Below are 244,951 nucleotides of genomic sequence, written 5' to 3'. Positions count from 1 at the left end.
ACTGAGGCAGCCATGGTGAGGGATGAATTTGCCTCATGCTCTAACACATCACCAGTGTGCAGGTAAGAGCACTGAAGGAAGGGAAGGGAGCTGTTCCATCTGTACGGGTAACACCCTTGTAGGGCATACGTGGGCAGTTTTGGGGGCTGTCAATGCTATTTTTTTCCTCTCAGCAAATTACTCAGTAAATCTCAAGAAATAAGCTTAAGAAATTCAATATGGACTGTGGACAAAAACCTTTGAGCATCCCTGCAGCCATTCTGATAATTTATGTTGAAGGATTCTGGAAAAAGAAACCACTGTAGATAGCTGCTTCTTGTAAGAGGTCACCACAAAAAGAACAGTGAAGTGTATCAAAGGCTGAAATAATGATATCACCTTCCTCCCTGGATCAGAACTGAAGCTCAGGGAACTTTAGACCATGGGGATCTTTGAAGCTTTATTTGAGGAACCATGAGAAGAAAACTATCCTTTTCCCAGAGCTTGCTGTACCTTGAAGTTCACCAACTGCAATACAGAGAAAGATTACCCAGTGGCTTCACTTCCATCACCTCACACAATTTATCAGCTGTACTAAAAACTCTCAGTGCCCGTGACCAGCCTCACCTGGGGCTTTCCCCCACATCTGTGGACCTGGGAGCTTTAATTAAGCTCAGTTCAGGGCCATCAGTCCCTGCTGAATTATGGAGATGTGATTGTCTCTGTTTCAGTTGCAGCCTATGGAGTCTTTGGGTCTGGGTTTCACTCACAGGTTAATTCCTTAGCTTTGTCCCCATGTACTCTGAGTAGGTATTTTGTTCTGGGTGAGTCAGCTCTAGAAATAATCATTCAGGTTATACCATTCTTTTGGAAAAGCTGAAACTAATCTATTTGCTTTGCGAAATGTTTGTGAAAGAAAATACAGTGTGTCAACAGCTGATGCTGAAGACTGAGGGGAAAAGTAAGGTTTGTGTTGCAGTTAAGGAGCTCATAGAGTACAAACCTCATGCATGACTTCTTTGCAGGCATTCTTTCCTGTGTTATCTTGTTTTATTTTTCCTTAAATTTCATACTTAGTTCTTAGCAAACATGGTCTTTTGGGGGATATATGGAGGGGTTGGCCTAACTGAAGTATTAAAGGGCAAAACCGGACAGGAGGGATGAGGGGAGCTAATAAGGTGCTGTCCAGGTACACAAGAAAGGAATAAAAGGAATGATAGAAGTGGTAACACACGAAGAACTATTAATGTCAAACTTTACATGGATCAATATTAGTGTCAAACTGAGAGATGCACAGAATCTGCTCGAGCTTCTTTGTCCTGCAGAGATATTTGTAAACAAATGAGCTCCCGTGCCAGCCTGCAGCATCACCCCAAACCACTCATTTACAGTGTGAAGTCTGAACGCTCCTGCAGCAACTGCAGCCGCTCAGCCCAGAGAGGCTGAACTCCAGCATCAGAGACAGCCAGGCTAGGATTTTCTGCAGCTTTACAAACCTACACCGCCCGTTGATGAAAAAGCGAACTGCAGGCACTCCGAATCGTTCCCAGAGCCTTCCATTTTCTCTCCTGCCACAAACTGAGTTGCAAGGATGTTCTCAGCAAATGTACCTTTTGATTCTGTAATACCTCCTACCTGTGACTTAGGCAGCAGCATGTAGCAGACAGAGCAGGAAAAACAAAAGGAATTTTATAAAATGGAATGAAGAGGAAAAATCTATTTCTTCCTTTCTTAGTAGAAAAACTGAAGATGTGAGCAAAGAAAAACAAGGGGGATGAAAGATTTCCTTCTCCCCCCTCCCTGTTGCTATAAATATTTCTGAATGTACTTTAACATGAATCCCCTAAAAATGCGTGTGGCCAAGCATATGTGTGTTTCTATGTATGGCTATCAACATAACGACAGTTGTGTATGCTGATTTTGTCACCTCATGCAAATAGAACTCCCAGTTTAGTTAGCATAATTAGAAATAGACATTTGAGAGCTGGATTCTGTCCTTCATTCCTGGCCCTTGCAAAAATAATACATCTAGTCCTCAGAGGAAAAAAGAGGCAAAAATGTGGAATGCAATTAGCTTATGAGTCTCTAAGTTACTTGCAAACTGTTTCTGCTGACTCTAGGTAGTGTGAATATTTAAATATTTCACTGTGGGTCTTGAAGTGGACAATTCTGGACTTTTGGGGTCCTAAAAATGGTTATAACACAGATGAGAATTTAAATTGAATGTTTAAAAGCAGAGGTTAAAAGTTCCAAAAAGAAACAGGCCTAGGATTGTCGTTGTCCATACTAATACTACGTGATACAGCTGATCAATAGTTAAAAATATTAACTAAAATTAGCCTCTTAAATTTCCATAACCATCTAAAGCTGCCTATACAGATAGAAAATGCTTAAATATCTATTTTATAGGTATTTAAGTGCTACTATAGTAGCAATGGTACCATAGTAACCTCATTGATCTCTTGTGGTACCAGTTGCTCAGAGAAAAAAAGTTGACTTCTAATGCTCCTATTAATTGAAAAATCTATTTGAAAGAAAAGCAGCCTTTATTTTTTTAGTTTTCAAATACAAAGCTTTTGCTTGTAGAATAATGTAATGAAATGCTTCTTCATCTTCTGTACTTAAATTGAATTGGTGTGCAAATCCCCCAAAAAGAGGTAAAAGAAGGTAAATCTAGTGTATAAGATACTAGGACAGTATTATTTTTAGTGTGACTCCCCAGAAGCCAGAATATATATATATAAGGAAAGAAATAAACTGAATGTTACACTCCATTAAGAATCGGATCTGCACATGAATGTGAGTTTAAATTAATATTTTAAGAGCAACTGAGTTCTCTGTGCTTTCTGCATCTAGTGAGATGTCACAAAATAGCTACTGGTATATATTTTACCTTATGAGACTGAAAATCACTAATAGGAGCATATTGACCATGTGGTAAAATGGATATAAAAACTGTATCTTTACCTTCTGTGGGCCTGTCCTGCCCAACAAGAAATATCAGGAATAGGTTTCCAGAACTATATTACCAAGAATGAGGGAAAACATCCTTTAATGCACAGGTCATTTTGGTTTGAAATGTTGTGTGAATCCAGTCACCCCCCAGGTAAACCAGACATGGAAAACAGTGTAATTCCAGTAACTAATATCAGCTGTTAAGAGCATGTCTGGTGAAATTTGACCCATTATTCCCATAGACAGGCCCCCAAACCAGGAGAATAAAGTACTTTAAAGCTCCATATGCTTTTTCTCCAAGAAGTTTGTGAGACTTAAATACATTATGGTGAGAACTAGTTATATCCTGGTGAAATGGATGAGTAATAACACCATCCTTGCAGATTGCAGAGGAAATTGTGGGCACCGCAGTATGTTGGTGCTGTCATAGGCACTGAGAAAACTTGGGTTTTCAAAAGCAATGTGGCTTCACTGAGGGTTGCATACCAAGTCTTTTTCAAAGCCAAAATTAAAACATAAAACTGCACAGTGCAGTCATATGCTGGAAATTAGAAATCTCTGGTTATCTGCATGCCTGATCCAGTCCCTGGAAAAAATTCATATAGCCTAGCAAAAACTTGGCTGTATAATGCAATCCAGCTCCTGAATAAAAAGCATTCATATGCTCTGTCCTCTTATCTGCTAACAAATTTCATAACCCTGATCGAATCATACAGAGGTGTAGTGCAGGTTGCCATATAGTCATGATCCAACAACTCCACTGACTATAGTCTCTGCATTGCAGGATACTTTCTGGGTCATTCTCTTACCTTGAACTTCTAAATCTTATTCTGTTTCATTCACTCCCATTGCCAATGAGGCACTCCCAAGTCTAGGGGGTACCTGGGTTGTTTTTGATGTTGTTTTAATGCTGTAGTCTGCATTGTGGCTCTTTTTTTAAGGTTCTGTGTATTCTCCCATTATGTGCTGTATTTGCCACTGCACATTGAGTAGTGAGTTGCTTAATTATTGAAAGGGACATGTTCCTTGCAGGAAAAAACAACTGTCAGTGGATGGGAGGTCAAGGTCTGCATAGCAATGATCACTGGGCACTGACAACACGTTTCAGCTGTCAGCCTGACATATAGTTTTGCTGCTTATAGTGAAAGAAAGGATCCTAACCCAATTTTCTGCAGTTCCCTTATATCTCTCTACGACTTTCAAACTGAATGGTGTGACTACCTGAATCTGGAGCTTTCTCTTCTATGTTCAATTAAACCCTCTCTGGAAGGTGTGATGTTCACCTTTGGACATAAAGGTGTGTCTGAAATCAGTCTTTGGGTTGTAGGTTAATGGAGTAGCCCATCTTTCTTTGTTTCCAATATCCCTAGTCCTGTCTTGTGTTGTGCAGGCATAGGGGACTAAATCCGTGTCCAGATTTGTGGTCAAGGCAGTAGACCTATGGACTGTTTATAAATTCAAAAAGTTGTTTATTTAATGATTTGTACGTAGGATCTCAGAGAGAAAAGCCTAGTCTATGAGGGGAGCCTCTAGACTATGTCAGAACATAAAATCTAACAGTGAAGAAACTTAGTTACTTGCATGTTTCATTAGTATGGTGGTTTGTAGATTTCCAAATGTGACATACAAAGAATACTTACAAGACCTTTAGTTGTAGAATTGAGAACAAAGGACATCAATTTCAGATTTACATTTATCTATACAACCTGAATTCTGCCTTTCTTAGGTCTAGCTAATTTATGTACTGAGATCATAGGATTAACCCTTGCTGCTGCAAACCAGCCAGACCAGTACAGCACAATTACAGGAACAGAGGATGAACTATGCAAAATGATTTTTAAAAGACTCCATGCATATTTTGTGCTCCGTGTGTGCTCCCTAGGATGACATTTAAGTTTTCATGCCTAACAGGAAAGCATTTTCTCTGTGTGCAGACAGCTGTAAAGGACTCTGGATATGAAAAGAGCCCATCATTGATTAATATACACGGTCATCCCCAAATTGATTATTGTAAGATCAGGATGGTATAAAAAGGCCCAAATGAAAAATCTACATATGCTGCTGCATTGAAAATTATTAATGACAACTGTATATCACCATAACTGTCCGTATTCAGCTTACAATGCTTTCAGGTAAAAATAAATTCCAAGGACTTTAATGAATCAAGTAGTCTTTACTGGCCTGAATAAAAAGACTATAAAGTAAATTATTTCAGGCTGTATTCTCTGGAATAGCAAGGAGCAAAAATGATCACTGTCCTTGTGAGGTTTAGCATAAGAAGAAATGATAGTCACAGTATATTTTCATAGAGAGCCTGTGTGTACTGAAAGCACTTAAAATTAATTTTGCTATGGAAAACAGGCCCTGCAGGAAAGGTTTTGCTGCAAACCCACCATCCACTAAAAAAAAACAAAACAAAAAAAAAAAAAGGGGGAGGAAACAGACTTGCTAGAGAAGTCATTTCGGTTTACAGCAATATTGCAAAAGTCCCTGTTTGTTTTCTTCCAGGTTCTCATGACAGGCTTGCCAAGATGTGACCACAGCAAATGACCAGAGGCTGCTTTGGGTTTTTTCTATCTTCTCGGTGAGATGGTTACTAAAGATTCCCTTGGACTAATAAAAAAAAAACCAAACCAACAAAAACCAAACCAACAAAAAACCAAAAACCAAACCAACAAAAAAACCCCAAAAAACAAAGAGCAGAAAGCCCACGCTGTTGGATGCCATCTGCTCCTCCTGTGCATCAGTTTATTCCATTCCCTGCCCAGCCCTGGGCAGATGGTGTCCATTCCCTCCCAGCCCTCTCGAGGGACAGGGGACCTCCATGCCGCCTCTGCGCGGGGAATGAGGGATGGAGGTGCTGCGGGCTGGGGCGACCTGAGAAGAGGCTCCGGGGGTGATCCCCAGCCCCGCGGGGGCGGCCGTGTCCTGCAGCCCTGCCCAAGGAGCTGCCTCCCGCCTGGGCTGGGCCGGGGAGCGGGGCCGGGCAGGTGCTTGTTGTCCCCGGTGGGAAGATGGAGGCGGCGGGCGGGGAGCGGTGATCGCCGCGGGCTGCGCCGTGAGTGTCGGCGGGGCGAGGAGGCGAAGGACGGGAAGCGGCTGCGGGTCCCGGCGCGGCCCCGCCGCGAGGAGCGGGCGCCGCGGGCAGGGGAGGGTGGGAGCGGGTTTTGGGAGGTGGGGTTTGGAAACCTCTTCCACAGGCTGCCGCTTGCGATGACCCCGGGGGGAAGGAGGAGGCGGCAGGGGGGGATCGGCTCAGTGAATGAATGGGCGGCAGCGGCGGCGGCTCCTCTGCTCAATGGCTGCTGGGCTGATACGCGCCAGCCCCGCAGCCGGTGCCTCCCTCGCCCTCCCGTATTTTGTCTCAGGCTCGCCTCGCTCGGGGCTCCCCAGACATGTTCAACCAGCAGCAGTTCCAGCAGCAGCTGCTGCAGCTCCAGCACCTCCTCCAGCAGCAGCAGCAGCAGCACCATCACCACCCTCCGGCGCAGCAGGGAGGCCGGTAAGCGCCGCTACGCGAGGCCGGGGATCCGGGGCCTGTCCCGGGGGATCGCTCTCCTCCGCCTCCCTGCGCTCCGTCCCTCCTCGCCGCGGCGGGGCTGGTGCGGGGCTGCCCTCCCCTGGTGGGGAAGGCGACAAAGGGAGGCGGGCGGGGGCTGGGGGCCACGGGCCTCGATCGGGGCAGAGCCTGGAGGCACCGAGGGGGCCGGGGGTGCGGGAGGGAGGGCGGCGGCCCTTGTGGGGTCTTGCCGCGTCCTCTCAGCGCTCCAGGCATCCCTGTCCGCAGTCCGGGGCTGGAGTCCGTGAGAGCCCTTGGGTGACTCGGGCAGCCCGTGTAGGAGCCGTGGGTGGGTGGGTGGATGCTCCGAGCCGAGCGTCGCCCCTCAGGGCGGGCAGGGCAGCCGGGGCTCGGGGAAAACGCCTTCTCCTCCAGGAACACAGCACTCAGCAGAGCCACCCTCAGCACACACGAGCACTTTATTGTTCCATTGTTGAACTTAAACTGTTTATTTATTTGCTTTCTCTGGCTGGGTCTGGGTGCGATGATTGAACTTATTTCTGCAGTGGCACCAGCGCTTAGGCTGTGGCTGAGCACGGTGTGGCAGGGAAGGGATGGAGAAAATCGTGTTTTGTTTGTGAAAGGAGAAAGGACATTTGCCAGAAAAATAACCACGGTTTTCCTAAAAAATACAAGATGTGAAACAACTTAGATAGGAGCCGTTGTCCCCGATGAGCTGAGACTTGTAGAATCAACAGAAATTCTCCGAAATTATTCATTTATTTGCAGTTACTGTTATCTTTAAAGCCTTATTCTTTGTAAATTCAAAGCAATGGGATGTGAATTTAGGAAGAAAGTTAATTCGTTATTTAAGGATTTATTATATTGCTTTATCCTTATAAGGCATTTGTCTCTGAGGTAAGCGTGGGAATTTTTCTGTTTTACTAGAAATATGAACCTGCAAATCTTTTTACCATTTTTATATGTTTTATGCTATAAAAAAGCTGCGCTTAAAATGCCAGTAACGGGCTGACTGCTAGATAGCACGGCTGCATCTTACACCTTTAAAAGTATGAATTTTGAGGTATAAATATCTCGGCTCAGAGACTGGAACAATCTAGAGCAGCAAATGTGAAGATGAGCTGCTGTGAATTCTGTTAAAGGGGTTGGGTTTTTTTGTCAGGGTGGATATTTCGATCCATGTTTGTACCTCTCTTCAGCTCTGACAGATTTAGCTGTGTCAGCAGCGTGCATAGAGGTGGGCCTGACCTTGCAATCGCCTCAAGAAGTGCCTGCCAGTTTCCTCAGACTTTTCTCTCACGTCTGCTCCACCCTCCTTAGAACTGGAGAGTTCTTCCCTGCTGCTTCTTCCTCCTCGTGTTTTAAATATGAAGGCCGTGGTTTATTTTGCCATCTGGTTCTTGCAGTTAGGGGGCACCACTGACAGTTCTGACCTGTCTGGCTCCGTGTGGGAGGTGTTGATTTTGGGAGAATGAGCTTTAAGCTACTGCGAAAACTCCCTGTTTTTTAGAACTTTTTTGTAGTCCTGTTAAATGTAGCTGCTGATCTAGATCACTCATTTCTCCTGACGGGTGCTGCATAATTCTGTAGAACCGCAGTCAGCTCCTGGGCTTTTTTTGTGCTGCTTGGGAGGCTCTATGTGGGCTTGGTGCTAAGGAGTTGTCTCTGACCTCAAATTCTTTGATAGACAATCTGTCAGCTTTGGAAATTCCGGGAGAGCGGAGGACAGAGGATACAGTGCCAGTGCATGGCACTGTATTCTTTTCATGCACGTATATCAGCCTTTCAGCTGTTTGCTCCTCTTGTTTTATGCTTGCTAGGGGCCTGGAATAGAAGGGTGCAGTTTTTATTGGGTTCTCATAATTGATGCCTTCTTTTCCAGGGGTTTGCCACCACCGCAGCAGCAACAGATGCTGAGCTTACGGGCAACAAATCAGCCATCGCTGCTCAATGCCAATCCTATGCTTCAGCGGGCCTTACTCATGCAGCAGATGCAAGGTACTGTCGTTATGGGAAACGCGTACTTACTGGAGTTATTTAATCATCCTCTTGGACTGAAACCATACCATGGCTATTTCCTGCTAAACCAGTGCAGTTCTTGTACTTGGCAGTTCTGTTTGTTGTCTTTTTAAATTTTTTTTTTTAACTCTTCTCTTTAAATTATTCTGTAGTCCTCAGAACAGAGATTCTTCAGTTGTTGAAAATCACATGTGCCCAGCTGTTCACAACTGGGAATAGCTCTAGGAGGTATCAAGCTAGATACTAAATACATGCCTTCCCTTTTAGGCTCAATGGAGCAAATATTTTTTCATCAATATATTTAGATAAAATACTGAGATTTTTGTTATTTGTCTTTCTTGGTTACAAGGTTAAAGCCATTTATTTAATTATCTGTTACATACGCACTAACCTTGTTTGCAATAGATATTTGTCTTTATCCAAACTTAGTGCAGTACAAGCAAATACAGTATATTGAGGTAGAAGAATTGATTTGGGTGTCAATTGTATTGTGAAATTTTGATTCCCTGAAATGACTGTAATTTCTGTAGTGGGTAATATCTCTGTCTTTCCATTATTTTGTTTCCACAAGTGGATTTTCCTTTTCTTTTTATGTTTTCGAAACAAATTTATGAAGCTACTTTCATAACAGCATTACTAATGTAAAGATAATAGGAATAAAGGTATGTTTTTATTTTTTGCTCATCTCTTAACCTGACAGTTCTTTTCAACACAGAAAATCAGTACCTGGGATAGTTTTCAAGTGCCTGGTGTAGATTAATGCCTGCAATTTCTACCTTGCCTGTGAATCATGCCCAGATGTGAAGACAAAAGATTTATTCTGCATGTCGTTAACTCTCCTTTTGTTCTCTCTTGCCCATTTAACGAGAGGGCTCTCTAGTGACTCCAGTGGCTCTCCATAGATCTCTCTCAGGTTGAAGGGAAAGTGACAGTGAGAAAAGATGAGCCGTGCTCTGATGACTGGTGTACATATATACTGTTGTCAGAAAAAATTTTGACTCCAGCCTTCAGTCAGCTATGCTCCTTCTAGATACCTTTGTAGTCAGCTGACATTTTTCCCTGAATCTTTTATTGAGAAGTTGTATTTAAATAGCGTGCCAAGGACCTGGGGCTAATTAGATCAGCATGATAAGATATGTTAATGAACACTTTACATGCACTTTGTCTTAGTGTTGCTCCTCTTCACCTCTCTATGGAATTGTGACTTCTCTCAATAACCTAGCTCAGGTAGCCACAGGTAACATGGAGTATGGTTGCCAATGTCCAGTGTGGTCCTTTTTAGTGATATGAATGTTTTGGCCATTCAGGTTTGGGTTACGTGTAAGAATATCTGATGCTGTGCCATTTCTGCCCCTGGGAAGCATCAGCATAAATAATTCATTGGCTGTGTGTGGCTTCAGCAGTGGGAATAGGAAAAGATAAATACTTCAAATTCAAACAGATGTGTGGTTCTTTAAAGCTATCAAACCAAGAGCAGAAGATGATTTCTTGTGTTAGATTTTTGTTTTTAAATACAGCTATGCCGTTTGACAGTAAGGGATTATATATGAGAAGTAATAATAGATTAGATTGCTTTTGAAGATAAACATAGGAACTACTTCCTGTTGTGTTGCAGGCTTTTAACACTGTAGGCTGGTTTTTCAGATGTTGGATGCTTGTTTCCAAACTTTGCTGCCCTGTTCTGACAGCTGCTAAAAGGCTGGAGTATGCACTAATTCAAGTGAGAGAGAAAAAAATAGCAATTTAAGTCCAGGTTCCCTGAATGATGGATGGCTTCTGAGGATATAGCTGAGGCATCTGGGCCCCTCCATTCCCTCACCCCTGGAATGGGGGTGACAAGGACTGTCTTCAGAAGAAATTTTTGACACTTGGTTAATAGTCTGTGGATGCTGAACTGTTCAGAAAGCAGAGCATTATAATTGGAAATGGCAGAGTCTCAAGTGTCAGAGTTGGGGTTGACATGTTGAGCTTGCATGACAACCAGGTGGCAGAGAGGACTGTGGGATTTTTTTTAAAAAACATTCAGTATTGTTTTAAATGAAATGCTGTTACTGGCTTGTGTTGAAGAGCTCCATGCTATGGTGTGAGCAGTCAGCTGCACAAATGTGGGGTGAATTTTCCTTTTTTTTACAGAGAGGTTTTTGTAAAATGAGACCTTGTTTGTTGCAAACATGAGCGCTAATGTGATGAGATCAAATAATTGCTCTAATGATCTTTGCCTGGAGTGACAATTATAATTAAATAGCCTGATCCATTGTAATGGTTGCTATCACATCAAATCATGTTGTGTGCTGGAGAGGGTAGAGCACAGGGCACCTATACAGGTAAAGGACCCAGTAAAGGACAGGGTCATGTAGAGGAGCCCTTCCCCTCTACCTGCTGCTTGTTCAGGTGGGAGATTTTCTCTCTCCTTTGCACAGTGCAGGGTGGTGAAACGCTGTGTTTGCATTTATAGGAAACCTGCGTGGATTTAACATGACAGCGCCAGCACTGCAGCAGTTCTTCCCTCAGGCTACAAGACATTCCCTCCTGGGACCACCACCTGTTGGGGTCTCCTTAAAGCCAACTCGGCTGGGCTTCCCCAGCCTCCCATTCCAGCGGCAGAACCGGACCTTTCGCAAGGTGGGATTGTGGTTTCCAGCTGCTGGGGAGCTTTGTGCTCCTCTTACAGCAGCTCTTGAATGTATAGTAGGTGGAGTACAGAGGAGAAGGGGGAGAGTCTTACAAAGAAAACAATGTTTTGTGCCGTGCTGCTGACACAGAAATGCAGAAATCATTCCATCTCAAAGGCTTTTGTGGTCCATATTTACATTTACGATGCAAAGGTTTCTTGTCACTACTTGCCCAAGAGAGAGAATTCCCCATGATAGAACTGTTTAAACGTAGGATATAAAAGGATTCTTTAGAAGTATCAGCTTAAAAGTAATTACAGCAGAAGAAATCCTGGCTAAGTGCTTTGCTGTTCCAAAGCAGTTTGTTTTTCCCAAACCACTTGCTTCTACTATGGATGCTCTGCCTCTTTTGGGCTGTTCTCCTACTTTTTAACATCAGACTTATATTTGTCCTTGTGCATTTTATAAAATCTACAGTTCTTTTTTTTGTAAAAAACTTTCTCACTTTCCATCATTAAGACCTCTTTTGTATCCGGGAAGTGGTTCTTGGGTTGACTGAGACTTGCCTCTTAGATTAGCTTTGGCATATTTCATCCCATTCTGTCAAAAAGATGTGGTAAGGTAAACTCACACTCTTGGACTGTCCTTCAGAGTCAAAAAAAGGGGGATTATTTTGGATTATCCTTTTCCCTGCCCATGCACCTCTTGCCAGAGGTTCCTCTAGCACGACCCTGCCCTCTGCAAGCTGGATTTCCTACAGCTGCTGCTTAAAGCACTGGGGACATGTCCTGGCTGCCTGTGGACCTGAAGTGCTTTACTTGCCTTGTAGTCCATTGTAAACCATCTATTCCTTTCCATTATCACATGCTGGAATTCCTCTTCCTGCCCTACAGTAAAACTCTGCTTTAGGCAGTGTGTGTTAAGGACTAAGAGCTGGCAGTGACTCTCTCTGCCCACTGCAGGACTTCCAGAGGGTTCCTGACAGGAAGCGGGAACTAGATCCTGGTTCTTCATCTCAGACACAAGGTGATGAGAAAATAGAAATTCCAGAGGGAATGCAAGCAGGGTCAGAGCAAAACAATTCCTCACCATCCACAGGTAAGGGGAAGCCTGTAGTGAAGCAACTGCTTGTAAATGTGATAAACCTCTCTTGACTAATCCTGCAGCAAAAACTGGAGATGATTTTAGACTTAATCAGCTATGTTTCTCTCTGATTGTAAATACTTAATCTGCTTATGATAGCCCTCTTCTATGTGCTTCATGTACCAGTTTTACCTGAATATTTTTGATTTTTTTTTAATGAGCCTGCTCCATTTCTCTTGCATGGAAGCCTCTCAGAAGTCCTTTTGACACTGAGCTCTGTTTAAGATGGGGGGGAAAAAAGAAAACTGGTCTGAAATGAAAGCTTCCACACTGCCTTATCCATGCTGAAGTCAACATCTCATGCAGCCAAACACATCAAGCAGAACCAGTTACAATCAGCATGCTAAGGAAAAGATGAGCTGAAAGTCCTGGTGCCCCAGTTGTCAAAACAGAAACTGCTGGCACTGAATATTTTAATGTCAGATGCAACACAGATGTGGGAATGTCATTTCTGACTGAAGAGCGTGCAATTTAAATCTACAGGCTTTGATGAGGTTATGACCAGGGAATATGCAATGGTGAAAACTGTCTTATTAACTGGTTGCTATCAGGTAGATGTGCCACCTTGGCTTATATTAATGTTCCCATGATCATGGCTCTTGTCACTTAGGTACAGGACTGAGACCCACTTAGTAGATATGAACACAGATTTCTTTTTTTGACCAAGACCTCATACACTGACATTGCAATAAAACTCAAATACTCGAGGTCATAATTTAACCTTGTCAGAGCAGCTCATAAATTCAGAAGAAGCAAATATTTTAGTATTATTTGCTCTAACAGGGCCTCATTGGCATTTGCCATTAAGATATGGAACATACTTAAGGTGGCATGGTCTGTTTTGCTAAGGAAATCTTCTGTTTTCCTGCAGAGCCAAGAACTCCAACAGAGTCTGTATTGAACACTGAGCCTGCAGCAAAAAGACTGAAGAGGTATTTATTGAATGGGGTGTTGAGATAGTTACTGAGTTTAGAATTATTGTCTAATTTTATTTAATTTATGATAATTAGGGCTGTATACTCTATTGGCCTGATGGCTAGCATGTAAGAGGTATTTCAGATGCTTGTGAACAGTTCAGAAAATCTCCTGGTGCTTGCTGAGATACCGGGTGTTGTGGGGTCTCTGCTGGGGTGATCCAATTATGAGAATGAAAAATGAGAAAGGCATCTCATCTAAATGTGCAACAAAGCTGAGTTTGCTCCTGTGTTCTCCTGCCAGGATCCTTGTAAGAAGCATAGAGGTTCTTTTCTATTCTGGTGTATTTATCTAAGTTTCTTCCCTAAATGTCAAAAAAGTGAAACGAGCAGAAAGGGAAAGCCTTGGAATATGTTAGGTTACAGTAGGTGTATGAGAGGGTAATTTAATTTGAGAAATGATAAAGAAAAGGGAATCAGTACTCCATAGTATCCAAGCCTGTATCCATGAGCGTTGAGTTCTGTATCCCTTCTGCAAAGATTGCCTTGCCAGTATCTCTGTCTGTTGGGTAAAAATAGACAAAGGCAATCCTATTATCCCCCAGGGATGCGCGGCAGGCTGGCCTTGGCAGGCCCATCCCGGCTCTCCCGGCCTCCCGAGGGTGCGGCAGGGACAGCCAGGGCTGCATTGCCATCTAGTGGGAAGGCACCTCGTGGAGTTCCCGCTGCCATCTGCACTGGGCTGCTCCTCTCCCAGAACTGTCACCCTTGGCTGGTGTGGGGGGAGGAGAGGAGGGAGTGAATGCAGATTTCTGTAGGCACTGACTTGAGAATTCTCCAGCATATGTTAACGACGATGAGTCAGGACTCCTGGGTCCTCTTACCTTCCCTGTCAGGCATTTGCCACCTGCTTTTGGACAAGTTTCCTCACCTCGCTGTTTCCCATCTATAGATTACAGATTAATGGATAGTTTTAGGGGGAATATTCCAGGATTACATGATCAAGGTAATATCTGAACATCAAAGTAAAACATTAAAGAGTGATAAATATTGTGTGCTCAGGGACCATCGTGAGTTATGATTAGCAAGAAAGTGAATAAATTCAATTAAAGCTAGGTCGAATGTATTTGAGTGCATGCTTTGTTAATCTGTTTGCCAAAGCTAATTTAATTTTAATTACATTAATATTTAGCAGGGTATTAATCAAAGTCCTGTTACATGCACTGAAAACAAGAATCAAGTCTGAGGAATGACAGCTCTCACTGCAGCAAGCCAGCTATTAGGAAAATTCTTTTCTAAGCTGCAGTTAGGGAGTGCCAGATTTGATGCATATATTATGGCTGGTATTTACCTAGAATAGATTACTCCTTAGGGGTTTTTTTAAGTGTTTCTGGTATCTTCCAATGAACAGATGATGGATCTGTGAAAAAAATAGTTTACTATTCTCATACTGCCCTTCACAGATGACAAGGGCATTCCCCTCATCTGTGTCATAAACTTGTGTTTCATGCTTCATTGTTCCACTTCCCTTTAGCCAGGAATACCAGCCTCCTTCTTCATTTCAGGTTTTTCCCACTTCTGCCTTTGCTCCTATGTACCATCTGTACACCTGGAACAACATCCTCATTCCTGTGCAGAAAGCACTCATCATCTTCAAATCCTTGAACACCCACTTCTAGCATGGCATGACAAGTATCCACAGAATACCATTTCCTCTTTCAATCATGCTCGTGGTGGCTTTTGCTCCCTTAGATTGCTCCGTAGGTTTGCAGTTCAGGCTGCAAACCCTCGCCCTGCGTGCTGGCACCATCTGTGTGTGGTACCGTTAGTGTTGAGCCTGCTGGCAGCACCTGACAAATAATGTTAATGCCAGTCACTCTTGTTTAATTCGTGTTTGCAGTGCCCAAACCCTGCTGCATATTTATAGCCGTGTAACCCAGTTCCATTATCACTTATCAATCTGATAAATTATGCGGTGTGTGTGTGTGTGTTCGGATATCGGGATGCGGTACCTGCGCTATCGGCTGTCCTGCTTGTGCAGAAGGTGCTGCTCCCTCTTGGCAGAAGGACACCAGCAGGTGGGAATTTGAGCCGCCCTCAGAGCAGACAGTCAAGTCATGGTGGAAAGTTAGTCCTGACAGAAAAACGGGGGATGGAGAAAGAGACTGACGAGAACACTTTGTGCCCTCTGGAAGTCAGACATTTATTCTCAATAGTTCCCTCAGGAGCAGTTTTTTCCTTAGCAGATCACCAATACCAAATAAAACAAAGCAAGGCCCTTTTGATTTGCATCTTGTAGAGTTTCACTTCCCCCACAAGCAGAGCTGTAGGGACTCTGAAATGAAACATGACTGGTATGAATAGAACAGGCAGCTGTGGTGAAATCCCTGTAAAGGCACCATGGAGAACTCCTTCTGTTCTGACAGGTCTCTTCTCTCATGCACAGAGCAAGCAGGAGCACTGTTCAGGTGTTCCAATTTCCCTACAGGTCACCAGTCATGATAGGAGAGAGCTCTCAGAGCTCTTACTGAGAATATTTCTTGTATGAACTTCATTCCCTTCACGCTTCTTGCAGGAGAGAGCAGCTAACCAAAAAATCAGCTGTAACCTTCTCGTCCAGATTATTTGGCTGCTGTTTCTGAATCCATTCTAGAACACCCACCCTACATTACTTTTATTTATTTCTGCTAAATTCTTGCCTGAAATACCACTTCCAGTAGCTTAGCGATTTGGGAGTTTAGTGGAGAGTGTGGTAGGTTAGATCCCAGCCTGTGCCTTCGTGTGCCTTTTGAAACTCTGATCTGTAACATGGCAATTAAGGTACTTTTCTTGATATCCTTGAAGTGTGACTGGGGAGTCTACGTTAGAGGATGCCACAGACAGCAAGAAAGCAGGAGTCTCATCCACCCATGTCCAAGCTGATGGTGAGTTGCTGAACCCTGTGATTTGAACTTGTAGGGCACCCCTTGCTGGAACTACACCCGTAGGTCCCATGGGTCTACAGAAATGTTCTTCCCCCAGTTGTACAGGATGGGGAAAGGAGGATAAAATCTAGGAACCAAATCCAAACTTTGTCCCCTAATATCTGTTACTGGCCAAAGGCAAATGATTGGATGTTTCCATCTCTATTAAGGATAAGGGAGAAAGGTTTGTTAACTGGCTTATGGCCAACAATGCTGTGAGGAAAGCTCCCTGACTTCACACACCTGCTGCTCTGTTTTTCCTGTCATTGCTGTTTGATTTAAGGCTGCTAAAAGGACTCTCCCTTCTTAGGTACAGACAATGCAAAGGAGTACATAGCTGAAGATCTCTCCAGAGAGAGGAAATTCTCTGAGGAACCGAAGGCTCCTGAGGTGAGCAGACACCGCTCCATGCAGGGGTGGTGCAGAACATACAACCTCCCCCTCCATCCTGGAGAAGCCCGTTGCCACTGGGAACCAGCTGGCACCCACGTCTGGAGCTCTGTCTCCTGCTGTAAGCTGTTGTCCCTGGCAATAAGGCATAATATGTCTGCAATTAGTGCACAGTCTGCTCTGACTTGCTGCTTTTGTACCTCTGCTGGCCTGTTCCTTACCTACTGCTGCCTATGGATGGGGCATTCATTAAGGTTTTTGTATTCGGCTGGGAAGATGGAAAGCTGCATTGAAAGAGTTACTTAAACCTCTATGTATGGAGTGCCATAGCTAAATACATCTTTCATATTGATAAAGAGCAAGTGTAAAAAGATTCAGGTGATATTAAAAGATGCAACCTGAGAGTCTTTTGTATGAAATTTGTGGCTCCCATGCTGGATGTTAAATCAGGACCTTAGGCTGTGTAAAGCTGTGAGCAGACAAAGATTTAACCTCAGGTGTGAATCAGACTTGACAGTCATCCATAATTGGAGACACTTATTGATGTGATCAAATGTATCATCCTGCCCATGTCTGAGTTCCCGACTCCATTAGGTGTTGTGCTGAGTAGGCTTTAGTTTTGCTATGGGAAAACATGAGCTGATTGTGTCCCTTACCAGCAATTGTTTGTGGCTCCAGTCCCCAGAGACTGGATCATGCAGTGGCTGCAGAGGCTGCAGAAACAGCCATCCATGCTAATAGGGCTGGTGCTATGACACAGGGATCACTGATTTAGCAGCTTTGGGAGGAGTGTGTATGAGAGTCCTTCTGATCAGCCTCCTGTGCGTTCAAGCTTCCATGCATTTTCCTAAAGGGTAAAGAGCTTAGATGACATACAAAAAGCAGGTGTAATTTTTAGAGTCTTCTACTGAGGGATTGAATTTAATGTTGACTTCTTCTTTTGGCAGGTGTTGAGCTCTGGAGGTTCACTGAAAGTGACTATTCAGCAGAGCAGTGAGAGCAGAGCTATCAGTACAACAGCTCTGAAACCAGGGCACTGGGCCTGCGATGTGGGCACACCTGATCCCAACCCGGAATCAGTCCTTAAATTCTACTGTTATATCTGCAAGACCAATTGCTGCAGTCAGCAGGTAAAAATGCACAGGTCTCACAGGGATCCAGGTGGTCAAGAAATGGGAATTAGATGGCTGGCTGCCAAGGCGATTTGTTAGCAAGGGCTCATGCTTTAGGAACAAGGAACATAAGAAATGATGACAAGTATGCAGATAAAATAAACCTCTCCTGAGAGCTGGCAAGCAACCTGCTAGAGAGAGAATGTGGGTGGATCCACATGCAGCCATGCTCTTAAGCTTTTATATTTCATTGTTAAACAGCAGTCAAAAGAAAGGAAAGCATAGCTCATACCTATTATTTTGTATGTTTTGGGTATATTTAAAAGGATTTTTCTCTTAACCTCTCTTTCAGAATTTCCAATCCCACATGGCTGGAATTCAGCACCAGCAGCGACTTGGGGAGATTCAGCACATGAGCAATGTTTGTTTTGTTTCACTACTGCCCATGGTGAAACAGCAGAAGGTGCTAGCAGGAAAAGATGGGTAAGTGTTGGCCTGCAGTAGAAAATTCAATCTGAATGTGGCCCTACATGGGTTCTACAGTTTTTCAGTGCACCAGGGTGCCTCTCAGTTTTAGATAAGGTACAAACGCCCTCTGGTTTCAAGGGCCTTAATCTCCTTCAGGCAACTTTCCATCTTTCTGAAGGATACCAGAGTTGCCTTCGACCTGTGTAGTTTTTAATACAGTAGATTGAGTAGGTTTTATCTGGTGCATTTCTGTCAGCACAAGCTCAAGCAACCTATAAGTAGGTGAGAAGGAGAGAAAATAAACCTGAGCCTGTAAAGATAGGAATTGTGAAGAAAACAATGCCAGGGACAGATTGCTAACTGCAGTATTCCATGGAGAATGAAAAAGGTGTGACTTACAGCTCTCTCTCTGTTGTCACTTCAGAGAGACCCAGCAGCGGTGGTGTAACACGTGTCAGGTGCATTTCACAGGGGACCTCATCAAACATCGCAGGACCCAGGAGCACAAGGTAACAGCCATTGCGTGGACTTCATTTTGCACTGACCTTTTGTCTGGGGATTAAATGGAAGTGTGCAGCATCTCCTGCTCCCCAAGCAGCAAAGGAAAAGTGACTGAAGTGGAGGGATACACATAAAGTTCTGACAGAACTCCCTCCCTAAAGGCACTGCAGTGCTACCTCCTGCCTCTGGCATTGTTGGAGCTTCCAATTGTCATGACTGTGTCAGTGTGGCCTGAGGCACCTCAAGTGTGTAATTCCTGACTTTTCTTTAAAAATATAGCTTATCATACTCATCTAATCTATTGAATGGAGGAACTGATGGGCAGCCTCTTTAAGCTAAACTTCAGGCAGGCCAGCATATTTATGGACTTCTAGGGAAGAAGTGCCAGAATACCTATTTTAAGACACACTTATTTTTGCTCTGCATGTTTTTCATCTTTTTGTTGGATAAGAGTTAGGGAGTCCTTTCTGCTGAAAAGACTGTTTCCTTTGTGGTCTCACAGAATGTGGGGCTGATTTTGTTTCAAGATTCATCTGTATTCCTCCAAAGCAGTGCCTCTTTTGACTTGCAGAATTGTCCCTCTTTCCTTAGCTGGCCAAACGCTCGCTTCGTCCTTTCTGCACTGTCTGCAGCCGCCACTTCAAGACCCCTCGCAAGTTTGTGGAGCATATGAAGTCCCCTGAACACAAGCAGAAAGCCAAAGAGGTAATACTGCCTGGGTAGAGAGCTGTTCAGGTCTGGAGGCAGCTAAACTGTAGAGCAGGATAACTTTCTGCTTCCCTGACTACTGCAGGGCTGAAACGAAGATGTGCAGTTCTTCCAGCCCTGTTTAATTTTCATCTTTTGCTGAACTTCAGCTGTTAGTGCTGAAAGAAGTTGAGTGAAAAAGGGAAAAGGTGTTGGATGTGCCTAGAAGCAAGAGAGCTTTATGCTCCTCTTACAGTCCCTTCTGCTCATCACATACAATCTGTCCTGAGTCGAGGCTCTTCCTTGGATAAACGGCGAGTGCAAAGTTGATCCAACCTTTCTTTTCTGTACCTTACAGGTTAGGCTAGGAGAGAAGGAGTTGGGGAGCCCAGAAGATTCAGAGGAGTTGATCACTGTGGATGCTGTTGGGTGTTTTGAAGATGACGATGAGGAAGAGGATGATGAGGAGGGAGGAGCTGGTGAAGAGGAAGACCGTGATGCAGTGCTGATGGAGAACGAGGATTCTGCTGCCAAGCAGGTATGCTGTGCAAAAGAAGGAATGACGTATCTAAGAATCTACTGTGGGATCCTATGACTTAAGTTGGTCTTGGCTGGTTGAGCTCAGGCTTTCAAGAGTCAACTCAACCTTGCACAGCAGTAGGGTGGGACTCCAGGGTTCTTTCAGAGCTCAAGGTGATGCAGAAGAGAATCAGACACTATGTGTGGGATACATGAAGGTGTTTCTGCTGTGCCCTACAGCTTCTGATGTCTTCAGACATTAATTTTGTTGAGGAGCACAAAGCAGTATTGACATAGTCTCTGAACAGCCCAGCAGTAGCTGGGTCTGACAGCAAACGTGTAGAGGTTTATCTTGACAAATACATTTACAGTAGAGAGCAGTTAACAAGAAGGAGGTACATGGCTAAGCTCCTTCAGGCTTGGAGTGCAAGGGGAGATTTTTAACCCTTGTAATGAAGTGGTCTGCTAACATTGGAGTTTGCATCTGCCCCTGACCAGAGGCTGTGCAACTCTCTCTCTGGTATGTGAATCCTGTTTTGCTCCCAAGCTTACCAGAAAAATGCAACAGCCTGGCAATTGCCATAGATACAGTCGGCACTAACGTTCTTTCGGTTTCCAGACTGGGCTGAAGGAAGTGTCTTTGGAGGATTACGAAGGAAGTGAGAAGTATTGTCCAGACACAGCCTATGGTAAGCAAGCAGAGTTAAGCACAAAGTGCCACAGAGCCTTCTGTATATTCTGTATCTGTAGGTGAGGATGGTCTCTACCTACTTTTATGATGACTTCTTGGGCCATGGTGGTCTAGCATCTGCATTGGACTAATGCAGGTCATTGCTGCCTGGAGAAGAACCTCTCCTGAGAGCAGGATGTTTCTTTATTACTGTGTGATAAAACAGAAGGATGTGATTGATGTTTGTCAACTACCTTTTGCTTTGAAGAAGGGTGAGAGCCAGATACATTTCTAAGGTAGGACATGGAACAAGCAGGGCAGGAGTACTGAAGAAAGTAGGTAGCAAATGAGGGATGCTCTGGAAAGATGGAGTCAGAAATATTGATTGGAATGCTTTCCAACAGAAATGCAGCTTGCAGAGAGATACTGAGCATCACTGACAGTATCAAACTCTCTGCTAGACCCAAACTGTGCATGTTTCCTCCGCTTCAGAACCCCACGCTGTACTGAGCAGTTCCTCAGCCGTGCTGCTGGCCTGGTGGGCAGTGGTGCCTCCAGATGGCTGGGTCTGGTCCCCACCCTGTAAGCGACTGACTTCAAACCCCGAACGGCCACTCGTGTTTGAGGAGGGCAGCTCTGCAGAGGCTCTTTGTGCCCAAGGAGAGCTCTGTTTACACGAATCTTCCATATCGCTGTAACCTTCCACTATCGTGTGGCAGATGGAATAATGATTCATGCTGTGAATGTTCTCTGCGTGTTCCTCTTGCGCGCCTGCTGTCTTCTGCTTGGTTTGATCCCATTACATTAGATCACATGTTCTCTGTAGTTTTCCATTGTATTCTTTTCTCCCTTTTTACCCTCTTAACGCTCTGTGTAGTTTCTTTGCTCTGGCAGCCAGATTTCTCTCTGAATATCAACCACAGCCATTCCATGGTAAGACGAGATATTCAGCAAGTCATCTTGCAAATCCCCGATTAACAGAAGCAAAGCTTTCCACCTCTCCTTTTTTACTCCCATCCCCCTTCTCTTTTAACATGCTTTCATTATTTGAGTTCCATTCAATGTGATCTGTGATTTCCCTTCCCCTCCCGTTTCGCAGGCCTGGATTTTCTGGTCCCCGTCGCAGGTTACCTCTGCAGGCTGTGTCACAAATTCTACCATAGCGACTCCGCTGCCCGGCTCGCACACTGCAAGTCCCTGATGCATTTTGAGAACTTTCAGGTTAGACCCTTTGGCGATTGCATGGCCTGGCATTTGTTACCCCCGTGCGTGTCTCTCCAGTGAATCCGCCACGTTAGCTGTCTTGTCTCCAGCTCATTTCCATCATCCTTGGTGTCCATCATGCCGTAGCTTTCTCCTGGTGTGCTCTGTCTTTGTCTCCCTTGGCCCTTGTAGATCTAAAACCAGTCAAGTCCTGCTTCCCAGCTACTGCTGCTGTCATCTTTTTGCCTGTTTCTGGCTGGGAATCTTCCTCAGAGTGTCCACTCTGTTTGCTGAACCTGTGGAGTCTGTCATTTAGTCTAGGCCTCTTCTCTGTTAGATTACAGTTGGTCAAGGTGGGATTGAGCAGGTGAGAGAGGCTGTTCTTTGTAAAGTAAGCTGGTGCATACACATCTTCAGGTGTGATACTGCAAGAACAGCTCCTTTAGCCAAAAGTGTGGGTGTGATTCATCCAGGAAGAGGCCTACCTTAGAAATCTGAAAACTTAACATTACAGACTCTTTATGTGATAGAATCTACAAGCTGGTGAGAGTCCATTTGTCCTCAGGGTCAGCCTGCAAGAGGAAGTCTGTCTGTCTCTCTGTCTCTGTCTGCTACCCTTTCCTAGAAACTCCTTAGCACAAAGCTCTGCAAACTGATGCTGTTCCTTTGCTTTTCTGGCTCCACCTAAAGAAGCCGTATTGCCCCTTGCTGCTTTCGTATCTAAAGCTTTTCTTACTGGGCTGGCCTGGAATCTGCCTCCATTGTTCTGTCCTTGTTGACTTGCCAGGGGGTGAGGGGCCTGGATTAGTGCTTGTAGAGGGTACACAGGGCCTGCACTGTTTCTGCCCTATCCTGTGACCACTGCCTGGGCTCTCCTTTATAGGAGAGCACTATTCCCTGTCCTTGGCAAGGAGGGAGGCTCCCACATCAACTTTGTCCTCTGCCTGCACACAGAATCTACTCCGAAAAACTGCTGTGCTTCCCTACCACCTTTTTAAATAGTGTTCTGAAAAAACCCCAAACACACATACATAGACACACACCCCTAACCCCCCCAAAACTTCATGGTTTTTTTTCTAGTCTTTAGATAGAAGAAACTATTCCCAGTCAGCCATCACTGCCTCCAGGAAGGGGTGGAGTGCTTTAGAATTCTGCCAGCACTCAGAGCAGTAGATTTGGAATGGGAGGAGACCACAGCTGTTCCTTCATGGTTGCTCATCCTCTCCCACTCCTGCAGCTAGTCATTTCAGGATTGAAGAAATTGGACTTGCTGTTTTTCTGGCTTGTTTTAGATCAGCATAGAGTGAAACTGCAGTCACTTATGTCACTCTTTTGGCCCACTTAAGAGCTGAAATCAGATGCTCCTCAAATGCATGCTGGAAAGACCTGGGGAGTTCATGAGAAGAGTCCAGACTTACATATCTGCAGGCAGATAATTATTATTCTTGGCTGCCTGGGTGCCTTGGGGTTGTCAGAGTTTGAGTTAAATCACTGCCAGTTGCTGGGGTATTCTCAGCAGAGTAGCTCAGCAGAGGGTTTCAAAGCAGAGAATTGTGTGCTGTTGAGACAATTTACAGCTCACTCTGGACACCAGTCTGCATGCCTGCACCTGCTTAGGTTTGGGTACAATATGACTCGATGATCTCATTCCAATGTGATATGATACTGTTCATATCCCATGATTTGAGGACAGAGGAGGAACAAGCCTGCCGTGATAAATGGAATTACAATGCAAAGCTGCCTCTCAGATGTGGTGTAATTCCACATTGCAGACCGTTGAAAACCATTGTGCTCGAACTTGTTACCTTAAATTTTCAGGTGTAATGCTCGTGTCAGCTCAAGGAAGCCTTCAGCAGGCAGCTGAAAAGGAGCTGATTATGCAAGGAACTGCTTGCTATGGGAAAGAGTAAATTACAGTTTGTTCCTTTAGGTCATGCTCTGTCTGGGCATTGAAGATTGGGTTCCTGTTATAAGTTAGTTAGCTACAGCGAGATGTTTTTCCGAAATCCAGTCTAGAACGTGTGTAGTAGCCATTTAAATCTCTTTACAGACCTCTACTGGTTCATCATGATAGTGAGTGCAAATGAGTCATTTTATTGATGATATGTTTACCTTTACTCTGTGGAAAACCCCAGTGACTTGTAACGAGATCTAATTGATATCACAGCCTTCCTGTCAACAGTTCCACTTGTAGATGTGCAGATTTTATCAACAGAGTGAAGAAGCTTTCAGCTTAAGCCTTGCTTTGGCTGACAAACATTAAATCACACCAGTAGCTGAGGGCTGTGCAGAGCCTCACATGCTCAGGGTATGTGTCCTGGCAGTAGCTGAAGCAGGAGCTGTCACTTGAACTGTTAGATCTACAGAGTCCTGAGTCTGACTGAGATTATTAACAGTTGCCAGACTGTGATTTCTGTCTCAGGAGCCACAGGTCTGCCATGCACTCGCTCAGCATTAAGTAATGTGAGAGGGACTTCAGTTTTTAATACCACTTTTCCTCACAGGAGCTGACCCTTCTCTGTTGAGAGCCTCAGCAGCCAGGCCAGGAGCTGCTGAGATCACTTGTGCCCCTGCCACTCACCACTGTTTTTGTACAGGTGTTCCTGGACCAGCTGCTGCTTTGCTGCAGTGACAGGAGCTGAGCTGGGCTTTTCTCTCACATTGGTTTGTTTGTTTTTGCAGAGATACAAGGCAGCAAGGCATCGTGCCACAACTGCCTACCCCGAGGCTCCTTTGCATTCCCAGGGCTCCAGCTCCCAATTGCTGGATGATCCAAAACAGCCTCTTGCTACAACAGCACATGCCAGCAAGATGAATGATGATCATGGGATAGATAAGGAGGGCACAGAGCTGTCAGCCCTGCAAGAACAAACTTCAAGGTCTCTGGAGGGTAAGGGTGAGCTGGCCACCTCTAGGCCAGAGGGCAAGAGCCTGGCCAGTGTGACTGATGATGTGTGTGATATCATGGTTGTAGAAGAAGAAAGTCTACAGGAAGAGAACAAGTCCACTGCCACTAGTGCCGACTGCCCGTTCTCTGAGGAGAGCCACACCGTAGGGGAGTCACTGGGACGTGAGGAAGAAGCCAACACAGCCAGGCAGAGGGCAGGCACAGACGACCACCAGGATCCAGGGAGTGGAGGAGGCTTAGGACAGAACGAGGCAGCAGATGCAGGCCAGGAGTCAGCAGCAGAGCTTTCCTCCCTCGCCAAAGGTGAGACAGCCAGTCTCGCCTCTGCTGGGTGCAGACGCTCCTCCAGGCGCAAACCCAGATAGAGTGGCCTTAAAGGAGAGCCCTTTACTTATGATATTTGCTGGAAATGTTTATTTTCTGAGTCTTTTAATAGAGCAAAACCTTCAACTTTACTGCTGTTTTTATTTTAAGAATAAATAAGCCTGGCTTTAGCGTGTCTAATACAGGATAGTGTTGCTTATTACTTGTACAGTTGGGATACAGCAGTTACGTGGAAAGACTGAGGCTTGGATTGTTGAACCTGAAAGAAGATGGTAATGGGATTTCCATAGGGAACAAACTTCATGGAGTGATGGATGCAGACTTAAGAATTCTTTGTAGTTCTCATTTCCTTTCCTGGCAGAGAAAATGTTTATCTCATGTGAGAGTCTGCCGAATTCTGCTTCTCAGAACACTTTCCTTTCTAAGACACACACTGTTGGACAAGCAGTCTTGGACAAGTCCTATGCTAGGCAAGAACATGCACCTTGGTCCTTTGTTAATACTACAAGGCTTAATCCAATCTGTTCTTATAGTGGAGACTCTCAGGAACAAGTTTTGTTTCAAACTGATTTTAATAAAACAGATTTCTTTTAAATAACCTCTTTAACTTTCCAAAAAACTCCTTTAACTCTACATAAGTAGAACAGTAAGACTTGCTTCAAAAGTGCTGGCTTTAGGACATACAAGATCACAAGGTACAGACCATACCTCTTGTTCCTTGTCAGAATGTACAGGGAGGGCTCTGCTCTCTATTGCTGATGCTGTGCTAAGGGCTAACCAGGCTGCTCTGCCTTTTTCCACTCCTCAGTCGTTAATGTCAGCTGAAGGAGTAGGGCAGCTCCCAGTTACAATGGTCAGAAACAGCACCCTGGTAGCTTGTCTTATCTGCCTGGAATGGAGTGGAAGTGTCCAGTGATCTGGAACCATGTGCCAGTATTTCGTATATCACACTTAATGTGACTAAGGCAGCAGCTGGCCTAGGCCCTCCCTCTCCAGAATTATTACACATAGGAACAAGCCTGGAGTTAGGACAGCCCCTGCTAACTGTGCTTTCTGAGGGAAGGAGGAAGAGCCATAATACTCCTATCTTGGATTTAAAGAAAAGAGAGCAGAGATCATTTTTCTACTGTGTGAAGAGGGCTTTCCTGCAAACTGCCTGCATGGCCTCAAGTTTCCTACAACCAGCTTTAACCAAGTGTGAGTGCCAGGCTCATGCTGGGGAGCAGAAAGAACCAGCTCTCCTACACCCACCCTTGTGCTTCTGCACCTGTCTCACAGCTAAAGGAAAACAGAACATGGAGATAAATGGCAGGATACAAACACAGAAAGGAACACGTAACAGACACGAGGCACCTCTGCTATTCAAGTTTTACATTAAACTGGTGGCCAGTAACTGTCCCCTTAGCAACACCAGCTGAGAGTGTGTGGTCAGACTAGGCAGGAGGCTGGGATCCCTGCACATCAGCTCCCGTGTTCAGCTGCTTGCTCTGCTGCTGGAACTCCAGCCGGGTCTGGCGGTTGGACTCCAGCAATTCCTTCAAGCAGATGTGTAGGTGATCATTCTTCTCCTCCAGGTGATCCAAGCAGGAGTTGATCTGGTCCAGCATGGAGTTTATTGCTGCATATTCTAAAAGCAAGGGAAATGAGAGACTGAACAATGTAATTACATTGTCACTGCCGTCAGAGCAGGCAGTGAGAGCTCTGGCAAAACATGCCCACAGCATTCTGGCTGTGCCTTATTTGCCCCTGGATAGGTAAAGTAAAATACAACTGAATCCTGCATGTACTCTGTTCCCTGATCAAATTAGGCCAATGGGAAGCTGGAACACTGGTTAACAAGATCTAAGGCAAGGTACCTGAACAGTCCAAACCCATTTTGGGCACATTGAAGAGCCTCAGATCTCACACACAAACAGTCAACCACAGGCTGAGTGCTGACTGCAACAGTACCAGATCAATCCCACAGACAAGTCAGCCTTTTTAGCTGCCTTTGGAATCATCTTTCCTGATAGTACAGGCATTTTGTCAGCATGTTGCAGGGTTTGTTTTCTGTGAATTATCTGGATAAGGATTCCAGGCTGGGATGTGCTTCACTTGGGCCTGGCTGGAGTCAGGCTGCCATAACAGTGCAGCCATCATGGCTGTGGCAGGAGGGGATGAGCCCAAACGTGCTGGTAGTGGCACCATTATTTCCACAGGTAGGTAAGTGCTGGGCACCGAGTTCAGCCACAGGATTTTCATGCTCTATTAAGGCTTTGGGTATTTCAGATTAAACTCAGACTCAGTACAGATGAACCTGGCAGTTGCTTCTCTAGGTACAGTTTCTAATTCACAGCATTGTTTCAAGTGCAGTAGTTTGCCTCAGTACAATGGCATTTCACAGTGGTGTCTGTTAGCACTGTTACTCAGCTGAAGAGTGCTGTGCCACTGCATCAAATACTTGATTTTGGATTGCTCCAAGCAATATTCGCACAATCCTGAAGAATAACAAATACCCAAACTGAAAAAACAAACAAGATAAACTGCTGAGGTTATTCAGGACCCCGGGGGAGGCTTGCCTGTGTGGGTGGGACAAGCTCACAGCCCAGGGGCTGGGGCTGGCTCCTCTCCACCCAGTTCCTCTGAGCCCAGTGTGATACTCACAGTGCCTGGAACGCTAAGCTGAGCTGGAGGATGTGGAGAGAGGAGGGAGATGTGCTCTGGGCACCCTAGGAGGGTCAGGCTCTGCTGAAATCACCCAGACCAGCTCTGACCCTCTCAGCTGCCCCTTTGGCAGGGTGTCCTGGTGCCCCAGCACACCAGGTCCAGGCACTGCCAGCAGCTTTAAAAGAACTGTGAATATTTAAACATTGAAGTAATTTCCATTATTAATAGCTGAGAAGCTTCATTATTAAAAACTAATTACCCTCCTTATCTTTAAACCACTTCGGAGCCGTTCAGAGTGTTGCAGCCTTTAATTCTTTGGAGAATTGTGTAATGTTGCATTTGAGCTCATTAATAAAAGTTTGGCCTTGCAGGTATACACAGAGGTGGCATTACGAGAGAGAGCACTGATGATATTCTTGGATTTAAAAATCAATCCCACAAACACATGCTTTCCAAAAAGGTGGCAGTTATCAGTATTTTTCAAACTATCAGCATTTTTCAAGGTACATGAGTTACAGCTTCCTATTTGGTGCACCATATTCCACTGAAATGGTGAGCAGATCCCAAGCAGACATGGTAACTACTTCTGGCAAGGGACATTCATCAGCTTGGCAAGAAGTCTAATCACAGCAGAAGCTTAATTTTCTCAGTGCCTAAAACTCACATGAAGGTTATATAATTTGTGCAGCTTTGAGAAATGAAAAAGAATTAACCATTTAAAAATAAGCTGTAAAAACCTTTTATTTTATTGTTTTCCGTTAGTTGCAAGCTTGGTGGATTTTTCTGGAAACAGCCACATGCCTATTGGAAACACTGAGCAGGAGTATGGCAATTGCATTAACTCCTCTACATTCTTACAAGAATAGTTGACAAAAATCAGGTTTCCTACTTGAGATGAAGGAAGAGATCCACAGCCTCAGCCCCATTAGACCAGGAAATAGCTGCAACCCTTTATGACCAGCTACTGCACACAAAGCCCAGTTAATTACAAGCTGAACAACCCAATTAGTTAGGATGTAGATCCAATTTAGTGACTTTCTCCATCACATCAAATGTGTCTCTTAGCTCTTCAAAAAACGTGAAATGCAAATCACTGTGATGATGCAAAGCAGTGAATGTGCTTGGGGTGTTTTAGGGCAGAAATGATTGTCCTGTCACTGCAGCTAAATCCCATACACAACTCCTAAAATCACCTGTGTGGGTCACATGTGGGAACAGAATATTTTGGGAAAGAGCAGAACCCAACTCCACCATTTTCAACAAAAGAGTAACAAAGTGCTTACTCTGAAAGAATTCCAGCTTTAAGAGTGACCTCTATGTCCACATAACTGCTCTGCTGTCGTCTCACCTCCTCCATGGGCTGGTTCTAACCGGACAGGGCAGTATCAGGAACTTTATACCTAGGCACTGCAGAAATGCCCCAAAGTGGAATTTGCCAAGCTACCTGCATTAAAATTCCCCTTTTCCATGCATGATTACTTCTCCCAGATCTGCCCACGTGATCTGCCTGTGGATTCGAAACCTGAACATCCTCTTTCCTGATATCCGCACCCCGTACACCAGCAAAGGCACAAAATACTTTTTTCACAAGAAAAAAATCCACCTAATCCACCTCAGGGCAACACGTAGGAGCTCGGTGCCCCCTGGGGCTGGCTGGGAATCAGACCCTGCAGCCTCCCCAGCCCCACTGCCGTGCAGCGAGTGCATCGCTGGCGTTGGGCACCGCTCCCGGGAGAACATCTGGGCACACCTGCGCTCTGCCACCCGCAGCCCAGGGGGCCAGGCCAGGCCATCCTACGCCACGGCATCCCCTCCGAGATGGTGGCCCCGATCTCCCCCACGCACCTTCCTCCTCGAAGGTGTCGCTGCCGTCGTCGCCGTCGTCGCCGGTGCCGCCGCCCAGCACGTGCGGGTCTCCGTTGGGCCCCGACATCCCGCCGCGCCCGCCCGCGCCTCAGCGTCCCCCGCACGGCGCGCCCGTGCACGCGCGGGGCCTCCAGCCAATGGGAGGGCAGAGCGCCGTGCGCGTCACGCAGGCCGGCGCTGCGGCGAACTCTGTGGTTTGCGCCGGGGCCGCGGGGCGCAGGCGCGCGGGCGGGCGCGGCGAGCAGCGCTGGGCAGGGGGCGGCCCCCGGGGGTCAGAGTCACGTTCTCCTTTCCTCGGGAATTTTTTCCAGCGCTAGGCTGTGTCCTTGCCCTCCCCGAGTGTCCTCAGGTACTCCCAGACTCCCCCGCTTAGGGGCCGCCATCAGCACTAAGCGGTTCTTTCCCAGCACAAGTGATGCTCCGTATGGACGAATCTGCATCCTGTCTGTGCGGGCCATCCCGTCCCAGATTTGCTGCTGAACTCCCAACTCCAGCCCTGTCACCAGCTCTGCTTCGTCCACTAAGCGGCTTGAACCAGCCTCAGGTCACCTTCACACTCTTCTTCCGTGCAGCAACAAGCACGATTCATTTTGCCCTTCCCTGTCTTTGGCCGGGTATCAGCCGCACCTCAGTCACCTTGAGGAGATCTCATCATTGCGTGGTGTTTTCATCCCCGGGAGAAAAGTCACTGGGATGAAAATAACCCACAATTAGAGCATTAATTCAAGCAGCACTCCTGATATCAAGGGCTCCGTTTTTAAGTGGGTATTTGGGACAAAGACGAAGGAAAAGGTCATATCCTCATTTAACATTGCAGCCACCTCTCCTTTCTGTGGGTAATAACCCTGCTGCGCTGCAGTCAGGCTCATGTTGTACCCCAAATAGGGAAACTGAATATAAGTATAATTAATTGACAAAACAGTTGATGACTTCCAATGTGGAGATGTACGCTTGCACTGGGGATATGTGCTGGTCAGAATACACAGCCCCACAGAATCCCAGAATGGGTCAGGTTGGAAAGGATCACCGTGGCTCATCTGGTCTCACCTTCCTGCTCAAGCAGGGTCATCCCAGCGCACAAGGCACAGGATTGTGTCCAGACGGTTCTGGAATACCTCCAGTGAGGGAGACTCCAAAACATCTCTGGGCAATCTGCTCAGGGCTCAGTCACTGCACAGGAAAGAAAATTTCCCTCGCGTTCAGGTGGAACTTTGCGTCAGTTCCTGGCTGCTCCTCTTGTTCTATTGCTCGGCACTACGGCCTGATCCATCCTCTGTCCCCTGTCTGCAGACACTGACAGACATCATGAAGCCCCCCCTCAGCTGCCTTTTCTCGCGGCTGAACAGGCCCAGGTCCCTCACCCTTCCAACCGATTATTTTATTCCCACTTTAGACTGTGGTGCGTTCTCAGATTAGATAATTACAGGGCAGCGGGTCCGCCCCTTGTTGGGTGTCCGCTGTGGAGTGTCCGTGCGGTGTGTCCCGTGCGGGTCCTGCCCTCCGCGGGGCGCGGCGCTGCCATGCCCGAGCGGCGGGCCGGGGCCGGGGCTGTGCCGGGGCGGTGCCGCCGTGCCCGGGGCGGAGCGGCCGCTCTCCGCTCCGCCCGCCCTCAGCCGAAGATGGCGGGTGCCGGCCGAGTGTGGCGGGTCGGAGCGCTGCTGCTGCCGCCAGCCTGGCGGCTGCGGGCCCCGGGACGAGCCTTCAGCACCGCGGCGGGACGGGGAGGCGGCGGCGGCGGCGGCCGCCTGGTGCTGGGTGCTGCTTTCGCGCTGGGCGGCAGCGCCGGGCTGTGCCTGGCGGCGCGGCAGCGCCTGCGGGAGCACTCGGCCGCTGAGGTAACGCCGGGGGCGGCTCCCCCTGATCCCCGCCGTGCCCTCCCCGAGGCCTGCGGGGACCTCGCTGCGAGCCCCCGGGGACAGCGGTTCCCCACGGACCGAGCGGCTCCTTCTGCCCCGGTTTGAGTGAGGGAAGAGCTTAAAACGGTCTGGGAGGCCCGTGGCAGAGCATTTCTTGAGCAGCTGTAAGGAAAGGCTGTCATTGAGGGGCTTCCTGGGGGTGTGGAGCCTTTTCTGTTGTTGCTTTTTCGCCGCACCCGCGCAGGGTTGTGTAACCCAGTAAATTGTAAATGAGAAACAAAGTGGGGTGGCTGCATTTGTTTTTTAATGTGTGAGGAATGATTGGCAGGCCCTGTCAGGCTGCTGAGGTGTAGCAGCTTTGTGAAACATTCCGTAACTGGTGGCCCGGTGGCCCTGGGCTCTCCCTGCCTTGTCCCAGTTGTGCCCAGGCTGGTTAATCCCAGGAATGTGAGCTTGGGCAGACACGTGCCTAAAATCAAATGCAAACTCTGCTCTCCCCACTTTGTGGCCTCAACAGAGGCTGTGGTGGGGGAGGGATTGGCTTGTAAAGGCTTTATTTGTGTTTATTGGAATACTATTGCAAATAGTTGTGTTATTCTATAGAATTCCGTTTTACAGAATAGAAACTATAAAAGGGTAAACTGTCTGGATTTAACGTTTTTTTTTCCTGGCTGTGAATAGGAGTTTCCAGCACATTAAATAAATATTTAGAGGAACAGGTTATTGATCGCAATGGATGGTGAATATTTAAATATTTGATGCCATTTAAAGAAAGCATCTGATAGCCAAGATATGCTCATGATCAGATGTTGCCACTGAATGTCAGTGACTATGACTTCATGACAAAAATAAGGGTGGAAGGAAGGTAGTGTTTTATGTTTTAGCTGAAAATGGAATCTTTTCTCTTTCTTCCCCAGCTGCCTTCAGGGAGCCTGCAGCTCACTCTCTACCAGTATAAAACATGTCCTTTCTGCAGTAAAGTCCGAGCTTTTCTTGATTATCATGGGCTACCCTATGAAATTGTGGAAGTGAACCCTATCATGAGGAAAGAGATCAAATTCTCTTCTTACAGAAAGGTGCCCATCCTGCTAGCCAATGCTGGGAGCCCTTTGGTAAGTCTCCCTGACTTGGAGTGTCAGCATGCAGGGGAAAAGGTTTTGAAGAATTTCTTTTTCAATTTAACCAGCTACTTTTAAAAAGTTGTTTTAATCCTGTTTTTCAGCAATTGAACGACTCCTCGGTGATAATTAGTGCAATAAAGACCTATCTAATTTCCAGGTAAGAAAACAGGGTGATGAGAGAAGAGTTGAATGTGGAGGGCCCAGGTTAAGCAGAGATTTAGAAGACTCTGGGTGTGCTGATCTCAGGCTCTGAAGCTCTGGGTGAACTGAGCCTGGCTGTGATAATATGGATGGTGCCTATATGTGTTGTGATGTGTGTGATGTAAAGCAAAGCTTGTACCTTTCAGAAGAACTTTCTCATCTGTGAGATTCTGTTTGCACAAAACCTGCTTAAACATGGACTAGTGTTAGTCCTTGAACTGAGCTTACAATTAGCCACTTATAACGTCTGGAATGAAATGGCATTTTTGTGCCTATGGCCTGTCCTTTAGGTCTACTTGAGAATGGTAGGAAGTTTTATGCCTGCAGAAATTTCTGTTCTGTCATGGACAAAGGTATGTGCATTAATAATAGTTATTTGCAAGTAGCTGTTCCAGTCTGGCTTTTTTTTTTTTTTTTTTTTCAAATAGAATCTGGAACATTGTGCTCTTACTTTCAGAATAATACATTTTATAGTGTGTATCTTTCAATCTGTCATTTGCTCTTGCTCCTTCTTTGTAGCAGCCAGATCTGTGCTGTTTCTTTTCACAGGAGGAATAGCTTAGAAGAAATCGTGTCCTTTTATCCACCTATTAAAACAGTGACTGAGCAAGGCAAGGAGGTGCTTGAGTATGAGAATAAATACTGGCTCATGCTGGATGAGAAGGAGACAAAGAGAGTCTATCCTGTCAAAGAAGTGAGAGTGTAAGTGCTCTTCAGTTTCTGGGCTCTCCAAGTACAGTCACAGCCCCCTCCATATGTACTCAGGGTTGACGTAGACGTAAAATCCCACTAGGGCTGACAAGTCTTGTCACACCCCTGTTAGTGTTTCAAGCCTCATTAGTTGGTTTGCTGTGTTTGTTAGATAATTCAAAACAAAGCTGTTAGACAGCCTAGTTACCACCACCATGGTCACACAGGCCTTCAGCTGCCTCCAGTTTCCTTCTTGGCCTTTCCTATGTGCCACAGAGGAATGCTGTTGAGGGAGAGTTTCCCTTCCTGCTTTATTTCTCCTGTTAGGCAGAGAACCTAATGCTCTATCTTAGTCTTAGATTGAGTTTGAGATTGGAGGAGCCTTGCCAAAGATAACAATGCTGAGTGCATTTAAGGAAGGTCACCAGCGTATCTGGCTAGGATTGTTTGGCCTTGGAAGGATCTCTGGCTAAGGCTGCTGTGATCCTGCCTCCTGTAGCCCTTCTGTCTGTACCTCATTCACTGAAAACTTTCCTTTGACTGCTTGCAGGGAAGAAATGAAGTGGAGAAAATGGGCAGATGATTGGCTTGTTCACCTCATCTCCCCCAATGTTTACCGCACCCCCAAAGAAGCCTTGGCATCTTTTGATTACATTGTCCGTGAGGGGAAGTTTGGCACCTTGGAAGGTCTCTTTGCCAAATACGTGGGGGCTCTTGCCATGTTCTTCGTTAGCAAGAGGCTTAAGAAGAGGTTGGTATCACTAAGCAACAAGTACACAAGATGAGAAATAGCTTCTCCTTAGCTGTGAACCCCAGCTGTCAAAGGGCAGAACCTCAGAGTTTTGAACTGAACCATTTAATCCTGTATGAGTAACAACTGTACTTCCTTAACTGGAGGTACTGAACCCCTCTACTCATCCACTATTTAATTACTGACTGCCCCTTCACTCTGAAATACTGTCCTTACTTGCAAACCAAAACCAGCCCATAAAGTGAGGGGTGATAGAATGTTTAGGAAAGAAACAAACTTGGGTCTGCAAACTGATTCTTCTCTTTATCCAGACACCAGCTTCGAGATGATGTCCGAGAAGATTTGTATGAAGCAGTAAACGAGTGGGTAAAAGCTGTTGGCAAAAATCGACTGTTCATGGGCGGGAACCAGCCAAACCTCGCTGACCTGGTAAGGGCTTCATCTCTGCAGTTATTGTCAGGTGGATCACAAATTATCCTGCTGCTCATCTCTGTGAAATGGTTACTACAAGTACAAGCAGAGAAGTTGAGCTACATGAGATACATTGTCCTTTGTGCAGTCAATAATACAGTTCCCGAGTGGTGGGGACTTCCCCATAACTGCACATAGATCCTGATCCTTCCTTACTGTTTCCTCATGGAAAAACATGCATATTCTTAATTACCTTCCTGCCATTCACTCTTGCTAATCACAAGGATGGATCAGATGGCAGGGCAGGGGAAGAGCCATACTGGCTTGGCTATTGAGACACTTGTACCCTAAGCTGTTCTCCACTGCTTTTTCAGTGTTGTTCTCACCTCTCTGCTCTGCACAGGCAGTGTACGGGGTACTGCGGGTCATGGAAGGGCTGGAAGCCTTTGATGACATGATGGTTCACACCAATATTCAACCTTGGTACCAGCGCATGGAAGAAGTCATTCAGAAAACTGGAGTTGCAATCTGATGCCAGCTGCAGCTGCCTCCCTGAAGTACTTGCATGGTGAAAACTTCAGAAGAAACGGCTTTTTAGAGTTGACTGGTCACACCTAATGAACTGACATGTGGGCACAGAGACCACCCCATTGAGAACATCAAGTCGCTGTGAGAGAATGGTCCAGTTGGGGGTTTATAGAAGGATGGGGACAGGTAAAAGAAAGGGATCTTGGATTCTGCTGGAAAGGAGATGCTCTGAACTGAAGAATGCAGCAAAAAGGCTTCTTTCAGAGAAGAGACATCCTCAGAACAGGTTACTGTAAAAGCAACTGTTCTTGGCTGGTGTTATGGCTGTGTCACATGTGGTAGGCCTGACCAGCTTTTGCCTCAGGCTGTCTTCTGCTACTCATCCATGTCACCTGAAGTGTTTTCCTGACTGAGACACTGGATACTGTTTTTTAAGTGACAATATTTCCTGCAATAGAATCTTGTAAACCTAATGCTAAGGGAACTGGAGGAATCTGCAGCGCTAGAGACAGCACTCTTCCTCTGACAGCAGCGAGGCTGCGCTTGGCAGGGCATCTGCTTTCACTCTTCCATGTAAACGGTTCTCTCAGGACTTGATTCTGTACAGTCTGCAAGGATAAAGGCTGGCTTTATTCTGTCCCCTGTGTGAGATCTGAGTCCTTACCTTACCCTTTACACCCAAAGATCATGGCCTACACTGAAATCACAAATGCAGAGCAGTTATTGGAAAGGCTTGTCTTGCATGAGATCTATCTGGAATATCCCTCAAGATCAGTTTTAAGAAAAGAAGGCTTAAGAGCCATCTGCAAGGCCAGGGGATCGCTAGATGTTTCTGTCATGCAAGAGTAACAAAGGATTTGCTGATGTGGCAGTCAGATTAGGAGCTGTACCTGCAGCTAAATCTTCTGAGCTGTGCTGGGTAGAATCATAGAATGGTTTGTGTTGGAACACAAGGGACACTTCCATTAGACCAGGTTGCTCCAAGCCCTGTCCAGCCTGACCTTGGACACTTCCAGGGATCCAGGGGCAGCCACAGGTTCTCTGGGCAAGCTGTGCCAGGGCCTCCCCATACTCAGGGAAGAATTTTGTAACATCCTAGGTAACCCTGCTCTCTGTCAGTGGGAAACCACTGCCCCTTGTCAAAGTCCCTCTCTAGCTGCAGAAACAGTATTTGTCATAGCGAGAGACAATGCAGGTTCAAATGTGAGTGATCCTCTGCACAGCCCGAGGCTTCAGATTCCTTAATTACCACCTTGATCAAGTTCTGTTTCCCTGGAAGAATAGGCAGGTTTCAGGGAATTTGATTTGTTGTGATATTTCAGGTGCAGTTGAAGTTGGTCTGTAATACAACTGCTTGCCCAGTGTGTGTTCAAGGGGAGTACCTTTATTGGTTTTAACAGTGGCGTTTATAGAGGTTTGGGTTTTTTCTGAATGGAAGACTAGTTCCAAATTAAGTTATGATCTGACATTGAAGGGAGAAAGAAAATGTTTGCAGTACAAATGGCTGTGTGGCTGCTCTGACTTGTATTTCTTTAAACGCTTCTGTACTGAAACTTGTGTTCCACAATATCGACAGGCAATATTCTTTAAAAGAATTATATTGCGCATGCATAAACAGGAGGTTGAATAATTTCAGCATCCACCTCAACTCGAGGGGGAGGAAGAGATTTTTGTGTTAAATGAGGATCTGAAGCACCAAGGGCTCAGTGACTCCACTTCTCCTTGCTGTGCTGTGTTACATGAATCAGTCCTCTCAAGATGAATATCCATAACACTAACATGCCAATAATAATACATTAAATAAAGATTGTTTCAGGATTTTGTATCACCTTTTATAGAGGCTTAGAATGTTAAGGGATTGGAATGGACCTTAAAGATCATCTACTTCCAGCCTGCCATGGGCAAAGACATCTCCCACCAGACCAGGTTCTCAAAGGCCTTATCCAACCTGGCTTTGAGCACTGCCAGGGTTGGGGCATCCACAACCTCCCTGGGCAACCTGTGCTAGTGTCTCACCACCCTCACGGGGTGGTGAGATAATACCCTAATACCTAACTGAAATTTCCCCTCTCAATTTTCACCTCATCCTCTCACTAAAGTTCCTGATGAAGAGTCCCTCACTGGCTTTCCTGTAGCCCCCTTCAGGTCCTGGAAGGTGCTCTGAGGTTTCCACACAGCCTTTCTCTTTTCCAGACTGAACAGCCCCAACTCTCAGCCTGTGTTCATAGGGAAGGTGCTTCAGTCCCCTTATCGACTTCTTTGTGGTCTCCTCCAACATGTCCATGCCCTTATGTTGGGGACAGCCAGACCTACATACAATTCTGGTTAACAGTTTACAGTAAAAGTGACTGTGTACACAGTTCTTGTGTCACCTTTTAGACGCTAAAACTCATCTCAAAGGCAACGCCAAGAAAATTTACTCAATAATCCAGTTATTCCCCCCTCTCTTCGGCCCTCCCCATTTCTGTGCGGAGCAGCAGCCGTTCCTGAGGGCCCCGTGCTGGCCTGTGCGCGGCCGGGCGCTCCCGTGCCCCGGGCCGCCGCTCGCGCCGGCCGCATGGAGCCGCGGGCGGTTACCGGGGGCGGTTACCGCCGCTCAGGCCCGTTCGAATCGCCCAATGGTGGAGCCGCGGGCGGCGCGGCGGCGGCGACGGCCCGGTCCTTGCGGCCGCGCCTGTTGTCCGTGGTGCGGGAGTCAGCCTCCGTGTTCAGTTCATGCTCGCCCGTGCCCCGCCCGCCGCGCCGATGGGGAGCTGAAGTGGCTGCGGACCCCGCGCGGAACCAACTGGTGAGAGCGCCGGGCCCGCGGAGGGCGGGGTAGGGGAGCCTCGCCCTGTGGGGTGTCCCCTCGCCGTGTGAGTGTCCGAGCCCCGGCATTACTTCTTCCTCCCTGCTTTTCGGGGTCCTCCCTGCTGGGAGGTCAGCGGGAGCCGTGGCGCTGGGGATAACGGCGCGGCGCGGGCGGGCGGGCGTTGGGAGTTGCCGGGCCCCGCTGGGTGAAGGCCTGCCCTGCCCTCAGAGCTGCGGGCAGCACACGGCCCCCTGGCCGCCTCTCTGCCAGCCTGAGGTGGCCAGTTTCCTTGAAAAACCTTCAGAGATTGCAGGAGGAATTAAAACTTACGAGTGAGTCTTGTTGCTAAGGGAGGCGCGATGACAGCGTTTGGTTGTCACTCGTGGTGATTCGAAAGCTTTGTCAGTGCTGGGCCCGGGGAGACTTTAGCCCTACCTTGGAAAAAAGATGATTAAAATACCCAGCAGTGTTGTTCATATTTGGAACTGAAGAATCCTGTTCCTTCAGAAAGCTGTGTCTTCCTCTTCCTGAATTAAAGGAAGTACTGCTGTGTTCCTTAAAAATTGCAGCTAGAATTTGAAAGTCTGTGAGTGAATAGTGCCATCATGTAATTATACAGAGCATTTACACTGTTTAAAACAATTGCCATTGTCAGCATGTTAGGAATTAGAGTCTCTGTCCTTCCTTCATCCCGTGCTTTACAGAGAAGCTAGGGCACACCAAGTTTTGTTGTTTGGGTTCATGTACTTGATATGTTTGAGCTATGGTATTCCCGTCAATCAAAAGGAAGATAATGTTTAGAAATTGGTACCTTTTCCTCTTAATATTTTTATTATTTCTGTATCAGGTGTATCTCATCCATCAACGAAGAAGCTACCTCTTCCCCCAAGATCGTGTCCAGAAAAGTCAAAAGCGTGAAAGTAGCTGTAAGTAACTTTACCTAGGCTGACAATATCCTTTCTGCCAGAATCAAATTAGCACTACTGGAGGCTTTGTGTAAGATTTGCAATTGCATTATGCCTTTACATCAACTGAGGAGGCATCAAGCTCCAAGATGATGACTTGAACCTTCTGTCTCTAAGCTTTTCTGTGTTGTGTCAGGTTATGGTTTTATGTGTTTCTGTGAAGATTAAAGAAATGCTGTGATGCAACGGCTTTTAAGGATTTATGCTTTAAAAAGACACTCAAAATTAAGCACAAATGAAGGAGCATACAGGTTCAAGGTTCTAGGATGGAGTGATCTGATGATTTCCTGATGGTTTTTCTTAACTGTTAAATTAATTCTCCTCTTCTCCCTGCTCCAAATTTCTCTTTGTAATCAGATTTTGTTGGTTATGGGAACTCTTGATTTGCTCACTTGCTTTATGACTTTGAACTTCAATGATTTTTACAGACGCCTACTATCAATCCAGCTGCGTTTGATCTTCAATAACCAGGTTAAAAGCAGAAAATACTGGAAGCAGAGGAATTGTTTGTGTTAGTCCTGGCTTTACAGAACAATAGTGTGCAGCTCAAAATAGCAGATGCTACTGATAAAAAGCACAAATGTTAACCAAGGCTGGCCACTGCTCCTCTCTGAACTCTGAAGAAAATGTTATTTCCAGTTTCCTTATTCACAGGTTTCCCCTCACTGTATTTCCCTTTCCCATTTGTGGGAGAAGAGCCATGAAGAACCGTTCCTCATCTCCCCCTTTGCACGTCCATGTGGATGAAAACACCCCTGTCCATGTCCATATTAAAAAGGGGCAGAAAACCACACCTGCAAAATGCCAGGTAGGAGTGTGTACCTGGTTTGTTGTAAGGGCTGCAGAGAGGAAGGTGAATGGCCCTAGAAACATCAGAAAATCTTCCAGATCTGTTCTGCTGTTGTGTTAGAGCTGTGAGACTTCATTTCATATTCAATGGTGAATTTGCAGTGACACATTTGCTATGTTGATTTGTTGAAAGATTATTTTGGTATGATACAGAATCGCTTTTCATGTTCATGTGAGAAATGTTGCTTCCAATGTGATATCGTTTGGAGGATGTTTTTCTCTTTTATTTCTTGGATCTATGTCCTGATAATGTTTTATATTTGGCTTCATATCTGTTTTTGGAGGAAAGCTTTGAGGAGAGGTAGTACTCAGGTGTTAAATAAATGTGCTTGGAGAAAGAATCTTGATTCAAACCATCTTCTGACATTAAGGACATTCTCTGTCCATTGAGCACTGCAGCAAAGAAGATTTCTTCCCAGCCTTATCCACAGGAGGCACAAGGCAAAACTGAAGCTAAGGTTCTAGTTATTCCCTATCCTCTTTTGTTGTGGGTATTTTTGGAAAATTGTCCTAAAAAGTTGATGGAAGTTGCTATCTCATTCCTCCTTATCTGCAGACATCCTGTTCTAAGTCTTGTATTAATTCTATGTTTGTTGCTAATGGCAAATTTCATAATGGGATGGAATGACTGTGAAAATAATGAGTCCTATTAATTAATTGCAGTAGGGAGTGTTTACAGCATCTGATTTTTCTCTAAGGCTAGAATTGTGCAAAACAACTTTAACTCTCCTTCAGTTAGAGCAGCTCAACTTCAATACAAGTAAAGGTGGATCTTGTAGTTGACTGCAGAGTAGGAAAAACACTTCCAAGGCTTTCCAAAATCAATCACAGTGTCAGATGGTATAGCTACATTTTTGTGAGGTGAATCTGGGATGGAGAAGGGATCTCCCAGGGATCTGTCAGGTCCTACATCCAGCCATCCTGTCAGCTCAGTGTGCAATAGCCTTTCCTTATGGCTGATGTCAGCTTCCTTTGGTGGCTGCTACCTCATCTCACCTGATGCATCCTGTGAAACACTCCTTCCGTATGAATGATCTTTCATTTGGTTTTGCAGCACTAAAAATTGCGGATGGTTCTTTAAGGGTCTGTAATTTATTTTATTTTCTCTTTCTTCAGCAAAAGCAGAAACAGAAATCAAAAGGGGATGGTGTGCGAGCTGTGCGGGTGAAAACTAAGGCCCCTTGGATACCCCCAGGCAAAACAAGTACCCGTGATACCATCTTGAAATGGGAGGTACAACTGGTTTGGCTCTTTAAAACCAACTTTGAGGTTTAGTCGAGGTTGAAGAGAGCAGTTGTGTATTGAGAGAGTTGGGCAGGTCTGAAAGAAGGCTACTGTCACCTGCCATCTATTTGAAGTGTCTTCTATAAATCTTTTTCACTTTTTGATATAGAAAAACGGAGAATTCATGAGCAGCCTGTGGCCATGCCTTTCTGTCTTCTCTGAAAGCCAGATATATTTGTTTCTTGTCATTTTACTATGCCCTTCAAGATCTCATCTGGAGGCTCAGCGAGGGACTGCTGTTCTAAGTCTTTTCCGAAGCACGGAGCACTTGTGTACCATTGTGTCATATTTTCTTTGTCATGAATTGATAGTTTTGCATGTTGCATTCCTGGCACGTCCTAGATGAGGATTTGAGCTTCGATTAGTTTTTCTTCTTTTTCGTTGTACTCTTTCTGCATTATTGACCTTTCCCCAATGGGAATGGACAAGCCATTTGTAAATGTTTTATTTCTTTGCTAGCCTTGCTGCAGTGATGTGACCCAGCCTCTGTTTTTTTGGCAATGTTAGCTTTAGAATACTATTTATAATGTTATACTAAAAAAGTTATACACTTTATTCTCTGGCAGGAATCAACTGACCACCTTGAATCTACACCTAAAACCGAGTCAGACAGGATGCAGTCGGTTCTGCGCCTCAGTGACCTCTCCACCGAGGATGATGATCCCACTTGCTGCAAAATTAACAAATATGAAAAGAAGATAGATAGCCTAATGAATATGGTGGGAACACTGAAGAAAGAGGTGAGGAGACAGTGGAAAGACCTGCTGACTGGGGCCTTGTAGCTGTTCCTTTGACAAGAGGAAGCTGGAGGCAGGTCTTGGTGCAATGGAAAGCTACCCAGGCTCTTGGTAGCTTGCTTGAAAATCAATCTGAATTGTTTAGAAAAGCTGAACTATCCTGGTGAGAAATTCACTAAGCCACACTGTGAAACATTTCAAAATATTATTTATTTAATAAGGTATTGCTGTGCTTTAATTTCCAAATAATTTCTCCTGCCCATGCCCAAAATCTGAAAACTGATGACTCCAGAAAGTGAAAAATACAATGCATTGATGTTTTGTTGTCAAAAAAGTCCCCTTATTCAATGATATTGTTTTTTCTGATTCAGTTTGAAAAATGTGCAACCCAGCGATGTTGTGTTTTCCAGATAAATAGGCTCTTATGTACTTGACACCGCTTTAAAAATACATGGGAGATGTTCCCAGGTTTCATAAGAAGCGTCATGGTGGGGGTAACTGCATTTTTAACATCAGGTTAACACTCAGAGTAGCAAATCTTATATTATTATTTTACTCAAAACTACATGGATGTCAAATCAGTGAACAAGAATAGGATTTGAGTCAAGTAGATTCTTATATCAAGCATTTTCCATTTTATTTGTGCTACAAAATTTAATGGAATTACATGCATGGTTATAAAACAAAAATCAACTTTAGAACCACAGAATCATTGAGAATCACAGAATGAACTAGGTTGGAAAGACCTTTGAGATCACCAGATCCAGCCTATGACCTTAACACCTCCTCATCAACTAAACCATGGCACTGAATGTCACGTCCAGTCTTTTTTTAAATACGTCCAGGGACGGTGACTCCACCATCTCCCTGGGCAGGTGATTCCAGTGCCCAGTCACTCTTTCAGTGAATAATTTTTTCCTGATGTCTAACCTAAACTTCCCCTGGAGCAGCTTAAGGCTATGTCCTCTAGTACTGTCAGTGGTTACCTGGGAGAAGAGACTGACTCCCACCTTTCAGGAAGCTGTAGCAAGTGATGAGGTCTCCCCTGAGCCTCCTTTCCTCCAGGCTAAACAACTCCAGCTCCCTCAACTGTTCCTCACAGAGTTTGTGTTCCAGGCCCTTCACCAGCCTTGTTGCTCTCCTTTGGATGTGTTTGAGCATTTTGACATCCTTCCTAAACTGAGGGGCCTAGAACTGGACACAGCATTCAAGCAGTGCTGAGTACAGGGAAAGAATGACCTCCCTGGTCCTGCTAGCCACACTATTCCTGATCCAGGCCAGGATGCTGTTGGCCTTCTTGGCCACCAGAGTACACTGCTGGCTCATGTTCAGTCGGCTGTCAACCAGTACCCCCAGGTCCCTTCCTGCCTGGGCACTGTCCAGCCACTCTGCCCCCAGCCTGTTGCACTGCAGGGGGTTGTTGTGGCCAAAGTGAAGGACTTGGAACTTGGACTTGTTAAAGGTTGGAAAAGACTTCCAAGATCATTGAATCCAACCTTCAATCCATCACCACCTTGTTAAATAAACCAGAGCACTGAGTACTGTGTCCAGTTGTTCCTTGAACACCTCCAGGGATGGTAATTCCACCACCTCCTTGGGCAGCCCTTTCCAATACCTGACAACCCTTTCCGTGAAGAAATTTCTCCTGATGTCCAACCTGAATATCCCAACACAGCTTGAGGCCATTTCCTCATGTCCTGTCACTTGTCACCTAGGAGGAGATACTTCATTTTTTTTAATACTTTCAATAAGTTAATTGACTCTGAATGGTTCACTAATTTGGGATTTGGATTCTGTGTATCACTTCCAAAGCCCCTGGTTTAAGTTTTATTCCAAAATCTTCAGGTCAAGATGCAGCAAATGGAGGAACAGGAGGAAATGACAAAGCGCCTCCTGGAGGAGCAGAAAGAAGAACTGAATGAGGTCACACAGGAGCTGGTAGAAACAGAGAATGAGAACACGCGGCTGCGGCGCAACATCGAACGCATAAAGGAGGAGAAGGACCTGACTGTGTAAGATTTCACTTCTCACTGTTCCTGCTCTAGTGGTAGCCACTGGCACCTTCCTCCTTTATTGCTGACATGATTTAAGGTTGTAGCTGCTGCTGCAGCTGCACTGATGCACTTGGATTTTTTGTCCCCACTTTTAGAAGGGAGACTCCAGATTGGAGTAGCTGCAGAGAAAGGCTCTAGCATGATTTTTGGAAAGGAAAAAAAAAGCCCACTTTGAGAGGAACCTCAGTTGGCTTGTGTGGAGGGTCAGCCTAGCTCTGCAATTAGTATTTTGAAGGTTAAGGGATTCTACTTGAATTGTGATAATATTGATAGAATAATAAATGAACAAACATGGAGCTGAAAACTAGAGGAGAATTTTTGACCTTTATAAAAATCATACAGAGCCAGGAGTGACAGCCCCTGAGAGGACTGAACCATGCACTTTTTTCTTAGTGATCCTGACGGTCTGCAAGTCTGGCATTTTTGCATCTGCTTTGTATCGAAAGAAACAGTGAAGTTTGTGTCTCCAGGGGGACATTAGTGTTTTAGGGGAGTTTTACTTTTTCCTTAAGAAAGATCACTTGTGAATTAATACTTCCTATTCCTTTTTCAGAAAATTCTGTGAATGCTTCTGAGATTACAAGTGCTGGCTAAAAACATTGAGCTACATCTTGGTGTGCTTTTCTGGGTTTTTTTGGCCATTTGGAGTCTTATTTCTAGTGTGGCATAAGTGCCCAGGAAAAGCACAGCATTGTGTTTTGGGTTTAGCAGTGTGTGCAGTTTTGGTATAAGCCTGATTTGTCCCCTCTAAATTTCATAGCTGTGATCTTAGCAAGCTCCTGGTGTCTGCTTACTGCTTTGTCTCAAAACAGCTTCCACACTGAAAGAGGGTAAATCTTAAGCAGTTTTTGGTTTAGAGCTTTTATCCTCTGATTTGGGCTTTTTATGAATTTTCACCCAATCAACTGTGTATCAATAGTGGCTGGTACAACTGCCAAAGCTTCTTGTTTCTCTGATGGCTGAATTCTCTTTGCAGGCTACAGAAGGAATGCTTGCAGCAGGAGAAGGAGTGTTTGATGACCAAGCTGAATGAAGCTGAAAGGGATGGAGCAGCAGCTGCCAGACAGATCAATGCCCTGAAAAATACGATTGGGAGACTCAACATTGTAGGTGCCCGTTTTTGTTCTTGCCTTTACTACATTGCCCTGTTGTATGACTCTCTTAAAAAAGTAATGTTATAGTTGCTAATCCAGCAAAACCTCAGGAAAGGTGGAGGGATTTAACATTCTTTAGGTGTTTGCTAGTTTGGTTTTAAAGTGGGGTATTTACTTCCAGTTACTTTCTGCACACAAATGAAAAATTCTTTCCTTTTGTTTATGTTTTGTGGGTTTTGTTTGTTTGAGTTGTGTTTTATTTTTCCTCATTTCTTTGTTTATTGTTTGTTTGTTTCTTTAATGTTCTTCCTTCAGGAGAAACACATGAGCAGCACAGATATAAATGCTCTAACAAGACAAAAAGAGCTTCTACTCCAGAAATTGAGCACCTTTGAAGAAACCAACCGGACACTCCGTGAGCTTCTTGCAGAGCAGCAGTGCCGGGAGGTGAGAACTGCTGGGTGTGGAACCTGGCTGATTCCAGGAGGCTGTGTTGTCTCATGGGCTGGTAGGGAATTTTTTGAGCCTGAAATCTTTCAACTCTTTCTCCTAGCCCTGCAGTATACCCTGTCAGCCCATAAATGTTGGATAGTTTTTATTTAGGATTTTTTCTTTATCTCTGCCTAATTCATAGAGTAATACTGTTTTTTCTGATCTGAGGATTGTAGAGCCTCTAAGTCTTTGACTGCATTAAAAGATTCAGGCACTGCTATGTTGCCAGCTGTCTCCTCTGGATCAGGCTGTATTAGCTGGTCCTGCTGGTCTCAAACACTGCTGCTGCACTTGAATTGCTGGAGTCTGAGGACTTGATACAGCCTCAGCTAATGGGAGCCTATGGATATTCAGAAGTTTGATTTTGTAGGCTCTGAAGGCAACAACAGAGAAATTGGAAACAATTCTGTGCTGCACGTACAGAACAATTCTCTATTGCTTGTAAGAGCAATAAAAAATGAAATTTCTGTTCTTTCTGTAGTTTATATTCCATTTCAGCAGAAGCAAGCTGATGGTTGCAGTTACTTCAGCCACCAGTGAGGCTGAATAAAAGGTCTGAATTCTTCCACATGACTTTCCCTGAGTAGTGGGAGAGTTCAGAATGATCTTACATTGCCATCCTGTAACTTTGACTGGGAAGTGGAAAAACTTTCTGAGATGGATAATGACATGTGAAATATTTAGCAAATGTGATGTTTCTCTATATCTTCTAAGAATTGCTGCTGCAACTGGGAGGAAATAGTTGATTTTCCCAGTTCCATTTAAAGAACCTGTATAAAATTGACTTTTTAGTTAACAATTTTTCCTATGCATTTATTTTGTAGAAAGATGCCCAGAAGGTACTGGATCGGCAAGCATTGCTGCTGAAAAGGATGGCTGACACAGATGCAGAGAACATGGTAAGCAAACCACAATCTCTCGTCTCTTTAATGATACAGCAGAAAGATCTAAAATGACAAGCCCTTCTTTGTCTTATACTCTGCTGTCAAATCTTACTCTAGTGCCTTTTAGATCAATTTTAAAAATATTTTAGCTTTTGTGGTAATCAAAGCCACCTGCGTTTCAAAGTGAGTAGATTTTCACTGCCTTTGAAATAATGCGGGCTTAGATTGGGGATAACTCTGTGTATTGGGCTCTGTCACTGAATGAGTTACCTTGTCCCAGTTTTTGTTCATTTCCTGCTCTGTAAACTGAGACAAGAGTTCTTGTATTGCCAGAAGTCATAAAACATTGCTGTGAGACATAGGTAAATGCCCTTTTTAGTCTTTAGAGTATGTATGGTCCTGACTGGGTATCCTGTGCCCTGTTGCACAAATGTGTGTGTATCCCTTTTGCTTCCTGCTTGAGTAGAATGCAGCCTGCTTTTCTGGGGATGAGGATGCTGTTGCTGTGGATAACATACCATGCCACAGATCAGGTGGTCAAGACAGGGAGGCAGTTACACCACTTGCCTTCTACCTGCTGTCCGAAATGTCTTTGTTACTGAACATCTGCATGGTGTTTGTTTTTCCAGCAACTTCAGATCAGGCTTCAAGGAAAAGAAAAAGAACTGGAAAACCTCACAGTTCAGATAGTGGCAGAAAAGGTAATATTGTTTTTCTGTTTTTCCCTCTCTTCTCTACTTTCCAGTTCTGTAAAATCACACGCTGTCCAAAAGATGAGGTTGTTTGCAGACTGCTATTTTGACATCAGATGACTGGCTTTCTTATCTAGACAGATACCAACTCCCACACCATTATGGGCTCCATATTCTGCTAATAAGATACCTGTCATAAAGATGGAAAGGTAGAATTCTCTTTGCTTGGGCACTGAATTGCCATTCTGTTTAAGATCCTCTTGGTTCCCAATGGCAAATTCCAATCTGTTCCTTAGTTTAGGAAGTAAAGGGGAAATGCAGTGGAAAAGATCAGATGTGAAGGATTTTGCCAGTCATTCACATGTGTTGTAAAATAAATGGCTGCTCATTTGGTCTCTTTTTGTTGCACAAGAAGAGCTGTGGGGGTCTGTCTGGAGGTGGCTGGAGATCATTCAGTGAAGAAATCTGAGATGACTACTGCATATTATACAGTGTTCCTTCTATTAGCTTGTTGAGTAAAAACATGTTTGTCTTTTTCCTGCTTATCTAGGAACAGTCAAAGAAAGCAATTGAGCTCTCCAGAGCTATGGAGCAAATGAAAGCCCATTTACAAGCCCAGCTGCGAGGCAAAGAAGCTGAGAACAACCGCCTGCTCACACAGCTGCGGGTATGTCTGCACTGCTCCCTGGGGATTCTCTCTTCCTTTGCTCCCATGGACTGAATTCACTCAGAAGGGGAATAGCACAAGCTTTTTACAAAGCCTGGTTGACTGAAATATTGGCTGGTGATGTTTATGCCACTAATACACGGCATGATTCTCAAATTAAATAAGAGAAGAGAAATCTTCTGACTTTTGAGGCATGAGGCAAAATCTTAGCCTTAAGGTCTGTGTGCATTAATTAGATTTTCTTTTTCCTAAGTTAGTTACACCATAATTATTGAGAAGTTGGCTTTGGTTTAGTCAAGCATCAAGACAAACTGGAACTATTTCATTTGCTTTTTTTGAAAAATGCTGTGCCAGTTTAATCATCCTTGTTCATCCGTTCTGCAGTATTAATGAGGAGGAGAAAGTTCCCCTGGTTTATTTTGATTAGAGTTTTATATTTAGCATATGTTGGGATCGTATTACAAGGAACAGAAATGTGTTAATAGTTTAAAGGAGCTTTAATCTGTCTTAGTAAGAGCTACATAAAGCAACATTATTATACACAAACATTTCATCAATAAAAATAATTTTCTCAGGTAGATCGAAAGACTGTTAAAACAGTATTTATTTTGGTCAGGAGAGAAATTAATATTTTAGGAAGCAGCTTACGAAAGAAGAAAGCAAGACTCTTGGAAGAAGAGGAAGATGTTATGCTGCCATCTCTTTCAGCATTTAGACAGGATCATGTAGGTGAACCCTGACTGCAAATACCTCCAGGCTGAACACTGGGGATTTGTGCCTAGTTCTCACCGTTTCTAGGACATTAGTTGCTGCTTTGGGTTTGCAGGTGTAATAAGGGCATTAATCTATATGGTGGGTTTTGTTCCCCTGCAGAATGTGGAGATGAGTGAATCTCAGCTTAAGGAAGATCTGGAACTTGCCATGGAACAGTTGAACGATGTGAAGAACAAGATGGATGGTGATAAAGATGCCCTGAAGAAAGCGGTCCGTGCACAGAAAGAGCGAGCGGAGCGGAGTGAGGAGTATGTGCAAAAACTGACTGCCCAGCTAGCAGAAAAGGTACCTGCTGAAACAGGAGAGGCCTAGTTTGAGGTCATGCTTCTAAATTGTTGGCTTCTGGTAGCAGCCCTGGGGAGAGTCTCTTTTGACTAATGAAATTTATTTCTGTCTTGATGCCATGGCCCATTTATGCCAAGTTTAGAACGAATCCAGTTTGCTCAGCTCTCACTGTATTCACAGCATGTCTTAAGTAAAGGGCATCTCTGTGTATTGTCTGCATATCTCACACCAGTGATGATTTTGTCTTTTCCCTTACTTTTTTCCTCTTGTATTTCCCTTGTCTGACAGGAGAACTGTATTGCTGAGTGCCGGAGCACTATCGAGAGCTGGAGGAATCGCTGCAGCAAAGTCACGAAGGACAAGGATGACCTTGAACTGGAAGTCGTTACACTGAACAGGTTAGAGTAAAATCAGTGCAGAGAAAGAAGCGTGAGTAGGGATGAAGTCAAAGTTCAAGGATAATTTAATTGAATAATAGCATTGAAATTAATATTTTAATTGGATTGCTTGTAAATAACCAAGCAAAACCAGCACTGCTTAAGGGCTAGAGTAGAGTTTGAAGAGGTGGAGAGAGACGTGTGACTTCCGCTGCTGACTTGCCACAGCAAAGGCAGACTTTTAAGGTTTGCTGACCCTTAAAACTGCTCCTTTGTCATTTTGTAATGCTTTGAATTAAGATTATTTTTGTTTTGAGATATTTTTGAATAACTGGAATGGAGGATATTAAAGAGATGAACAGTATAGTTGATGGCAGTTTTGTAGTGAAGGCAAATAAATGTGTTGGTATCACTGCAGTACAGTTGCTGCTGCAGGGAAAGGTAGGTGGGTATGAGTTGAAAGAGGCATATCTTTATCTTGGGCATCTTTGAGACAATTCATTTGAGCTCCAGGGGGCAGCTCCAGTTAATTTCCAAGAGGTGTAAAAAGATTGAAGTGGTTGAACAGAATAACAGAGAGGTGTGCGTACATGACTGGAGAAGGAAGATGAAAGGATAGGGAAAAGCCCTGTTTCTGTAGCTAGTTTTCAAAGGTTAGGAGCCTTACTCTTTCTTGTCACTTAAGGATTAGTTTTCTTTCTGTGTGGCAGCCGTATTGCAGACTTGGTGGAACAACTGGCAAAGGTCCAGGAGAAGACACGGGACGAAAACGAAGCTTTGATGGATAGAGTGCACCAAATGACTGGAGAGAACTGTGCTTTGAGGAAAGATAATGAAAGACTAAAGGTCAGTGACTCTAAAGGTTTGAAGATCGAATGCTAGGAGGAAAAGAAGGCTGAATTGTAACAACTTGCTTGGCCACTGAAGACAGAGTCAAATTGCACCCATTGCTCCTATACAGTTTCAAACAAGTTCTTAAAATCTGACTGTGACAGGGCCAGTGTGCTGGGAGGAGACAGAGGAAGTATACATACTGGGAGAGCTGTGTTTCTTCCATGTTTTGCTTAGGAGTATCTCCAACTAGATACTAGATGTTTCATCTACTGGGATCTTAAATCTTGTCCTTTCACCTTCATGCTGCTGACCAGAGAACAAACAGCTGTCATAGCTCATACAGAGAGAATGGTAATCTCCAGAAAAAACGACAAAAAAATGACTGGCATATTTCTCCTGTTGTCCTTCACCATGAAGTGATCTTGTGGGTGACCTACATCTTTTTTTCCATTCCAAACCTCTGTGCTCTGCTGATGCAAATTTGCCAGACTACTGAAGTCTGGAAAGTTTTGAAAACTTGCATGGACAAAACTGTATTTTCTTAGTCTAGACAACTTTAGACACCTCACATGGCAGGTACTTCCAAGCACTCAATGGAAAATGTTTTCTTTTTTCAGTCTGCTCTGAATGCAATGGAGGACAAGCTGAACCAAGCACAATTAGAATTGCAACAACTCCAGAACTCTGTCAGGAGCTACGAAGGGTTGATTGAAAGCTACACAGCACAGGTGGGTCTCAGAACCTTCAGCCCTTGCACAAAGGTTTTTTCTCCTTCCACTGTGCCTTATTCTGTCATGCCTTAGCTTTTACCAGCTGGAGCAGTTTCAATTACTCCAAGGCATTGCACACATGTGTTGAAAACTATACATAACAGATAAAGTCTGGGGTCTTTTTTTGAATGTCCAGGCACAGAAGGCCCGAAAGGAAGCAGATGAGTTGGCAGCAAGACTGGAGAAGTGTGAAAAAGAGAACAAGACATTAAGGGAAGAAACGAACAGGAAGCTTGAAGAGGTAACTATTCTTCTAAAGATATGTTGTAGACATTCATGGATCTTAGTGTTCTGAATCTAGTGAAAAATAGCTGTGAATAGGAGGTCAAAGGTTTTCTTGACTCTGCCTTTTGCATCATTTTTTTTTCTCAGGACTTGTTCAATAAGTCTTGCAGAATGAGCATTTAGCAGCTTCTTTTTGACTATATGGCATTCTTCAGAGGTGCATAAATTATTTAGTCCTTTGCTGTCCTTTGCTAAAGAAATAGTGGTTTAGAACGGTGGATTAGGTAGGTTACACCATTATCTGATGTGGAACAGCTGACCTCAAAAGCAGAGCTTGTACTTCTAGTAAAATTGAAGCCCACAATCCAGAATACTCATTCCTACACCATCCATAGGGAATGCCAGATCCTAAGTGAAATGTTTTTGGAGCAGGAAAAGACTTTAGGCTTTGAACTCCAGCACTGGCCAAATATCCACACAGTGTTATTATGGTTGTGGACTAACAAAGCTTCATTGAAGTTGATAAATTTTTTAGTCTTTATCTTACCAACATTTGAAAATTCCTCACCTTCTCTTCTTTGATTACAGGCTCGTCAGAGCTTCCAGGACCAGCTTTCTGAACTGGAGAAGCTGCCTGAGATCCTAAAGTACACTGAGACACAGCTGGCAGAGTGCCATCAACAGCTCATGGGTTATGAGAAGAAGAACACGGACCTGTGTGTCATGATTTCAGATCTCCGTCAGCTGGTAAGGGACTGGCAGAAAGTACCCGTACCAGTGCAAACCTCAACTGTGAAAACAGCATGAATTTCTAATCACAGCAAGGTTCAAACTTCATCTCTGTCCTCGTCTCTTTTTGAAAAGATTAAACATGCACTGCAAAATAAAGGTGTGTGCCATGTCTTTGTGCAAGAAGTTAGCAGCTTTGCTGGTAGCATTCCTTAATATTTGAAAGGTTTCTCATCCCTTGGTGCAGAATCTTTTTGGGACTTTGTATCAGTCATGGCAGCACTTGCTAATGCCAGCCCTCGCTTCTGTTACCTCCATCCTCTTATCAGCTTCCCCTCCTGTAGTTTTCTGCTAATGTTGCTGGCACAACCATTTTCTCACTCTGATTTCAGCTTGTTTTCCCAGTTCTGTTTTTTGTTCCCAGAAAGACTGTGTAGGTATTGCAGGACAATTTCAGATGGGGGTGACACCTACAGCTGTCCCTCAAGACAGCGCATGATCTCTGTCTGACCACTTTAGTCTGCTTGGTTTGGAATTATAATCCTCCCTGGTGTTTCAGACTCTGATGCTGTTGTGAGCTGCTGGCATGTTTGTGGCTGCTGTTGTTGTGTGTGTGCTTGGCTTGCAGGTGCTGCTTTACATGCAGGAATTTATGGGTCTGGCTTTTCTTTTGCAGTACAGATCAGTTTTCCTACATCTTCCCAGACTGTAACTGGAAGCATCAGCAAAATGGATGTTTAGTTCTTTTCTATCCACTTTTCCCTTTCTGAAGCCCTCCAGACGTTATGAATGGAACATATTTCCTTCTGAGAGCTGCATATATTTTAGGTGGTTGGACATGTGTGTGTAGTGACTACTCTGCCAAGTAATTAATTCCTGTAATTTTTAGATTGACCTCCAGGGGGACAAAATGGAGATGACAAGAGAGAGATATCAGTCTGCCCAAGAGGAGAAAAAGCAGCTCACCTTGAAGGTGGAGGAACTAGAAAGGTTAGAAATACTAGGCTCTCTTGCTTTTTTAACCTTCCATTTCCATTGTTTTTACAGGGGATTGAAACAGCTTCAGTCTTGTTCCAGTTCCCCACATGCCTCCAGGATTCTGTGCATTTGCTTATCCCACAAGGTTCTCTAACCAGTAGCTGTCCACTGAGGGTTTTATGCTTTTGCAGCAGCACCTGTTGTAAATGTTCTTAGACAGGATGATGGCTTAGACAGCAGAGAAACCAGCTCCTTGTCCAATCTAGCCTGGTAATTCTGAGGTTACTAGATACTACAGTATTTTTACCTATGTTTATAAATTTCTTTTAGCAACAATATCTCAGAAAATGCAGGTATATGAGTACTCTGTAGGTCCTTCAATCTTTGAAATTTTGATTTGAGGACTGGGCTCTCACCTTTCAAGGGGGAATAGAATCTACTACCAGAGGAGTCAGGACCTGACAAAAAGCAGAATAAAACACACTCCATTTAAAATGAATAGGTTTCCTTCCCTTATTGTCTTAAACTAGAAAACTAGAGTCCACGAATGCCCAGAACATAGAATTCCTTCAGGTCATAGCAAAACGTGAGGAGTCAATCCACCAGTGTCAGCTGCGGCTGGAGGAGAAGAGCCGTGAGTGCAGCTCCCTGGCACGTCAGCTGGAGATGGCCATTGAGGATGCCAAAAGACAAGTGAGTAATTTCTCATGTTTGTGAATTCACCCAAAGCTACCCAGGCTGTGAAAGGGGAACAGTGAGAATGCTGAAAATATCTTCTCAGCTTATGACCAAACCAATTAAAATCATCATGTTCAGTGAAATACAAGTAATATGCTGGTGCTATTTGGCAGCACTGTTGAAGAGCTGAACTCGGTTTTCAGCAGAGAAAAGCACTGGACTGAGCTGTTGCTTATGTATGAGAATGTGATGCTTTAAACTTTAAAGGGCTTTTGTGGGCAATGGTTATGGAAAAAACATTCTTCCATAGACACCCCTTTAACAAAGTTGTTGTTCTGTGTAGGTGGAACAAGCTCGAGAACGAGCAGTCTCCAGAGAGAGGGCAGCCCAGTCCAAGGTTTTGGATTTAGAGACCCAGCTGAGCAGGAATAAAACAGAGCTGAACCAGTTGCAACGGAGCAAAGAGGATGTGAGTGGCTTGTGGGGGATATTCTTGCTGTACTGGTGGTATGATTGATTTCATTTTGCCTCAGAGAGAGTGCAATTTCTTTTCTAGAGGAAAGGATTTCTTGTAGAAGAAAGACTGGGAATCTTTTGTCATGTCCTATTTACCTTGCTTCCTTGCTTTAGTTTTATGTGGAATTGTATTAGCTGATGGATCAGGTCAAGCTGCTTTTCAGAAAAGGATGTGTTTCATTCCCCATAACTACAGCTAATATATTTTAAAATCCCAGCTGATTAGCCAAGTTGTCTCCTGCTTTTATCAGCGGGTTGCTGAATGGAGTTCGGAATGAGCAGAAATTATAAATATCACAGCACCATCTATGGTAATGTCATCTCCTGCTGTGCTAATTCTGGCTCTCCTCAGCACTTTGGGGGAAGAGTTTAACATGAAGAGGATGAATGTTGCTGCCTTTCAGCCTGTTTTGTGCTCCCCTGTGCAGGCAGAGCGCCGATACGAAAGCCGCCTCCAGGACCTGCGGGATCGGCTGGAGCAGTCGGAGAGCACCAACCGCAGCATGCAGAACTACGTCCAGTTCCTCAAGTCTTCCTACGACAATGTTTTTAGGGAAAGTGCTTTTCTGGGCTCCCCCAGCCACACTCGCTCTCTTCTCTGAGAGCAATGCATTACTTGCACCTTTTTTAAGCACACAGAAAGAGCTTTGTTTCAAAAGCCATATTGATATAGAAAACTGGATAGCATTTTAGGGTCACTGTTGGGAGACTTTTTTTATTGCAGAATGAAAAAATAAAATGATGTTGGTATCTGATCAAAATGTGGGGTATCAGCAGTACTGGTTTGGTGCTAAAGGTTGGTGTTACACCATAAACTGAGCCCCAAACCCAGGAGGTTTTGCATATAATGGAAAAGATCCTTTTCCTCCTGTTAGATCATGATGATTTCAGATCTTAAAACCTGTCAGAGGTTTGTTGAGTGTGTTAATTTTTGTAAAGAGCTCTCTTTGTGCTTCACTTCTCATTTGGTTTCTCTGTTGAGGAGATCATGTGGGGGCTTTTTGCCTGTGGGATTTTTAAAATATTTTTTTAATACTGTTGGTGTGATGCTGAAAATAACATAGGTGGCTGGGCTCTACACTCACAAGAGAGAATCTCCTGCACAACCACATTGTTTGTAACAATTTTATACCAGAAATAGTGAGTTTGGTTTGATTTTTTATACTTGATTCTTATATTCTTATATCCCTGATCCTTACCTTTATTTGTGAGCGTGATGGTCATGTTACTTTTCTCCTCTTACCCTGATTTTCTGATCCTGAGTATACCCACCCAGGACTGAGCCAAAACAGTATAAATTCAAAGGAAATCAGTGTCACTTCATTTGGGATCTTGGTGCAAATGCCATGTGAGTTCTGGGTGTGCGTGAAATCCTGACTTCATCTTAAACCCACTAAGGAGAAGCTGCAGATATTCAACTTCTTCATCAAATTCCCCTGCACCTTCTGGAAAATCAGGTCTTTTGTGTGTCAAGACCCTAAAGTCCATGTGCTCTCTAGTGGCCTATTGTTTCTACTAAATGGTTCTTAGGGGGACAAAAATAAACCTTGTTTTTATATTTCTGTGTTTTGTATCTTATTGATGTGTACGTGATGTGGTCACTGGCAGTATTTGTCATAAAAAGTTTCTAAACGAATCAGTTTCCGAAAGATCTGTAATTGCGCACATTTAACACTTTAAAAAGCCCAGAAGTGCTGGGGGAGAAAACAATAAACTACATTTTAATTGGTTATGGTGGGAATTTCCTCTTCAGGTGCTCTGTGTGTGAAAAGCAAACACATCCCAGTGCTGTTGGTGCAGGCAGCTGAATTCCCAACTATTTCTGTAGTTCACAGGTGGAGCCTTCTCTCTGCTTCTGCGATTGGAGCTAAGCAGAGCAAGGCGGCTCCAGCCCTCCCTCGGCGAGAATACCCAGAATAAATCCTTAGGAAATCGCTGAAGCTGCGGCTGTTTCCCGGCCCCGCCCGTCCTTAGCGCACCGCTGCCGGGGGCGGGACTCGAACCCGCGGCTCCGGGCCCGGCCCCGCCCGTCCGCCAGGGGGCGGCCGCCGCTCCCGCCCGGCCGGAGGCGGATGCGGCCATTGCGGCCCGGAAGGGGCGGGATGGGACCGGCCCGGCCGTGAGGGACCCCGCGGCTCCGTGCGGCTCTGTGCGCCCGGGCAGGGTCGCCATGGAGTCGTGGCAGCTCCGCTTCGACACTCTAGAGGCCCTGCGCCTCTCCAGCAAGGGCCGGCTGAGCTACTGCAGCCGCTGGCAGGAGGATGAGGTGAGGGCTCGCCCCTGGAGCCGGCCCTGCCCGCTGGGAAAACACCGAGCGCTCATCTCGGTGACCCTCAGAGCTTTAAATACCCCCAGAGCGGGTCCTGGCTCTGCAGCGCGGGATCAGGGAGCGGGGCTGGCCCGAGAGGGTTCAAATGTCCTGCAAAAGTAGGAGAGTTCGGAAAAAGTGTTGGAAAGACAACAGAAAAAAGGGTTAAATGGGATACTGAGCTGCGATTCCAAAGCAGCTGCAGACTGTGCATGTTTGCTCGTGGTGTGTTTAAGTTTTATGCAGTGTTAAGGCTGTGCCGCGTTCACGGACGATATTTTCTCTCAAGGCTGCCTTGGAAGGATGTGTGGCTCCCGTTGAGCTCTCCCCTTACTGCGGCTGGGTGCTGGACAGCCTCAGTGGGCAATTAGCCCAAGAAATCACACCCTCCGAGACTTCCACGCCCAAACAATCCACTCCACTCCCCAAACGGGCGTCTGCGGAGAAGATCCCGCCTGGCAGCCACCGGAGCTCTTCACCACCTTCATCTACAGAGCCCAGTGAGACCAAGGTAGCTCTCTGATTATAATCCGTATGTTTATGGAGCAGCTGTGAGAAAATAAAGTCCTAACTTGCTGCCATAAATTGTCAGATTAAGGCTGGTTTGTGCTATGTTAATTTATGGGGAAAACATCCTTTGTTTTAAGTTTTTGGAACATGAACAGGTGATGATAAAGTTAGTATCAGCAAGTTTTTCATAAATAATGTTTCACAGTTGACCCAAAGCAAACTCCATTTTTCACTATAAGTGAGGAAAATAGTTGGAACTCTGTTGTGTTACGAATTAGCAGCACAGAATTCACCCATTTGGAGAGATAAGACCACAGAGGAGGGTCAGGGCTGTTATAAATGTCTGAGTAGCCACAATGGGTTCTCTGGAGTCTTTGAGTGACTTACATGTATTCTGAGTGTTTTACCAAGGCAGAAAGGTAGGAAGCTGAGCAATAAGCAGTTGAGTTTTGGAAGTAATTAAGTTGATGAAGCCATTTCATGATTTCCCTCTGGAAAGGGAAATATCAATTGTTTTGTTCAATGATGACTTCACCACGTAACAGTGATACTGAGCAGCAAAGTTTTATATCATCCTGCCTCTAGTGAGACTTAAAAAATATATTGTGAGGAAAAGGTATTAATGAAGCAGCAAGATGTGATAAACTTCATAAGAGAGAATCAACACTCCTCCTGAAGATTGATTCAAAGTATAAACCTGTCTTGACTTCTTCCAGTGTAAGATCTTCCGATTGTTCAGAGGACATGTGGGGTTGTCTGGGCTTTCCAGGTGCCAGTTGGCCTTTGTCAATGTCCTTGAGACTCTTGGTGTGTCTGCTCCCAATTTTATTGATTGGAAAAGTAATTATTCCAGTCTCATAAATGTGCTGGAGGATACTCGAAATAGTGAGGTTGCACTGCTGGGGTACATAACTGCTCTAGAAATATGTATTTGTTGATTCCTTTGTCTGTTTATTCACAAATAATAGTTTAGGAGACTTCTTTTATCTGTTTTCCTCCATGAGTTGCTGACTCTGCTTAGACATTGATTTTGCTTTTATGCTGACCACGCAGGAAAATGATCATCTTAGTCTCCTGGAAATAAATCAAGAAGTTGTTCCAGCAGTTGTGTCTTCTAAAGTTGCAAAAGTCGAAGGCTGCATTAGGATGTATGAAGAGTTGCACAGACTGAAAGCAAAGGTAAGAAAAAATGAAGGAGGGGGTGTCTGTGAATCCCAGGAGGGCTCCACAATCAGAGGTAACAGTGCAAGGACAGCAAGGTATAAATGTTGGGCAGTTTAGTTGGTGTTTTCTTCTGTCCATATTGTTCAGTGACTTCCTTTGGTACCCCTCTGTAACCAGGAGAGGCTGAGACAGCGGCAGGAGGAGCAGGAGCAGATGGTGAGGGCAGCCTATGCCCAGGCCAGCGAGCAGCTGAAGCGCTTTGATGAACTGAGGGAGCTAAAGCGGCATCAGGAATTCCAAGAGTTGCAAGAAGTAATGGAGAAGAGGTGAGATTACCTCTGGTATCATTAGAATTTTATAGCATTTAATCAAAGTGAGGGTTAATTCCCATCTGTGTTAGTCACTATGTGCAATCTCACCTGCTGCTTGTCTTACATTAACTATCCTGTTAGAGTTTGGCTGTCAGAGTAGATGTCTGGCTATTCCTGAGGTATCAGTGGTTAGAAAAAGACAATATTTGTGATAGCTAAAGTTCCTTTAGCTTGTTTTAAGAACAGCTTCCTGTGTGTTGGTTTGTGTTTTCTCTCCTGAATGTCTTGAATACAGTTTTTCTGTCTTTATGTGTATTGTAGCTCAAAGGAGGCTCAGGGGCAGCAAGAGAAGTTGAAGGAAGAACACCGACATAGAGCAAAGGTCTGAGACTCTTAAGAATTGTCTTTCCTAACTGCTGGGTGGGAACTGGAAAGACCAATGGATTTATTTGTATTTCCATGACACTCTGAAGCGAGGATGGATTTTCTGGTGCTATCCTGGGCACCTGCTGCAGTGTGGAAATGCAGTAAAGGCACTTGTGTCATAGGAACGGGAAGGTCCTGTAAAGCTGGAGTCATCAGACCAGGAAGGAGCTGTACAACTTGAGTTATTGAAGTATTTTATGACTCTTGTGTCTTTTTCTCCCCAGATATTGAACCTAAAATTGCGTGAGGCAGAGCAGCAGAGGCAGCGCCAGGAAGAGCTGGAACGTTTGCGCAAGGAGGAGGGCCAGGAGAGACTGCGCCGCCTTTATTCCATCCAGGAGGAACTGCTGCAGCTGAACCAGCAGATTGATCCCAACTACAGGCATAAAGACTTGCCCAGAATTGATCTGTCTGCATACAGCAATCGTGGCAACCAGATCTGTGGGCTGGTGTCAGGGCTCATCCGCACCACGAGTGAGGTACAGGCTCTGGAGTTGTTAACTCTGGCTGTCATTCCTTCATAAAGCTCCCTGTAGTTGTCTTCAAAGGCAGCTTGTCATGAGGCCCTTAAATAAGATGTCACAGCAATGTTCTTAGATATTCATCCTCTAAAGCACACAATTTCAAAGGGGAATTCTTTCCTCTGGCACTTCATCTGTTCCTTTGAAAATGGCTTATCAAAATGCATGAGAACTTTTACAGTAGAAGGATTCAAATTAAATTGCTGTAAACTCTTGGTGCTATAAAGTTCTCTCTGTGACAGTGAACTGGTTCATGAATTGTTAAATACTGAACATCTTATGGTTCTCCTCTGCTCCTAAGCTTTCCTACAGTAGCTGGCTTTCCTTGACATTTTTTCTTTCTAGGGTGGGATACAAATCTTGAAAGATAAAACACTATTAAGGCTAATCCTGTGTTCCAGCTTGTCACAGCTGGCTTTCAGTAGAGGGAGCTGTCAATTCTTTGCACTGGAGTTCACTTGCATTTGTTCCAAGTGTATTCTTAATTTTTGTTGTCCCAGATCTTAGGAGGTTTAGTCGTAGTCTTATTTACAAATTATATGACCAATGTTATGTACAAATAAATGAGATGGGGATAAAATATGTAGTTAGCTCCCAGATTATCTGAAGGCAAATGCTTCAAAGGCTCCTGGCTCTTGCTGTTGGCCCTCTGTCACTGGAACCAAGGGTTAATGCTGTGTTACCTCTCGTGTTTCTTGGCAGAGAGGGTTCCCAAGTCAAGCAGATGTGGCCAGCACTGAGCGAGCCCTGCAGGAGATGCGAGGGTTGATATCCAGCATGCAGCAGGAAATCACTGCAGCTCTAGAAGAAAAAAAGAGGAAAGATGAAGAGGAAAAGAAACAAAAGCAGAAGGAGTTAGAGAAAAAAGAGCAGATGAAGAGTCAGACACCTGCCCCTGCACAACAGTCAGGGGGAAAGCAGCAGAAGGAAGGTTGGTTAGGCTTTTTAAAAAATCTTTTTTATTCCTTTTTCTTGTGTTTTTTAAAATTAGTTTTCTCACTAGAGGTTTAGGTCTTTCTTAGTTATCATCTTTTTTGGTTTTTTTAATAACAGGACTTCAAGTTAAAACAGAAGAAAGTATAATGCAGTGGTACCAGCAGCTTCAGGATGCTGCTGAGCAATGTGTTTCTGCTTTCAGTGAAATTGCAAACTGCAAAGGCAACACTGAGGTATGAACAAATTATTAATACTGTTGAAGAGAGATTATCTTAATTTCTAGGGTAAATAGGATAGCTTCATTAAAAAAAAAATAAAAACTCTTGTATCAGCCTCTGTTACCACTCTGCTTATCCAAACTATTATAGATATCTACTTGTTTGGAAAGGATTTTAAACTTGTTTGTTTGTTTGTTCTCCAGGTGAGGAAGATAAAAACAAACTTGCAGAAAGCAGCTACAATCCCTGTGAGCCAGATCTCTAGCATTTCAGGTCAGGAAAACACCAAGAGCTCAATCCCACTGAAATTCCTTTTCCTTTAAAGATTTTATCAGGGCACAAGCATATCAAGTGTTCCTGTAATTATCCCTGCAGCAGAAAGCTGACCTGCACACAACCTATCTGTGCAGTAGAGTTTGCTTGTGCTTTGAAGGCCTGTTGCTTCTCTCAGAGGCATTTTTCTTCATTAGGATTAAGTCTGGTTGATCAGATGAAGCAAAGGTGCCCTTTGGGATGTGGGTCTGGTGTTGATGAGCTTGATGTGGTCTGGGTAAGACTTTTCTGCTGTTCCCTTATCTTCTATCTCCATACATCCCTTATGTATTTGCAGGCTCTAAGCTGAGAGAGGTGTTTGACAAGATCAATAACCTGCTGTCTGGGAAGCCTGTGCAGACTGAAGGGCAAGCAGTGTCGGTGACTCAGCATCCACAAGGGCTGGAGTTTGTTTGTTATAAACTCGCAGAGAAGTTTGTGGTGAGGAAATCTCTTCTTTGGGGTGGCACAGGTAGCCAGTGTTCTAGGATGTGCTTTTGGACGCTGAACTGTCTCTTCAGCTATGAAGCTATGAAGAAAAAAATCATTGGGTGTTCAGTTTACCTGTATTAATGCAGTGGAAAAACTTAGTGTCTCTTTCTCTTCCAATCCTTATTTTATTTCTTCTAGGAGGAAAAAAACTTAAATTTCAGGCTTACATCTTATATATTTTGGACTAGATAGGTACAGTGTTAAGGAAAATAGTTTGATAGTTAATTTATGGTGTATCACAAAACTGTATATAGGCTCAAGCTTTTTATCTTGGCAGAATTTGGGGGACAAAAAAACCCCAACGCTAAGGCTCAAGAGGCAAACTTCAGTCCCTGCTTTTTTGTTAGCACCTCTCAAGAAATGAAGCTTGTTTCTTGAAGTTGGCAATATTTTTCTCTTGTCTTTAGTTGCAAAATTTGGGCTGTTTGAAACTTTTATCCCTGCAGGAACAAATGCATGCAAAAATCAGCCCATGGAGTAAAACTGTGACTGATTTGTAAACATTTGAAAGTGATTATTTGGGTTGAGAATATAGTTCAGCCTGCACTTTGAGCCTGTGTTTGCTAATCCAATTTTTCTATCCTGAGCCAGAGTTTATTGTCATTCTCTGTGGGAGCTGAGGATATGCAGCTTCATCAGCTTTTCTATCCTTGGTTTCATAGCCATGGAAACGTTTGGATCCTTTAGTAAAGGCTAACTACAAAAATGAGGATTTTTTTTTTTTGCCTGAGAAATTACTTGAAGGAGTGGTGGCTGACTTTCCTTTTCCATCCTCCAGAAACATGGGGAAGGAGAAGTATCTTTTCACCACGATTCAGCTTTCCCAATTGCTGTGGTGCTCTCAGGAATCTGGGAATTACACCCTCGAGTTGGAGACATCTTTTTAGCTCACCTGCACAAAAAGTGTCCATATTCTGTGCCATTTTACCCTGCTCGGAAAGAAGGGACTTCTATGGAAGAATATCAGAGGTAAAATTATTACTGGATCTTTTCTGCATGAACCTTGCAAGGCTGAAGACTATTCTGAATGAACTCCTCTTTCCCCCAGTCCTGAGCAGATAGGTATTGACTCTGGAGGGTCATTCCTGAGTGTGTAAAAACCATCTTGTTCCAGCCCCCTGCCATGGCAGGGACACCTTCCTCTAGACCAGGTTGCCCAGAGCTGAGAGGTGCAGGGACTCAAGTGAATGTGTTTTGCTGTACTAAAACTAGAATGTTTTCTCATACTAAGGATGCTTGGATATGAAGTTCGTGATTCTAAAGTGGAAGAACAAGATCATTTTCTTAAAAGGATGTCAGGAATGATTCGTCTCTATGCCGCCATCATTCAGCTCCGGTGGCCTTATGGAAACAAACAAGGGGTATGTGTGTGGCCTTATAACGTTGTTGCTATCCCAGGAGTCTATTAAATGAATTGGAAGCTTATTTTGTAGTTGAGGTGTGCAGAATTTAAACTAGCTCAAGATGTATTTGAAGGAAAATAGTCATAACCATGGTGAACAAAGCAATGCCAAGTAATTCATGGTGTGGACTTCTACTTCCTTTATGTTTCACAATGATCAGGTTTTATAAAGAAGAAAGTCAATCAGAAAAGTGTCTGTTTTGATAATTGTGTTTTCCAAGTCATAAAGCAAGTGCTGATTAACTTCTTTGTTGCTTTGTAGGCACATCCTCACGGTCTGAGCTATGGATGGCGCTGGCTTGCACAGATGTTGAATCTGGAGCCTCTGGCAGATGTGACAGCTATGCTGCTTTTGGATTTCCTGGAAGTAAGTGGTGTGGATAACTGTAAATAGTTAAATGTCACCACTTTAGGTCCCTTTTGGGTTCTGAAGGGATTGCTGAGCTGAGATTCACAGCAGGTTTTTTTGACTTGTTCTTATTCCTTCAGAAAGGAACGTGAAAATTTTCACGTTCTTGCAAATACATCTTTGGAGTGGAATGATTTCAAAACTGAAGTTTTTATAAATACAAATTATGTTGTTGTATTTGATTCTGTTTAAGGTTTCTGATATTTTAAAAATAATTGTATGGTCTTACATAAGGTCTGTTCTAAGCACTTGGCAGTTCACACAGTGCAAGGAAGTCCTGTGGCTGTTCCAGCCAAATTAGTTCATAAAACAGGATAGATTTTCAGGCTGAAAACATCAGAGCCTGGTGGATATTAATCCTATATCCTAAGATATAGGCCTGTGCTAAATAAGAGCCAAAGTTAAAGGCTGAAGTCAGGGGACACCAAACACTGTTGAACTCAAGCAGCTTCTCTGCTCTTCAAATGCTTCTAAACAACTGTAAAAGCACAGATGAGAAAGTGGAAAGTGAAATACCCCATGGGGGATTCTCTTGGGGTGGTGATGTCAGAGGAACATTTGTCCTGTAGTCTGTGTGGAGAAAGCTGATGAATCACTGCACACAGCAGTAATCACAGTGGGGAAATGACCACAGTGTGCTCCAGCAAATGGTGTTAGGGAAGAGAACTATTTTTGGAGGGAAACTGGGGTGAAATGAAGGATAACAAGATTTGTGTCAGTGCCACCACAGTCAGCAGGGAAAAAGATGATTGTGGTAGCAGTAACCACATTTTAGCATTTAGAGGATTTGCTTGTTTTAGTGTAGGTGTATTTCTTTAAATGTCTGAATAAAGCATTTAGTCATTGGTATGGAACAGGTTCACTGCAGCTGTCATGGAAGTCTGAAACCCAATTCTGTAACCTGCACTTTGTGCTTTTCTGTATCACAGGTGTGTGGCAATGCTCTGATGAAGCAGTATGGGATTCAGTTCTGGAAAACTATGTTCTTTATCCAGAAATCCTATATCCCAAGGTATGATATCTGGGGTTAGGAATGTTGGTGTTCGCTCTGAAATGACTCATCCATGTTTTCCAATCTCTGCCATCCACCCCCACACCCACTTGTGAATCAAACCCAACTTTCTAAGTAGATTTTCAAATGTGCTGTTGTTTCTGCAGAATTGAAGCTGTGACCAGCTCTGGCCAGATGGGCTGTTTGTCACGTTTGAAGAATTTCATGCAGGTAAAGCACTTTTGGTTGTTTTTGTTGTTGCTATTGTTTTTTGGTTCTTTTTGTACATTTAATTTGCACAGGTTTTGATTTGGGTTTTTTCCCATCACTGAATATATGCATCATTTGGATAATGAGGCTGGCACTGCTTGCCACACACCTTATAGTTCAGACCTCTCTCTGTGATCTAACCCATCTTTTGTAACTTTTCAATTACTGAATTACCTTAATGATGATTATGATGTCAAATATCTCACTGCTTCTTACATCTAATTTTTATCAATGAAAGTGTATTTTGATTATAAAGGAAGATCAGTGAGAGGAGATGTACAGGTTGAGGAGGATTCTGCTGAGTCATTTCTGTCATGGCTATTTTTTATCAGTAGTTGCTTGTTTTTAGCACCTGTCCTGATTAAATATATGGGGAAGTGACACTTGGAACTTCTCTCTGTAGTGTTTGTTTAGCATTGCATTCTGCATATTTTTTAATAAAGCTTGCAAAACTGTAAAATACTTGATTGTTTAAATTGTTCTGTGAACGTTAACTTAGGTCATAGTATTAAGATGTGAGAGCTTTCAGGCTGTACTTTCATTTCATAATTAGTTCTGATACATTTTACTAGCAATGCTTTGAATGTGTAGTAAGAGCCATGAGAATTCCTGAGAAGAGATGCCACATTAAGATACACATTTATTTATCTTTATTATTTGTCTTTCTCTCCATTAGAAATGTCTACAGGCAGAGGAAGTCCCACTACCAAAGGGCATTCTGACACCTTCCTTTTGGAGAACATAAATCAGTCTGGTTTTCCTTTCCCCTTAACATTTAATTCAAGAAGATTTATTTGTTAGACTTAGAAGCTAATCTTTACATTAGATCTTTATAAGTTTTTGTATAATAAATTACTGAAACTTCAAGACTTCTCCTCCATATGTTTAATCATGTGGAAGATGCTTTAAATCCATTGTCCTGATGGCTCTGGAGGTTAAAGACTCTTGGACTGAAAAATTGCACTGTGCTGCTCAGCTCATGGAAGTGAAAATACCTCACAGATTTATGAACTCTTTAACAGCCTAATCAATCTCAAACTTACTGCTAGAACTTTATTTTTGTATTTTTTACATCTTTTATAATTCAACTGTAATTATGCTGATGGACTTGTTTGTCTCAACGTCATCTAAAGTCTGTGGTGAGGCTGGTAAAGGTTGAGCAGTGCTGACACTTGTCTGCCTTGGATGTAACTTCAGTCCACAAGGCAGGACTCTGGGTTGAAGGGAGGTAGACTCACTGCTCCAAAAGGTTTGTGGGGGAAAGAAGAGCTCCTGTAACAATTGAAATTGTATGTTTTTTTTCTGTTGGAGAGGGACAGTCAAGAAAATCCACAGCTCTTTGATGAATACAAGAGATGGGAAATCTGTTGGATTTACAGTGAGCTGTCCTTGAACTGTGTTGGTGGCCTCTAAGATGAGAAAATTTACTTCTGTATTCTACAAGGTAGTTAATTATTCTGGCAATATACTGTTGCAAATTGAAAATGTTATTTTTACCAGGCTGGGGTTTGTTTTTCCTGGAGGCACTACGGTTTGAAGCTGTAGAATATGGATTTGAGGCCATATGAGAATATGAATTGGATTTTCTATATAGTTCTTGAGATTTCTGAGAAAAGGTTGTAACATGTTGCTTTGGAATTCAGGCCTGTAAAACCCTTAATTTGTCTTTAAAATGCTCTAGTACCAAAGTTAAATTTGTATTTGGTTTATGTATGTTGTAAACTGACTCTGGAGTACTTCAGACTACTGTTACCTTGTGATTGTTCTGGGAAATTGGAAATATCCTCCCGATGTCCTTTTTGCCAGATAACTCTGCAGCAATGCAATTTTTATAAGTATACTTGAAAACGTACAAAGTTTTTTAATACTAAGTGGAGATGTTTTAATTATATATTGCATATCCATAATTATGGTGGGGATTCACTTTGCCAAGACAGTAATTGGTCCTCCTGTCTGTTAGAAACAATTGTCTGCCTGTGCCAAATCCAAGGAAGAATTTGTTGATGTACTTGTGAAATACAATACCTCTTTTTTTTGCTGACAGCTACTTGGGGTTTCTAACGTTTGTGGGGTAAATAAAAGTATATATTTTTATAAAAAGCCAAGATATCCTTTTTTGCCTCAGTAAAGAGCATCCACATACTATTTTAAAAATACTAATAAGATTTTCTAAATGAATAATGTGTGTGCTTCATAAGAATCAATATTTCTTTTTAGATGGAGCTTGAGGTTGTATCTGCAACTTGAGCTGAATATTTAACTTGTTTTTGTCATTTTAGCAAGTTTGGATGTAAGCCAGTTGGTGTTGTGAAGATGCAGTGCAAATAAGGTCATATGCATATATCCCTGGTGGTTTTACATCTATGCTTTATCAAATATGACCAAGAAGAGCATTGCATCTATGGAAATACTGTGCATTCAGGACGAGATGCATCGAAGTTGGTGTGAGTCAGACTCCTGCTTGGAGACAGGAGTTCCAGGCAGTCCCAGGGATGCAATGTCACCCTAAGCGCCTGTGCTTCCAATTAAGTACTTCACTCAAATCAAGTGTTATTAATTCACACAGCCATCAAACCCACTCACCACTTTGAGCCAATAACATTCTTGCTGCCTTCCAGCTCCCTGATCTCTAATTATTTAATTTTTTTTAGAGTAGAATGTGTCTATTTTAAACATTGATTTAATGCTAAAGACTAATTTTCCTTTGAATTTATGCATCAGCTTTTTAGAAATAGCTTTCCCTTGACAGGCACTTTCCTTTAGATGCTGTGTCCTTGCCAGGCTTCTGGGTGACACTGCATGGTGCTTCAAGCAGCCGCTCTTACCTATACATCTGAATATAAATTTTATATATATATATATGTATGTATTATACATGTATATAAATACATATCTATATAATGTAAAACTAACGAAGCTGCTGCTTTGACCTGGATGCTGCACAGGTGACCTGTCCCCATCACTGAGCCACAGAACCTCGACTCACTGTGACTCAAACTGACCTGACTTGGGAGAAGGGGGCAGAGACCCCTCTGCCGACCCCTGCGCGGACATTTTAACCAATTCCCCCTCTAATCGTGATTTTGTGGCGCCCGAGGCCGGTCTCTGCAGGGCACAAACGCCCTCTGCACCCTTTTCCCCACTCGGTTCTTTCCGGAACCGCTCGGTTCCTTCCGAAACCTCTCGATCCCTTCCGGACCCTCTCCCTCGTATGTTTCCGAACACCTCGGTCTCCCCGGAACTGCTCGGTTTTTTCCGGATTCACTCGGCTCTCTCCGGATCCCCATAGTTCATCGGCAGAGCTCGAGTGGGCGTGGCCTCCCCTCTTATTCCCCATTCTTTCCGAAGTCCTTCGTCTCTTTCCGCCTACAGGGCAGGGCCGCGCTGCGGCGCTGACGTCACCTCCGGCGAGGCTATAAAAGGGAGGGCGCGGGCGCCTCGCGCGGTCCGTGGCGGAGGGCGCGGAGCCGGCGGGAGGTCCCTGCGCACCCACAGACCCGGTGAGGGGATGGGACGAAGGGCGGGCGGGGGGCGCCGCGCGGCCTTCACCGCGCCCCGCTCGGGTTCACCCAGCCCCGCACGCACAGCCGGGCACAGGTGTGCGGGTGAGCCGGGGGAGGCAGAGGCCGGCCCTGCCTCCGCGGGCGTCCCGGCCGCCGCTCGCTCTCGCCCTCCGCGGCTCCGCCGGGCGGTTCGTTATTGAGGGGCGCCGCAGAGCCGGGCCTGGGGTCTCCCCGCGGCCCTCGGGCGAGCGGAGCAGAGCGAAGGGCGGGGGCGCGGCGCGGGTGAAGGACGGGCGGGCAGGGAGCGGCCGCAGCCGCCCTGGGCAGCGCGACCGCGGCTGGAATCCCATTCAGCGCCCCGGGGAGGGGCAAACAGGCGGAAAATAAACATCCTCGGCGGGTAACAGCCCCCGCCGCGCCCGCCCGTCCCTCCAGGGCTGCCACCCAGCATTTCCCGGGGAGAATTCCCGGGGGATGGAGCCCCCGGCGCTCCGCGGCGCCGGCAATCATTGCACAGCAATGGCTCCCGCGGCTGCCCAGCCCTGTCCAAGGTCAGGAGATGCGGCGAGGAGAAGGAAGGAGCGATGGAAGGGCCGGGGCCGCGGGATGAGCCCGTTCCGCAGGACCCGGGGGTCTCCGGGCACGGACGGACACGGGGGTGGCTCAGCAGAGCTGACAGGCAGGGAGGCATTTCCAGGGAACCTCCCGACCTCTGTTCCTTTCATATATGTGTTACTTTGTATGTAGGGCAAGGTCTACTGCTTCATTTGAAAAGAATCAGGATTTGTTCCTGCCCTGGATTTTTATCTTATTGTTTTAATTTAAATTAAATCCAAGTCAAGTGTTCCTTAATTTGTTGCCCGCATACACCTTGCCTGGTTATAACAATATAAATCTGCTTTGCTGGGTCATAAATATGTGCCAATAGGGCAACCATTTTCCCTGATACTGAAGGAAAACCAAGCAATTATCACTGTATATTTTTTCAGCAGGTTCGTATTGGCTGTTCAGGATTTTTTGGTAGCTGTTTTATCATAAACCAGGTTCGTGTTCCAGTCGAAAATGTACGTGACTCTTGAGCAGTCTTTCATACATATTTAAATAGGTTTTGAAGAGCAGTTGTCTGGAGATGGCGAATGAACATATCAGGGAAAAAAAAAAAAAAGAGAAACCAACCCAAAAAAAGACAAATCAGCCTGAAATGGTTGTGTATCTTTCTGGAAAACAAATAATCCATTTTCTTTTGGCATTTTTGTTTTCAGCAAAGTGCCAGAAGATTCCAGTGACTGAATTCACCAAAAGGCCTTAGTCAGGGATTCAGATTTGTTCAAAACAAATTTTAAATCCCACTGTGGGATTTTTGTGCATTTATATACAACTATCAGAGGGTTCTTCCTTGAAGTCTTCATTTGTCCTTATTTATGGGTTGTGCAGAGAAGATAATGGACAAAAGGTTGAAAATGAGTTGCTTTCTGCTGCATCGTGTGCAGGATCTGTAATGTAATAATGGAATTTTAAAGCTATATAAAATACTTGAACCAAGATAACAGGTTACACTATTCACAAGAAGTAATTTATTTCTGTTCTTGTTGAAATAAAAAGCCACAATATCCATATTGATCAAACTGAAATAAAATTTTATTTAAAGAAACAGATTTAAATGTAATGCTTACATGAGATCTGTAGTTCAGGAAGTACACATAATTCTGGTTGATGTTTTTAATAACAAAGGTAGCAACAATAACAAAAAATGGTGGTTACCTTGACACATTTTAAGCTTTTTTTGCACATTTTTCTCCTGCACAGCAGTAGGATAAGAGAGGCCTTACTTCTCTTGGTGAGGGTGGTACTTTGTATTTCTCAATTATGATATTTGCAACTAACCTTAGTAATTTAACGCAAATAGCTTAGTATCTTCACTGCCTTTTTTTGGTCCATTTAATGTATTTATGGGGTTGATATTGTTTTAATCATAAATACATTGCTTTTTGGAGACAATTGATCACTTCCCCTTTATCGGAGGAAATAATACAAATTCCTCCTCCCTTTTCTCCTCCGCTTCTTTAGTGTAGTGTGGGAGTTTGTTTTTTCCATTTGTCCCTGGAGTGAGTGTAGGCAGCAGAAGAATGGGGTGGAGCAGAGTGCAGATGCCGTGGATAGAGAGCTCGGCCCGGGCTGCGCTCCCGGGGCTGCCCGTGGATCCAGCACAGGGGGAATGCGCTGGCTCCCCGCTGCAGCTGGCACAGGTGAAACGCTGCCAATGGCACAGAGACCTGCCGAGCTCCAGCAGACACAAAGGCACACGCACTGCTGCGGCTCTCCACGCACAGATTGCAGCATGTCCGTGGGGTTGGGCAAAGAAAGGAAATTTTCAGCTGAAAGTTCAGTGGATTGGACACTCTTGACAGCTACACCTCAAAAAATACCTTCTGTTGCAACTGCTACTTATCCATTTTTTGTTGTGGCAATTGAAAGTCAACGTTTTTGTAGATACTTACATTTCAAACCTTCTGATTGAATTTGTGTCTTCAAATTAAGCCGTCACACTTGATTATGCTGTAATCAAGTGTAGCAAGAACCATCATTTGCCAAGTCCAGATAACTTGCTTTACTTTCTGTTTTGACCTTCGGGTTATGGTAGTTTTCTGGTTTGTTTTGAACTAACTGGAAAGGTTAGTAGGTATTGAATTAACTAAGTTTTCCTGTTGATTTTGTGACCTTTTGCATGAGGGAGTCTGTCATTTTCAATAGTTTGGGTAACACTAACACCACATTGTTTTATGTGACAAGGAAGCAAAAGGAAAGTAATTCACAGGTACTGTGACAGAAAAATTTCAGCCATATCTTTATGCTGGTCATTAGTTGAACGTTATCTTGATTTCCCCCTCCCTTTTAGACTCTACATTCTTCCATCATGTTGTCATCGTTTCGTAAAGTCAAAGTCCAGGTATTTTTCTGTAATGCATGAAATGCCCTTGCCACACTTGCCTGCCTTTATTGCAGTGACCTGTTTGTAACAAAAGCCACTAGTTTGAATTTATTCTATACAGCAGATGCTTTATTTGCACTTAGTGTGAGTCTGATCTGTTTTTCCTTTAACACTTTGAGTTGCCTAATTTCTGTCTGTGATGCATGATGTGTGAACATTTTATAGGAGTTATAGTTCAATATAATCAGGTTTTGGTACTGATTAATTTTCCAAGAGGTTTTTATTTTGAAATGTACTTGAGCTGAATCTTTTTCTTTATAGCATCTGCAAATCAACCATGAGGAGATTTACAGTGTAGAACATTGTGCATTCAAAGTTGGCTTTGGTTCCTATTCATCCACTTGCACAAATTTATAATCCTTGGGTTGTTGTGGTGTAACTGTTTCTACACAGTGATGCTTCTGTTTCAGTGGTGATAAAATAAATGGGATGTATGGATCAGACTTCAGCTGGGGTACGCAGGCAACTAGATTTCATTTGGAAATGGTAGTGATGTAAATGTTTATACTGCAATTAAAATGATAATGAAAAGAAAATAAATGGGGATGAAAAACGCTGGGGTTAATTATATAATCTTATATTACCTGTAAACTCTGCATTTCTGCAATGCAGTCAAGGTAATTTGCTTTCTCAGGAGTCTCAGCAGAGTGCAGTCCTTGCCAGCCCTGCATAGTTTTATCAAATGTCTCTGATGTTAAAGCAAAAACAAATCCAAAAAAGCCCTCTTCTATGTAAAGACACCAAATTCAGATGGGCAATTCAACTGCTCTTGTTTTAAGATTAAATGCCTAAAAATGAACAAGTCATTATCTGTCTTCATGTTTCAAAAATGCATAGTTGAGGCTGTGCTCAAACCCTCTTGTCAGCCTAAATCACCAGCTTTGCAACCACTTTGGATTAAACAATTTACATTTCTTTTTTCTTCTAATGCGACAGTTTCTGTGTCCCTGCAATACCTGCTTAAATTTTGGGGCTGGTTTGAATTTTACCTGCACTGTGGTTATTCTGTAGAAGTCTACAGCATCAAGCAGCAACTTCAGCACATCTTGGAATTTTATTTTTTTTTTGGTACTGCAGTGCTTGTCTGGTTTTTCTGGCTTGGACTTTATGGAGATTTGGGGCTGTTAGTGACCTTCCTTAATAGCATATTTGAACAGTTCTGCTGCATGTAGTCTAACCTTAAAATGTCTTTATTTTGTATAGTTAAATTCAACAAACCAAAAAGCCGGGCATTAATTTTGTCCCAATAGTGTTTTAAATTTCTAGGATAGGATATGGCATCCTTTAGCTCCTTCCCTGTAAAACAACATGCTCAGGCTCCCTTTGCAGGAGCCAGTGCAGTGCATATTTCAGAAATATTTCATATTTCTCTTTGATTTTCCAGCAGTACAAGTTCTTATGGACTTCCCTAAACCAGGCAGTCATGGTGGTTTGGTTCTCCTCTCCTTCTAGGGAGCTGTGAATGGGAGAAATGAAAGCTGGGAAAAATGTGTTGTTTTTTTTTTTTCCTCTGTCCTTTTGAAGGTTATTTTCACATCCATTTTTTTGCTTAAAGAAGAAAGATCAGCAATCTGTTCCCGTTCCCTAAGAGGGAGTAGCTGATACCAGTTAAATCTTCTTCAGACAAGATTGACTATGTGTGATGTTGATGAACATAAAAAAAAAATACATTGAGCTGTTCCTGTGTGCATACTTGGAAAGCAGGAATGTTTTTGCAGGGAAAATATTTCTGTTACAGGCTACTGCTGAGGTCATGTATGCTGAATATATGTGACCCATCAGGACTTGTCTGAAGAAAAAATTATTTTACTACTTCTGAAGATATTTATATACTGATATCTAATTGTTTTTCAGGCAGAAGAGTTTAAATTTTTTAAGCTTTATGTAATTGCTTTTAAAAATACGCTAAAATCTTCTGCCTAGCACTGAATATGTTTCACATTTGTACTTTTAAATCCCTGAAAACATGTTTTGGTAAGAGAAATGCTGACAGCTCTGCTGTGTGGCACCGCTGTAATTCCTGTTGAACCCACCTCGATTCTGCTGTTCCCAAACTTGAATGGTGTTGCTGACATCATCATTGTTGCACTGCGGTGTCTGTAAATACCTGCAGTTGTATATTTTAGTGTGCTGTTATGTATAGTTTGTATTGACTGGGGAAGGCATAGATGGAAGGATGAAAGAAATAAGTTTGTTTTGTTGTTTTGGGTTTTTTCCCTTATTTTCCCACTTCTTTTTGTTGGCTGTTTTGTTTTTTTCTTTTTGAATAACATCACCAAAACGGTGCAGTGTGAAGAAGCATTTCTGATTTTTTTAAAGACATAAGCTGACCTAATGTCAGTCTTACAGCATGAAAGGAGGTATGAAATGTCACCAGGACATTCCAGCTCTGCTGTCTGGGGCCTGGAAAGTTCCCCCAGCCCCGTCCTTATCGCCCTGCACCGGCTGTGCCGGGCGGGGCAGCGGGGATGACGCTGGTTATCTGGGGACAGCCTGGCACAGTCACATCCCAGTGCTCTTCACCTCAAAAACACAAAGCACAACTTTTAGTTGATGGGATTTGTGCAAGAAGTGCAGAGGTGTATCCTAGGTGTCTTCAAAGGGTGTAGTTGAACCAAGAAGTTTTGGGAATGTCTTTGGATGGGTGCTTGGAACTCCAGAGAGCTGCAGTTGGAGGTGATACCTTGGGAGGGAGGGAGACTGCATTGTTCTGCAGCATCCATGACTTTTGAGTTCCCAGCTCCCTGGTGGCTCTGGCAGCACAGACACTGCTGACGTCGGCTGGGGCTGCAGGAAGAACAGTCCATTATTGCTACACTAAAGCACTTCTTTTACAATTGACTCGCTCCACTGTAGTTACAAAAAGAGCCTTTCTTTTAACCAATTCCAGCAAAAAGAGGAGCCAGATTGCCTGGCTTGCGTGGTGAGAGGCAAACCAGCTCCCAGGGTAAATTACAGAAGGTCTCCCATTTGGCTTTCAATATCGTAACAATGTTTGAAATGATAATTTAAGTAATTTAAATATTTCCCTAGATTAATAATGTAAATAATTAAATAATTTAGAATGTTTTCAAATGACTTTGCAGAGGTTATTTTTAATATTGAAGTACTAGTTGAGTTGTATTGTACAGTGAATGAGTGTACAGTGTTCCAGAGACTGATTTAATTTTCTCCCAGCACTGCTCAAAACCAGAACCAGCAGAGGGGCTCCAGCCATGCAGTACTTTAGACCAGCTGCCACTGTGTTATTGCAGAGCACAATGCAGTTTAAAAGAAGTGTTGTTAGGATTCAAACACAGCATGACAAGGCAGGAAAGAAGTTTTTAGCATTAACTTCCTTTCCTGGAGGAAAAGGGCTGTTTGAAAGAGTGCTGGAAAAAACAGCTGCTTCTCAGGCAATCATATCTGTGCTTGAGCTCGAGTTATGTTCAGGGGTTTGAGCTTTTAATACTCAGATACACTAATCAAGTGGAGATTTTGGTAGCACTGCCAGGCAAAACCTGGGTTTTGTTTATGTAACACAGTCTGCACACACCGGGGTGTTTTTTTTTTTCTTTGCCCTCTTTTGACAGTAATGAGTGGAAGAAAAAGCAAAGCTGAATTTTCATTCCTTCCTGCAAGTGCCGCAGTGCAGTTGGGGCTCAGAGTTCATGGGAGCAAGGAGTGCTGCTGGCACGGCTGTCCTCTGCAGGGTGGGGACCTTGGAAGGGTAGCTCAGGAATGTCTGGATTCGTCCCCATATGTTCCTTTCTATCAGATTGTCCTTTTACAAGCGCTTGGAAAACAGGGCCTTGTAGATCACTTTCCAACCTGTGGAGTTTTCCATACAATTATACAAGATAGATGTCTAATTAAAGCATGCAGCTAACTAATGACTAAATAAAAATTTAATATTTAATGACATATTTTAACTGATTGCCCATGCCTTTTAGTCTGCAGTTCTAATCTGGGTTTCTTCCCTGTCTGATAGGATTGAGGAGAAGTACCTTTAGTTTGGAGAGTACAGAATTGATGGTAGAAAAGCATTAAGTGAGTGACTTGTGCAAACGCTTGTACATGAAGACATTAATTGCAAAATGGTTCAGGCACAGAGTGTTTGTTGCAGCAACCTCTTGATATGCAGTTAGTTGTTAAATAAGTGGTTAAATATTCAAACTTCAATGATAATATTAGTTCCACTTTTAAAATTTGTGTTACATTTCTATTCTAGTGCCCAGATCTTTTACTGAAAATCAAATTGCTTTTTGAAAGTTTAGGAACTGAAAATTAAAGTTTGTCACAATTTTAATAAAAAAAGAGAAAAAGTAGATCAGTAGTCAGGTCTTTGCTGCCTGTGGTGCCAATATTAGGTTATAGTGCATAAAGCAATGTGGAAGGATTTTCAGTCAGAGCAAGATCATTGGTTAAGTAAAATGCTCCTTGACTTACTTGTCTAAGGCCAGATCTGTGAAGCCCCTTACTAGTTCTTGAAAGGTTATATAGAGACAGGCAGGATGTGTTTGTAACTTTTTTTTAATTGAGAGAACAAAGAGATGCATCAGACAGAGATCTGGGTCTCTATATGTATGTAAGTATATATAGATACATGTGGGCCACTTAACTGCTGTTCAAAGAAGAGTAATATTCTTTAGTTTAGTATTGAATATTTTAAATACAGTGTTTTGAGATACTGTATGTTGTACAAGAAACATTTTGTGTCTGTATCTACACATATTTGTGCACAAACCCACTTTTTAGCTGTTGTATTGGACACTTGCATGCTACAGTTTGAGATGACACAAACTTTATATGACAGCAGCCATATTTGTCCAAACCAAATAGGTGTTAAATGTCTTTGTACATTTTCCTTTAACACTTTCTGCTAGAAGTGTGGTTTTATTTATATGTAAGATACTTCCATTTTATACACATACCTGCACACACAGAGTAAGACCGTAAGTAAACCACGTGTGATCTTAAAAAAACAACTTTATTCCTGCATGGATCTCTTCCTGATCTACCAATGTTTTGTAAGACAAACATAATGGGGTTTTATTTTTGCTTTCAGAAAATGGATCCAAGTGGTGTAAAAGTGTTGGAAACAGCAGAAGATATCCAAGAGAGGCGTCAGCAAGTTTTGGACCGTTACCACAGGTTCAAGGAACTCTCTTCTCTAAGGCGCCAAAAACTTGAAGATTCCTATCGATTCCAGTTCTTCCAGCGTGATGCAGATGAGCTTGAAAAATGGATCCAAGAGAAACTGCAGATTGCATCTGATGAAAATTACAAAGACCCAAGCAATTTGCAGGCAAGTCCTCCTGCCACTTTATATTTCCTGTACTGTTAATTTTAGGGCGTTACAGGTCAGCTGGGATAGAACAAACACAGAAATGAAACTTGATCTGAGAGTGAAGAAAGATGGATGCAAATACCCATGACCTTGCAAAGTGCTCTTCAAAAGCCTGGCTCTTTTGCTGATGTAGTTGGAATATTTCTAATAATGGATTAGATGCTACATCAGCATAGAAAAAAAGTTACTCAGTGTAATGTAGTGTAAAACCAACTTTGTTTAATCCTAGAATTTGTTGGATGCCTTAACTCTGTGAATAAATGTGAATTATCACTTACTGTTCCACACACACACAAAAATATATTTTAGAAAATAAGCTTGTGTGGGTAGAACTAACTGACAAGTTCTCAGGGGTTTGAACACTGTCGTGTGCAAGAGCAAACACAAGAAAGAAATAACTAAAACTGGGGTGTTTGAATCCACCTGTTGATCCACCACAGGATACAACTGATTTCAACTGCAGTTTTATTATTTGTCAGTCCTGAATCTGCATAAAATGCACTTAAAATCTTGCTGCTGGGGAATGTGGAAGAGTCCCTGCACCAAATATCAGTTGCATTCTTTGATGTTTTCTTCTCAGGGGAAGCTGCAGAAGCACCAAGCCTTTGAAGCTGAGGTGCAGGCCAATTCAGGAGCCATCGTTAAACTGGATGAGACTGGAAATCAGATGATTAATGAAGGTCATTTTGCATCTGAAACCATAAGAGTGAGTTTTAAAGCTTTTTTCCCTCCACCCCTCTTACAGGCCTTTCCTTAAACACTTTGTTCAGATTGCACAGATAACTCCATATTCAAAACTTCTCTTTAAAATTCTACAGGTATTTGATTAGTGAAATCATGAGAAAATTTGTATTTGTAAAGCTCAGAGGTGGTTTTCTCTTTTCATGAGCACCCAGCTCATACCTTCTTTTGGATCCAGTTCTGAGGAGAACTCTTTAAAGATGAGATGTTTTTGTAATGATTATCAAATTTAATTGATAAGTTGAGCATTTGATTCTAACTTGCCTTTACTGGTTCAGTCCTTCACGCCATACCGGACTGCCCAGCGCCCGATAGTCACGGCCACCCAAGTGGGGTCCCACATACGAGTAGGTGAAGTTTGTGGCTCTGCAGTGCAACTTGTTTTTGCAATGTCTCCTTCCTTCCTTGGTTGACAGTTTGCACCATCCTTCTGGGCTGTACTGAGAGCTCTTTCCTCCCTTGAAACCTCTTTAATTGAACTTTCTGAGTGGATTAAATGGCATCCGCCCATGATGTTCAAAAGCTTCTCTTGAATGACTTTCAAGTTTCAGGTCTGATGAGCAAAGTGTTATAGACAATGGGTGGAGCAGTTACTTTCCTGTTTTGCAAGTTACATGCATGTGTGGGAGTGAGGTTTTACTTTTTGTTGTCTATAAAGTTTATAGTGGCTCTCAATAGTTTTGAAAGGCCAAGAGCAGCCAGAGAAACTCAGTATTAAACCTAGTAATTGCTCCTAGTATGTCCATATCATGTCACTTCACAATGTTAGCTAAATATATTAACTGTTTAGTGTTGAGAAGTGGTTAAAATAAAGTGAAATGGCATAAGTTTGACTTGAAACAAATGTGTTATCTGAAATAAGAATAAATTCCCAAAGGAAGATGTGATTCACTTATTGGTAGTTGACTTTTATATAAAAGACTGAACATTTGAAGGGGAGAGCAGCAAATTTTAGGTATGACTTCATATTAGCATAGAATTTAAATCAAATTTTATCTCAAGATGTTTAGCTCATAGTTACATAAAGATAACTATTTGATTGCTTCTCTAATTAATAACAACTGTCTAAATACTCAGTTCAATAATTTCTGATTTTGTGTTACAACACTTTACGTAATTTGAAAACTATTTACTGGAGGTGAAATCATGAAGTTTGTCCCTCATCCTTTGCCCAAAATAAGATCTAGAATGTAAAACTTCAGAAAAATAAATAAATCTGCTGTTAAGGACAGGAAGGGAATAAATCTCATCTTCTTTGACAGAGGATTTTAATAACAACATCCTTTTGTTTCAGACTCGGCTGCAGGAACTGCACCGACTATGGGAATTACTGATGGAAAAGATGAGAGAGAAGGGAGTCAAATTATTGCAAGCACAGAAGTTGGTGCAATATTTACGAGAATGTGAAGATGTCTTGGACTGGATCAATGATAAGGTCTATAATTACTTCCCGTTATTATGTCCTTGATGGGAAATTTGATGTGTTTATGTGAAAAATTTTTCTCATCATAGAGTTGCTGGAGGCCAAGTAGTCTCAGAAAGGCACCTGTACGTTTTATTTAGTTATTCACATTCAGTCAGCAGAATGTGTGCAAACTACTGCTGTTCTTTTGCAGCCACAATAAAAGTTATTAGTCTAAGAGGAAGCCTGTGTGTTGGAGAGCACTTTTAGCATAATCAATTCATTCTTTGCTTTGAGAAGACAAATAAAACTGAAGTTTCCTCTAAGGGAAATCTTCAACATGTAAAAGCAAAAATTTTTTTAATAAATATTCTAAATTATTTGAAAGAGCCAGCCCAAGCAGCAAGCAGTGTGTAAATAGTTACTAAATGATTGAAATATCTTTAGATATACATTGTAAGGAAATGAACTGTAGGAGGACTGTTGGCTCTTGATTCTTTGAACTCTAAGCAAGCCGACCACAAACCACACTATCAAAAGGGAAAAAAAGCCACAAAATAATCACACTGGTTTCTTTAAATGGTGGTTTGCTATTTTGTATCACTGTGGGTTCAAACTGTAAACCCTGTATAACTGTTACTGAACACGAGACTGTGCTTTTTGTGCAGAAATCTTGCATCAGAAGTCTACAGCAAATGCTGTAAAAACATAAACAGTGTAAAAAGGAACAAATTCTAGTCACTGTGTGCTAAAAATTTGTACTTGAAAAATTAATATGACCAAGTAAGATGACAGAATAATCCTGTTTGTGATCTTGCATATTTTCTGCAATAATGGGTAGGTGTTGGGGCAGAGAATAGAGTTTAATGAATAAATTTTGGAGTTTTAAATCTGACCTTAAACACTATGATTGTCTTTGACCTATTGAAAATTAGGACAGTTTGCTTCCTAATTTTTAATAGTGATTTCCCATAGGATATACTGAAATTAACTTTTTTTTTTTTCAATGTGCTAGGAAGCAATAGTGACATCAGAAGAACTTGGACAGGACTTAGAGCATGTTGAAGTTTTGCAAAAGAAGTTTGAAGAGTTCCAGACAGACCTTGCAGCTCATGAAGAAAGAGTAAATGAAGTGAACCAGTTTGCTGGCAAACTTATCCAGGTAAGCATTTATGGGTGTTGAAAATCTCTCTTGGCAAGTGAGTTATCACAGCAAACATTTGTCTGTAACTTCCCCTCTTTCCCCTCTGGTTTGGGGAAGATCTTTAAGCTTTGCTTTGCATGGGTACTTGGCTCTCTTCACCTTAAATGGTCACCATTTGATTCACTTGTTCTTCTGCTGAACAGTCTGAATAACAGCCCCATCTGGGAATGTTCCTGAAAATGTGGAGAGTAGTGATTAGTAAGAGAAACTGTCATATTTGGGTTAAATTTATTTCCCTTGGACAAGGAGATTTAGTATCTCTTCTGGTTTGATATCTGGGGCCTGATCAAGGATGGAGGCAGGGCAGGAAGTGTTTCATTCCAGGGAAAAAGAAGATACTATTTACAGCCCTCTTCCCATGGACTAATTACTATATAGGGAAAACACTACAAGAGTATTGAATGTTTGCACAGTAAAATTTCAGGGAAACTATTGAATTGGGTGATCATCTGGAAAGTACAGTAATTATAAATTGATCTCTTGAAGACCAGCAGCGTTTTGTCAATGGATGTAAAATCAAAGAACACATGAAAATAACGTTTTTCCTTTGCTTGCCAGGAAACACACCCTGAAGAGGAACTGATAAAGTCCAAACAAGATGAAGTAAATGCAAGCTGGCAGCGTCTTAAGGGACTTGCCCTTCAGAGGCAAGGAAAACTCTTTGGGGCAGCTGAAGTTCAGCGTTTCAACAGGTATGAACTTGGCTGGATCTGCTGGATGATGTAACCCTTGTGTGGGTGTTTAATGATGCATTCAGCTGCACACAGTGTGAAAAAAGCTACTGTCTCCTATGGCTTTGCCTTGCTCTTCTGCATGACTTGCTGAATGAAGACCTCGTTGTTCTACAATTACTTTAGAATGGTGATTCTGATGGAGCTTTTCAGAACTTGGCAGCTGTGTTCATTCCTGCTAATGGCAGTGTTGCTCTCCTTTCTTCTGAGGGCTTTTTCCTCCAGTTCTGTCCTAGAGGAGCCTTAAATGGGATGTGCCTTTTTTGTTGGATATCAGCCTAATTGTTCTGGAGACTTTGAGCAATGTCTTTCTATTCTCATCTCCATCTACAGCGTTTTGAGATTTGCTGTAATTAAGTGGACATGGATCCACTCCATGGCACTGCTCAGTGGTGCTGTAATTCCTGGTTTGCATCTGGTGACAGTGGCCTGGTAATACACTTCAGAATTTCTTGAGGTGCAAAGAAAGTCTATTTATTTGGTTTTTTAAAGGATGTTTGTAGTTGGCTGCAGTGTTTATATATGTGAGTTTGTATTCCAGTACTTCTGGCACACATATGGGAACACGTCCTGCTTCCTTCCTTCCTTTTACCATACAAGACAAACTGCTTTCAATCTGTGCTTTGTTTTGAAGGGATGTGGATGAAACAATCAGCTGGATTAAGGAGAAAGGGCAGTTGATGGCCTCAGATGATTTTGGCAGAGACTTAGCCAGTGTGCAGGCATTACTGCGCAAGCACGAAGGCCTGGAAAGAGACCTGGCAGCTCTGGAAGATAAGGTACCCCTGTGAGATGTATTTATCTACAGTTTAAACGAGCTAACCAGCTTGTAAAAGGCTGGAAGCTCACTCCCAGTTTGTGCCTGGCTTTAGGTGAAGGCCCTGTGTGCAGAAGCTGACCGTTTGCAGCAGTCTCACCCAATAAACGCTTCCCAAATTCAAGTGAAGCGGGAGGAGCTCATTGCCAACTGGGAGCAGATCCGGACGCTGGCAGCAGAGAGACACGCTCGCCTCAACGACTCCTACAGGTGGGTCATGCAGCAGGACACTGGTGCTTCCCTCCTTCACATTTCACAGAGGGCTCTTGGAAGGAGAAGAAAGGGGTGCCATTTCCAAAATTTTGGAGTGATTCTGGTGTTTTCAGAGCAGTCTTGTTCACCAAATTCTATTTTATGCTAACTTCTAATAAAAGAAATATTTATATGCTTGAAAAATTATTGCAGCTTTAATCATTCTCTGGATGTGGATCAACTGTGAAAATAGACACATGATGTCTTAGGACATTTGCTATTTTCTCTATCTGAGTTGAGACGAGCATTTTGAAGTACATTATCTGACTATGTTTCAATTTTGCTGAAAAGAAGAAGCTTTTTAAATACTTTTATTATAAATCTGTTCACTAGTGTTTAAGAGTCTCTATGAATACTGAGGTATGATAGGTTGTTTAATATATTGTCCCAGACCAAATGAATTCCCTGTTTCTGTGGTAGGTGTTTTCTGCTGTGGAATTTGTCTTCATCCAGTCTTGTGTCTATACTCACCTGGTCTCTGAAACATAACCTGTTAGATCACTGTTGAGAAGCCATACTAAAAACAAACTAATCCTGATATGGTGGTTAGTTTATATCCTTTCTGGTTTTGTTTTTCTGCCCTTTGTTCCTTCCCATGATGTGGGATTTTTGGCAGTGGAGATCCACACAAAGAATCTTTACCTTCCCTGCCATAGTATCTTCAAAACAATTAACAGCAAATGTAAAAGGGAAACAGAAGCTGATCACTTTTGCTGATAAGTGTTAAGCATATGCCAAAGGCAACGGCTAAAGGCATTCTGGAAGGAATTTGAGGTCTTGTTTGCTTGTTTTAAGGCTGAGGCATGTGCAGTTGAAATTTTCTGTCAGTTCCCTCCCCCCCCCCCCACTGTTATGGCTGTGACAGAAACAGCCCTGTGGATTATCTTGAGAACTGTATTTTGATTTCTGTTGTCCTCAGTGTGTAGTTAGGAGTATTAATTTTACTTACTATATAAGTTCTATGCAAAATACATCTTTGAAGCATTGATTTAGAACCCAACATTTTCATAACTTCAAAAGACTTGTTTTTTGATCGAAAGCATATTTAGTTATTTAATATTCTGAGCACATTTTTGTATTGTTTTATTTGTATCTGAGGAACAACTTTTATGATTGTAACCCTTTCTTTGGGGAAAGAGGAGAGAAACTGCAAATTAATTATTCCCAATCATTTTTTCCTTTGCTTACCAAAGGCTGCAGCGCTTTCTCGCAGACTTCCGAGACCTCACCAGCTGGGTGACTGAGATGAAGGCTCTCATAAATGCTGATGAGCTTGCCAATGATGTGGCTGGGGCAGAAGCCCTTCTAGACAGACATCAGGAACATAAGGTAGGGTGGTTATACAGCCAAATCCAGTCAGCAGCCCTCTGATTTGTATGTCTAACACAGTCTCTGAGTCAGTGTTGTAGCACTGGAATGCTTTGATCATGCAACTAACTCAGTACTGGATTGCTGTCCTGATTTAATATTTTTAAATTTTTTCTAGATGGTAGATATATCCTAATTACTAAGCATTTAAGAATGCTTATGGTAATATTTTATTAAACAATAGGTCTGATACCAGCCAGTTAGACTAATAACTGTTTTACCTCTCCATCATAAGGAATTCCTGTAATTAAGCAGAAAGAATACAACTCAAACTCTTAGTTTCATTTTAATGTAGAAATTTATACCTACCTTATGTGCACTGTAAGGTAATTTGACACTCTGTGCTAAGATAAATGTTGTTAACAACTTTTTCACATCTTCCCTAGGGAGAAATTGATGCCCATGAAGACAGCTTCAAATCTGCTGATGAGTCAGGCCAGGCTTTGCTCTCTGCTGGGCACTATGCTTCTGATGAAGTTAAAGAAAAGGTAAGTTGAGAGCAAAAGCTCCTAGAAGAATTTTGTCTCTTTCTTCTGTGTCCCTTAATTGAAAAGGCTGATCATATTTGAATCTGGAGATTTCATTGTTTACACAGAAGGTCATTCTCAATTCATTGCTAACCACTTTTTTAGAGTCACAGTTTGATTTTACAGTGAGATGGAAGTGAACTAGAGTGTTAAATAAAATTATTATATATTCCTCTTCCCAATTGATTAGCTGACCATCCTCTCAGATGAAAGATCTGCCTTGCTGGAGCTGTGGGAGCTCCGCAGACAGCAGTATGAGCAGTGCATGGACCTGCAGCTTTTCTACAGAGACACTGAACAAGTTGACAACTGGATGAGCAAACAAGAAGTGAGTGCATATCTTTGAATTCTCTAGATATGGTGGACTTGAATTTCTGAGTAGTCCTCTGTAAGCTTAAGCAATTGGTATTGCTTGCTGGCAGTGCCATGAACACCCACTAGTGAGTGGGTGCTGTGCAGAGTTACTTATCTGACTGCCTGAAGTGGTGCAATGGCTGTTTCCATCTAATGCTGAAACTATGAGCTGTGAAAAGTGGGCTTGATGTGGCTTTTATGTGTGTTAACTCTTGTAAAATACTGGTTGAATAAGAAGCTAAAAAGAATTATTGGCTGTTAGAAGCATAAAGCAAATACCATGCCAGTTATGCCATCTTTACCTTTCAGTAATAACATGGCAGAAAATATCCCTGGCTGTGCTTGAGCTCACTTAGAGCAGCTGAGTATGGAAAATGAGTATAAAAATGTGTTTGTGTCCTTACTTCAGGCATTTTTGCTGAATGAAGACCTTGGTGATTCTCTGGACAGTGTGGAGGCTCTTCTAAAGAAGCATGAAGACTTTGAGAAATCCCTAAGTGCCCAAGAGGAGAAAATCACAGTAAGACATTGGCATTAGGTCATCAGTGAGTGGACAAAAAGTGAAACAAGGGTGTTTATTGATTGACTGGGGAAGAGACACTGCTAGAGGGTGGTAAAGGATGGGGTTTGCTTTGCAGAATGATATATTATGTGGGATGTATTATCTCTAAATAACAGGTATTTTCTCTGAAATGAAAAATAGTGGAAAAGGTGTGGGATAGGGCTTGATTTCTGTCTCAGAGCTGGGTAACCTGGTGCTTCCTTATCGTATCAGCGCACAGGTGGATGAATATTTGTCAAAAACCTGCACTCTTCCACATGGGAGAGGATGAGAGTATAGAGAGAAAAGGGTATAATGACAGATCTGCTAATGGCTTTCTGCCAGTTTTACTGTGATAAACTTTGGGGAATTGATATACTAAGCAAATTTGCATAAGCAATTTCTATTACACCAAATAAATGGAAACTTGTTTTCCCTCTAGGCATTAGATGAGTTTGCTACCAAGTTGATTCAGAATAACCACTATGCCATGGATGATGTTGCTACACGCAGAGATGCTGTAAGTATCCAAAATGCATTTGGACTGTAGACTTTAAATCTTGTTCTGCTTCATTATTTTACATGGTTTGACTTCAGTATAGGATAAGTCAGTGGAGTTGTCCCAAGAGGGGTGCAGTGGTGGCTCTTACGAGCTTGAAGAATTTAAAAACCTTTTACTTTCTTTTTTCAGCTGCTGAGCCGCCGAAATGCCCTTCATGAAAGAGCCATGTACCGCCGTGCTCAGCTGGCAGATTCTTTCCATCTGCAGCAGTTTTTCCGAGATTCTGATGAGCTCAAGAGTTGGGTTAATGAAAAGATGAAAACTGCAACTGATGAGGCGTACAAGGTAAACACAAAGATGAATGGTAGAATGCTTTTAAGGCAGTACCAGGCCTGATCAGTCTAACGACACAAGGCAACATCAGCCAAAATGTTGCTGATAATCGGTGGTATTAATGACAACAGGAGGAATTGTCTAATTTCTTCCTGACCCTAAGAGGCATTTTCCCATCATGTAGTAATCATCCCTATCCAGTAGCTTAAGAATTCTGATTTAAGGCATATTTTAGCACCAAATCCTCTGGTTACACCATAGCATGTCTATAAATATAGTCCAATTTCAAAAATTCTTCAGACACCTTTGGGTACTGATTTTATATTGAAATATTCTATTTCTTCCTTCATCTGTAGGATCCATCGAACTTGCAAGGTAAAGTTCAGAAACACCAGGCTTTTGAAGCAGAGCTGTCTGCTAACCAGAGTCGTATTGATGCCCTGGAGAAAGCTGGCCAGAAGCTGATTGATGTCAAGCACTACGCATCTGATGAGGTGGCAGCTCGCATGAATGAAGTCATCAGCTTGTGGAAGAAACTTCTGGAGGCCACTGAGCTGAAAGGTACGACTTGCTCAGAAGAATATGGGCAAATTTCTTGAGAGTTTAGCTGGGACAAGACAGGAAATGAGTTAACTTCAGTTTCCACTTGACTTAGGTTGTCCTGTTCTCCCCTTGCCCGTGTCTCTCAGGTATAAAACTGCGGGAAGCCAATCAGCAGCAGCAGTTTAATCGCAATGTGGAGGACATTGAGCTCTGGCTGTATGAAGTCGAAGGACACTTGGCTTCTGATGATTATGGAAAAGATCTTACTAATGTTCAGAATCTTCAGAAGAAACATGCACTGCTAGAGGCAGATGTTGCTGCCCATCAGGTAAGGAAATAATTTTTATTCCTATTTTCAGATCTGTTTACTCAAAAGATGTATTTTCAGATATGCTCAGTCATACACCTTAGCAGATCTGGTTTTCTATAACTTTTTTATCTTTGAGTTTTATGGTTTGCTTATGAAAAATAATTTTGAGCTGAAACATAACTTATATGTGTCTAAAATTACAACTTTAATAGAAATTAACTTCTCAGTCACTGCAGCCACCTCGCAGAATTCTGACCTAATGCTGTTGCTGGATCAATTTTAGGATCGGATAGATGGCATTACCATCCAGGCACGCCAGTTCCAGGAGGCTGGGCACTTTGATGCTGACAATATCAAGAAGAAACAAGAAGCTTTGGTGGCTCGTTATGAAGCTCTCAAGGACCCCATGGTGGCTCGCAAGCAGAAACTCGCAGATTCTCTTCGCCTGCAGCAGCTTTTCCGTGACATTGAGGATGAAGAGACCTGGATTAGGGAAAAAGAACCTATTGCAGCTTCAACAAACCGAGGTTGGTCCATCCTGGTATCTCTAGGATTTAGATGTCAGAATTGCTCTGTTGTGAATTGTATCTTTATAGAACATTCTCTGAAAGTTTCAGAGCTGTTTGGTGTAATTAACATTGCCAGAGTTACATATTTGCCATCGCCCCTGGGTCTCTGTTACGTTACTTATATAATTCCGGTGTTTATTTATAATATAAATATAGTTTCCATAGTGCTCTGTCTTCATTGTTAGAGTTCTCTGTGTGCAAGCTTGTCTGGCTGCAGCTGCCTTGAAGTTTTTGTTTCATCTAATGACTGATTTAGCTGATTAATTATTTTGTATCTTTCAGGCAAGGACTTAATTGGCGTCCAGAACCTGCTCAAGAAGCACCAGGCCTTGCAGGCAGAAATTGCAGGCCATGAGCCTCGCATTAAAGCAGTCACACAGAAGGGAAATGCTATGGTGGAAGAAGGTATGTCTCAATATTTTTAAACTCTGGCACAGTCTTTTGTTGTCTGGCCCAGCACAGTTAAGAATTATTGCGTGATTTTATCCTGATAATAGGCAGGTAGTTGCTAGCAGGATGAACTCCTGGTCATCTTTCACCTGAAAATAAAAATAGGTCCCTAGATGGGAACCTGTCAAAATTTTGACAGATGTGTCTACTCTTGATGAACACTTACTTAGCAATTTTGTGCCTATTGTATTTAGTCTCTATAATTAAATCTGTTGAAGGGTTCTATCAGAGATACATAATCATGGTGTGAGAGAGAATTCTCTACAAAGACAGTAATTCTTGCTTTTAAATAAATAGGCATCTTTATTTCTGACTGACTGTTTTTAACACGAAAATGCAAAAAAAAAAAAAGTCTTGCCGGTCTGAAATAATATTTGTCTGCTGACAGAACTCTGGAAAGAGATGACCTTTTCTCTTTCATCACAGAAATGTTATGATGTGTCTCATTCCTAATAATTAAGATATACCAGTACAGTTTGATTGACAGGTTCAGTGCTTTGCAGACTAAGGCAAAATGACCAGCTGAGTTATGTTTTTATAATTCTAGTCTAAATAGGCTTTAAATTGGTCTAATTTCTGTGACTTTGAAGAATTACTTGTAATCTTTTCATGTCTGTTGGTTTTGTCTGCTGAAGTCCTTCAGTTCCCTCTGCTTCTGTTCCATAGGACACTTTGCAGCTGAGGATGTGAAAATCAAACTGAACGAACTAAACCAGAAGTGGGACTCTCTGAAAGCCAAAGCATCTCAGCGTCGACAGGACTTGGAGGATTCCCTGCAGGCTCAGCAGTACTTTGCTGATGCTAATGAGGCTGAATCTTGGATGAGGGAAAAGGAGCCCATTGTAGGCAGTACAGACTATGGAAAAGATGAAGACTCTGCTGAGGTATTTGAGATTCTTGTTCAAATCAATTTTGCATAAGTACAGTGAGGATTTGTCCAGTGATAAAAAAATTAGCTGTAATAATTTCAAGATTCTCAACAAAGAGGGCAGATTCTTGCATTAAGCAAGATTTTGGCTCTTAGTCAAAAGATGACATATTTTCCTGTGTCTTAGTTGCTATTACACATGAAATTCTGCTGCTCAGTATTAAACCAACTGTGAGGAAGCTTTACCTCTGTATTTACTCTTTTACAGGGATTTGTTTTTTTAAGTATAATGAAAATAATATCAGCAAATTCCTCATGGGATGAGCATTTCAGTATGAGTCTAGTTTTCAGCAGTTCATTAGTCTGGAAGTAATTTTTTTTGTCTGGTTTTGTTTTATTGATATCATTCTGCAGTCAAACTCCATGGCCCAGGCAGTGCTGACTGACATTTTATCAACATGAAGTGCAGTTTAAAGGCTCACTTTAAACTTACCCATATCACTCTAGAGATAGTTATTTCTGGTCAGAACAAAAGAATGTTGCTGAGATAAGGTAGAGGCAAAGCACCAGAAGCATTAGGGCCACTATCTAGCCTGTGAATAAATAGAAGTGATTATTCCCATGAGAGTCACAAGGCTGGCAGCTCCGAAAAACCCACGTTCCCTTTGTATGGAGTCAAAGTATATATTTTAAGCAGAGGCATATTTGTAAAATGGCAAGATGTGCATATTGTGTATTATCATCCACTTTCAGGCTCTTCTGAAGAAACATGAAGCTTTGATGTCTGATCTCTCCGCTTATGGCAGCAGCATCCAGGCATTGAGGGAGCAGGCCCAGTCATGCAGGGTAAGAAAAAATGCTAATCATGTAGCTAAAATTCATGGGTCAGCAAAAGGTAAAAACAAAGCTCAATAACAGTTGTTGGTTTTGAGAAGTTATTGCAGACTGTGCTTGATTTTCTCAAAAAAACAGCACTCTGTTTTTATAATCATAAGACAGCTGTATTGTTTGGAAATAAAACAATTTAATGTCATGGTTTTCAGGGTTTGAGCCCAGACAGCACCTAAGCTGACTCTACAGTAGCTTTAACTAAGGCTGAAGTCTATTCTAGGACAACAACATCGATGATAATAAACTTGTAACAGCTCATTTTTTCTTGTGCTTTTTTTTTTTTAGCAACAAGTTGCTCCCACAGATGATGAAACTGGAAAGGAGCTTGTTCTGGCACTCTATGATTACCAGGAGAAGAGTCCCCGGGAGGTGACAATGAAGAAGGGAGATATCCTCACCTTACTCAACAGCACCAACAAGGTGGGTTCTGGCTTTCCTGCTTTGCTGCCCTGCTTGGCTCCCTCAGTGCTGTGTGCTTTGTTTGCTTTTGGAACATTTAGCCTGTGTCCCCGTTCAGCACTTCTGCTGAACCTGTTCATTTCCATCACTACTCTACATCTGCCAGCTTTTCCAAGACAGGGCACATACATATCTGTGAGAACTTTAATTCCCTGATGTGGAGGAATTTTTGGCCAAATAGAAGAGGAAACATGGGAGTAAGATCTCTATCTTCAACAGACAGTTTGTTTGAAATGATCTCTGTAACGAACAAACTGTTGAGAGCATTACTGGTTTCCTTGTGTTAATAGAAGTCTCTGATTTGCAGCATTCTTTATGCTTGATGATGGCCTCACAGTGGTTGCTTTGTGTCTTTTTGCTTCCAGGACTGGTGGAAGGTGGAAGTCAATGACCGTCAGGGATTTGTACCAGCTGCTTATGTGAAAAAATTGGATCCTGCCCAGTCTGCATCCCGAGAGAACCTCCTGGAGGAGCAGGGCAGCATAGCACTGCGACAGGAGCAAATCGACAACCAGTAAGATCTGACTGATGAGATATGACACTGCCAGCATTAGCTGGCTTGGCCTTTGCTTCACAGATTGCCACCAGCTTAGGTTAATGCTTCTTACACTAGGGAGTAATTAATTGGAGCAAAACAAGGGCCTCCTTTGCCAGAGGCACCAGATTCAGTTGTTGTATTCCTGCTCTAGATTTTCTTGTTGCTTTTCCCATTCTTAACCGTTAAACTCATGACACTAGAGCTCAACTTACTGTCTGACTTGACTATTTTATGTGTTCCTTTTGTTGTTGTACCTAACTACTTAAACTTGTTTGTGAGTTATATATGTTCTAAGCAACTCTTGTATATGTAGTTGTCACTTCTTAATGTGTGATCTGTTTTTAAAAGCTTTCTAAAATTTTATTCCATTAAGTACAGTGCTCTCCCTATACAAGGCTGCCTCTGGAGGTGCCCTCCTTACGAACTGGGGCTACTTTGCTGCTAGCTCATCACTTTTTTTTCTAAAATGTGGTGCCAGTATTTGTTGTCATTATAGGAGCTAAAGTGTGTCCCCCCTTTTTTTTATCATCTTTTTAAAAAGAGCAGCATATCGTTGCAAACAGAAAACTGCAAGGCCACCTGGTAATGACCTTCTTAAAGCACATGGTGGCTGGAGATTAATTCAAGCAAGGGCTGTGGGTGATAGCTGTGAGTGCTGGCTCACCTTATCAAGCCACTTGAAAGCTGAAGCTGGAAGGTTTCTATGTACTCCCATCTGTTTGTGCAGCTATGCTGTCATTCCGTGTGAGAATTTCCTCCCACTCAGTTGTGTTGAGTCAATTATTACAGTGCCATGCAATAATTACTAGCTTTAGCTCTAGAATTTAAAAAATTTAAGTAAAATCACATAGAAACCCCCCACCAAACCATTACAAAAGGCCTTTTTACCAGCACAAAGAAAAAATGCTGGAAAATTGTGACACATTGGTCAGGATTTTAATAATATAATTCCCTACATGGGTTTGCATGTGGCTTTTAGTAACTAGAACAGGGCACCTTATTTTAGAGCCAAGGAGAGGGGATCACTTTTTAGTTTCCAATCCCATGGCACAATAATGAGGAAATGAGGAGACCTTATAGAGAGAGCTCAACTGTACTGCTGAAGTTTCCTTATATGAATTGTACTCCTGGTCTGATTTGCTTTGTTTGCTTCTGAACAACACCTAATTTTCTCCATTTAAATGTGAACTCTTACCCATCTCCTACCACAGACCAGCCATGGATGGAGCTGCTGCTTTCATTATATTTGTTAATCTGACTAATTTTTCGCATGCATTTGCTGTGCTCCCTGTCTGTGCAGGACTCTCATTACTAAGGAGGTCGGCAGTGTATCTCTGCGTATGAAACAGGTCGAAGAACTGTGAGTAGGATTAGCCCTTTCCTAAACCATGCTGTCTCCACACTGTCACTGTTCATCCTCCCTTTGTTTCTTTCTTTGGGAAGGCTGCTCCAAAGAGGCATGAAGGAGGCCATTCCTGCATTGAGGATTAGTTTAGATCAATGTGGTGGTCTGTGTTTCCTCTGCTCCTCACAACCAGCTGCTTATCTTGCTGGGCTGCTAAATTGGTTCATGTTTTCTCCATCACGCTGGTTTTGCTTACCAAAGAGGCTTTAGGGCTATCTAGACTGTTTCCCTTAAAAAGCATCTCCTGCATTTTCTGAGGTGCAGATAGAAATATTGGTTTGTTTATATAAATATATACAAAATACATCTACCAAGTATTGCATCACATCTGAACGTCTTAAGAGTTCGGGAAGGGTGGGGCTGTCATGGTTTATCAAATAAAGTAACATTCATGCCGGCTAGCCAAAAAACATTATTTATATAGGGTGATTCTTTCTTAATTTTAACATTAACTAAATTTTGAAACTTGTGTTCCTTTCTCCTGGAAAAGATATCAAGTTTGCATTATACTGGTGGAAGTTGCTGGGAAATCCAAAGCCACTGTGTTAATTGACTGTGCCTGACGTTTTACATTTGCCATAGCAAATGTATTTCTTGAAAATTAAAAGTGAAACTTTTATGTACATCTCTCAAGTGTTGCAAAGCAACTCTGAGGTTAGGTCTGCTTTGAAAGAGTTATGCCCCAAATCTTCTATGAGCTTTACAGGTATTTAATACCTAATGTTGTTTGCTGAGGCAAACAGTTGCAGTTAGGGCAGGCTTCAAAACAGTGTTTTCAATTCAGGGTAGAAAGTTTCTATTCAAATCAAATATGAAAAATCGTTAATTCCTTTCTGCCCTCTCTTAAACTACAGGAAGCCATAGTCTCTGCTTCCATGGAAGGAGAGCTGATTTATCAGTTTGGTATATAGACATTAGAGCCCAGGATACTGAGGATTTTTTTTCAGGAGACTTCGTCTGAGCTGCTAGTTAGGAAAATGCTGAAGCTCAGTTTGTGCCCGTGTGCTTCGGGGTGGGAAATGAAATCATCCCCATCTGAGGCCCCTGCAGGTACCTCAGCAGTGTCTGGTATTATTTGATTTAATAACATCAAAAGGAATATGCTTAATAATGAGAATCTGTTGCTGCTCTTGATCACTGTGGTTGACTGATGTCCAAACTGATTCAGGACATAAAACACCCTTCCAGATGCAGCTAAAATGTCTCACCTTCTCAAATACTTAAAATAAAGTAAGAATGAGTATTAAGACTGGGTTTTTTCTGAATGCAGGTTTTTTAAAAACAGGCATTATGCATTGCTAGAGAGATTTGTAATTCAGTATCAGTGACTGCAAAATTGCTCTTGGCTTTTTTCAGCAATTGCTTGGGAAAGGTCTTGTCGGATCATCTGTGTCTAGTTGACTACAAGGTGGTTTTAAATAACTGGCTGGTATAAGATGTTTGTTTGCCTGTGCAGACCAATTTTTTTTTTTTAGGTTTTACTTTGTATCTGTTCTAATGTAAAGGAGGAGTAATATCACTGATGTTCAGAATTCCACAGATATAAAAAGTGTACATTAAATGAGTTTCATGGATTTCCTAGTTGAATATAGGTGTGTTATCAAAGATACACATCTTGCTTAAACATTGATTCAGCAGACTTTGCATTGGAAAATGACTAGTGAAGATGTTTATGTCCTAAAGCTCGGAGGTTGGTGGATTTCCATCATCTGATGTCAAACTTGATGTACTCTAGGAAAATATCTCTTGGCAAGTGAGAGCCTATGGAATCTTTCCTGCCCTGCAGTGATACTGTGGTTTAAGAGCCTACCCCATCCTAGACTGTGATTTGGATTTGCATTTGCCCAGTGAGGTGTTGCATGTGAGAGTTCCCATTTTGGTGTGCAATCCATGTGGAGGAGAGACATGGACAGTCTTCATTCCCAACTGCACGAGTAGCTCGTCCTGTAGCAGAACAAGGCACAAGTTCAGGGATTCCCCATTTTTGGGAAATTCCTGTGATTGGACTCAGTTCCATCTGACTGTTCCCTGCTTTCCTTTCCTGCTTCTCCCAGGTATCACTCTCTCCTGGAACTGGGAGAAAAACGTAAAGGCATGTTGGAAAAAAGCTGCAAGAAGTTCATGCTTTTCCGTGAAGCCAACGAGCTCCAGCAGTGGATCAATGAGAAGGAAGCAGCACTCACCAGTGAGGAAGTGGGTGCTGATCTGGAGCAGGTGGAGGTTCTGCAGAAGAAGTTTGATGATTTTCAGAAGGTATGTTGTGATGCTGCATAATGTGTGTGTTAATGTTGACCTTTCCCTTCAGGCTTTCTGATCATGTATCCATGACAATTCTTTATAGCTGAGTAGGAAACATAGCTTTGATTGGACATAAAATAGAAGGTTTATATGAATTTTTTACTTCATTTTGTGAGGATAGAGAATCCCACATTCAAGTGTGTTCAGTTTGATTAAATTCCCCAGGTAGCTCCATGCTTCCCAGCTCCCAATTCTCTTTCAACACTTTGCAGTAGAGTCTGCCAAGCTTTAGAGGAATTTCAGTTTGTATAAAGTATAACTTTCAGTTAAGCTATTCCTATTGAAAGGAAAGATGCATTTGGTTTCCATCTGTAGAGTTACTTCCCCAAGATATGAGGGGAAAAAAAATCCAGCAGCTGGGATTCCCTGGCACAGGATCTGTGGGAGCTCAGGGTCACTGTGCTCAATTCCTGCTGATCACACACTGGCACTCCTGGTGAGCCACCTTGTTCCACGTGCTTTGCTTGGGTGGATTTTAATGCTGGGACATTTTCCTGTTCTGTGTAGGATCTGAAAGCCAATGAGTCACGCCTGAAGGATATAAACAAGGTTGCCAAGGACCTGGAGTCAGAAGGGCTGATGGCAGATGAAGTACAAGCAGTACAGCAACAGGTGCTTTTTGTCTCTGCCTTAATCTAATCTAAGAAGCAAAAAATTTTCCTCCTTTCTTTTGTCTGTTGTCTTTGCCTGGCATTACAAGATTCAGGCTGTTCTCTAGTTTGGCCATCCCAAGAAGACCTTTAGATTTACATTTTTTAATAATGGTAGAGCAAATTACAGCAGCATCTAGAGCTTTTTCCTTTCTTTTAGGAGTGGAAAGCCTTTTCAGTAATATTAAAAGTCATGGAGAATCCATGCATTTGCTTCATATAAATTTGAAATTTAGCCTTTATTTATTTGCAGGGAAATGGGTGAAGTATGCTAGGGAAAAAGAGAAATAAAATAGAGCACAGTTCAGAGTGGAGGGGGCATGTGGGTTTTCAGTTTTGGTTTGGGTTTTCTAGGAGGTTTTTTGCCAGTTTTTTACGTATTTGTGCTGTAAATAATTTTATCCTGTGCCAACTAAGTATGAAGCATGCTGGGAAAAATACTCTTTCTGTTCAGAAAATAACGAATTGTCCTGTCTCCTTTGCAGGAAGTCTATGGGATGATGCCCAGGGTAAGTGTTAATTTCTGAGGTGGATGGAGTGGCAATTGTAACACGTTTGAGATGTACAAGGAGAAGTTCAGCAATAATTGTAGTTCATTTCCATGATGGAACTCACTAATGACTTTGAATGGACATTCAAAGATTATCTTATCTATGATCCCATTATTTCCTGAGTGTCTTGCCCCACATCACAGATCTAAGCAAGCAGTATAACCCAAATTGATACAAATACGTGCATGAAAAAATGTATTTACTCTGTTAAGGACTGAACACAGGTATTTTCAAGATTTTTTTTTTAACTATATTCTGATAGTATTAGATTCTCCTTTGTATTTAAAGCTATTTCTTTACCTTTTCAAACAGGATGAAACTGATTCTAAGACAGCCTCTCCTTGGAAGGTAGGTGTCATTGCTTAGTAGCACACAACAGGAAAATAAAACAAAAACTACAGCACATCATCTTTTTTAGACCATTTGCTTCTCCTATGCCACAGAAATTGTCAACAGCCTGGTTTTTACCTTTAACTTTCTGCTACAAAACTCTGTTTAATTTTGAACTTGTACTATGAGGGTGATTCCAGTTTCTAGCAGTAGATGCTGAATAATCCCTTGTTCACTTTGCATGAGTTCTTTGCTTTCTGCTTGCTACAACAAAAATGTTTTTACTCCTCAAAGTCAAAACCATTTATGTCAATACTCTTTTAGTAAGGAATATGCTGTATCCCATTACATCTTCAGCTCATTTACTACAATAGTTAGAAGAAGGCTTTCTCTATTAGAGGCTTACAGTGGAAGAGCTGTCACCTGCTAAAACACAAAAATATCTTAAATAAGTTTTAAATTGTCCAACCTTATGTTTTTGCCAGCATTTCATTCCCGTGTTTTATGTCTTGCATCCACTCTGTTAGACTTAAAGCTGCTTGTACATCTCTTAAGCTGTGTGAATGTGGGGAAACCGGGTTAGTATGCAGTATTTTGACAGAAAGTGTGCAGCCATGTTGCCAGGAACTGGAGACTTTTTAAGTATTTTTTTGCAAATTATAAGCATGTACATTGAATTCTAAGAGTTTTATAGTAACTTAGCAAACTAGGACTAAGATTTTGGGGGTTTATAATTCACGTATTGAATGTTGCCTTTAAATTTCCTCTTCTTTGTCCTCATTAAGATTTGTTTGCTTCAGTTTACACTGACATGACAGTGCTCACTTATGAATTCTGACTATTACTCTGCTCTGTAATACCTTAGGTATTATAACCAATTATTCTTAATTGTTTTTGTAGTTTACTTGCATTGTCTTTCTTAGTGATTTCTATTTGATTTTTAAGGACTTTTCTTTCAGTCTGGTTTTGCTTTTGGTTAGAGTTTACTTCAATGCTATATTTTTTATTTTTGCCTTTTCACACAGTCTGCACGTTTGATGGTACACACTGTGGCAACCTTCAACTCAATCAAGGTAATTCCACAACTTTCTCTGATGTGATTTAGAAGTTATGAACATTTTTTATCTTTCTTTTTCATAGTCTTCGTCTTTCATTAAGCTTTATAAACTCTTTAAAATCAGTTTATTGGAAGAAGCATTAGTATATACACCATTTGCTTCTCAAGTTACATCACTATCTTATTATATACATAAAATAATTTGAAGGGTTTCTTCTGAGCTATAAAACTAAATGATTTTATTTAACTAAGCTATTTGAATTTGTGCATTCTTCTGAAATGAAGCAGAATTTACTAACCTTCAGCTGTAGTGAAAAGCCAGTCTTGACTTTTCACTTCCCTTGCCCAGGAGCTGAATGAGCGCTGGAGATCCCTGCAGCAGCTGGCAGAGGAGAGGAGCCAGTTATTGGGCAGTGCCCATGAGGTCCAGAGATTCCACAGGTGAGGGGTTTGTTTGGTCTTGACTGAAATACTTTGTCTATCAAGAATTCTGAAATATAGGACCTGTTCTAAACAAATCATATTCAGCCCTCAGCTTGTTCAATGGAGGGTGGTCTTTTAATTCTCTTTTTGCCTTTCCTTCCTTCAAATCAGAGATGCTGATGAAACCAAAGAATGGATAGAGGAGAAGAATCAAGCATTAAATACAGACAACTATGGGCATGACCTGGCCAGTGTTCAGGCTCTGCAGCGCAAACACGAAGGCTTTGAGAGAGACTTGGCAGCTCTGGGAGACAAGGTGAGATTCTGAGGAAGGAAACCCAAAAATTTTCTTTTTATATACCAGAAATGATTGAACTATAGTAGTTCTCTCTGTCTTCATTGTGTTCATTTCCTTTTCTCTAATCCTAGGTGAATTCTCTTGGTGAAACTGCTCAGCGTCTGATCCAGTCACATCCAGAATCTGCTGAAGATCTCCAAGAGAAATGCACTGAGTTGAATCAGGCTTGGAACAGTCTGGGAAAACGCGCTGACCAGCGCAAGGAGAAGCTTGGAGATTCTCATGACCTGCAGCGTTTCCTCAGTGACTTCAGGTAGTGATGGATTCCCCCTCTCAATTTGTTTATTGATTAGTAAAGTATACGTGGCTTATTGTTCCACAGGAATATTCCTGTGAAGGGCTCAGGAAAGGACTGTTCCCCCTGTTGTGAGTTATTTCAGTGGAGGGAGGGAAAAATTCCCTGTTACTGTGTGTTCACAGGGACCTCATGTCTTGGATCAATGGCATCCGGGGCCTGGTCTCCTCAGATGAACTTGCAAAGGATGTGACTGGAGCTGAAGCTTTATTGGAAAGGCACCAGGTATGTGAAAGATAAATATATCATAAACATCAACAAATGTTTCTTTTTTCTGACATTTTCCAATTGGAGTTCCAAAAATAGATCAGTTCCAGCTCTGATTATTGAGCCAGCACATCTCTGCCCCTTGCAGGAACACCGCACGGAAATAGATGCAAGAGCTGGCACTTTCCAGGCATTTGAGCAGTTTGGACAACAACTTCTAGCCCATGGACACTATGCCAGCCCAGAGATCAAGGAGAAACTGGATATTCTGGAGCAGGAACGGACAGACCTGGAGAAGGCCTGGGTCCAGCGCAGAATGATGCTGGACCAGTGCCTGGAACTACAGGTACTCTGCTGCAGTTTGGATAAGAGAAATAATTCCTCTTTTCATTAAAAAGTTTATCATTTCATGGTGATAATAGTGCTCTTGATCTGTCTTGCTCATACTTTGGATTTTTTTCCTCCCCAGCTGTTTCATCGGGACTGTGAACAAGCTGAAAACTGGATGGCTGCCCGGGAGGCTTTCCTAAATACAGAGGATAAAGGAGACTCCTTAGACAGTGTGGAGGCACTCATCAAGAAACATGAAGATTTTGATAAAGCAATCAATGTCCAGGTGAGAAGTGTAGCTGAAGTAAGGGGAAAATAGTTTCCTTTTTCTCATGTGAATTACTAGGAAAAGGAGTTCCTGCCATGTATGGCTTTTAAAGATCAGTTCTAAATATTCAGCCATGTGGAATCTTCTGCAGAAGTTTAGAAGCAGCTTATGCCAATCAAGACGTATTTCATTGCCTACAGCAGTGTAGAAATAATGTCAAGTATTTGTATAAATTTACTGATTTGAAATTACTTTTTCCCTTTATTTGTGGCAGAAAAGGGTATATTTCCAGTTTCTATATATTTCCAGTAGCAGAAAGCTGCCTTGATTTATTGAGATATCATACTGCTGAAGTTCTTAGCCCAGAAGATCAATTTTTTCCTAAATGACACAGGTGAAAAGTATTCTAATTTGAACTCTGCAGTCCTGTAGAAGAGAGACTTCCTTCATAGGGTCCCACTAATGTAAATTTAAAGAAGACAAAAAGGCTTGTTCTGTTCCAGACACTGCTTATCATTTGACTTTAGGGAACCACAGTTGTAATTCATGGTTTCTGGTTTGAATAGGAAGAGAAAATTGCTGTCCTGCAGTCCTTTGCTGACCAGCTGATTGCTGCAGATCATTATGCCAAGGGAGTCATTGCCAACAGACGCAACGAGGTCCTGGACAGGTCAGTGCTGCCCTGGGAGGAGAAGGCAGATGACTGGAAATCCTCTTTGGGGATGTTCTGTAGCTGTTGAAGGTGATACCTCGTGTGGCTCTAGTGTTTTGTTCATTGTATGTGTCAAATTACTGCAGGTGGCTTCGTCTGAAAGCCCAAATGATTGAGAAGAGATCGAAGCTGGGAGAGTCTCAGACCCTCCAGCAGTTCAGTCGTGATGTGGATGAAATAGAAGCCTGGATCAGTGAAAAGCTTCAGACTGCAAGTGATGAGTCCTATAAGGATCCCACAAATATCCAGGTGAATGTGGTTCTTGGCTTAAGAATCAGAATATCATTGTTAACTTTGCAAGGCCTCTTCTGGTTTGAAAATCCATGCTCAGGAGTTCTTGTTCAGAGATGACAGAACAGTGCATCAAGCTGGACATGTTCTCCTTTTAACAAGGAGAAAATGGAAGTTACATTATGCATGAAAGGAGACCCAAAATAGGACTTAGTTAGTAATTATTCATGCCTACAATTAATTATTCATGTATATAATTAATAAGATATGTGGTATCTGCAGCAGAAAGTTTCCTAAAGAAACCCAAGTGGCTATTCTGTCTCTCTCCCAGCTTTTAGACAATAATAAAATAAGGAAATTGAATTCTTGGATCTCAACTCTTTTCCATTATAAAATGTGAAGTCTCATTTCTTTGTCAGTATTAAGGAATAAAGTTACCTCTTATGTTTTAGTTCTGGTTAATGAAGTAGTATGAATGCACTGAACTACTTCTCTCAATCTGTTTTATAGCTTTCCAAACTGCTGGTAAGTAGTTTGGACTAGCCCTGGTATGTGAATTTATTTTCTCTGTATAAGCTTCTATGTAAGCCCAAGCTCTGGTTGCTGCTCCATCCATCAGTTCGTGCAATCTCTTTTTCTGTTAGTTCTTGACCTCCATCCAGGTACAGCTGTTGATCCTCGTCCTGTGGGTGTGGCTTCTTTGTTAATTCCTATTCAGCATCATTTATTTATGTATTTGTTTTGCAGGTGTTCTGCATGATCTGTTTTATGCTGCATTAATGATGTAGTTTAGGCTTTTTTAGGAATTAGCCCATAGGAAAATGGGGTTCTATCCCCATTTTTGAGAAATTTGGCTGTTTGATCATCACGTGTGATGATTTAACAGAGGGTTAAATCCATGAGTTTGTGTTTGTAGAATCAAAAGCTAAAGATGGAGGATTCAGTAAATGATAGATCTTGATTGGCTTAGTTCTTGCAGTAGCATAGAAGGGAGTAAAACAAAGAACATTCCAGAAAAAGAGAAGTACCAGATGGAAAGCTGACAGCACTTTCAGACTCCAAGAAATGGATTAAAATGAGGATATGTGGAGGGAGAAGATAGAACAAAGAAAGGGAAAGCTAACGAGTAAGAAATGAAAGAATAATTTGTCACTTCTGAGTGTGGTACATTAAATTATACTTTTTAGTTGGAAAAAAAAAGATAATTTTATATTAAACTAGAAAAGCTTGTCTGCAATTTGTTGTCATGGTAATTATATGGAGATAGGCAATTGGCAGCTTTTAAATTGAATTTTCCAAGTTGGTAGATCTAGCTTTGAAGGATATGCTTTTAATAATATCAGAATTTGAGATTTACAGTTCCCAAAATGAAGCAGTTCATGCAGAATTTCTCATACCAGCGCTGTAGTATTTTTCCTTTTTTATTTTTGATCTAACATTTCCTTTCATTCCATTCTCTAGGATACTCTCTACCCATGTCCAATGTCACTAGCATTTCCAGTTTATACTTGCAAATCCTGTCTTGTCACTTTTGTGCTGTTGTCATATTCCTGGTGGGTGGATGGATTACGGATACATGAGAGCTGCACACTCCTTCCCACACCAAGGCTCCTTTTGTTCTCATGGTGCTCTCAACTTGGCAGAGAAAAATTCTTACCAAATAATTCAGTTATGTTTTTATAGAAGTTTCTGGCTGTTAATTCAGTATTTTTCTATGTATATATAATGGGGCTGTGTATGACTAATACCACAACTGTGCAGAAAGCAGATAAGCTGGAGCAGTGATTTCTGTTAATTACCTATAGATTAGGAAGGGAAGTAGGAATTAGTGCAATTACTGTAGGAGTAGAAAGGATGATGTGCTCTACTCAGGGTATGTGTAATTGCTGCTTTTCAAAGGGGTGCATTAAAACCAGGAATCTTCACTGCAATAACAGCTCAGCTCAGTGTAGGGAATTTTGCACTGGCACCTGTGAAGCACAGAACATGCTGCCAGAGTTCTGTGTATCAGTTCACCCACAGTTTTGCCAGGCCAAAACTTGGTGGTTACTCAGAGTAACCACTGGAGCGAGCACAAAATACCCTACCCAGAGAGAACTTCTTCAGCTCAAAGCTGATGACAGCCCAGCCCATGAGAACAACAGAGGAGCCCTTTGGGCAGTGCCTGATGGTGTTGTGTTTGTCCTTGCAGAGCAAACACCAGAAGCACCAGGCCTTTGAAGCTGAGCTCCACGCCAACGCCGACCGCATCCGCGGCGTCATCGACATGGGCAACTCCCTCATCGAGAGGGGCGCCTGTGCCGGCAGCGAGGACGCCGTCAAGGTGGGCACCTTCCAGTCTTGCTTGGCTTTGTTTGAGCACTGTTTGGGTAACTCAGGCAGGACAGTGTCCCTCTAGAACAAATATTGCTTTATAGAAGCTTTTGTAGTTCAACCACACAGTGTAGATCAGGTGAATAATTCTGCTTTGATCTCAAGGATAAATTTTCTGATCCTCTGATTGAGGTGTAAATTGTAGCTGGGCAGCATGAAATAGTGACTCTAACTTGCATATCTGGAATCAGCAGCCAAACTTCCACCATGTTTTGGTTTTGCATTAATCGGAACTTTCTTCATGTTTCATTTGTGACATTTACTTATCTTTCCCACTTTCTGACAGGCACGCCTGGCTGCCCTGGCTGACCAGTGGCAATTCCTGGTACAGAAATCAGCAGAGAAAAGTCAGAAACTGAAAGAAGCTAATAAGCAACAGAATTTCAATACTGGAATCAAGGACTTTGACTTTTGGCTTTCAGAGGTAATAAGATGGGAATTAATGACTTGCAAAGCATCTTTTTTTCAGTTTTTATTACCTTCACTGATGTTAGATTTTGTGGAGCACTGTTTACCTTTGAGCAAGTCTAGGTTTATTTAAAAAAAAAAACTTTATTACTAGTAAAATTCTTGTGTATATGTTCATGTTACTAGTTATAAACAATAAGGTGAGAAGAAGCAAATTTGCATGGAACCTTTTAGGTATTAAACAGGTGAAAAGGTGTAAAGGTTTAGTAGAAAATTGAGAAATAATTTGCATGGTTTTAAAGCATTATAGTTTCAAGGAATTTGTGAAACACGACTTGTTCTTCATTCCATGTTTCCTTCTCCATCCCCAGGTGGAGGCTTTGTTGGCATCTGAAGACTATGGGAAGGACTTGGCATCTGTTAACAACCTTCTGAAAAAACACCAGTTACTGGAAGCTGATATATCTGCTCATGAGGTATTACTTTGATTTATCTTCCAAAACTAAAAGGGATAGTCATAAACAAATTTTATAGGTACAGCTCCTGATACCTGCTGGAGTCACAGACTTGTCAAAATGTGTTTTTTTAACAAAACCTGTTACTGCAAGCAGATTCTGATTTTCATCCTGACATAATGAGCACAGAAATGAACTCTGAACAATCCCTGCTCTCTCTCCCCACCGTGTCCAGGACCGCCTGAAGGACCTGAACAGCCAGGCTGACAGTCTGATGACCAGCAGTGCCTTTGACACGTCCCAGGTGAAGGACAAACGTGAGACCATCAACGGGCGCTTCCAGCGCATCAAGGGCATGGCCAGCGCCCGCCGCGCCAAGCTCAACGAGAGCCACCGCCTGCACCAGTTCTTCCGTGACATGGACGACGAGGAGTCCTGGATCAAGTGGGTGTTTGGGAGGTTCTGGGCTTGCCAGTGACACTCATATCCTTCAGTGTGGCTTTAGAGCTGCCTTCCAACAACTGTGTGTCTATAGGAGATCGCCTTTGCTGCCATTCCGGAAAAACTGTTTTGGGTGTGGTTTCTTATCTGCAGTTTTCTTTGGTCAAATCCCAGTAAGTAGAAAAACGCTGTTTAGACTCGGACATTTCATTGTAGTCTTTTTGGGAAAGCTCCTACCGAAAATTGAAACCTTTGTCAGTTTCAAGTACTTTCTTGATTCTAGTCAGTTGTTGTAATTAATCAAATGATCTTTCCACATTGGTGTTAGTACCTCAGAAGGAGAGAAAGACATGAGACTGATAGAAATCATTCCAATTAGAGCACTTCTTTTATCATGCTTTTAAAACAAAAACTGGACAATTTTATAAAAGATATCTATATTTTTAAAAAGAAAACAGTACAGAAAAATGCTGTCCTTCAAAGATGGGCCCTCTGTCACCTTCTTTCCCTCACACAGGAATATGCTGCCACGAGCCACTTGCTGTTTGCTAATAACTCTTGTACACAACTTCTTACATCCAGGATCTCTTCATATTCTATCTTTTTGTCTTCTCTGTTGTGTTTAGAGAGAAGAAACTGCTGGTTAGCTCAGAGGACTATGGCAGAGACCTGACTGGTGTGCAGAATCTGAGGAAGAAACACAAGCGCTTAGAAGCAGAATTAGCTGCCCACGAACCTGCTATCCAGGTAAGTGCTTCTCCCTATGGCAGATTTCTCTATAAGCAGCACTTTTCTTGATTGTGGAAGAGATGAAAGCCAGCAGGAGTTTTGCTGGACCCCAGACAATGCACATGAGGAAGGCAGGTGATGTTTCAATATCTGTTTCTCTGTAGGGTGTTCTGGACACGGGTAAGAAGCTTTCAGATGACAACACAATTGGAAAGGAGGAGATACAGCAGAGACTGGCTCAGTTTGTGGACCACTGGAAAGAGTTAAAACAGTTGGCAGCTGCTAGGTATGAATTTCTGTAAAATTCAGTATTAATTCAAAGTTACATGGACTCATAATGATCAGATTTACAGAATTTCAGAGTATGGGTTGTTAGGAATATGATGTAACAGCACCTATCACCGATCATAGACTCTACAACACTATTGACAAAGTTCCTCAGAGGAAACATGAGCCTCTTTTTGAGGTGTATGTTGTGTTTAGCCTTTTCTTGCACCAGTTGGAAATCACAGACTTGCAATCAACTGGCTTTAATCCACTACCATGAGATTTTTCCTGATTAGAAACTGTTGGAAGAGTTTGCTAAAGTCCTTTAGCAGCTGCAGGCTTTGTAGTCCAAGGAATTCCTAGAGCTCCAGCCATGGCTGCCACTGGAGGGGTGAAGTGTGAATGATAGGATTCAGACTCTGCACATTGTTTTTATGTCTTATATCTCAATGCCATAAAGCAACACTGATGAGTTTTACCTTCCCCACACAGGGGTCAGCGCCTGGAGGAGTCTCTGGAGTATCAGCAGTTTGTAGCAAATGTTGAGGAAGAAGAAGCCTGGATCAATGAGAAAATGACACTGGTAGCCAGTGAGGATTATGGGGACACACTTGCTGCTATCCAGGTATGGAGGAAGTTGTTAGCACTTCATTGTTGCATTATTGTTGGTTAGAGCATAACAAACCTTTTTTTTAACTGTCTTTACAATTTAGAGGTAATTGGTGGTTCCTTTTCAAGGCCTACATTGTAAAACAAATGTAAATTCACTTTATAAAAGCATCCCAATAATGTTATTTCCCATAGAAATTACTTGCTGTTTCATGTAGCTTTGCATCTCTTGATCTCTGACTGGAAGTCATTTCAGTTTCCTTTTGTCCACTGAAAACCACTAAGTTGTGCTAACCAGCAAAGATTAATTTTTGACAGAAAAACTTTATGCTAACTGATTTATAAAATGAACTACTTTTTAATAAATGGTGAGAAATAATTTTTAGAAGTGCCTGTGTCTTGTATTTGCAGGGCTTGCTGAAGAAGCATGAGGCATTTGAGACTGATTTTACTGTCCACAAGGACAGAGTGAATGATGTCTGTGCTAATGGAGAGGATCTCATTAAAAAGGTGAGCATGAACTAGTAAAGAGAAACCTTCAAAGGCTCCCAGGACATCTTCGTGTTCAGTAGACATGCTCTTCTCTGTCATGTCTTTGAAAAGAGCTCTTACTCATTTTTTGTGGCTGAATAAGCTGTTGGTGTTTTGCTTTCAAAGCTGTTTGAGTCTGTCTTTCAGCTGAAGTCCTTGCTCTGTCACCAGTGTCCTGAATGCCTCAGATGACTTCAACATCATACAGGATGCCTATTTTTTTTTCTTCCTTGTCACATAGAACAATCACCACGAGGCGAACATCACTGCCAAGATGAAGGGGCTCAGAGGCAAGGTGTCAGATCTGGAGAAAGCAGCAGCTCAGAGGAAAGCCAAATTGGATGAGAACTCAGCCTTCCTCCAGTTCAACTGGAAAGCAGATGTGGTGGAGTCATGGATAGGTATGTTCTGTACTGGAGCACAATATCTGGTCACAAACAAAAACTCCTTCATTTCCAAAGGTCTCCAGTAGCTCTTCATGTGCTGTTGTAATAAGCAGAGTAATCAGCACAGCTGTCCCTGCTTTATGCTTTTTGTAGTAACCTGATCCGGAACAGAGGGAATGCTTGAGATGGAGAAATTACATTTTTGCAAAATTTGTTACGTTTTCCAGGGGAGAAGGAAAACAGTCTGAAGACAGATGATTATGGACGTGACCTCTCTTCAGTGCAAACCTTGCTGACTAAACAGGTCAGTGCTGATGCTGCTGCCACCCTGTGAGAGAGGCACCAGCTGAACTCTTGTGAACACACAAGAATCCATGTTTGAAATACATGCAGGGTATTGGAAAGGCTAAAGAAAAATACCATCTAAAAAATCTTTTGTTCTTTTAATGCTTCAGGAAACATTTGATGCTGGACTGCAGGCTTTCCAGCAGGAGGGAATTGCAAACATCACAGCTCTGAAAGACCAGCTGCTCGCAGCCAAGCACATCCAGTCCAAGGCCATCGAGGCACGGCATGCTTCCTTGATGAAACGCTGGAATCAGCTACTGGCTAATTCTGCTACCAGGAAAAAGAAACTCTTGGAAGCTCAGGAGCACTTCAGAAAGGTGAGTGGCCAACCATGGGCCTACAAAAGTCTAATTGTGCACTTGATAAAAAATACATATTTGCAACTTCTGTAGCTGTTCATGCTTTTGCAACTAATGATTTTGGAGATACTGGAGAATTAACATAAGAATTTCTGAGATGCTTGCAAAGCAAATTCTTGCATGTTAATTCCAGATGAGCTCACACAGAATATTTCCATTACTGAACAACTGTATTTTTTCTCTTTTCAAGGTTGAGGATCTCTTCCTGACTTTTGCAAAGAAGGCCTCTGCCTTCAACAGCTGGTTTGAGAATGCTGAGGAGGACCTGACGGATCCTGTGCGCTGCAACTCACTGGAGGAAATCAAAGCCCTGAGAGAAGCTCACGACGCTTTCCGTTCCTCCCTAAGTTCTGCCCAAGCTGATTTCAACCAGCTGGCAGAGCTTGATCGCCAGATCAAGAGCTTCCGTGTGGCCTCCAACCCCTACACTTGGTTCACTATGGAGGCTCTTGAAGAAACCTGGAGGAATCTTCAGAAAATTATCAAGGCAAGTCAGGGAGGGAAAGGTTCTATAGTTTACGACCTTTCAGTCGTCCCTGGAGGTTGTTCTCTGAGATAATGGGTACAAGAGTTTGTCACTATAATAGTCAAAATATCTCAGAATTCGTGAGCAAAGAAAAATTGCCATTAGCTATAAGCTTCTGCTATTGTCAGTTGTTCTCATGGTTTTACATTGGTGGCTCTCCCAAAGGCAAAATACATGTGTCTCATTTCCTAACTGTAATAGAAATTTAACTTCTCTGCTACACAGTGAAGCAACTGCTGGTTCAATTCCAGTTCTCAGGACTTCAGTTCAGAATTATCACCTGAAATCTTTTTTTCTAGATGTCCAGGACACTGAGAACTCAATCTTGTTTTGAGGCTTAGAACTGTGCTGGGATACAGCTTTTCATTTCTGCTTTCTGTTACAGGATGAGACCAATCCCTTTATTTCTCTGAAATTACTGTTGTTCATTTCTCAGGAACGTGAACTGGAGCTGCAGAAGGAACAGCGAAGGCAGGAAGAAAATGACAAACTGCGTCAGGAATTTGCTCAGCATGCCAATGCCTTCCATCAGTGGATTCAGGAGACCAGGTACAGTTTCTCTTTCCAGGACCTGCCCTTAGAGAATTCCTTAGGGAATATTTGTATGCATCCTCCATCTCTTTGGACTGTGGTCCTACTGAAAAACAGCTCATCAGGACTTGTCCATTCCCTGCAGTTGGAATTTGAGGGAGGCTCCATTAGCTACAGGGGAAAGGAAAGCCATGAAACACCAGACTTTAAAAATGTTCCTATTTCTGATTTAGTTTTCCTGCAGTAATTCCAGTTATCCAGGACTTCGTTTTTCTCCTGTTATTCCTGAACAAGGCTGCAGCACAGCTGGGGAGGTGGAGCACAAATAGCTCCAAGCAGACTCTGAAGTGCCAGCAGCATTTCTGTTAATGCCCCTTTTGTATTGAGTAGTGTATTGGGAATCTTACTGGAGTTCAAATAGAGAAAGAAGATGTGAAAAGAGCTTAAAACTTCATAATGGTTTCCCTGGGCTACTGTCTAATAATGTTCTCTAAGGAGAGGGAGTAAAGATTTAACAACTGTGTTAGAAATAAAAAGTCTCAAGGTTGAGCATTGCAGGTGCCTGCGCTCAGTCAGTGCTGTTAGCAGCTCTGACAGGTTCTGGTTGGGGGTCAGAGGAGGTGAGTTCTGTTCTATGTAACCTTGTGATTCTCTGTCTGTGTGTTTGCAAATAGTTCTGTATGTCTCTTCATTAAATAATGAAATATAAATATGATTTTTAACTTTTTGATGTTTGCTTCCCACCCGAATCTCTATCCCTCTCTTACTGTCTTGTCTCTGTCCTGCTGCCTGATGTTTGGATCTTCACATTCTACAGGACTTACCTGCTAGATGGGTTAGTATTGATTTTTATATCGTTCAAATTTTGGTGATGTGTTCTGCTCTGTGTGTTTTCTCCTGTCGTTACATTGCTTGTGAAAGCTGTGCTCAAACCCCTCTTATTTGAAAAGAGCAACCTTTTGCTGAGGTGCACAGACACAGGAAACAAGATTTTGGAGTAGTTCACTATAAACCAGTGGAAGTATGACAATTTCCTAGTCAAAAGTAGAATTACAACAGGCAGCCACTGGCACGCGATGGAATTCCTGACTTTTACTCTTGCTTTCTCTGAGGGCTTGCACAGGAAAATGCCCTTAATTTGAGAAGATGTGTGAGAGTGTAGCTGCTTTCCAAAGGCAGGATATTCTGACATTTCTAGTTTTTCAGCTTAAGAGACTTGCTTAGTGAAATAAAACATTTGACCATAACTGTTCTGAGAACAATGAAATCTCCAAAGTATTGACTGGTTTTGATAAGAAAGGAAGATTCTTACAACATTTTGCTGAAATTACATCTCGTAAAACCCTTTAGTTTGCAAATATGAATTGCCCATGTTTCATCTGCTGCAGAACCATGGCCTACACAGATTTTAGCCTTGACAGGAGAAAACCAATCTTCCAGCATGAATCCAAGAAGCTGTTGGAGTTTGCCAGCAGTTTTAAGCTACTCTGTGTCCACAGCAATGATTCCTGATGAGGATGTGTGCTGGCCATTTGTCTGGAACTGAAAAGAAAATAATAAGATCTTTAAATGTTTTCAGACTACGAGGGCCTCTGCAAATGTGTCTGTCTGGCAGTTAAATTCCTTCAGCAGGATGAGTCTCAGCACAGTGGAAGCTTTGTGATAAGATGTGATGTCAAATGCCAGCAGTCTCTGAGCCAGGGCAGGGGCTGTGTGTGAGCCTGTGCACAAGGCTGGAGAAGGCCAGGGCCTTGCTGCTAAAGAGTGGAATCTTCACAGATAATTCTGCTGCTTATTTGCTTTGTAATGATCACAGTCTCTTGTGTTCTGCCAGATAAAAATAGATCGTTTGCCCTGGTTTTGTTGTACAGAGTAATGGAACCAAGCAGATTTTCCACGAATGGATGCTGAATTCCCTGCTCCTTTGTCAAGTAGTGTTGTAGATTAGTCCTGGTATCCAAGAATGAGTGAACAGAAAGGAGCCATTCACTGAAAGACGCAGGGTCAGAATTAGAGATCCTCATGCCAGGCTCTTTTGTTGAACAAATTACCAGAGGGCTGCTGATATGCCAGGCAGAATTTGTCCCTAATTCTCTGTGAATAGATTAAAAACGTGGACTTAGCTCCAAGAGGCACTGGCTGTGCTTAGCCTGGCTTGGCGAGAGGGAAGGCAGAGTGTCAGAAGAGCTGCCGTGCACACTCCTTGCTTTGCAGCTTGTGCGTGCCCAGCACTGCCTGGAAGGGGTGTTCTTTGGGGAAGAGTAAGAACAATTTGGAGTTTAGGAAGGAAAATGCTTTTACACAATCTGTAGATGAGCTAACTGCAAAACTTCAGTTTGTCTCTTAGCGAGACTCACTTTTTTGTGACTTAACTGAAAATAATAACGGTTTATTTTTGTGTATGTGCAACCAGCATTTAAATAATTTTCTCTCATTAAGTACTTGCTTGTGTTTGCTGCAAGGCAGTGCTGGCTTGGAGTGTGGCTCCACTGCAGTGGCCGTGTTTTGGTGTGTTCTTTCCTCTGTTCTTTCTTTCTTCCTTTTTGGAATTTACTTGGTTTCTTTCCTTTGACTAGCATAGCATATCGTCGTGTCATTCGTGTCTATCAGTATGAAGTTGGGGATGATCTATCTGGAAGGTTTTTTTCCTCTTATTTTCTTACCTCACTTTGGTTTTCAAACGCACTTGTTAATTCCAAGGCTCGCTTTCCTTCCAACTAACTTTCACGGCTTAGAGATGCTTGGAGGTTTGTTTCCCTGTTGGTTCTTTCCACGGTTGGTTCCCAGCTTCCTGCTCAAGGCTCTGGGCGTGCGCTTCATCTCTAGGCGGGCGTTGAGTCTGAGCCTTAACCCTGTGGTGAGAAACATCCAGATGTTTGGTGCATTTTTATTGCTACAGAGTGATTCAGCACTTGAAATCCCCATTCTCAAGAAGCTCAAAAGCACATGGGAAGACAGAGTCCAGTGGGGATGAAAACCTGGTTTTAGTGACTGAAATTCCAGAGATTCAGGTTTTAGGAACTTTATTACCCCAGAGTCAGAGGACACCCCACCTGCACAGCACCCAGGCTCAGTGTCCATGTGTGGGTCATCCAGAGCGAGCTCTCACCGTACGTGTTGGAAGGACAGAGATTCCCAAACACGGCTGCTTAGAGATTGCTTGGGATATTGGGGTGTGGGGGAAAAGCAGCATCCAGAGACTGTCCATAGCTAGTCTGTATGAAGGAGATCTTGGAGCCCCTGGCCATTGTGGGGACCTGCATGTAAAGCTCAGGGTGGAAATCACTGGGCAGAGTGGCTGAACCTCAGCTGCTCTGGGTGCAGCATGGAGAGGTGGGGTGGGAAAGGCACCTTTCCACCAGGCACTGCTGAGCAGCAGAGGTCTGTAGCTCTCTGCAAGGATTATGCCACATTAAGATTACTTTTCAACCAAACCAGTAGTTCTCACCATCTTTTTTTTACCCTCATTTTCCCCTTTGTAACACACCTTTGTAGAGCTCCTGTATCTGACTGCAAATACAGCCCATCCCCAGTGACTCACCTGCAGTTGGTGTGTGTGGTGTGTGCTGGGCACGGGGCAGGGGGGCGGGACTGCACTAAATTCTAATTCCATGAGATACAGTAAAGCGGGTGCTTTGAGTCTGGCATGAAGTGTGGCTGCTGATCACGTTGCCTTTCAAATGGGGCTAGAAATTAACTATATACAGAAATAAGAATCAGACAAAATGTACAGTGTCAGTCTGAAATAGGATGAGTCAGAATAAACAACACAAAACCAGTGTTTAAATATCTGAAAGGATGTTTCATTTCAAGGAAGGACTGTTAATTTCAAGCCCCACATGCCATTTTTTTATGAGATAAGTGCTTTCTCTCACTGTTGTTCTCTGTTTAGGTCATGTATGGTGGAGGAATCGGGAACGCTGGAGTCACAGCTGGAAGCTACTAAAGTAAGTGATGTGCCCCTATGGCTAAAACAGCATTTCCAGCTGGCTTGGGAACACAGGGCGGGAAGGGAAATGCATGTAATTGTGTGGGAAAATCTTAACTGATTTTAGACATTTGGAATACTGAAAAGACCTCTGAGATTATTTATTTACATATCTGATGTCTTCTTACATCACAGGCCATGAAACAACACTGATGTTGTTTTCCATTTTTTTTTCCTAACGGAGGTGGGGTAGGGCAGAGAGGATACAATGTTTTCAGCACATTTCCTAGTAAGAGGTTTTTTAGTCTCCAGGACTGGTTTGCAAGCCCTGGTTGATAGTGAGCATTAAGATGAACATTGCTCTGAATCTAATTTCACAAATCCCAGTATATGGACATAAAGTCCTAGGAGAAAAAGAAGAGTATAACCCTTCTTCCCCTGCCAGCCTCTTTTTTAAGTTTGTGGGTTTTTTTAATGCTCCATGATTTCACTCCTCTTTGCTCCCTTCTCACAGCGCAAGCACCAAGAGATCCGGGCTATGAGGAGCCAGCTGAAAAAGATTGAGGACCTTGGAGCAGCTATGGAAGAAGCACTTATCTTGGACAACAAATACACAGAACACAGCACTGTGGGGCTGGCACAGCAGTGGGACCAGCTGGACCAGCTGGGCATGAGGATGCAACACAACCTGGAACAGCAGATCCAAGCCCGGTACTGCCTGGCCCACGTGTGGTTTGAAGTGTCTGACTGGGGTTGGGGAGAAAGACAGGAGCCACAGCTGCCCATGCCTGTAGCCAGCCTTGCATGGTTGGTGCTCAGACCAGTGGATGTAGTGAGCTTGTACATCCCCACCACCTCCCAGTTCCCTTCAGGAGGATGGAGCAGTTTTGGAATAGTTCCCATTGGCCATGAGCAGTGGTGGGATCTTAGTGGAACGGCTTTATTCTGTGCATGGAATAGTTGTTTGCTCCTTTGTCCTCACCGTGGTGCAGCCACTGGACTTGGAGTGCCACAGCTCAGGAACTGCTAATCAGCTTGGCTGCTTCCTTTTCAGGAACACCACTGGAGTCACCGAGGAGGCCCTGAAGGAGTTCAGCATGATGTTCAAGTGAGTTGCAAGAACACATGCCAGAGGAAGGTTTGGGAGATATTTCTGGCACATGGATGTCTCCTGTTTACAGGATCCATTTGTGGCTCTTTTGTTGTTTGCCCCACTCAGTGGAGCGCTGAACTGCTCCATTCTCTGCCAGAGGGCAACAGCCTCCAGCCCCTGCTGCTGGGAATACAGCTGGGTTTTTTTTGGTGGGGAAGGGGTGATTTTTAAGCGAAGTTAAGAATTTGTCCATATTTTTCATGTATTCTAGATAGAACTACTTACTGATACAAACTCATTTGTACAGAATAGAGGCTGGTTATAACCTTGATCTAGTTTTCAGCCCACTTTAGAGCTCTCAGGACTCAGTGACTGACACACGTGGGTTCTGGTTTTATGTTTTTAGGCACTTTGACAAGGACAAATCTGGACGACTTAATCACCAGGAGTTTAAGTCTTGCTTGCGCTCTCTCGGCTACGATCTGCCCATGGTTGAGGAAGGAGAGCCAGACCCTGAGTTCGAGTCTATTCTTGACACTGTAGATCCCAACAGGTACGTGAGTTAGACCTTTCTCTACTGCAAAATACGTGGAGGTATTGGCTGAGGAGTTGGCTGGAAGGTCTTTCACAGGCCGAGAGCTGTGGTTGTTTTTACAGTGACTCATGTGAATGCTTTTAGAAAGGCAAGACTGATGTATGCAAAGAAGAAATTCACTTTCAGAGAGTGATCTGGTGTTGAGTCTCCTGCGTTGTCTTTCACTCCTTCCAGAACAGTTCCAGCCCCTCTCTGAAGGGCCTGGCAGTGCTGTGCTCTGGGTGCTCACTCTGTGTTTTGTTGGCAGGGATGGACATGTCTCGCTGCAGGAGTACATGGCCTTCATGATCAGCCGGGAAACAGAGAATGTGAAATCCAGCGAGGAGATCGAGAGTGCTTTCCGTGCCCTCAGCTCCGAGGGAAAGCCCTACGTGACCAAGGAGGAGCTCTACCAGGTAAGTGCTGCTTGTTGACCCCCAGGGAGTAGCATACAAGACTTTTGTTCATAGATAAAGCCCAGCACTAATGCCTTGGAGGCTCATGTCACTGGGACTGAGTCAGATCTGACCCTGCCAGGAGATCCCCTGCAGCAAACACAGAAATTGCTATGGAAGTCCTACTCAGTTACTTTTTTTGGCTCTGTAGAGGAAGAGGAAAAGCTTTAGTTACCAAGAAGCTGCTCAAGTTGAATAAAACAAGAGCTACTCAAAGGCCTGGAAGGGAGTACACTGTCCTCAGAACTTCCCTTCCATCATTTGAGAAACTAGATGGGAGATGTTTCTCCAGACAGCAATTCAAATGAAATGCTTGAGCCTAAGTTTAGACAGTATGAACATCTCCTCCCTCTCACTGCCCTGCCAAGACAGCAAGTTTTTCCTGTCTGAATACCACCAGCTGGCAGGGAAATAAAGAGTTTGCAGTGCTTCCTTGTCCCAGTTACCTGTTCTGTCTTCTGTTCAGTGGGAAGACTCTGGTCAGGCCTTCCAACCCTTAACCAAATAGTGCCAACAGCCAGAGCATTTCCATGCTGGGCGTAGTTGTGCTGCTCTGGTTTGTGCCCCGGGGAATGGGAGGTCTGCCTGTCAATGCCCCGTGGCGGCCCCAGAGCCCTCTCACCCCCACGCTGTCTCTCTTTCAGAACCTGACCCGGGAACAGGCCGATTATTGCATCTCTCACATGAAACCTTACATGGATGGCAAGGGCAGGGAACTGCCTTCTGCCTACGACTACATAGAATTTACACGTTCACTCTTTGTGAATTGATCTGAAACACTAGTACCAAAAGATGCAATGGACATGCTCACGTTTGCTGACTGTAGCTCTGCATGTGTCTCTCTCTCTTTGTGCTCTACAATAATCAATGTTACTTTATGATGTAACCTTAAAGTGCTTAGCTTAAAAGTCTTAGGGAAAAGAAACATGTTGCAGTGTGCTTCAATAAAAGTTACTGGTCAAACCACATCATCTTGTGTTTAATGGTTAAATCCAAATTTAACTGTTATGTGGAAGCTGTTGGTTCAACAACTCCAGCTGTTGGTTACCTGTGTTTTCCAGGCCAACGCTGGAACAGGTGAGTGGGGAACTGTTCCTGGAGTCAGGGCAGCTACAAGCTTCACAGAGCTGTTGTGCTGCTCCCTCAGTCCATGGTCTCACTTGCCAGCTGCTCCAGGTGACTCATTTCCCTTGGTCCCTGCTCCGTGAAGTCGGAGCTCAGCTGCCAGATTTTGACTGTCCCAGCAGCATCCCCTGCTGCCAGGAGCCGCGTGTGCTTGGTGTTGAATTCCAAACAATACACGGGGCAGTCGCTCATGGACTGCTTCAGGGACACTGTGGGCTTCTGCTTGCTCCTTGCTAGGTCAAACAGGTGCACCTCTCCTGCAGACACAGACATTCATTGCAGCTTCATGGCAACAGACATCGTATCTAACAGCAGGTGAGTATCTGCTTAGTCTGGCACTGAGAGTTATTTTTAACCTGTTTCCCCACTGATGGGTGTCTAGGCTGTGACAGACAGCTGACATTACTGCAGGCAGCACAGATTTGTTCTCCTGTCAGAAACCTGACACCAGCTTGCCAAATTCTATGAAAACTCCATTCTTTAACTCAAAAATGTTTGGGCAATTTTCTAAGGAAAAAGTTTTCATTTTAAACCATTAGTTCTGGAAGTAGATGTTAAAAACAGGCTGGAAATAGATTTAGCCACAGTGATCTTGCTGTGCTGTATTCCCGTGAATGATTGTGGCAACAGATTTTAAAGTACCATCAGAAGGGAAAAATAACTCTGCTGGTTCACCTTGCTAAAGTTCGAAGTGACTCTTTTGTACTAATTACACAGTGCAAACAATGGCCACTGTTCTGTGCTTGTGGGATCTGCTAATCAGTACAATCGACCTAATTAATACCCAGAACTCTTAATGTTATGCTCAGGAGGAAGCACCTGCAGTTACTTACCTTCCCCAGACGCAGCTGCAAAAACCAGTGGTCGAACTGGAGACCAGCATACACAGAACAGGTATTTCTTTGATAACTGTAGAGCAAAGAGGGGCTGCGTCTGCAACATGGAGTGCAAGTGAACTTGTCCGTCGGTCCCGCAGCTCAGAAAGAGGTTCCTGGGGGAGGGAGGAAGCAAGAAACAGCTCTTTTTGTTTCATTGCTAACGATAAAGAACAAAAATGAGTCAAGGAGCATGACCTCGGACAATATTCCTACTTTGTAAAGGTCTGTGTTTCCTAGAGCAGCAGTTGCCAGACTCTGCTGTGGGCTGTAGAGATGCAGCTTTGTTACTGTCCTCAATTAAGCTTAATGAGGGCTTGTATTGACCACTGATGGGTTATGGCCCAGGGCTGCCTGAGAACTGCTGATCTAGAGCTGGGTATTGTTCGAGCTGGGCTTGTCTCATGCAAATTAATGCAAACCTGGGCTGTCAGCATGTTTCACAGAAATGGGGCTTGGGGCCTCCACGGATGGTGGGAGAATTGCTGGCAGAGATGGGAGCTTCTCATTTAAATTCTGGCAGCTACTGATGTCAAAAAAATATACATTAAGATACTTAGTGATCTGCCCAAGTGAAGGACTTTTTCATCTCCGTGGCTTTAAACTGAGCTTTAATTGTAACTAACAGGATGAGCTAAGGAAGGTGCTGATGTTGCTTATGTGCCCACATGCAGCCTAGTCCAGCTTCACCGGGGCCACTGGATGTTTCTCCTACGACGGGAAGTTCCTAATGCCCGGTGACCCTTTTTTGGAACCTGTACACACTCCCAAAGGCAATTTGAAAAATCTGTGCTTAGAGCCAGGCAGCGAGAGTGTCCCACATGCAGCACTTGCCTGTGGAAGGGCGAGCAGCTCACGGAGTACACGGGCCCAGCGTGAGGGGAGAAGGCGAATTCTGCCGGGGCCCTGAGGGGAACGGAGCCGCCGGGCCGCGGGAGAGCCGCGGTCTGCGCCACGGCAGAGCACCTCAGGGAATACCCGCCTTCCACACCCACAACGAACACATCGGCATCGAAGTGAGAGAAGGACAGCGATGTCACCCCCACGGCTGCCTCTCCCCAGGCCACCTGGGGAAAGAGAGACACAGCCGGTGTGAGCTGGGGCTCCAGAGAGAGGCACACGCAGGCAGAGAGCCTGCTGGGGACCCAGCAGCACAGCTTGTGACAGCTCTGTGCTTGCAGCACTGAACCCTTCCTACAAAGGGGTTCACATGAATTAACATTACAAGTTCTCCATCCCAGCAACTTCTCTTTAGAGCATGGCAAAACCTCAGCTGTTGTCAGTCTTCCAAGAATGATTTCCATATGGTAAAGGAGCTGTGGATTGAGGGTGTGTATGTTCAGAAGGGGCTTTTCCTGGCCCTTTTTGGGGCAGGGTGAGCTCTGACACTTAGGCTCCAGGGCTCAGAGCACTCTGAGCTGCTGAACTCACCTTCTTCAGCCGAGTGCTGCGAGGGACCTGCTGAGCCACGATGGCAAATCCTTCAGCCAAGGCCAGCCGCCCGTCCCGCTCCTCCCTCCACACGAGGATCTTCCCATCTGTTGCCACACTCAAGAGCCGGGCGTGGTTTCTGTGCTTGGTGTCAGGTAACCAGTTAACCTGTTCCAAATGCCATGAGCTCAGGACACGGGGATTGTCACAAGTGCCCTGCCCCTGCAGCCTGCGGTGACTGCATCTACCCGACACAGGAGCAGAGCCGGGCACCAGCCTGGTACCAAACGAGCTCTGCTGGGAGCTGGAACAGACACAGATGCAAGGAGAGAAACGCATTTAGGGCTGAATCTCCATTGCAGTTTCTGTGCTTTACCTGCCCTCAGTTTTGGGAAGGGCGTTTATGGCACTTTCACCCAGCTCCAAACAACAGCATTTTCCTTAGTAGCAGATGAGAAAAATACACAGAATGTCCAAAGTCACAAGGCCCCAGAAGGGCCAAATCCTTAGGAAGCCAGACTGCTTGTAAATCCACTTAAAGCATGTTGTTTAGGCTTCCAAGGATCAGTGACACTTTCCCATTTGTTTTTAAACCACTCCAAGTATCATTGGCTGCATCTCCCTTAAAAAACAATTACAGTTTGGGAATGGGTCTGCTCTTCACTTATCCTGGAGAGTGAGAAGTTATTTTTTACAAGTTAAGTGTCTGTTCAGGAGCTAGATTTGGGGCAAAATAGCCAACCAAAAAAGAATATAACTACTGAAATGTCTGTGAACTGTCTGGCTGTGGATGGGAACCAAAGGGATGACACAGAGCAGTGGCAGCTCTTACCTGCCCCAGCCCCGTGTGCTGTCAATGTTTTCTGTTACCTGATAGACTGGGTCAGTGTGGGTGTCATCTGTCATCCCTGTCCTCCAGATCACAGGGTCTTCTGTCCTGCTGGTGTCCCACACCACCAACTCCCCACTGAACAGGCCACCTGAAAGGACAAATACCAAAGGTCTGACAGCTCAGAACAAATGCACAAATGGAGCAATGGTGGAAACAGACCCACCAGATTCAAAGGTTGGGCAGTTCTGTGCAAGGCACAGCCAGTTCTGGTGCAAGAGAATATTACTCTGCTGAAATAACTTTATTCCCTTACAGCCAGGGCTGGATTTCCTTCTGTCACCTTTCTCTGAGAAGGGGATATAAAAGCAGGTGTCACTGAAAAGGCAGCAAATCCCATTTCAGAAGAATAGTGCACTTATCTGTGTTGGTGGACATTAGTCCCTCAGTTTGAGGAGCTGCAGCTCTGTACCTTTTACAGGAAATCTGAGGCTGAACTCAGAGAGAGAAACCAAAGGATCCAGGTTGCAGGAAAAAAGGGGTATGTTTCAAGCATAGTCTGGGGTAAGAACAACCCACCAGCTATCAGTGATGGCTGGGAGGGATGGAAAGCCAGGCACATGACAGAACTGGGAACATCCACCACCAGGTCAGGGTGCTGTGGATTCAACCCTCTTCTGTCCAGATTCCAGGTACAAACATAGGATTTTTCTGTGCTCCAGTCCCCATCATCCAACCTGAAAAACAAAATGCTACATCTTGCTTTGTGTGTTCCAGAGGATTCCAGTCCAGCAGAGGTCTGAGATTCCCTATTGGTCACCTCAATGCGCTGCTTTGTGTCCTGTCATGAAGCAATCATGAGGGGATGGAACTTCTCTGTGGGCTGGTTTATACAGGATGTGAAAGGGCACATGTCTGTGCTTAAATTTTGGGTACAATTTCCCTATTCCAAGACCTACTCGCCATTCAAGTAATGGGAACAATCAAAAGGGTGCATATGGAAAGTTCATAGAAGGAATTTTGCTGAGGGTACCCACAGACACGGAAACCACATCCTCATCTACAAACAGTTGTAGACTGGGAGAGCAGAAGGAGCCACTAACATACAGGTTTGCCCTGTTTTACACTTACTCTTCCCTACACATTCTCTCACAAATACCCTTTTTGCCAGGGCTTTTAATCTAAAGAAAAAGGGAATATTAGAAAAAAAATAAGGGCAGCAGTAGGGCCAAGAAAGAGGGGGCTGCTACAGACATTAATGGATTACATAAATGATTTGTGAAACCCTTATTTCAGAAATCCTTAAACATGTTGTTACGTGTCCGTGGCACCAGGCACATGTGTGAACAGGTGCCAGGTTCATCCAGGGTGCTCAGAGACCACATTAAACATCACGATCTCAGTGAAGATAAAGTGCATTCTCCCAAACCTCACCTACAGATATTTGCAAGTGCATCTGCTCTTTACATTTTTCAAACAGAATCTACCTAGAAACAAATCAGTAAGATCACATATCCATTTTTAAGGCAGGGGGAAAGTAGAATAATCATTCAGGACTTGCCTGAGATTTTGTTACTTTGAAGATTAATTATTTAACTTGTATAAAGAGTGCATGTAGCTATAGCTATATATGTGTCAGTTTATTACTGCAGAGAAAGCAAACATATCTAGACCTCGGGTCAGTCTGAGACATCACATCAGCCTCAGCTGCACTCCCAAATCCATCTGGATACTCACCGGCCATAGGAACATGCAATGACAGATCCCGTGGCATTCCATGAAACACTGGTGACCTGCAGATTTTGATCCTGAGCCTCTGGGTATGACAATGTATGCAAACACAACACCTGGAAAAGATCAAATCCAAGCACTGAGGCAACAATCTCTGAACAGAGAGGAATGAGATCAGTGCTCACCCCTGATGTGATTACAGTGTGGTTACAGTGTGGGTTTTCCTCAGTCCAAGAATTTATGTGAAAAAGTTGTTGAATTCCTGTTGGGAAACAAACCCACAACACAACTGTCACTCAAAACACCACCTCTCAGAGAGTGCACAGCTCTGGAAGGCTGTGCCTAAGAATTTACAGCAGCTGCCAGGTGTGAGTTTGGCACTTGCTGAGCTCCACAAGTAACAATTTGAAAATGCCAGTCCCAACATGACTGTCTGATACAAATTGCTTCCATTCCTGAGCACCATGCACTAAACAAACATAATATAAGCAGGCAGAGCTGCCAACTCACTGACTGCAACTGTTCCCTGCTAGGCTGGAGTGCTCTGAAGGGGCTGAAGAAAAGCCTACACCAACTGCAGGCTTCCTCCTCTCACTGCTGCTACAGCTCAGTCACCAGCAGCAGTTTTACCAAGCAAGGGGAAAGCTGAAAAAAACCCCCAAGGCAACCCAACTGGTAATGTTTAATTATTAGAACCTGGCAAGAACAATCACAGGAATAAGGATTAGAACTAACAGAGCAACTGCAGCCAACCCTGCTTGGACAATGACCTGAATTCTGTCACTTACTGTTTCATCCTGATCTGTCCAGTTCACTTCAAAGCCATCAAAGGCATGACTTTTCCAGTTTTTATTTAGCTCTTTGATAACAGCATCCTCCACTCTCTGAAGGAATGACAGTAGCCCAGTGTAATCTACTTGGACTTCTTGCTGGAAGTCTTGAACAGCATCTTTGCTCTGTTCTGTCTGCACTGCAGCATCCCGGGCTGTATGAGACTGTGCTGCAGCTTCTGCTGTTGAAATTTTCCCAGTCTGGCAAGTTTTCTAGTAAAAGAAGACAGGCAGTCTATAATCCAAGCAGAAAAACAAGTGTTGCACAACGCATTCAAAGCACCTTCCCCTTCCTGCCGTTTCACGGAGACATTCCAGCCCCTCTGCACAGCTCTGGTTCATGGTTAAACACAGGGTACCTCCGTACCTGCCCAGGTGTTGGTGATGCGTCTGTGACCTTTCTGACTGGAGGCAGAGATGCTCGAATGCCAGTCAGATTCAGGCAGTGCTCTAAAGCATGGAATGGGAAGGACGGGAGAAGGCAAGAAGGCAGCGAGCTCCAGAGTAAGGAGCGAGCAGCGCACACGGTGACAGCGCCGCATTATCAGTTCTCAAACTGCGGGGCGGCACCGCTCGGGTGATTGTTTGCCAATTCGTACGCAGAGGCTAAATCAGCAAAACGGGACAGAGCGGGCGGGCACACAGAGCCCCGGCAGTCCCGGCCCCGCACGGTGCCAACAACCTGAGCGGGACGTCTCGGTCCCGGGCCGCGCTGGAGCCGCGGGACCTGCGGGGGTTCACGGACCAACGGCGAGGGGAAAAGTCGGGACACGATCCCAGGAGGTCCGGGGAGGGCGCAGCCCTGACAGCCGGCCCGTGCCCGGCCCGGTGGTGCAAGAACGCGGAATGGGGCCGCCCCGGGGGTCTCTCACCGCCTCGCAGCGCGCGCTCCGGGCGCTCCTCCACAGCGACTGCACGTCGGCACCAGGTGCCGTCCTGTCCGCGAACATGCCGGGACCGGAGAGAGCCCGGCGGTCCCGGGGGTCGGGGGTCGCTCCCGGCGGTCGTGGCCCGTGGCGCTCCTACCGCCCGCGCCTCCGGTTCCCATGGAAACGGGCGCGCTGTGACGTCACCAGAGCGACGAGCCCGCCGGCTGCGAGCGGTAAAGTGAGGCGGGCGGGGCCATGTTGGGGAAGGGCGCGGAGCGGCGGTGCTGCGGGGGCGGTGGCTCCGTGCGGGAGAGGGGTGCGTCCTATCCCGGCACCTTCGTTAGAGCCGTGGGCCCGGCAGAGGCTGCTTCTTTCCCTTCGGTCGTTCCCGCCGCAGCTGCGCTGGGGCCTGGCTGGTCTCGCCGCACCGCCGGGGACACAAGTGGCAGCGCAGGGGAAGGGCGCGGGGCTGCCAGGAGTCAAGATGGCGGCGGGGAGGGGGCGACAAAGCGGAGCGCCTGGGAGAGAGGAGACTGAGCCGCCTTGTGAGGGAAGCTCTAGTTGGTTATGGCCATGCGTTTGCCAGGGAATGGGGCCGGCTCAAGGCACACTTAGTGCCCGGCGTGTGCTCTGGCTCGTTGTTTTGCTCTCTACCGTCGTTGGCTTTGATGGGGGAATTCTGGTAATTCCTGCCGAGGGTGAGTTTCTGTGGCCGAGCTGGCTGCACGCCCGCGGGGCGGCTCCCCCGGAGCCACCCCGGTACGTGGTAACAGCTGGATAACCTGTGCTGTTCCTGTCCGCAGGAACAGCTTCTTTAAGTGATTATTCCTAACAGGTATGACTCTGCTTGGAGATTTTTTCTAACTAACTCATTGGAACAACTTGATGATGAATGCACAGGCTAAATTTAGTGCTGGCATAAGCAGGCACAGATGCACCAACTTCAGTGGAGTTATTCCGGCTGTTGCTGGGAAGGAGTCTGGCCTGCGTGTAGGCATCACGATTGCAGGATACAGAGTAGGAGCTCAGCAGAACGGTCCTAGTGCTTTCAACTCCTGAGCACATGTCAGTCCATTTATATCACAGCTGACTGCAATGGTTCTTCTGAGGAATTCAAAGTACTACACAATTAACAGGGAAGCAAGAGTCCCTAAAACGCCTGGTAAGAAACTCTTATATCCATTTTACAGACAGTGAAACTGGAGCACAAAGAGGTTCAGTGGCATCTCCCTCAAAAAGTCACAGTGAAACCGAATCCTTTAGAATTTCAAATCCTGGCTGGGTACCTGCTGTGATTCTTCCCCTGGCTGCTGTGGACCATCACTATACCCCACAGAAGAGCCAAGAACGTAAAAGCATAAACACTCGGGCTGGACTGATGGTCCTTTTAGCCCTGTCACCTCTCTCTGATTAGCACAGGAGTTAATCTGAATTTCCAAAGTTCAAGCTTGGCATCTCCAGCAGAATCTGGTTCATGTGGAAACGTGAGCAATGGCAGTCAGCAATGGATGTAACTCTTAAGTACTTTCCCCGCCCTCCTGCAGGCAGGCTCCTTGCTTTGGGTCACTGCATGGGGCAGCTTTTCATGTGTTGAAAAACTGATACTAACAGTGTGGTTTTGTTAAGAGGGTCTTCACATTTAAGATTTATCCTCTAGAAATAGATCATCTTCAGTCATCATTAAATTATCTTTAACTGGTATGATTAGAACTGCCAAGGCATATTACTCTTTAGTAGAGGAGTAAATATTATGAGTGTGAATTAATATATAGGCTGCGTCATCATAAAAATGCATAAACTGCAATTAAAAAATTTTAAATAACTTGTCAGGGGGAACTTAAGGAGAAAAGTTTGTGGGTTTTTGAGATGGTAAAGAGATAAGAAAACTGGAATTTAAGTATATGAAACAGACTGAAATAAATCCATTTTTTAAGCCAGTAGTATGCAAAGTTACTGCAAATGTAGAACATGTTCCCTGTATCATAGTGCATGTCTGGACTTTTCTTCCCTGAGGATGAGAAAGGAGCAAACAGCTCCAGACAAAGACTCTTCTAAGTAACTGCACTTTGATCCTTTATTCCAATTTCTCTGATTTGCTGGAGTTTCAATATATCAAAGGTATTTAAAGAAATCTTACGTTGCTATTTTTTCCTGGCCTGGCAGTATCAGATATATGGATGGTTTTGTCTTCACATCATCAGAAGTAAGGCAGAATCGGGCATGAGTGGGGGAGGGCTGTTACTTGCCTGAGGCTACCCAGTCTCTCTTAAGTGGCTGCTTTTACAGGGCTGATCTGTGCTTTTTCCTCCCTGTTTCATGAGAAAAAATGTAGGAAGTTTTCACTTTCACATAATGGAGCAAATCAGCATCAGAAAACAACAGCGAAGGTTGAGGTAAAGAGAAAACAAAAACAAAAGCGAGGGGGAAAGCATCAGAAAAAAGACAGCTGTAACAAGAAGCTGCACACTAGCGAGTGATCGCTGTGACCTGAGCAAAAGAAACACTCGGAGCTGCATCTCAGTAAAAATTCCCCCACTAGTGGGTGCAGTCGCTGCCCTCGATTTGTGATAAATGCAACTATTCAGTTCTGTTGAGGCTCCAGAGGCGAGACAGCAGATTGTACCCGAAAATGCAGAGATGTAACTGAGCCTTCTCCTTTTACACTTTCCTCTCCATTCCTTTCACCCCAACCAGATGCACATATAGACGAATAAAACAACAGCACTGATCAGTCCGGCCATGAGAAAGAGTTCTTGGACTTAGTGTGGCAGGGAGTGACTTGTCAGGGCATCGAAGGTATTGCCTTCGGCAATTGATGACGCATTTCAGAGGAACAGAACTTTATACATATTCTCGTTTATTCAAAGCAAACCACAGCCAACAAACAAAACTCTTCAACCAACAGCGAGGGTTTGTTTCAAAGAATTGTCACTCCAGATCCTACTTATTTCTCCAGCTTCTGTAACCAGCAAGACCTTATGCTGTTCCCTAATTGTTCCCATCCTACCTGTGCACTGCTGAACAGCCCGAGGTGACAGATGTGGTCTGGCTGAGGCCTGGGTACTGAACTATTGCCTTTGCATTAACCAAAGGATGTAATCAGGAGTTTGAAGTGGCTTTATGCTGACATTTTGTGCTTGTTATTTGAGTATGGACAATATCTGACCAGTTACTCCTGTGTTTATTTTTTGTTAGAAAATCATGATTTTAAAATTCACCAAACCTTGAGGGAGGTGAGGTTCCCACAACTGTCAGTGTTGAACCCATGTCCATGTACCCCACCAGGTGCTCAGAAACTTGATGAGGGTTCAGGTCCTCATGTGGACTCTGCATTACCACTCAAGTTGAAGTGTGAATCCCCCAGCTATTTCTTTTCCAGTGCCATCTGTAACAAGCTCATGCATTTTCTCTAATTTGTGACCTCCTTTTCCCTGTCCCCACTCCCAAATATCCCTGCAAATGCTGTGCCCTTTTTGCTTTGAAAACTTATTTTTCCATCTTAGCAGAAAATATCAGCTTGCTTCTGAAGTCCTGTTATACCAAAAAACGTGATACATTATCAAAAGAATCCATCTCCATTAAAATCATAATCTGCTGTGCTTTGCAGAATTAGTTGAGGGTTCCTTATAAATACGGATGCAGTTTCTTGCCTTGTACAGGTATTGTTTATCCCCTATTCATTCCTTCATGATTAATAATAAGACAAAGATTTTAGTCAAGTGTAACCAGAGCAGGAAGGAGCAGGGGGGAAGCTCTGTGGCAGGTGGCAGCAAGTTACCGCCACAGGGGCACAAAGGCATTGCCGGCAGGGTTGGAATGGCAAGCAGAGCTGGCACGGGGCCGAGTGCCATGGATTGTCCAAAGAGGCATCTGTGAAAGGCTCAGGATCCTGAATCCTGGCTGCCATGGTGCTCTGAACTCGGTGGCAGCTGGGAGTCTCTGCCTTGGGCAGGGATTGCTGCTGTCGATGAGGTGACTGGCAGTGTCTCTCCTTTTGGTCTCAGCAGCCTCTAGTTCCTGCTGAGTTTGTAGCAGCACGTCCAGCATCTCATCTCAGAAATAAAGGTACAACGTGCTGCACCATTCCTCAAAGGTACCTGACCCTTTGCAGTGCTGACAGCATGAAAGACAAGATATCCCTTAAATTAAACCCATATTCAGTAACCATGCATGACTAAAAATTAGTTATCTGTTCTGTACATCACTTCATCAACTCGTATTGTGTCTGTAGTATCTCAAACAGTTGTTGGAATTTTAACTGCTATGTTTAAAGCCAGTGGCTGTATTAGAAAGCAATGTGAACAGATTTTAATCCTCTAAACAGAACTGGTTCTCCTTTGCAAAAGTGTGGTTTCAAAAAAGGACATTCAGAAATAAGTTGTTACGTTCCACTTGGTACTATCAGATTTGTGCTTGTGTAAAGCAAGCAAGCAGAATTTGCATGATAGTTCTGGGTTGCTCTTCAGAAATCTCTGTATTTATTTAATTTCTAATATGCCACTTTCATTTCCAAGACATTATTTCTATGAACACTGAATATTCAATAAATACATCTTAGTTTTACTGGGGTATGGATATGTAATTTAAGAATGGAGAACAAAATAACGTTCCTACTGTGTTAGCTAATGCAGCAGGAAAGACAGATTTGCAAGGACTCCTTTTACTGATACAAATTTTACCTCCTTTTAGAGAGTTTGCATATTGCCAGGTTAGCTAGACCAGCAAAAGCACTTACTGTGAAAGCCACTTCTTAAATGGCAAATAAAAATATCTCATTTCATTTTTTTTTAATCCCAAGTATAACAGAGATTACAAAAAATACTGGAACGTATTATACAAGCACAGAGAGATAACTTTACAAACTTATGCACTGCAGAAAGATTATCACCTTCTCAAAAGCACATGGAAGATGAAGGGAAGCAGAGTATCTTGTATAGACAAATTGGATGTGTCAGTGCAAGTGTTTTAACTGCTGGCAGAAAATGCCAAGTGATTTGTAATGATCACTTGCTTTTTATCGCCTCCCTTTATCTTGTAGCAGAGTGACAGTCTGGTACTGAGAAATAACAGAATGAACCACCCATACAGCCCGTTTCTGAAACTTCTTTCTTCAGTGTATATGTAGGGTTCCCAACACAAGTACTGATCCCAGTCCAGCTGGGGGGAAAAAAAAAAAGGAAAAAAAGAAGGGAAAACATGACAAAACAGGGCTTAAGCAGCATGAATGCGGCTCTCTCTGGAGAAGTGTAAAAGACAATTGCACCAATTACATGCTGGTTTTGGAACTCCATGTAGCCTAAGCCTATTGAAATATATATTTGTGAGCGGGAGTGGAGGGGAAGGAGGATGCTCTGGAATGAGGCCTGGAGCTGGAATGCTGTCATAAAGGCAGCAGTAGGAGGCAGAGCTATAAACTGGCTGCAATCCTCAAATTTAAAAAAAGGTCCGGAAACATTTAAATGCCAAATTATGTGACACCTTTCATTCCTGTTTTTTCTTTTGTCCTTAGTTTTCCATTTAATTGACTGAAACTTTTCCTATTTATGCCACCAACTGTGTAAGCTGGGCTCAGTTAAAGGCATTTTTATTTTTCTCTACTCTAGCCTGACAAACTGCTTATGCAACAGCTTACACCTTTAATAACACCAATAAAACTGCATCAGAACTTAAAAAAAACCCAGATTTCTTAGCATCAAGGCCTGAGAGAACTTGCAGTGCTGGCATGTGACAGGAGGCAATTTATAATGAATTAACTCTGACAGTCACTTTATACAGCTGATTTTCAAAGATCTAGGCACTAAAGATGTGTTAATGAGGGGACTGAGGCTTCATAATTAATTATATTAGCATCTCTTTGTTACTCTCTACAACAGTAGTGGCTGGTTGACATTTCAATGGGAGTCTGGTGGTATTCTTTGTGATTATTATCCAGGAGTACAGTTATACCTTAGCTCCCAGAGGGAAACGTTGCATGTAAATGGCGCTGTGAATTGCAGGAGCCTTTGGAGTTCAGTAAAAGCCCTTGAAGGAGACCCCGCTGGAAACTGAATGGATGTCAGTAAAATTTCTCTAGTCTGGAGTCTCTCTTCAGATATGGACTCTCCTCCCCCTTCCTTTCCCTCCCCCCTTCCTTCCACTGAGCTGGTCCTTCTCACAAGGCTTAAGAACAGCAACATCCAGCCCTTGCTGAATGTCGACTTCCAGACCTCTAAAGGAAGGAATACTGATCTGAACAAAGCAGTGAACAAAGTAAACCTGAAAACAGGGAATCTTTTCACAGGCTTGAATTTTCAGTGCAATAAAACCCGAGCTGCCAGAAGGAGTCCCAGAAGTGGTGAGTCAGATAATAGATGTACGGCTGTGGTGGGAGGGAAATGGTCTCTACTTTGTTTTATACCACCCCACCCCCCCTTTACAAAGGCAGATGAAATTATTTTCCAGTCATACCACTGCAAAAACAAACACGGAGTTTAAAGGTTATTTCCTTTGTGTGTTTCTGAGAGACATTCGTTTTGACTCCAAAGGGGAAAGGAAGATGTTTTGTCAATGACCTTAATTTCTACTCTGAAAGTTTTTACAGTATCACCTGAGGCGGCAGAGCTGCTCTTTTGTTTACTGCCATATTCCACTTGTTTGTGTTAATTTAAAAAAACTTACAAAAATAAATTGCTGTATTTTCACACCAGTTGCAGTTAGAACTTTGTCGTGGTTGGGCTCAGTTAAGGGCACAGTTTGACAAACACCTCTGCTAAGTGAAATTTGTGCAATGTGTTCCTCACTCTTTCATTCCTGTCTTCATGGGACTCTCTTGTAACATTGTTCCTACATCTGCACCAGGGAAACAGATCAGAGTACAAGTCTGAGTTTAAAAAAAAGAGGGGTTGTGGGGACTATTTCTAATTGAAATCAGATTCAGATTCAATTTAACACACACACAAAAAAATCACTGGCACAATGCAGGAACAGTGTAAAGGGGAAGAGGGGAGGAATGTGTGGTGGGGAATGCGTAAGTAGGAATTTTACCAAAAAATAGTTTGTCAAACCATGTCCTGAAAGAATTTGCATTTTTCCAGCCAGAGCCACTCTTTGCTGTGTGTGCAGGTAGAACCTCACACGCAGAGATTACAGTTGCAGGACTCTCAGAGCTATTGTAATACCAAAAAATAATAACTGTTCTTACAGACTGACACAATTAACCAAATTCCACTCACAGATCATTGTTGGCAACTCGTGCAGCATTTTATGTAGCTGAAGTTGGAGACCAGTTCTATTCCTGAGTTCCATCTCCGGCTCTAATGAGCAATAACTGAATAAGTCTGGCATTCAGTTCACCTACCAGTAAAAGAATTACTTTACTCACGGAGCTTTTTACATTTAACCAGATTTTTTAAATGAGCTTTGACATTCTCAGATGAAAAGAATAATGTGCACAATGTATTATTATAGCAAAAACTGTATATGACAGATTCCTACATGTTTTCCTGTCTTTTGTCTCACCTTTCCTGTCACCATACTCCTACACCTGACTCAATACACACCATAAATGTTTGAGTGACACCGACTTCAAACTGATGAATTATAATTAATGTACTCGTTCTTTGCTGAGCAATGTTGTGTTTATTTTTATCTGCCACTTTTTGGATAGAGACAGAGGTTACTTCCCCTGAGAGTTCTACATAACAAGGGAAGTTTTTAATGATACCCACAAAAACCGCTGCCACTTGGTAACAAGACAATGGATGAAATACACACAGAGTGTAAAATTTTTGCCTCTAGTGCTGTTCCCAAGGGTCCAAATCTAGACGTGATAGTCAACTTCGCCTGGGATTCAGCAAGAGTTTTCCTGCTGTAGGACTGAGGAAGATAAATAAGAGTTTCAAGAATTGGCCAGAGTTAAAACCCTGGAAAGCAAACATTTATAAATTGCCTCCCTTTTAATTTCCCTGTGAACGGGAAGGTGGAGAGAATCTTCTGTCTATCTCCTTGCAGAAGCACAAAAGTAGGGTTTTATCTAGTCCTCAACATGTCTGAAAAGCTTATGCCTCATGTTCAGAAGTGTCTAACGTTTCTTTGACTTTCAATTTAATATTTTAAAGAGTATTTTGACTGCCTCTTTGCCTCTAGTATCTGGGAACAAGCACAGGTGTTAGGTAACCATACATCTCTTCATGGATTACAAGCAAGTGCTCTGGTAAGTTAGAAATGTTGGTGTAGAAAAAAAAAGAAGTCTAATGTCTAATGGAAATTTAATAAAAAATAAAAACTAATACAAATAGGATCACTGGATTTTTGCAGTGACATATTCTTAGTCACTGCCTGTTGTCCGTGTTATGAACTGCTGTCCTGCTTCAAGGCAATTATCAGCCCCAAAATATTTTCATCCGGAGGTTTAAACTGCAACAACTGTGAGGACATGTGGAAGATTCTTCTGTCATTATCTCACCCTTCAGTTCTAACATGAATGCTTGACTGGGAAGGTCTGTGCTAGTGGAGATGAATAAACAGTTGTAGCTGGTATTTGACTGGTTAATGTGTGTGCCAGGCTGTGTGTGCAGTGCTGGGGAGGCTCAGCAGTTCCTGGGGGCTGTCAGACTGATCACACACAGCAAACCTGCCCTGTGTCTCTGCCTCTGGCTCCCAGCAAGCCCTGGTGAGCCAGTCAGGCTTTGCTGCCAAGTACAAGCTTGTGTCTTCTTGAAATGTGCCTTCAACTCACAGGTGTACTCAGTAACTTAAAAGCTTTCATATACTCTAAAAATTTGTCTTGCACTCCAAGAGAGAATCTTTGTTCTTAATACAGAGCCCAAGCCTGCAAGTTCTCTATGGAAAACCAGGCTCCCAGCAGAGATGTGCAATTGTTAAGCAGTTGGTTGCATTTCAGTGATGGTAAAATAATCCTTGTTTTGTATTTATCTACAATAATTTCCAATTTTTTGGGATGGAAGGCTGTGAAACCGTGAGTTGCTATGAATTACATTGACTTACTTTCATGATCATATATATGCCCATTTTGCCTTACAGAAATACTTAGGGGGAGATGTACTCTTCTTTTTTTCACACATCACTGCATTGTATTGGAGAGGATTTTAGCACATTTTCTGATTTCATTTGCCAAACTGGAGGTTCAAGTTTAAAATTTACTGCTGACTTGACATCCCAGAAAGTAAGCACGATTACCAATTATGTCTCTGTCTTGTAGTAACATATCATACCAAGGAAAGAAACACTGGAGATCTGAACTTTAACTTCAAGGAGCAAATATGAGATTTCCTTCACAAAGAAAGGAAATTGACTCTGTTTTGTCAATTCTTTAGGAAAATGTGCAGTTATAACTGTACATTTAAACCCTCAACAGTTATTCAAGGACTAAAACTGCCTTAGAGGTTAGTTACAGGTTGTGAAAACATTAGAAAGATTTGAAGGGAGGTAACTGAATACTTATCAATAAACCCTCTACATTTTGGGGCGTTCTTTTGTTACTGTCTCAGAGATATTAAATTCATATTCTTTTACTATTTACATGTATTTATAATCTTTTTAATATCAATATACCCTTTTTTGTTGATAATACCTAGGTTTAGGGTAGTAAAAGCAGATCTTGGAAATATTTTTTAACAGTACAGCAGTTAAAATTCATGATTACTTGGTTTTAGATGTATCAGTGTATCACCATAATCTTGTACTTCAGGAATACCTGGTAATTTATAGACTAAACAAGGGGTTCTAGTAGGGAAGATGCCACTTGTGCCTGCTTGGAACTAGCTTCAAAATTGCCATCTGTATTTCAAATTATAGACCTTAAAAGACTAATCTAGAGAAAGACAATATAGCAAATTACAAGTGAGAAGAGAGGGAAAAAAAGCCCAAGAAGATACAACTACATAGTCAAGAGACCCAAATTAAATAGAAGGAAGAAAAGCAAGCTGCACACATGAGTTTACCTTGTCTGAATTGGAAGATATTCATATTAATCAATCTTGGGAGATGCAGACAGACTAAGGAAAGAGTCATCTTCACTTCAGGAAGGCCTTGAGACATTTGCCCCTTGGGAAGGATTTCATAATCTTGCATTTATAAAGTTGTGATGCTTTGCTTACCTTTTATGCCCAGCAGTTACAATTGCTGTATGTGAAACCAGAGAAGGAAGGGGTGGCAGCTCCTTTCTGCTGCTGTTTGCACAGGGAAGCACAATACAAACCCTGCACATGCCACAGCCCTTGTGGGTGGCAGCGAGGACATAGCTGGTGGGAAGTGACAGCTGGGAATACAAAAGACAAAACAATGGGGATTTGGAAGTAACAGGTGGGAGCAGCATTCAGAAAAGTATAGTCAAGACTTCTAGGGAGGCAGGAACTAACCCAGGCCTCATTGAATAGGTCCAGTAGAAAAGCAATTTGAAGAGGCAAAACAGGAAAAGAGCAGGAAGACTATGCTAATGTTGTATGACTGGGGAAGGAAATACAGACAGCAAATTCCTACTTCATCAAAACTGTACTTGTTCTTTAGCCCAGTCTGTATCCTAACACCCATCTGTGAATGATATGTTGCTGCTTTTGATGGAAAAGAGTGACTTGGCTATTCCTTTAAGAGCAGACACGGGTGAGCTGTAGCTGTGGAGCTGCACTGAGCTCTTCCATGACAGGTGGACAGGAAAGGGACAAAAAGGGTTATTTAAAGTCTGCCTGCTCTTGGTGCAGTGGCAGGTGTGCTGGCAGGCAGCTCTGTGACCTTCTGGAGTAGAGCTCCACAGTAACTGAGCTGGATGTGACTGACAGGGCTCTGTGCCCTCAACACAGAATGTCCCAAGTTATTTATATGGGTTTATTTAGTCTCGAGGAGGCTGAAGAGGCATCGCTCATTGCTCTCCACAACCACCTGAATGGAAGGCTGGAGGCTGATCTCTTCTGCCTTACCTGCAGTGAGAGGACAATGGCCTTAAGCTGAGATGGGAGATTCTGATATTTGAGAGAGATTTTTCCCTGCTAAGGTGGCCATACATTGGAACAGGTGGAGTCACCATCTATGGAGGTGTTCAAGAGGTGTCTGGATCTCACACTGGGTGATGTGATTTAATGGTTTGGGAGTTTACAGTGGCAGTATTGGATGAACATTGGACATGATGTTCTTAAAGGTTTCTTCCAACCTTGGTGATTCCATGATTGCTTTATGCCATGTCCCAGGTAAGGCAGGGAGTGTGGATGCCACATCCTCAGAGCACGGCAAGCTGGAAACGCGACTTCTCTCTCGTCAGGGACGCGCTGGGCATAGTCCCGTGGCAACGCCTCAGGCAGCGGAACCGCAGCCTTGAGCTCCGTTTGGGGGTCGGGGGTCCAGAAATCCATTCCTGCCCCTCGATATCCCCCGGTCGGGGGAGGGGACGGGCCGGGCCCCACCTCGATGGGGTCGATGCCTCCACGGGCCGTGAGGGGACGGGGCGGACGTAGGGGGGAACTCATGCGGCCTCGCGCGCGCCACCACAGCGAGGGCGCGCGGGCACGTGCAGCGCGCGCATGCGCGGCCCCTTCCCCTACACACCCCGCGCGCGCCCCCGCCGTCCCGCGCGCGCCGTCCTCTGTGTCTCCGCGCCGCGGACACGCCCCCCAGCGCCCCCTGGCCAATGAGCGCCCGGTTTAGGGCGGTCGGGGGGCGCGGCCTTCCCGCAGCTGCGCACGCGGGGCCTCCCCGGCGTGTGTGTGTGTGCTGAGTGCAGTGCGCCTGCGCATCGCGCCGCCCGCGGCACAGCGCGCCCGGGGCGGGGGGCTCGGTGCGCACGCGCGGTGCGGCCGCCGTGGCCCGGCCGGGCGGGGGGGGCCGCGCATGCGCGCCGCGTGCCCGCCCCTCGCCAGCAGCAGAGGAGGAGGCGGCGGTGGCGGCTCTGGGCGAGGGAGCGCGAGGGGAGTGAGAGGCGCCGTTGCCGCCCCGGTATTCGGCAGGACCGCGCGGAGGAGGCGGGAGCGCCCCGGCGGCGGAGGGACCTGAGTGGCGGCGGCGGCAGCAGCAGCAGCAGGAGGAGTCAGTGCCCGGCCCCCCCCCCCCCCGCGCAGCCCCGTTGCAGCCCCCCCCTCCCTCCCGCCCTCCGCGCTCCGCAGCCACCAACATGTCGGCGCCGGCGGCCAAAGTCAGTAAGAAGGAGCTGAACTCCAACCACGATGGGGCCGACGAGACCTCAGGTGAGGCCGCGCCGGGGGCGGGACGGGAATGGCGGCAGCCGGCGCGGCCTCCGCCTCGCGCCGACCGCCATTTTCCCCCGCCGCACGGGCCGCGGCCGCGCCGGGGGCGGGCGGAGCGCGGGCCCGGCCGGGCGGATGTGCAGGCCCGCCGGCGGCGGGAGGAGGCCATGTTAGCGCCCTTTTGTCTGCGCTGCCGGCCCGGCTTCCCTCCCCGCGGGGCCGGGCGGGGGGCGCTGCGGCTCGGCGGAGGAGCGGGACCCCCCCGCCGCCCCTCCCGGAGCAGCATCCGCGGAGCCTCATTGTGCTCCGCCGCCGCCGCCATGATGCGCCGCCGCCTCCCGCGCCGGCCGCGGCCGCGTGGTGCTGCCGGGCCGCGCGGGGATGGAGCGGCGGAGACACGCGGTGCTGGGGCCGCCCGCGCCGGCCCCACGTGCGATCTTGGCTTCTAAAGGTCGGAGTTGCCCCCGGCCGCAGCGCCTTCCCCACGTGCGTCCCCCGCGCCCGCGAGGGGAGCGGCAGAGCTGTCCCCCAGCGCGGGCCGCGCCGTGCGGGACGCGCACCGGGCGCTGCTCCGCTCCAGCCGCTTCTCGCTGCCGCTCATTCATCTCCCGCGCGGTGGGTAAACAGCGCTCCGTAACCCGGGCCTCGGCCAAACTTGGTCCGGGGGAAGTGCCCATTGGAAAATATCTGCCGAACGGCGGCTTTCGCATCTCTTTCATTTGTAGCTGTCTTTCCGAACGTTCTTTTCGGTTTTTGGAAGGTGGCATGTGCCCAGATAAGCTATTTCTATTGATATTCTTGTGCTCTGTAGATTGCTTTGCGTTTCTTCAAATGTGTTGGTCGTAGCAAATGTGGCTTTTTAAAACAAATTCTTAATTAAATTATTATTGACTTATAATTTAAGTTGGCTTGTTAAACAGTGTAGCGGGACGTGAGCTGTGGTTTCTAGGGGTGAACTCACTTTAGGGGCTGTTTTGTCAAACTTTGCTGCACTTCAGCTGCAGCACACCCTGTGAAGCTGGTGCTTTGAGGCCGTGTAAATCTTGTGACATTTAAGAGAAATACCTGAGAACTTCTACGGTAGATCGCCAGAGTGTGTCTCAAAGAGAAGTCCCAGGTGATTTGTCAGGCTTGTGAATGCAGGGATGTTGACACGTTTTAATTTGTTTTTCAGAAAAAGAGCAACAGGAAGCAATTGAACACATTGATGAAGTACAGAACGAAATAGACAGGTAAACATTATCTCACTTCTAAAATGCTTTAGCAGAAATTGAAATGTAACTGACAAAAGTGAAAGTGTTTAGTAAAGTGAGCACTCAGTAGTACTCACTGTCTGAACTCTGCCAAGATATACCTGTGTTCTGACTTGATTAGAGACATTAAAATAACAAAGAAGTGTCCTGGTTTCTTGCTTAATTGTGTATAATTAAAGAGGTAGAACTTGAGTTTAAAATTTTAAATTAATTGTGATATTTTTGATAATAGAAATGTATTTTGCACGGTCTTCTCAAGTTAATGTCTAAGCTATTTGGCTAAAGTGTTTCCCTCTTAGCAAGCAGAACCAAACACCTGGCTGAAAAGCCAGCTTTTATTATACATTTTTATTAAAATATTCATGTGCTTGTGCAGTAATACACAGAAAATGTCTCTGATATGTTAATTTTGTATGCCAAATCTCTTGGGGCTGTGGGTTCTGTGTCAGTCCCTGCCTGCATGTTCTCTCCATGTCCAGTGTCCTACAAGGACTGCAGGTGTCTGTTGGGGCTGTGAAGGTGTGAAGCTGTTGCACTATCAGGACTGTGCCTTTTTACAACAGCTCAGTTTTAAGTCTTTTGATTTTATTTGCACAGGCTGCAGAATTGCTTTGCTGTAGCTTCCTTGCCCGCCTAAAGTTATAGGGGGCAGGTGATAGGGCTTTGTTACCCATCTGCAGGTTTTATACAGACAAAATGTTCAAGAGCTAAAACTTTGCTTTGCATAAATAAAGATCCACCTCTGCAGAACATTCAAGGTGTGCAGAAGGTTCCATTCAGACCAGTGAGATTGTTTCTGGCAGAGTGTTTTTTAACAGTTGTTACAGCTCTGAGCTTCTGGGGTTTTTGGGACGCTTCATCTGCGGAATATGGCAGACTGGTATTATCAAACCCTTTCAGCTTCTAGTTAACTCCTCTGGTGTGTCCTTAAATCCCAGTTCTCCCCCTGTGATTAACACGGCTCTTTCTATTATAGACTGAATGAACAAGCCAGTGAGGAAATTTTGAAAGTAGAACAGAAATACAACAAACTCCGCCAACCATTCTTCCAGAAGAGGTCAGAATTGATCGCCAAAATCCCGAATTTCTGGGTAACAACATTTGTCAACCACCCACAAGGTACTTTCTTCTTAATAGCTCTCTTTTTTTCCTCCCTGTAAATTCAGTGTTGGTTTGCTTGTTATGTGAGTGTCTTAAAGCTCTGAGGGTCTTATGGAGTTGTCATTAAGCGTAGAAAACACTTCCTTTCTGTCCTAGATTGCATTTTTTAAGCTTTTTCTTTCTTGTACTTGTTGGCCAAAGGAACATCTTATTTACTAAAATACTTCAATCCTAAAATGTTTTTCCTGCGTTTTAAATTTAAAGTTTCCCACTTTATTCAGATCAATGGGAACTTAAAGTGAAAAAAGCAAACAAAAAATTATTCTAGATTGTTTGGATGTTTTTTACTTGGAAGTGAGCTCTTTGGGACTCTTGACAATAGACTTTCTACAAAACAAGTTTGTAGACTGCTTAGATTGGGAAAATTACATGCATGAAAATCTGTTTCAGAGGGAAGGGTGGGTATGTGTGGGTAGGCTGTTGGCTGGTAACTTGAAAAGAAAGAGTAATGAGAAGTTGGCTTGGACAGATGTGTTGCTTTTTAGATCTTCCTGGCTATCAGTTTCCTGTGTTTTGCCTGCCTGTTTCATGGCTTTGTTAATGTGGGATTCTTCCTTCTCTCTCAGTATCTGCACTGCTGGGAGAAGAAGATGAGGAAGCACTGCATTACTTGACCAGAGTTGAGGTGACAGAATTTGAAGACATCAAATCAGGTTACAGAATAGATTTTGTAAGTACTCTAAATTATTCATTCACTTGTGATTTTTATGTCTTTTTTAAATTAATTGCGTATTGGGCTGTAGTTTAGAACTTAAATCTTTGCAGTTATCTGTTTAGTGCCAGGTTTTACTTGATACGTGTGTTTCTATTCTGTGGGTTCTAAATCTTTGCTTTCCACTCTGCAGTATTTTGATGAGAATCCCTACTTTGAAAATAAAGTTCTCTCCAAAGAGTTTCACCTCAATGAAAGTGGAGACCCATCTTCAAAATCGACTGAGATCAAATGGAAATCTGGAAAGGTATGTATTGCATCTGGGAGAGCACAAGTGTGACCATGTGAAAACATTCCCAAGTGCATTTGCTTGTCTCTTCCTTGGCCAGGATCTAAGCTGTGTTGTGTTGTTTACTTAAAATAACTATTAAATGAAGAACTCCAAGGATAGCAGGTTTAGGGGGATAAGATAGTAGTGTATGATCTTGTTTTATATTTTCCTCTATTTCCTCCACTTCATTTCCAGATGCCACATCTTTTGTACAGTTTGAAGCCACAATAATGTGGGCATACCTGTCACCCAGGCAGTGTTCAAGCATCATTAATTTGCTGCATTTCATTTCTGTAGAAGTTAGAAGTACTTCAGTGTTATCCTGAAGATTTAGAACTGAGTTTTTAAAAGTAGAGCTGAGGGTTGCAGTTAAATTGCCGCTTGTTTTGTCACTGTCAGACCAAAGAGAAAACTTAATGTTTTCTGTATTGAGAGCTAGAGCTTTCCCTCTTGTACCAGAAACTACATTCTTGTACAGACCAGTCGAGTGATCTTTACATACACCACAAAATCAATGTGAATTCTGCTATTGTTCTTCCTTAAACAGTCTAAACCTATAAATATTGTCATTCTGACAGGAGAAAAAAACACTAAAAGTGTGGTGTAACAATATGGTAAAAGAAATAATTGATTTCATTTCAGACTTAACAAAAATATTGTTGCAAACTTACTGTACTTCTTTTCTAGGGTAAAGTGATACAGACTTTACATGTGTTCTTCTATGTGTTTTAGCAGTTTGTGGGGTTTTTTTGCTCTTACTGCAGAGAGTGGCCTGAAGACTTCAGAGTAGAAAATTTTAGGCAAAAAGGCCTAGGCAGGTCTTTATCTCCAAATGAATACTGAGCTTAGAGGTGTGGAGACTTTCTTAAATTGGTTGTGTGTAGTAGTTGCTGCAGTTACAACTACTGAGTAGTATAGGCATTGTGAGACCTTATTTCAGTGTGTCATTAGACACTTGTCATACTTATGTTGCCCTGAGATAGGGAAACATAAATCAAATGTGAGATTCTGCGAATTTTCAATGTTCAGTGGAGACCGTTGAAAAAAAACAAGTGGGTTTACTGTTCTCTCATGTTCATGAGAAAAACAGTATCTTCTGTCAGTTGTTTGGGTTTCAGATGTGTTTTACAGACTTACCCTTGAAGAAGGAGAGAAAAGTGATTTCTTAAGGTTATTTAGACAAATACATTTTAAAATGGTGCTTATAGGAAAAAAAGTGCCATAGAAAGATGACTTTAGGGAACTTCTTAACTTTGTTTTCAGGACCTGACAAAACGTTCAAGCCAGACACAGAACAAAGCCAGTAGGAAGAGGCAGCATGAAGAGCCAGAAAGCTTCTTCACCTGGTTCACTGATCACTCTGATGCAGGGGCTGATGAATTAGGAGAAGTCATCAAGGATGACATTTGGCCAAATCCCCTACAGTACTACTTGGTAGGTACAGCCCTGAGCAGGGCATCTGCACCCACAACAGCTCTGTGCAAGAGTGAATTTGATCACTGTAGTTGATGTTGTAAATGTGTCTTTAAAAGGTTCCTGATATGGATGATGAAGAAGGGGAGGGAGAGGAGGATGATGATGATGATGAAGAGGAGGAAGGATTAGAGGATATTGATGAAGAAGGAGATGAAGATGAGGGGGAGGAAGATGAAGATGATGATGAGGGAGAGGAAGGAGAGGTGAGTAATCTTGCCCTTCATGCCATTCATGTGGTGTTTGAGAGGGATCTTGTAAGAATACCAAGCCATTGTGACAAAGGTGACCTGGTTCTTTTCTGCACCCAAGGTGTGAGAACTGTGACTGCATTAACTTGAGTGGTTTCAGGTAGTAATAAGTATGTTTGTGTGTATGAGAGATGGTGGAAGTACATAGTTTCAGTAAATTTGTAAGGGAAGTGGGAAGTGCTCTGGGAGAACAAGGATATTAATGTGATAAAATTCTTGCTTTGTTACTGAGCGTTCTAGCAATGCTTTACATATAAATGACTTTTGTTGATGCATCCTTCCCACTTGTTGGTTTATTTCTCCTTATGGCCAGCCTAGCTAAGACTTTCTGTTGGGTTCAGGAGTTAGAAATTTGCTTTAGTAGTAAGTGAGATTCCAGGGTCAGCATCCAGGTGTTGGGAACTTAGTTTAGAATGTCTTAGTTTCTCAGAACTGGGTGTGGTGTGTCTGATTTCCAGCAGCACAAACTACGTGCAGTGAGAGGAGGGCTGCTCTGGGCTCTGCTTTATAACATAGAATTTGGCTTGTGAAAGGGTGAAGCATTTTGTTTTTCAGAGTTTTAAATGAGGGGAAAAGATGACTCCTTCACTTTCCACATGTTAAACTCATGTCAGTGCTTGTAGTGATTCTAAGTCATGGTTTCTCAAAGCTCTGATGTGTTTGCCTTGGGACAGCCAGGTAGTGAGTGATTTCTGTGTGGTCAGCAGCTGGGCACCCAGGGCAAGTGTTACCATCCTTTAGTGAGGGAAGAGATATCATACAGCACCATGAGTAGCACTGTAAAAAGTTCTGGTCACTGCATTTGCTATCTGAAGTTTAGTGATTAGATTTATTTAATTGTTGCTTATCTTTCAACAGGAGGATGAAGGAGAAGATGACTAATTGAACACTGATGGATTCCAAACCCCTTTTTACCTTTTTAATTTTTCTCCAGTCCCTGGGAGCAAGTTGCTGTCTTTTTTTTCTTGTGCTCAGTCGCCTTGTTCTCTTGAGGTCTCTTTTTCTCTCCTCTACACCATGGTTCACGATTTATTTTGGGGAAATACCTTGAGCAGAATACAGTGGAAAAGAATCTACCAGTTTCTGTTTCAAGTTCATTTTTATCCCTTTCTCTCTCAAAACAAAAACTGTTTATGAATCCAACACACCATGTTCTGTGGGAAAAAAGAAAACCTTCTGCTCCCTTCACTCTGCTGGAAGCTGAAGAGTGCTAGGCCCCTGTGTAGTAGTGCATAGAATCTAGCTTTTTTCCTTCTTTCTCTGTATATTGGGCTCAGAGATTACACTGTGTCTCTATGTGAATATGGACAGTTAGCATTTACCAACATGTATCTGTCTACTTTCTCTTGTTTAAAAAAAAAGAAAAAAACAACAAAAAAAAAATAAAAATAAAAATGGGGTTATAGAAGGTCAGCCGGGGTGGGTTTCAGAAGTTTGGGTGGGTTAAGTGGGCATTTTGACAACATGGCTTCTTCTCCTTTGGCATGTTTAATTGTGATGTTTAACAAACATCCTTGCAGTTTAAGATGACACTTTTAAAATAAAATCTTCTCCTAATGATGACTTTGAGCCCTGCCACTTGATGGAGAATCAGCAGAACCTGTAGGATCTTATTTGGAATTGACATTCTCTATTGTAATTTTGTTCTTGTTTATTTTTAAATTCTTTTTTGGTTTTTTTTTTGGTTTATTTTTTGGTGTTTTTTTTCTTCTTTTTTTGTTTGTTTTTTTTTTGTTTCACTGGAAAGGAAAGAAAGATGCTCAGTTTTAAACGTTAAAGTGTACAAGTTGCTTTGTTACAATAAAACTAAATGTGTACACAAAGGGACTGGTTGGTCTTCACTGAAAGAAACAGTTTTTATATCCTATTTAGAACTTGCTTGTAGTTTCTTGGCATTTTTGGGGGCATTTTGTCAGTATTTCTGTAGTGCAATGCAGCCTTGTGGTTGTGTGGACTGAATCAGTTCATGTAGTTTCCACTATTTCAGTATCTGTAAAGTGTTTCCTTTGGTAGTTCCTACTGCACACTGACTCGAGTTCCATGCAGGGTCATGTGCTGTGTGTGAAGACACGGGTGTATATTCATGTTTTGCAAAAAGGAAAGTCACTTGATTTGTAGAATTTGTAGTAATTTGCTGTACTGTATCTCCAGTACATCAGCTTGCATGAGAATACCGTGCGAGCTCAGAATACAAAGACCAAGGGGTGGTCTTAAAAATATTTGGGTGGTTTTGTAAGTCTTTTCAGTTGAAAACAAATCTTAATTGCAGGCTGATTTGGGGGCTATTTCAAAGAGCAAGATTCTTAGTACATGTATGAAAAGTTGCTACTTCACTGCTTTTTTTTCCTTGGTAGCAGCATGTATATGTGCTTTAGATACACTGTACTCTCATTTTAAGAGACTGCATTTGAGAAACTTGTAACAATTTCACATAAGGGTGTTGGAACTGGTATTCCACAAAATGTAATGGAAGTTGTTTTAACATGCTTTACTTTTGAAATATTTAAAAAAAATGTTCTATCAGCTCATCTGAAATTCAAACAGCTCTTTGGATGTGTAGAAAAGACTGTCTTCTGGGAAGACTTGTTATATTCTCTGATTCCTTTTCCTCACAGAATTTGCTGTAGTAAAATTCAGCTTTTTTTGATGCTTAAGAATACACTTGGCAGAACAAGATCAATGTCTGGTTGAGACGTGCACAAATAACATGTGTGAGGGAAAACATTCTGTAAGTGTGTGGTCCAGCTTGGATTCAATCCAGTTATCAGAGACAATGCAACGTCCAGTCTCGTGTGATCAATGCAAAAATAAGACAACCATGTACTTTATTCCATCTCAACAAAAGCTTCTGCCCTCATCCTGCTTTGCAGAGCCAAGTACAACGTTGATCATTAATGGTTTCTTACCATCTAGAGAGAGGAGGAACAAAACCCATGAAGTCCTATAAATTCTAGTGTTTTTTAATTTGATTCCTTTTTGTTGTAAGATTGAAAATAGCTTCCTGTTGTGGTAGAGGGTCGATGTGCTGTTACTTGCCATGATGCCTCATTACTTAATTTTTATGTAGTCCTAATTGTAGTTCCTCAAGGAAAATAATCTTTTGCTAGTCTTGAATGCTTTAGGAAAAATACTGTGCCATTGTTGTTCCATCCCTGTTGGTTACTAGCAGAAAACTTATAAAAACTGTTTTGAAAGTAATCAAAGCTTCAGGCTCTGTAAAGTCAAATACCAGGAATAAGAAATGAGAAGTCTGGATAATTAAATGCTACTTAAGAGATTTTTCTTGTGCATTCTTTAGGATTTTACAGGGTGCCAAAATACTCTTGCTACTGTACTGATAATACTGAATTTGCTGTGAAACTTAAGAGTTTACTCCTGGCAATGGCTAAAGAGTAAACTGACATGGTAAAAGAATAAACCATATTAGTTGTTATTTTAATTTTTTTTCTAGCATGGAAATGATTAGGGATTAGCACATTTCTCTGCAATGCTGAAGAAATACTACAGCTGGCCATCATGTGCTCTGACTGTTCACTTAATGTCTAATTTGGCTGAATATATGTAATGGGTGTCCATTTTTTTACTGGATTTATTTTATATGTGTATAAAGAGCTTTTAAAAAGACATCCACCTTGGATAATAACGGGAGATTCATTCTTATTAAATATCTATCATGAATTCCCCACTGCTCGAGCTCCTCAAATCCAGTTAATTCCACCATGTGAAATTTGTCACAGGTGGTAGCTGGCTTCAGGTTTTTTGGCCTGAATTTTCAGGGTTAGAACATAGAGTTGGCAGCAATTTAATAAAGGTGAGGCTGCTGTGCTGGGGCTATATGGCCTATCTCAAAGGTTATTTTGAGGTTTAAAGTTTAATTGCTATAAAATGGGATCTTTTGTCTGTAATTTCTAGTGCCAAAGGAAACAAATACATCTGAGTGTGTAAATACAGTTAGAAAGGTTTGGGGTTTTTAAAGAGATTATCTGTGTACTTATTCATACTTGTCAACATAGTTTCTGTCCCTGTAAACAAGCATTATCTGAATCGATTGCTCAGTCATTTATGATATTCATTTGAATCTGTAAGCTCTTTGTACCACACTAAACCAGGTGCATAAGGATAGTACTTTGTTTATTGGATACTGTTCCTGAATTTTGAAGCCATGTTGTTTTTTGTTTTGGTTTGGTTTTTTTTGTTTTTAAAAGAGAATGAAATCAATGAAAATTTCTCTGCTGTACCTTCAAGCTATCCTTCTGTTTGAAGGAATTAAAATACATTTAACTGTTACTTGATGTTACCATTTCTAAGAGTCTTTTTCACAAGAATCAGTTTTTTTAGTCCCAAACTCGGCACAATCTTTCACGGGTGCGGTGGACAGTGTTCACTTCTCCTTTATGGAGCAGAGTGAGGGGAGGTCACAAGTGACTGATACACGACACTTGCTTCCTGCGGGAAACAGATTTCTGCTTAATGTCCTTCCTCCCCTCTCCTGGATTAAAAATCGAAACTTTTCAGACTTTTTCTTGATGATCACCTTCTCCGCGTGAATGTGCTCTGTGGGGTATAATGGAGGACAGGGGCTGCCGGTCCAAGGTCGGGACGCACCTTTAGCCCCCGCCCTGCTCCGGGGACCCCCAAAGAGTCCGCACAGCTCCCAGGCCGGTGCCGCTGCCCCTTGCCAGGCTCCTGGGCCGGACCTGCTTCGGGCTCAGCCCTGGCAGCAGGGCATGGTGCCCTGCGCGATCCTGGAGGGGCACGTCGTGCTCCCAGTTGTGACACTTTATCTTCCCGCGGGCCAGGGGCTTGCCGCATGGGCAGGAACTGCTGATCCCACTGCTGCCCGGCCCCCTCTCTCCGCTGGGTTTGCGGGACACAGCTGAACCACGCCCGGGGAATGGGGCTGGGACATTGGGTTGCCAGGGACACAGACTCTGGGAGCACCTGGGAGCTGAGAGCCAGCCCTTTCCCTCCAGCCTGCGGAAGTCCAGCTCCCCAACAGCCCTGAACTGCCCCCTGCCCTTCCTCTGCCTGTCCTGGAGGGCCTGAGACCTGAAGGAAAGAGGGGGAAGCCACTCTGTGAACCCCGAGTGCATGGTGGGCAAAGGACCCCTGCAGGCACCGTCCCAGCCAGAGACCCCCGAGCACATCCCCAGGGACAGCCAAACACAGCCCTGATCCCGACTGCTGGGACGGATCTTTTGGAGGTGTGGAAGTGTCTCTGCTCCTCGGGAACTCAATCTACACTTACTAGTTTGATTTTCTCCTCTCCAGTATTTCCACTGAATGAACAGTCAAATTAAAATTGCTTAAACACTAAGCAGAGCCTGGACCATGTTCTTAATAGCATCGGGTTTCTGAAGGGATTATATTAATCAAATGCACTCACTTTATTAACAACAGGGACATATTCAAAGGTTTTGTATTAGTTTAAGGCTTTATTAATTCAAGTCATTTAAGCTACGTCCAAATTTTTAATTTTATGATGAGTTCCTTTCATTAATTACTCAGTTGTAAATCACTTACAAAATATTTAGGCTAGAAAAACTGTTCTAATTAAGTAAAAGGAACACACATCTGTTTATTAGTATATTTCTAAATTTGTATGTGGGAATACTATCACCTCCAAATTCATTCTGATTCACAGTTGTGCTCCATGATTGAAAAGCTTATTAGTAGGGTGGTAGTATTATGTGATACTGCTGAGGAGTGTCATTAAACACCTGAAAGCAACAACTATCTTTTTCATTTGTTTTAAATACTAACACACTGTCGGTTCTGTGAGGCTGTGGCAGTACTGCAACACGGTGTTTTTTCACTACAATAGCTGGAGGATTGTTGCCAGCCTCGCCAGTGCATGCGGGATGTTTTTTCACTCAAATATTCACAGAAACACCAGATCCTGCGTGTGAAGGGGCAGTTCTATACGGAAAAATTTCCCCGGAGCCCAGCACTGTGAAGGCATCGCCCCGTTCCAGGGATGGGATGCAGGGATCCCGTCGCAAGGAGAGCTGCACTTTGCTGGTATCCGTGCGAACAAGCACCGGTCACGAGTGGAGAACTGAAACAGGGAACCACCGACGGCCCGAGCACAACGGGCCCGGCCGGGGCCACCCGCGGGCGTTTCTGCTCAGGGCTTCCAGAGGGACGGAGCGGGGGACCCGCCACTCTGCCTCCCGTCCCCTCCCTTCGGCACGGGCCCGCAGCCGCTGTGCCCCGGCGGGCACTGACCCCTCCAGCCTCTCTCCAGCCTCTCCTTCCCCGGCGGGCGCTGTCCGGTACCTCCGCGTCCGCGGCGCCCTCGCTCCTTCCCGCCGCCTCACGGGACCTCGGCCGCGCGTTTTCCTTCGGGGCGGGCGGGGGCGGCCCCACCTCAGCCGGGGGCTGGAGCGGCGGCTGCCCCGGGGCCGTGTGGGGAAGGGCGGCTCCCGCTCCTTGTCCCGCTCCCGCTCCCGAGGGCCGCCCGCCGGCGGCTCCCCCGGGCCGCCCCCGCGAGAGGGCGCTGGCGGCGGCCCCGGGACCGCCGAGTTTGAAAAGTGCCGGTCCGGGCGGAGCAATGGCGGCAATGGCGACCCCGCAGGTGAGCGCTGAGGGCTCGGGGGTGGCAGCGGGGCGAGCAGCGCCTTGGGGGAAGGCTGTGCCCGCGCCTTTTGGGGTTCCCTGTGCCCTTTGGGATCCTTATACTCTTTAGAGGTCCCTCCATCCATGCCCCGCCGGGAAAGCACCGCACCCCGCTCCGCCCTTCGGGGGTTCTTCACGGGGAAAGCACCGCTCCGCCCTTCGGAGGTCCCTCCATCCATGTCCTCGCCGGGAAAGCTCTGCGGCCCTGCGCCCTCTGGGAGTCCCTGTGCCCTTTGGGGGTCCCTCCATCCATCCCCCGCCGCAAAGTCCCGCGTCCCGCCCCGCCGGGAGCCCCGGCAGAGGCGGCTGTGCTGAGGGGCTTCGTGCCGCTCCCCCTCCGCTCGCATGGCCGCGCCCCAAGGAGGTGGGAGAAGATGTGGGAAGCTGGTGGGATCCCCTAAAAATGTCCCTCTTCGCCTCAGGGAAATGGAGTTCGGGCCAAGTTGGTGCCTACTGAGGAAATCTCTCGGCGTCGAGATGGTGTTGGAGGCGAGGCAGGGCTGGCGCGGGGCCGGGAGGGCAGCCAGGCTCCGTGCTGGGAAAACATTCGTGTCTGAAACAAGCTCCCCAGAGAGGGGGAGATGTCCTTCCTTCTTCCCATGAGACGAAAGTTTCAAGCCTAATCTGGGAAAGAAGGGACAGAGAGACCGACACAAAGAGCGCTGGCTGGCGCCCGACCGGCTTCTTCCCATCCCGGCGCTTCCTGGGCTCGCTGCTTCCCACCCTCAGCCTTGGAGTTGGGAAGGCTCCAGGCAGGACCACAAATGCCTTTTTCCTAAGTTAGCCACTAAGTTAGTGACTTTTGTCACTGAGTTAGTCACTAAGTTAGTGACTTTTTATTGTTAGACATGAATGTGGCTGGCATGAGGTTCCCTAACATGGGCGTCATCCCTACAGCACAAAGTTGCTGTGAAAGATGGGATTTAAGATGTCCTGGGAATGTTTGGGCTGCAGAGAGGATGGCAGCCTCACCACTGGCTTATTAAATCAAATTATAAATGAATTTCTGTGTTAGTGGTGAAAGTGTAAAGGCCAGGTCTGCTCTGAGTTTTGTGCAGGTGAAACTCATTTCCAAGCTGAGCATACTTGATGGGATGGGATCTCCCTGGCTGCAATCCAGAGGATTAAGTGTAACTCATACTGCTGAAATTTTTGCTAGTTAGAAAGCAGTCTGGATATTTGGGTATGACACGAGCCTGGCAGAAGCCCTGGGTGAGCTCCCCATACATCCCCACTATAAGTGCCAAAAGCAAGCCAATTTCAGCTACTTTGGGTACTTCTCTGCAAACTGTAAATGCATTTCAGGATTGTGTTGGAGACTGACCTTCCCAGGGAACCCAAGAACAGCTGCAACACAGGCTGTGGCACTGTCCTGACACCCCACTGAAATTCCTGAGCCAGAAGGCAAAATGGCTCAACCCACATGCAATTTTTCTTTCCCATGCTTCTCAAAAATGGAGTATTTTATCTTCCTGGAGCAAACGATGTTATGGCACCCTCTGATCCACAAAGCGGAAGATGGGGAAGTGAAACATGTTGCATTCTAAATGTATTTCGAAATTTAGCCTGCTGCATTAACCGATATTCAGATTAGCTTTTGACAGAGACTGATGTGGAGGAAAATTGACCTGAGAACTGCAGAGACTGTACCTGTTCTCTGAATCAATGCCCAGAGCTTCATATTCAGCACCTTTTATTGGTATTACTGTTGTACCACTGCTCATTCCTTTGCTCTGAGTGGATCCAGGGAGGGAAATTCTTACACCCATTTGCATAGTTTGGATAGAAGATGAGTCTATGTTCTTTTATTAGTTATTTAAATGAGGATTGTAACCATCAAACTCCTTTTAATAACTTGTTGCAGACTGGATAAAGAGCTTTTTGATTTTCCAGCTTAGGGCTGGTAAAGGTTGCCTGTGACTCAGGAACTCCATGATTCAAGTTCTTCCTCACAAAACTTTGGATGTCTTTCAAAGCTCTGGCTTAGTTCCTGGCTTTACTAATTGGGCGAGAACTTCCTGGAATCAGGATGTTAGTCTGAACCTTTTTGTTTCTTTACCAATCTGAACAACTCCTATTTTGGCTATTGTGGCCAAATCTTGGATTTAGGCCAACTTTTAAAACGGATTTTTTCCCTTTTTCATTGTGCTATTGGACTGAAATTGTAGCAAAAACTAATCAAGGATGTTTGGTTGAGTCTTTGATTAAGTAATTGTTTCTGGAAGAGACTTTGGATGCACAGCACACTCTGGAAGTGCATTAATGTACATGAGTAACACAAAGCCAGCGTGGTTTGTTGTTGGAAATGTGGTCAACCAGTGACAGAGTGTGAAAACAAGTCAGGATTCCCGAGCCCTGTCTTTAGGTCCTGATGTGCTCTGCGATGTTAAGCCATTTACTGTAGCAGTGCTTGACCATTTCTTTGGCATTTAAGCCATGGGTGTGAGTCATTAATCTAAGATTATGAATGCATTCATTGCTTTGGATGCCTTAAAGCTGCTCTTCCTGTTGAAGAGAGAAGCACAGGCTCTTGCTTGGATGTGTTCTGGTGTTGGGTAGCACCCTTAGGGATGCTTTACAGCTCCTGCCTGAATCCAGTGTTTATTTGGGCAGTGAGATAAAACCTCTGCTCTGCCCAAACTGGGCATGTCCAGAGTCTGTGCACAGAGCAGCTCTGTCCAGAGCTGTTGCTGAGCCATATATCACCAGAACAAGTAGTATTGGAAGTTATGTAAAACAAAGCCCGGGACAAGTGTGAATGCCACTAATGCTACTCAAAAAAATCACGTGTTTAACGTGGCCTTTAGAGAACAGAGATTGAGACACAAGTCTGCTCACCTTTTCAGACACAGCAGACAGTCAAACTTATTCTTTTCCTTGATCATTTGTAGAAACAGCTGTAGGGCTTGTGTTTTTCTTCTTCAGGGACAACAGCTGAGAGTTAACACATACTTGTGGCATTCCTAAAACCTCTAACAGATTAGCTGAAATGTGTCTTTGAGCAGCATCGAGGCATAATCAGATAAAAATGTATATCTAAAATATCATACTGGCAAAAGTTAATGTTGTTCAGAATAAGAGCAAATATTGGCTGAGCTTTGATTCTTGAAAAACAAAGATGTGTGTAGACATTAAATAACAAGGGGACAAGTAAGAGGAGGGTTTTTCTCCACTATGTTTTAAATTAAGGCATGTTAAGATCAAAGTTGTTTTCTGTCCTCGGCAATTGAAATGTAGGTTTGTCTTCTTGAAAAATGGGTGAAAAGATTGATTTCAGAATTTCTGAAATGAAGGAGTGGAATCTTATGAGGGTATTGCTGCAGTCATAAAAACAGTTGGACAATGTTCTCTCTGAAATCCTCTTGCTCAATGTTCTTGGGCTGCAGGGCAGCTCTCTCTTGCAGCTGGGCAATGGTGTGAACTTAATGGATCCAAGCTTCCAGCAGAAACTGGAGGGTGAGAAGGAGCTGCTTCGCCGGGCTATACAGAAAGAGCTGAAAATCAAAGAGGGAGCAGAAAACCTGCGCAAAGCAACAACAGACAGAAAGAATCTTGCTCACATCGAGCACGTGCTGAAATCTTCCAACCGAAAACTGGAGCAGCTGCACTGGGAACTTCAGGAGCTCAATGCAAGGATTGTGATAACAGACAAGGAGGAGAGTACAACAGGTAGGCCTTGGGTCATGATTGACTGGAACATTGTGTTAGAGTGCTTCAATCTCTAGAGATATTGAATTGATACAGTCTATTACTGAGGACTCATGAGTAGTGGGAGCTTCTTGGTACTTAGCTGATGAAATTGTCTGTGGTATAAAAAGTTCAGAATGGTGCTATAAAGGTGAAAGGAGGTGTAGGGAGAAAACCAGCTGAGATTGGTGGGCATGGGCAATATTCAGGAATAGGCTGTAGGTGGAAATGAAGAGATTTGAATAAGAGTTTCTGGGCAGTTGAACATCAGAGTGTTTTATAGGATGAATGAGTATAAAATGGAAAGAGTGCTTGTTAGGACAGGTTCATTGATAAATTAAGAAATATTTACAGATATGACTTGAACTTCATTTGAAAGTGTTTCCCAGTCAGTTTTGTAGGCAAGACCTTTTTGTACCTTATTTTATAGCCTAACTTTCCTTTGCAGCATCACCCATCTGTAACCCAGTGAAATGAAATGAGACAAAAAGACTAATGGTATGGATTGTGTTGTTTGTGCAGATGGATCTGTATCTCCAGATCCCTGTCTCTGGGAAAGAAATCCAGACCCCATGGCAAGGAAGGTTGAAGCTTTGAAAAAGCAGCTGCATGTTGAAATGAAAGTGAAGCAAGGAGCTGAGAACATGATCCAAATGTATTCAACATCCAAGGTAAGCAGGAGTAAAGAGCCATTTGGGAGCATGGATTACTGGATCAAAATTTGTATTTTAAGTCTGTACACAAATCTCTCTCTGATAATTGATGTAGGAGAGAAATTAATTTGCAAAGCTTGTTTGCCTGAATCCTAGCTCTTTGAGTCTGAGCATAATGACAGTGCCTAAGGGCACATAAGAGGTACATTAAGTCACTGATGAGTAAAGAAAGCTAAGAAAGCATTGGTGGTGTAACTGAGTTAGTTGGTGTGATGTTTTGATATCAATGAGTTGTTTAGGATAAAGCACAGCATCTCTTTATGTGAGAAAAATTTTCAGAGGTTTACTGGATTCATATTAATCTCATTTTTTTAGTTTGGCATAATCGTATTTAAAAGTCAAAAGATAATTTAAAACATTTCAAATCCAGGCTTATTATGAAGCTTAATTCAATAAGACCAGCAGTGTAAGAGGGCTCTGATATTTTATTTGTTCAAAACCTCTGCTCACAGAACACTGTAAGCACAGTTAACCAGGGAACAAGTCTCAGTGACTGCAGGATTTGGTATTAACTGAGCACATCCTTGACCTGTCCTTTCCCTCTGCAAATGGAAATCGTGATCTCAGAGTCCTTGATTCTCAGTGGTGCCTCCTTTACATAACCACTTGTGTATTCCATTTCAGAGTCAGTTATGACTTCGTGCAAGTACCACCTCACCTCGTATGTGAGCACATCATGATCACCCATTTTTAGTGCTCATGGTTCTCTCTCTGCATCTGATCCCTTTTGGCAGGAGCGGAAGCTGTTGGCTACGGCTCAGCAGATGCTTCAGGACAGCAAGACAAAGATTGAAATAATCCGCATGCACATTGTCAAAGTATCTCAGGCAGCAGGAGGGATGGAAGATACAGTGGATCCAGCAGGTAACATCCTTTAAGGAACTGATTCAGATGCAGACAGAGCCCAGTACTTGGCTGATTTTCATCCTTGCCATGTTTTACCTCTCAAATGGCCAGTGAGGATGGGGACCACCATCAGTGCTTTGGAGCTGCGGATCGAGGAGCTGAGGCATCACCTGCGCATTGAAGCTGCTGTGGCAGAGGGGGCGAAAAATGTGCTGAAGATCCTGGGGGGGAGCCGGGTACAGGATCGCAAATTTTTGGCTGAGGTAAGCAGACATTGCTCAGGCCTTCTTGAGAGGATGGTTTCATGCCCCCACATTAGTGATTTAGCATGAATGAGCAGGGTTAACCAAGTTATTAATTCAGGAATTTCCTGTCTCTCTGTGGAGACAGACTGGGATCACTTTCCCTTCTAGGGACAGCGTTCCTTGCTATGGTGAAATTTCTCAGGGACATCAGAAGTGGTTCAAGCTCTATTGGAAAATATTTTGTCTTTGTCCTGTATTAGCAAGATGTCTTGTTGGGTTTTTTCTAAGCTTACTCTAATAATACCTTGTCTGAGGCTCTCCATGGAAAACTTCTGCCTGCTTTCTGTTCTCCTTCACACTGGTAGGCTCAGGGTCGTTTGCAAGAGTCCTCTCAGAAGATTGATCTGCTGCGCTTCTCCCTGGAACGTCAGCTCAGTGAGCTTTCTCCTGATCACCCAAAAAGAGCACTCATCAAACAGGAACTAGTAAACACTTCCTCCCTGGGAGCCCGGCACAGCAGCATCCAGCCCACTTCAGTCATCAAACCTACAGCCCTTACAGGTAAAGGGATCCTGCATGACATGTTGTTGTGAGGAGGACAGAGAGAAAAAATAATTCTATTTCTTCTTGTTGTTATATGGACATTGGATTTTCTAGGAGCTGGACTTCTGTCTTCTAGGTCAGGCAGAGCTTTCTGAGCATACAGATTTGCAGTCTGTTAATGCGGAGTCAATTTAAACTATTAACTAAGAAATTATGAATCTGAGAAATTCTGGGACCTTTTTGAGGTCAGGCTGACTGGAGTCACTTTATCTTTTACAAAATAATATTTCTTATTCTCCTAAAATTCCTCAGGAACACTGGAAGTGAGACTGATGGGATGTCAGGATCTATTGGAAAATGTTCCAGGACGTTCCCGAATGACAAGTTCTTCTCCCATCTGTGGCAGCCCAAGTGATTTGAGGTCCCTTTCCCGGACACGAGTTGGCTTGGGCATCCATGGCCGTGGTGTTGCAGGAAAATACCGGAATGAAGAGCCATGCAGTGAGTACAGGGCTCCCTTTTGACCTGCTGGTGGCACATCAGAGCAAGGGGGCTTTTCACTGGATCATCCTGGAATGAGTGTTGTTATCAGAAACCTGATTTCTGCAAAAGTAAGAGAGAGAAGGAATTGCATTTTGCCTGGTCCTCCTAGGACTCTCCTGGAAATTGGTTGGGATGTCCACCTTCAGCATGAGAGATTTTCTTTGGTAAAACGTTATAATCCATGTTTCCTTCTTTGTCCAGATGAGGTCCTTGCTGTGCTCAAAGTGGACAATAAAGTGGTTGGCCAAACAAACTGGGGACCAGTTAATAACCAGGCGTGGGACCAGAGCTTTGCCATTGAGCTGGACCGAGTAAGTCTGCCTCAGATTCATGTGGTGTTTGCTTTTCCATTTAACCTTACCTGATTTGCTTGTTTAGGTGCCATTCCACTTGGGTCAACCCTGTATTGCTGCTGTCCCCATGTCCTTTGATTTGCCAGTTAGCTCAGCCTTCCCCTGAAGGCAGAGCATCTCTGCCAGAGATGCAGATTGAACAGCATCTGCTGTCCTTCTCTCCTTATCTGAGCAGTTTTATTTCATCTTATCAGCAAAGTGGCTCTTAGGGATTTCTAAATGGGGAGCCAAGACAGCAACCTCCAAGAGGGTCTGTAGCTACAAAGATCTGAAAACATCAAAAGCAGGGAACAGAAGCACTAAAGAATTTTTTTATGCATAATCTTTAGTTTACTGATTCTTTTTTTTTTTTTTAACAAATACATGTGCCATTTCCTGAGCATGGAGCAGTATGTAATTATTCTGCCTTTGTTTTCTCCCCCACCATTCACCCATCCCACCAGTCTCGTGAGCTAGAAATTGCAATTTATTGGAGAGATTGGAGAGAACTCTGTGCAGTGAAGTTCTTACGTTTGGATGATTTTCTTGATAATGAACGTCATGGGATGTGCCTCTCGCTGGAGCCCCAAGGAATGCTTTTTGCAGAGGTATAAATGTAAGATTTGTTTCTTTTTCAGGGAATTCTGTCTGTTTAGGGTGTCTGCCCTGAAAGCAGTTGTTCGACCCAGAATACAAAGAATGGAAGGAGCAATAATCTAGAAGGGGAGAATGATACCTGAAACCCTCTTGCATCAATAACCCATATAAGAATAAGGAGCAACATGATAGAATAGATGTGCACATGCCATAGCCTGGAGTGACTCTTCAGCTGCTCCACTGCAATTATGTGTGTGTGTGCTGTGAAAATCAGTTCGTTTTTATTTGCTTTCATTATGAGTCATTGGTGGCACTTTAATTAAACATATGGTTTAATGGTCAGGATTGAATCACAGAGACTGTAGAATCAGAGCTCCAAACTCCCTCTGGCTATGCTTATTTTATCATCTTTCTGAGGCTAATAATAGTTTGAAGTACCATCAATGTAGAGATCATCTCGATAATCCCTTAAAAGCCTCAGTATTTTCTCCTTTGTGTTGTGATGAAAGTTCCTGTGGTTATCATTCTAAAGTAGGATCTGAACCTCATGTACCGAAATTTGCCTCCTCTCCTTGCCTTCATGTTTTTTGTGGTTGGTTTGTGGCATTTGCTTTTGTTTTTTTTTTTTTGGTTTTACTTCTGTGCCATGAACTACTGTGTCTGTTACCCTACAAATGGGTGTGTTTTATATGCATGGCTTCACAAACCAGATAAAGTCTTAATTCTGGGGATTTTCTCAATTTCAGGTAGCAGATAATTCCAATCTCTAAACCCACAACTAAAGTAGAAACTGATTAGAGGGTGAATCTGGAATAACTGAGTCTGGAGTCTGGGTGTGACTTGAAACTTGCCAAACAGATAGAAAGGGAGATTTTGATGAGAAGACAGGCATGTGTGAAAATTTGGGTTTACAGTTGAAATGGAGAATCCTGACTAATCCCTTTTGCTTCTCTGACAGGTGATGTTCTGTAATCCTGTCATTGAGAGGAAGCCAAAACTGCAGCGTCAGAAGCGCATTTTCCCCAAGCAGAAAGGTGAGGTGCTGGAGAAATGACTGTCCAGGGTGAGAGCAGGGGTTTGCACAAGCACGTTCTGCTGTCCTACTCAATCTGAGAGATTAAAACTCTTGCTAATTACTGTGTATGTGAAAGTTTGTTCAGTTACATTAAGTGCAGGCAGTCTGGGTGCAGCACCATCTGTAATGTAGTATTGTCGTGGTGCTGTTACTCACAATTAACATTACTAGGAGGATTTAATTGCTAGTTATTTAACAGACTACTTAGCACTGGGGCCTCCAGCATAAGAAGGACATGGACCTCTTGGAGCAGGGAGGGCCACCAAGATGCTCAGAGGGCTGGAGCTCCTCTGCTTTGGACACAGGCTGAGAGAATTGGGGCTGCTCAGCTCAGAGAAGGCTCTCGAGAGACCTTGGAGCCCCTCCCAGTGCCTTAAAGAGGCTCCAAGAAAGCTGGAGAGGGACTCTGGCTAAGGGTCTGGAGTGACAGGACCAAGGGAGAATGGCTTCCCACTGATAGGGCAGGATTAGATGGGATATTGGGAAGAAATTGTTCCCTGTGAGGGTGGTGAGGCACAGGTTGCCCAGAGAAGCTGTGGCTGCTGCATTCCTGGAAGTGTCCAAGGCCAGATTGGATGGGGCTTGGAGCAACCTGGGATAGTGAAAGGTGCCTCTGCCCATGGCAGGGGGTTTGAATTAGATGGTCATTAAGGTCCCTTCCAATCCAAACCGTTCCACGATTCTATGAGAAGATCCAGGACTCAAACTGTACTAATTTAACCAGCTCTTCTGTTACTGATGAACAGATATTGGAAGGTTTTCAGGAAAACTCTGAATTGCAGAACACTGTAGCATGAACAGGATACTGACTGTCTATCAAGTCTCTAGAGCTGACATCTGATATATGAGATTTGTGGACTGGAATAGCTTGCATAGTTTCTTATTTCTCTGCAAATTCTTTCTTGTGAAGCTGAATAAGGTGAAACTTTACATACTGAGCTTTTGTGGCAGTGAGGATAAATGAGATTTTATATTTATACTCTTCAGGAAGTAGTAAAAATAATGAAAATATCCCAAATGTTTTACTTTTTAACACATTTTCAAAAACTTCCTGTTAACAGACTGTGTAATTAAAATGTAGTGTTGAAAGAGAAGAAAACCTGACTTGAAGTAAAATCAATTTTTAATGTTCTATTCAATTTCAACTTCAAGATTGTTATGGTATTATATGGAACTGAACTTAGATGAAATAGCAGATCTGTTCCATCATCATCATCATTCATCTTTATTCCCTGAAGAAAACCTCATTCTCCCAAGGGTGAGCTGCCCTTTTGGAGTAACCCACGGGTGTTTGGTTGAAAACTAGAGTTTAACACTACATGAGACTGTAATTTGTGTAATCTTACTGGTGGTTTGACTCTGACTCCTCCAGGGAAGGAATTTCTCCGAGCTCCTCAAATGAACATGAATGTTGCAGCTTGGGGTCGCCTGATGATGAGTTTCCTCCCTCCCTGTAGTTCCATCAGCACTCTGAGTCCTCCACTTCATGATCCAGATCACACAGACTTTCCTCCAGTTTCCCCACAAAGTCATGGTGATTCAGTGTCCAAATTGAGTAGGTAAGTGATGTCCTGAGTGTTGTGTAACACTCTGGAATGGGTGTAGGGTAAATCTTAAAATTATGTTGCACCTTACTGAAGTGGAGGAAGATACTAAAGAGAAAAATTTATCTGTCTACAAAAAGATGTACAGTTTCTGTGCTCAAAAGGAAAGAAAATTCCATTCATTAAATGTCTTCACCAGTAGAGTAACTGATCTATGCAAGGTCACCATGTGATTGTTGTGATAAAAATGCATTCTGCTCTCATGACTAATGTAGTACTCAGAAGGGACATATTCCCCCAAAATAAATTTTTTAGTGGAATTAGTTATTCTCTAAAGAGATTATTCCCACTGATGCACAAGACCTAAGAAAGAAAAAAAGCGACTCAGTTACTGTGTTTCTATTAAAGTCAAGATTTATTTAAATTCTTGACTTATTTGTACATACCTGTGTTTCGTTAATTTTATAGCATCAGAGAGCCAGTGTTAGAATGTGAGTAATCAACTTTTAATTAATGTAGAAGAGAATATATCATGTTGGTACTTCACAGACTTATGGTGTGAGTCAGGGAGTCCTGTTGTACCGTGATTTGGACTGAACTAGCACAGCAGAGGTGATACAAAGGTGTCTGTGTACAATACTCTGCTCTAAGGCAAAATTTCCTTCAATTCTGTCTTACAAATACAGTGACTTCCCTGTGGCCAAGCTTGCATTTGCTGATGAAGCACCACCCAAGCCCCCACGCCTTTTTCTGATGGCCAACTCCAAGGAATCAACACCAACTCCTGCAGATTCTCCGGTATCCACCTGGGCTAATTGGGAATTTTGTCTTTGCTGGTTGGTGTTCTTTCAAGGCCTTGTTCTTATTTATTTATTACTGAAGAAATTTGCTATGCTTTAGGCAGGTGCCTCATTAGCTGGCTGATCTCCAGGAATCCAGAATCCAGTGAATTGTTTTGGCAGGGAGTCTTCAAAAAGAGTTGCACTTTTCTTTTACCCCTCTTTTTTAAAAATTATAACTTGCTTTTCTTGGAGAAGCAAAATGGGAGGTAGGTCAGCATTGGGAGTTCAGGGCAAGAGTACAGTACAGACTGCACAGAGAAAGCAGGGAAGGAGGGTCAGCAGGCTTTTAGGAGCAAGTGAGGTTCTTTGTCATTGAAGAAACTGGGCAAAACCAAGAGCAGCTTTACTTTTCTGACAGGAAGGAGCAGGAAAATTGCTTTGAGCAGTAAACAGTAAAATGACCTGTTCTACCACATTTTACCCTTTCTCATTTGGCTTTTGTGACTGAGGAAACTTCATTCTTTGATCATTGTAACTCTAGACATGAGATGCCATTTTCTAGGAAGTAAATGTTCTATCCTAGACTTTTAAAAGTGTTTATTTTAAAATATTTGACCCTATAAAAATTATTGTACAGGCGAATAGTTTAGTGTGCTCATAGATAATCTGTTTTTGTGCTACTTACCTCCAAGCAGAGGCAGTGAACATCTGCAAGAACATGTGTGTGGTCATTCTAGATCTTGACAGAGGAGAAAAATTGGAAGTGGTGTTCAGGTTAGACTTGGTGATTTCAGAGAATGAGCCAGTGTATTTTCTTTCTCCTCCTAGTGCCTGAAGAGGCTACATGTTGAGGAGAAGTCTTGCAGCTCTCCTGTAACCAGATTTCCAATCCCAGCGTCTCCAAGGTAACTGTGGATAGCATGGACTGTCTCAGGTCGTATATTAAAGTGTCACTGGGCTCAAATTTTTGAGCATGAAGTCTAAAATTCTGCTCAAAGTCTGCTTTGGTTTCTCAGCAGCAGATTCTTAATGCTGAATGGGGACAATACAATGAAAAATGTGCTCTGAACTTCACTTATCTAAATGTCTGCTGTGTCTGTTCATTAACCCAAATAGTGAACCTATTGGTAGACTGAGAACTGCAGTGTAAGAGGTGATTTAGTGGAAGGTAAAGTCATTTAGTTGTCTTTAAGGGCTTCCTTGTGTTTGAAGTGCTGTAGTGTAGTACATTTAGATGTCTGTGTGCTAAGTAATACATTCCAGAACTACTTTTAGCATCCCTCACACTCTTCTATTTCTATTGATTTGCAGTACATTGTCTCTCATTATGATGGGAGACATCAAACAGGCAGTTGATTATAGTCTGTGGCACTTGTACAGACACATTTTGTATGTAACAGGGATACACAGCAGTAAATATACCCAAGACAAGTAAAAAAACCAGTTTACTGTTGTTGAACAAAGACTGACTTAAAAAGCAGAAATAGCAAAATCTTCATGGACAGATACTCAGCTCTTCTTTCACTTTACTAGAGGAGTATGGAGTGTCTCTTGCCTTTTAAAAATGATCCTGGACTAAAACATTTAGGGTGTAGGTTATTTTGGGTTTTTTAATCATTTGCTAGCAATTTTTTAGCCTGAGTTTCCTTGATGACACTTTGTGGCTGACATTACCTTCTATGGCATCTCTTTATTCAGCTGTTTTCTTCCAACAACATATTGTCTGTTGTCCCAGTGTGTTTAATTTCCAGTTCCTGCTTAAGAACTTCTGTTCTTCTTACACCCTTGTCCTCCTAGCACTGTAGACATGTTCATGTCCGATTACAATTGCTGCTGAGCCTGATTAAAGGAGCATAGCTGAAATTGAGTTTTACTAGCCAAGGATGGGGATGGAGAGGAACTAATCCTGTTCCTGAAAGTAACTGAGAGAACAAGCGTAGAAGAGTCAGAATTGTTGCTCCTGTTGCCAGTACAGGTGGAAGTCAGACTGCTGCCAATTTCCTTACATCGAGGTTACCTTCTTCTTTCTTAAGTGGCAGAAGAGCAGCACAAGCTTTAGTTGTCAGGATTAGGTGAGGGGTGGTTGGCACAGCTGTTTGCTTTCCTTTTTTCTATACAGAGCTTCCTCTCTTGACATAAACACACAGTCCTTTGTTACCTGCTCATGCATCTCTTGGGTACTGTCTCTTCTCTGTTTCACTGCAGGAAAAGGACAGTGGAGCTCGAGGATTTTCACTGCATTGCTATGTTGGGCCGCGGCCACTTTGGGAAGGTAGTAGAGAAGTACACTGTGGAGGAGGGCAGTGGTTGTGACAATGGGGCTCTGCCTGGGAGTCTGAATAGAAACACTGCAGAACAGGAGAGATCAAACCCAGCCCAGCAGCTGGTAACTGTTGTTAACAGAATTCCTGAGGATTTGTGACTTCGAAGCCTGGAGAAAGCTGTCCTGAGAGTGCTAAATCAAAGCCCACCATTACCATTCCTTTCATGAGGATCACTAGTGGAAGAGCTCCATTCTCAAAATTGTGCTTAGCCCCCTCTGTGAGAACTCTGAGGTGCTCCTAAAGCACTGGGCCAGCTGTGATGGTACTGTTTGGGAGAAGGACATAAATTACACCCACATCCTTCTGGACTGCTGCAGCACAAGGAGCAAAACAGAAGTGCTCTGTTTTTTGAGTTCCTTGAGTTTGGTTTTGAGGATGACTGTGTGGAGTGGATGGAAATAGTTGGTGTCAAATTGAGTTAAAGTAATCTGATAAGGAAATACAAGATTGTTTAAAGTATAGTTTTTCTGTTGTCTTTCAGGTACTGCTGGCCCGATACAAGGCAACTGGGAAGCTGTATGCCATCAAAGCCTTGAAGAAAAAAGACATTATTAGGAGAGATGAAATTGATAGGTGAGCTTTGTCTAGAGATGGTACTATTGCCACCACTACTGTAATCAAATGTTAACAGTTATGATGTGTACTGGCTGTGGTACTCTTAAGCCTTAAGATTTGGCTAACTAAAATCAGAAATAAGGAAATCTAGAATGGTGTCTAACTTTTGTAAGAATGACACCTGAAGAACACTCTAAAACTCAAGGTTTGGAAGTATATAAGGTAAATATTATATTAGGCCACACTTTTTATTTCTCTGACTTAAGATGTAAAGATTTTCTTCTTCACCCTCTCTTTCTCAGAACAGGCTTTTCTGCTGAATCTGTTTAACACTGATGTTTTCATTCTTTGAATCCTGGCAGCTTGAACTGCGAGAAGCGAATCTTTGAGGTGGTCAATTCTTCTGATCATCCGTTCCTTGTCAACATGTTTGCATGTTTCCAGACCCCCCATCATGCCTGTTTTGTGATGGAGTACACTCCAGGGGGGGATCTGATGATGCGCATACACGAAGATGTCTTTCCGGAGCATATGGCACAGTGAGTGAGAATTATTCTTGTCTCCAGGCATTATAAATTTTTAACTTCAATCTCATATATTGCCTGATAACTGTTTCTGTCTTGTAGGTTTTATACAGCCTGTGTAGTCTTGGGGCTCCAGTTCTTGCATGAGAAGAAAATTGTTTATAGGTAATGCAGCAGAGATTCAAGACAGTTCAGCAACTTGAAGGTTGATTTTTCCTGTAGCTGTGTCTGGAGCTCACTTCTCTTGCTGGTGTTTCTAATCTTTCTGTCTGTCTTTATTTTCCCTGCCGCTATCAGCATGTTCATCGTGCTCACAGTAGAGAAAGTCACCTAGAAGCTATTCATCTGGCATGTTGCAGGTGACTAATCCTCTGTGACATGTCAATGCATTCTGGGGGGCACCTGTAAGTCACTGCTTTCTTTTTCACTGGGATAGTCAGGTAATTTGTCATGCTGTTGTGGGAGCTCTTTTCCAGATGAAGCCCCACCCAGCTCCAAGCTGCTCTGTGAGCCTTTCATTTAGGGGAAAATATCAATCAATTAAGGGGAGTCTTCCAAATAATGCACAATTAAACCAAATGTAGACCTTAGTCAATCTAGATTTTATTCTCTTTATTAACATCTACCTTCCGCCTCTTGCAAAAAAGCATATTAGGTGATAATCCTCAGTTTTCATCCACTATTTTCTTTCATCTCCTTTGCCTGCAGGGACCTGAAATTGGATAATCTCCTTTTAGATGCTGAAGGATTTGTGAAGATTGCAGATTTTGGATTGTGTAAGGAAGGTGAGTAACTGGAGAAGCTGAAATTGACCCATCAGGATCAGTTTACGATCTGAGCTTTAGTAGGTGTTTGTGTGTAACTTGTATTAATCCCCATTAAAAAAATTTTAAAAGACAAACAATAAAAAACCCCTCACCTATGATGAATTTGCAAAGAATACCATGTTGTGTAATCTTCAAGAGACTTTTGAAAGCATTTAAAATGTGCTTGTTTTCTCAAAGGAGCCAGAATATAGGATAATATGAAACATGTAGATGAGTAAATGAGCAGTGGAACATGCAGGAAATTCCCTTGGGTTTGCTGTTTATTTAAGCATTGTCTGTATATTTGTTATTTGGAGTCGTTGGGAGCCTCAGGTTTTACACTTCTCACTGGCAATTCCCCTTGCCCAGGTAACAACATCAGGTGACAAACTACAGCTTTCAGGAGGTGAGGCTGCATCAAATCCATCAAGTAACTTGTGCTGGATTTTATCAAAGTGTTCTTTTCCTACAGGAATAGGTTTTGGGGACCGGACAAACACCTTCTGTGGCACCCCTGAGTTTCTGGCCCCTGAAGTGCTGACAGACATCTCGTACACACGGGCAGTGGACTGGTGGGGCCTGGGGGTGCTCATTTATGAGATGCTTGTTGGTGAGGTAAGGCCAGCTTCCCTTCCCTCAGGGAATCTCACTAACCAGGCTTGGGGACCTGACCACCCGAAGTAAAATTTTGCTAAATGTAGCCAAATTGTTTATTAGTACTTCAGTTATATTTTTCTCATTCATAGTGATTGCCAAACAGTAATTAATCCATACAACTCCCTGCTATTCTCAGGCTTATTTAATAGTGAGGAATGGGTGCTATGTGGATTGAATAATAGAATGTCTCAATTGCAGTCACCATTCCCTGGAGATGATGAGGAGGAAGTCTTTGACAGCATTGTCAATGATGAAGTCCGGTATCCACGATTCCTTTCAACTGAAGCACTTTCCATAATCCGTAAGGTAAAGGGCTGATGGGTCTCTGGGAGCCTGAGGAATTTGCATTTACTGTGTAAGTAGATCCAGAGGGACTTGATTAGGATTGTACAGCATTTGTGTGTGTAGTCTGGAGCTGCCTACATAGGCTAAGGGAATATTTAAAATTTGCACTTATTTTCTCTTCCTTCTCTTCATATAAATGCAATTCTTCTGTGTAAGGATGACTAAGCAGGCTGCCTACTGTTCCTGCTAAGTCTGGCACAGAGAAGTGTTGATTCAAGGGCAGGAATGTCAGAGCCATTCAATAGAAATGGCTGGATTCAGTTTTTGAATGTGACCCTATAGTCACAGGTGCACAATTAAGCTGAGATGCTCCATGCAGTTTATGGCAGGTATCTTATTGCTGTTGGAAAATTGTTTACAAGGAACTAGGTCTGAGTTATTCCTGGCAGATGATGACCTTGGTGCAAAGTGAGAATGAGGAAACACCGAGGGATCAATCCACTGCCTTTCTTTTGTTTTTCTCTCCAGAACATTATTTCTGTCCATCCTTGTTCTCATTGTTTAATTTTGAACTGATATTTCTGCAGCTGCTTCGGAAATGTCCAGAGCGTAGACTGGGAGCAGGGGAAAAAGATGCAGAAGAGATAAAAATCCAGCCCTTTTTTAAGGTAGGAACTTGGTTTATATTTCTCCCTTATTTCTTGTATTTGAGCAGAGTGATTTTCTCTCTGTTGGTATTGAGGCTTGTTTCCCTTTGTTATCAGGGAGATCTTAGTGCACCTCATTGATCCATTCAGGACTATGTTTCAAGTCTTGCTTGAAATGACAAACCCCAGGTCTGTTTTCTGGGATCTTTATGTTTCCAGATACAGTTTATTTCTGATCGTGCTGCTTCTATGTACAAATATTTAACTTTAGAGACATGAACAAATATTCCTTTTAAAATCAAACTGCAGCATCAAAGATATTATCCAGTGATGACAGTGATTGTCAGTCAGTCTGTTTGATCACCTGCATTTTCAGGATACACATGACTCTTAAGAGAAATGGAGGTTAAATTGCTTTGTGTCAGGGGTACGTGCCTGTTCCAGGCAAAAGTGTTGCCATCCCTCCTCATTATTACTCATCTACCCAAAAATTTTTAGCCTTATAACCCTTGTCTGGCTTTGCACTGGAGCTAGAAAAGAACTTGGATGTCAGCAGAAATTGCTGGGATCCACACATCCACCTGGCCACGGCTGAGCTGTAGTTCTGTTCCTCCTATATACAGTTGTTGCTGTAAAATACACTGCATGGAATCTCTGCACCACCTCCTGTGCTGTTTGTTTTGGGCTTTTTTCAGTTCCCTCTTTCTTTTTTAATTATTGGAAGTAAGACATCTTGCAAATGATCCGTGAGAGAGGCTGCATTTCTCCCTCTGACTTCCACATTTCATAATCTTTGTGTCAATCTGGCCTGTTGCCTTCCTTTTCTTATAGGGAATTGACTGGGATGCCTTGTTTGCCAGGAGGCTGAAACCCCCCTTTGTGCCCACATTAAAAGATCCAACAGACATCAGCAACTTCGATGAAGAGTTCACTTCCCAAAAGCCAATCCTTACTCCTCCTGAGGAGGTTTCTCTCCTAACCCGTAAGGAGCAGACTGTCTTCAAGGACTTTGACTTTGTTTCCAGACACCTTTTAGCTGTGTGATTCCTGGGCTATAAAAACACGACGAGACTGTTACCACCTTGAGAGAACAGAGAAGACTTTGCATGGCCAGTGGAAAAGCCTACAGGATTTGTAGTACAGGTAGTGCTGATGGCCCCAGGATGAGGTGCCCTGAATTAATCTGCTGCGGGTTTTCCAGCCCCATTTGTTGGAAGGATCCTGGATGTCAATTACCCTTAAGAAATAATTAACGTTTGACTGAGTATATCTTCTTCTGTCATTGAATGTAGATGAAATTTGGAATTTAAGCTGGACTTGATGAAATCAAATCATCTCTGCGACCCAGGTTACTCTTTGCAAAAAGCCTAAGTAAGTAGAGTGACTTTTTAAAGTTGTAGCATAGCAGGGGAATGGCCACTTCTCACTGATTTTCTAGAATTGCAGCATTCCCTCCTGGTAATGGTTTTATGCCATTTCCCATTCATAAAAATGTGTATGCCAGACAAGGAATGGATTTTCACTACCGAGACAATGATGTTTGATAATGATCCAAGTGATTTATTGGAAGGAATATGAATCTTTCTATTTAAGGATGCCAACTCTTAGCTATTGTTTTTAATGATATCAAACTCCACAGCTTTGCACATGTTTTTTTCTTTTTTTGAAAATAAAGTTATCTTTCCATATAATAAATATTCAACTTTTCATCTTCTTTGCGTCAGCTGAATGCTTCAGATCAAACCAAATGCTAACCAAAATGCTTAACAAACAGGCAGGACTTTAATTTTCTCCATAAGTGCCAGTAGTAATATTTTTTTCTTCCTTCCTTCTCACTTAGGTTGTCTCTGTACATACTGCACGGTGTCATCAGCTGTCAGATATCAATGACTGCAGTCAGGTTCTCTCTCCATAGATTTTATCAGTGTGTACATCCTGTATAATTTTTGGGGACTGCTAAGTAATTACAGTTAGTACTGGAAAATCAGTGAGTTAAAGGTGATTTCATTGCCTCGTAATCTATCTTGTAATTATACTTGGTAAGAAATTTTCATGTCTTAAATTCATAGTGTTAGCTCATTGGGCAAAAAGGGAAGGGTTTTTAGAGATGAGGCATCTGATGCAAACAAGGACACAATCATTGCTCTTTCAGTTCGTCTTTACCAGATGGAGACAGGAGTTGGACTAAGGCAGCTGTGTTGTAGCTGGAGACAAGGATCTAGGGAATTGTTAAGCCAAGGCAGGTCCCAGTGCTTCAGGATTCAGTGAGGTAAGAGCTCTGTTTGTACAAACCAGGGATACTTCACACTCAACCTACATTTCCTATTTTCATAGCCAAGTATAGCTGTTTCTGAAAATTCCCATGTACAAAGATCCTTTCAACCTCCTGCTCAGCCTGGCAGTGCACTGGCCTGTTTAGAGCAGGATACACATTTTCCTCACTCTTGTCTGAGTGGCAGTTGCTGTTGGCCCCCGTGGTGTGTTTTGTGGCTTTAGTTCAAGGCCACTGTGCAGTGGATTGTTAGCACAGATGAAACCTAGAATTTGGGTTCAAAGAGAGAGTCATAGTGAATTTAAAAATGCATATTTAATCTTTTATTTTATAAGTTAGGGTTGAGTAAAAAAAAAAGTAAATTAACACCCAGGTGTATTTTAAAGAAATACTAAAAAGAGCAAAACTGCTTTGAGCTGTTGTACCTGCTGGTAAACTTTCACTTGACTGATATTTCAAGAACCAGGAATTGCAATGTGACACATGATCCACACTTTAGCAGGTATCACAGCAACACAAGCAAACTGCAGAATCCTTCTGAATGGTGTAGCAGCTTTTCAAAAACAATCCTTAGTATTCTGATATTCCTCTGATAAAACTTCTACCCTGAACAAACCAGACTGTGCACAGATTACAAACTCTGGGGCTGGTAAAAAAAGGGATCTTTTGCTGCATTTAAATTGCTTTTGGACTGTCATGCTGTGTTAGTAACTACACTGTCTTTTCATGAGTTTTCATCAACTTTAAACCCTGAGTGCTTCTGAGTTGGTGCTAATTCCTGAGCCAAGACAATTAAGGCACAAGATAATTTTAACTAACATTTTGTTGTGGTGGTTTTTCTTGTTTCAACAGAAAAAGGTCAGGACTAAAATTCACACCACAGCCTTTTTTGTTTTAAAGCTAAGATCGGTCATCCCAAACTTCCTTTTAGTTCCCCATGGAAATCTGAAGTATGATCTTTTATTTCAATGGAAAACAGATCCTTTTGCTGCTGTCCTGAAAGCTGTCAGCATCTCTCATCTCAGTTAATCAACCAGGACCTGGCAGCTTTCCTCTTGCATTGCAATTGTATTTTATTAAAATGTCACTAGTTAGTTGAGGTAGTAGTAGTTTTACCAACAGTGTTACTTGAATTAGGCAGGAGGTACCCACCTCTGCTCCTGCTTCTCTCCCAAGCTACAGCAAAGGCCTGAGCACGACATTATCTACAGAGATAACTCAGTAGCCAAGGATTACTTTTCTGTCCAAATTCACTGACTTGATTCAAAACAGTGAATTGTTAGCAGCATCATCAACTTAAAAAGCCATGAGGAAGCTGTTCAGGGTATCAAAAAATACACGTTAATTGTCTCATAAGATTAATTTGGATGTCTTACAGCTCTTTCTCATGCACATTAACAGTATAAAGCCTTAAGCCTTTGTGGAAAGTATTAAGTTGAGGCATGTCAACAAAATAAAATTTGCTTTTGACTCTTTAAATATTTACTCAAATACTTCTCTTACATGCCTGATGCTACTGCCAAAAGGCACTGCAGTTCTCACAGTCAGAACTTGGCTGAAAAAAAGCCACAGGAATTACACTGATCCTGGCTGGTTTTATCTGTAATTGCTGCTGTTCCCTAGCAGCAAAAGGGAGGGAGACCTTGGAGAAGTGAACACGAATAGTAACACTAATCTTGCATTTCTTCTGGAGAGATGTGGATGCACTTAACAAAAATAAATAAATTTAGAGAAATACTTTGCTCAGTCTGGAGATCAGCTCTGCTGGCTTTACCCTTCCCAGAACTGGATTCTTGCCTTTAACAGTGTTATTTATATATAAAAAATAACACTGAATATCCCTGAAGTGTAATTTGCAGATGAACAGGTTGTGGAGCAGGTTGCATAGTCCATGATGCATTAAAGTTCAGTGCAAGAAAACAGCAGCCCTTGCATTAGCAAAGCTTTACCCAGCAGTCTGCCAGGTGTGTTGGCACACGAGGACTAGACAGGCTCACTGTTCTTGTGAAAATAGATGTTCTCCCATGCAGTGAGGTGGCGTGAACAGAAGAATCTCCAGAGATTGAGGATTATGCCTTGGTCAAAGGGGTTCTCCAGCTCGGAGTGCCGCAGGTAGGAGATGCGATGGTGTGACATGAACTCCCAGGTTGTGGTGTTGCATGAGATCAGGTACAGGTGGGAAACAAGCAGCAGCAGGACCACAATGGTGAATATGAATATCAGGAAGAAGGACACAAGGAGGAAAATGTTGTGCTGCAGCCACTCCCGGGATTGTTCAAAGTAGAGGCCTGACCTTTCAATTCAAACAGAAATAAATCTGCAGTTAAAGAAGCAGAACTAGTTTCATAAACTATGCAAACCAGATGACACATTTAAGTTTGATTCATAACTAATGAGCTGCTGATAATCCTCAACTAAAGAGAGTTAATATACTATGAAGAGACTGCACCACAGGGATTGGAATCTAGTTTAGAAGATGCTGTTTCCCCTGACAGCTGTGAGACACAGTCACCCTGGGTTAACTCCTCTCCTGAACAGCTGGAACCCTGTTGGAGTTTCCAGCACTTGAATGTGTAAACCATGTGTAAATGTGTTAGAGTGACAGAGTCAAAATCAACAATGAAACCTAAATTATCAGATTCTGCTCAAGATTAGGGGCTGCAGGATGCAAAAGAGGGTGAAGATCCAAAGCCAGTCCAGCCAGTGCTATGTTCCATGCCAGCCTGAGGAGCACCACAGCTTTCAGCAGTCTCAGAGGTCCAAATGCCATCTCCCAGCCTTACCAAGCAACATGGCCTCCCCATAGCAGAACCACAAGCTGCACACTCAAGTAGACAATGAAGAGGGGGTGATTCCTTTCTCCTACACAGTTCTCAAGCCAGGGGCAGTGATGGTCATAGCGCCGCACGCAGTGCTGGCACAGCTGGCAGTGCTTGGCTCGCATGGGTTGCTGCAAAACACAATCAGAAAAAGAAAAAACCCACTGGCTACAGCTCATGGCTGTCCCACTCCTGTTTGGTAGAAGAGAACATCATGCAAATCTGTCTTTCTCCACAATATTGTCCCTAAAACGCTTGTGAGACAACAGCACATCAACATTTCTAAGACAAATTAAAGGGATTGTGATTCTCCTGGTCAAGACTCAAATGGGTGGCATTCAAATCAAGTGACTCTCCCACACTCCTCCTATCCAGACATTTTCATTATTATCTACCTGTTATAGGAAGTCCAGTGTGCCAAGGAGGGAGAAAAGCCAATCAGTGTAGTCACGAAAGCATAAGCCAAGGTATTGAGGTGAAAAACTAGGACCACTACTACCAAATAGAGTGGGCAGGGATGCAGTGCTTTTTGGGAATGCATAGAGAAGTGCCTCCATGTGAGTACAAGGCACTTGCACAGAAAACAGCTCAATTACCAGGCACAGAGAAGGTGAAAGACCTGGCTGAGAAAAGGAGTGCTTCTTAGGATTTGTCCCCTGCAGTGTGTAAGTGCTTTCCCAGCTTTTCTTCTTGCAGTAAGCTCATTCCTCCTGGTCGATACACTTCAGGAATTTATGGGAGCTGGAGTAATGCTTAATTTCATTAAACTGATAAGGATCACCCTGAAAACAAGCCTTTCTAGGCTTTAGGTAGACTGTTTTAAGAGCTAATTTCATTATTGTAATTTCTCCTTCATGCTGTCTTTTGCTATTCAGGCCAAGGTTTTGTTGTTTTAAGGCCTCTGAACAAGTTCACAACAATGAGCAGTTCCCACGTTACACTCAGCTGCCTTTCTGAGTATCAAGGTATTTTCAAAATAACTTCTTTGACAGTAGTGCAAATCTGGCAGACATGGCAGTAAGAATGCAGAATACAATTTTCTTATGGCAAAAAAGAGATTCTTGTCTCTATAAGCCAGCAAGGACTTGTTTCAGCCTTGGAAAACTGGCCTGTGTCCATCACTACTACTTGTGTAGCTACATAGTCTGCCCAGCCTCCTCTGAGCAGGAATTACAGACCACCACCAGCTGCTGAAGAACAAGACAAGCTTTCAAATCACTCATCCCTTCCTCTTCCAGCACGTCCTGGATCCCCACCTTCACCAGGCAGTAACCACAGCGCCGTAGCTTAACGTCACCTGGAATCTGAGGGATCACCACACCTTGTCCTTTATCTTCACCTTCCTACAAAAAAGAGAAAGGGAGGTACTGAAGAAGGTTCTTGGACTGCTGTCTAGGCATGACTGAGCTGTCTTGCTGCATCCTTTTACTTAACAATTATACAGTGCTTGTTATCTCTGTCATTCCTTAGAATTCCTACAGAGGCTGCAGACAGTTATGGTAGAGTGAGAGAGAACAGGTTACTGTAACCCTCCAAAGAATGTTTGCACAGAGGCAGAAATAACTGGACAAGATACACTCTGGGACAAAAACAAAGTTAGACTTCACTTCTAAACATAATGTCTTTTCAGTATGAGCAGTGCTAATTAGTCACACACAGCCAACACTGACATTAATGATGGATGACTAAGACTGATACTGCTTTTGTCCTACACAGTCTATAAGGCAGTGAACCTTGAGCAGACTAGCAGTAACTGAAACTTTGCATCTCAATTTATTTTACTGTAACTCGTTTGAGGATGTGTCCTCTGAGAGGGCAACAAATCCATAAAGAATTCAATAAGTAGAGCTGCAGAGAGCACTGTCTGCCAAGCCTACCTTTCAGTTCGGGGCTTTTTTTGCACTTGTACCACTTAGCAGTGGTTATTGTAAAATAGGTCACATATACATTCCACAAGGCACTGCAGCCTCTGCTCTAGGAGAGGACTTGGGCTCAAATGGTACAGGTACGTACCAGGGCAGTGTGGTATGAAAGGCACTTTTAAAGCCTGTAAACCCTATTGCTGTCACGAAATACCATTGTGAAACAGTCTGTTCTCATCTCCAATGGTCTGTACATGTGTCCTTCATGCCAGCACAACAGAAACTCTTTCAGATTGTTCTTACCTACCAGCGTGGAAAAAGTAGAAAAGCCTATAGACTTTACAGCTGCTCCACTTTGTTCTATTCATGAAGGGATTTACCTTTACTTCCTCTTCAGGCTTAACAAAACCCGGATCCATGAGGGACACCTTGAAGTACAGCAGGATCGAGCATAAAACCAGCAAAACGAAGATCAGCGGCTGAAGCAGCTCCCCACGCTCCTCTTGCTTTTGCAGATCTGAAAGGTACCCAGAAAAGACAGAGCAGCAGCTCCTTGTGAAGCGTCCGGGATTTTTCTCTCTGGCCTCAGCAAAGGGGTCACGAATCTACGAAGAGGAAACGGGGAGTGACCAGGCGGAGAGAGGGCGCGGGGCGAGAGAGGAGAGGCTGAGAAGGGGCTCCCCAGGCCCCGCCTTCCCTCGGGGCACCCACCCGGGCGACCACTGCCCGTGTCCCGCAAGGGCCACACGGCCCGGCCGTGATCCCCGTCCCCCGCCTGCCCCTGGGGGCGGAGCGGCCCCGGCCCGGCCCCGGCCCCGGCCCCCCCCCCCCCCCCCCTCCCCGCGGCCCGGCCTCACCCGTGCGGTGCAGGAGGAGCCCGAGCGCCAGGGCCGCGCTGAGGGCCGTGTGTGCCGCCCGCACCCAGCGCCCGCCGGGGCCCATGGCCCCCCGGCTTCACCGGCTCCGGGGCTCCGCCGGCCCGGAAGGCCTCAGGGCAGCGCCGGGCGGGACACGGGCAGCGCCCCGAGGCGGGGCCAGGGTGGCCCAGCCCTGCGGGGGAGGCTCCGCTGGGATGTTGGGCTCCTTCCATTGCCCGTGTTCTGCTGCTTCGGGCTCGGCACGTACCGTGTGCCAGGGTCACCGGCCTCCTTTAGTCCCCCACACCGCCTCGGCGTTGTTGTGTCCTGCGAGACCTTTCCTCAAGGAACGTGTTTTCCCTGCGCCTGTCCTGCCGCCCTCGCCCCGGGCTGGGCAGACTGGGCAGACCCTCCGTTCAGCGGGGCAGGCACTGCTGGGTGCACAGAGCTGTGGCAGGGTCTGGCAGTGATGGGTCGGGCTGCAGGTGACGTTCAAAGGCTCCTCGAGGTGATTCCCGAGGTGCTGCACCGTGTTAACCCTGCTCTCCCCTACGTGGTTATCCCATGTGTTGGTTTCCAGCCCCCGGGAAGAAGCGCAGAGAGGCTGGAAGCAGCTACACGGCCCCATTAACCAAACAGAGCCTGGAGAATGCCTGACATAACTCGAGGAAAGATTTATCTGGTTGAGATGTCTGCAGTCAAGAGGCTCCTGGCTGGATGAGGTCATTGAACTCCTCCGAGGGCTGCCGAGGGAAGCAGGTGTGTATAGACCCTTCCTAGCTGGAACAGACACCTAAAAGCAATTGAATTGTACCTGAGATGCATTTTTGTCTCTTGCTAACAATAACAAAAAACACCGAGGTGACTAGAGCACATATATATTTACACTTTGAGTGTCTAAGGGAGATAAATGTCATCACAGATCTGTAGGTTCCAAAATCAGTGCTTTCTCTTTAAACTCCTTTTCAGTTTTAACATAGATAAATCTTGCTGCTTTTGTTACCTTCTTTCCCAATAAAAATTTGGAAAGAAATATCATATTCTTTATAAATTTACCCTCCAGATCATATTCTTTATAAATTTACCCTCCAGCATCTGACAAATAGTGGATTCCTTGGTATTGTTTGCCCACAAATTGATTATGTTAGTCTCTTCACATGAGTCAGTGGCCACCTGCTGATGCCAGGAAAGCACCTGGTTGTGTGGGTCACTTAAATGGTTTACCTGAGACAGCTGGGTTGAAATGTTAACAAAAATTGTCGACTACATTTCCAGCGATCATTCAACCCCCTTTTTTTTTTTTTTTAAAATTCTAGGTAAATGCAAAGCCTACAGCTCTCTTCCCTCAGACACCTCAGGCTGTATTGGTGCTTGGACAAAGGTGAGTAATGTCTATCCTTCTTCACAGAGGTGTAAATTTTAAAGCCTAATGAAAGCAATTTCAGTAATAACATTATCCACTTGAAAGTTGAAACATTTTGATATTCTAGAATAATCTGTCCTAAGGAATGTATTCTCATTCTCTTTGTGATTAAAATAATTTGGTGTATGTTACTCTGTTTATCTTCTCCTTTGAAACCTGTCTTGCAGAGATCAGAGCTTATCTCTTGTCTCAAAGGTTTAAGCTTCAGTGACTGGTTGAAATTAGGCACAGTTACAGAAGGTCTCTACTAGTAAGTTTCTGAGTGGAGATTCTTGGTTCCTATGGCATTCCAGCTTGGAAGGCTAAGGTATCTGTCTGTACTCTTACAACATGGCATGTTTTCAGAGGCACTTCAGTTTCATACAAAAACTCCTCCCAGCCTGTTCACCTTGCTTCTTTACAGATTCCACAGTGACCACTGAATTAATTGAGCCCTTCCAGGACCAGGTTTTAAGAAGAAAGTCAGGCTAGCCTTAAAGCAGATTGGCCTTTCTTAAGTGTGCAGATCCTGCCCCTTACAAAGCCCAGGCTGTGGAGTGTGAGCAGCAGATACATTACAGAGTTCAGAGCAATCTGGACACTCAAATATTGTCCTAATTTTTTTTCTCCTTTCACACAACTTCCTAACAATGCTCTTGTCCTCCACGGTTTTCTTCTGTTGACAAGCATTATTGTGTCTTTTGGAGTGATGAAAGGCAAAGGCACTGAATGGTATCATCAACGTGTGGCAGTTCCTTTCATTTTTAATTAAATATATGACAGCCAATGGACCAGTAATGTACCTAAATAAACCACATTCATAGAACAAAGGAACAAGACACTCTTGAGCACTAGGTTTAATACACAGCGGGTATCCAACGGATACAACAGAAAAGTTAATTCATTCAGAATTGTAAGGAAGCAACAGTTGTGCATTTTCATTTTTTTTGCTCAGGTTCACCAGGTACAAACATCTGAACCAGGCCTTAGCATCAGGCAGGTCCATGGACAGAGTAAAAGGAGACGCTTGCTCATTATAACTGAGGGTATTTTCATTGCAAAACAAGGAAATACATATTTAGTTAGCTTAAAAACTTTTTTTAAAACAAGAGTTACAGAGAGAATCAGACAATTATATGAAATCAAAACAGTCTGCTAAAGCAGAAGTGTTTCAGTTCAGCAAAGTATCTCCCTCATTCCTCAAGTGCTCTCTTCTCCTTCAGCCCCCATTTTGCTTTTTATCTATTCCTGATGACTGTTGCCCTCTGTGCTTCATACACATACATGGTTGTCGTGGAGACCAGCTGTTCCCCTACTTTTAATTCTCTTTTTCCAGCACAAGCTGTCCTCTAACACCTGAGCTGTGGCAGACTCCTCCCTTAACAGTCTCAAGGAAATCTCTTTTCTATGGATAGTGCCTGACTGCAGTGCCCTCTAGCTCTTGCCCTACTGGTAATTAATTGCCTTCTTCAGGTAATGAGAGTGAATTGACTCACAGCTCCAAGACTTTTCTTCCCACTCATCTTTTGCAGAGACCAGAGTGACAGCAACAGGAGCCCAGCCAAGGTGACAAACTGGGTAGAATTCAGTGCTGAAGAGAATCATTTCAGTAGGAAGGTGCAGGGAAACAGCAGCCATGGTGCAGATTAATTATCTGCAGTGTTCTGATTGCCACAAATATCAGTGCTAAACTTTCTTGGCTTGGTCTAGATGAGAAAGTCTGGTGCTTCTGGGTGTTAAACATCATCCAAGTAGATGCCAATCCTTATGAGCAATTCCTCCCACAGATCTTGTAAAATGGAAGCACTGGTGGGAAGTTGCTCACCAATTTGCTCTTATCTGCTCCAGAGAATATGGACACCTGGCACTGCTGGGTCACTGACAAGGGCCACTGGGGCACCCTCCAGCCAGGAAGGAAACCACACACAGTTCAGGTAGAGGGTTCCTTTGTTGGCACAGTCTCTGCAGGGAGCGGAGCTACTGAGTCGTGTTCGTGCTCTGCTTGCCAAGCTTTGGAATCTTAAAGGAAATATAGTAGTGAAAACATGAAGAGTCTGACTGGGCCAACAACTACTGAGCACAAGGAGCCCCTCTCCAATATCCTTCCACACTATGAACTTCTCTCCAGCTGGATTTTCTTTTGAAGAATGGAACCCCGTTCTGGTTTTCTGAGCAGAGTTGGTCACTGACTGTAGAATTTTGTGTGGAGCTGAAGTTTCATGGCTTGTTCCTTTGATGCAGCAAAGCTGGAAGGCCTGAGAGGCATCCCTGGAGCAGTCAAGCATTTCAGGGTATACAACTTCCCCTTTTACATTAAACCTTCATAAAAAATCTGCTACTTTGCCCTCCTTTCCTTTGCAGAACATTGATGTGATGTCTGCAGGCAACCCTCCTGTTCTGTCCTCAGCTCTGGATCTATGGCACTAGTTAAATCCTTGCCATCAAAAAACGTTTGCAGGTCATGCATTATGTTTGTTTCAGTTAGAGAAACTAAGGCCCAAACTTATTTCAGACTTCCAATTAGAGGAATTGTTGGATTGTGCTCTGGTGCTCAGAGGATACTTTTCCCTCTTTCCTCCTTACTGAAGGGAAAATGTTACTTTTCAGCTCACAAAATCTTGAAGACACTGAAGCTTGTAGGCAAAGCTCATGTTACTCTAACAGGGGTGTTATTCCTTTGAATGCTGTCTTAGGCATTTACCTTGCTGGTGGCCTGACTCAAAATCTTACGTGAGGCTTTCTGAACAGCCCAGTTAAGAGTTCCCTCTTTCCCCTGGGACTGCTGACAGATTTCAGCAAGCTGAGCTTTCCTGACAGTCTGGCCTGGTTCCATTCATCTCCTTATTGCTGGGAAATCTTTTTATCCTGGTTCAGGCTGAGGCACAGCTTGCTGAGGGTCTGTGAGCAGTGAGGACAGAGGTTATCTTTACAGTGTGAAACAGCTTTGATGCAGTGTACATCTTGTTAGTTTGGGATGCTGCAGGTGAGACTCCAGTAAATGCTCAATTTGCGGAAGCACTGGTTTGGAAAACTCAAACCTTTGAGGTCTCAAGGCAGATAAAACCAAGCCATTGGTTGTTATTAGCCTTGATGTAGTTGTGCCAAAATCTCAGAGTAGAGCCCAACTGCTTGGCTTGGATTGCAGTGAGAGGCTGGGATCTGCTCCAGCTGAGATGGGAGGTCCTCAGTTCCACTGTCTCCCCAGTGTGGCAGCTGCTTTCTGGAGACAAAGCTTTCTGATACCTCACATCTGTCACGTGTTCCTTTCTGCTCTACTCCCACCTTGCCAACACAGTCAGAATCTTGAGTGCTTTTTGTCAATTGGTTCAAGATTTTAGTGGGAGGAGCTTTCATTACATAGGCACTGGAAAGGAAGCAGACGTGGTGGATGGCACTTCCATGTGAAACAACTTCCCAAGGACAGGAGCACTAAATGGGGAATTAAAGAACAAAGCCTGACTCCCCTAACAACCAAGGCTGTATTTGCAGCCCCTCTTAGTTCTGCATCTGCATTAGCAAATGTTACACAGAAAACACATCTTGAAATAAGTTTCCCCATCTCAAAGCTCATCGGGACACAAATTGTTGGGAAACAGGAATAAGAGAAAAATACATTTCAAATAACCGCAAAAAAGTATAATTTGTCAAGTTTTGCAAATCTTATGAAAACAATTTAAAAGTGACACAAAAATATATATATGTTTGAAAAATACTTAAAAGAAAAAAGTACAGATCTCACAATACCAAAACAAATGACATATGGTTAAAAATTAAAAAAAAAAGACACTGAATAACACCGTATTGGCAGTAAACCTCTCCAGGCAGTTGTGTTCTGTCAGTTAAAGTGTCAGTTTGTGGATCAAGGATCTGTCTCTAACGTGCTCACAAGGACAACGTGAACTCTGAGCATTAGCAGAACCTCATAGCAGCGACTCAAATCCAAGAGCAAAGTGTACAAGGGAAGAGAGCAGCGAGTTACTGTGCTCTGAGGCCTGAAATGTCCCAGCCTGCATGGCATGGGCTCATCTTCCTTCTGTCAAGTTCAACATCTTTTCTGAATCCCTTCTAAGGGAAGATTTGTGAATTGTCAAAGAAGTGTGATGAGCAGTGGGCTATGACATGGACAACTGTGCTGCTGAGTGCCTGGCTGTGAGGCAAACCTTGGCCTTCAGCTTCTTGAGCCTTTACAGGTCTGGAGTGTTACAGGTGACGACCAGTTTAGTGGGACTCCCTTCTCACCTGTGTCACACAGACTGGAGTAATGCTGCTGATGGGACTGGGACTGCACTGCTAAGTGCTTCTGGGAGTCAGAGAGGAATAAGGCCTTCTGCTTCTGAGAAAAAAAGGGAAGATTTTGGGGTGGAAGAAAGGTGCTATTGCCTGGGATTGCCCTTTACGGGGTGCCTGGAGACTCCCCACCTCCAATTCCAGCAGTTGTGCTGCAGTGAGCTTCCTGTGAAGGGAGATTATGATGCTACTGAGCACAGCTTGTGATGACACAGACTGAGGGAGGGCAGAACAGGGACTTGCATGAGGGGGTACAGCTGCCCTGGACTAGGGCCTAGCAGAGGGAAATACTCTGTTTAGCTTTGTAGCCCTTCCCTACAAAACAGAACACAACTAAAAAAAGGTGGTAAAAGACTGGAATGAAGATGTGTAGCCCTTTGTGAACAAACCTTGTGCCTTGTTGCACAGGCTCCCTTTGAGAGAGCAGCTCTGTGTAGTCAAGAACATAGAACTGGTTCTACTGGTCATCCCTGACCTTCTGAGGCTGGGTGGGCTGGCAAATCTTACTGTAGTGCCAATGGGGACAAAACAGACCTCCTGACTTTACTGGGAATGTCTTATTTCCAAATGACCCACATAGAATTAGCAGTGCTTCCATTAATGTGAGTCTTCTATTAAAAAGCCCTTAAGGGAGTGAAATAGCTTGAAAGGTTTTATCTAGTTTCTCCATTTATAAGTCTCACTAAAACATCAGTTCTTTTGGTCTATTTCTCTGGCATTGTGTTCCCCAGCCTCTCTAACCAAACAAATAATTCATCACTGCCTGTCACCCCACTGAGCAGCCAGTGCTGATTCAGAACTGGTGTTCTTGCAGACATCACAGGACCTCATGCAGTACAGCAAAAGGGAATTGTCTAAAAAGTGGGAAATAAACATGTCACACTAGTGATCACACAACTAGGTCTTCAAGCTCATGGTCATTTGAGGCTCTCTGTGTGGTCTAAAATAAAAAGGTTAAAAGATACATAATGTAATTGTCTTTGTTTTTTGTTTTCTTTTTATACAGAAATCATACACACAGAACTTCAACCTGAAACTTCATAACAAAAAAGTCCACTAAGTTAAGGAAAGCATTTTGTTGTGCAAAAAGTCCCTCCCCCCTCCCCTATTCACCTTCATCTACTGAGGGTCTCACACACACACATAAAGTTTCCTTCCAACGGGCGAGTTGGTAAGAAAGAGTCCTCCCTATGTACAGTGAGTTAGAGAGAAGCTGGATACAGTGCTGGCAAGAGGCATTGAGTGATTGCCTCTATCTGGAAGTGTCCATGTTCTCCTCCTTAAAGTTACTGCAGTGCTCTATAACTTTCCTATGGATAAAACAAGGACAAGGAGAGAGGGTTTAGTTTAAAGCTTATTGCATCTCAGCTGTGGGACAGTAAGGTAAGAACTGTCCCAGAGTTGATTCCTGTGTAACTGTGTCCTGTTTGTATCTGAGACACAAACTGTGTCAAAACCACTGAACTCCACAAAAGCAGCTCCCAACTTGAAATGTCAAGTTATGGCAGTGCATATCCAGATCCAGTTGTGACCATTCATTCATTACCCCCATACCCAAAACCTCAGATGCCTTTAAATCCCATCAGGAAATACATGAATACAAATGTTTGTCCTTCACTGTGCTGTCACCATCTCACACTGTGTGTAACTGTGACTGTCTCCTGCAGGCTCCAGTCCCCTCCAGCATTTAGCAACTCTTCAGCTGCGGGAACACCTGCTGCCCACTCACCAGGTATGTATTCCCAGATCTCTACCTCTCTCTTCTATTCATCTTGCAGGTATGAAATTACAGCTCTCACTTTGCCAGTGATCAGAAACTGCAGCTGGCTTTTACAACTGAAAGGATGACTCCAAAGAAAGGTGTTAATGCAAGGGTGATGGCCTCTACCTTCTGAAAAATGCTCTCATTTCAGCTGTGCAGCTGGCAGTTCAGTGACAGGCCAGTATGATTCTGAAGACAGGTAGCCCACCCAAGTACAGGTACAAGTCATAATTGGAGACTACTGGCCTAAGAACTGCAATTAGCCATGTGGCTCCCTTGCTCAACAAGCCAATCTACAACCCAGTTGCCTGGCAGTGACTGTGTGTACTGCCCACCTATAAACATCTCTAGTCTTCTGTTCTCATCCTCTTTTTCCTCTGCTTCTCCTGTGTTCAATTCATACCTCTGATACACATCACTACAGGCCTTGCTTTGGTAGCCTCACTTTAAGTGGAAGAATTAAAAACTGAACTAAGGCTAAACTGAGAGTTTGTGATGGTGCACTGGTGTCCTACCGGGCCATCTCCTTGGTCTCTTGTCGTGCTGAGGCCATTTTAATCATGTCCTTCAGGAGAGGAATCCCACCTTCTTTGATCAGCAGTGGGCAGTACTTGTCAGCTGCAGAGAAAAGAATAAATCAAGTCCTTGTGAACCCTCACAGCAGTGGTACAAAAGGTGGCAGGAGGAGAAGGATCAAAGCAGTGAAGGAATTTCCTACACACTAAGTCTAATTAGCTTTATTTGGCTGTGCTGCCTGGACATTCCTGCATCACTCAAAGAAGGTTTTGTCTACCTAAAAAGTTTATCTCAGAAGACTTTTTCTGCTGACAGCCTCAGGTCCACCCCCTCAACTTCTACAGTGCAGGGAATATGATTTCAAAGAGAGAACTTACGGTAGACAGAGACCAGGTTATAGAGTGCCCAGGTGGCCCAGTGCTGGCTGACTGGGGAGATCCCTTGTGGAAGAAGTCGAAGGATTGGTTCAAATGACCTGCACAGAAATATTACAGACGTTGTTAAAAATCCAAGAGCTACTTCTTTCAGCACCTTTGCCACTCACAGCAATACAAACTCTACTCATAGATACCACAGCAGTAAATCCATTGGCACGTCAAAGATTCTGGCACCAAGGCTAAGTCAGTGTCCCAGGGCAGTGCTGGCCCCACCACTTCAGCACAAACACACAGCCCAGAGAAAGAGCTGCAATGAAGACAACTAAGCCCAGGAACTGATTTCCATCCTTCATTAGGCCTTTCCTCACAAGAGTTGAAATCCAGCAGCACTGATCAGTTTAAGGAGGGGCAAAGCCAAACTACACCCAGGGAAAGCTGGATGCACACGTGCAAGGGTTGTGTGTTTCTTGACAATACTGTACTGTCTATACTGTAAACAGGCACTGGAATGCCAGTTCTGGATCCCTGCCAAGCACTAAGGGAATTCTGAGTACGTGATACCCTCTTACAGGAAGGGGTTGAGGGGGTTCCAGCAGTATTGACCCTTGAAGGGATTTCTGGTAACTGTGTCTAAATATGCCCCAGAGAAGAGTGAAAGCATTTGCTTTTGGGAAGCAAACAGACTTAAAAGGACAGACTGCAAAGGGCAGCAGTATCACAGGAAAATGCTTAGGCAGTCCCAGACAGACCATGGTTTTCCTGAACTACTCAATTTCAGCAGAAACATGCAGGAGAAATTCTGCTGGGCTGCCAGACTTCTCCCATAGAAATTGTCAGGTAAGGTGTCTAATTCCAGCATCTTATGTAAAATGTTTCAAGGGAAGATGTAAAACCCTCACTGAAGAATATGCCCCTGAGGATGTTTCTCCTTCACTCTGAACAGAGCCTCCATGCTAGGCTCTCTCTCTTCCTTTCTTGGTGTTTCCTTCCTGTGACAATCCTGTGACAATCCTGGCTCCCATGTGAGTGGGCCAATCTTTTCCATTCCTCACCTGTAATTGATATTTCTCCTGGAGTTGATATCCCAGCTCTGGATGGCTGCCCACATCCTCTTCACAACTTCCTCTCTGTGAGGCTCACAGATCCCCCAGGCCTCTGGGCCATCAAACATGATATGGGAGAGCACTCCACAGGCATTGTAGGACACCTCAATCCCATCAGCTTTGCTCTCCAGCAGGTTGCTGCCAAGAGAGAAGAGATCACTTAGAGCTGCTGATACAGTAAAGGTTCACAAGTCTCCAGGTGGTTCAGGAGGAGAGATCAGAGCCCATCTGGTCACCAGCCAGGCACTCACCTGAACACACTGATGAACTGGGAGGTCATGAGCTGCGGGCGGAGCTCCTTCACTTCTGCCACATTGCCCAGGAGACCCAGCATGTTACGGTGCAGCTCCTGTTTCTCTGGGAACTCCTGGCCAGGCAAGGAACAGGATTATACACAGGTAGGACTCTGGTGATGCTCAGAATAAGCAACCCTGGGAAAAGGCTGTACAGCACATCTAGAAAAGCTCAGTATTTTTGTGTAGTCAGCAATGGCTCCTTAGCAGGTGCCAAATGGTGCTAAAGGTATGTGTGAAAAGGGAGGATCAACACCAGGCCCACAGTTCACTGCTGCTTGAGGGGGCTCAGCAAAGATGGGCAAAAGGGGAAGATGTGCTCACTCTTAAGTGTTGCTGTTCTACTGGCTGGGTGGAATGATGTGAGAAAAATGACTTGGACAAGCTTTTACTTTCCTGTTTGTGAAATGTAGGAAGTAATGCCTGGAGAAGAGAAGAGCCAGGGATCCTGCCCAGGCACCTGCATCTCCCCTGCTCCTGTCAGCAAGCATCTCTCCACAGACAACCAGACACTTACTTTCAAGCACTCCAAGAACAGCTTCATGCCACTGTAGTTAAGGAACATCTCGCAGTTATCTGGGGTCTCATCAGTGATGTTCCAGAGGGCACTCCAGGAGAACTCCATCACCTGATCACACTATAGGGAAAGGGACAGAATCAGAGCTTTGCTAAAGCAGGAGCCTGGTGCAAACCCATGACCATGGCATCAACCTAGATGACTTCAGAGGTAAGAAAACCTTGTTGTTCACTTCAACTTCTCAGTAAGTGGGTTTTTTGTTTAATATTTTTGCCTCTCTGTCACATTCCCCTGCCTCACCCCAGGACAGGAAATTCTGTAGCGTCAGCTGAGATGTCTTGTGTTTGTTAGAGAAGCTGAGCTGGCACTCTGGGCTGATCTTAGCCATGCCTAAGTCAGACTGAAGAGAAAATACTCTATGTATATGGTTCTTTTGGGGAAACACTCACCGTTTTATCAGCCAACTTCTTCTGAATCAACTTTAACATGGTCTGTGGGCAAAGAAACGGGAAGAGTGAGAAACAGTTCAAAAATAATGGAGCTAAAACTTAACCAGCCCTGCAGTATTACAGCAGTTATGGCCAATTTTGATCTTTTGCAGAGAACCTACTTGATACATCTTTCTCTAAACCAGTGGGACTGGGTCATGCTCCAAGTTGCAAGTATTCACAGAGCTGAACTATGCCACAGTCGCTGAGCTGTTGAGTTTGCAGTTGACTCAGTTTTGAGCTGTATGACAAGGTCTGGGATGTGGCATAACTGTGCCAAAGCAACAGCATTTGCAGTTCTTGGAAAAGGTGGGGGATATGGGTTGAGTTGGGAAATTGATGCAAACTTGGGGAGAAGCAGGAGACAGTCACAACAAGGTGGTACCAGATCTGGAAATAACCCAGTGTGGTGAGGTCAGGTGTTAGGTTACAGTGCCTTCCTGCCCTCACACCAGCCTGTCTCTGAGATCATAACTCCCAGTGTTGGTAAGCAAGTAAAGGGGTAGGTTCCAGGAAAGGTCAGCAGGGACTGGTTCCCTCCTGTGATACTGCAAGGTTGGATCATGGCTGGAGACATTTGATGGACAGCTGTAAGGGAACTGTCCTAGCCTGGGTTATGGATAGGTAGACACCTTGGGATCATACCAACCATGACAAACCCCATCTTGCCCACAGCTTCTTTGTGGTCGTTGTCCACCTGGCAGACCAGGGCATTGCAGAGGTGCACAGCGATGCGCTGGATGGACTCGTCCTGCCTGCTCTGGTTGAGAATGTTCAGCAGCAGCTCGTTCACTCGGCGGTACTGGAACTCCAGCTCCTCGGGAATGCTGAAGTTACACAGTGTCAGGCAGCAGTTCCGCTGTACCTGGGTCAAAAGGAAGCAGCAAACGCTGAGCCAAGTGGCTACAAAAGCACAGACCCCACCATCTCATGGTTCCTTGCTGCTTGGTACTGAAAGCATCTTCTTGCCTGACTACAACTACTGAGGTTTTAACCTCTGATGGAGGCTCCATGCTGTCACTCCAGTCTCACAAGGCCACCCAATTATCCAGGGCCTATTGCTTTCCAAGCCAGTTCCTCACTGCCTGTTGGCTCTCTACACAGCTGACTTCCAGTACAGAGATCTGTTTCCTTCCCTTGACTCAGCATCCCCTTTACCCACAGCCATTCCACCCCACAGTCAGGGTGTCTGTGTGGTATCTGCGTGTCACATACACCCTTTGACCATTGTTCATGGATAAAAAGGAGCACCCTGCATGTAATCCCCACTGCTGAGTGGAGACCAGGAGCAGACCTGGGCAGTAACTCCTCTGCTTTGTTTAACTCCCTGCAGGCAGAGGAAACCCAAATGCTGACACCAGGCTAAAGAACTGATACAGGGAAAGAGGACTGTGGGAACCAAAGATGCCTGGGCTGCTCTTACTGTGACCTCCTGGTAGGACTCCATGCCATTCAGCACCACCTGGATGACCTGGCGCCGCAGCTTCACGCTCTGCTCCATGCGGTACTCGGAGTTGGTCAGGTAGAACAGCGCGGCGCTGCCCGTCACCTGGATGTTTTTGTCATCCTTGTGGCACTTGAGGGCTGTGATCACCAGCTGCAGAGAAGCAACACGGAGCTTCAGTGCCACAGACTTGCTGCTAATTCTTGGAGTGACTTAGACGCCTGCAAGGAATGTGTGGCCCAGGCATTGCAGGAACGTGCTTAGGAAATGAAGGTACCCAGTTCCACTGCGCTACTGGAACTTTCTCTGGAATGGCCTGATAGAGTGTCCCAGGGTGGAAAAAAAGACTGGGAGTGTAAAATTCCCCTTGTCAGGGTGAGGCCAAGGCTTACCTGGAGGGCTCTCAGCAGCTGGCTGCAGCGCTCGATGCGGGCAATGTCGAAAAGCAGGTTGATGGCCCGGGAAGTGATTTCTGGCCGGTGCTCAGTGTAAGCCTCGATAGCATTCAGGACTTGCTCTTCGTTCTTGTCTCCACTCACCTGGCATGGAAGAGCAAAAGGAATCAGGGGAGAAATTATGAAGGAGGAAAACCAACATGAGAAGGAAACTCTGAAAGGTCAAAGGGTATACCTCCCCTCTGCCCTGACAGTAGATTCAACCCAGGATAAGACAGAGGTTGAGTCAGTTTTCAGTCCAAAGGGCTGAGAAAGGGCACCTTTGGGGCAGGAGGGTGCTATTCAAAAGTAGGACTCCTACTGTCTTAAATTTTTTTCTGCAGTCACAGACATCCTTCAGGTAAGATGATTTCTCCATGCTTTTCTCCAAGGGGCATGTTTTTCAACCCTTATAAAAACTATGTGGGGTACAGGTCTTGCTTTCTGGCAGTTTTCTTGCATTACGAAGTAGTTATTGAAAGGTCAGAGCTCAGTTGTCACACCCAAGACCCAAAGAACTCCACTCTACTGGCAGCCAGTGTTCTCATGTTCAAGTTCCTACTGCCAATATTCCTGTAGCCTCCTTACCTTGTAGGCTGGAATATGGGTCAGGCGGCAGAGGGATGTTTCAAAAAGGCCCAAGAACTGCAGTGGTCGTTTCAGACCCCGGAAAGGAGCAATGCTGCTCTTTGCTGGCTCAATGCTGGGGTGAAAAAACAAGACATTTCTCATGTTGGTACCATGTTCCTTCAGGTGTCTCCTGCCACAGAGATGGCTGTGAGCTCTCCATTCACTCTGACTGTACTTCTTCATGCCCAGAGTGGTAAAAGCTGCACTTCATTTTATACCAGGAAGCTGCTTATGAACATAACTCTAAATATTCATCCCAGGTGATCCTGAATGAAAGGTGAACGTGCTGAATGGAACCAGCAGTAAAAATTACTGTAGAGACAAGATGCAGCTTTCCCAGGTAAAATTTGTCTTGGAAATTCACTAGTTGGGGTGAAAATTTCCTCTTAAAGGGCTGTGGATTTCACTCATCCAATGTATTTGTAATGTGATAGACATGTTAAGTCTGCTTCTATGAGCATGAAAGAAGACTGTTTTTGCTGCCATGTTCCTTATTGACCAAGAGCCAGTGCATTTTCACTAGCTCTGGTGAAAAGAAGCCAGTACTGTCTCACTTCTTTGCTTCTGTTCAGCAAATGCTTAATAGGAGGGCAGAGCTCTTGGCTGGTGTGGAGAACCAGACCTCTAGGTATGCCTCTACTGAGGGGCACCAGCATTTCCAAGGGTTGATCTGCCCAGTATCCAGGTCAAATCTGAAAATAGGCCTTTGGATTCCAAGCTCTTAAAACACTCAGTCCTCCTATGAATGCTGACGTATTGACTCAGTGTATAAATGTTCTGTCAGAAGAGCCTGGATTTCCACAAGGGTAAGAGTGTTTTGTGTGGGAAATGTGTAAAGGGCTTTGGAGTCCTTTCAGAAAAAAATCCTGCAGGAGAGCCCTGGGAGAATGTGTGTGGAAAAAAACTGAAATACTTCAGATATACATGGCAGGCAGATGGGAATGAATTCTTTATTACTCTTACAAGTCCTTACATGTGTTGCATACAGCAATTGCAGCTGATTCTCACACCAGTCTCTACTGTCAAGAGAACCTGGCAAGAGTTGTATCCTCCTTTTTAGTACTGACTAGGCCTACAGAATTTGGGAACTGAGAAGAGAGAACTGTTCTTAATTCATCTTTGACTGACCTACCCATCCAAGCAGACCTCAGTAGTTGCTGTTCCCTTACCTTGTCTGGCCCATCTTCTCCTCCATGCTGGGGATAGTGCAGTTCTCCAGCATGGTGTGCCCTGAGATGTCGAGCGAAGTGAGGTTCACCAGGTTTTCCACAAACAAGTTTAAAACCCGCCGGGTCAGCTTGAACTTGTAATAACTGGACAGATGGTCTCGGGAGATATCCAGGTGCCTGCAAGTGATAGAGAGCATCTCACAGCCTGGAAAGCATTAGCTGGGGCTTCTGCCTCCCTACCAGGGCCAAGTGTGATTATTATTTATCATTATTTCCTTCCCAAGATACGGGAATGTGGTTCTGTAGGCTCTGGCAGCAGCAGCTGGCCCTGTGTCTAACCAAAGCACACAGGTATCTGGTAGAGGGCTACTTGGAATGGACCACAGTGAATCATCTAGCCATACATCACAAAGGAAATTGCTCCAGGCTCAGAAACTGCCTTTTCTAGACTCCATCATAGCAGCCACCTGAGCATTTCTGCCTGGAGATTAAGATGCACCAGAGGATCTGTGCGTCCCCAGAAATGTATCTTGCCTCATCCCACAAATTAAGTTACCCAGGTTTTTGTCTGCTTCCCCAATCTTAAAATTTTCCCACCCCGGGCTATTACATTATCCTGATTTCTTTCAGGTATTTAAATGCTTAAGCTTTGAGGAAATCTTGCCACTAAGGGAGCAATAGGACAAACTGACCAACCATTGCGTGCAGGTAGGGCTCCTTACAGGACAGAGAGAGACTTTGCTGGCTCCTACCTAAGAGTGGAGCCAACAACTCACTCAAAAAAGTGTCTTCTACCTGTTGCACACCAAGTGGGGATGATGGGGTCACATTTGTGTTGTTTTTTGTTTTTCCAATGGGAAGTTTCTGCTAAGTGGTGTCTTCCTACAAGCAAAATTCAGGCTGGCTTTAGACATGTCAGATATGTACAGCAATGAGTAGATATGTACAATGAGTGAGCCTGTTCACAGGAAGGTTTATAAGCTGAACCCAGCAGTGGGTGCCTCTCTGATAGCAGGAAAGAAGACCATTCCTGAAAGATCTTTCCCTATCAGCTGGAGAAGGACAAAGAGGGAAGAACAGATCTGCTGACCTGAGCTTGCGAAGCTGTGCGATCACTTGGATGTGCTCCTCTGAAAGGTCCATGTTGTAAAGCACTAAGGAAACCAGACTGTCCTTCCACTGGGTCAGGAATCCTACATCATTCAGCTGGATCCCAGACAAGTCGAGAGCTGCAAGGGAGGCCAAGGGCCGCAGCAGCGTCTCCACGTTTACCCCCTCGATCAGGCGGCCCAGGTTCAGGATGCGCAGGCGGCTGAAGCCTTCAAAAGTGAAGTCCTTGACCAAGACCTGGCGAGTGGGGTTCACCAGGCAGTCGTCCTCACAGCCCCCGGGGTTCTCCTCCTCGTAGAAGATATTGCAGCAGCCAAAGAGGCTCAGCGAGATCAGTGTGTGGCTGAAGCTTACCAAGGTTTGCAGGCTCTTGGCTGTCAGCTTCTCACAGTTAGTCAGGTAGAGCTCAATAAGATCCTGAAAAAAGGGAAATCAAGGATAGATTAGAGATATTTCACAGATAAAGTGCTCACTCTGTTTGCCCTACACCTCCCACTGGGATAGTCTGAAACCATGCATCACCCAACTTGACCAGTGTCCTTTGCCACTCCCAGCAGTGGCTTTGGGAGCTGAGAAGGGAGAAGCTCAGGTTAGTCCAAAGAAAGCTTGGGCAGTGAAGGACGGAGCCTTGGGAATCTCTGGGCGTATGGAATTCTAGCTGGTGCTTGTGCAGCAATGCTGCTATGTGATGTGGCAGCTGTCAGTGCAACCCCACCTGCTTCCTGATGGCCTCCAGGTCCTGGTCCTGCACAATGTGTTCCCGCAGGTGGATCCGAGCTAGCCTGGTGCTCCGAGGGTCTGAGAAGAGGGTGAAGAAGCTTTCATGGGGTTCAAAGATGCTGTCTGTCTTCACCAGCTCCACGTACCTGTGTGGGGCAATGGTGTTAGCACAGCACAGGCTCAGCCACAGCCCTGGCACCTGCACTGGTAACAAGGAAGTGTGACAGAGTTGTGAGCACACACAATCCCCTCCACACCCACCCCCCCATATCACCTAAATCAGCCTTTGGGGCAAAGGAGCTCACCCGCCTCTTCTGGCACAGAACCAACGATCCCATGGAAAATCTTGGGCGAAATTTGTGCAAGACTTTCTGTGTATGTGTGTGCGAGCAAACTGGATTCTGGCAAGCACAGACTCCAGGATTTGTTCCCTAGCTGTTTAAATTTAGTAATTTGATTTTTTTCATTTTTCATAAAATTAGCTGGCCAAATTCTCTGCCAGACTTTGTGGGCACAAGTTCAGCCAAGAGAGACTGTGACAGCCAAATTACATAAAGCCCTGGAAACAGGTTGCTTTATAAAACTATGGGAGCAGCAGCCTTAAAATTTAACATCTGTTAGCACTTTGCACTCTTATTTCTCTGTTTGGGCAGTGTTGTAATGCTTCAGTGATAGGAAACGGGAAGGCTTCCTTGCTGCTCACTGACATTCTAGGAAGAAGCAGTGCCTGTTTCACTCTGGGTTTACTCTTCACTTCCCTTTTCACAGCATTTTGTTGAGCTCTAACTTGGAAAGGGTGATTACCAAAAAAATTGGAATGATAGCAGTACAAAAAGGAACACTTCCTTCTGAAGTTCATGCAAACCCCTATTTGCCAATATGATCAACTGGGAAAACCCAGCCCTATGAACTCTTTCCCCTAATTCTTTTTGGAGAACTATACTCCCCCTTCTGTGAGCTCCCAGCTCCTTCCCAAACCAGGCCTGGAACATACTCGTTGACAAGTTTGTCACAGATCTCGCTTGGCAGGAAGATGTCGGGATGGAGCCGGAGCGTTTCGTTGTCCAGGAGGTAGCACAGAGTCCCCTCCAGGTTGCGAAGGCAGTAATCGGTGCACAGGGTCATCAGCGACTCAGGACTGTCAGATGCCATCTTGAGGGAAATTATGGGAAGGGGAAAAGCAGAAGGAAGCTTTTGATGCAGGAGAGCCTTCCCTCAGATGAAGTCCTGGGATGAATTTATGGGGCCATCAGGACAGCTATAAGCAGAGAAAGGCAAAATGATGCATTGAGAAAGTGCAAGTGTCCCACAAAGCTGTTACACCAGCAGGATGCTCGTTGTATTTACAGCCCAGCACTTGCTGACCTCGAAAGGACCCACAGCAGTTTGGCCTTTCTGGCAGTGTGCCCTTAACTCCTCGGTATTCCCACTCCAAGGGGATACTGTGGGAACCAGTTAGTGTGCTGTGCTTGGAAATGAGGCTACACAGCAAAATGTTTCCTCATTGCAGGGTTATCTGGCTGACAAAGGCCCTCGGAAAGGGAAGTGGTAGAAGCCACGTTGCTTGGTTTCCTTCAAGGTGGCTTGGATAAACCAGCAGAACATTTACTGTCAGCATAATCCACAGTGGGATCTGTGGCCCTGCATCTCCAGCCTGTCATTCTCTTTACCAACATTCCAAGTCAAGTGTCATTTTTGAGCTTGGTGTTTCTGTGTAGTGCCAAGCCAGAAGCTTCATACAAGTCCTTGAACTAGAGCATGAAGTGGATCAGAAGCAGAGGGAAACACACAGACTGGTCTGGGATCCCTCTGAGTGCAATGTAAGGCAAGGATTGTGATTCTGCCTGACACCTCTACATCCAGCTCACCCTCACCATCCCAAATCTTTCACAAAGAGCGACTAAACAGGAAAAAGGCAAGGTGTTTTTGCCCTTCTTCATTTTTGGAACAGGATAAAGGATGGATGAGGCAGACAACTGGGGGAAGCTATCCCTGTCTGTTTTCTGATTTCAAATTACTTGACTGCTCTGGTATAAAGACTTGCTCACTGGGACCTTGAGGGGCTTATCAAAAAAGTTAGCTTGAAGACTAACAGTGACATTTCACTTTCAAGGGGTCAAATCACATTATCAGCAAACCTAAACTTTTCTAAATATTTCCACAAACACAAAAAATTGTGTTGACATGTTTATTTTTGATATAAAATCTATGTCTTATTGGTAAGTCTGTCCCTGCTGGACCTGAGAACACTGATGCTGTGGAGGTAGTTGTTATTCTCTGCACCACAGCTGAGCAGCCATTGCTGGAGAAGTTGTTGCAAAATGTCCTTAACCATATTCCGTCTCTGATCTTTATCCTGAAGCTGCAAATAGCAGGACACTTGTGTGTCACCAGTCCTCTGCTTCTCTAAAGCCTCTGCTGCTTTCTCTTTCCTTCATTCCTATAGTATCAGTACAAGACAGAAGAGTTTAACTCCCATTCAGCTTAATCACTCTAAAAGGTAAAAACCCCCAAAACCTCAGCAATCATAAAAATTATACTTTAAATTATCTCCAATTGTAGTGTTAAGGGTGGAACTTGCTCTTTTGGTCACATAAAACTGTGACTTTTCAATAGTGCCACAATAGCTCCACTGAGGTGCATGTGGTCCAATAATCAACAAAAATGGAGGGTTTTCAACTTTGATAAAGGATGAGTGCACAATCCACAGTTCTCACCTTTGGAGTTGTGTAAGGTGAGAAGTCAAGGCTGAAATGGGCCACTGAGTGCAGAGTATTGTCTCCCTGGCTGGGAGGTCCTGGCAAAGGGAATGCAGGTGGGAGGAAGCTGTCCTGTGTCTGCTTTGGAGATGAATCGGCCTCACTTTCATAACAAGTCCCTCTTGCAGATTTTGCCTGAAGCTTGCTGGAGAGAATCTTTCCAGAAAGGCAAGATCGACAGGAAGATCTGAACCAGCTGGGAAGCGTGTTCTGCTATCCCTACCGGTTCCCCTGTGCCATCAGACAGGAGGTCCCTGCAGCCAGTGTTCTTCCACTGTTTACTACCGATGGCCAGAGAACTCGAAAACAAATTCCCACTGACAATCTATTGTCACGTGCAGCTGGAAACGGCCAGTGCTTGGGACTTGTCCAAGCAGCTCAGAGCTCCAGAGGGCAAGGACTGCCTTCCTGTGGCTCTGACAAGCCTCTGTTCCCTCTCTGCTGAGACCAGCACAATGCAGCTGTTTGATCTCAGCCCTGAAGAAATCAGCTGCCCTTTAACTTCTGAGCTCCCCGTGATCCACCAACACAATCCCATGCAGAAGTTTAATATCAAGAATGGTTAAACTGTCCCAGTGAGATAAGACCAAAGAAAAGCTTTCATCCTCCTGATTTATTACAGCTATCTGAGCACTTCTGTGACCTTTTGTCCGGGACACAAGCTGGCCTCTCCCTCTTTAAACTGAAGACATGACACCTCAGCAGCAGAGAGGGAAGTAAAAGTGTCAATAGCTGCCCTGATCAACACTGTCTCTAGTTATAACCTCATGTGTGACAAAAAGAAAAGAACTGGAGAGGCTGAAAAATCATTAACACTTGTCTAATTGTTCTCATCAGGAAGCTTCACACAGGACTAGTGACTGCCACTAGTGCTTTTCCAGCAATGAGCTGCCTGGTGCCACGTGGGTTTTGGTAGAGTTAAAGAGAGATGATTGAAAGATGCTGAAAATTCAAGAGCAAGAACTGAAAAGTGACCAGAACTTCAGCTGCCAGTATTTTTTCCAGTTTATTTCTCTGACAGATTTGCTTCCATTTTAGTGCACCAAGGAACTGAGTTCTTCAGAGCCTCGGGAGCAGGCACACAAAGGCCCTTTCCATGGGCACACAGCCCTCTCTGTGCAGTAACAGCACCCTTCTGCCATCTATGGACCCAAAACCAGGTGCAGTACAGGCAGCTCATCTTACTTACCTCATCCCCAGCATCCAGGACCCACCAGCCTCTTTGCAATTACTGCTTATTTCCAGGCTGCATCTGCATTGTTACAGCATTCCAGGCTGCACTGCACAGGAGGCTCAGGACCTCTCCTGGGCCTGCCAGTGCCAATATCCTCTCCCTTGGACTTCAGACCCATCATCTCTCCCAGCCTCTCTCCAGGCAGTGCCCAGAGCCAAGCTTTGACTCACTGTGGCTCCACGCCAACCACACAACATTTACACTGTTGCTACAAAAATGATTGGCAAAGCCGACTGTTCCAGCATCAGGGACTCGTCCAAGGAGAGGGCAAACAATATGCACTGACACGAGCTGATTACAGCAACTTCAGCATTACAAATGTAATGTAAATGCAGAGTTTGGCACAGGTTGTGCTCTGAAGGGAAACTGCACTGTCACTTTAGCTGGCATCTTGCAGCTGCAAATCACTGTGATTTTATTAATTGATGGGTCATTGCTGCCTTTCCGGGGAAACACCATCCCTTCTAACACTAGGGAAAGTGAAGTAGGAGGAGACTGACCTAGCCTCTGTTCCAGCAGAGCCTGCAACTCCCGAACTTGTCAGCCAGACTGACTGATACTGTAAATGAAACAGCTCACACTCGCCTGGGAATGCACTGATCTTAGTACCTGCCTGCAGTAAAGATGTTCCTTCAGCTCACTGAATTACATCACAGATTTTCATTCCATAGGTCACCTGCCCAAGAAGACTACCTGGAGTCCTTGATCATGGCTTTCTGGGCGCTGGGGCTCCATAAGCCCACGATAGTCTCTATCAAACCCGCGGGCAGCGCTTGTCCCAGACCCGAGCCCTCCCTCGTCCCCCAGGCACTCAGAGGTCACCTCGCCGGGCAGCGCCGAAGCTGCTGCCGCGGGCCGGAGCCCTGCCCGGCGGGGCCCGGCTGCTCCCGGCAGTCCCGGGGAGGGAATGGGGACTGCGCCGGGGGCACCGTCCGGCACTGCCGGGGGCAACAGTTCCTCCCCCCGCCCGGGCGGGCAGGCCCGGTGCCCCCGGGTCGGGCTGGGGACGGGAGCACCGGTACTCACCTGGCGCCATGGGGGACTGGTCCCGGCTGGTCCCGGCTCCCCGGGGCGGGCCGGGGTCCGCGTCCTGCTCGGGCCCGCTCCCCCCGCCGCAGCCTCCGCTGTCAACAAACCGACCGTCACTTCCTCCGCCCGCGCCGGAAGCGCCACCGAGTCCTCCCCCGGAAACACCGGCCCGGCCGGAACGCTCGGTCAGCGGAGACCCGGCAGGGACGGGGACGTTCAGTGACGTCACTAGGCCGTGACGCCACGCGGCGGAGGCACTGACGTCACTGCGCGGGGCAGGGCTTGGCCGCGGCGTCGCGGCAGGGCCTCCCTGGGGCGGGTCGGCGCAGCTCGGCCTGTCCCTCGCTCAAGGGCTGCGGCTGCCGCCACCGCAGAGCCAGGGTCCCACCGCGCCCCCTCATTGAGGGGGGCCATTCCCGCGAGCCCCGCTCACTGTTGCCATTGGCATGCGCTAGAGCGTGGCCGGGACAGCGCGACCACCCCGGCGGTCTCCTCAGTGCTTGGGGGACTGGCTGCTGCAGCCCGCGAGGTCTCTCCTGGCGTTTGGTGCTTGGCCAGGGACCCACGCTGTGACCCGCAGGCCGGGGGTCGCCGGGACAAGGCAGGGACCGTGCCCGCGAGGCTCCGGGGGGCGCCCCGAGGCGGGCAGGGGCGGGGCTTACCGGATAGGGGCGGGGCTTAGCGAACCTTGAGTATAACGGGGCGGGGGCGGGGCTTTGCGACGGAAGGGGCGGGGTCAGGCTCTCAGGAGAGGAGTCCTGGGGCGGGCAGGGGCGGGGCTTAGCCCAGGGAAGGGTCCGCGCGGAGCGGCGGTTTCGCTACGCCCCCAAGGGGGCGGGCCCACCGGGGTGGGCGGGGCCCGTCCCGCATCCCCCTCCCCGGGCAGCGTTTCCAGCCGGAGCGTTTATGCGGCGCGCGGGGAAGGGGCGCCGGGGCCGCCATGTCGCGGCTGCACCAGAGCAGGTCGGTGTTGGGGTCTGTGTAGGCACGGGTGTCTTTTCCCTCCCCGCCCTGCCGAGGCTGCGCTGCGTGGGGTGGGGGTTCTCGAGAACCGGCGGCTCTGAGGGGTTGGGGGCTATGGGGGGTCTCGGGTTGCCTGTACCAACCGTGATGACGCTCGCGGCTTCGCTCCCCTCAGGATCGCGGACTTTCAGGAGGTGCTGGGCGAACCCACGGTGGCTCTGACCAAGCTCCGCGAGCTGTGTTTCAGCGGTGAGTGCCGTGGGGACTGGCCCCGGACTGGGGAGGGGGCTCCGGGAGCGGCGGTGCCCCGGGCTGGTACCGCCTGGCACGGGCTGTCCCCGTGGGAGACGCTGTGGATAACCCCAGCAGCGTCACTGGGGAAACTTCGTGCCCCTCGGGGAGGAAAAGTGTTGCCAGGCCTGTTTGTGAGGTGACATCAGCAACCCGCGGTGAGAGATGGGCTAACGTGGTTATTTCTCTGCCTTGGTGTTCCACAGGAATTCCCTTTGATGGTGGGCTGCGCTGCCTGTGCTGGAAGGTGGGTTTTGCTTAAGGTGCTTTTCTTTCTTGCGAGTGATGCTTTGAGTTGATTAAGTACACGTAGCACTTTTTTGGCGGTTAAAGTTGTAAACAAATAAACAATAAATCTAGAGCTTAAAAGCCACTAGAAGTCAGCAGTAATTTGCGGAGATCAGCACTTTGCACGTGAACAGCCTCAGTTTTAAGCTAGCAGTGCATTTCAGTCAGGTTAGCTATTGATCAGTCCTACAAATAGTTCTGTATGGAAAGCCAATCCCTGAATTATTCCTGACTGTTGCTTAGCAAAGTACTTTGCTTGCTGGAGAGAAATCCCAGTGTTTTCTAAGAGCCAGTTTGAGCCACTGTGTTTGCGCTGCTCACCTTGCAGGTGTAACAGCTCATTGAATACTAAATTTTGTTCACCTGTTTCCTGTGCAGATACTCCTGAACTACCTCCCTTTAGAGAAAGCCTTATGGAGCTCTTTGCTGAAGAAACAAAGGTGAGGATGTTGGTGCTTGTCTCTTTATTTCCAAAGATATCTGCACAGAAGGAGAATAGTCTTTAAATAATTAATTACTTTCATAAAACAAATTGTTCTTGTGTGTGATGTGCTGTTCTCCCAGCTGCCTGGTAGACTGACCCTTTCAATTACACTGAAGAGAAAATCAGATACCTTCTGGCTGAGAAGGGTGGGACAGACATCTATTTGAACTCTGTGTGTTCACCTTGACCTTAGCTTCCTCATTGCAAATTCCCCTTTTCTTCTTTAAGGGATCTGTATTCCCAGTTCCTGAAAGAAATGATTATCCAGCCTGGGATTGCCAAGGCCAACCTGGGTGTTTCAAGGGAAGATGTGACCTTAGAAGATCATGTAAGTGTTGTTAAGCCTTTGTGCTGCAGAAAATTCCTTGGGGGTTTTTCTGCTCCCCTGAACTGCTCCTGGCTCTGTTCCCTCCTGTTCTGCCCTGCCTGAGGGAGGGATGGTTCCCAGGTGACAGCCTGACACTTTTGTTGTGGTAGCCTTGAGTGTGGATTGTTAGCAAAGCACCAATAGCTCTGTAGAGAGCTGTTTTCATCTGTGCTTTTCCCTCCCCCTGCCCTTTGGGGCTGCCTTCCCAGGCTGTGGGTCTCCTAGGTAGAGGGAGAGGCACACAAGAGGTTCCTGGAGCCATGAGATGCTCCCCTGGGAAGTTGGTCCATGAGTGGATTCAGAGCAGAGGACAGAAAAGAAACAGGAAAGTCAGGCTGGACTGTGGTGTGAAAGGCAGGAGAGTGGATTATTTCTAGTAATGCTGCTGGGGTGTTGTTTTTTCAACAGACTATTTCCTGCATGCCTTGGGTTTCTCCTTCTCTGAAAGTGCTGTTAGGAGTATGTGTGTGGGAGGAGTGAATGAAGTAACTGATCAGAAAAGACTGTAAAATGATACAGCTGCTCCCATGACCATTCTGAGCGTTCCCTCCCCTGCAGTCACCTGCCCTACTGTGATCTCTGGAGCCTTGGTGGTGTAAAACCACACAGGCAGGTCACAGTGATCTTTGAATCCCTTGGAATGTAGCTTGGTTATTTTCTTGGTTAGTTGTTAACTTTGTGTGGATCTTGGTGTGGGGGGGAAGAACCACAACATCAAAGTACTGGGTGGGTGGATAACTCTTACCCCAAGTCCAAATACCATCTCCATGGTACAGGTTTGGAGCTGCAATCAGGAATCTTCTTAACAGAGAGAAAGAAACCTGATTTGGGAACAAACTCTTGAAGAGGCGAGTGAAAAGGGATTGAAAATGTGAGAGAAAAAACGACCCTGATGTGCTCAGATTGTGCTGATGGCAGACTGACAGCAGAAATGTTAAATCACTGTATGTTTACTGAGGATTTTGATATGTATGAAACACACTTGTTCTGTTTCTGTTGTTTCTCTCTTTAGCCCCTCAATCCAAATCCAGACAGTCGATGGAACACTTACTTCAAGGATAACGAAGTGCTCCTCCAGATAGACAAAGATGTCAGGTGTGTGAGACAGTGACTCGAGATTTCAGATCCCGAGAGGTTCAGTCAACAAATTGTACTTTGAAAATGAAGTTGAATATTAAACCAAGCCTCCCATTCAACATGGGGCATTTCCTTCTTGTCTCTGATTTCCTTCTGTGTCCATCCTAGGAGGCTGTACCCTGACATGGCGTTTTTCCAGCGCCCCACGGATTATCCCTGCCTGCTAATCCTGGACCCCCAGAACGAGTTTGAGACGCTGCGCAGGCGGGTGGAGCAGACCACGCTCAAGTCGCAGACGGTGGCACGAAACCGCAGTGGGGTGACAAATGTGAGCTCTGGGCTGGGGCTGTCCTTGTCACAGGGCAAGGTCTCAGACTGGGAAGGGGAAGGGTGATTCTTGGGTTGTTCTCTGTTTCTCTTTCTGCTTGTGCAGTGGAATTAAGGAAACACCCCAGCAGATACTGAGCATTCTGGGGGCTGCATATTGTAGAATCAACTGGAATTCCTGACAGACTGTAGGGAATTATAATTTAAGGATTGTTTCTACCTGACTTCTGGTAGAATTTGGAGTCACAAGTTATTTTATGCCAGACATATGCCTTCCTGTATGGCAACAAAACACTGAAGGGTTAATTTACTATGAATTTATTACAAATTTCCATAGTCCTCCAGAACTGGATCTCAAACCTGGAATTAGGGGAAGAGCTGAGTATCTGTTAAAATGTGTAGTCTCTTTCCCCTTTCGTGAGTGCTACAGCACACGTGCTGTTGGGGAAGGTGGTTTCTCCCACAACCATCAATACCCTTCCCTCATTCTACTAACAAAGAAGTGGAACTGTTGTGGCTTTTGCTGTGTGAGATCATGTGGTGCAATTATTCAGAAGGAACTATGTGTTGCTGCAGCACAGACTTTGTTCTTCAGGGACAGCCAGCACCAGGACTTGTCTGCCTGTGTGCTCCCAGAGTTTCTTGTCTTGGTTTATGTGCTATAAACAGCCCAGATCTTTTGGGGGGCCTATGTGTCTTAAAAGCCAAGCTTGGCACGAGTGCTAAAAGGATCTGTGCCAGTTGGTTATCCTGATTCAGCCTTGTTTTCCAGGTGAGCTCCCCTCTGAAAACCACCCCCAGCTCTCTGAGTGAGTATGAAGTTCTGCCCAATGGCTGCGAGGCTCACTGGGAAGTGGTGGAGAGGATCCTGTTCATCTATGCCAAGCTGAACCCTGGCATAGCCTATGTCCAGGGCATGAATGAAATCGTGGGGCCTCTTTACTACACCTTTGCTACAGACCCTAACAGCGAATGGAAAGGTGAGGAAGCCTTTTGACTGCTCAGCAGTGGTTGTGGAACTGAGGCTTCTCTGCACGGCATGAGGAGTTTTGGGGAATTGTAGGAGCCGAATGGGCTGGGAGTGGTGAGGATTTTTCAGTAATTTTTGTTTGTTAAATTCAGAATCCTCTTAGAAGCTATTGTTTCCTTGTACTATGTATACATGGTAAGGAAAAAAATGGAAAGGGAGGACTTGGCCTGTTGCTTCTGCTTCACAGGAGCTCTGAGGTTGTGTGCTGGTGGCAGATTATGTTCCTGAGCATAGATAACTGTTTTGTGACCTCATGTCATGAAGACCTTGTGTTGGACACAGGGTTAGTATTTGCAGTGGCTCTGTAGATGTTTGTAGTTAAAAAAAAAAAAAAAAAGTTGTCCAGCCTTGACCCAGACCAAGCAAGCCAATTTCTGGTGGGATCTACTCCTTAAATCCAATACAGCAAACAGATTATGGAGCAAGGACAATTTTACAGCCCTGTACCTCTCTGTCAGGCTTCCTCTATTCTCCCATGTTCTTATTTTCTTTCCCCAGAACATGCTGAAGCAGACACATTTTTCTGCTTTACCAATCTAATGGCTGAAATTCGGGACAACTTCATTAAGAGCCTGGATGATTCTCAGTGTGGTATTACCTACAAAATGGAGAAGGTGTACTCCACCCTGAAGGAAAAAGATGTGGAGCTGTATTTGAAACTGGTGAGGAGCCAGGTGTTTCTCTGGCTCTTGGGTGGGATGCGAGGAGTGGCTTAACAGTGCACATGAATGTCAGTTCTGTTAAACTGCTTGAGTAGAACACAGGGTGTATGAAGGGCTTTGCCTGTGGGGCAGAGACTCATCTGTGAGCTGAAACAGCCTCTCCTTGGAGTGAGGTTTCCTCTCCTGCCTGCCTCAGAAAGCAAACTATGGTTGTTGCACAGCTGCCAGCTGGGAGTCTGAATGGACTTGGCCGTGATCCTTGGTCACCTGCATAGCTGGAGTTGGAGTTTTTATTCTCTTGTAGAGAACAGTCAAAACACGGGTTTTGCTGTGCAGCTGTGCTGCGTTTCTGCTTTTAAGAGCAAAACAAAAAACATCCCCCACGCTGCACACATGCACTTCTATTGCCACTGGCTGCTCTGACAGCACTGACTTAAACTCCATGGAGCACATTCCAAAGGAGAAGTGAAATCCAGTGAGCTGGATGATCTCACAGTTCAAATTATACTGTTCCCTTTCATCCAAAGGTTTTCAAGTGCTTTGGGTTTGTGTGAGTTTTGTAGAACATGTAGAAGTCAGATTTCATTACAAACATCTCCAGTCTTACAGTCCATTTGGTGTGAAACTCCAAGGAGACTTTGGAAGGGAAAGCTATTCCTGTTACTGCAATCTTTACCAAACTATACTGAGATCATTTTCCGTCTAGAAAAGTCAGGATCTATTTCTTTTATAATCCCAGAAGATGGTTTGTCAGCACAGTGACACAATCCACAGTGTTGACTGGTAGCTGATTCAGTGGGGAGAAAAACTGCTTAATGTTTGGCTGGCAGGAAATGGTCTTGGCCATACAGCAGCTGGTCCTTAAGGATATCAGCAGAATCCTGAACTTGTTTGACCTTGATTAAACTTATGCTACCTTGGATTTAACATGAGAAAACAGGAAAGCTTCAGGCTAAAGGTACATACAGCATGTTTTACTGACCATTGGTGTGAACTCTGTTCCATCTTTGTTTCTCTTTGTGAATAGTAAACCTTTTGATAAATACAGGGGTTCTGGAAAGGAGAGGAAATCCTGACAAACAGTGCCTGTGCTAGCGGGGGAGGGCTGCAGCTTTGCAGATAAAATTCTCTTGAAATGGGAACTTTAAAATGGCTTGGCAGGTTTTACAGAACATAAATAGCGCCTTTAGGGAGAAAAGCTTCCTTTACTCCATGTTGTGGACAGAGGAGCATTTTCTGGCTTGGCTGTCGGTGTGGAGTGTGCCTGCACTGAAATCTCTCAGTCAGGGTTGAATGGGAGAGTCCCCAAAGGATGCAGAGGTTTTCCTGCTGCTGCAGGAAGAGCTGGGAGCTTAGAGCAGTGTTGGGGAGGAGACGGGGATGGAAACATGGGGTGATCTCTTGCCTGTAGGGAACTGGCCGGGAGCACGTATTCATTGTTTGCCTGGTGCCTGTCTGACAGCAAGAACAGAACATCAAACCCCAGTTCTTTGCCTTCCGCTGGCTGACGTTGCTCTTGTCCCAAGAGTTCCTGCTGCCAGATGTGATCCGCATCTGGGACTCCCTGTTTGCTGACGACAAGCGCTTCGATTTCCTCCTGCTCGTCTGTTGTGCCATGTTGACGTAAGTACACACACAGCCCTTCTCTTCCATAGATCCAGGAGTCTTCTGTAGGCACGTGTTAGGGCATCTGGTGAAGAGGTTATAGGTTTTAAAGTTCCTTTCTAAAGAGTCAAAAGTAGCTGGAATAATTTCCGTCTTTCAGACTCATCCGGGATCAGTTGCTGGAAGGAGACTTCACTCTGAACATGAGGCTGCTACAGGTAGGAATTAAGTAGAGTGGGTGCAGAGAGCAATTGGAAAAGGCTTAAAATAGCACTGTGAGAGGGAATGACAGTATGTGAGAGGGTGGGAGGGTATGCCTGGTTCAAGACAAATACCACATTTTTGATGTCTGCATGCAGGAAAATCTGCAGGAATCTCACAGCACTATCATTGCTGTAACTGGAAGTCTTTAGCACATGCACTCTTTCTATCCTAGAGAGAAATTGTCATAGATTGGAGGTTTCTAATGGTCCTTTGGTTTGCAAAAAAAAAAAAATCAAATAATTTCAAGCAAAAATGTGAAACCTTATGTAACACTGCTAAATATTTTGGCCAGAGGGTTTTAATTCTGAGATCTGAGAGAGCCTTAGGTTGGAAACGCCTGCACTGCACAGTTGGATATCTCACATTCTGCCAGTTCCTGCTTTGGGCTGTGCAAGATACTGGCTTTGATAAGGCTCTCTGGCGTGAGAGAGGGCCCTGGAGCAGACCAGGTTACTGTGCCCTTGGAGGACAAAGTGGAAAAAAAACAACAAACCTTCTGGAAGGGTATTGAGGTTTGATCAGTTACAAAACAGGAAACTGTAGCTGTTAAAGGAGTAACTGAACATGGCACTGTTATAATAGGCCAAGAACTTTGTTCTGCTTAAGCAAGGCAAACTTTGACAACAATCTGTATCAAGAATGCTGGGAAGTCGCTGAAATCTATTTGTTTCTTTGCCATAGGATTATCCCATCTCTGATGTTCATCTGATTTTGAAGAAGGCAAAGGAACTTCAAGATTCCAAATAGTCCATGGGCCTAACAAAAGGTGTCAGAGAACTGTGTGGCAGTGGGTCCTGGGAGATGGCCCCTTGCAGTGTGGTGCACTAAAGCTCCTACTGATCTCTGCAAGACTTCAGGTTAGGGCTACTGGCCACCTTGAAGACTTCTTTCTACTCTATTTATTAGGTCAAGGACTGATTACTTCTGCATCTACTTGGGTCCTACACTCCAGATTTTTCCACATCTCAAATGCCTCTTTGCTGCCAAAAGCAGTTCTTTGTATCTTTTTTTAATGACTTTGAGTTTGGGGAGAAAGAAGCCTTCTGTCTGCATATCCCTGAAGGGATGGACTCCTGTATTGTGCAAGTAACACACGGAGTAACTTCTGATGGGGAAAGGACAGACTTAAGTCCAGTGAATTTTGATGGGTGAAGATAGAAGGATCTTCCTCCTGTGAATAGAATGTATTCCAGTGAAGTCACACATTCTGCCATTTAAGTAGATTCTGGATTCTCCTCCCTCGTGTCTGCACTTGGCCATCCCTGGGGCGTGTGAAGAAGATTGCATCACTTTCTGGTGAAGGTTGCCTGGCAGTTTGCACTCCTTTGACTGGGAAAGAGACTTGGGAAGCTGAGGTAGGAGGACATGGTGACAGCTGGTGGCTTTGTGCACTCAAACTGCCTGAATCCAGACCTGCCTTATCAACGAGGTCTCCTTGAAAGCAAGACTGGTGGTTTTAATCCCCTGGTGAAGTGTAGTTGCAAGTCAAGCCTTACTACGCACAGCCTTAGAGCAGGACTGTTGCTGCAGAGAGGCCTCCTGCTGCTCTGAACTGGAGCATATCCAGCTACAATCAGGATCCTGAAACACAAGAAATGGACACCTAATCATGTGCAATGAAGACAAATGTATTTAGGGGCTTATACAGGCACAGAACTTTTCTGCCTCAGTGGCTTAAATAATACTACTTGCATTAAGGTCTGGTCACAGTAACCTTGCTATTGTCTCACAGTACTTCTTGCCAGGAAGAGACAGTTCTGATCTGCACTAAGAGTCCTTCTCCAGCACAATCCAGCAGACATACAAGCATCTGTCATGAGCTGACTGCTGGGGCTGATCCACTGTTCTGTCCTGGTCCTGTTGGAGTCAACAGTCCTGAGTTGGACACTTGTTCCTCCTGAGAGAGAAACTGCTGCACTTCAGATACAGACGAGTGGGCTCAGGTGAAGAGGGACTGAGACAAACCACAGGGAGAACTGCTGACCTGCCACAGTGTGGAGCTGAGCAGAAACCCTAATCTTCAGAGTGAGAAACTGCCAGCACCCAGGTGCTTGTATTGTGCAGAAGCTCTTGAGTGAACACTAATCCAACATGCTTTTCCCTTTCTGTGCTGTGCTGGCTCATCTCTGCTGTTGGACACTGCAGTTGTTGGTATTTATGGGTGTTGATTTGTTAAAGGTCAGTCAGTCTTTGTAAGACTTGCTTAAGCTGCTGCTGGCCTAGACTTGCCCTAGCAGGAGGGATGCTGGCAGCCTTCAGCTTTTTTTACTGGTGTATTTTCCTTCACTGAAGGCCTTCACAGGCTGCTGTAATTCTCACCAAGGTGCAGGACAGGTTGGTGCACGTACCCATGTTCTTACTGGCAATCCCAAGCAATCTCTGCCTCTTGAGAAGATACTCGAGTACCACTTGTGCAGCCATGTGTTGCTGCTGTGTTGCAAGAGCAATTTAAGGTTTAAAGCAATCTGTAATTAATACCTGTGGCAACAGTATCCCTCTCTGCTGCAATCTTTTCTTGAGGGTATAGTTTTCCTCCAAGAAAAATGGAACAGGTAGCCCAGGAGAGCAGTGTGATGAAGTATCCTGGCTGTCTAGCCACTGGATGGATGTTCTTTCTGAGCTGTTGCAGGTGGTCTTATGTCTCAGCTCTTGGGTACCTTCACTGGGGAGGCTGTTGGCCAGACCTTGTGTGGTCAGAGAGCCACCTAGGAGGTTCTCTACAAATGTAGAACCAGAGGGCCCCACTATGAGGCAAGATTGTACCTGCTTCCAACACTTGTGCATCAGAACTGCTATAAATACTGCTGTAGCTTTCCCATTCCATGCACAAACTCGGCTCTCATCTCCCTGAATACCTGTGCTGGGCTGTTCATTCTGGGTTCCCCTGGCATGTGCAGGGTTTCCTTATGCTGGAATTTCTCACTGGCAACAGGACCATCCATGAGTGTTCCTGCTCTGAGCAGCTGGAAGTCTCCTTAAAGTAACCTGAGGAGTCAGCAGGCAAATCAGGATGAAAGCATTACTTGGAGGTGAACTTCTGCATTTTTCAGCATAGCTTTGGGTCCTGGGGGTGACCATCCCTCTTGGGGAAGGCACAGGGGAGGTGGCAGTACAGGTGTCGTGCTGACTTCTCCCTTCCTAGGTGTCCAAGGGCTCGTGTTATGTCACCTTGCTTCAGGGGGTGACAGTGAATGCTTTTGACAGGAGTTTGCAGTGGTTTAAAGGGATGTGATGAGAGATTTGCCTGCTGGAAAGGATCTCTGGGATAAATTCTGTAGCCTTATCCAACCTGTGGCTGCCAAACCTACTGAATTGTTTGGGGAGAGCTTGCAACAACTTTGAAACATCCAGGGAGGCTGTTCCATACATAAAAAGCTGTTTTATATTCCTGCTTATTTCCTTCCTGTGTGGTAGAACTTCTGTCCTGCTGTTGAAAGGAGTTGTACTTTTCATTGTCTTGGGACATCTATTTCTTTATTCCAAGACTTTCTCCTTTCTTTAAGAGCAAAACCAGATTTTCTGAGAGGACAAAAGAAAGTCTTAACCTTTTACCAGCTTTTGAATCTCCTTATGCTTCCCTTGGCTTCATTCCCCAAAGGTTTTTGGTGATTATTTTTGTTGTTCTTGAAGTGAGACGATACTTAACTGGTATTTCCTTGCTTGTGTGGCCAAGTAACACCTGCTCCGGCCTTGAGATGTTCCTGCTTCTGGTTTCTTACAATCCTGACTTGCTAAAAGAGCTGAACTTTGGGGCAGGACGTGTTAATCTGGGGTGCCTTGGCGACCCATTATCTCACAGGGACTTGAACAGTGGATGTTTAAATAGCTCTTACCATGTGTTCCTCATAGACAGGGCTGCTGCCAGAGAGGGGAAAGGGAAATCACCTTCAGCTGGGAGGGAAAACAGTACACTCGTGGGTGTGGGTAGGGATGAGCCTTCCCTGGGAAGGAGAGGTCTGCTCTACCTGCATCTCACTGGAGTTCAGGCTTTGTAGAGCTTTGTGGCTTTGCCAGTGAGCTAAATCAAGTTGCTGGTGGTGGTCACTCGGGAGACTGATTTGAGCTTGAATTTTATGACCTGACCTAGAATTATTCACACTTTGGCACCGAGCAGAATGAAAGCCAGAAGTTGTTTTGGGGGAGTCTGGGGTGTTTGGGAATCAAATGCTGTTTTTCCTTAAAGAACATCAGCGATTTTGTTTTAACTGTTTGGAGCAGTCTTGTAAAATGCCCTTTCCCCAAAGAAAGGGACAGATAACACTTTTTTTTCCCCCCAATTTATTTGGGAAGAACTGCCGGAAAAGGGTGTAGTGAACATTTCATCACTCTAAACCTCCTTATTTTATGCTTCTTTTTTCTAACACTATTTTTATAACGTTTCCTTTAACTAAACGGATGTCTGTGCAAACCTCTCGTGTTGCCGAGTCGGAGTTGGGGCTGCTCCAGGTTCCAGCTGCGGTGTCCATAGGTGTGAGAGCAGCACAGCGAGCTGCGGAGAGCCCTGGACAGCCAGCCTGGCTCCTCCATCGCCATCTCTGGTTTTACTTTGCCTTTCCCCAGCTGTACCTGGCCCAGGTGCCAGCGCAGCTCGGTGGCGGTGGGAGCGCGCGTCCCCCGTCTCGCTGTGTCCTTGTGCCCCGTCTCCCCAGGAGCGCGGTCCCGGCATCGCCGCGTGCCCGCCGCTCACCCTGTGCGCGCTCCCCTTAAAGCGGCGATGCCGCCTCAACAGCCCGGCTGCCTGGGGCTCCGCCGCGGCCCCTTTAAGACCGGGCCGGGCCCACGGTGGAGCGGCCATGCTGCGGGTCCGGTGGGTGCTGCCGCTGGCGGTGGGCGCGGGGCTGGGCGCGGCCTTTGCCCGCCGGGAGCACCGGGACGATGCGGCCCAGGGGCTGCTGGCTCGCCTGCCCGTGCTGCCCGCCGTGGCAGCGGCCAGCCTGCCCGCGCCACCGGGCTCGGGGCGCACCGAGCTGAGCAAGTACGGGCTGCCCGGGCTGGCGCAGCTGCGGAGCCGCGAGTCCTACGTGCTGTGCTACGACCCGCGGAGCCGCAGCGCGCTCTGGGTCATCGAGCAGCTCAACCGGGACACGCTCAGCGGCGCTTCGGACCGCGCCGCCTGCGACTTCCAGGAGGACGACTCGGTGCACGAATATCACCGCGCCACCAACGCCGACTACCGCGGCAGCGGCTTCGACCGCGGGCACCTGGCCGCCGCCGCCAACCACAGGTGGAGCCAGAAGGCCATGCGGGACACCTTCTACCTGAGCAACATCGCACCGCAGGTACGGCCCGAGGCCTGCGGGGGAAGCCGGAGCTGCCCGCGGGAAATGCCCCGGGAGCGTCGCTGTGTTTGTGCCTGCAGCAGTGCAGACAGAGAGGGGCCGGAGTCACTCGGAGGTGCTGCATTTCCTGCTAAATTTACAGCAGGGATCCTGCAAATGCACCTGCCTGTGTGTGCCTCTCAAGCCAGGAAAGAGACCCCGTTCAGTGCAGCTCCTGTCAGGAGCAGAATTAAACAGGTAGACGCACACTTGCAAAAAAATTGTGGCCTTAGGCAATGGGTTCTGTCCTTGGTGTGCAAACCAGGCTGTCACAGCTCCCAGAGCAGAGGTGATCGTGGAGATCTCATATGGAAAGTGCTTGGTGCTCTGTGAGATGTGTTACAGAAAAGGCAGGTGCTGTTACTCTGAACAGTGAGGACGTTCCCCAGCAACTGATTACTGGTTGTGTTTCTAGAATCCTCATTTAAACCAGAATGCGTGGAATAACCTTGAGAAGTACTGCAGAAGCTTGGCAAAAAACAACAAGAATGTCTATGTCTGCACAGGACCCCTCTTCCTGCCCAGGTAAACAAAAGAGCTGAGCTGGACTGGCACCAAAAGATGTATTGTGCTGTCAAAGGGAAACAGGCTGAGGGACCTGACAGGAGGGATCTATTAAGGGTTCTCTCAGTAGGTGAGACCAGCTGTGCACAGAGGTTCTGTGGGAAGGTACCTTCTTTGGATTAGGTTTATGTATTTCTCATCCAGATGATTATTAATCAAGTGGGATTATTCAGCTGCAGTATAACCAGTTTGTTTGCAGTCCTTAACAATTTAGTAGATTTACTGATTACCACATTAGACCGCAGGCCCCATCCCTGCAGCATAAAGCTTTCAGATTCAATGTCAGGGACTACTCCACTTAAGGACACAACTTAATTTTCAAAGATCTCCACGGAGCACCAAAGAGCAGGTGTCTCATATTGAGATCTCTTCAGCAGCAGGAAATAGCTTGGAAAGTCTGTTAAAGAGAGCCAGCAGGAAGGGAATTTGGGAGCAGCCCCAATGCACAGCTGACCCTCACCATGTCACGTAGCCTCTGCCCCAGCCATGTTTTACAGCCCTGTTGCAGGAGCAGAGCTGCTGCCTGCTGCCGGTGGGGGCTTACTTAGGGAGGTGTTGGAGGACCGAGGGGTTGCAGTGACACCAAACTAGGAGATAACCTGCAATGTTGCTGTTGGTGCAGGATGGAGGCCGATGGGAAGATGTATGTGAAGTACCAGGTGATTGGGAAGAACAATGTGGCTGTCCCTACCCATTTCTTCAAGGTGCTCATCTTGGAAAAGGAGAGTGGGGAGATTGAGTTGCGTTCCTACGTGATGCCCAACAGCCCTGTGGATGATAAAATCCCCCTGGAACGGTTCCTGGTTCCCATCGAGAGCATTGAGAGAGCCTCAGGGCTCCTCTTTGTCCCAAACATCCTCAGGAGAACAAGTAACTTGAAAGCCATCACAGCTGGAAAGCACTGAACCCTGACTAAAACAAATCCAGGTAACCCTTGGCAAGGGACTGGCAGTCACCTACAGAATCACAGTTCCTTGTGCAGTTGTAAATGGAGAATTAAGATCCAAACCTGTGCTTCTCTCTACCCTTCCCCTTGTTGTGTGTCTCAGTTAGAAACAGGGCTCCAGAGTGGTCCTGCAGGAGGCTCAGGGGCATCCAACACTGTAGTAGCTCTCTAGGGTTTGCTCCTAATCCACTGCTGCCTTGGAGTTCTGTGAGGCTTATTCAGGCACAAAGGGAAGTCACAAACTGTTGCTGTTTAGCAGGGAAGGAGGGGGAGCAAGATGGGTGCCAAGGGAGGAAAGTTCCTGCCTTCCTGTATGATTGTTTTCTTTCAGAAGATGGTTTTAGCAGTAAAGCTTTGAACACCTATGGTATTGGTTGTTTCTTATCTGCTCTCACCAAAGCTCTGAATATCTCAGCAGGAGGAGGGGAGGATGGAGCCAACTTTTGCAGCTGCTTTCCTGTCTGAGTGCACTAGGCAGAGCTTAAGGCATCACAGATGGAACCAGACTGTAACGAGATAATGATGTGTTTTAGTGATGAGGCTCAATTGAAGCTCCAGCCCTTCCTGCTGTTGGGAAAGATGAAGCCTTGCAGGGGGCTGGGGGAAGTCAGGCTGAGGCAGGAACAGCTTCTTGCCATAAGGATAAGATCTGACTTCCTTTCAGTCTGAAGGCCACACTGTTCCAGAGGCACTGAGTGTGCCTACACCAACACACACCTGGATTTCACAGCAACTGAGGTTCCATACTGTTTTATTCCCACCCAAGATGTCCGAGTTGCTGAGACCAAGCCTGCTGCCAGGCTCGTGCCAGCTACTGGGAAGCAGCAACCAGTCCCTGGCTGGAACATGCAGGCAGGAGGGCACAGACTTGCTGCTCCCAGCAGCAGTGAATGTCTGGTTGGGCAGTGCTGCCAGCTCCAGACACACTGTGCCTTGGTCCCACCAGGCTCCTGGAGTGATGGAGTGACTCGCCCAGCACCCCACAGTTGAAGAGCTGCCTCCCCAAGGGCAAGGTCAGTGGTTTCCCTTCCCTCAGCTGTCTCTGGGTGTCTTCACAGCCTCCTCAAGGTGTGGTCTCAGCGCAGACAGAGAGATCAGCAGTGCTTCCTGCAGCAGAGCCAGGCCAGTCAGAGCACACCTGGGCCCTGTGTGTCACTGCCACAGGCAGACACCCAGCACTGCCCTGGGACACCCCAATGCCATCAGCCCTACCTCGGTCCGGATGGTTCTGCTGCCCTGGCTGGGACACGTGTTCACGTAGAAGTCAAACAAGACACTTGGGTCAGTGACCTCCAGGTTTGGATCCACATCAACCCCAGCTTCCAAGCCCTCAAGGCCTCCAAAGACGACAAGGGCATGCCTGGGGAGAGCACAAGGACAGGGTGAGAGGGCAGACTGTCTAGGTCTGTGTCCAAGCTCCTGTCTCCTGCTGAAGCAGGGAGCTGTGTCTGTTGTTAATGGTGAACACTGCAGCTGCCTCCCCGCCAAAGCCCCACAGCATCTGGCCAGTGTGACAGTCCCTGCTACCAACTGCAGAAAAACAGGAAAATAACTGGCCTTGTTCTTGGATATTTCCCCTGATCTGCTGCCTGCACCCGTCTTGCTGGGAGCTCTGTGTGGGGCCAAGCAGGCAGGATACAAACCTGAAGGAGGGCAGAGTGACTTGGTCCACAGAGCTGCCCCGTTCTGAGGTCCCAATAGAGAGATCATAGCCTTCCTTGAATGGGCACTCAGAAAAGACAGCACCTGGGAAAAAGAATCTGGGTTACTGCTGCCATGTCCTCACCCATGGGCCTTCTGGACAGGCCTCAAACACTCCATGGTTGAATGGTGGCAGCAGAAGTTGCTTTCAGTGCCAAAAGTGAATCTGGAGACAGAATGACTCCTCTTTCCCAAATAATTCCCTTGCTGCAAGAGTCTCCCCTATCCTTTTCCTTTGTCAAAGCTCAAGACAAGTGCCAGGAACCACCTCCTAACATCTTACAGTCTTCCTACAAGATCCAATCAATGAGAAGACAGGAGAAGAATTTTCCAGGGCTCTTAAATTCCACTGCTGGCTGTGATATGAATGAATGGGATGTAATTATTGAAACAGAGAAGGGCACCAATTCATCTCTTGCTGTTGTGCAGCCGTTTGGAGCAATGGTGAGTGGAGGTTACAGGGCAGAGTCCTGGCGGGTGACTGGGATGATTCGTGCCTTGTTTCAGCCCTTGAATTTGACGCCACATGGCTGCTGGCTGCATGTGTAAGCTGCCCTTCAGATAATGAGATTTCTAGGAAAGAGATGCATGCAGCCAGTAGGCCTGAGACTGGTGTGGAAGCCCAGGCAGGGAATCTCTGTGGATACTCACTCAAGCAGGAGGCCAGGCGGACGCTGTAACCCCAGTACAAGCCTGAAGCTTCCCGGGGATGGTGTGAGGACACCACGGTGCCTTTCCGCACTTTGGCTTCTGAAAGAAAACAAAGAGGTTTAACAGCCCCTGTGATCTGGTGAGATTTGGCCAGCCATGGCCAGCAGTTTCTCCTGGAACAAGGCACTGACTGGTTGTGCAACATCACCCTCTCTTTTTCCAGAATGTGGAAAAGTATTCTGGAAAGCCTGTGAGTGTGTTTGGGCTGGTTTATTGCCGGTCAAAGAGCTGACAGTTCTTTCCAGTTATCAAGGGTGGCAAGGTAAGGAGGTTATTAAATTTGTGTATGGAGTGAAGGAAACATGCAGAACTGTTGGGTGCCTTCAAACCTGTTATATGGAAGCACCAACTCCTGCAGGACTGAAGTTTACAGATGCTCCTGGAGCCATGGATTACCTGGATTCTGGGGCTTGTCCAGGCGCACGGTGACTCGCAGACCAGGGTTGAGCTGTTTGTCAATCCGCACCTCCTGCAGTGACAGTCACCATCAGCACTAGATATGCTGGAAGGACTGAGGAAGGTGGGGAAGGAAGGGAATCATTTGAGGAAGTGGAGGTCTGTTCTGGTTTGGAGCTGGAATGAGTAGCTCTGTGTCTGGCTTAGGGGCTTGGTCATCAGTCTGAAGCTTGTTTTGCTACTCAAAGGTTGAGCTGCAGCAGTAAAGCAATGATCTGCTGGAATGTGTGGGGCCTGCTGGGGCTTGGGAAGCCACAAACTTTGCCAAATTCAGAAGGGACAAGACAGCAACAGCCTTAAACCCCTCACCAGCCCACTGCAGCCTTCAGAAACCCAGCAGCGCCCACCCTGCCTGCTTCCAATCTGCCAGAGAGACAAGGGAAGTTGTTTTGGCATCTGTGGGTAGCAGACACACCTTCCTCATCCCACAGTTAACTAAAGAGCCTTTGCCTGACTTCGCTGGCCGGTCCAGCACGATGCCCTCCCGGTACTCCAAGTCCTCGTCCACCCTCATGTGGTGAGGGCTGTCCAGGGGGTTGAGCAACCCTAGAACAACACAGAGCAAAGAGGTGCTGGGGGAAAACACAGCTGTAGGTACAGGTGTTCCTGCTCCTTCCCTCTCGGGTCCAGCACTGAAGTGGGGAGAAGTCCTGGCTGTCCCACACACAATGAGACAGCTCAGGAAGGAGAGAGACAACCCCATCTTACCTGCAAATTGCAGATCCGCATGCTTTGGAAAAAAGGATTTCCTCAAATACCTGTCACCAGAAAAAAGGTATTTTTATGGAATCTTTTTATGCAATCTGGATCTCAATTCTAGCCCTGTTCTGACTCAAAAGAGCTGAGTATAGAGAAATGCAAACTTACTGAGGACACTCCAAGTACTGCAGGATCCGAGCCAGCTGCACACAAGCCTTGCCTTTCCTCCCAATTCCTTCAAAATCTCCCTCCACGCTCCTGAAAGTGAAAGCAAGCAGCTTATTAACTCGGCATGAGATTGGTCAGGTCTCCAGAAGACCAAGCCTTGTTTCTTAATCTGACAGTAACAGCACATCCATCCCTCCCTTCTAACCCTTGTAAAAGCCCTGCTCCAGAGGCAGTCTGTTAACAAATCATCCTTGGAACTCTCTCCATAAGCCAAGTATCTTCCTCAGTTTTGTTTTTTGATCTTTATGTATTAATGTAACGTGGCAGTTGGATGCTACTGAGCTGGATGCTCCAGGATTGCATGGCTTGGTCAGTTAACTCAGGTACAGGTCCAAGTGAAAAACTGAAGGATGGGAAAGCATTTTCTATAAGGATACAGGCCATGTCCTGTCCTTCCACAGCAAGGTTTAACAGTGCAGGAGAACTTGGCCTCTTGTTGCTTTGTCAACCTCACGTTGGGATGAATGATCTGAGCTGCCAGGGCAGTTCAGTCAACATCTTTTTCGGTGGGGTATAGTGGTCCCTGTAATCCTGGCACTGGAGAGAGGTACATGCAGTTCCTTCCTGGCCTTAGCTTAATAAAAGAGTGAAGGAGCAGAAAGCTGAGAGGAGATACTGTGCAGAACAAGATGGCTCTTCCTTCAGAGAATCACAGAATAGCTTGGTTTGGAAGGGAACTTAAAAGATCATCTTGTTCCACCTCCTGTCATGGGACACCTTCCACTATCCCAGGCTGCTCCAAGCCGTGTCTAACCAGGCCTTGGACACTTCCAGGGACAATACAACCACAGCTTCTCTGGGAAAGCTGTGAATTCCTCACAGGGAGGAATCTAATCTAAGCATGCTCTCCTTCAGTCTTGGCCTCACCTCACGTCCTCTCCATGCTCGTCGAACACCACGATCTCATCCACGCAGAAGATGGCGCAGGCCCGGCCGATCTGTCCCGCCAGGTACGTGCGCAGCTCCGGCGACTGCGCGTTGTTCAGGATGGAGCCGGGCAGGGCCACGCTCAGAGTGTGCTGTCGGCCTGGGGAGCAGAGACATGGCACAAACACGGCCTGGCAGCTGAGGGGCAGCACCACATTTACTACTGCAACTGCTCTTGTGGTGGGGGAATGGCAACTTCTGTTTCTTAGATTTAATCAGAGGTTTTCTCTTAGGAAAGATTTGTAGTGCAGTGGTTGTTGCACAGTGTTTGTGCTTGCTTGGGGACGTGGACTGATGCACATGGGATTTATGAAGTAACACCTTTCCTATCGATAGATAACACTGATTACCAAAACCAGGCAGGTTTTCTAGCACTTTCCACCCAGGTCTCCCCACCGGCTCACAGCGGCATCACCTCTGTCTTCCTTCTGCTCCTCCTGCGTCTGGGCTTCTTGTTCTGCCAGCTCTCGCATCCGCTGTTTCTCCAGTTTCTTCAGCAGCTTCAATTCCTTCCATTTCTTCTTCTCCGCTTTCCCTTAGACAGAGAACAGCACCTGGCGTTAAACACCGCGCCGTGTCCGCTCCGAGCGGCCCCAGCCCCCGCGTGTGCCGGCCTTCCTTACTTTCCTCCTTCCAGCGCCGCCAGTCCACCTTTCTGTCCTCAACCTACGGGGCACAGCACGCGTTACCGCCGGGCTCCCCTCAGAGCTGGACCCGGGGCACGCCCCGGGTTCGGCTCCCCTCAGGGTCGCGGGCTGGACCCGGAGTCCCTAACCCACCTGTGCGCCCTTAGGCCGCTTCCCCACGCTGCTCCCCGTGTCCGCCATCTTCCCCGCGCTGCCGGCCACGCCCCCGCGCTGCTGATTGGCCGGAGGGCGCAGGCCCCGCCCCCGGCAGGGACGAGCCCGGGGTCACGTGGGCGATGTTTGAACGTCCCGCGCGGCAGCGGAGCTAAGCAGGGTTGGTCGCGTTCTCCGGGAGGATGGGTGACCTCGGTGGGCAGCGGAGCGCGGTGTGCATCCCGGAACGCTGCAGGAAGATCAAATTTCCGCGTGGGTGGGGCGCGCGCGCGCGTGTGTGTGTGTGTGTGTGTGCGCGCGTGCACGCGCGCGCGCCCACGTGTGCACGTGTATGTGTGGGTTTAAAGTCTGGGTACTCGCGTCTGCGTGTCTTTGCACAAGGCCTGCGTGAATTCTGGACCATAGGCAGATGCACCCTGCCCTTTGCAGGTTGTGTCATGGCCTAGATATAAGAGCCCACGCATGTGGGGGTGTTGCAATTAATCTTCATGTTAACAATCTAATTGCATGGTTCTTTCTCTGTTTCAGAGATTGTGACTCTACCCATGTTTGGCACACTTATGGGTGCAAAAGAGCTTCATCAGCACCCTGACTCACCCAGGCTGAGCAAGGTGAGATGGAACACCAGGAAAGACAGGTGCCTGTTTGCCTCCTTCCCTCTCACCCTCCCTCCTGCTGGCCTGCAGCTCTGCCTCCAAGGGCATTGGTACCACCAGCTCCAGCCCAATATGGAAAACCTACGGAGCTCTCCCCACCAGCCTGAGTGGGACAAGTAGCCACCATCACAGGACCCAGCACAGATGAGGCAGCTCTCAAGGAGAGCTCCATCAGCCTTGCAGTCATTACAGAGACGTCTACTCTTCCACGATTGCAGTAATTCCACTTTAATAATTTAACTGCTACAAACACTCATTGCACAGTCTGTTGCACGCAACTCCTGCGGGGTTGATGATGATGTTTTACACTCTTATCTGGGCTGAAATTGAATTGATGCAAGAATTATCTCCAGAATTGCTCATGTTACCCCACCAGCTCACTGGCTGGGAGGTTGTGGTGGCCACCAGCAGTAGGAGCAGCCGAGGCCATGGTGCCCACTCTCCCCTGCCACTGTGTGCGCTTGTCAAAGGCCAAAAAAAGTTTTGCTCTGCAGCCTGAATGGTTCTGCCAAGCCCTGTGAAAGTGCCAGCAGTAATTTGGAAGGTTTGACAGCAGCCAGGCTACTGGTAAAAGCCTGTTTCCTGTGGGGAAACCAATTGTGTGGTTATCTTCCCCAGAGATGCACAGAAAAAAAATATTGGGAAAATAGTTTGATAGGAAATAACATTTCACTGGGTTTATAATCTCAGGATCATAGGAGTCACCTTACTGATGGCTGGTGATACTGGCTTGTTCTGTGGGAACGTGAGTGCTGGTAGAAATGCTGCCCTGAGTGAGGATGTGGAGCAAGACAAGCCACACTAACCCTCCAGCACGGCCTTAAAGGTAGGTCCTGAAACACCTTCTCACAATTTGGTGGTGACACAGATCCCAGGAGCCATCTTCACTTTGTGTGTTGCTGGATGCATCCCAGAACTGATTAGCGAAGTTTTGACATGTAAGAAACATCAAATACTGTCAGTGCACGTGAAGTCTCACTTCTTGAAATCATTTCACAGTGACTGAAAATGTCCCCCAGGCCCTGGGTGTGAAAAAAACCATTTGTCTGTCAGAAAATGTTGTTGAAAGCATTGAAGTAAGAACATATTGAAGTTTGTAGACAGGTGAAGAAGAGCAGTCGGGCAGATGTGGATCAAGGAGGGCCTGGTTCTCTCTCAGTGTATTCAGGAGCTGATTTTCTCCTGTTTCCATTTTTGCAATATGTCATTTGCTGCCTTCAGTGTAGCGTCCTCCTAAAAAATACCACAGATTCGGTCAGTGGCTCCCAGCCAAATCCTATTCCCCCTCACTGGAGCCATTGTTGATACAAAAATCCTGTTCTCTTTCTGGAGCATTGCAGCCACTGGACAGCTAAAGGGGCACCTAGAGAGAGAGTCCCTTCCTTGGCCAAGAAATTTAGGATGCTGATGGGACAAGGTTTAGGTTGGCCCTGGCACATCTGCTGCCCTCAGCTCATGTGTCTGCAGGAGTAGTTGCTCCAGCTGGGATGCCATGGTGGGGCTCCAACGCCCAAGGCATCCTGCATTTCTACTTGGCATTTGTCTCATTAAACCAGCTCTGATTATTACTCCCAACCTTGCCTTCCTTAGTGCTGTCACATATCTCACCTTTGCAAAGCAGAACCGGATGAAATTGCTGTAGTTGTTCTTGTGGGCCTCGCTGTAGAAAGCGGAGAATGGGATGGCAGCAAGGCCCTGGAAGAGGAAGCACGTGGAGCTGAGGAGCTGAGGTTCCTGCTCTGGGGCTGGCCTGCAGCCGGCTGTGCCCCAGTGTGAGCCTGGGTGGGCACAGCCAGCACAGTGGGCACAAACCCACCCAGGGCAGCAGAAACATTTACCTTGTTCTTGATCATCCACTTTGTAAATCTGTAGTCGTAGGGCTCATCTGAGTTGGGGACATCGGGGACATCAGATTCTGCAGGAGAAGCACAGCAGGACAGAGGCTGGGGCAGCTGCCAGGTGCCTCAGCTGAGGCCCAAGCCCATATCCTTGCAGCTTGGATGGGGAACACGCAGTCCATCCCTGCTTTGATGATGGGTTATGCAGGTTCCTGTAGTACCACCCCCCACACCCAGCCCACCTGGGCAGGACTGCAGGTGACTCACTGAACTGGGAGATGTCTGCCACCAGGAAGTAGGTGCCCTCGGGGATGACGGGTTTCATCCCCATATCATCCAGGCTCTGAACCAGCCAGTCTCTCTTTTTCTGCAGCTCCTTGGGCAGCTGGACAAAGTAGCTCTCTGGTTTTCCATAGAGCATGAGCTCCCTCTGGAAACCCTGAGCCACGGCCTCCTGTAAGGAGAGAGGAGCCAGGACCCAGTGGGAAGATGGTCAGGACTTTCTTGGGAACTGAAGTTCCTGCAATTCACAGGTGATTAGGGAGCTCTCTGCCTCCAGCCCCTCTGAACTTCCCCTTAGATTTGTCAATGCAAGATAAGGAATATACCCCAGGCAGGCTGGACTCTCCCCTTTCTCGGAGACATGGAGCAACTGTAGGGAGAGGAGCCTCTCCAGGGCACCACAAATCATTTGTGTGTGCCTTTCGGGTCAGCTGTGGGCAAGAGGACCATCTCCTACCACTGCTCTGAGGGCTTGGGAATCGCAGGGCCAGGGGCAGGGAGCTGCCTTACCTGGGCAATTGTGGCACAGTGGTACACTGAGTTCTGGTGCACAGTACGGATGTGCTGTATCAGCCTGTCGGGTCCCACAACCCAGCCCACCTGCAGCCAGGAGAGGAGGAGGAAGATGCTGAGTGTCTGGGTACCTGCTCAGGCTCCCCTTTCTGTGCCTGTGCTGGTTTCCTTGTATTTTCTAGAAAGAACTTTCATGAGGCAGCTCTGGTACGTTCAGACCCAGAAGCTCAAAGCTGAGCGTGGCTGCAGTGTCCCCAGTGCTGTGCTATGGCAAAGGGACAGGGATGGGGACACAATGAGGTGAACATGGGATATTCACCTTCCATCCAGTGACACTGAAGGTCTTCCCAGCGCTGCCGACGATCATTGTGCGGTCCCACATCCCTTGCAAGCTGGCTGGCAATGAAAGGAGAGAAACCCCGATGGCAGAGCTCAGCATGCTCCTTTCTGGGCTGCATTAATGGCACGTGGGAGCTCTCTGTCCATCATAATTCACAGTGATCTGTCGTGTTCACAGCACGTCTTTCACTTGGATGAGCCTCAAAGCACATCCCAAGCAGACAGCCAGGTTTCTCAAGAGCATCTCCTTTTAATTAAGCATTTTCACAGGCATGTACCCAGCCCCAGGGGCTCTTGGAGATGCCAAGCACCATCACTCTGCATCAAGGTGATGGCACGTTACTACAACTGGAAGAACAGGCTGAAATCGTGTTGAAATGGATTTCCTGAAACTAGAGACACTCAGAAAACTGTGGCTTTACACAGCATGGGACGAAAAACGGATTCACTGGAGCCAAGGAGCTTTTTGTTGTAGATCTCCCCTCTGACTTGCTCTGAAGTCAGAGCTTCTGTTTAGAATTCACTGAATTCTCAGGACCTGGTTTGGAGGCTGAGACTGAAGTGCAGCAAAATACCTCCACTGGAGGATTCAGCCTAGTACAGCTGTGCAGGCAGGCAGCTCCTGGGACCTCAGGGGCAGCTCCTGGGACTTCAGGGGCCGCCAGTGAAATGCCCATTCCCCGCCCTGAGCAGCCCAGCCCGGCCCCGTCCCGTACCGATGCGGATGTGCTGCTTCCCATCGTAGACCAGCCACTCGTACACCTCGTCGCTGATGCACAGCACGTCGTGCTTCACACACAGCTCTGCAATCAGCCCCAGCTCCCCACGGCTGAACACCTGCAGCAGGCACAGAGTGTGGCAGAGATGCGGCAGGAGCATTTCTGAGCCCTTGCCTGTCCCTGCTTGTCTCTGAAGGTTGTATGGATCCTCCTGGCAACAACATCGCCCATGGAGCTGGCTGCAGTGGTCTAACAGGGTAAAAGCACTGCTGGCACAAAAGACAAGGCTTAAAAACACCAGGAGACTGAGCACAGCATGTGGTGCCCCCACAACACCCACTTCCCTTGTGTGCAAGGCAGGCTGAGTCACTGCTGCACTGCAAATGTGGCTGCAGCACCCCAGCAGCTTCCAGGGCCCAGCATGGCCAGCAGTGTTACCTTGCCCAGAGGGTTGTTGGGCGTGTTCAAGACGATGGCTTTTGTCCTTTCACTGAATTTAGAAGCCAGTTCAGCAGGGTCCAGCTGCCAGTCTGCACTAGACATCAATTTTCCATCTTTTGGAGGATTCTAGGGAGAACATGGGAATCTTGGTTTGCTTTGCTACCTCTGCATTTTGTTTACCACTCAATTCTTTGCTGACTGCTGTGACTCTTCCCTTCTCCACCCACTCACCGGTCTCAGAGGGACAAACACAGGTGTCCCACCAGCCATTTTCACCATGGACTCATAGCAGTCAAAGAAGGGTTCAATGATTATCACCTGGAAGAAAGGGACATGTCAGCATCCTCCTGCTCCTGCTCAGACTTTCCCTGAAGAGTGCAGAGAGCAATGCGGGGGACAGGACATTTTAATCCCTTAATTACTGTAATGGAGAACCTGCATTGCCTATGGGCAATGTCAGGAAGGACACCACCACTCACAACCAAAAGTGTCATTTTGTTTTATGCAGAAATGAGGCAGTGTCCTGCAGCAGATAATTTCTTCCGTTGGAAGCTCAAGTACTGCAGAATGGGAATAAAACTGGTTTTGCTTTGGAAAAGGACAATGAAAACCAGACTGCAGGTTCCCTTCAGGGGAAGGCTGCCAGTGCAACAAGCACTGCTAATCTTGGGTTACCTCATCACCTTCATCCACTAAAGCCTGGAAGCAGCAGAACAGGGCGTGGTATGCTCCCACAGTCACCATCACATTGGTCATAGGATCCAGGTCTCGTCCAAGCAGCTTCTCAAAAAACTGGGCTAGGACTTTCACCAGAGGTGGGTAGCCCTGTGGGGTGAGAAGAGGGTGGGAATTGCGTTACAGAAGACTCCTAAACCAAGGATGAACCCTTGGAAGGGGACTGGGAAGCCAAGAGCCCTGTGAGATCTTCCAGCCTGGCTGCTTCAAACATCCCAGTGAAGCAGGGAGTTACTGGGAACAGTGGGCATGGGTCGAGGCTGGATGTGTGTTTTGCCTCATGTTTTTTCCTGTTTATTGCTGAGTTCTGAAGCAGCCAGGGCTGATGGGGAGTGAGGGGACGGTGCTGAGGAGGGAGATCTGTTCACGCACAAAGGCTCGGGTGTACTGGTGCAGCATGTGGTTCCCCCCGGTGAGGGCTCTCGTGAGTGCCTCTGTCAGAAAGTCTGGTGCAGGGAAGTCAGGGAAGCCCTGGCCCAGGTTCACCTTGGAGTAGGTAGCAGCCAGTTTTACAAAGTCCACCCTGGAGAGAAGGGAAACAAAGGCACGTTCAGAGGGTCTGAGCAGTGTGCTGGCACCTGGTCTGCTCGCAGCACCCTTTGGAAGGGATGGGATTGGGGTTCCTCCTGCAGGGCCATCCTGCTGCTCACAGGCAGGCAGGACCAAGCACAGATCATTTCAGACATGTTGCAACTAAATCAAGGATGATGAACTATTGCACTGGGGGAATGGTTTTAATTTATTCTCCTAGGAAACAGCTCCTGTGGTCAGTGTGTGGCCACAGCTGAAAGCCTGTGGTGTTTCTGATCGCACTGGACTGAGCAGGAAGGGACTTGGAGGTTTTTAAGCTCCTATCAGATCTGCAAAATTTAGCAACTAGACACTGTGAAAGCCTCTGCAGAGGGCAAGGTGGGCTGAACTTGCTGCTCATCTCAAAACCAAACAAGAGCCAGCTCATTGGCAGTTTGTAGCTTGAACCCAGGCACAGCAGGGCCTTGGGGAAAGACCATTTAAATCTCTTCTTTCAGCATGCAACTTTCCCAATGCCACATTGTGCCTGGCAGGATGGGAATGGCATTTGCAGCAGCCCTTCACCTGCCTCTCACTTTGCCCCAAGGTGAGCTTGGAGCAGGTGGCAGGCTGCAGCCAGTGTGCAGCAAACACTTGGCTCAGATTTGGATGCCACTGGGATCATTTGGGTGGATGGGTCAGAGGGAGGGCAATGCTTCTGCCTGCCCAGTGGTGCAAAACACCTGATATATTGTAAAGTGAGAGCTGCAGGTACAGAAATGACTCACAGTAAAGTCTTCTGGGACAAACTGGCTCTGATGTGCTTCCTGAATACATTCAAAGCAGTTGAGGGAAACTTCTGCTCTGTGCTGTGTGGCTACTGTGGTTTCAACCTGGTTTTAGGATGCCTAAAACCACGTTTACCACCTGGGTAAACCAGATATTCTTTCAACTTACCAGATATTTTTATCTATTCCCTCCAGCCTCCGAGCTTGCACTGGCCTTGACATTTTTGCCTGCAGATAATGAGAAAGAGAGTTTGAAGCTTTTAAATGAAGCTACAAAAGGGCTGTGACCTCCTCAGGGAAGTTTTTCCCAACAGAAGGTGTGCCCTTTAGTATTGTTTCATGGGCTGTTCCTGACTGACCTTGGAACAGTAATACTGTTGCAGTGGTTTCTGCTTTCACTTACAAGTTTCAACAAGATTTGGGAAAATAGGTGAACAAGAGAAGCTTTTGTACATTCACTGGGGAGGTGGCAATGCCTTAAACCTCATTACCTGTTGGGATTAGTCATGGGGTCAAACTCATCCAGGCTGTAACAGCCAGGCCAAGGACCCCAGGCTTTTACCTTCCATAACCTCTCCATCCCACTCTACAAGCCACGAAATACCCCCTTTTCCTAGAAAAACAAACTATTTTATTCCATGCTGCCCTCTGAAGTAGCAGAAGTAGATACTCTTCTGTCCTGATAAAGTGCTTGGTGAGGGGGTTTGTTCTAGATCCTACAAAGTGCAGAGTTTTCTGTTTAAAGTTTCAAACCCAAGAAGTAACTAGATACAGGCAAGAGAGAGCACAGCACAGAGGTCACTGTGATGTAAGAGACACTGACACTTGCTGTGACTGGTTTGTAATTTCCATGCACACGATGGCTCAGGGGAGTGGAAAGAAAGACAGTAGGAAATACTGAAAGCAAAACCCTCCTTCCAGTTGGATAAGCACAGTGGGAGAAAGTTAGATGTGCTTTATAGGGATTTCATCATGAGGATGATGAAAAGCAGCAGAGGCAGAATTTAATAACTCAGCAGTGCAGGGAAAAGGTACCCAGACAGGGAATGGGCTAGAAATTGGAGACAAATGTGCACCAGAAAGAGCCAGCATGGGGGCACGAGGAGGGCAGCCCTGAAGCAACGAGCAAAGAAAGCCATTGTCACCACAGCAAATAAAACACATTTGAACTGGAACAGGGAAGGCATGTGAAAGCAGCTGAGATGAGATGCAGAGCTGGGATGTGCAGGGGTCTGTGCTCTGCCGTGGCAGGATAGCAGGGGGAATACCAGGTCAGCCTCCTCCCAACACTCAGCTGCAGCATGACTTACCTGCTCCCCTCTGCTGTTCCCACAGCACTGCACCGGAATTTGGGTAGTGGCCCAAGGATATTTTGTGCTGAGGTCCTTAGATTTTTATACAGCTTCAGCCCTTACTGGAGGTCTTTGCAAATACCCTGCAGAGGAGCCCTGTGTTTCACAGGGCACCAGGTGGACTCTGCTCCACCCTGGTGCTAGGCAGGCAGCCAATGACAAGCAGAAGTCACTGGCTCCAGGACAGCCTCTCCTCTCCTCTCCTCTCCTCTCCTCTCCTCTCCTCTCCTCTCCTCTCCTCTCCTCTCCTCTCCTCTCCTCTCCTCTCCTCTCCTCTCCTCTCCTCTCCTCTCCTCTCCTCTCCTCTCCTCTCCTCTCCTCTCCTCTCCTCTCCTCTCCTCTCCTCTCCTCTCCTCTCCCTCAGCTTTGCTCTTTCTGCATAAGCTCATGGCTGTTCGAGTCACAAGATCCAGTGCTTGAGCTGATTTGGGTGGTAGCAGAGGGATTCATGGCTTGAGAAGTAAAAGATAGCTGGATGTAAAATATTAACAGCTCCAGTGCTGTTCTTGCAAGGTGGGGCTGCTGCAGGTCAGAGAATTTAATAGATGGCCAAGAGTGATGGGGATCTGTGGGAAGAAGGTGCCTGAATCTTTGAAATTCCCAGTTCTGAGGAAAGGCCTTGTCTGCTTCAGGAACAGAAATAACAAATACTTTTTTTTTTTTTTTCTGATGTCCACTCCATCCCATCCTATCCCCAGCCTGTGTGTAATGCTGCCAGGGAGAGCAACACAGGCTCAGGACCATGCAGCCCTCAAATCTGTTCAGCCTGTCCTGGTCCCCAGACAGAAGGTGCAGTTTGCCTGGCAGCCACACAGGAGAGCTGAGTGCCAGTGCAGAAGAGTTGGCATCCATGATCTTCCACCACTGACTCTCTGCTCTCTCTGACTGCCTTGCTCTGCTTGTTGGGATCTCTGAATGGGATGCTGATATTTCCCAAGTACTTTGCAAGCCAAAAGGCTCAAGTAGAGACCATCAGATGAAGCAACCCCACAAAAACAAGGAGCCTGCTCCTCTATGAAGGATATCCCCTTACTTATGAGGATCCTTTACACATGCTCCCTGGAAATAAGCAGGTACAGGGGAAGTTGCACCAAAGTGGCTTTTGCTGACATGCTGTCTGCTCCTGCTGCCAAGGTCAGCTGCCCTGGGCAGGCTGCCAGCCAGGAACAGTCCCACTGGGCATTCCATACCTCTCTGGAGCAGGAGCTATGTCCAGCACTGCTGTTCCTCTCCAGCAAGAAGTGACGCAGGGATGGTCCCACTCTCCTGAGCATGCCACGGCTCCTGCTGTCCCACTCCTACAGGCACAGACCTGCAATTCCCCAGAGACAAAGGAGAGGCCTGAGACAGCTGCTCCACAGGGTTAAAACAAACGTACCTGGGCTGGGGCAGACCCAAAGCAGAGGTTGTTCTGCCACAGAGAGGAAAAGGCAAAACGAGCTGCTTTGTGTGCTGTCACTGCAATGTCCACAGTGCTGGGGCTGTACTTTGTGCCCATGACACACGAAATCAGGATCACAAAGGCAACCATGACTTCTGCTCCCTCTCTCCCAACCCAGGGTTCCCACACTTTGCACTCATGGGAGTGGTATGGACACCAGAGAGAGAACTCTTTGGGAATTTGGTACTCAGCATCAGCTCCCCATCCAGTGTCACTGAGCCCAGGTAACTCCTGCCTCTGCCCTTCTTCCCTTGCAGCACCTTCACCTTCCTGGCCCATACAGAGAATCTCTGGCCTCTCAGCTGCTATAGCTCTGGTTTAGTCACAAGTTTTATTCAAATTAACAGGATGCCACCTTCTATCTCTAAAATTATTTTGGTGGTTATCTTTCCTTCAAGGCCCCAAACAAATTGATTTCTGTGTCTAAAATGCAGCCTGTTCCTTCACTTCATGTTCCTTCTACTATTTCACAGCTTTACTTAAATACGCAGTATTTAAACTAAAATAAGTGAATGTTTTGTTAGGTACTTGAGATATAAGCAACGAGGCTGGAGGATGCATGCACCTTTATTATAACCAGCCATGCATTAATTTACCCATCTGCCAAAAAATTAATTAAAACAGCTATGAAGCTGACTAGCCCACAGGTAAGCTCTCTATACTCCTAAGAGCACTTTCCATCCTTACATACAGGATCTGAATCCCCACTGTTCTGCATTTTTGTTTCTTAAAAAAGTGCAAAGCAGCTGCCAGCCAAGGCCAGTGGGGTTTCACATCTGTTTGCCAAGTGGGAAAAAATAGCACAATTTATGGAAAAAATGGGAAGCTAGAGCATCATATTGCTCGTGACTATGGAATCTCCACCTTGTGCTTGCATGACACTGAGATGTGGGGGGACACTGCTTTGGGGTGCAAAGCAAAGGAGTCCTGGAATGAGGGCACCTACCCTGCAGGGGACAGACTCAAAGTGTGGCAGTAAAAAAGGCTTTATCACATTTATCAGCAAACCACAGAGCTGTGTAAGAGCTGTGCACGGGGCTGGGGAGCAGCACCAGGGAGCAGCCGCTCACTCTGGAAGGGGGCACTGGACTGAGCAGAGGATTTTGGAGGTGACAATCCAAAGGTCACCTCGGGGACGGGTCACTCACCACCTCCAGCCTGTCCCCCCATCCCGGGGTTCCTCAAGTTGCCCCTGAGCAGCTCGGGGGTGCGCTAGGGAGGCTTTGGGGACACGGCTGTCCCTGGATGTGCCCGGCAGGAGAGGAGGAGCAGGGAGGCTTTGGGGACACGGCTGTCCCTGGATGTGCCCCGGCAGGAGAGGAGGAGCGGGGAGGCTTTGGGGACACGGCTGTCCCTGGATGTGCCCGGCAGGAGAGGAGGAGCAGGGAGGCTTTGGGGACACGGCTGTCCCTGGATGTGCCCCGGCAGGAGAGGAGGAGCGAGGAGGCTTTGGGGACACGGCTGTCCCTGGATGTGCCCCGGGAGGAGAGCAGGAGCAGGAGCTGACACTGGGGACAAAGCAGCTGCCGGAGGGACAGCGGGGACAAAACCAACTTACATGGAGCTGGGCCGAGCCGCTTTACGCTGCAGAGGCTGGCACGGCCGCCCAGGCTGCCCGGGCACACATCCTCCCTCCTCCCCGGCCCCAGCGGCTTCATCGGCGGCCGGGACTTCCTGGGAGGAGCCGCAGGAAGGCAGGGCTGGAGCTACAGCCCTGGAAAACCCTGCCGGGAAAAGGCTCCAAGGGGTTTGGCTGCCTGGGGAAGCAGCCCGGCTTGTTGTTCAGCTGGAAGCTGTGATAATTGATAAAAGATTCGTGTTAATCACAAAAGCATTGGGGTTTGTATAAACCAGGATACTAAGCTCTGAAGTGAAGCATGGACACTAGATAATGGAAATTATATGATAAAATAATTCTGTTTAAAATCACCTTGTTATGTTATATCACGTTGTATTATATTACATTATAATATGCTATGTTATGTTTTCCAAATGAGTTGTATCAGCTACCAGCTTGCAAAATCAGACTTCCCAAAAAACCCTTCATGCCTTTGTCTAATCAATACTGCCTATCCCAAAACCCAGACTCCCAGAACTTCTCTGGTGGTTATCTACAGGGCCCAGATGGCTATCTGTGACTGACTATCACCCAAAGGCTTTGTGTAAGGATGTTTATTCAACCACCACTGCTTATGACAACAAAAATCCAAAAAATTGTGGATTACAACGAGAACCCACAGTATAAGGAGAGGGAGCAAACCAAGGTTCAGTGGGGCGTGGAGTGGGCGGTGACCCCTCACGTTCCCCAGCGTGCTGCTTGCTCTGTCTATATCAAATAAAACAATCTAAATTTTGCTGAATATCGAGACTTTTGTCTCTCATTTATAACGAAGCTCATGCTGGCATTACCATAGCGGCATGTTTGTTGTGTTTTGGATGTATAAATACTTTAGCATGGAAGGAAATTTCCCTTTAAACGAAGCCTTCGGTCATTTTGAAAAATGAATTTTTAAGTCAAAATCTTCTCAAAAATTTAATCCTGCAGGCTTAATATTATTAGAGAAGGGTAGAGATCAGTGTAAGGTCCTCCTGCCACGACACATCCTTGAGAAAGGGAATTGGAGAGTAAGGACATTTCGGTGTGCATGCTTTGTGAGGAATTATCCCCGTGCACCTCAGCGCTGAATAAATGCATACCTACTTTATAACTCTCATTTCTCCGGAGTTATAGAGTCTTTTCTGCATATCAGCCTAGAGCAGATCCTGGGCTGTGGGTGGCCAGGCAGGGACAGCACAAATTCCAGGGATGCAGGAGCAGCTGAACTCTCCATCAGTGTTTGAGAGCTGACAGGTGAGGTGCTGAGAGAAAACTGCCCTCTCTTCCCTCTTCCTTTTGAGAGGAATGTCGGATTTGTCTCTAGAAACAAGCTGTGGATCTGCTGGTAGATAAGACTAGCACTGAGAGATAAAATAAACAATGGGATGGATTCCACTGATTGATGAATGGAAAAAAGTTATTTGCCTTTACAAACAAACTGTAGGTTTGCTGATAAATGAAATTGGATATTGAAAGGTGAAAGAAGCAAGGGGAGAAAAGTATGAATTCTATAAAAATTAAAAGGGAGAGTTATACATTAGAGGGGAATCTCAGCTATCAGGTGTTCTGGGAAGTCTGTACCTCTCAAGTACCTCAGCCCATGGGGAAAAAGAGAGGGAAATATGGCAGGGAAATTAGGATAAAAAGGGAGGCTGCATCCTCCAAAAATTTGAGCGATCCCAGGGCAATGCCCCATGGTCTCTGCCTTTATTCGAATAAAGCAAAAAGGACTCCTCTGCCTCCTTTTTGGACAAGGCTTGGCCTGCACTGATGAGTCAGGATGTGTAAGTCACCTGAATGATTTGTGTCTCCCTTTCACAGCAGGAAAAAGTGAGCCATGGGGAAAGGAAGCGGCTGCTTCCACTGTGCCAAAGGTTCCCGATCCCAACACGGCATCCCACAGGCATCCCTGAGGTGATTAAGCAGGAGGGAATGTCTGCAGGGAGAGGAAAACTCTGTTTTCTAAATTCCTATTTAACTCAAACACTGAAACAAACAGATGGAAGGAAAACTTGGTTCTGTAAGAATGTTCGTGTCACATCCGGAGCCATCGAATGCCTCAGTGACTTTTCCTGTGTTTTCTTTGCCCTGTCCTCCACCAGCCTTGGGCCTTCCCTGGTTGTTGTTTGCCCCTGAACTGAGCTCGTTTTATCAGCTTTATTAACAAAAAGCCATTTTGGCGGAAAATTGGCCAATTTTCTCTCAGGTCCATGAGTTGAACCTGGGTCAGGTTGGATGTGAGGGCAAAAGGTCCTGAAAGGAAAAAGAGAGGGGCAGGGAGAAAAAGGGATGGACACAAGCCCCCACCTTCTCTGTCAGGATTTAGATTTTATATTGGTCCAACATTATAATGAAACTTCACCTTAATGCCATCTTGAAATTCAGCAGAAATTTCTGGATGAGGTCAGTGATGTAAAGGACACATCTGACCTTGTACTTTTTACTGTAAAGCTCAAGGAAAGTTATGGCCCTCTTTTTCTTCAGGTCATTTTAATTTAACAAATGCATCTGAACAATTCTTAATTAGCATTGAGTTAAAAAAAAAAAGCTATTGCACTGGGCTGATAAGAGTCTACAGCACTATGTGCTGGCACTGGGATCCCAGCTCCTCTGATATAGGTCCTGTGCGTGTGACTACAGGAAGTTGCCAAGACTTTCAACATTCCTAGAAAGACAGATAAACTTATTTTATTGTTACAGATATCACTGGTTGTGTACAAGTTAAAATTGGCTGCACTTAACCACTCAGAACCGCCTGCCGTACACTAATAAAATTACAACGAATGCCTTTGAACCATCCTTTATGAATTTAAAAAGAAATTATGCTGCACAGCGTCCTCCATTGCGTCAGAGAAGTAAAAATAACTAACAGTGAATCACTTTTTACAGACATCACAAACTTGTCAGCAGCCGAACGCTCTCAGCTCCAGCTGGAGCTGAGGCGGCTCCTTTAAGAGTGGCGCCATTTTGAGCGCTGCCCGGCACCAAGATGGCGCCGCCGCCCTCACTGCCCCCTCTCTTCCCGCCCACCCCCCTATGGAGCTCGCCCTGTACAAAGATGGCGCCGTGCCCGCCCCCAAGATGGCGGCTGGACGGGACGATGGTGGCAGTGCCTGCCGGGTGAGGTCAGATCCGGGGCGGGGCCGCTGCGGACAGGGTGGACAAAAGGCGCCGGAGCGGCGTGAGGGAGGGTGGACGCTGCGGGCAGGTGGGTGCGGTGGGTTCCCCTCGCGGCCGCGGCGGGCAGGTGGGTGTGCCGTGCTCCCCTCACGCCACGGGCGGGCTGTGGGGATGTGTCCCCCTGTGGGGCGGTGTCCCGGAGGGGACGGGGTGGGACGCCGAGTCGGGGGGGCGCGGCTGAGGGGGCTCGGAAGCGGCGAGCAGGAAGGATTTGCTGAGTAATTCAGCAGCGATTCGGATCCTCCGTGTCCCGCCGTCCCTGCTCCCACACTGCCCGGGGCGGGGGGGTCCTGGCCCCATCTGTGGGGCGAGGCGGGGCCGGGGTGTGCGCAGTGTCCCCCAGCGAGGGGAGGACAACGCTGTTTGTTACCTGCGGGCGGAAGCGCGGTGGGATTTATTTATGTCTCCCAGAGGATGTTTCCTTCTGTGTCCGGGAAGCCGCGGTGGAGTGGCGGGGGCTGGTGCCGAGGTGTGCTGGGTTGAGGCTGGTGCCCATTGCCTGGAGCGGGAGAAGGTCAGAGAGTCCTCTCCTCCTGGTGCTGCCTTTGCGGCACTGTGGTACGGCTAAAATGCGATAGCTTTGGTTTCAGGGTGTTGCTTCAAAATCTGTCAGCCCGAAGGGTAACTGTGGGATCAAGAGGAATGAACCCTCGGACATCTTCAGCATTGTGGGTTGGACTTTCTCCCACTGATGTCTGCTCTTTTTCATTTCTTCGTGTTGTTGACACAATGCTCTCCGATGTTCCGCAGTCCTCTCCTACATGGCTGGGGGGCTGGATGCTCGAAAGATCCCTCTAAGGATCTGCGCCCTTGCCTGTTTTCCCATGCCCCGTGCTGACATGCAGGAAACAAGGAAAAAAACCCAGCCCTGTTGTCATTTTTGTTGATGGTGCTAAACTGCTTGCACTTCAAGAAGATCTGTGTTGTGAGGGAAGGGGGCAGTTGCTTGAATCTGGAGTGGTTAAGAGTGTGATCTCTGCTTTCTGATACTCCTGATTTAAAGTGGATCAGGCTTTTCAAACTAGAAAATAGGCAGTAAAGTTATCCCTTTCCCTATCTGACAATGATTTGTTATTCTGTCTCTACTTGTGTAGGCTTAGTTGTGATATTAATATTCAGCATCTCTTTTGGGTGAGTCTGCAACATCTGCTTTTTGATAACTTCTGTTAGAATAGCAGATGCTGGAAATTCCTGCTAAGAGTTTTACTTGGCTCCTGGTGTTCTCACCACGTTTCTAGGTATCAGCATGTCTCTGGCTCCCAGTGACCCTCTGAGTTGTTCGTTGATTCTTAGATTCTGTTTGCTGAGCTTTTACATGTCCCTCTGTGAACTCGATCCCCTCTTTTTTGCTGATAATCTGTATTTCATTTCAGGGAAGCTGTTCCCATGGCTTGTGGGGAGTGCAGCGCTTCAGCACTTGCTCGGGATCCAGCACGTAGGAATATCAGCCACTTCCAGCACAGAGAACTGACGTGCAGATAGCAGAACCCTGCTGCAAGGTGAGGGCTCTGGGCCAGCTCTGAGTGGTCAAGCCAAAAAAAACCCAAAAAAACAAACCAGGGACCTTCTTGAACATAGATGCAAAACACAGTGCATGAGATAATCAATGTGGAGGAAAGGTGGCTGGTCAGATGGTGGTGAGGCGAGTGATGGTATTTAATTGTGGTAGTGTTAATTAAATTCTGGGAGTCCTTAACCAGTTTGGAGATGACAAAAGAACTGAGCCTTGTCTGAAGTAGAATATAACTGTATGTAGTCATCCATAAAACTAACTCCTGGCCACGTAAACCCTGACTTCTCACTGCACTTAACAGTAAATACAGAGGCTGTCCAGTAAGTGTTTTGGTGACTGCTGCCTGAAAAGAATGCAGCTGAGAAATAGGAAGAGCTTTTGGGTTTGGTGGGTGCCCTTCCATTTCCCGTGGGGTGATGTTTGTCCTCCTGTGTAGGCGTCTCCAGGTGGCTTTTCCCAGTCACCCGTGTGGGTGGCAGTTAGGCAATGGCGCAAACTAGTTGCAGGAGTCTCCCAGCTTCCGTGGTTCTGCACTTGGGACAGTTATTAAAGGGATTGCAGAATTCTGTGCCCATCTTCAAGATGGGAAATTCTGTCCAGCATGGCTTTGTTCTGAGCAGGGATGTGCTTCTATTCCAGAATAGAAGAAACCCCTAAGGCTTGTCTACTGTTCTGGCAGTTCACTGACTCTTTCTTTTTTTTTCTTGTTATGATATTTTAAAACTCTCTTAATTCTTGTAGGTCAAAGACAACATGCGTAAATATTTCCTTAAAGCATGCCAGAAGCCATGTGTTAAAAGCTAATGTTGCCATGCTTGAGATGTGAGCGCCTGAAGCCTTCCAGTGATGACTTTCTGAAGCTGGTTACATTGCTGCAGGCAGTCAGAGAGAGTCTGTGTTTTGGGGGGTCCCTGATGCCGTTTTTAAAAAAAATTAAATAAGCAGTGGAGGTCACATGTATCTAATTATTGCTGTGTGATTAGAGCAGGCTTTTTAGAAGCCTTCATGTGCTTCTTCCACATACTAAAGAAGGCTTTTTTTTAGTAGACTACTTCAGAAGCAAGTCTTTTTGTGTTCAATTGAGCTTAACTGATATCTCAGAAAATAGAGAGGCACTATCTCACTCTGCCGAGTGGTGCTGGAGAAGGGTTATTAGGATTTGTGTGGGGCTCGTTAAAGTGAGGAGGGATGTGCACAGCTACTGTTTTTCGTAATGGTTAAAATTCAGAGTCTTCAGCTTCAATGTGGTGAGTCTCTCTTTATGCGTTTTTCCAAGTGTTTTCAAACCCAGCCTCAGTTTAGGATATGCACATGACTATTGTATAGGCATTCAGCAGTTTCCATGCTTTGGAGAGTGTATCTTGAATGCTTCCAAGCAACTTTTTTCTTAAACAGCTCATGTGGTGTAGGTGTCTTGTAGTGCAACTAGAAATTCATTTCCTATAGCTGGGTTATATCTGCCTTCCCTGCTGCTGTGAAACTGCTTTTGAAACTAAAAGCTATTCAGTCCTGACCCCTGTGCTGAAATAACAATGCTGCCCTCACCTTGTGTACCAAACATTGTTAACATCTGCTATAAAATTACCTTGGCAATTTATTAACTTCCTTTGCTATCTGATTCTTCAGCCTACTTCTGTGCACAAAAAAGATGGACTAGTTAACAGGTTCTCCTTTAGAGTTGTGATTTTTATCAGGCCTTGATGATGGTGAAGTGGTCTGTTCTTTATTAATTAATACAATCAAAAAATGTTCTGAGCTGGAAGTCAGTCACAGTTTTGGAGCTGGTGGTCGAGGGCAAGTCCTATAGGGAATATATGAAGAGGTACTTGCTCCTCTTTGCTCAGACTGGGGCAAAATATTACTGTGCTGATAGTTGATGTCTTAATTGTCTTGCATTGCTCTTGTCTGCGTCATCTTTCATTCTGACTGGCTCATCTCTTGGAGCCTGAAAATAGCTGTGGTAACACCCATGGATTTGTGCATGTTGTGACAGTCTGTCAACAGTGAATTAAGTTATCCTTGCTTTTACTCACTTTGAATTTTGTGTTGATTTCTTATCTGTTGTTAGTTATGCCAGAGCTCTGCTCTGTACCCTTCCCACAGAGGACTGAGAGCAACTGGTTCCTCCCGCTCTTGGTGCTGGAGTTAAGTGCTGAAGAGCCCTCTCGTGCATCTGGTGAGGTGCTTGGAACCGTTCTGGTTTTCTGGAGTGTTAACTAACAGAATTAATTCAATCACTCAGCACAAGGGACTGCTTCATTGTGTCCTGTTGGAAGAAGCTAGTTGTACTTTTCCAAGACAGCTTCAATGCCCTGTCCTTGAAGCATTTTGTTATGGCAAAGAGAAAATTAATTTTGGATAGGAAGAGGAAGCCTGTGGCCATGTACATTCATAATTTATAAGCTGACACAGCCATTTTGCTCTAGTTTACATCAGTGTTGCAAGTCATCTGATGGGATTTAAATTTACAACACCAGCACACAGTCCCTGGCCCAAGTGTCAGTGATGCTGTCAACTGCAGACTGTGCTCAGTTCTGTGCAGCTGGGGCAAAACACTGTCAGGAGGCAGAAAATGTGGCAGGCCAAGCCAAGTCCAGCATGGGTTGTTCAGGTGGTGCAGCTGTTCTTCCCTGTACGTGTTGGGACACGCGTGGTTGTGTGATGGTAAACAGGAGCTGTTGCACTAGAGGTAAGACTGACAGTCTTGCATCTGACAGAAGGAGTCAACTAATGGGTAGCTGTAAAGATGATAAAATACTATCACTATTGTGGATGGATTATTCTTTTTATGAACTTCAGGAAAGACACTGTGATGCAGTGGATTCATTTCATCCTGCTGTTTCTTGTGGCTTGGGTGGGGCTGAATATTGTGAAAACCACCTTACCCTGCTCTCAGTGTTGGGTTCACTGCCTGTTCCACTGAGAGAGGAGTGTAAGTTCTGGCAGCTGCTGTTCCACCACTCTCCTTGTCTAAATGATAAATGACCCTTTTAACTTGACATAGAATCATAGACTGGTTTGGGTTGGAAAGGACCTTAAATATCATCTAGTGATCATGTTCACTTCTCTTCATCAGAAGATGTTTTGTCCCACAGGAGGGATTTATCTTTTTAAAGCAGAAGGGGCCTGATACAGTGATAATGGTTATTTAGGGCTTTGACATCTGGCTTCACTACTGTTTTATTCTAAGCAGTAAAGGACAAAACAACTTGAGTTATTCCATCTCATGTCTTGGGCTTTTCCAGTTGATCACATGGCTGTCCTTGAGCTTGGAAGGTTTTCTGAGGGGTGCCTGAAAGCAGCTCTGTTTTCAGCCTCCCTTTTTTTTTCCCCCTCTTAATTCTGCACCTAATAAACATGGGGGAGGAGAAACATAAATTCCCAGTCCCACTTCTGCCCAGTAAGCTCTTGCATATCCTGATTTTTTTGAACAAAGAGCTCTGTGTCATGCCCTTCTTTAGGATTTCAGGTGGCAGCTTGCTGAGGAGGGAAGCTCTGCTCTGTTGAAAACTAACTGTAACGTGTTGTAGCTTGTTAACGATCAAGGCTGTAGTCTTGAAAGCATCAAGGCTTTTACTTCCTTTATTCACCTCTGATGCTGTCAGCACCTGAACAATTCCCTCTTTCTCTGGGCTTCTGAGAGGTAAGAAATTCTGTCAGCAGGGTTTGGACTGCAAAGCACAAGTCAATCTTAAAATGAAATCAGCTGGTAATTAAAAATGTGTAGATGAAACTAGGGGTTGCAAGATTCAACTCATCCATGAAACTCATTCACGTCTACTAACACTGAACTGTTTTGCGAGACTGAGTCACTTGAAAGCTGCACGTGACTAAAGGTGAGGATTTTCTTCAAATGGGGAGGTTTGTGCATTCTTGTCTGTCCTGAGGTTGAGCATATAAGTGCTTCTTGGCCACTAGCTTTGTTAGTAACAGAATGGCCGACAGAAAAGAGGAGGAAAGAGGAGGCTGGATAAAGTATTCAGCAATGATGAGTCAAGCTGACAAACTGACCAGTGAAACACAACAGTGATGTTGTTTCTGTTCACTCTGTCCCGAGCTGGATATGCTGGGCAGCAGCTGCAGACAAGAATTTGAAGCACTGTTCAGCTAGGTGTCTGTTGACAATAGGTCAGTCTTCAGCTTTTGAAATTAAATGGTTTTGGATAGAGGAATTGTCCAAATCGGAGAATAGTTATTCTGTTAATACCTGTGGTTTGTGGGAAGCATTCATGCTCTCAGCTCTGTCAGCCTTTAAGAAGGTACTTGCTGCTTTTATTATGTCTGTCAGCTAGATACATTTAATCTTGTTTCTGACTGGGTTTACTGTGTAGGTGTGGTTTGTTCAGAATGTCCCTGTCATTCCAGCAGTGATTATGTTTCTCCTCCAGGTGTGTTTGGTAAAACACAGGATTAGTACTTGGTGATGCTTATGGTTGGCTGAAGGCTGGGTAGGTTTGGCAGGCTGGTTATATAAGTCTGGAACTGCTGTTCCTTCACTTGGATCAGCATTAGTGAGGAAGCTGTAGGTTTGTGCCCAGCAGGCTGAGGCAGAGATGATCCTTGCTGGGGTGCAAATCTGGATCCAGATGAATTTGCAGGCCCTGAAGAGGTATGTAGTAGTCAAACATGGAATTTGTGAATATTTCAGGAGTATATTTATCTAGGCTAGATTGATCCTATTGTATGACAATGAGGCTTTAGCATACAGATCTCTTATTGAACAATGTCAGATGTTGCTGCTCTAAACTGTCCTGAGGTAGTTCTATATTGGATATAGGAAAGCTCAAAGGTAGTGTTGCTTGATGTAACTGAAACCTACGAATGTGAAGTCATTTCTGAACGGGCAGGGGATGAGGGACTGCTTGGGGACTAAAGGAAAGGTAGCAAGGAAAGGTCTGTGGAATGCAAAACTTGAAACGTCTTTGAGAAAGCCAATTGTAAGATTTCCCCCCTTTAATCTCCTCCCAATGCCAGTCTATTTAAAACCCTTGGAAAACTTATTTTCTTATGCATCTGATAAGTTGAAAGGAGTTGAGACAGAAATTTTGGTGTATCAGCTTATGCAAGCTTAGTGAAGTCAACTTGTCCTTGAACTTAAGCATTCTTTCAAAATCTCAGTATTGATGACTTCCCTTTGGCAGAGGAAACTACACTGCAGGTGCATTGCCTGTTGCTGAGCTCCAGCTGGAAGGTTCTGCTCTTTGAAGTATATGCAAAGGAGCTTGGATCCTTCTTCACCAACACTGCTCTGACACCGAACTTCCCTTTCCAGAGCTGTTCCTGTCAGACAGCTGACAGTCTGTCACTCAGTTCAGGTGTTCTGTGCTCAGCCCTCGGTGAGGCTCTGTGATAGAAGTGATTTGGCAAATAAAGCTTCTTCACAGTGACTATTTTGCTGCTGACAAAGTGTCCTGGAATCCAACTGTTAAAAAGAGCAGAAATTTGAAATCTCCAGTGTGCTGGTCCTGGGGATCTTGCTCTGCTCTTGGTCACAAGGGAGGTAACTTTATTTCTGTCTAGCTCTCCTCATGCAAGGATTGCTCCCAGGCCTATGCCAGAATAATACCCTCCATGTAAATCCCTCTGTTCTGCTGCCATGTTGGGAGAGTTGGTGTTCCAGCTACCTGTGTGTTTTCTTCCTGTAGAGTGGTGGAAATCCCAGCCCTTGTGGGAAGAATCCTTCTGTGCATGGGAGAATCAAGTGACAGAGATGACCCCTGAGAATTTGACTTTTAGTCTGCTGTTGTCATTCACCCCAGTAGCAAAACTGCTCTAATCCAGCATGGAGAATGTTGCAACAAGAATCGTGTTCTGAAATTATTACAAGATGGAGTTCATGAAATAAAGATGACATTTGATGACAAGATACATCTCCTCAAGTAGAACCATCAGCAATTAGAATTGGATTGCATGCACAGGGAATCTAGGTGAGGAGAGATCTGACTTTCCTTATCTACTTTTTCAAGTGTTTGCTGGGTAATTTTCCCTTTTACTGCAGATGCTGGAATAAAGTTAGATAAGACATAGCAAATTCCAGCTCCTGCAAAGGTGGCCTCTAGTTTTATTGTTCCTCTTTGGGACTTGAATGGAGCCTCTGCTGCTGCCAGAAGTGGGAATTTGCTGTCAATGCTCTTTTCTTCCTCTAATGCCTCTGTCATTGTTCCTGGAAGGCAGGAGATTTCCTGCTCCACCTTGTTAATTGCTGACACTGAACTGTAAAAGCTTCTCAAGGGATGCTCATGATTTTTTTTTCAGCTGTCTTTTAAGTGCACAGTGTAAAGGGGGATTTCCTACCTCATGTAACTGGTAAGCAGAATTAGGGAACCAGCTGTGCTAATTTTTTTGGTTTCCTTCCTACGTGTCCTGAGCTACAAATCAAAGTGAGTTTAAGGTTCATTTCTTGTGAGAAAGAATTAGGCACTTTCTGGATTGAGCAAAATTAAATGAGTAAACCCAGCACTAAAACTCATGTTTGCAAGTGTCATGAGACCCCAGTTCCTGAAAAGAGATCATCCCATTTTATAATCCTGCTATGAAGGGTTAGATATTTCCTACAAGTTTCTCTGCCAGAAGGGGTGAAGGAGGAAGCAGGAGGGATCTTGGAGGTGAAGTGGTATCAAGGCAAGGGGAGAGAGATAAACTTTTTTCTTCCTCTTGATATGGAGTAGAAGGAGTAGCTTCTTTCATGAATAGCTGTTTAACTGCTGGATTAATTTCAGGTGTTCTGATGTGTAGAGAGAACTTCTGTACCCTGCTTTATCCTGCAATTATTATTTCTGTAGTACACACAGACAGCTTTTCCTAAATCTGTCTTGCACGTGGGCTCTCCCCTCCCTAAGGCAGATGTATTCCGAGGAGGAAGCTGAAATGCCTTGGCTAGGCCTTGCAGTACAGTATTCACAGGGCTGAGAGGGAGGCTTTGAACACTTTGTCACTCCTCTCTGGCTGCTCAGGTGCTGTCCAGAAAAGGTTCAGCTTTGCCTGCTCCCTCCCCTGTGGATGCACAATTCTCCTGCTCTGTTTAGTGTGATTGCTTCTGCAGAGGTGTGTCAGCCACTTCTCATGGGCTCTGCAGTCCTTCAGGATATTTTTTTTTCCTCTGACAGTGCTCTAGATGGCTGTTTTCATCCCTTGTTTGTGACTTTACTAGTTGATCATTAATAGATTCGTTGTTCCTTTTTTAACTGAATTTCTAGAACAGGCAATGCCACTTTTTCTCTCAAAATAATCCACTCGGGGAAAAAAAAGTGGCATTTTCCCAGTCTGTCTTTTGTGATGGACTAATGTAATGTTGGACCTAAATGGGCAGAAGGAAAAACATTACTTCAGGAATGGTTTTCATCTATCACTCTACCACCTGTAGTTGCTTGGAGCCTTCCTGAGCAGCACTGAGCCAAAGCTGTCATTGGACCATTTATTGTTATAAACAGCAAACCAAAGAATAGAGTTCTGTATTTAGTGTCTCTAGGGAATGTGGTGCTTTTTGAGTTCATGTTAGGAATGTCTTTCTTTGCAGTTCAGTGATGGAAGTTAATTTATTTAAAAACTTGAATTTTACCAAAGCAGATGGTGTGGGCACCCCCCTTGTCACAGAAGGCTTTGTCCCAGACAGTGATATTGAGCTTTCAGCCCCCAGGACTTGTTGGACTGTCTGTACAAGTGGAATTTTAAGGCTTGGGGTATCATGATTAAACTTTTGTTTTCTCCTTTATACTTCACTTGTGTGAGTTGTCTTGCTCCTGTACTTTGCTTGAAGGATGTTGTGGTATTACTGCTTTTTCACCATCATTAGAATGAGTTACAGTGCCTCCATGTTCTTCTGTGTTACCTGTCAAATGGGGGAATTTTGTGAGCTCCATTATCCATGGATCAGTCAGTCTTTGGGGCTTTCTATGGCTTGTTGAAGAGCATGTTCAAAGTTTCATCTGCAAGTCTCAAGGACAAGCACGGTCATCAGGACTGTACTTCCCAGAACATTTTGGTTTCCTTTGTGACACTTAAATCCCAGTTGAGTTGAACTCTAGGTAGGAGTGGTTGGTCAGAATTCTTCAAAGTATGTTTCCCCCTTTCTCTATTTCTGAAGTAAGTAAGGCAAAAACCCAGCTGCTACAGCATTTCAGTACTGAATTTATCACAAGGCAAGCTAATCTTTCCTTGGAGAATTAACACAAAGGAAGGAAGCCAAAATTACTTACTTGGAAAAGTCATTATATTGAGCAATGTTTGTTCTCTTTTCCAACTTGCTTTATGAATGTCATAATGAGTTGCATCAGTGAAGTGGTTATAGGAAACCTAACTGTATTGTATGTAGATCTTTTTCTTCACCCCTTCAATCTGAGAACCAGCCATATGCAGAATTTTATGTAGAAGCAGTAACAAACCAATGATAAATATGCTCCATGTGTAGATTTTATCACATCTATCAGTGCTGGCAAATTCCTTCATCCCTGAAATAAAATCTTTAAATAGATAAAACAGTAAATTTCTAAATACTGGTATGGTCAAGGGAGTTAAGTCTGCTCTCTGAGCTTTCTTTTAATGTGTCTTACCCCGCAGACTGCTAACAATAAGTACCAGTTCGGATGTTTTGTGACAATTTGTGTGTCAGGGAAGGCTGAACAAACTTCACTGCCTGGGCTGTAGGCGAATGATTCACAGGCAGCCTCATTCATTTGTTTCACAGTTACTTGAAATTGCATCTGGGCTAATCCCAGTTTTGCTATGCCAGCACTTAACATGTGTTTTCTCATGCCCTCTTGAAGAGCAGAACAAAACCCTTTAAGCTGTTTCTGGTTTGCTTCCAGGTGAATCATGATTCCGGTCACCGAGCTGCGCTACTTCGCTGATACTCAGCCAGCCTACCGCATCCTGAAGCCGTGGTGGGATGTCTTCACAGACTACATTTCCATAGTGATGCTGATGATCGCCGTGTTCGGAGGGACGCTCCAGGTCACCCAGGACAAAATGATTTGTTTGCCCTGCAAATGGGTTACCAAGGACTCCTGCAATGACTCTGTCAGGGGATGGACAGCAGCAACCCCGGAGCGTACCTACTACAACACTAGTCTTGTTCCCTCTGCTGATTCGGGGCCCACAGGGATCCGATACGATCTGGACCGGCACCAGTACAACTATGTGGATGCCGTGTGCTATGAGAACCGTCTTCACTGGTTTGCCAAGTATTTTCCTTATCTAGTGCTGCTACATACCCTCATTTTTCTGGCTTGTAGCAACTTCTGGTTCAAGTTCCCAAGGACCAGCTCCAAGCTGGAGCATTTTGTGTCTATTTTGCTTAAGTGTTTTGACTCTCCATGGACAACGAGAGCATTGTCTGAGACAGTGGTGGAAGAGAGTGATACCAAACCAACATTTGGAAAAATGAATGGCTCCATGGACAAGAAATCCTCCACGGTCAGTGAGGATGTGGAAGCCACTGTTCCCATGCTGCAGAGAACAAAGTCTCGAATTGAGCAAGGGATTGTGGACAGGTCTGAGACTGGCGTCTTAGACAAAAAGGAAGGTGAGCAAGCCAAAGCACTCTTTGAGAAAGTGAAAAAGTTCCGTACTCATGTGGAAGAGGGAGACATAGTTTATCGCCTGTACATGAGACAGACCATAATCAAAGTAATCAAGTTCATTCTGATAATTTGCTATACTGTGTACTATGTCAACAACATAACGTTTGATGTAGACTGTAAAGTGGACATTGAGAGCTTGACTGGCTACAGGATGTACCGCTGTGCTCATCCTTTGGCCACTCTCTTCAAAATCTTGGCTTCTTTCTACATCAGTCTGGTGATTTTCTATGGTTTGATCTGCATGTACACACTGTGGTGGATGTTGAGGCGGTCACTCAAGAAATATTCCTTTGAGTCCATCCGGGAGGAGAGCAGTTACAGTGACATTCCTGATGTGAAAAATGACTTTGCTTTTATGCTCCATCTGATCGATCAGTACGACCCCCTCTACTCCAAGCGCTTTGCTGTCTTTCTCTCAGAGGTGAGTGAGAACAAATTGCGGCAGCTGAACCTCAACAATGAGTGGACTTTGGAGAAACTGCGCCAGAGGATCACCAAAAACTCTCAGGATAAGCTGGAATTGCATCTTTTCATGTTGAGTGGCATTCCTGACACAGTCTTTGACCTCATTGAGTTGGAGGTCTTGAAGCTGGAGCTTATCCCTGATGTCACTATTCCCCCCAGCATTGCTCAGCTCACCAGCCTTAAGGAACTGTGGCTCTACCACACAGCTGCCAAAATTGAGGCCCCAGCCCTTGCCTTCTTGAGGGAGAATTTAAAATCTCTCCACATCAAGTTCACCGACATTAAGGAGATTCCTCTTTGGATTTATAGCCTGAAGACATTAGAGGAGCTTCACCTGACAGGGAATTTGAGTGCTGAAAACAACCGGTACATTGTGATAGATGGACTGAGGGAGCTGAAGAGGCTGAAGGTGTTGAGGATGAAGAGTAACCTCACCAAGCTGCCACAGGTGGTGACAGATGTTGGTGTGCATCTTCAGAAACTTTCCATCAACAACGAGGGCACCAAGCTCATTGTCCTCAACAGCCTTAAGAAGATGGTCAACCTGACAGAGCTTGAGCTGATCCGGTGTGATTTGGAGCGCATTCCTCACTCTATCTTTAGCCTCCACAATCTGCAGGAAATAGACCTGAAGGACAACAACCTGAAGACCATTGAGGAAATCATCAGCTTCCAGCACTTACATCGTCTCACTTGCCTTAAATTGTGGTACAACCACATTGCCTACATCCCCATGCAGATAGGCAACCTGACCAACTTAGAACGCCTCTACCTGAACCGGAACAAGATAGAAAAGATCCCTACCCAGCTCTTCTACTGCCGAAAACTTCGGTACTTGGATCTCAGCCACAACAACTTAACTTTCATACCACCAGATGTTGGACTTCTTCAAAACCTGCAGAATCTGGCTGTGACAGCCAACAGGGTAAGTGAGCAAAGAGCTGAGTTGCTGTGTGAGGAAATAGTGCTGGCACTTCTGTTATCTGTGTGATTAAACATGCTACAATGGTCTGTGGGTACGCCTGGCACTGCTTTTGTATCTCTCTGAGGGGTTTATCTAAGGCCAAACACTGCAGATAGCTGCAGGGCAAGCCTGTCTTCCAAGAGTCCTTGTTCTGTTGCATTTCCTCTCTTAACAGTGAGTGCTTCCAAGTGCCAGTTGGAGGCTGTTTAGAAACCCTGCAAGTCAGTTGTTTCTCTGCAGTTGGAAGCATGTAGCCTCTAGATTGACATCAATTTTGGGCTTAAAAGGGAGATCTGAGAAACTGTAGTCTTAATCTAAAACTATGTGCTTAAACCTGTCTACTTCAGACATGTACATACCCTATGGGAGCAGCCATGTAGGGAGTGCATGTCTGGCCTACAGTTTCCTTAGAGTACTTTGCATTTGCAGAGAGTACTCCATAGTTTGGTCTTGTAAACGTGTGCTTTTTGTTTCAGTCTAAGTGCAGGGCAGATTTGAGGATGACCAAGTGTCCTCTGCTGCCTGATTACCATAAGATTTTTTTGGCTTGTGTTGCAGGGTGTTTATTTGCTTAAAGCAAAACGATACCCATGTCTAGTTTTTTTGTTCCTTTGTTTAAGACTAAGGAGACTTCATTTACCATGTCTGAGAAAGCTGAAGCTTTCATTCATTCTGTCTGCAAATTCCTGGGAGACTATTTTTCCCTTAGAGTTTATTCTCACCTAAAGTTGAAAGAGCCTCTAACATAAATACAAATTGCAGACAGACATAATTAGATGCTTCTGGTTTCTTCTGGGACCAAGCAGAATTGTCCTGGAGCAGTGCTAGTTTTCACTGTCATACATCAAGGTCATTTCTACTATTGGCAAGATTTGTTCCTGGCTGAACGCTACCAGATTGCTTGTGAGAGTCACAGAACAGCTTGAGTGTGGTTTGGCTTTTCACAGAAGTGCTCTCAAATCAACTATTTAATTGCTAATACATTTCAGTATTAGACAGGGTTCCTAAAACTCCAGCCATATTTTGAGGTTAGTGTCTGAAAGCTTGTGCCTCTGCAGAGTAGGGGCAGACGTTCAGTAATTTCAGCTCAACAGCTGCTCACTGGGGTTTCCTGGCACTGGAGGGTTGTGCATCTGTTTGTGTGGGTGGCTGAAGCTCTGGTAAACTTTGTGGTATGTTACTGTTCAGAACTCAGTTAATTCTGCACCACTTGCCTTCTGGCAGCCTTCCCAGCACAGCTTCCCAAGGGTTAATCTGCAGTGTATCCTCTGCAGTTTTGGGGTGGAGCGTTTCTTGGATGAGAGGAGTTAGAGGCAGCTCCATTTCCTGCAGCACAGTGTGGCACCACCCATTTCTCTCTGGGGAAAAAAACAGAGCAGGAAGGCTGGAGCAGCCTTTTCTCTGGTGTGTTCAGAAACAAAAGGTGGTGAGGACCCCGTGGAACAGCCAACCTGTACCAGGTACCTGGGCAAGCCAGAATTACTGGGGCTCTGACAGCCTGGTCACTTCCAGTAAATGGTGACAGCACGAATCACAAGGACTGGTAGACTGGCACTTCCCAAGGCCAGGAATTATCTCAAATGTCCTCTCCTAGTTGAGCAGTCTTAGTAAATAGAGACTTCTGGAGTTGGCTGGCACTACTGTCCCGTTCTGGAAAGCAGGCTATTGTAACACATTGCTTCCTTCCTAAACCAATACTTGTCCCTCAAATAACTCCATTATTTTCAAGAGTCTGTGATCATATGTTGCTGTTTGCAAAACACTCCAGTTCCAGTAACAATGACTGCATTGAATTGTCTCTAATTCTGGTCTGGGTTCATCTTGGCTTTTCCTTAGACTCTTCCTTGTTCAGAATGGATTACAGGCTAATTTTGCCATGAATGATATGATACATAATTTGAGTTTTAGAAAAGTCCTGTTTGCTTTTAAAGGCAAACGATAGTCTCTAAGCTGGCAGTTTGTATTAAGGGGAGAATCCTGAGTTGCTGCATTTCGTTTCTAGCATAGTGTTTGCTAAACCTTAGCCATAGCAAAAAATTCTTTGGGAGGACTGGACTATTACAAGGATTTGCTAGAAATAAGCCTTATTAAATTAGTGATTCATGGTTACCTGAAGGTGGTGCTGAGAAAGCTAACAGCTGATGGTCTCATTGTTGTATTTTGGCATTGTAAAAAGCCTCTGTGACTTGGAGCCTAGAAAGTCTTTGCAATGTTTCACAGCCCTACAGAAATGGTGGAAGAAGATTCTCAGTTCTCAGGCCCAGGAGGTTGTACCCATGTAGACTCTGCTCACGTTACAGCCCAAGTAGAACTTCTGATTAAATCCAGTTTTTGTTCAGTGTAATGTCAACTGTAGAATGGCTTCTTAAAGCAAAGGAACTAAGATCCAGTGACAGAATAAAGGATTTGGGATGGAAAGAAGCCAATACAGATGAAAGCATGTGACAGTATAGGCCAGCTGTGAGCAGGTTTATGGTCCTCTGATCCTGGCCTTGGAGACCATATCTGCTTTAGCCACCATCATTGGTGATCTCTTGTAACTAATGCAGTCTGAAAGATGAATCCATACAATCATAATGCTGGAAGCACCAAAAGCAGGAAGCTCAGGAAGCAGGATCTCACTCAAGGCAGAAGTGGATGATTGAAAACAATGACTCTGTAAACCTTGGAGCTTCGTGTTGGCTTGTTGGTCACTTGTGAAGGCATGTCCATGTCTGCTGGTGACTTTGCCTATGATTGGTTTCTTTTTTTCAGATTGAGAGTCTCCCACCAGAGCTGTTCCAGTGCAGGAAGCTGAGAACCTTGCACCTGGGAAACAACGTGCTGCAGTCCCTGCCCTCCCGGGTGGGAGAGCTGACGAATCTGTCGCAGATCGAGCTGCGAGGGAACCGCCTGGAGTGCTTGCCTGTGGAGCTGGGGGAGTGCCCGCTGCTGAAACGCAGTGGGCTCGTGGTGGAGGAGGACCTGTTCAACACCCTGCCCTTGGAAGTCAAAGAGCGCCTGTGGAGGGCAGACAAGGAGCAAGCTTGAACCCCCGAGAAAAGGGAAAAGCCTCTGATCAACTAGAAGGAAGCAAAAGGCCATTTCAGTCCCCTTTCACCCAGATGCTCCCCTTTCTCCACTCCAATCACTATCAAACTGGCCAAGGAGTCCTTGACAAACATGACTCTGAGTCAGCTTCTTGCCTCAGATGCAGGATGGGGGAGGCTTGGGATCAGGATGAAGATGAAGACAGATTAATTGACCTCTGAGCAGGGCCCAGGGGGAATTAGAGGTGTTGCTGTTCTTCTGGACAGGAATTGGGGTGAGGTGGATGGTGTTGGTGAGATGAAATGACCTTTGAATGGAGGAGAAAATGAATGTGGGAATTGCTGCATTGCTCCTAATAGGGCTTATATGTGTCAGGGACTGAGGGAGTCCAGTGTCCTGCAAGCAAAGATCAAGAGACAAAACCTCTTGAGCCTCCATCTGTGTGACAGCTGGTACTGCTCCCCTCTGACTCAGATTCAGTCAGTGAGGCCCCAGACTGGGGTGGGATAGGACACAGACAGCTGATTTTATCTAGATGCTGGCATTAGGATTTGGGAGATAAATATCTCGCAGCTGCTTGAAGGCAGAATTATTTTTTTTAAACTAATTTTCTTTCCCCTTTGCACACTCCCCACCTTCTCCTTTGCCCCTGGAGAAGGAACCAAACTATCTGCTCCTTTAAGATTGCACTACTGTAACGGTTTCAAGTCACTTGTGCAGGTGAGTAGATCACAGCATCCTTCTCCAGCTGATGTCCTGGAGGCACTAACTGACACAGTTAGAGATTTAGCCTGTTCTGAAATGGATGGTTATAGTGCAAGTGGGAGGTCTGGATAGAAAGCAGTTGGACTGTCTAATCTACTCTCTCTGAAGCATCAAGTTGCTTCTGGCTTTTAGTTCCAAGTTACTTTTTAACTGCTGGTATTTTGTTGCATATCAAGTAGAAATGTACAACTGGCCAGTGTGTCAGGGGCTCTCATGGGGTTGGAGAGGAAATTCGGGTTTCCTCTGCACCTCCAGTCCCCCATTCTGCCTTTCCCCCATGATTAAGTTGTATTGAACAACAGTGTTTTTCATGTATGCAGTCTAGAGAACAGTTTGATTGTTCTCTTCTGTTGTTCCCCCTCACTTTAACTGCTGTCAGTTCCTGTTACACCTCTTGACCTAAATAAGAAGCTAATGCTGATTGAACCTGGTGCTGGAAAAGAAAAACTATCCTCCTGTTTCTTCCTTCCCTTTTCATTCCCTCAGTGTTAAGGAGGAGAATGAGAATCCTCTGTGGACTGAGCTCTTCTGGCTTCCTGGAACAGAGCAGCCTTTACTGAAACAAGTTTGACCTGTTTGGTGGTATTTGACAAAAAACCCCACAACCTTCTGGGCTGGCAGAGATAGATAATGTGTAACAGTTAAGGATTTTCATGTCCTTAAGGTGAGGGAGTTAAGATGCCTCCAGGACACAAAGGTCTTCATTTTTCCATCAGAAGGAAGAAGAGGTGTCTGGACCTACAGGTCCTGGTTGTAACATTCTGCATCAGACCAACAGGTCAGCTCCAAGGTGCAGTGCTGCAAGCTGGGCCATGAGAAGTTTGGAGGCCTCCCATGTGTACAAAGGGGGAAGCTCCATCCAGCTCCAGAGGGATTCCTGACAAGCTGCCAGTGAGTGCCCTGGCTTATCACCTGGCTTGTGATCTCGTGGATGTTGGGGCAATAAGGCACAGTGTGGCTGTCTTCATCAGATGTAAGATATGAAATATATATATACTAAATATGCTGAAACCATGAACAATGTTGACTGGACTCTGGATTTATTGATGTTCAGATGCTTAAATAAAGCTACATTAAAATCAGGAGATCTGTTTATAAAACTGCTTTTAAGAAAAATGTAAATCTTGCTTCCCTTAGTCCATTCATTATGAAACATCTAAACAGTCTAGGGGATAATATAATTAAATCTCCATCTGAGAGGCAAGGTACTGTAAAAGCTTTTCTGGCTTCTAATAGGGTTAGTGTCTTGAAATTGTGTTAGAGCTGGGGCCACAGCTGAAAGGATGGGGAAGGACTGATGCTGATTGGATTGTATTTGTATTTGCCTGAGCATTTTAGATCACAGAAAGGACAAAAATTGCTAGGTGGGCTTTGCTTCTTGAATAAAGCAGCAATGGCTTCAGGTTTAGCTGCAGAAATGCTGCTTTCCAGTGAGTTCCCTATGGTGGATGTGGGGGCTGTTTGGATGGTGAAGGAAACTTTTTTCCTTAGCCTGTGCTGAAAGATAGCACTGGAGAGTAATGGCCACTGAATGGGATGTTGACTCTATTTGCTATTCAAGGCCACTGGGTGACTGTTTTATTACACGTGTATTTTAGACCAGGCAGGGCTGAAAGGGCAAAGCACCTCTTAGGAGTTTCACCTGGCTCACAGGAGCAGTGAGATTTCTCCAGCATGCCTAGATTGGAAGTGAGTGCTTTGACTCTTGTTTCCAGGTGTGGTCGTAGTTATACAACCTAAACTTTGCACAGCTGGGTTAGAGTGTCTCTAAGCAGCTCCTGGAAGTGTGCTGCAGTGCTTCTGGAATCCTGCAAGCTCCTGAACAGCTCTGGATCCCAGCAGGATGGGTGAACAAGAGGCTGTTCTGCCAGAAGGGAGGGACTGCCTCCAGCTCCTCACCAAGTCACAGTGCTGTGCTCCTGCTGCTTCCTGAGTAGACTGCCCTGGGCCTGAGGTGTGCAAAGCAATTGTGAGACAGGCTGGTATTGATCATGCATGAAAACACCAGCTTTGTGCTGCTTTTGCAATAGTCCAAGCTTAATTCTTGGTTATGGCTTTTGGGGCTTGAGAGCTCTCTATGTGGCAAAATGGGGATGAGCAGTCTGATAACATTTTATACTGGAAACACAAAGACATTATCACCCTGAAAGATAGCCATGTGTATTATGTATTTCTGGTACATGCTGCTTGGTCTCTCTTTTGATTGTTGTATGACAAGATGGAAAAAGCTTTAAAACTTCCAAGGATAAGTTCTAGACCATGAGTCCTGAACATGTTTATGACCAAGGGCTGCTGCAAAACTCAACCCACAGCAGAGTGAGCCACTTCCCAAACTTTTCTGGATCCCTCATTCTGTGCGTGGATGTCCTTACATCCACAATCCATCCTTGTTGCAAGTATCCAATCCATGAATATTCTGTATTTTCCTTCAAGTTTCCATCAGACTGAAGCTTAGGGGGTTTATTTCTGACACAGATCTATGCATTCACAAAAAGCATTCAGTTTAAGCAGACAGTCACTGCCCTGGTCAGTGTCTTGTTCTCCTGACAAGCATTTCAAAATGGTAGCAAACCAGATTATTTATTAGCTGCTAAACCATACAGCAACTTGAATTAAACCCACCTGTTTCCTTAATAGCACTTCTGAGCTGAACAAGTTCTTGGAGATCACAAGGATGCTCATCCCTTGTTAGGATTGAAGGTTAGTGACATGCACTTTACCTTTTCTGCTAAATACCCCAAAAAGTGATAAGTTGCAATTATTTTGAACCAGCTGAAAGGCACGGAATACCAATTAAATGTGTAAAATTGTGCTGTACTCTGACACTATGCACTGAAATGTTAGTTGAAGTTGTTCTGTGTTTCAGATTACTTTCTGATTTTATTATTTGATCCCCAGTTAATTCAGCAGCTGGAAGTAATTTGCTCTGTCAGTCTGGTTAAATAGCTGTTACAGGTATCTTTCATTACGTGCTGTTCTTTCATATTAATTGTCACTTCTTTTTAATATCCTACCTCATTTTTTATTTTTTCTTATTACCATTTATACACTCCATTTAGTGCACTCTATTTTAATTAAAGTTCTTGGTGTTCATTACCGTAAATAGTATTGAGTGGCTTTCTGTTGCTGAACCACATGAAGTCCTCTTCTTTATTTTTTTCTCTCTAACAATTGATTCTAGGAATTCTGAGAACAATAACACATCCTTTACAGAGGATGAGTTGTCTGGAAAAAAGTTTCAAATTGTGTGGATTCCTAGGCTGTGACATTGTTTCCTATGGTTACCTCTTTTCCTGCTTTAGAATGGAACTCGCATGGTTTAAGTTCTTTGGATTTTTAAACTTTTTTTCAGTCCTCCTTCAGGGGAGGAGTAACTTTTTCCCCCTCATCAATAGCTGTGCCTTCTCTAGAGGTCTGTTAATGTAACATCTCCCCAGAGGCACTTGCTCCCTGGAGTGTATTTGTAGCAGTACCTGCCTGAAGCCAACTCATCCCTTGGATTCTTTTTTTTTTCAACTGTGGAGAGATTTCCTGACTTCTGGGGTGACTTCTCACTGCCAGACACTGTTGTCATACTGTAAGCAGAGTCACCTGCTCTGAAAGTCACCTAAGGTAAGGCTTAGGTGTGGGGATGCTGACAAGTAAAATTATTGCTTAAAGTTCACTTTTAAAATTTTTCCTCCATTTTAACCCTCCTGTTTGGCCACAGTGGATAATGTACTTTTCCCGAGCATGTGCCAAAACCGAGTGAGTTTTCTGTCCTACCTCATTCTAACAGTGTACAAAGCATAACTGGAATGGGGCAGGATTATTAAAGTTTCATTCAGACCCTTCTCCCTCCAGCTGTGGCAGTGGCTTAACACTAAACTGCTTTGGGAGTATGAAATCCTCCAGAAATCTCATATCCAAAATCCAGTTTCAAAAGTAGCAGCACTTGAATTGCTGGACCCCAATGGCAAAGGTTAACTTTGTGTGAGTTTGCACACAGGCTTAATTTAAGATTGCTGGAATTTTCCATCCCTTCCTCCCTCTGTTTCCTTTAAAGGAATTTTACTGGACAATGGAAGAGTTTTTCTGGAGGAGATTTAATGAGAAGGGGGCTACTGAGCCTGAGTCATCTTTACAGCTAACAAATGTATCCATTTCAATAAGTCACTACTCATGGCTTAAACATGGTTCACTCCCATTGTGTAAATGCACAAGCAGGGTTGTGGTTTGGCATCTGGGACCTGCAACTTGGTGTAACATTTCAGAGTCGTGACATTCACTTTGTACATGGGATTGTTTGGGCAGCTGAGCAACAGCACCTTCCCCGTGAGCACTGAAGGCTGCTCTTGTTTGCTCTGAAAGACTTGTACAACTGGGCACTTCACCAGAATAAAAGTTTTAATTTGCATTTTCTTTCTGTGTCTGCTTTCTTTGGTGTTTCCTGTGTATAAGGCATTCAACCCTCTGTGATGTCACTTTTCGAAAGACAGATGCTAGTAATTCCAGCTATTGTGTAGGATTATAGGTTCTTTTACTCTTTACATGTCCTTGTGGATTATGACAATCCTTTATGAATGAAGTAGATGTACAGAAAAAGAAGTGCTGCTCTATGACAAGCTGAAGCTGTGTAACTCATTTCACTATCACTTCAAGAAGTGTCTGAAACAGTTTCTGTTGCTGAATTTAAGGCTGTTGCCATAGGAATTGTCTTCAGACTGGTAAATTATTTCAGTACCTGCCTTCCCCATGGACTCCTTACCTGGAAATGCTGACAGATAGTATATTTCCCAATTCATGATGTGTTACAGAGAATCAGCCTGTGACTTGCAAAGGAAATTTGAGTTTTTGTGCAGCTCTTTTATTGTGTAGAAAGGTGTTTCTCTTGTGTTTTGCCTTCCCTCATTTCCTTT

General features: G+C 44.9%; 16 protein-coding genes and 2 long non-coding RNA genes across 43 annotated transcripts; 12 read left to right on the top strand and 6 right to left on the bottom strand.

Annotated features, from left to right (window-relative positions):
- Nucleotides 1-5,679: 5,679 nt before the first annotated feature.
- Nucleotides 5,680-25,069, top strand: CIZ1 (CDKN1A interacting zinc finger protein 1). Of its 6 annotated transcripts, XM_014873159.2 has the most exons (17): nt 5,680-5,992; nt 6,303-6,436; nt 8,337-8,452; nt 10,929-11,095; nt 12,048-12,183; nt 13,100-13,160; nt 15,987-16,066; nt 16,416-16,495; nt 17,443-17,625; nt 17,960-18,090; nt 18,500-18,584; nt 19,168-19,281; nt 19,622-19,801; nt 20,402-20,471; nt 21,552-21,673; nt 24,338-24,534; nt 24,630-25,069. In XM_014873159.2, exons 2-17 carry the CDS (start codon nt 6,330-6,332, stop codon nt 24,670-24,672), a joined length of 1,872 nt encoding a protein of 623 aa, XP_014728645.1. In that variant the 5' UTR covers nt 5,680-5,992; nt 6,303-6,329; the 3' UTR covers nt 24,673-25,069. The 6 variants fall into 6 exon arrangements, with proteins under 6 accessions (XP_014728645.1, XP_014728643.1, XP_088033379.1 ...); XM_014873157.2 differs by having other exon boundaries at nt 24,338-25,069; XM_014873158.2 differs by lacking the exon at nt 5,680-5,992 and having other exon boundaries at nt 6,041-6,436; nt 24,338-24,545.
- Nucleotides 25,009-29,592, bottom strand: BBLN (bublin coiled coil protein). Its single transcript, XM_014873161.2, has 2 exons — nt 29,379-29,592; nt 25,009-26,514 (listed from the first exon to the last, which is right to left on the bottom strand). Exons 1-2 carry the CDS (start codon nt 29,464-29,466, stop codon nt 26,321-26,323), a joined length of 282 nt encoding a protein of 93 aa, XP_014728647.1. The 5' UTR covers nt 29,467-29,592; the 3' UTR covers nt 25,009-26,320.
- Nucleotides 29,593-30,985: 1,393 nt separating this feature from the next.
- On the top strand, nt 30,986-35,596 carry PTGES2 (prostaglandin E synthase 2). The gene is made up of 7 exons (XM_014873311.2): nt 30,986-31,234; nt 32,173-32,367; nt 32,478-32,533; nt 33,127-33,279; nt 33,818-34,018; nt 34,330-34,447; nt 34,833-35,596. The coding sequence occupies exons 1-7, from the start codon at nt 31,019-31,021 to the stop codon at nt 34,959-34,961; spliced, it is 1,068 nt and encodes a 355-aa protein (XP_014728797.1). The 5' UTR covers nt 30,986-31,018; the 3' UTR covers nt 34,962-35,596.
- Nucleotides 35,597-37,549: 1,953 nt separating this feature from the next.
- On the top strand, nt 37,550-55,190 carry ODF2 (outer dense fiber of sperm tails 2). Of its 7 annotated transcripts, XM_014873164.2 has the most exons (21): nt 37,601-37,745; nt 38,596-38,674; nt 39,368-39,521; nt 40,679-40,795; nt 41,413-41,586; nt 43,429-43,595; nt 44,614-44,743; nt 45,047-45,178; nt 46,048-46,122; nt 46,737-46,808; nt 47,350-47,466; nt 48,340-48,525; nt 48,814-48,923; nt 49,613-49,748; nt 50,354-50,464; nt 50,643-50,747; nt 51,320-51,478; nt 52,350-52,450; nt 52,969-53,131; nt 53,460-53,585; nt 54,061-55,190. In XM_014873164.2, the coding sequence occupies exons 3-21, from the start codon at nt 39,414-39,416 to the stop codon at nt 54,232-54,234; spliced, it is 2,463 nt and encodes an 820-aa protein (XP_014728650.1). In that variant the 5' UTR covers nt 37,601-37,745; nt 38,596-38,674; nt 39,368-39,413; the 3' UTR covers nt 54,235-55,190. The 7 variants fall into 7 exon arrangements, 4 of the variants coding, with proteins under 4 accessions (XP_088033865.1, XP_014728650.1, XP_014728649.1 ...); XM_088177739.1 differs by lacking the exon at nt 39,368-39,521 and having other exon boundaries at nt 37,550-37,745; nt 54,061-55,184; XR_015808121.1 differs by lacking the exon at nt 52,350-52,450 and having other exon boundaries at nt 52,508-53,131.
- A 538-nt stretch (nt 55,191-55,728) lies between these two features.
- GLE1 (GLE1 RNA export mediator) lies at nt 55,729-66,002 on the top strand. Of its 2 annotated transcripts, none has more exons than XM_014873165.2 (16): nt 55,729-55,898; nt 56,230-56,451; nt 57,504-57,629; nt 57,792-57,940; nt 58,247-58,307; nt 58,576-58,830; nt 59,575-59,803; nt 59,926-60,041; nt 60,230-60,299; nt 60,637-60,779; nt 61,609-61,799; nt 62,062-62,191; nt 62,495-62,599; nt 63,571-63,653; nt 63,800-63,863; nt 64,579-66,002. In XM_014873165.2, exons 1-16 carry the CDS (start codon nt 55,803-55,805, stop codon nt 64,645-64,647), a joined length of 2,109 nt encoding a protein of 702 aa, XP_014728651.1. In that variant the 5' UTR covers nt 55,729-55,802; the 3' UTR covers nt 64,648-66,002. The 2 variants fall into 2 exon arrangements, with proteins under 2 accessions (XP_014728651.1, XP_088033511.1); XM_088177385.1 differs by having other exon boundaries at nt 59,920-60,041.
- A 1,321-nt stretch (nt 66,003-67,323) lies between these two features.
- SPTAN1 (spectrin alpha, non-erythrocytic 1) lies at nt 67,324-113,219 on the top strand. Of its 4 annotated transcripts, XM_014873170.2 has the most exons (57): nt 67,324-67,402; nt 75,442-75,681; nt 76,304-76,429; nt 77,759-77,899; nt 78,882-79,028; nt 79,629-79,762; nt 80,436-80,580; nt 80,674-80,828; nt 82,064-82,199; nt 82,625-82,726; nt 82,956-83,093; nt 83,529-83,639; nt 84,103-84,180; nt 84,352-84,507; nt 84,852-85,056; nt 85,185-85,366; nt 85,632-85,875; nt 86,200-86,322; nt 87,034-87,251; nt 87,989-88,081; nt 88,412-88,546; nt 88,951-89,099; nt 90,424-90,483; nt 92,583-92,781; nt 93,334-93,438; nt 93,962-93,985; nt 94,340-94,375; nt 95,383-95,430; nt 95,764-95,855; nt 96,009-96,153; nt 96,267-96,448; nt 96,616-96,715; nt 96,846-97,043; nt 97,167-97,313; nt 97,862-97,965; nt 98,094-98,256; nt 98,749-98,763; nt 100,430-100,561; nt 100,898-101,035; nt 101,391-101,495; nt 101,710-101,918; nt 102,542-102,662; nt 102,809-102,930; nt 103,404-103,536; nt 103,932-104,030; nt 104,293-104,452; nt 104,665-104,741; nt 104,893-105,102; nt 105,335-105,631; nt 106,107-106,219; nt 107,019-107,036; nt 110,094-110,148; nt 110,644-110,840; nt 111,184-111,237; nt 111,629-111,775; nt 112,065-112,212; nt 112,896-113,219. In XM_014873170.2, the coding sequence occupies exons 2-57, from the start codon at nt 75,445-75,447 to the stop codon at nt 113,019-113,021; spliced, it is 7,434 nt and encodes a 2,477-aa protein (XP_014728656.1). In that variant the 5' UTR covers nt 67,324-67,402; nt 75,442-75,444; the 3' UTR covers nt 113,022-113,219. The 4 variants fall into 4 exon arrangements, with proteins under 4 accessions (XP_014728656.1, XP_014728659.1, XP_088033849.1 ...); XM_014873173.2 differs by lacking the exon at nt 90,424-90,483; XM_088177723.1 differs by lacking the exon at nt 98,749-98,763.
- Nucleotides 113,210-120,138, bottom strand: DYNC2I2 (dynein 2 intermediate chain 2). 2 transcript variants are annotated; one of them, XM_088177724.1, is made up of 10 exons: nt 119,945-120,137; nt 119,031-119,285; nt 118,249-118,358; nt 117,091-117,248; nt 116,553-116,662; nt 115,683-115,850; nt 115,477-115,567; nt 115,086-115,318; nt 114,210-114,367; nt 113,210-113,633 (listed from the first exon to the last, which is right to left on the bottom strand). In XM_088177724.1, exons 1-10 carry the CDS (start codon nt 120,020-120,022, stop codon nt 113,615-113,617), a joined length of 1,380 nt encoding a protein of 459 aa, XP_088033850.1. In that variant the 5' UTR covers nt 120,023-120,137; the 3' UTR covers nt 113,210-113,614. The 2 variants fall into 2 exon arrangements, with proteins under 2 accessions (XP_088033850.1, XP_014728661.1); XM_014873175.2 differs by lacking the exon at nt 115,477-115,567 and having other exon boundaries at nt 119,945-120,138.
- An 11,616-nt stretch (nt 120,139-131,754) lies between these two features.
- SET (SET nuclear proto-oncogene) lies at nt 131,755-139,055 on the top strand. The gene is made up of 8 exons (XM_014873176.2): nt 131,755-132,111; nt 133,286-133,343; nt 134,341-134,483; nt 135,092-135,195; nt 135,371-135,484; nt 136,772-136,942; nt 137,041-137,187; nt 138,091-139,055. Exons 1-8 carry the CDS (start codon nt 132,039-132,041, stop codon nt 138,112-138,114), a joined length of 834 nt encoding a protein of 277 aa, XP_014728662.1. The 5' UTR covers nt 131,755-132,038; the 3' UTR covers nt 138,115-139,055.
- Nucleotides 139,056-143,718: 4,663 nt separating this feature from the next.
- PKN3 (protein kinase N3) lies at nt 143,719-162,250 on the top strand. The gene is made up of 22 exons (XM_014873177.2): nt 143,719-143,809; nt 147,237-147,519; nt 148,060-148,208; nt 148,985-149,114; nt 149,208-149,359; nt 149,707-149,902; nt 150,197-150,385; nt 150,629-150,738; nt 151,224-151,367; nt 152,315-152,390; nt 153,804-153,990; nt 154,662-154,773; nt 155,586-155,662; nt 156,963-157,029; nt 157,563-157,654; nt 157,999-158,175; nt 158,263-158,325; nt 158,869-158,945; nt 159,439-159,581; nt 159,822-159,929; nt 160,496-160,576; nt 161,387-162,250. Exons 1-22 carry the CDS (start codon nt 143,786-143,788, stop codon nt 161,597-161,599), a joined length of 2,850 nt encoding a protein of 949 aa, XP_014728663.1. The 5' UTR covers nt 143,719-143,785; the 3' UTR covers nt 161,600-162,250.
- Nucleotides 162,251-163,123: 873 nt separating this feature from the next.
- On the bottom strand, nt 163,124-168,544 carry ZDHHC12 (zDHHC palmitoyltransferase 12). The gene is made up of 5 exons (XM_014873179.2): nt 168,366-168,544; nt 167,889-168,025; nt 166,903-166,989; nt 165,611-165,777; nt 163,124-165,120 (listed from the first exon to the last, which is right to left on the bottom strand). The coding sequence occupies exons 1-5, from the start codon at nt 168,448-168,450 to the stop codon at nt 164,811-164,813; spliced, it is 786 nt and encodes a 261-aa protein (XP_014728665.1). The 5' UTR covers nt 168,451-168,544; the 3' UTR covers nt 163,124-164,810.
- On the top strand, nt 167,899-182,794 carry LOC148221433 (uncharacterized). 2 transcript variants are annotated; one of them, XR_015808096.1, is made up of 6 exons: nt 167,899-168,032; nt 168,946-169,124; nt 169,682-169,746; nt 175,722-178,210; nt 178,519-181,349; nt 181,879-182,794. It is a non-coding gene; the product is annotated as an uncharacterized LOC148221433 (long non-coding RNA). The 2 variants fall into 2 exon arrangements; XR_015808097.1 differs by lacking the exon at nt 181,879-182,794 and having other exon boundaries at nt 178,519-178,832; nt 180,444-180,555.
- On the bottom strand, nt 170,610-185,769 carry ZER1 (zyg-11 related cell cycle regulator). The gene is made up of 15 exons (XM_014873180.2): nt 185,612-185,769; nt 184,613-184,763; nt 183,878-184,314; nt 182,788-182,964; nt 181,577-181,691; nt 180,947-181,093; nt 180,534-180,707; nt 179,760-179,975; nt 179,072-179,113; nt 178,623-178,742; nt 178,064-178,179; nt 177,762-177,950; nt 176,710-176,807; nt 176,332-176,434; nt 170,610-175,364 (listed from the first exon to the last, which is right to left on the bottom strand). The coding sequence occupies exons 1-15, from the start codon at nt 185,767-185,769 to the stop codon at nt 175,307-175,309; spliced, it is 2,301 nt and encodes a 766-aa protein (XP_014728666.1). The 3' UTR covers nt 170,610-175,306.
- Nucleotides 185,770-190,431: 4,662 nt separating this feature from the next.
- On the top strand, nt 190,432-200,691 carry TBC1D13 (TBC1 domain family member 13). Of its 2 annotated transcripts, none has more exons than XR_015808113.1 (12): nt 190,432-190,602; nt 190,778-190,851; nt 191,100-191,140; nt 191,560-191,621; nt 191,894-191,993; nt 193,045-193,127; nt 193,278-193,437; nt 194,209-194,416; nt 194,965-195,128; nt 196,540-196,751; nt 196,894-196,951; nt 197,679-199,489. XR_015808113.1 is itself a non-coding variant. In XM_014873182.2 (12 exons), the coding sequence occupies exons 1-12, from the start codon at nt 190,580-190,582 to the stop codon at nt 197,742-197,744; spliced, it is 1,200 nt and encodes a 399-aa protein (XP_014728668.1). In that variant the 5' UTR covers nt 190,432-190,579; the 3' UTR covers nt 197,745-200,691. The 2 variants fall into 2 exon arrangements, 1 of the variants encoding a protein (XP_014728668.1); XM_014873182.2 differs by having other exon boundaries at nt 196,591-196,751; nt 197,679-200,691.
- A 996-nt stretch (nt 200,692-201,687) lies between these two features.
- On the top strand, nt 201,688-204,190 carry ENDOG (endonuclease G). The gene is made up of 3 exons (XM_014873185.2): nt 201,688-202,276; nt 202,731-202,840; nt 203,502-204,190. The coding sequence occupies exons 1-3, from the start codon at nt 201,791-201,793 to the stop codon at nt 203,782-203,784; spliced, it is 879 nt and encodes a 292-aa protein (XP_014728671.1). The 5' UTR covers nt 201,688-201,790; the 3' UTR covers nt 203,785-204,190.
- A 369-nt stretch (nt 204,191-204,559) lies between these two features.
- SPOUT1 (SPOUT domain containing methyltransferase 1) lies at nt 204,560-209,426 on the bottom strand. Its single transcript, XM_014873184.2, has 12 exons — nt 209,327-209,426; nt 209,171-209,213; nt 208,963-209,082; nt 208,488-208,647; nt 207,561-207,650; nt 207,402-207,451; nt 207,109-207,239; nt 206,634-206,706; nt 206,178-206,276; nt 205,469-205,571; nt 205,038-205,185; nt 204,560-204,932 (listed from the first exon to the last, which is right to left on the bottom strand). Exons 1-12 carry the CDS (start codon nt 209,372-209,374, stop codon nt 204,858-204,860), a joined length of 1,140 nt encoding a protein of 379 aa, XP_014728670.2. The 5' UTR covers nt 209,375-209,426; the 3' UTR covers nt 204,560-204,857.
- On the top strand, nt 205,832-210,007 carry LOC148221432 (uncharacterized). Its single transcript, XR_015808115.1, has 3 exons — nt 205,832-205,970; nt 208,476-208,570; nt 209,876-210,007. It is a non-coding gene; the product is annotated as an uncharacterized LOC148221432 (long non-coding RNA).
- Nucleotides 210,008-210,215: 208 nt separating this feature from the next.
- KYAT1 (kynurenine aminotransferase 1) lies at nt 210,216-220,650 on the bottom strand. 5 transcript variants are annotated; one of them, XM_014873191.2, is made up of 14 exons: nt 220,520-220,650; nt 218,711-218,832; nt 216,338-216,396; nt 215,243-215,393; nt 214,811-214,960; nt 214,367-214,453; nt 214,133-214,261; nt 213,692-213,812; nt 212,956-213,032; nt 212,634-212,723; nt 212,109-212,295; nt 211,842-211,918; nt 211,612-211,698; nt 210,216-211,236 (listed from the first exon to the last, which is right to left on the bottom strand). In XM_014873191.2, exons 2-14 carry the CDS (start codon nt 218,792-218,794, stop codon nt 211,168-211,170), a joined length of 1,368 nt encoding a protein of 455 aa, XP_014728677.2. In that variant the 5' UTR covers nt 218,795-218,832; nt 220,520-220,650; the 3' UTR covers nt 210,216-211,167. The 5 variants fall into 5 exon arrangements, 4 of the variants coding, with proteins under 4 accessions (XP_014728677.2, XP_014728679.1, XP_014728678.2 ...); XM_014873193.2 differs by having other exon boundaries at nt 215,357-215,393; nt 220,520-220,649; XM_014873192.2 differs by lacking the exons at nt 218,711-218,832; nt 220,520-220,650 and adding an exon at nt 217,479-217,646.
- Nucleotides 220,651-223,687: 3,037 nt separating this feature from the next.
- Nucleotides 223,688-241,138, top strand: LRRC8A (leucine rich repeat containing 8 VRAC subunit A). Of its 4 annotated transcripts, none has more exons than XM_088177720.1 (5): nt 223,688-223,766; nt 225,112-225,237; nt 230,897-231,178; nt 234,056-236,219; nt 239,013-241,138. In XM_088177720.1, exons 4-5 carry the CDS (start codon nt 234,063-234,065, stop codon nt 239,286-239,288), a joined length of 2,433 nt encoding a protein of 810 aa, XP_088033846.1. In that variant the 5' UTR covers nt 223,688-223,766; nt 225,112-225,237; nt 230,897-231,178; nt 234,056-234,062; the 3' UTR covers nt 239,289-241,138. The 4 variants fall into 4 exon arrangements, with proteins under 4 accessions (XP_088033846.1, XP_088033845.1, XP_088033847.1 ...); XM_088177721.1 differs by lacking the exon at nt 223,688-223,766 and adding an exon at nt 224,143-224,252; XM_088177719.1 differs by lacking the exon at nt 230,897-231,178.
- The last annotated feature ends 3,813 nt before the right edge of the window (nt 241,139-244,951 follow it).

The sequence above is a fragment of the Sturnus vulgaris genome, chromosome 22, assembly GCF_052056855.1.
Source record: "Sturnus vulgaris isolate bStuVul1 chromosome 22, bStuVul1.hap1, whole genome shotgun sequence".
NCBI lineage: Eukaryota > Metazoa > Chordata > Aves > Passeriformes > Sturnidae > Sturnus > Sturnus vulgaris.
Note: the sequence above shows the minus strand (reverse complement) of the source record. Positions and strands in the feature narration are given on the sequence as shown.

Excerpts from the sequence above, each read along its gene's own strand:
- CIZ1 (XM_014873157.2), top strand. The coding sequence starts at position 6,330 with ATGTTCAACCAGCAGCAGTTCCAGCAGCAGCTGCTGCAGCTCCAGCAC. Across the intron at positions 16,496-17,442 it reads AGGAACCGAAGGCTCCTGAG|GTGTTGAGCTCTGGAGGTTC; the intron begins GTGAGCAGACAC and ends TTCTTTTGGCAG. Across the intron at positions 17,626-17,959 it reads CCAATTGCTGCAGTCAGCAG|AATTTCCAATCCCACATGGC; the intron begins GTAAAAATGCAC and ends CCTCTCTTTCAG.
- BBLN (XM_014873161.2), bottom strand. The coding sequence starts at position 29,466 with ATGTCGGGGCCCAACGGAGACCCGCACGTGCTGGGCGGCGGCACCGGC. Across the intron at positions 26,515-29,378 it reads CGACACCTTCGAGGAGGAAG|AATATGCAGCAATAAACTCC; the intron begins GTGCGTGGGGGA and ends CCTTGCTTTTAG.
- PTGES2 (XM_014873311.2), top strand. The coding sequence starts at position 31,019 with ATGGCGGGTGCCGGCCGAGTGTGGCGGGTCGGAGCGCTGCTGCTGCCG. Across the intron at positions 31,235-32,172 it reads GGGAGCACTCGGCCGCTGAG|CTGCCTTCAGGGAGCCTGCA; the intron begins GTAACGCCGGGG and ends TTTCTTCCCCAG. Across the intron at positions 34,019-34,329 it reads AGCAAGAGGCTTAAGAAGAG|ACACCAGCTTCGAGATGATG; the intron begins GTTGGTATCACT and ends CTCTTTATCCAG.
- ODF2 (XM_088177739.1), top strand. The coding sequence starts at position 37,576 with ATGGTGGAGCCGCGGGCGGCGCGGCGGCGGCGACGGCCCGGTCCTTGC. Across the intron at positions 48,526-48,813 it reads CTGCCCAGCTAGCAGAAAAG|GAGAACTGTATTGCTGAGTG; the intron begins GTACCTGCTGAA and ends CTTGTCTGACAG. Across the intron at positions 49,749-50,353 it reads AAGATAATGAAAGACTAAAG|TCTGCTCTGAATGCAATGGA; the intron begins GTCAGTGACTCT and ends TTCTTTTTTCAG.
- GLE1 (XM_088177385.1), top strand. The coding sequence starts at position 55,803 with ATGGAGTCGTGGCAGCTCCGCTTCGACACTCTAGAGGCCCTGCGCCTC. Across the intron at positions 57,630-57,791 it reads TGCACAGACTGAAAGCAAAG|GAGAGGCTGAGACAGCGGCA; the intron begins GTAAGAAAAAAT and ends CTCTGTAACCAG. Across the intron at positions 60,300-60,636 it reads CCAGATCTCTAGCATTTCAG|GCTCTAAGCTGAGAGAGGTG; the intron begins GTCAGGAAAACA and ends ATGTATTTGCAG.
- SPTAN1 (XM_014873170.2), top strand. The coding sequence starts at position 75,445 with ATGGATCCAAGTGGTGTAAAAGTGTTGGAAACAGCAGAAGATATCCAA. Across the intron at positions 84,181-84,351 it reads TTGCTACACGCAGAGATGCT|CTGCTGAGCCGCCGAAATGC; the intron begins GTAAGTATCCAA and ends TTCTTTTTTCAG. Across the intron at positions 100,562-100,897 it reads GCAGCGAGGACGCCGTCAAG|GCACGCCTGGCTGCCCTGGC; the intron begins GTGGGCACCTTC and ends ACTTTCTGACAG.
- DYNC2I2 (XM_014873175.2), bottom strand. The coding sequence starts at position 120,022 with ATGTTCGCGGACAGGACGGCACCTGGTGCCGACGTGCAGTCGCTGTGG. Across the intron at positions 117,249-118,248 it reads ATTGCATGTTCCTATGGCCG|GTTGGATGATGGGGACTGGA; the intron begins GTGAGTATCCAG and ends TTTGTTTTTCAG. Across the intron at positions 113,634-114,209 it reads TGCAGCTGCGTCTGGGGAAG|GAGAGGTGCACCTGTTTGAC; the intron begins GTAAGTAACTGC and ends CTGTGTCTGCAG.
- SET (XM_014873176.2), top strand. The coding sequence starts at position 132,039 with ATGTCGGCGCCGGCGGCCAAAGTCAGTAAGAAGGAGCTGAACTCCAAC. Across the intron at positions 132,112-133,285 it reads TGGGGCCGACGAGACCTCAG|AAAAAGAGCAACAGGAAGCA; the intron begins GTGAGGCCGCGC and ends TTTGTTTTTCAG. Across the intron at positions 133,344-134,340 it reads GTACAGAACGAAATAGACAG|ACTGAATGAACAAGCCAGTG; the intron begins GTAAACATTATC and ends TTTCTATTATAG.
- PKN3 (XM_014873177.2), top strand. The coding sequence starts at position 143,786 with ATGGCGGCAATGGCGACCCCGCAG. Across the intron at positions 155,663-156,962 it reads CCAATCCCAGCGTCTCCAAG|GAAAAGGACAGTGGAGCTCG; the intron begins GTAACTGTGGAT and ends GTTTCACTGCAG. Across the intron at positions 158,326-158,868 it reads GAGAAGAAAATTGTTTATAG|GGACCTGAAATTGGATAATC; the intron begins GTAATGCAGCAG and ends CTTTGCCTGCAG.
- ZDHHC12 (XM_014873179.2), bottom strand. The coding sequence starts at position 168,450 with ATGGGCCCCGGCGGGCGCTGGGTGCGGGCGGCACACACGGCCCTCAGC. Across the intron at positions 165,778-166,902 it reads GTGGTTACTGCCTGGTGAAG|CAACCCATGCGAGCCAAGCA; the intron begins GTGGGGATCCAG and ends TGTGTTTTGCAG. Across the intron at positions 165,121-165,610 it reads TGGGGAGGCCATGTTGCTTG|GTCAGGCCTCTACTTTGAAC; the intron begins GTAAGGCTGGGA and ends TTGAATTGAAAG.
- ZER1 (XM_014873180.2), bottom strand. The coding sequence starts at position 185,769 with ATGGCATCTGACAGTCCTGAGTCGCTGATGACCCTGTGCACCGATTAC. Across the intron at positions 181,692-182,787 it reads GAGAAGATGGGCCAGACAAG|CATTGAGCCAGCAAAGAGCA; the intron begins GTAAGGGAACAG and ends TTTTCACCCCAG. Across the intron at positions 177,951-178,063 it reads CAGTTCATCAGTGTGTTCAG|CAACCTGCTGGAGAGCAAAG; the intron begins GTGAGTGCCTGG and ends CTCTCTTGGCAG.
- TBC1D13 (XM_014873182.2), top strand. The coding sequence starts at position 190,580 with ATGTCGCGGCTGCACCAGAGCAG. Across the intron at positions 190,852-191,099 it reads CCGCGAGCTGTGTTTCAGCG|GAATTCCCTTTGATGGTGGG; the intron begins GTGAGTGCCGTG and ends GGTGTTCCACAG. Across the intron at positions 191,622-191,893 it reads TCTTTGCTGAAGAAACAAAG|GGATCTGTATTCCCAGTTCC; the intron begins GTGAGGATGTTG and ends TTCTTCTTTAAG.
- ENDOG (XM_014873185.2), top strand. The coding sequence starts at position 201,791 with ATGCTGCGGGTCCGGTGGGTGCTGCCGCTGGCGGTGGGCGCGGGGCTG. Across the intron at positions 202,277-202,730 it reads TGAGCAACATCGCACCGCAG|AATCCTCATTTAAACCAGAA; the intron begins GTACGGCCCGAG and ends TTGTGTTTCTAG. Across the intron at positions 202,841-203,501 it reads GGACCCCTCTTCCTGCCCAG|GATGGAGGCCGATGGGAAGA; the intron begins GTAAACAAAAGA and ends CTGTTGGTGCAG.
- SPOUT1 (XM_014873184.2), bottom strand. The coding sequence starts at position 209,374 with ATGGCGGACACGGGGAGCAGCGTGGGGAAGCGGCCTAAGGGCGCACAG. Across the intron at positions 206,707-207,108 it reads TTAACTGTGGGATGAGGAAG|GAGGTGCGGATTGACAAACA; the intron begins GTGTGTCTGCTA and ends CTGTCACTGCAG. Across the intron at positions 205,186-205,468 it reads GTCACTCTGCCCTCCTTCAG|GCATGCCCTTGTCGTCTTTG; the intron begins GTTTGTATCCTG and ends TGCTCTCCCCAG.
- KYAT1 (XM_014873191.2), bottom strand. The coding sequence starts at position 218,794 with ATGCTCAGGAGAGTGGGACCATCCCTGCGTCACTTCTTGCTGGAGAGG. Across the intron at positions 214,262-214,366 it reads TGTTTGTCCCTCTGAGACCG|AATCCTCCAAAAGATGGAAA; the intron begins GTGAGTGGGTGG and ends TGTTCTCCCTAG. Across the intron at positions 211,237-211,611 it reads TCCGGTTCTGCTTTGCAAAG|GAGGACGCTACACTGAAGGC; the intron begins GTGAGATATGTG and ends GGTATTTTTTAG.
- LRRC8A (XM_088177719.1), top strand. The coding sequence starts at position 234,063 with ATGATTCCGGTCACCGAGCTGCGCTACTTCGCTGATACTCAGCCAGCC. Across the intron at positions 236,220-239,012 it reads TGGCTGTGACAGCCAACAGG|ATTGAGAGTCTCCCACCAGA; the intron begins GTAAGTGAGCAA and ends TCTTTTTTTCAG.